This window comes from Elephas maximus, chromosome 5 (genome assembly GCF_024166365.1).
Source record: "Elephas maximus indicus isolate mEleMax1 chromosome 5, mEleMax1 primary haplotype, whole genome shotgun sequence".
NCBI lineage: Eukaryota > Metazoa > Chordata > Mammalia > Proboscidea > Elephantidae > Elephas > Elephas maximus.
Window position 1 is genome coordinate 80,350,057 of NC_064823.1, and position 248,420 is coordinate 80,598,476.

The 248,420-nt window shown below is 41.7% G+C and overlaps 1 protein-coding gene across 4 annotated transcripts; it reads right to left on the reverse strand.

Moving 5' to 3' along the window:
* Window positions 1–11,756: 11,756 nt before the first annotated feature.
* On the reverse strand, window positions 11,757–222,677 carry SHROOM3 (shroom family member 3). Of its 4 annotated transcripts, none has more exons than XM_049885950.1 (11): window positions 222,214–222,677; window positions 219,015–219,160; window positions 84,011–84,142; window positions 54,632–54,763; window positions 44,814–48,045; window positions 37,897–37,979; window positions 32,864–33,769; window positions 31,275–31,784; window positions 27,924–28,074; window positions 14,610–14,882; window positions 11,757–12,741 (listed from the first exon to the last, which is right to left on the reverse strand). In XM_049885950.1, exons 2-11 carry the CDS (start codon window positions 219,041–219,043, stop codon window positions 12,373–12,375), a joined length of 5,817 nt encoding a protein of 1,938 aa, XP_049741907.1. In that variant the 5' UTR covers window positions 219,044–219,160; window positions 222,214–222,677; the 3' UTR covers window positions 11,757–12,372. The 4 variants fall into 4 exon arrangements, with proteins under 4 accessions (XP_049741907.1, XP_049741906.1, XP_049741908.1 ...); XM_049885949.1 differs by having other exon boundaries at window positions 219,015–219,168; XM_049885951.1 differs by having other exon boundaries at window positions 37,903–37,979; window positions 219,015–222,677.
* Between the last annotated feature and the right edge of the window lie 25,743 nt (window positions 222,678–248,420).

Below are 248,420 nucleotides of genomic sequence, written 5' to 3' on the forward strand. Positions count from 1 at the left end.
TAACTCAATTTCCTGATACATTTGACCATCAATATCAGCATTATAATCTCATTGACAATGCCAGTATTATGCCATAACCCAAAAAATATGAGTCAAAAGAAACTGGCATATTAGCAATTAGTCCAGCTCATCGTCACATTGTATGAACAAAACATCTCCCAGAGTAAGGACACTCAGGTTTGCTGCAGCTTTCATTTTATCTTGTCAGGTTCCGAAATAGGAGTGGTCTCAGCGATATGTGGCTTATCTTTCCAGGCATCTAATATCATTGACCTAAAAGACAATATCATCTCTTGCTCTGACCCTCTTTCTAGGTGTTAATGCAATTTTTAATTTACCCTCATTGCATAACTCATTTATACATTAAAAAAGAAAAAAAAATAGCTGAAGTGATATGGGTAAGAATCGTATAGTCATACCCACTTCCTCCCTCACCCCCTTGCCCAGATCTACCAGAAAATTAGAGGGATCTATTTTTTTAGGGAGTCTCCCTTGGTTCTTCTCATGTTGAGTGTGAGCACACACTTGTGAAGTTGTGTCAGCCAGCTCTTCATAACTTTATCTCCCCTGTGTCCCTCCCCAGTCCCACCCCCATTTTAGACAAATGCTTTAATTGCCCATTCCAATTCTCTATCAAACCACTACGCTGAGGATAAAAGTATATTCCTTGGTGTGAAGAAATATGACTCAGCAGTCCAAATTGATGCTAAATCTTCTATTCCGGTTCTTTTATAGTACTCTGGGCATTTGCTTTTACCGCTGGGTAAGGAAAGCCCAGTCTAGAGTAAATGTCTATTTCTGTCAGGACCCATTTGTAGTTTCCTGGGACAACCGGCATCAGTCTAACTTGCTACCTAGGAGCAGGGGCCTTCACTGGGGTAATCTGCACCATAGCCATCTGCAGCCTCTGTCTCTTGTTGGAAACAGAACAGTTCTTATTGGCACTGTTGTGCTTTAGTGGGTGCAAGAGGAATATGTCCAGATTCAAGTCCAACTCTGCATTGCTGAGCCTCCCCCATTTCTATTCATCTCATGTACCCAGGTAGCTACTGTGGTTTCTCTAACTCTGTGCAGTTTCTTCAAGGCGGAAAGAGGGTGGGTTTTCTATCTGATTTTCAACTGCCCAGCAAGATGCTGACTACAGCCTGCCCTCAAGATAAAAAATAAGAGCTACAAAAATAGAAACACCCTGTGCTAGGTCTCTTCTTCCAAATTTCTATGACCTTCCAGACTTCACCTACTTTTGCTCATTCTCCAGAGCCTTTGGGTAGAAATTTTTTGTATTTGTGTCTAGTTTAAAGTTGATAACTGCAGGAGGATTAATCTTTTGGGATATTACTTCATCATATTTGAAGTGGAACACCCTAATGAATTTTAGCTGAATTTAATTTTAACCTCGAGATGACATTTTTCCAAGATGCCCATATGCCTAAATTCCTGCCAATTAAATTCAGGTAAGAGGAAGAGATGTGTAGTTTGGGAGGCACAGACTTAAGAGGAATTTGCTCACCTTCTGCTTTCTCTTTTTCTCATCTTGTGGTCTTTGACCATACAGGTGAGGGAAAAACCTTAGGGGATGCTAGAGTGATAAGAAGGAACAATGAACCTCAGAGAGTCTCATGAAACAGAGCCACCATCCACTCTGGAAGGCCCACCTACCTCGTGACTTAGCCAACTGCTGTAGAGTTGATTCCAACTTGTGGCACTATGTGTCAGAGTAGAACTGTGTTCCACAGGGAATTTAATGACTGATTTTCGGAAGTAAATCACTGGGCCTTTCTTCTGAAGCACCTCTGAGTAGTCTTGAACCTCCAACGTTTTGGTTAGCACTGAATGTGTTAACCTCATGACTTAAGAGACATTCAAATTCCTATCTGTTCCAGCCACTGTATTAAAAAAACATACTTGTTACAGAAGGTTAGGATACCATATGATAAAAAATGTCTGAGAGTATTCATTTTCAGGATCCTTAATAATTGGATCAAGGATGAAAACTGGTTAGTCAATGCCAGATAACTAGTTTGCCCTATTCTCACTTTTCCCTCCACTGCTTTCTTTAAATTGAGGTAAAACTAGCACTCAATATAACACACAGATTCTAAAAGTTCAGTCTGATAAATTTTGACAATTCCATACATCCATGTAACCACCACCCAAAACAAGATAGAGAACACTTCTGTCATTCTATAACGTTTCTTGTTGCTTGATTTCAATCAGTTACCTTCCCTCTATCCCTAGGCAACCACTTTTTGATTTCTATCATTACATATCAGTTTTGCCTGTTCTAGAACTTCATATAAATGGAATCATACAGTATGTATGCATTTGTGTGTCACTTTTTTGCTTGACATAATGTTTTTAAATTCATCCATTTTGTTGCCCATATCAAGAGTTTTTTCAATTGATGAGTAGTATTCCATTGTTTTAACATGCCACAATTTCATTTATCCTTTGATCAATGTACGTTTGTGTTGTTTTCAGTTTTTTTGGCTATTGTGATCCAATAGTCAAATGTGCTATAAACATTCTTGTACAAGTCTTTTCGTGGATATATATTTTCATTTTTCTACAGTAACTGTGTGTTATGGATTGAATTGTGCTCCCTCAAAATATGTTATAAACCCTAACCTCTATGTCTGTGGTTATAATCCCACTTGGGAATGAGTTGTCTTTGTTACATTAATGAAGCAGGTTAGTATAGGGTGTATCTTGAGTCAATCTTTTACAAGATATAAAAAGAGCAGATTAAACAAGCAGAGATGGGGGAAGATAGATACAGAGCCATGTGGAGATCTCCAAGGAACCAGGAAAGAGAAGCTGAAGAGACAAGGACCTTCCCCCAGAGCAGACAGAGAGAGGAAGCCTTCCCGTAGTGCCGGCACCCTGCATTTGGAATTCTAGCCTCCTAAACTGTGAGAAAATAAATTTCTGTTTGTTTAATTCATCCACTTGTGGTATTTCTGTTTTAGCAGCACTGGATGACTAAGACACTACCTAAAAGTGGAATTGTTAGATCATAGGGTTGATTTTAATCATTTAGTGTGTGTGTAATGGTTTAAGTTTATATTTCCCTGATAATGATGTTGATCACCTTTTCATGTGATTATTGGCCATTCATATATCTTCCTTTGTGAACTATTTAATTATTTTGCCCAGCTTTTAAAATTAGGTTGTCTTTTTGTTGCTGATTTATATTTACACATAATACTTACATACATGTTTCTATGCACTATGGATAGAAGTCTTTATTAGGTAGCTCCCACTGACTTCTGATCAATTTGCGCTGCAGAGCTGTAGTTCTACTTTTGTTAGCAGGCATATTGCATACCTTCTCAATTAGCCGTATCAATGCACGTATTCAATTGTTCAGAGTAATGATGAACACGCACGTTTCCTGTTGTACCTTCCTACAGATGCTACTTTTTCAACTTACCTGTGGAGGCACATCATTTAAGCACAGCTTGAATTGATTTCCTCTGCACATTATTCCTTAGTTGGCTTTTAACTGACATTTGCAAGAAGACATACGATTCATTCTTAAACCCCCAGTTTCATTCTCTTCAAAATGTATTGTGCACAAACAAGAAGTCCTCAGTAAGATTTGTTGAAAAGGGCAGGAGGTGAATTTCAAAAAGAAGCACCAAAAAAAAAAAAAAAAAAAAAAGTGGAAGAAGAAAAGGATATGTATGCATTGTCATGTGAGAATATATGTCTATTCCCGATTTTAAACTTCGATTAAAGCAATTGTTCCTTGATTTAGACAAAACTACCTCAGATTTTTAAGTAATATCAAGGCACACCCAGCGATACATCATTAAAGTGAGGTTGACATTTTGAGTAAACTTGGAGAATACTCATTCTTTATGTCCTAAGCTTAGGTTCATTTTCTGCCTACTTTTTTGCATAGAACCCTATTTCTGGAAGGGCTATCAGTCTATCTTTGTCTTTTAATAGGCCCTCATCTGTACCAGGTGAATATGTATTCTACATTTTTTTCTTTTAACCTTTGGGAAGAGTCTTTTTAGATTCTTATTCTAAGCCTAGAGCCCTCTTTGTTGGGTTGCTCCTCTTGGGCAACTTGATTCCTATTACTACAAAACAAAGACAGTTCCTATATTGTGTTATAATTTGAAAAGAGGAATAGCTTTCATTCAGTCTTATATATATTTTAACAATATTGCAAAGTCTTCCTTGAGATTTCTCTTTTCTCATTTGATATGCACTTTTTTCCCTCTTAGTTGTCAAAGAAATGATTCTTAAAGAATCAGCAATTACAGAATTCTACATTATACCTGTTATGGATTAAATTGTGTCCCCCCAAAAATATGTAGATATAATCCTGTTTGGAAATGGATTTCTTTGTTATGTTAATGAGGCAGTATTAATGTACAGTTGTCTTAAATCATTTTTGAGATATAAAGGGCCAGATTAAGTGAGCAGGCAAGTAAGCTGAGATGGCCAAAGATAGATGCCAAGTCACAAGAAGATCACCAAGGAACAGAAACCCAAAAGAGACAAGAGTCTTCTTCCAGAGCTGACAGAGAAAGCCTTCCCTTAGAGCCTGAATTTGGACTTGTAGCCTTCTAACTGTGAGAAATTTGTTTGGTAAAGCCACCCACTTGTGGTATTTCTGTTATAGCAGCACTAGATAACTAAAAAAAAAAAAAAAAAAAAATAACTAAGACATTATTACCAGGAGATAATGCTAGGGCAATAACCTAGAAGAATATTCCTGTGACGGTTATCAATTTATTGCCTCTGAGCTCTAAATCCATCTTTCAATACATGCTCTGCAATAATGGACAGAATCCCTCTAAGTATTTCTCCGTTACAATGAGCATGATGTTGTTTTCTCAATAGAGGGACGGTGCTCAACGGACAGGAGGAAAGGACTCTCCTGCTGTTCTGGCTATTGTCTGGTGGATCAGTGGTGTGGGTGTGAGGACATGTGATGGTGTCTGCCTCAACCACATGCCCAGAAGGCACAGTGCCTCAGAGACCTTACAGCTTCAACTTGGCAGTAGCCTTTCTTGGCCTTCTCAGTATGGAAACTGGTGCTTTGGAGAATTCCTGCTCACATGGGTGCCTTAAAGGCCTCTTTCCAACACTGGCTCCCCAACTCCCTTTGCAGGCCCTGCATAGCTCACCTGTGGCCCAGGGGGTTCACACTAAGCCGCCATGCCCTCGGCAGGCCCTGGCTACCTGTGCACAGCCAAATCATTGGTTGATGATTGCCTGTGCTCCACCTGCACCCTGGGGAGCTGCTTCCTGCTTGCCCGGGGATTGCAGACCAGCTCTGGCCTGGGCAAACTAGCAAAATTCTCTTCTACCAGTGGGTTAAACTACATCTTCTCCAAGGAGGTCTGAATCTCAACCTTGGGGAGGGGACCCCTTTCCAAGTTTGTCCTTCCGTGAGTATTCTTAGTTCTAGGATACTAGAGAGAATTTCCTTATAGTTTATAAATAAAACAGTTGCTGTCAAGTCAATTGACTCACGGCAACCCCATGTGTGTTGGAGCAGAACTGTGTTCCGTAGGATTTTCAATGACTGATTTTTCGTGAGGAAATCACTAGGCCTTTCTTCTGAGGTGCCTCTAGGTGGACTCAAACCTCCATCCTTTCGGTTAGCAGCCAAGCACATTAACCTTTTTCACCACCCAGGGAATCCTTCTATCTTATAGTCATTCATTTATCAGAATTTAGTAATGCTTTATATTAAACTTTCCCTGTTTAACCTATTGTGTTGTTTCTGTCTCCTCATTGGACTAAAATGATAGAAGAAAGCCTCTAAGAAATTCTGGCAAACAAGGCAAGAGATAAACTAAAAGATTTCAAGGGGCTATATTCTTAGACACTGACAAGCAGGAATTTGTAAATTGCAATGAAAAGGCTGTCCAAAATGATGAGAATTTAACAAATATCTTCAGTAAGATACACTGTAAAGTAAGTGGTCACTGTTTAAAGGGGAGAGGGATCCCCTCAAATATCTAATCATAAATAAGGAGCAAAATTTGCAAGGTAAGCAAAAAGAAAAATTATTAAAGATCTCATGAGAAATCTAGAACATATTTATGCCTTGTTTTAAAAAATGATACTTTGGTAAGATCAAATACGAGAATGTCAGAATAGGAAGTATTTTTTTCTTGTGGGATTTTGAGAATCAAAATATATTAAGCATAGCAGCAACAGAGCTGGTCTGACAGGCTAGTACCAACTTCTCTGGGGGGTGAACAGGAAGCTCTCATACTCTGTGAGGGTTGCATTGTTTATCCCTGTGCCTCTCTACACTGACCGAGGCAAATTTTACATTTAACAAAATGGGATACGCAGCCGGAGTGGAAAGAGGAGTCAGGTATCAGTATTCCAGGCCCAGTTCCATTATTGTGTGAACTTGGTCAAGTCACTTTACCTCTCTGGGACTCAGTTTCCTCATTTGTAAAATGTGGGAATTGGGCTAGACTTTGATCTCTAAGGTAGTTTTCCATTTCAAAAGAATTTTGTTTCTAAGAAACATCCTACATACAGGTGTACAGGTGTCCCAAAGCCGTGTGCAATGAGAGAGGCCATAATAACCTCATTCACACCATTATCTGCACCCACTTTGTAGAATCATCCACTCTGGAGCACATGTAGTAAACCAGAATATGTTTTCCTCAAAAACTTTGTGTCAATAACCGCAGAGATGCAATACAAAGAAACAAGTGTTTACATAAGAATAAACTTAAGGGTTGGCTGGGAAGAATTTGGCAGGTTGGGTGGAGAATGTAATTTAATTCCCCTAAAACGAGTACCGATATCACCTGTTGGAAGAAGAGGTAAGTGACTATCAAGTGGTAGAAAGCTGATATCAGAGGGGAACAGTTAATGCAAAATGAAATAATGTGTGACACATGTGACAGGGAAGAGAACAAACATGGTAGAGCAACTACCCAGTGCTAAACACCCTCTTATATTTTATCACATTTAACCTCCACAACAGTATTACCACACAGGTATGTATTCTCATTTTAGAGATGAAGCAGCTGACACTTGAAGAGAATAATAACTTTCCTGGGTCACATGATGGGAGGGAGCTATGATTTTAACTCCAGTCTAAGGGCACTGCCTGTGTCCTTCCTACCGTAGCAGCCTACCTTCTTGGGAGAGCAACCTGAAACCTAAGGAAGGACGTTCAGGGACTACAGTGTTGTTGAAGACAGGGGTGGTTTTCATTTGGGGCCTGTGCTTTCATTTCAGAAATGAAAGGGAATTATGGAGATCCAATCCATGTATTCTCTTTAATACCCTGAGTTTAAGTAGTAGTTGAGGCTATACCTTTGTAATCATTTTTGTCATGTTTTTGAGGCCAGAGGTGCAGAAATGCATGGGAGACTTCCCACATAAAGCAAGGCTTTAGGCCCTGCCACAAGGCATTGCAGCATGCCTTCCAACCAGGACTCTCAATGGCACAAGTCTTTTTCTGTGGTCAGATACACCGTAAGAAGCAGAATGTGGTTATAACTGGGGTCCCTAGGGCCCTTTTAGGATTGCTTTTCAAAAACTCACGGGTCAAAAAGTTACCGAGTAGGGATAGCCATTAATTTCTACTCCAGCGCTGCCTTTTCTGGGAGAGCATCTCTCCAAAAACTACTTTAGTGAGTTTCTCTAAAAGGTGAGAAATCCTAAAATTGGCAGCCCTTTTAAGGGCTAGTCTTTTTTTCTCTGGTGTGAAAAGCAATAGTTAATACTGATGTTTTAGCAAGAAATGCAGCTGCCTTCCCCTTATAGAAAAGGGTAGGAATAAATGAGCCAGTTTCTTCATTTGCAACTTTTTTTCTTGCCTAATTTTGATTTTAGGGCTTTGAAAGTGGGTGATAGCTCCTTTCAACTTCTCAAAAGAAATCAACGCACTCTTGTTTCCTTAGCTAGACTGCCAAATCCCAGGTCTCATGTAGCATGAGATTGTGATGAAGCAACAGAAATCTGAGTAAAGTCCCCATGACTGAAAAGGTCAGTTGTGATTAACTTCAGGTTAATGCAAATATCATGGCAGAACTTCAGATTAATAACATTGTGTGATAAGTTCATTCCTTTGAGGAAAAATTAGAGCAATTGAGGCTGAGTAAGTGCTTAGCTTATTTAAATTTAAAACACATCTAGAAGAGAGTGAGCAGAGGGAAAAATCCATGTCACGACCTTGGGAGTTACATAAAAGCAGTGGGGACAATATTAACTCATAATAATACAGCTAATGGGAGTACACTTAACAGGGCTTTGGACTTCCAGGATTATTATTATGTGAATTCATGATGGTCTTATTGTTGTGAGTGTTGTAACAGAAACTGTACAGATGAGTTGTGAGTGGCTGTCAAATGTTTAAGCAGGGAACATGTTAAAATGTTGATTCCTGGGCCTACCTGGTTGAAGCCCATTAACTGGCATTTTTAAAAAGCACTTTGTAAGTGATTTTAACACAGGCTTCTTGGACCACGATTGAGCTAGTGTGTGAAAGAGCTCCCATAGGAAAGGCGATACTTCCTTGGCAATTTTATAACGGCCAGGAATCCATGTACACAGTGTAGACTCGATGAATGTCTTCGGTGCAGATCACATAAATTCTGACATTAAAATGGCCATTTATCACTTTAATCGATGTAGCATCATGGATTAAGGCAGCAATAACACTTTGTTCACAATAATCTATTTCTGGGTAGAATGGCCCCTCGATATTCGCCTTGCCACTTTATACCTTGCTGGGGATAAAGTTATGTCTAGCTGTAGCCCTTCCTTTTTCTTTTTAGTAGTAAAGCAAGTAAAACTCATGTTCTAAAAAGAAAAAAAATTTCCAACAGAATACAGACAGCAAGATCATGGAAAACTAAACTAAAGAGAAATAAACTTGGCACCACGTAAGAATAAAAAGCCAACATTTTTCTTGATATCTAGGGAAAAAAAAAAAAAGGACCAGTATCTTAATAACAGATGCTTGAATAAAATGCAAGCTTAAAGGTAGAGCTCAAAGCAGATTAGGAACAACTTTTCAAACTCAAGTTATTTCAGATCAGGTATTAACAATGGAATGATAGGAAAACTAGTGTTCCAGGCTGGGTTCTCCTTTATGTCACCCCCAATGGACCTCATTTAAGTCCCCACTCCTCACCTCAACAGACAGCCACTGATTCTTAGAGGCTGACCCAAACCTGGCTAATCTTCAAGTTTAGAAACTAAATTGTACAAAACAAAACCTAAAATCTTTCCCTGGAGCAAAGGAAAAAAAGATTTGGTTTCAACAGTCTCTTGGAGAAACTCAGATATTTTCACCAAGGGATCCTCCCCACATTCTTTGGGGTTATGTAGACACCACAAGAAACAAAACAGCATGAGAAAAGGCTGACTCAACCAACATGTAGCAATATGCCCAGGAAAGTCTCAAGTGGCCCAGAAGTGGAGGACTCCCTAATCCTTTTGCAAGATATTGTCCTTTCCTGGAACGTCCCGGGTTTGTTGAGTATCAGCACTTGGATAATTCCAAGGCTATCCCATCTGACTTCTGACGGGGAGCATACCTCTGAAATGGTCACAGCCACAGGGACAACCATCGACTATGAATAGACATTCTCAGTGACGTCATGCGGGTCCTGAAATCCTGACCAACACCATGCTCATCATCACTGCTGTTTTCATGATCTCAGCTAAAGATATCATTGGGAGGAAGAAGGGTCGCTCCTACTGCAGACGATTTTTAACATAGCAGAAGAATGCAAAATAGAAAGGGGATGAATACATGATCCTTTTCCAGCTAAAAGCATCTAAAAGTAAACTTTGAAAATTGGTCTCATGATATCTTGTCTTCAAGACCCAGAGGTCAAGCCCTGTTAAAATAAATATCATGTCTGCCTAAGAATTAGATTTAAACGTCTTACTTGGTGTCTCACTCACTTCCCATAATAACAGAACAACACTGTACTGTCACAAAGGAATGGCTACAATCCTAAACCCAAACCAAACCCACTGCCATCAAGTCAATTCCGACTCATAGAAGCCCCATAGGACAGAGTAGAACTGCCCCATAGAGTTTCTAAGGAGGGCCTGGCAAATTCAAACTGCTGGCCTTTTGGTTAACAGCTGTAGCACTTAACCAGTACGCCACCAGTTTCCGGCTACAATCCAAGGAGTGTTAAAAGCTTTCAGGTGCTTGTGACATTCTGAGTAGCATCAGTAATTACTCTATTGTGGAGGTCACGCTTACTTTTCCACGTATAAACTAGAAAAATCATTGGAAAAGACTGAATGTGCAAAAAGTTCCCAGTCAAGCCTTTAGGAAGAAGAATTTTGAAGTGTGTTGCAAACTGGGAGACCCAGAATTCCTGAGGAACATCACTAAGAGCAGCTGTAAACATTTGTCGGCTGGCTTCAACCTGGTCTGACCACAAAGACCATCTCAGTATCAGCAGGACACAGTTAACTACCAACTGGAATTGATTTCAGGCTCCTGTGTTGGTCTAGGTCCAAAAATAACCATGTGGTGTAGCTGCTGAACATTGTCACTGGCTCCACTGACTCCCTGGGAGATGTGTTATAAGCTTTTGAAAATCTTCCTGGAAAACCAGGGGCTGTATTCTTTTTTATCAATGGAGTCACACAGGGTATAACCTCCAAAGAACAAAGCAATAGCTTTGGTTGACTACTCACAAGAAACTTCTGGGTGGCCTATTAGTTCTACATTAACCAAAAGACATCCATATTGTGGACCAAAACTATAGTTTTTAAGTTCTTAATAAGACCATAGGAGTCCCTGGGTGGTGCAGATGGTTAATGTGCTCAGCTGCTAACCAAAAGGTTAAAAGTTTGAGTCCAGACAACTCGGAAGAAAGACTTGGCGATCTAATTCTGAAAAATCAGCCACTGAAAACCCTATGGAGCACTAGTCTTGACACACACGGGGTTGCCATGAATCGGAGTTGACTGGAGAGCAACCGGTTTTAAGAACATAAAGTTTTCACTAATTAAAATGAGCTGAGACAAAAGGGCTTTTGGTACCCTCACCATTTTTTCCCCTTATAAATGTCAGTCCCAGTGACTGGTTGCTATAGTACTTGCAAGTCCGTATCAACAGAGTAGCCACCAGCCACGAATCAAGCACAGATGGAATGTACCACCTGCCCACAGCATGAGGCTAATGCTGTCACTAGTGGCTGTAAACCGAGTCTGGCCACTGACCACCACCTCCGTCTCATCTTTCCAGTTTAATAATTTTACAACCTTGGTATGAAACACTCACTGAGATATTGTTACTGAAGTATGACAATGCAAAATCAAGGTTTTCAGAGGTTGAGGGAGTTTCTCATAAGTATGGTTGACAGGTTTCACATTTTAGGAAAACAAAATTTTTTTAAGCATCACCACAACGGCTTGATAACTTATTAAATAGGCAGCTTCCTGTGGAGGAGGAATTGGCCTTCCTCTTGTCATGCGGGTTGGAGAGTTGCTGCTCTTGTTAATGGGTTTAGCTTGACTACAGTAATAATGACACGGAGCATGAGGGGAGGGAGCCATGGTGCACAAAGGCTGCTTCCTGGGAAAGCTGTATGTATTCCTGCTTGATGTAAGAGTAAAGTGGTAAGGAAACTGGGATTCCTGTATGCTCAGCTGAACACATCTAAGTGCAGACTGTATGTTAAAATAAAACAACAAAAACAGACAGCTCTAGAGTGTAGGAAAAAAAAAAAAATCTCCAAACATGACACAACTGTCTTTGGAATTCTTCATTTTCATTAAGTTTTCACAAAATACAAAGCTCAAACATAACTGTCTACGTCCACCACAAAGCAGAATCAAATAAGTGGTTAGCACACAAACAAAATGATCTTTTTTCATCTTTAAAAATATAAATAATAACAATGTTCAAGGTTTTACAATTCTTTCTCTCAGGGTGTGTGTGTGTCTGTCTTTTTAAGGCTTTACGTTGCAGACCCTTCGTTCATGAGGACTTGCACCCTCTCATGAGGATACTTTGCCCACAGGAAAGGAAGGCCATTGTGGATATATTCCTGAGGGTGGCACACACTGATCTATGCTGCCTTAGCCTATTAAAAATTATATGATCAATCAAACACCCTCCCACCAGTTCTCACAGTTTCATTAATGTTCTTTCTACTCCAAAGTAATAACAGAAAGGGGTAAGTTCCCAGCAGCATTTGAGCTCTCAGAGGATCAATAATGAAGGGAAAGACAGAAAATACAGGCTTTTTCCTGGACAGAATTTGTTTCCTTTCATCCAGAAAAACCCCAATAACCCATAAAGTTTAAACGATGGTTTGTACTGAAATATTTTTCAGATTAAATAGTGTGGAGAAGAAAAGGCGATCTTTTGGTTGGGTGTTTTAGAGGAGGTTAAAGTGGAGAGGTTAATGCTGGATAAATACTACTGAAAGTACATCCTCCAGCAGGAGCAGTTTCACTTGCAAGGTTTGGGGGCAATGCCAGGGCCCCTGCCTTGGGAATGAAATCCGAGGGAAGGCTCTCCAGCAGACACTTGACCTGCTCCTGGCCCAGTTTGATCCTGTCATCCAGCTTTCGCTGCTCAATGAGGAGTGTTGACTTCATTTTCACAAAATGCTGGTAGTCCTGGAGTTGCTCCTCTGAAAGGTAATTGGCCAGGATGTCCAGCACCACCCGTTCTCTTCGATCGAGGTTCTCCTTGAGCTCCCGGGCATCCTCGTGCTGCCCAGCCAGGACCTTCCTCTTCTCGTTGAGAGAACTCTGCCAGGGCGAAACGAGCAGATCAGCAAAGGGCAAAGGGAGGAAGCAAGAAGCCAAACGGCCTGCAAAGAAACCTTTTGCAGGACTGCACTATGTCTACGTTTCTATTTGAATTGTCATTCTAATGTGTTGTTAGTTGCTGTCAAGTCCATTCAGACTCTGCGACCTCGTGTGTGCAGAGTACAATGGCCCCATGAGGTTTTCCAGGCTGTGACACTTTGGCAGCAGATTGCCAGGCCTGTCTTCTGGAGGTGCCTCTGGGTGGGTTAGAACCACCAACCTCTTGACTAGTTGTTGAGCGCTTAGCCATTTGTGCCACCCAGGGACTCCTTTGAAAATCAGTTCATTCTTTTTTCCTCCCTGGTATACTTACGTTTTTTCTAAAAAAATTTTGATTGTGTGAAAATTACACAACAAAACATTTGCCAATTCAACAATTTCGACATGTATAATTCAGTGACTGTGACTACATTCTTCATGTTATGCAACCATCATCACTATCCTTTTCCAAATGATTCCATCACCATTAACATATACCTAATGCCCCCGAGGAAAAACTCTCCCTTTCCCCCTCCCACTCCCATGGAGCCATTAATTTGGTTTCTATATATTTGTTTATTTCATGTAAGTGAGATTATACAGTACCTGTCCTTTTGCAATTGACTTATTTTGCATAGCATAATGTTTTCTAGGTTCATACGTGCTGTGGCATGTATCAGACTTCATTTCTCTTTATGGCTGAGTAGTACTCCATCGTATGTATATACTACATTTTGTTTACCCATTCATCTGTTGATGGTTATGTAGGTTGTTTCCATCCAGTTCATTATTCTTATGTTGCATTTTATATGGTTCTCCAACTTCTAATGTCATTCGGCAGCTTTAATTTGAGAGGGGTTAAATTAAACTGGCTGGGGTAATGACTTTATTTTAGGTTTGTAGACTTAAAAGGAGGAGCCCTGGTGGCGAAACGGTTACCCACTCGGCTGCTAACCAAAAGGCTGGCGGTTTTAAAGAAAGACCTGGAGATCTGTTCCTGTAAAGATTACAGCCTAGGAAACCCTATGGGGTAGCAGTTCTACTCTGTCACATGAGGTCGTTATGTGTTGAAGTCGACTCAACAGCACCTAACAGCAGACTTAACAGGACAATCATCAAGGTCTCTTGAGTGCTTATTCTGATATAGTGGTTCTCAAAGTGTGGTCTCTGGGCCAGCAGCAGCATCACTACCTGGGAACTTGTTAGAAATGCAAGTTCTCAGGTCCTACTCCACCTACTGGATCAAAAACTCTGTAGGCTGGGCCCAGCAATCTGTGTTTTAATAAGCCCTCCAGGTGACTTTTTTGCGGGAACAGTTTAGAACCTCTGCTCTCGTCCATAAACGACAATGGGAACATTCCATACTTCCTCTCTAAAGAAGTCAGTTTCCATTTTTTGGGGTCTCTTCTTCAAGCCCTTGAGTACCTGCAGGCCCTCACATATGGAGTCCCTGGAGCCCTGAGCTCCTGTGACTGCACCCTCTCTATCCCCAGCTGATTTGCCAACCCCGCCCCTTTTTTAAATATCAATATCCATCATGCTTTTTCTTTGTTCTTCTGGGATGGAGAGAAAGGGGGTTGGGAAGAAAGAAACTCTGGCACCTGTGTTTTCTCTTTCCTAAGTATTCCCTGAGTCTGAAGTGTCAGCATTACATCTGGCATGGCAGATGCTCTTCTCTGTTTCCTGGTTATCTAGATGCTTGGTGTCTTCTCTCCTTGCCCCAAAGAGATTGTAATCCTCTGGAGAGAAGGGATCATGTGTAATGGCACCTCTCTATGTACATGGGCCCAGAAGGAAAAGTTGTTGAACTGAATTGGTAGGCTACCTACCCGTTCTTCATTACTGGCATCTTCCCCAAGGCCACTAAGGACGTTCTCAACACGGGCCAGGCGCCCCGAAAGGGAGAGCAGCAGGTTTACCACTTTGTCCAAGTCCCCTATGAACATCTTGTACTTGTCAAACTCATTGGGCTTGCAGAGCTCACGGATCAAAGCCTCCACCTCCTCCCCCAAAGCGTTATTGAGCTTGATGTCCATCAGCAGACCCCCTTTCGCTTCCTGGAGGGTCTCAAGCTTGTGGGTGAGGCTTCCAATGAGCTCCGCCTGTAATGACAGAGAGACACACAGCAAATATTAGCCAGCTAGAGCTGTCAGTGTAGGATTCACTTATCCCAACCACGTCCTGTCTTTTCCTCAAAGCTCAGCTGAAGATCCCCCTACTCCATAGGGCCTGCCACCGTTAACCTACCACTGCTGTCGAGTCAACCCTACAGGACAGAGGAGAACTGCCCCATAGGCTTTCCAAGGCTGTAAATCTTTATGGAAGCAGACTGCCTCATCTTTCTCCTGCAGAGTAGCTGGTGGGTTTGAACCACTGACCTTTTGGTTAGCAGTCAAGCACTTTAACCACTGTGCCACCAGGGCTCCTTCCCCCAACATTAGGTCACAGTCTTCTCTCCTTTCCCTGAATGCCTATAATGCTTTTCTCTGAACCTATGAAATGCTCATAGCCTGACACTTGATTACACATTGCCTCGTAATGTTTTCCAATTGTGTTATGCTGTGTACATCTTTGCCCTCCCAGCGGGTTTGTTAACTATTCATTATTAAAGTCCTCTCAAGACAAGCTTTCATCTGATCCTCACAACAATGCCATAGATAAGTAGGCAGGTAGGGTAAATATTATTCTTGTTTTACAAATAGAGAGGGCAAGCTTTTAGAAGAATTAAGGGAACTGCCCACAGAGCTGAGTTGAATATTAATCATAGCTAGTGTTTAGAGAGCAATTACCACATGCCAGACCCTGTGCAGGAAATTCTACATGAATTATCTCATTTAATCTCCCTAACAATTTTGTAGTAAGTACTATTTTATCCTCATACAACAGGTAAGGAAACTGAGAATTAGTGAGGTGAAGTGCTGGCCTAAGCCACATCTGCACCAAGGGTGGGGCTGAAGTGAACTCAGGTCAGCCTGACTTGAGGGGCTACCCTTGTACAATCATGATGAAATAGTGACACCAAAACCTTTAGGGGAAAGTCAGCCCCTTGCCTTTCCACTGCATCCCACTGTCTTCAGTTACCAGAGCCCTAAGGAATATTGCTTCGCCTAGCTGCTGAGCAACTTGCCACTTATATCACGAATTTCTATACCTACAAAACAGGATTACACAAATATCCATTATGTTTAACTGAAGGAATGTGGTAAAGGCCTTAGCAGTTTCTAGTTTGACTGTTTATTTATATTCAGTGTGTGCTACTTCCTCGTTCCAAGAGAAATCAAACTCCATGTTTTTTTGTAAATAGCCTTTTTTTCCTCTTAGCTTAAGGTAGCCAAATGGAAAAAGGACAATCTTTTTTGGTTAAACCCTATTTCTTTACCACCAAAACAGGTTCCAGTGCAAACCACATCTATATTTAAGGCCCAGCTGTGTGGCTTCAGCTGGAAACTTGGTAACAGAAAGGTTGCAACTTCTTGGTTGGAGTCTATCATCATTTTAAAGGAAGGCACATAAAAGGGAAAAAGTATAAATATTTCTAACAAACAGAACTGAATGGTGCTGATGACTTCTTGTATTATTTGTTCAGTAACAGAGAGCCCATTAGGAATAAAACAATCACAGGGAAAAATTTTTTTTTTCCCCTCACAATCTGCCCATCTCAGAACTGGACCATCAGAGTACTTCAATGTTAGTGAGATTCCTTGAAACATCCAAGTTCTACTTTAATGGCAACACTTTGTGTCTTCTCATCCACCTAGCTCCAGAGGCTACAGAATGGCTAAAAAATTCACATTTGCTGCCCCAATCATTATGGGTTATAATCACCGATTTTCCTCAAGCTGTTTAGTTAAGACAAAGACAATGCAAAGGACAATTTTGGTAGAGGAAAAAAACGTGTAATGTGTAAGCATATTACTCTTCAACCAAAGAATCTGAGCCCAGAAATATGCAGGTGGGAGAGAATACTGTCTAATGTTTTATTTTTCTTATCTTTTCTTGGAAAATGCAATCATTTTCCAGAAAGCAACTCTGGCTGGCAGCTGTGGTATCTGCCTCCAAGCTAACATACTACCTGCTGCCGTTGAGTCGATTCTGACTCACAGCAACCCTACAGGACAGAGTAGGACTGCCCCATAAGGTTTCCAAGGAGTGGCTGGTGGATTCAAACTGCCATTTGATTAGCAGCTGAGCTCTTAACCAATGCTGCACCAGGGCTCCAACGTACTAGGTACCTTTAGCAAAACGCCCAACAGGGTATGGTGATGTTTTAAGGTGGTATCAGTTCGTATTAAAGAATACAAAAGACACTGGAGTGGAAAGCAACAGGAAAAATGAACACTGCATGCTATTACATCTCCCAACATTCCTGCGGGACAGGACTAAGACAAGTCAAATGTATCATCTATGTTTTTCATGACACGCAAGTTCATGAAGCATTACATATGTTTTGGAAACCTTGGTGAAGTAGTGGTTAAGAGCTATGGCTGCTCACCAAAAGGTCAGCAGTTCGAATCCACCAGGCGTGCCTTGGAAACCCTATGGTGCAGGTTCTATTCTGTCCCGTAGGGTCACTATGAGTCAGAATCGACTTGACAGCAGTGGGTTTGGTTCGGTTTTAATGAGAGATTCTCATCTATATGAAGTAAGCCCAGGAGTTTTTACCCTTGTGAGATGTATTTCCTAGGCATGCTATTCCAAATGGTACAGGACAATACTTTCTTACGGAAAACCAAGATATACCAAGATATACATAACTGAGCAACTACATTTTTATCACCCCAACCTTAGAAAAAACTTTATGCTTATTCAAATACATTCTAAACTCTTCCATTTCTAAAACGTAACCTCACGTCTTAGGAAGTGCAATTTCTAGAAAACGCTTTTTTAAAATGAAGTAATAGAAAGATATAACATTATTCCTATAAATATGACTTCTTTTGAAGCTCATATTGCTGGTAGTCATTCCTGGAAGAAAGTCAAAGTACTTTTATTAATAATTTAGTTGATATCACTTAAAAATCCTCATTAAGGTTCTCAGAGGCTAGTATTGTAAGGGACAGGGGTGATAATTCTTAATTTTCCAACAAGGAAGCAGAAATCACTAAGGATAAGTAGTTTGTCTGCCCTCACATGCAGAGAAGGGAGAATTCATCTTCCTGAATTTCTGTCTGAAACTGGGCTCACCAGCTTTCTCAGGCTCCTGAGCAGGTCAGCAGTGCTGAAAAGGAGGACAGCCATGAAATAAGCCTGGTTCAATGGGCTGGGACAAGTCAAAAGAATTTGGCACAGCTGAACCACAACCAGGCATGAGGTTCAACAGTCTCATCTACTCAGTCTTTCCTCTCCAGACCCTGTTTTAGTTTCCAAAGACACCAGTGCTGGGCAGAACCTGAAGCACATCCATTACGGGAGCCTGATGTGTACTCTAGGCTTCATGATGTAAGAAGAACAGAATGAGACGAAAATGTCTAGGGAAGCTTCTGTGGGAAGAACCAATACCCATTTTGTGGCATTTTGATTTCTAAAAGCTATTTGCTGGGCTGTAATGTGATACATCACAGCTTGGCCATATATGCTAATGCAAGTATTACTGAGCAGTCACAGCAGTCACTCCTGGCCCAAATGTTGCATATTTGGCTGGCATCTGAATTTTCAAAACTCCACCAAGCCCTTAAAATGTGGACATTTGGACTAAAAAATGCAGTTTTAAAAGGATTTGAGTAACTGAAGGCAACAAGAGAAAGTTGGCTACACTAAATAGCCATTTCTTTGGCAGGCAGATCTCTTCAAAACTACCAACTTCTACCCGCAGAATTCACTGTGAGAGTGAGAAACTTTTTTTTTTTTAAATATATACAACAAAACTTTCACCAATCTGGCAATTTCCACACGTACCATTCAGTGACGCTGATTATATTCTTCAGGTTGTGCCACCTTTATTGCTATCCTTTTCCAAATTTTCTACCACCATTAACATAAACTCAGTGCCCCCTAAGCCAGAATGCCTCTTTCCCCCCTCTTCCACCCACAGTAACCACTAATAATCTTTGATTTCTATATATTTGCTTATTTCATGTAAGTGAGATCACACAGTATTTGTCCTTTTGTGACTGACTTATTTTGGAGAAGAGGTTTTTTGTTGTTTAAATAACACACTAGTCTCTTAGGAACTACTTAATTTAAAACCATTGATATTTTTATACTTCTCATCTGGCATAAACTGTTAACTTACCCGGGGAGAGATGCTATTTATAAAGGTTCTTCTTCTAAACATAGTTTAACAGAACCTCCCTCCCTCCTCACCATCTGCTGGGCTGCTTCCCCCTTCCTTACTGCTCCATGGTGAGTACTGGATGAGGAACCAGGAGACCAGGCTCTGACATAACATCCACCACCAGGAAAGTCACTTGATCTTTCGTGTCTCAGTTGTCTCATCCATAATAAGGGGATAATAATAGATCTGCCTAAAATTAATAATGGCTAATTATTAAGCATCAGGCACTATTCTAAGTGTTTTACTGTTCAGTTACTAATCCTAACAACCCTACAAGATGGGTACTATTATATCTCCATTGTACTGATAAAAAAAATGAAGCAGATAAGGCTTTATCAACTTTCCCAAACTCAGACAGCTAATAAGTGGCAGAGCCAGGATTAAACCCAGGTTGTCTGGCTCCAGAGTTCAGACTTTCAATCACTACATTAAATAGCTCATAGGAATGTTATGAGGCCCAATGTGCAAAGCTCAGGTAAGCACTCTGGAAAACATAAAAGTATCACACACATTCAAGTTATTATGTTTTTGTGTTATTATCAAGATTAGATAGCACTTTGAAGAACATACACCACTCATTTTAGGTAGATGCTTCTAGGGGAATACCCAACTTCTCCCCCACACAGGACAACACTGCTTCACCTTCTGCTCGGATGACTTGTGCTGACAGTGTCGCCACTGATGTCACACACACTGCTGGCCCCTGTTGACCAACTGTCTTCATCTCGAGCAAGAGTAATTCAGGACTACTCGCCGAATGGCTGGGGTTTAGGAACTGAGTGGAATTCAGGCTTCTGCTTTTAAAAGCTAGGATCATATAAGAACATTTCCAGTGTACAGGCTTTGTTATTGTTGGCAGCAGCACATTACTGTTTTTTTTGTTTTTTAATTAAGCTGATTTACCAAGAGAGATGTCAGGGGCAGTTTCTGTTCCAATGACAGCAATTGGATCAAACCTCCATTCAGTGTTGTGTGGTCCGATCAAAGCAGAAAGATCATGGGGACTTGACTGCCATTTCAAATATTCTCTAGTAAATTCTATGTTGAGAATAGTTCTTTACCATTTCCTCTTGGGAAGGCTTGTGACCAGAAAGGTATCATATCTATATTGTATGGTCTCTTGGTTCTGGGTATCAGGATTCTTTGACAACATGCCAGAAACAATATTACTATCTTTAAATTAATCTCCCCTCCAAAAAATGATCTACTTTTTCCTATCTCAGTTGTAACAGTCACCTAGGGCCAGGTACATGGGACTCATTCTTGACATCTTCCTCTCTTCCACCCTCCACCTCTAATCTGTCACCAGGCTCTGCCCATTTTCTTCCTCTGGTTCTAATCTAGCTGTTTCTCAATGCTCCTACTGCACTGCCCTCAGACCTACATCATCCCTTTCCTGGATGGCTGCACTACTCCGAAATGTTCTCCCTTTCTTCTGTCTTACTCCATACACAGCTGCCAAAGATTCTTCTAAAATGCAAATCTGCAATGTCTTTCTGAGCTGTGATTAAACCCTGTGACAAGGACTTCTGATGTTGATCCAAGATGGCATAAACCCACTACAGACTCTCTCTTCTACTGACTACAACTAAAATCACTGGACAAAATACAAACAGCAACTACTTGAGGGCCCTGAGAGGATAATAATAGGTGGACTGCAGACGGCAGCCAAAACTTGAAGTACGACCTGTAATACAGGTATGTTTCCTTTTTTAATTAAAAAAAATTTTTACTCTATTAGCTTTGACCTGAGGATAGCCCCAGTGCAGAACTGTACAGAGAGTATGGCAATAAAAGATCTGGAAAAACCCCATCTGTAAGGGCAGAGAACTAGAAAAAGGGCCTCTGTGAGCTGGAAAGTATCAGAGAAATCCTGTTCCCCACCCCACCTCCCTCTTTTCTTCTTCTTCTTTTTCTCCTCTATCTCTCCCCTAAAGGGGGCTCCAGCTGTGGAGGTACACTTCAGCAGTGGTGGCATGGGCACCTAAAAGTCCAAGGAAAAATAATCCTTGTTTCTGGCCAGAGGAACTGGGAAAAGGAGACTCTGTGGTCCAAAGAATGTGAGGGGAATGTGCGTTATTTTTCTGCCTTTCACTGCGGGTGGCCCCAGTCATGCAGAACTACACAGCGGCAGAGATTGTTAAAACACCAGGAGAACCAGTCTTTGTAGTCAGAGGACCAGGAAAAGGGGCCCCAAGGAGCCAGAGAGTATGGGAAAATACTGGAGACAGCTGGAAAACAAGATCCTCTAATTCTGTGTGTGAATTGACATAAGTCTTAGATTCACCGTCAAGCTGACATGCATGGCAAAGACCGAAAACAACACAATAAACGCTCTGAAAACTGAACTGACATTGGAACCACCACCCAGACATGAGATAGACCTGTTGTGTGAACCTAACCAGGTTGACTGCCTCTAAAACAAAAAGAAAACAAAAATCATTATTCTCAGAATCATTTTAACAAGACACAGAGTCTCACAACATAATACCCAAAATGTCTGGGATATAATCCAAAATTACCCAACATTCACACTAGACAAACATGACTAGTTCTCCAGGGAAAAGATAATCAACAGATGCCAACCCTGAGATAACCTAGATGCTGGGATTATCAAGTCCTTTAAAGCAACTATTATAACCATGATGCATAAGGTGAAAGTAAACACTCTAGAAGATGAATGGAAAGATAAAAGTTTTTATCAAGAAACAGAAACTATAAAAAAAAAAACAAAATGGGTGTTTTGGAACTGAAAACTACAATACTTGAAATTAAACAAAGAATCACTGGCAGAATAGAGATGAGAGAAGTCAGTGAACTTGAAGATAGGCCAACAGAAATGATCAATCTGAAGAACAGAAAGAGATTATAAAAAACAAACACAAACATAAAACAAAAAAACACAGCTTTAGGTACTCGTGGGGCAACATCAAAAGGTCTAACATTTGTGTAAGTGGCATCCCAAAAGGAAAAGAAGAAAAGACTGATGCAGAAAAAATATTTGATGACATAATAGCTGAAAACTGCTCAAATCTGAAGACACGAATTTACAGAATCAAGCTCAGCAAAACCCAAACAGGTTAAAGAAAAAATCTTGAAAGCAATTGCAGGAAACAACACATTGCATGTAGGGTAACAAATATTTAAATGACCATGCATTTCTCATCAGAAACCGTGGAGGCAAGAAGACAGTGGAACATCTTCAAAGTGCTGAAAGAAAAGAAACAGTCAACCTAGAAATCCATACCCAGTAACCATATCCTTCAGAAATGACAGCAGAATAAAGACAGTCTCAGACAAAGGAAAACTGAGAGAATCTGTCATCTGCAGATCTACTCTAAATGAAGGAAGAAGGACAGCAATGGGCAGCTGAGAACAAGCTGGTTGGTAATGATCTCTTGGGGAAAGTCAATTAATTCCAGGGAACAACAGATTCATATTGCCTTCTGAAATATTCCTCTAAGTCCCCAAAGCCAAAGTCTTTTGGCTTTCAGAATAGGGGCATTATGTGATCTGTTTAAGCAGATTTTTGTCTAATTGGTATGGTAAGACTTAGCCAAAATACTTGAAAACTCTAATTATTAAACTGTCTTTAGTTTTTATGCATGTCAGAAGTTTGGACAATTAAAGTATTCCATATTTTCTTATGTATACTTCAGTTTTGAATCCATTATCTAGGGTGTATAAATAGAAAATATGTTAAAGCAGAATGGGTTTTAAATGCTATTTTCAATTTTTAAATATTTATTAATGAATCAGGACTCTAGTTTACATTGACTGAGTTTCATGCCTAGAAATACATCTTAGATTATTAATAACTTTAGATACTAGGCAAACAAATTATTACCTCGCAAAAACTGGTGTTAGGCTACACTCTGTCTTGGCACAATCTTGGGAAATAAACACTAACCAATAGTCTTTTTTTTTATTATCATTAGAAAATGTTGTTATGTACCAGGAAGAGCATTTCACTTTCAACTTCATGTTGCACATATTAATAAATACCTTCAACGACATTATTATTTAAAGCTCACGGTTAAGTGTTATGTCTCCAAAGCAGATATGTAAATATAAGAGAGTTACACTAATGAAAATTCTATTACACATTAATAAACCTGTGTTGCTGTTGTTAGCTGCTGTCGAGTTAATTCTGACTCATTGTGACCTCACGCATGCAGAGTAGAACTGCTCCCATAGGGTTTTCAAAGCTGTGATCTCTCGGAAGCAGATCACCAGGCCTGTCATCTGAGGCACCTCTGGGTGGGTTTGAGCTGCCAAGTACCGTATTTTTACGTAAATTACAAGTATGTTTACATTTATTTGCCCAGGTATTTTTGTAAGCACACTATGCTAATTTTTTTTTTTTTACGGCAATGTGTTTAAAAAAGTTGGCATGGCAGGCACTTAAAAATACCTCTGGCGGGAGGGCAAGGTTGGCAAACAAATGTAGAAGGTGCTCGTTATTTGTGTAAAAATACAATAGCCCAGTGCTTAACCTATTTGCACCACCCAGGGGCTCCTGAATAAACTTAGTTTATTAAAAACAAAAGCAGAAGAAAACTCGAAGGGTTCTCCATTGCCACATGACAAGATCTAAATTCTTCAGCACTTCATACAAAGCCCTATGTGATTTCCATGACCTTCTGGCCCTTTCAGACTTATCTCCCACGGACTGTGACCCTCCTTTGTATATTTTTAAAATTTGGTAATCTTTTATTTAATTGTGCATGAGGTTTTCAACTTATATTCCAAAACATCGAATGACTTGCAGTGTCTTTCTTCAACACACACATACTCCCCATGCTTTTTTGTACCTCTGGGTCTTTCCCCATGCTATTCCCTCTGTCTTGAATGACTTTTCTTCTCTTTCCCTGACTCACTGACCCAATGCTCCTCCAGGAAGCCTTCCCTGACCCCACCCTCTTGGGTTAGGTGCTACTCCTCTGGGCTCTCCTAACACTGCATGCATTTATCAGAAGATTCATTATGTTGTACTAAAATAACCCATCTCCCTCATTAGTCTATGAGCTCCAGGAGGGTAGAGGCTGTCTTAATCATGTTTGTACTCCCAGGGCCTAGCGCAGTGTTTGGAACTGAGTAGGCATGTTCTCAACAAGTGCTTATTGAACTGAATTAATTCTCTGCCTAATAGTAATTCCTTATCGTAACTATGAAATAAATTAGTTTTATTTATTCACCTATCTCTTAGAAGAGCTTTCCCCTTCATATGCTAATATTATTTCTGGCAAACCTATCATCGCAGCTTCATCCCAGACCTCTGTTTTCTTAATATCTTATACTTACATACTGATTTGCCAACCCTCAGGTCCCTTGCAGCCTCAGAAGACAAAATTGAAGGAAGTAGGAACCAAAGGAAATTCTCACTTTTGTTGGGGCCCATATTAACTAAATATCCTATTTTCATCTTTCTACCTCCCTTAAGAGCCAAATAACCCCAAAGGGCAAATAGGTACCCATCCTGGTGCTGTGAGTTACATTTTTCAGGGTGAAGAGAGAAAATAACTGTGAGTTGCTTTCCCTAATAAGTCCCTGATTCAGGACATGAAGGAGGCTGTCTGGTGGCACAATGGTTAAAGCACTTGACTGCTAACTAACCACCAGTGGCTCCTCAGGAGAAAGATGTGGCAGTCTGTTTCCATAAAGATTTACTGCCTTGGAAACCCAATGGGGTCACTATGAGTCGGAATTGACTCAATGGCAGTGGGTTGTAGGAAATGAAGAGTCATCTAGCCTTGCTAGCAGCAAGGTGACTTCGTATCAAACATCTTATCACGGAAGATATCAGATGCCACAAATATCTGCGTATTTATGTGATATCACCTTGACTGTCTCCCTAGTTAAGGACACTAAAACCAAAAAATCTGTTGCCATTGAGTCGATTCTGATTCATAGAGACACTACAGGACAGAGCAGAACTGCCCCATAGGGTTTCCAACGAGCAGCTGGTGGAGTCGAACTGCTGACATTTTGGTTAGCAGCTAAGCTCTTAACCACTGTGCTACCAGGGCTCCTAGTTAAGGATAAGATACGATAATGGTGCTATATTAGAACTTACACTTTGAAAAGTACTTTAACATACATTAGCTAATTTGGTTTAAGAATCCTTGGGTGGTGCAAGCAATTAACACGCTCAGTTGCTAACTGAAAATCTACCCAGAGGTGTCACAGAAGAAAGGGCTGGCAATCTACTTCCCAAAAAATCAGCCATTGAAAAGTCAGTAAAGCACAGTTCTACTCTGACGCACATGGAGTCACCATGAGTTGGAGGTGACTCAAGGGGAAGGGTAAACTGGGAATTTGATTGCCCCCACAAACCAGCATGTGAGGGATCATCATCACTTTCATTTTACAAAGAAAACTGAGGACAAAGAAAGATCAAGCTACTTGCTTAACTTTATTCAAATCCAGATTTTTTTCCCTCCTGATTTCTAATCTTTCCGTGGCAGCACTCTTGGTATTGTTCTTTAGTTAAATAGCAAAATTCAACTTGGGAGTTTTATAATTTAATTCAACAAACATTAATGAGTACATGCTGTGTGTTAGGCCTGGGTTACGTGACCCTGTCCATTTGCTTCCTCTGTGTCTAGCATGTCCTCTCTGCAGTGACCTTTCTCACCTGTCCCTGAGTGTACTTCTGCTTTCTGAAGCCTGTTACTATGTAAAAAGGCACGGCACATGGCTGGAGACTTCTCAGGCCCCAAATCACTGATACTGCTACTCTTAATAGTTTTGGTTTGAGATTAAGGATATTAATTTCAAACTCTGGCTCTGGTTAGTTATACCGAGAGGACCTCGATTTTAGCTCAGTTTCCAGGGCAGCAAAGTTTCACGGCAGCTGACCCGGAAGCAATTTTCAACAGGCTCTGGAATCAGACAGTTGTAAATTTAAATTCTGACTTTATCTCCTACTAGCTGTATGATTCCAGGCAAATTACTTAAGTCCTCAGAGGGGTTTTCTGTAAAATAAAGAAAATACTACAGTAGTATGTAAAAAACGTAGCCAACACCTAGAACGTAATAACTGTTCGATAAACTGTTCGAAAATACCTAATGTTATTTACAGTGAAGATTAATTACTAAACCTCTATTTCTTCAATTCTCAGGCTAAAAATATTTTTCACCATATAATCCTCAGAGTAAGAGGGTGATAATGAAGGAAAAGCACTTAAAAAATAAAATTAAGACAGCGAATAAAATGTACTAAGTCATGTGCCACACTGCTACTGTAAAGCTACATGTAAAAAAACAATGACAACAAAAAACTCTGTGTAAAGTAAAAGTATTTAGTTAAAGATGTCACGGCAACCTGGTACCTGTGATGGTATTTATACAGCCCTCTCTTCGGGATGGGGGGGCCCCGGGTGATGTGAATGGTTAACGCATTTGGCTACTAACTGGAAGGTTGGAGGTTCACATTTACCCAAAGTCACCTCAGAAGAAAGGCCTGGCGACTTACTTCTGAAAAACCAGCCAGTGAAAACCCTATGGAGCAAGGTGGTCTTACTTGTAATCAAAGGACTCAATGTGGGCGCTCAGCACTGCTGGGGTAGGGATATGTCAGGAGACGTGGTGTGAAGCAGGTGTTTAAATGTGATAACTTTTGGCCAGAAGTGAGTGTGTTACTATGGCAGCTACATCAGCATGTCAGCCATGCCCTTTGAGCACACAGAGCTGGAACAGCAGGAGGGAAAAGAATACCACTTAGACAGGTGCTCCTAAAAACTCTAAAGTCTCTCCTGCCCCATTACGCCCTACTCTTAGGTTCTATACGTTGTGGCCTCATCCCAACAGTTAAACAAGAGGACTTAGAAGTCATATTGCAGAATAAATGAAATACAATCACACAAGAAAGTTTCATCTCGATTCAGTACCACCTAAAATGACTTGTATTCCAGGCTCAACAAGAGCCAAGCTTTAACGAAGGGCCCTTTTTCGGCGTGCACGCCTGGGTTTGTGAAGAGCTGTAAGCACAGTGGAAGGCAGCCCTGTACGGAAAATGGCATGGCAAGAGCTTTCTCCCCTGCAGACACAGCTGGGCTTAGATCTCTATGGCATGTGGGAGACAGCAGTAGTGTCACGGTCATTTTCTCAATGTTGAACATTTAAAATTTCTATAGAAGTATCAAATGCTAAAAAACTAAATTCCAACATTGCATTTTCAAGCTATTCACTGGGCTACTGCAAAGAGGATTGGAGAACTTAAAGGTTAATATCACTTCCATTCAGAAGTACCTTTTGATAACTGCTGTTTCCTTAAACCAAGTTTCTAGATTTTCTAGTTTTCCTTCTGACCATGAAACATGAACTGAGAATCATACAGACCCTTGGCATTGGCTGTTCAGCTACAGAGAACAGTGTCAGGATCCCAGTGCTGGGTGGACCTGGGTTCTAGTCCCAACTATGAGACTTTTAGGAAGTAACAGTCTCTCTAAGCTTCACTTTCATCATTATAAATGAAAATGACAGCAGCTCACCTGCCCTGCCTACAGATAGGAGAGCTGTGAGGAAATTGTTCAAAGTGCCATGCAAATCCAAAGTATAATGGTTTTGGCTAGGTCTGGTGATACAGCTGGTGGTATAGTGGTTAAGAGTTTGGCTGCTAACCAAAAGGCGGCTCGAATCCACCAGGTGCTCCTTGGAAACCCTGTGGGGCAGTTCCACTCTGTCCTACAGCGTCATGATCAGTTGGAACCGACTAGATGGCAATGGGTTTAGTTTTTGTTTTGGGTTGGTGATGCAGTGGGCCCCTTCCTCTCCTGCCTTAAAGGTACAGTAACTATTCTAATTACAAGGGCCTTGACTATATTTCTGGAAAAGTAGAACAAAGAGACCCCCATTCTTTGCTTACCTTCTTTTCATTGACATCTGCCTGCTCCTCTTCCTCATTCACCTCTTCTGGCATATCTTTGATTTTGTTCAGAAGCTCAGCCTTGGGGGCAGACACACTGTAGTAAGCAGGACAGTTCACCAACATGCCCACTGCTTCCTTTTCTTCACTCCTGGACCATAAAGAACAAAAAGTATAGTCACACATAGCACATATCAGGAGCTTTATTATACTACAGATGTCTGCCCATTCAAAAATGTGTAAAAAAAATTCCATTAAATTTCTTTCCCAAAAATTAGGATGAATTAACTAATGTATTTACTAATGAGTGATTACTAGGTATAGGGTCCTTGAAGCCAGGCAAATTTGGGATGGAAAACCACCAAAAGCAGCATGAAGACTGAGTGGGAGTCAGGACTGTGAACCTGCCAGTTGCCTCTGCATGTTGTTCCTTTTGTGATAAATGGAAGAACGATGCTGATCTTCTATTTAGAGAAAGGCAATGGGGAGCCATGATTTAATTAATGTAAAAGGATTTTCATGGTGCTACACAAGTCTCCAGTTTTAGGTTAATCATTTCCCGCTCTTCCATGGTTACCCATAATCTTTCTGATGTCTACTGTACTGTTGCTTACACACTTAGAAAATTTTCTTCTTGAGTAAGCCTGATACCCCATATTAGCCTGGGAAAGTTGGAGCTTGCTGTTCAAACTGAATTAAGACAAAACAGAAAATCTACTCACTGATTATACAGCAGGGGGATTTCAATGCTGGAGAATAAACTAGGAATTCAGAAATCTGACATCTAGTGCTCGCTGTTCTATGGTAATCAAGCAGCCTTTCAGACTCCAGTGCAGATCCTACGCACTGAAAAAATAATTCTACGAGTGTAAGTTATGTACTCTTGGAGAGGTATTTCAATTATTCTGTATTGTGATATTATATAACATTGGTTGGGTTTTAGCTCATCATCTTACTATGGTATAAAACCAAAAAAACTCAAACTCATTGCCATCGAGTTGATTCTAACTCATAGTGACCCTGTAGGACAGAGTAGAACTGCCCCATGGGGTTTCCGAGGAGCGGACAAGCTTTTTAATCACTGTGCCACCAGGGCTCCGTGGTATAAAGAACTACAAAACAGTCATCTTTACTCTTTTCCTGCTTGATGAGGGCTACCCTAAGCAAAATAAACACTGATTTATTCTTATCATGGCTAGTTTATATACAAGGAGCCCTGGTGGTGCAATGGTTAAAGGATTCAGCTCCTAACCCAAAGTTCAGTTTAAATCTACCAGCAGTTTTGTGGCAGAGAAGACCTGGCGACCTGCCTGTAAAGATTTTAGCCTAGGAAACCCTATGGGGCAGTTCTAATCTGACCTATAGGGTCATTATGAGTCAGAACTGACTTGATGGCACACAGTAACAACAGTTTACATAAAATAAAACATTTGCCATTTCGACATTTTTTACACACACAATTTAGTGACGTTAATTACATTCATCGTGCTGTGCAACCATCCCCAGTATCCATTTCCAAATTTTTCTATCACCTTTAACATAAGCTCAGTGAGATTTTCTTTTGATGCAGTTGATTGAAAAAGAAAAAGTTTTCTGGTGCGTATGTACGTAAATATATATATATATATTTTTTTTTTCTTTCACATATATTCATTACATTGAAAATGGGCTTCTCAGGCATTTACTTAACTAAATCCCATGATGGTTACTTGCTGACAATCTCAGGCACAGCAAGACACTGCTCACACGTGCCAGAAGATGGCGCATGTCATCCTTTTGGGAATTCCTCAGGAAGGTCTTGGTGCTGCAAAAGCTACATGAGCCTTTCTCTTCTAAATCGGCTGCGACGACGTATGCTCTCAGTAAGGCTAGGAAATACTTCTCTAAGGATTCATTTGTAAATGACTTCAGTTCTTCTCTAGTGGTCAGAGAATAGAATGAAGTGAACAAAACTCCCCAACTTTGGCCATACTACAACTGACTAGCACACCCTGTGGTACCCCGTCAGTTGCCTTGCACACCACAGTTGCTCAGTAAATGTCTGCTAAACATTTGAACATGGATAAGTCACTTCACCTTCATTGGCCCCTGTTTCTTCACTGGAAAAAGAAGAGATGGACAAGGTGACTGTTAAGGCCTTTTGCTGCAAGGAGAGCCTCTGATAACACACCAAGTAGCTTATAGGTACTCTATAAGCCCCCAAGACAAAACAAAGCATGGTGTTCCTGTTAGTAATCTAGCTAGGATCAGTTGGAAATTTCTAAAGTGTAAGCCTACATTTGGGTGAAATGCCCTGTTTTTATTTAGTCTGGAAGTCACTAACTGCTGAGTTCCAGTTTGTCAATCCATATAGTTTTCACTGAAGATTAAAAAGAAAATAAAACCACTCTAAATCTTTCCCACAGTAGTCTTTTAAGGAGATCAAACATGCAAAAGAACATTGCAGTAACCCAGAAGAAATCCGAAGAATGAGAAACAGGCTGCTCACGGTTCTTTCACTCGCCTGTGGCTGGGTGCTGGGATGTGTGCTCCCTAACAGTGAACACCCACTGCTCAGGGAACTTTAGAACAGAGGCTCATGGGCTGATAAAGCCATTCTCGACTTTCAGGTTTGAGCAAACACCCACCTTAACTCCTCAAATTTGAATGTCAGTGTAGTAAGTAAATCTATTTCTTCGGACTCTCATTTTTTCTACAAAGCCCATGTTGAAACTCAGCCATGGGGAAGCCTAGCATGCTCACCACTTGCTCTTACTCCTTTCTGAGCACCCCTGTAGGGCTCTATGCAAGGGTAAATCTTTGATAGAGTGGACAAGTCCATGTTTGCTGAGCTGGGGGAGTGAGGGGAGGTAGCAATGTGTAATTATCAAGAGAGCAGGCACAGCGTCAGTGAGGCTGAGTTCACATCCAGGCATGTTACATGTCGATTGGGCATGGTCCTTCATTTCTCTGTGCTTCAGTTTCCTTACTTTTAAATGGAGATAATATTGGCAGTTACCCCAGGAGGTTCTTGTGAAGATTAAATGAGATAGTGTTTATATAAAGAAATTAATACAATGCTTGATACACAAAACATGAACAGGTATTTATGGGAATTATTATTACTACTGCTATTATTTTGGTTGTTGTCAAGTGCCTGGTAACTCAGAGGGTCAGTCTGTCCCATATCCTACTTCCCAGCTTAAAGTCATTCCCCTAAGGTTGAGACGTAACGTCACTCCTGGGTTAGGATCTGTGGAAGTCCAGAAACATCTGGAAGGAGTCCTAGGCTTACACTGTCCTCATGGAAGGGACTCAACTTTAAGTCTCTTTGGGGGCATTATCAGGAATCTAGGTGTTATCAGGACTTACCTCTTGTCTTCGCATCCTGGGCAGCTGATAGCTCTCTCCACGGCTTTCCTCTTTACGCCATTTTCCTTCATCAAGTTAACATCTCGGGGAAACAAACCTTCCATCAGGTCCATAGTTGTCATCATTCTGGAGTCTGGATCCAAAATGTCTGCCAGAGATTTGTCTTGGTGGACAATTTCCTTGGCTAGAGCCTCTGTTCTGATGTCCTCAGAGGTCTTCTGGGGACCAGCACTGACTTTCTTTTCTAAACCCTGAGTTCCACTAACTGGATCGCAGATGAGGCTTTGGGTCTGGATGAGAGGTGGCTGCCCCGGACTTGGCTGCTTGCCAAGAGACCCAGCCAGCTGGAGCTGGTCACCCATGATGGAGGCCGGGTTGGCCTCGTTGGCCTCTGAAGCCTTGATAGAAGCTTGGGGTCTAGAAGTCAGTATCTGACTATCCACCAAATGGGCTGCACCAGGCACTGGTCTTTCTCTTACAGTCAACACCTTGGAAAATTTGCTAGAGGAGCTGGGGATATAAAAAAACATGAGTAGTAAGAAAAGAGTCAACAGAAGGATGAAGATGAGAGGGTGGAAGAAGACTGAGGGAGAAGCTTCCCACATTAGGTGCGAGGTATCTCTGAGGTTATTATTCCCAAAGAACCATAAGGTCCTAAAGGGTCTTCTCCTGAGCTAGTAGGTAGTCACAGGAAGGCTATGTAACTTCTAGGAGGGCTGGATTCAGTAGGAATTCAGTTTTGGTGAATGTTGCTGTCAAATTCTTCAGCTTTCTGAAATGTCTAGGCGAACAGGGGACAGCGATAGTCACTCTTGCAGTGTTTAGACGAAGCTAACACAAAGGTGATGTCAGGCAATGTTTCTTTTTTTTTTTGGGTGTGACAAATCACTTGCCCTAGGGAGTACGTGTTGGGAAATGCTTCTTCCCCATTCTTCTGGCTTCAAGATTTTCCCTAAACATTGCTAACCTTGAGCTCTATTCATTTTATGGACATTGGGTGATTTTGGAAAGAGAAGCTGACCATTTGATGCCCAGCCTCTTTGCTTTCTTTTAAGAGTGAGGCAGCCTCCAGGCTGTATATTTCCCAGGTGCAGCTTCCACAGCCCATCCTGTGACTAAGGAGGTAAACCCCTTTAATGTTGAGGTTCAGTATAGGGAAGCTCACTTACACTCAGATATAAGCTACATTCTCCAGTATCAGCTCTATCAGTAAAAGAGTGGTATTTTTGTCTTCCAAATGCCTTCTTTTTTCTTAACTGATTCAGAACTTGGGTGAGGAAGAGGGATGCTATTTATTTGGACTCCTTGAGCGTCTCATATCCCTAAGAAATGAAATGTGCCTCTTTGGAGTTTGGCTTTCATGTTCATTACTCTCACTCTTTAGTACCGAAAGACCACTAGTATGACTACCACCGAAGATAAATAAGGGAAATAGTCTGGCCAGTTTCATGAGCTAGGCTTGTACAGGCTCTCCTGGGCTCAAAATAAGGATCTGGGAAGCCTGGAGCTTGAACACCTCCTGTTACATGAGTGAGGGAAACCCTTCTGCTCCTGCTGGAGGCTGCCCTACCCAGCGTCCGCTCACTCACCTGGTGTGGGGATCCCCATAAGCTTCGCTGTCCAGCTGTGCCTCAAACACAGCTTGGGGAGGGGGTGGAGGAAAGTCATCCAAGCTATTCACCGGGGATTCCAGGCTCAGTGGAGGAGGTGGGGGTGGGGGAAGAGCTTCAAATGTGGGGCTGGAAGTGACAATGGGTTTCAAGTCCTTCACGAACACTTCATCGTCATAATCCTCCTGAGGTGGTGGGGAGGCCTGCAGGGCTGACTCAGATATTCGGAGGGAGATCCTCCCTGGACTGCCTGGGGCCCCGACAGGCATGTCTGTGTCAGAAGTGCTGCTTGAACTTGGAACACTCTGCTGTTTTTTATAGTGCTTCAGGTTTACAAGCTCCCGCGACAAGGATTCCTCAGGAAGGCCGTTCTCTCGGACTACGTAGGCCCATTTCACTCGAAGGGGAGGAGGCCTCTGAGGCACTGACAACTTCCTCATCCCCTCCTCTATACCATTCTCTGCGCTGCTGGATTCAGGGCATCTGGGACTTGGAGGCTGGGTCAGGCTGGGACCGTTGCTTCTGGGGGTTATTGCAGGGGTGCAGGGGGAAAGAGGCCGTCGCCCTGCCTGACTGTCTTTCCCAGCCAGTTGGTCGGCCGCGGCCTGTGAGCAGTAGATGGAGGGCATGGTGGAAGGCACAGAAGAGCTGACTGGGGTCAGTGGTCCCATCCTGGTGTCTGTGAGATGGCCTGGCATTCCTGCTGGCAATGGCCTGGGGCAAGGTGTCCTGCTGGCTAGTCTCTGAGGATCCAGGGTTCCAGGACATTCGCTGGGAACTGAGGGGCCACCAATTGCTCTGCAGCCTGCACCACTCCAACGAGGGCTAGGATGGTGTATGAATGACGGCCCCTCTTCATGCCCTCTTTCGGAACAACTGAGTGACCTGGGGCAGGATACAAATGTGAGAGTCAGCCGAAGGACCATTATATGGATGATAAGTGTATTCAGTGGGAAGTAGGATGACCCCCCCTCCAGGTTTAAACAAAATACAGTCATACGCTGCATAACATCCCTTCAGGCAACACCCAACCACATATATGTCTGTGGTCCCAACCGCCATGAAGCCTCTCATGTTAAAATTCAAGGTACATACAATGGCGTGCTACTTTGCCACTCAAATCAAAGCATTATTATGACTGTATTATTATGTTACAGATATTACAGTGTATCTGGAAGTGTTTCTTTAATGTTTTTTATGCATAGAAAGTTACACTATATACAAACATTTGACTGACGTTAGGTACCAACCGTACCTAACTGTTCTGACATACAAATCTGACTTAAAGGTGGAAGTAGGAATGGAACTCGTTTGTAATCTGGGGACTGCCTGTGTGTAATATGGTTTTCGCATAACGTCCTATTTCACAGAATGTATTGTGGATGTTAAGTGACACCTGACTGTATTAGACTGGCAGAAGCTCCTACAGCGAAGTGTCACATGGAAAACCTGGGTTCACAAAGTACCGCCTTTTATTAACCCTCTCTTACCACTCTTGCCTCCCACACACATCACCCTCATAAGGCAGCTTCTGAAGACCAGACCAGACCCATTGCTGTTGAGTCAATTCTGACCCACACTGACGCTACGTGTTATACAGCAGAATTGCTCCATAGGTTTTCTTGGCTGTAATCTTCATGGAAGCAGATTACCAGGCCGTTCTAACACGGTGCCACTGGACGGGTTAGAACCGCCAACTTTAGGTTAGTAATTGATGGCAAACCATTTGTACCACCCAGGGCCCTTCTTTTGAGGACAGACTTCAGGGTACAAAAGGAAACAAGTAGATACATCTTTTCAGCTCCTTTTAGGACTTCTTTGAGAAAGAGCTCCTGGCTAACTTGCTCTGGATAAAAACAATGCTACCTCATTCCTCTCCCAGTGTGATGCCCAGGGGAAGGTCTGATTGGAAAGCATGTCATGAGCTGCAGAACTTGAAGGTTTTATTTACAACTTCTCTCAGCCTCCTAGTGTTTTTATTTCTTAAAAGGAAAAGTAAAAAGGAAAGCAAAGATCTTGCCTAAGGAGCTAATAAACAGTTACCTCTGGAGAAAGAGATGGACTATAGCGAGCAAATATAGTTCCATCGTGATTTAAACTACGTCCTCTAGGCTTCAAGGAAAAACCCAACAGCTTTCAATATTTTTGTTATTGTGTTCCAAAAGCAAAAAAGAAGAACAAGGCAAACAAAACAAGGCTGTGGCACTGCCTGCCTGCTATGCAAGCGGTTATGTGAGGATAAAAACCTCCAGCAGAGCCACCTTCATTTATAAATTCCGTATCTGTAGTTCCCTGATTGGCTGTGTAAGCCAAGCTGGAGAGCAGATGGCACCTTTCATTTCACAGGTCTGGCTCCTCAAAGGGAACTGTGACTCAGTCCCGAGTCAGAGCAAACAGCAGAGCCTGCCACAGTCATCAGAGCGCCAGGAAAGGAGACAGCAAAAAACCAAATTAGCTCCTCTCAGATCTTCATTTGTTCTTTATTATAAATGCAGATGGTTGAAAAAAGGGCCCTAGCTCTCTCAGATGCAACATCCTCCCCTCCCATCAAAGATGCTTTTCATTCAGAGACTGTTTCTTTACCAGGACCCCCTCAATGCTCTTCTTAGTGGCCTCCCAAATGTAAACATCAGAGGATAGAGGCCAGAGAGTCTTTACTTCCAGGTCTCATTCCTTTTGGTATCCCCAGCACCTGGCACCCTCTCAATAAATGTTTGTGAATAAAGGATGTCTCTTCTGCCCTTCTGCTCTTCAGACTATAGGGTATGAACACTTTAAAACTCAGCATCCTTTAACAGGATGTGCCTGGGTGGTGCAAACAGTTTGGCACTCCGCTGCTTAGGGGACATGGAATAAACTGGAATCTGATGTTTTTCCGACTAATTCAGGTATATTCATTTTATTTATTATACATATATCCTGAGGCTTTTTAAAAAGAACAGGTATCACTAAAACATACAATAAAATAATATACAGTTATCCCTTTAAAGATCCAGCTCAATAAACTTTTATGAAACGTATTATGGATTGAATTGTGTTCCCCCAAAATATATGTATTAGTGTTAGGTGTGTCTTGAGTCAATCAATCTCTTTTGAGACATAAAGGGAGCAGATTAAGCAAGGAAGCACACAGCTGGGGGAAGACAGATGCCATGCCACATGAAGATCACCAAGGAGCTGAGGAACAGAAGACGAAAACAGACAAGCACCTTCTCCTAGAGCAGACAGAGAGAAAAAGACTTCTAGAACTGGCACCCGAAATTTGGACTTCTAGCCTCTGAACTGTGAAAAAATAAGCTTCTGTTTGTTAAAACACCCACTTGTGGTATTTCTGTTATAACAGCACTAGCTAACTAAGACAAGATGTTTTTAGGTTATGTTTGATATTCTCAGTTTAGTTTCTTAGTTTACAGGAACCATACTAAAATTGTCTATTTTTGAAAGTAGTACTTAGTTAAATGCTTACTTTGGTTGAGAATGCTTCTCCATGGTGATTACTTTGTGTTGTTTTAGGCACAAAGAATAGGGTAAAAAAGATTTTGTTCCAGTCCATTTTATAACGTGTCAGAGAGGCTCGCACAAAGTCTGCTGACATGTATCCAGGTATTCTAATCTGACCCTCGGCCTCAGACCAGTCCTCTTTTAGCAGTGCTATATCTCACTGTTATTTTTTCCTAGTCTCTCAGTGCTTTGAACCAGTTCCTTCTGGTTCAAACCCCTGCTGAGAATTTGCATTTCCACCCCAGATACACTGAATCAATATACATTTTAACAAGATCTCCAGGTGATCCAGGCCCAGCCAAGGAACATGGATCCTTCACAAGAAGACCAAAGCTACTGTGTATAATAAATTTTGAGAATCACTACAGCTACTAGTGGTTCTCAGAATTGGTCTCTAACCAGCAGCATTACCCCTGGGAACTTGTTAGATATGTAGATTCTCAACAGGGGTTCAAACCTGAAGGAGCTGGTTCAAAGCCCTGTTGTCTCCAGCTTTTAGTTAAAGCACCCAAAGCTAACCAAATTCCTCAGCCTCACCTTGAATACTTCCTTCACATTAGGTACAGCTGCAGCAGTAGCAGGGGGATGAAATTAATCATGGCTGAGGCATCAAGAATAACCGTGAAGGCTGCTCTTGGCAGTAAATTAGGTAACCTAACACCCACTTCCTGACCACATGGACAGCACCTAAGTGACAGTGTTAGTTTGAGTTACTGTGAAGGTGAATAAATACAGAGAAACAATACCTGGAGTAAACATAAGAAAACTTAAAGGAACTAGCTTGAAAAGGCATGTGTTATCATTAATAACGAGATTATAGTAGTTAATAAGGGTACAATATGATAATATGTATAATATAATGCTGCAGGCATGTGGTTCTGGTGACACTCTTTGGAAATTTCTACTTATTAAGATCCACGTGAACAGTTCGAAATTTCCAATTCCAGAAAGTTGTCCATTATAATTTTCCACCTAGGATAAATGATTTTGATGGTAAATTTTTTTTTTTAATGACTTTCCTGCTACTTTCTATACTTAAGTGTCTAGACATTATGATTTTGAACTTTATTTTTCACTTCAGATACTTCCTGTGAGCTTGTCTTCCTCCGTGAAGCTGTTTATGGCACGCTCTTTCTTTCTCTAGCACTTTAACCACTTTAATCCTTCGGGCACAGAACTGGAAGAGACCAGCCACCCTAGAGAGGCTGCTTGTGTGAGAGCCACAGATGTGTTTGAGAAGAGCATCTCCGTTACTTACTCTGATGTCAACACTCTGTAGAAGTTCACCCATTTCCTCCAGTAGCACACATTTAGAATCTATTCTGAATAAATACCATTCTTAGAAAAAGTCATTTAAAAATACGAAATAAAAAGTTTCCCACAGACTACGAACTGAAAAAGGCAGCACACAACACTATGCAACGTTATAATACCACATTTCATGTACAGAAGTACAGAAACAGTTTAACTCTAGCCATGTTCATAAAGCAGAGCGCTTCATAAATACGTACCCATACCTAGATCCAGGGCCAGCCAAGGAGCGTGGATCCTTCACAAGAATACCAAAGCTACTGCTGTCCCCTAAAAGCATATCCTTGAAACACAAGAAAGGGACATCGTTACTACCAACAAACCAAACCCAAACCCACTGCTGTCAAATCAAACTACCCCATAGGGTTTCCTAGGCTGTAAATCCTTATGAAGCAGACTGCCACATCTTTCTCCCATAGAGTGGCTGGTGGGTTCAAACTGCCAGCCTTTTGGTTAGCAGCTGAGAGCTTTAACCACTGTACCACCAGGGCTCCCCCACCAACAAACGGGCATTTAAATTTACCAAGGAAAGAAAGACAGAAAGGAGGAGCATTTAGTGAACACCTACTATTGCCAGGCACCATGGCGGTACTTTTCCATACCTTCTCATTTAATTCGTAAAGCCCCAGGAAATACTATTAACCTCACTGCATAACAAATGGCAGAGTCAAGATTTGAACCCTGGTCTGCCTCACCAGGTGCCTCTCCAAGCAAGGCTTCCTAAGAGATGTCAGATAATGATTATCTCCAGAGTTCAAAACAAATATTATACTTGAAATACGATGATGACAATGAACTCAAAGGGCCAAGCTTTTGAAATGGCAATTGGGAAATACAGGAGATAACAGCAAAAGGAGAGTACGCTGAATTTAGCAAAAATCTCAAATGGTCTAAATTGTAATTAGAGAAGATATGAAATGGTTTGCAATTACCTGTTGCCATTGAGTCAATTCTGACTCATAGCGATCCTACAGGGCAGACTAAAACTGCCCCATAGGGTTCCATGCAGCAGCTGGTGGATTTGAACTGATGTTTTGGTTAGCAGTCGAGCTCTTAATCACTGTGCCACCAGAGCCCAAAAGCTTACGCCCAATATATAATCCTTAATCTTAGTATTTTATTTCACCATGTACCCTGCCCAAAAGGCTAGCATGCTTTTCACTCCTTTTCTCATTTTTTTGCCCAGTCAGTGGTAAAGGTACTAATAAACAACAAAAAGAGCCAAAGATAGGCTGGCAAAGAAAAAAGTTATTGGTAATTATAAAAAAAAAAGACTGACTATGCGCCAGACACTGTGCTAAGTAATTTACAATCCACAAATTATGTACCTGGAATTGTATTAGCATTTTATATTTCTTTTGTAATTTAATCTTTATAACTACTGGGGTGGGGTGGGGAAGGGGAGGTAGAAAGTAAATGAAGCTCAAAGAGGTTAAGTATCTTGCCCACAGTTAAATAGTGGAGAAGCTAGGATTCAAAGCCCAATATCTTTCCACAGAGTCGTAACAGGTTGAGTGGAGGCTGGCTGAATGCAATTAGACTTGAATGCTTCGAAAAGAAAAAAAAAAAAAAAGAATTCCATGTGTCTCCATTTGCTCAAATATTGTTGTTAGGCAACGGGAATTCTTGCTCTTCATGAAACCTTAAGATTCCTTGAAAGTCTTTTCCCATCCGACTCTTTGCTGACATGAATGTGTGTCTTTGCCAATACAGTAATTAACTGGAAAAGCCTCCAGGCCCCACCTGAGCCTCCAAAACCAGTTAAGTTTAAATGTATTTTCCTATTTTATTGGAAACCCTGGTGGTGTAGTGGTTAGGAGCTATAGCTGCTAACCATAAAGGTCAGCAGTTCAAATCCACCTTGGAAATCCTATGTGGTAGTTCTACTCTGTCCTATAGGGTCACTAGGAGTCGGAATCGAATCGACGGCAATGGGTTTGTTTTTCTTTTGGTTTACGTGATTTGGCCCCTAGAATACCAAACTTCAATTGCTATTCATGTGAGTGTACATAAAATGAAGTTAGACAGTTTATTTTATAGGTAACTGAGAGAACTCAATCTCCTGTCAATCAAAATACCATTTGGACAGAAGATTATCCTTCTGTGAAAATGCGTTTCTAATCTAGTAGCCCAAGGAGGATAAGTTCCTATTTCATTTATTTGCTTTGATTTGGGCACTATCAAAGAAGACTTGATTTTCTATAAATTAGTAAGAAATATAAAGTACTTATTGTGACAATTTATGAAAAAGCAGTGATTAGGGGAGAAATACCAAGTATAGAATTATACCAACAGACATCTTATTTACTTTGGTTAATTATCTCAAGACTGACTTAAAATTATATCAGTCCTTATTCTTCATTAAGCACAGCATACTTAATACTGTAATCCTAAAGTCTGCTGAATCCTAATCTTTACTCAGGTTCTGAGTTATCCTGCTATCTCTGTGACCAATGAAATATGAAGACAATACTGAAAAAAAAACCAAAAACCCATCGAGTCGACTCTGACTCATAGTGACGCTACAAGACAGAGTAGAACTGCCCCCATAGCGTTTCCAAGGAGCGCCGGTGGAATTGAACTGTCAATCTTTTGGTTAGCAGCTGTAGCAATTAACCACTATGCCACCAGGGTTTCTGAAGACAATAGTACTATGGAATATTAGTTTCTATGTCTACTAAATGAATTAGAGTAGTATCTACACTACTGATTATCTACTAAAAATGAACTAGAAATTCATTTCAGAAAAATCTTAAAATGTTAGTTTAGTGAAAACAATAGTAATCGATAAAGTTAAATTAAAGCAACTTGTTGGCTCGCGATATTTTCAGATGGAAGAGGTTTCACCCTTGCCTCCGTCACCCCTCCCCTACTCCCCCTCAGCTCTTCTTATTCAACGAGGTACCAGGTTATCAAACAAACTCAAACCCATCGCCATTGAGTGGTTCTGACTCATAGCAACTCTATAGACAGAGAACTGCCCCACAGGGCTTCCAAAGAGTGACTGGTGGCTTTGAACTGCCGACCTTTCAGTTAGCAGCTACCAAGCTCTTAGCCACTGTGCCACTAGGGCCCCAGCAAGGTGCAGTGACTCAAAAAACTCTGAAGTCAAACAGTATGGGGTCAAAACTGCTTTCCTTACTATCCTGGGCGTATTTCTTACCCTCTCTATGCCTCAGTTCTCCCACGTGTAATAAAAAACCAAAAACCAAACCCGTTGCCGTTGAGTAGATTCCGACTCATAGTAACCCCATCAGAGGGAGCAGAACTGTCCCATAGGGTTTCCAAGGAGCAGCTGGTGGATTCGAACTGCCAACTTTCGGTTAGCAGCCATAGCACTTATATGAGATATATAAGTTTACTTCTTTGCATAGTTGTGAAGATTAATTTTATACTAATAAAACAGTACAATGACTAGCAAATATTAAAATTTTATTTTATTATTAGCTATTTATAACTTCACATTTTGTGGAAAGTTGATTACGTTATTTATGCCCAAACCCGAATGGGTGCCTATACCCAACTTCGTGGTTCCATGCATTAAGCAATTTCCTCAGCAATTAAATGATGTCTGTCATACCATCAAATGATGAATGCAAGTTCCTGAAATACACTGAGAACCAGAGAAGCTTCCAACTCAGCTTCTGGGGGGGAAAAAAATCCCACCAGGAATCTTTTTTCTCCAAAGAGTTTCTTTTTTATAGCTCTTCTAGATTTTAGATCAACACAATGAATAGGTATAAATTTCCATTTCCAAGGCAGAAATGTTTGGATACTTCCTGCAACACTGCAGGGCCCACTCATTTTAGATAGTAGAGGGCAAACTGGCAAGAGTTGGATGTGTCCTTAAGCTCCACCACTAATACCCATTTGTTCTGCAATTACCCCATTCCAATGAGGAAGAATTAAAAGAGCAGAAACGGTGGCTGCACGTTTCAGAGAGGATCTCTCCGTAATCTCAATAAACTCACATTTATTGGTTACTATTATTTACATTTGGTGATGCAAACCGTTAACACACTTGGCTGCTAACCGAAAGGCTGGAGGTTTGAGTCCATCCAGAGGTGCCTTGGGAGAGCTGGCTGGTGATCTACTTCCAAAAAATTAGCCATTGAAAAACTCTACGCAGCACAGTTCTCTTCTGACACACATGGGGTTGCCGTGTGTCAGAGTCGACTCAGTGGCAACTGGTTTTATTATTTACATTTAAATAACATATTTAGATTTTTCAAATGGATTTCTAATTCATTTTTGTAGGCACTCAAAACTGGCTATGGAGAGCCTCAGTCCTCCTGATTATTTTATCAGTTCTGAGGCTACAAGTGGCTCGGAATGACGGCCTTCTGCAGTCATTAATCCAAGCCTGTGAATGATACATTTTTTATACACAGAGGAGTTGATTTCCATGAAGACTGAAACTGTCCTTACTAACAAACATTCGAAAAGGGGCCAAATCCTGTGAAAAGCTTGTAAAATCTGCTCTTTTAGCATGTGGCTGGCAGGAGCAAGCAGCATTTGTTGGAGATGCCATGAATTATGCCAGCACCAGAGATACAGATTCTGTTTTTTTGTTTTAGCTCAGACAGATGGCCTCTACAAGATCACTTGATTTTCAGGAGTTCTCTAAAGCTAGGATGAGAAAACTCCTTTATTAACACCTTCACAAAAGCCTACTGATGATGGTAAAGTTTTTGGAATTTATTCAAGTTAAAAACCAGAATATAATATCTTGAAATAATAACAATAGTTCTGTGAGAGACAAGTTTTGTTTTGAACTAGTTCTACAAACAAGGTAGATGATGGGTCTACGAAAAGGCTGTGAGGAGCAGACCTTGTCACAGGCCAGGTCTCTCTAGTCAGGCAATATCTAGTTGCTGGGCTGGAGAAGGGGAGACGCTCAAGAATAACAATCCTGGCACAATTACAATCTGGAGGGTATAATCTATTTTCAGAATTTGTTGGAGCAAAGCACCACAGAAAAAGTATTTCTTTTGAAATATTTTTCCCCTTCTGGCTTCATATTCTCCAAATTAAGTAATATCTAAATATGATACTCCTTTTATTTTATTGAAGAGGGTGCTTAAATACTGTTCCGTATTCACTTGTCTTCCTAAAAAGTTGTTCAAATGATATAAAGTATTCAATGGATATTCAAAGAAATCTTTTTACTTCTCTACCACACCTATGTTTTAGCTCTATTTCCCAATTTAGCAGCTTGAGAAATATTTTTGTGTGCTAGCAAAATAACACGCATGGCCATCCAACCAATTCCGCACCAGACAATAATGACATCTAGTGGGGGATAAACAGGAGGTGATTTGCTTTTCATGCAAACATTTCTATTTTCTTTAGAACACAAAGGAAGCAATGTAGAAAATGGTTCGATAGCTATGCAATAAGTCAATGAAGCCCATCAAACTAGCTGAAATTATACACTACATACATGGATTGAAAAGTGTTTTAGTGGCAAGGAATGGGAAATGAGATCTCTTCTTCTGTGAGGAGGAATTGGTTATTGAAGGTTTAGGGAGGACTGCCTCTATAAATTTTTGTGGGTTTATGCTGGACAAAAAATATTTTTGGACAACACTGACCAGATAATCTTTGGACAGGCGTAGTATTTTCTCAGACGGCTGTGTGTGTGTGTGTGTGTGTCATGCGTGCACAGCCAGTGACTGATGAATTTTGCTTGATTTTAAGCTTTTTCCTCTGACTAATGACTCTCCTTCCACACCCCCCAATCAATCCCCTGGTCAACACCCTGCCCATCTTTTATAGCCTGGTTCATATCCCATCTACTTCAAGAGAAGCTCTCTCAGATCCCCCCAGTTAGAATTAATCACTGCTAACTGAAAGGTTGGTGGTTCGAAGCCACCAGCTGCTCCTCTGGACAAAGTGGCAGTCTGCTTTCTTAAAAAATTACAGCCTTGGAAACCCTGTGGGCCAGTTCAACTTCGTCCCATTGGGTTGTTACGAGTCGGAATTGACTCGATAGTAATGGGTTTTTTTAGCATATTATTTATCACCACCAGGCACATTAAGAGGTATTTATATATAAATTTATACTCCCTGTTCAATTGTGAACCCCAGAAAGACACGAGTCTTATTTTCTTTCTCTGCGTTTCCTTCAACTACTAACACTGCTTTTTATACAACCTCTGCTCTGTAAATGCTTGGTGAATGGTTGAATTTTCTGTTGGGGAAATAGCAGAATTAGAAAAGGGGCAATGCAGGCGTATTCTCCCCTGTCCCAACACATACATGAATTCCTGATACCTCACGTGGGAAGTGGACCATCAGGCAGGCCACTGATGTACAGCAGAAGTGGAGTTTGAGGAAGGAATTAAGATTTATACACAGAAATTAATAGATTCTTGGAAGTTAGGATGTTCAGTTTCTATTCCTAGCTCTGCCTATACTTTCCAATGTAAAGCACTTCATAATCTTTGTATAGTTTGGATCCTTTATTAGAAAATTCTTTTAGGTGAGAATTTGAAAGTCTGATTTTCCTACTGTACCAGGATAGTGCACAGAAAGAGCTCAGGTGGGAGTCAGAGAGAAATGGGCTTGGAATGGATAACACTCTACTGCACAGGATTTAATCCTCTGTTGTGAGGATTAAATGAGGTAAATAAATGTAAAGCGTCCTTAGCTGAGGATGTGGCATACAGCAGGAACTCAATAATCAATAACTATCAACATTAACCATTCTAGCTATTTTATAAATACAAAAGTCCAACAGAAACTTATAGTGTGCAAAGTTAAAATCTTTAAAGTACTGAAACATGGTCTCTATTCCATGAACTAAAAAACCAAAAACCAAACAAAGAGATAATTCCTAACTTTTCCTAAACATGCATTCTTGCATCAAGAGGTAGATGACTTTCTAAAATGAGGCTTAAAACAAAGAAAAAAAAAAAAAAAAGACATTTGTAAGGATACCAAGTAGGGACACTGAGAAAGAAATCATCTCAGGAAAACAAAACGCTACTTTTCTGAATCTAAAAGGAAAACTGAGGGAGTTGGGCTGGCCAGGAAAAGGGAAGGGGTGTGGCACTAAAGCTTCCAAGGCTTAAGGGGCAGTAGGGGCCAGGACCCAGAGGGCAACTGCACATACCTGGTGCTTTTTGTCTGCAGTGGGAGATGACCTAGACCGCACGTGGACAGGGACGGCCAGGACGTCTGAGCGCTCCAGCAGGTCCTCGGCTGACTTGGACTTCCCGGTCCTCCCGGCTGGGGTTCCCCAGGAGGATGGCTCCCCAGGGGTCCTGTCCACCCTCTGGGGGCCCCGAGGCCCGCAGTTGGCTCCACCAAGCAGCTCAGCCTTGACCGGCTCCCTTAAGGCCTGGTGGTCACCGAGCCGATGTTCCCAGAGGCGGCGGCCGCAGGCAAAAGAACTGCTGCGATCCCGAGGGGCCCGCGGGGGGTCCCCCCCAGCTATGGGGGCCGTGGCCAGCAGGAGGGAGGCCTCCCTGCGGGGCTGCAGGCTCGGCTCCCTCAGTGAGCTAAAGCTGGAGGCCGCAGAGAGGCCGGGGCCTTCGGGCGCCGCGGGGCCGGCCTGGAGATAGGCGCTCTGGGCGCGCTCCCGCAGAGCTCCCGGCTCCTGGAAGCCAGACGAGGGCCGCCTGCCGGTCTTGCGCTGAATGTAGTCGGCCAGGGCGCTCTGCTGGAACTGCTTCAGCTCCGGGCCTGACAGGCTGAGCGTCGAGCACGCCTTCCCATCGCGCTCGAAGATCCGGCGGCGGTCGGCCACGGTGGTTTCCGGAAAACGCACCCCCTTCCTCTGCGAACCCATGGGCACTGGCTCGGCCTCCTCAGAGACCCCCACCTCGTTCATCTTTTCCGGCTCGGAGTAGGAACGCTTCTTCTGCTCGGGGGTCAGGCGCCGACGTGCCCCTCTCCGAGCAGTGGGGGGTGCTGGCTGGGCCGGTTCACCCTCCGCCGGGGTCACGCTGTGCCGCTCACGGGGCGTGTGTGGGGACGGGGAGGCCACCACTGATACCTCGGGACTCCGCAACCCCACATGGGCCGAGGCGGGCCGGGGCCTCCAGGGCCTGGATCCCCCGGGCGCCCCCAGTTCGAGGTCCTTCCGACGAAAGGAGGTGGCCCCCAGGACGCGGGACTGTGCGTCCTTGATGCTGTTCCGGTAGGCGCGGCTGAAGGGAGCGTCCAACAGGGGCGACTCAGGAGTGGCAGGCCTGTTATCTGGCCACAAAGCCACATTCTCGGCCTCGGTGAAGAGCTGAAAGGTGCTTTGGCTGCGGAGGAGGCGAGCCTCCCGTGTAGGGGGCTCACCTCCTCGGAGTGGGGGACCTCGATTGCCATCTGCACCCCTCCTTGGCTGTTGCCCACACGGCTGCCTGGAAACCTCTTCCAACTTGGGCTCTCCCTTTTTGAAGTGCTGCTCCCCATTGCTTAGAGGCTCAGTGGATTCAGAAAAACAGATATTGGCTCTTGCCTCCTCAAATTCGTTCCCAGAAATACTGGAAGTTGAGGCCGTCCTATTGGGCCTATAGGTATGGCCATAACTGGAGCAGCCTGCACTTGAGGATTTCTGGGTCCCTTGCTCTCGCTGCTCAATTTTGGAAATCTTCTCCAGCACGGAGCTGTGGGGCTTCCCATGCTGAAAGCCCTGCAGAGCTGAGGCGATGCCTAAGCTGAGCCTCCTTCGGCCCAGACAGGATGTCTGCTGGTGTGGTGGGGAGGAGGGCTCTTCGTACCTTGGGTCTGAACTGTGGAAAGAGGCTGAAACGCTAGTTCTCCCCTCTGGTCTTGGATAGGAAACTGGCCTGTCCAGATGGTTCCTGTGGTCAGAACTGACTTTCCTTCCAGGGTCCTCAGCCTTGGTGTTGACTATAGTGGCTGTTTTGCCATCTGGGTAGCCTTCCTGAGATCCTCCTCCTAGCTCTAGGCTGCTTTGCCTTCTTAGACTTTCTGGAATGTTCTGGAGAGATGAGAAGTCTGACTTGGTCTTGCCAAAGTTTCTTGACAGGCTCTGGCCTAGGCCTTCTCTCTCCTGCCTCCTCTGGAAGTTGGCATTGTGGTCTTCCTGGAAATCTGCCTCCCAGGGCTCTGAGGGCCTGGAAGACCTGTCTTCCACTTGCCAGGCCAGAGCCTGAGGGGGTTTAAGGCTGTGGTGATTAGAATAAGGTTTGTTGCTGTGGGTGTTCTTTCTCTCGTTGGAATGTGGGCTGTTGCCTTGGGAAGATGTGAGATGTCTTCTCGGGGAGGTATCCTCCTCATTTTCAGGCACTGATGGGAAATGGACTTTGTAGGGTACCAACTTGGCTGTAGTTTCTGGTTTCCTCTCCACTGGGGACAATGAGTCATGTTCTAGGGGCTGGAAGAAGGCAAACCCAGGCCTGCTAGAGCCATTTTGGTTCCCATTCTCATCAAAGGTAGCCATCTTGTCACAAGCTGCCTGAGGGGCTGTATATCCACTCTCCTTGGCCAGTGCAGGGTACAGCATACCATTACTGTTCCTGGAAGGCTGGGGCACCTGGGCAAAGTGTGGTTCCACAGAAGGTACAGGGTAGATGCCAGTTGGGAGCAGAGGTTGGCCTGGTTGTGCCTTCTGGGTATAATTACGCCTGGGCTTCACTGGGGGGCTGCTCTCTGGACTCTTCTCTAGTACAGTATGTAGCTGTTCCTCTATGAATGGAGACTTAAGGGAACCTGATGAGTTTGCCTGAGGCCGGCAGAACCGTTTCTGATCAAGGCTAGACCAGGAGTTGGGCCGATCACGGTGCCGGATGGCTGCATAACTGTCGCTCCGAACTGGGGGAAGGGGTACACCCACCTTAGGAGGTGGGTTGTCAGCGGCAGTCTCCAAGGAACTGGGGCACTGCTGGTTCCAGGATGGAAGTGGCACTCCCTTGCCCCGTGGAACATTATGCCATTTATCATAGCTCTGACCTTCTGCTGATGCTCGGGCCTCCCTACCTTGAAGAAGCAGGGCTGAAGAGTTTACCTCATACTCTTCTGAGACTCCCCTCCGAGTATCATAGACTGTCTTGACATAGCGAATGTCTGCCTGCCTCATCCCTTCCAGGAGGCCACCTCGAGCAGAAGTATCCATGGAGCCTGAACGTTCCCGACCAGGGATGCCAGGAGGCGGATACTCTAGGATACTAGAACTGGTGGAGAAGGAGCTGTAAGCAGAGTCTCTCTTGTTATGGAGGTGGCTGAGCTGGTCAATGCTGCTGGTTGACTTGGCAGGGGAAAGAAGATGGCAGGGTGGGTATCCCGTACTGGGCTCCAGGCTGTCCATGCTCCCCTCGGAGCTGCACTGGTCAGGGCTCCGCCTTAGATACATATGGTCATAGTTGGAGAGGTCACTTGTAGAGGAGCTGGAAAAAAGTGAGAGAAACCAGTCAACACCCTGAGCAGTTATCATTTAGTAGGCTTACAGACACAGAACCCAGCTTATAAATGTACTCTTATGCAAGATGTTTAGTTTTTTGAAGGGTGGGTAAAAAGGACCATATTTGGGCCTTGCTCAGCCACCCTGTGTGTCATCACCAGGAGTAACTGTCCAACACTGTAACCTATGTGCCTCTTATTAATCACCCGATCTTGCAAGGAGAGGAAAAGGGAACACAGAGGAAGCCATGGGGCAGTGCACTGATGTGATTTGCTCTGTGCTGGAAATGACATTATGCCTATGCCAAGAGATGACAGAGATGGGGGAGGAAAGAAGAGAAGAGGAGGAAGAGTGATTGAGATAGAATTTTGTGTTTGTTAGGGCTGTTTGAGGGAAGAAGGGGAAAAGCTTAGCAAGAAAAGGCATGTGAGGGGGTGAGGGACACTCTGTGTGCATATGTATACGTTTTTAGTTAATATCTTTCCTTTTTATGGAATTGGAGGCTACACCCTGGCAATCTTCCTGGAATCTCAACTGTATTAGAGACAATTTGTTTGCGGTGAGAAAGCTAAACACAAAGCTGAGTGAGAGAAATACAGAGAAAGAAATCAGACAAAGGCAGAAAAGACTGATGAGGAAAAGCAAGAGGGAGAGAGGAAAGCTTTATAAGAAGTCCTAATCACAAGAGGCTCTTAGGTGCTGAGACTCCATCACCTATGCATGACTTCCTGGTACATTCAGGAGGACTTTGCAAGGGGCTGTCCCCTCTTGTGCAGGAGGGCTCTGTCCCTTTGGAATTCCCTTTCCCAAGCTGACTGGGGAATATGGACCCTAACATTACCCTCTAGGAACAAGCTCTTCTGCCACTTTCTAGAAATATTTTGATGGCCTTTACATCCCTGCTTCCAAGATGGCACTTTTAATGGTGGGTTCAAAGAACTTGAATGAAGGTCTTCATCCTCTAACCCACAGGGATAGCCTTCCTGTCAAGATGAATGCATTTTGGATGTGCTAAAGCTCTTATCAATGGCCACTTCTACCACCTCATTTTCTACCACGCTCCTTCTTGATCACTGCACTGTAGTGCCTCCTTACTGTAACTCAAGCACACGAAATATACTCCCATCTCAGAGTCTCAGGGCCTTTGTACCACCTGGAACACTCTTCACCTGGCTCACTCCTTTCCTTTATTCAAGTCTCTGCTTCAGAGAGGGCTTCCTGGAACTCACTATCTAAGTAACACCTCATCTTTCCTTACTCCTTATCTCTTACTCTACTTTATTTTCTTCATAGCACTTACCACTGCTTGATATTACATCATATCCCTCTGGTTATATGAAAGAGGCTTCAATTGTATCTTTAATGTTTATTAGTAAAATATAAATAAGACCTGAAGCAAATATAACCAAATGGTAATTCTGTGATAGATACGTGTATGCTTGTAATATTATGCTATTGTTACTTAGTGTTTAAAAGCATTTTTTAATACTTAAAACAGTAAAGAGCACAAAACAGGTGTAATACAATATTTCTCTAAGTGTACTCCAGAACATTAATTCCTTCAAATGATCAAATATGTTTGGGAAATACTGGGCTAAATAAATTAAAGTTTTATTTACTGCAGACTTCTGAGTCTTTAGTATTGTTCATGTGACAACCTAAAATAAGTTTTCTAAACTTATTTGACCCTAGAAACTTTTTTCCAAGGATCATCTAATGGATCGTTATTCCACAGAACACACTTTGGGAAACACACAACTGTTATAGGGTGGGGTCTTTTTATGTCTTGTTCACCACTATATCCCCAATACCTAGAAGTTGTCTGGCCTACAGTGAGTACTCAATATGTATTCGTTGAATGAATGAATCAATGAATAAGTACTGGTACTCTAGTATTTCATACTGTTACTTCAAACTCTTGTCCGAGGGCTGGACCACATGACTTTCAAGTTCTCTTCTTAAATATTTTAATAGTTTGGGACCACTGTCTGAGATTACTGTAGGAAGCAAAAAGATAGTGAAAAGGGTCTGATGGAAAGCAGCTGAAATAAAATTTCAGAGGAATTCCGAATCCAGCCCAGCTCGCAGACAGTTAGAATCACACACCTCCAGTGTTTCTGCACTTGTCTCTCCTGACCTCTTTGCTCCTGCCCTTCTGCTATCCTCCAGTTACCTCATTCTCCTGCTTCTTAATAAGAAACAGATTCATAAATTTAGAACTGAGATTGGTTTCTGGAACTAAACTAAGGCTGGCAGAGGGATGCCAACAATTGATTTGGCACACCAGACCACTAGATGCCACCGTGCTCCTCAGAAACACACCTGGAGTGCCCCTCCATCTGCAGCTGCCAAAATCAGACCCTAGGAGCAAAATCAGACATGAGCCTGACTCATGGTGGGGCGAAGCCCTCTGACAGAGCTGCAAGCTGAGGCATGGGCTGGATGGGTAACGGGATAATTTGTGCTGGGAAGAAGATACACACTTCTGTAGCATTTGGGGTAACAGGAACTTTCCTTTTTCCCTTTGCACCCCACACAGTGCTTTTGTGCTGATTTTTGTCAAGAGGAGCTCTTTTGAAGCTGGAATTACAGGGGCAGAGGTAGGGGGCACAGTGTAAGGGCAGATCCATCTGCTTAAATGCTTGTGGAGTTTAGATGTGGAGGAGGAAATAGGAGGTGAAGGTGGTCTTCAGTATATTTATTTCTGGAGCCAACTCCACCATTGCCCTGAGGCCTCCTGGAGCTCACCATAGTTACCGTAAGCAGTTATTCTAAGCACCAATTGCAGTAGTCTTATTTCTGCCTGAGGGTGGCCTTTTTTTTTTTTTTTTTTTTTTTTTGACAGCATGGCTTCAGATTTAGGGCCTCTTAAGAAGGTTTTAGCCACCATCTGTCAGTTTGTTGTACTGTGGTGGCTTGCATGTTGCTGTGATGCTGGAAGCTATGCCACCGGTATTTCAAACACCAGCAGGGCTTCCTAAGACAGAATAGGAAGAAAGACCTGCTGATTTTACTTCTAAAAATTTGCCAATGAAAACTCTATGGATTGCAACAGAACACCGTCCACCTTGCTTGCTTTGGACGTATCATCAGGAAGAATCAATTGCTGGAGTAGGACCTCGCATTTGGTGACATAGAGAGCCAGTGAGGGCAAGGGAAAACATGGATGCGATGGATGGGCACAATAGCTGCAATGATAGACTTGAACATGCCAGTGATCATGAGGGTGACAGAACTCGGCAACATTTCATTCTGTTGTAATAAGGCTGACATGAGTTGGAGTCAGCTCGATAATATCCATCCATCCATCCATCCACCCACCCACCCACCCACCCACCCACCCACCCACCCATCCATCCATCCATCCATCCATCCATCCATCCATCCATCCATCCATCCATCCATCCATCCATCCATCCATCCATCCAAAAACAAAACCAAACTGTTGCCACCGAGTTGATTCCAACTCATAGGGACCCTACAGGACACAGCAGAACTGCCCCCATAGGGTTTCCAGGGAGCAGCTGGTAGATTTGAACTGCCAACCTGCTGGTTAGCAGCAGAGCTCTTAACCACTGTGCCACCAGGGCTAGGAGGCACCAAAGGACCCACTCACTGTTCAGAGGTACTCTGTTGTTACAAACTTGCATTTTATAAGTGTGTGGTGGTTTATGCCATTAACCTTGAAGCTCTTTACCAGGTTTCACTGTGCCTCTGCTAAGTCTTCAGCCTGATAGTTATAATTACCTGTCATTTACTGAATGGTTACTACCTACCAGGAACTGCTTGGTTTTACATACATTATCTTATTTAACCCTCGCAACAATCCAATGAGACGTGTATTATTAATTTCATTTTACAGATGAGGAAATCAAGGCCAAATGATTTGCTCAAGTTCACACTGTAGGTGGTGGAGTTGAGATTTAAACCTATGTCTGAATTAAAAGCCCAAGGCCTTACTACTAAGCTGTCCTTCCTTCCAATTGTTAGGCTCTTTACAACCCATATAACTGTTACCTTCTAAAAGCCCCCAACAGCTCCATACCCATAAAGCAAAAGCACTGTGCCTGAGTGTGGGGGAGGGGCACTGCTAAACTACATACCCTCTGAGAACAGGTGGTCAGATGTGAGAGTAAGTTCTTGCAGGGTCATTGGGAGGGGCAAGAGAGAGAAGTGTTTGTAGGAAGGAGGGTAACAGGGAAATCATCTCTTCTGTGGTCTGAAGCCTACCCTAATGTGCTGGGAGAGGTTCATCCTCTTCAATTCTGTGAACCATTGTCCATCAGTGAGGGGTCTCAGGTTTGGTCCTTAACTTGATCAAACATGACTGAGTGAGTTCTAAACCAAAAACCAAACCCGTTGCGAGTCAATTCCGACTCATAGCAGCCCTAAAGGACAGAGTAGAACTGCCCCATAGAGTTTCCAAGGAGCACCTGGTGGACTCGAACTGCCGACCTTTTGGTTAGCAGCTGTAGCTCTTAACCACTATGGCACCAGGGTTTCCGAGTGAGTTCTGGCCTTGCCAAATGCGTTGCCACCACGTGTTAGCTAAGTAATTCTTTCAGAAGCCCCCCTCCACACATATCAGCATTTGCATCCTCTTTGGTATGTGGTGGCTTGAAGCAACCTGCATTCTCTTGAACTCTCCCACCTCCTTGCCATTAAAGGGGCAGGTGGGGGAGCCTGGCTCCCTGGGATAAAAGAATGGATTCCAGGCTTTGTGGATTCCAAGTCTGAAGTCAGTCTAAGGGAGTCCTGACTTGGCTCTCTCTTTAATATATCTCGTGGAGGGTGGGAGGGTGGGATGTCAGTTTTGGGCCTCTTGGACTTCCTAAGTGGATTTTTATGAAAAAGGGGCTGTTTGGATATAATGAGGCTTAGAGTAGGATACTAACTAAATTCTTTCTTGAACCACACACTCTCCCACTAAGAAAACAACTTTCAGCCTTCAGAAATCCCCTGCTGAACTCCTTGGCTAAGGGCTGTCAGGGAGTAATTAAAGGCTTGGACCATGAACTCCATTCAGTTCTCCATAGAGCCAGGCCTTCCTGCTGCTCAAGTCTTGTTTGCATATTCATTCTGGGGAGGTGGTTGGCTGTGAAGGAAGTGACAGTGGTGATGAATGTAGCTATTCCTTAGTCCGAAGTCTGTCCTGAGTCTGGTGCCATGTCTGTGTCCTCTCCTCACACATGCTTATGCTCTTTATTGTAACCACTGTGTCTTGCTAGGGACCTGTGCTGCCAGACAGAAGAACTCTCTGGGAAGATGACATTACTAAAACTGCCAAACAGAGGACAGCAGGGTTTGGTGGCCAGCACCTTAGCATCAAGAGAACTCTAACCTGGGCCAATGAGTTGCTTTGTGTAATTGAGCCTTGCCTGCCAAGTCCTTGACTCAGTTGGGAAGTAATGTTTCCCAGCAGTAGAGTCTCTGGTTGAAAAGGGCAGAGTCCCTATCTCTGTGATAAAAACAACTTGGTCATTCCTGATATATGCTACAACATGACAAACCCTGAAAACATTATGCTCAATGAAGTAAATCTGTCACAAAAGGATAAACACTGTATGATCCCACTTACATGAAGTATCTAGAATAGGCAAGTGTATAGAGACCAAAGTTTATTAGCGGATACCAGGGGCAGGAGGGAAGGAGGGGGAAAGAAGGAACACTGAGCTTCTCTTACGGGTAATGGGAAAATGTGGGAACGGATAAGGGTGACACTTGAACAACGTGATGAACATAATTAATGTCACTGCATTGCACGTGAGAAGACTGCTGAAATCTCAGATGTTCTGCTACATACATATTTACTACAATTAAAAAATAATGACTTGATTATTACTTTTTTAATCTCATTTTGATTGATTTTTTCCAATGGAGTTCAATGGGGCTGCTGGAAGAAAAGTTTAAAGCAGGGTAAACCATAGCCCAAGGACCAAATCTGATCTACTATCTCTTTTTGTAAATAAAGTTTTATGGGAACACAGGCATGCTCATATGGTTACGTACCATCTACGGCTGTTTTCCTGCTACAACAGCAGAGCTTAATAGTTGTATTAGAAACTATATGACTCATAAAGGCTATTTACTATCTGGCCCTTTACAGGAAAGTTTGCCAATCCCTGGCTTAGATTGCTGACTTTTAAATCTTTCTTCTTTTTTTAATTTAAGCATTTAATGCTATAAATTTCTCTCTAAGCACTGCTTTGGCTATATCCCACCCCCCCCCCCTTTTTTTTTAATTGAGATGTATTTCAATACCATTAAAACTCACCACTTAAAAGTATACAATCCAGTGATTTTTTAAAGTATGGATGGACCCCACAAATATCTTAAATAACCAGCCAGGGCTCAAAATAATTCTGGCCTCCCGTCATGCTGGATATGAAGATGACTTGTACACGTTAGGAGCTTTAAGAGGATGAGGAAGATAGCAGGGTAGAGAGATTTAAAAAATCATTTAAGAAACTATTACAAAAGAAAACATTCTCAAAACAGAGAAGATAGCGTTTTTTCTGGGAACACGATACTTGAAAGAAACCAACTCCCCAGTCTCATCTGGAACCACTTACCTGGAATGGTAGCTTTGGTGCCAAGGAGTGCCAATCGTGCCCTGGGATATTTGCATCATGCTGGCATCGAGTTGGTTCTCCCCTAATTTGGTTGAATGCCAAGAGTGAGGTCGGCCTGCAGGTTCACTGCGCCTGGGGAGACACAGGAGAGGAAATCCCCTGACGTTAGCAGCATTCACAGCTACCTCTCTTCAATGATGTGATTTATGGATCTGGAAGCAGAAACCAGTGTATCCTCAGAGATTGAAAAGCAATCAAGTAAATGCTGGAGAGTAGGTTTTATTGGATTTCTGTCTTACTAACCGTCGTTTTTCTCTGCTTTGTTAATATTTTTATTTTACCTTTTATCTTGAAATAATTTCAAACTTACATAAAAAATGTTGCAAAATTAATAGAGAATTCCCATGTAACCTTCACCTAAAAAAAAGCCCCGTTGCCATCAAGTCAATTCTGACTCATAGCAACCCTACAGGACAGGCAGAACTGCCCCATAGGGTTTCCAAGGGACAGGTGGTGAATTCAAACTGCTGACCTTTTGGTTAGCAATTGAGCTCTTAACCACTGTGCAATCAGGACTCCAACCTTCCCCTAGATTTCCTAAATGTCAACATTTTATACTTTATTAATTTAAAGCATAGGAAGTTGCTTTGATCTTTCTTCGCCTCTGTTAATCCATATGTAAAAATGGGAGCAATGATCCCTTCCCACCTCTGAAGGGACTTCGTGTAGATACATGGTAAAAAGTTTTCAGGGGATTTTGAAATCCTCTGTTATACCCTGATGCTGAATAAATGATAATATTATTTTAATTTCTTGGTAAAAGAGGCATAAAAATTAGCAGCTACCTCAGTGTTAACACTGTTCTAAGCTACACAGTCTAGAAAACAGGACGCTTTCCCAAAATAGTTTTCTCATTTTGCAAGTCAAGACTTCAACTTTAAACATCCTGCCCTTACAACACAAAGAATTGACAAAGGCAAAGGGAAAGAGTGAGTGTGCCTGCAGACTGCAATACTGAAGACAAATCTGGTAGAAGGATCACACTACTACAGAAGGTCACAGACAGGGGACAGTTGCTGTGCTTTATTTCTGGCAAAAGAGTGAGGTGAACTATGAGGCATTTCATGCTGGAAATTCTTGAACTGTTAAGATTATAGGGGAATTTTTCTGCAGTTTGGAAGCACTTTTGTGGGATCCAGGAATCCGTGTTGGTATGGTGAAGATAAATGCCGTTAAGTTATTCCAACTCATTGTACTTTGTTCTGTGGCTAAACATACGCTTATCCCTTCTCTATGAAGAAATAAATTAGCTTTTGTACTATAGATGAAAAACCATCCCTCTAATGTCAATAAGGAGTCCTAGTGGCACAGTGGCTAAGCATTCAGCTGCTAACCAAAAGGTTGGGAGTTCGAATCCACAAGCCACTCCTTGGAAACCCTGTGGGGCAGTTCTACTCTGTCTTATGGGGTTGCTAAGAGTTGGAATTGACTCGATGGCAACAGGTTTTGGTTTGGAATGTCAATAAAATTTTCAGAGTGTTAGTATAGCAGAGTAATACTAGACCAGGTGTCAGGAGACCTGGGTTCTTGCCCTGACTGTTATTGGCTTGATGTATGACCCTGTGTAAGTCATTTCTCCTCCTAAAGCTTTCGTCTGCTCATTTAAGATATGAAGAAAAAAACCAAAATACCAAACCAGTTACAATCGAGTCAATTCTGGCTCACAGCCACCCTATGGAACAGAGTAGGATGGCTCCATAGGGTTTCCAAGGAGCGGCTGGTGGATTCAAATTGCTGACCTTTCGGTTAGCAGCTGAGCTCTTAGCCACTGCTCCACCAAGGCTCCAAGAAATGAAGAGATTAATAAAAAAGGCTGGATTAACTTCATTTTAACCTGAAATAACTTTAAACAATGCATAGGAGAGACACTGAATGGCTTCCAAAGACAGAGGATGATTTCCAACAAATACATAGATTTCGACTAAATCGACTCGGTGGCAGTGGGTTTGGGTTTTTTTTTTTGGAAGAGAGGTGATGTTGATAGGAAAATGGTCTTGTGTGAAGCAAGGAGAAGTAAGTACATGCAGATTTTTAGAAGTCAGACAATAAATACTTATTGAAGGGACCTACAGGCCAGCAAACTAATGCCTAGGTTGCTAGATAGGTCGGAGAAAGTGAGTAACATTAAGATCTCTTTTGGTAAAACGCTGGGGATAAAGAGAAGGTGGAATATGGCCAAGGATGTCAGCTCTGAGGTCAGACAAACCTGAGTTCTAATCCTGATACCACTGGTATTTAAGTTTTGGGATTTTAGGTTAGCTTGTTTCTGAATCACCTGAGTTCCCTTATCTGTAAAGGACAAGTTACGACAGAGCCTGTTCATAGGGCTTTTGGGAGATTAAAAATGACATGGTGTAGCCGGTACATAGTAAGAATTCAATAAATGTTTATTATTATTGTCATTTATTTATTATTAATAAATTGCTAAAGAGTAGAGTGGCTAGGGAGACAAGCCCATTAGAGGTATCTAAAAGGAAGGACAGAAAAGGAGAGAAAGATGCTAGATGCTGAGTGAATGCCAGGAGAGGGAAAGGGACAGGAATTATTGATGATGAGGAGTCACCCAGCTCTGAGCTCCTCAGGTATTGAGAGTCAATAATTATGGAGAAGCTGGTCTGAAACTTACTGTGGTCATAGTCCAGGAGGGCCCTGGCCAGGCTGGTGGGGCAGGGCAGTGGCTGTGACCTGAAGTCAGAGGATAAGCACAGGGCTAAGGAGGAATAGATCTCACCCACCTGGAAACGAAGAACTAAAGGAAGTAATAGCACAGCCTTGGGCTTGAGAGAGGAAGTAGACATAATATCAAGAGATCAACAACAGAAGCTAATATATATTTCAACCTTTTAAATTTACAAAGCACATTCATATAGATTATTTTCTTTACCACTGATGACCCAGCTCCAAGTCTCATGATTACAGCCCATGAATAGTACTACAGCTTGCTTGGTTCTTTGCCCCTATGGCTCTCTAACCCTCATAACAGGTCCCATATGCCCGCCCCAAGTTGAATCAACTCTTTTCTCAGAAGAAATTAGAGGGTCTTAGGTTAAGGGTTTAGCATCTTAACAGACACTCTTGCTGCTGGGTGCACTCTGACCTCAGATACCCAGCTCCCCAGAAAGTAAGTTACTGCCTCTTTAACCAGTTCCACAAAGCTAGGCTACCCGCCTTGAACATCAGTTCTTCGCTGTCTTATATTCCTGCTTTATCACCTGCTTCCCTCCACTGATTCGAAGTTCTTCCTAGGAATCACTGGAGGAAGCGGACTGCAGGTCTAACTACCTCCATGAACTGCTGCCTCCTTTGCCATGAGACCAGAAGAACTGGATGCCACCCAGCTACAGTTACTAAATATTTTGATCAAGGATTTAATAGCTGGATCCTGATCAAAAGGGGGAAAATGTGGAACAGAATTTGAAATTCTTATGGAATCCAGTTTCCTGTACACATTGATATTGGAAGAATCCCTGAATCTATTGCCCTGAATAATCTTTAAACCTTGAGCCAAAACTATCCCCTGAAATCATTTGGGTATTTTAAAGAACTATCTATAGGAGATCAAACTGACAACAGTAACTCTAAAGCATAGGTGAAAAGTTCAGGGGGCAGTGAGTTAATGGTTGTGAAATAATTTGGGAACAGATGGCAAGAATGGTCATACAATGTGAAGAATGTAACCAATGCTACTGAATTATACATGAAGGAATTGTTGAATGGGTGTATGTTTTGCTTCATTCAACTGTGTGGATCATAACAAATTATGCACAACATTGCAAAGAATGGAAATTCCAGAACACTTAATTGTGTATTTTTTCACCAAAAAGAGAAAAAAAAAATTCTTCCTAGGATCCCAAGCCCCAAATCTCATAGCTGGTTAAGTCCCAGAGTCACAGTTCAAATCCAGTTACATATGACTTCAGCTACTTAATAAACGTTACTGGTTCATCAAACACTGAAAGACCAGACCTTAATGGAAAAACAAAGTCTCTTTTGCAAGAAGCACCCGGAGACATTTCATATACATATCATTATGGACCCAAAATACATACGGAGAAAGAACTGTACATCTCCCTGCCCCCGCATTTTGCTACAGAGTAAGGGGATTTGGTATGACCTTTTCTCAATAGTAGGATGTTAGCCCTGAGTCTAGGCATTAGCTCTGAGGAGCTGATGGATGCCAGTGAAGAGTGAACTTAGCCCAGCACCACTGGAAAGCTGAGGATGGCTTTTTAGGAGCTTCATCCCCCAATGGTATTTGACCATACCTAGCTAAAGACTAGTGCTGAGACGCTTTTCCTGCTTGAGAGAAACGGACCAAGCCAAACCAGTTGCCTTTGCACCGATTCCAACTCACTGTGAACCCAAGTTGCAAAGCAGAACTGTATTCTATAGGGTTTTCACAGCTGTGACCTTTCAGAAGCAGATCACCGACCTTTCTTATGAGGTGCCTCTGGTGTGTTCAAACCACCAACCTTTTGGTTAGTAGCCAAGCATTTAAGTGGTTGTGCCACCCAGGGACTGGGAAATGGACAGGCCCTCATAAATTTCATAGACTCTATAAAAAGAGGTTCCTCTTTCTGTCCTGGAGATAAGGTGTGAGATGATATTTAACAATAACTTCAGGGGCTCCAGAGAAGTCCTCTAGTCTGAAATCCCAAAGGACATAGGAGGTTCCCTGAAGTATAATATAGCTACAGGACTTATATCAGTTGGCACACCTCCACATGAATGATCAGACACCTTGTTGAAAATTCTGAATCAGACTTTGAAGTATAAAAGGAGGCTGTGCACAGAACACTTGACGGCACTGGGTTGGGTGCACAGAACAATGAATCAAAAGAAAAAAGCGTTGTTTCATCCAAGTTAAGTAAAGAAAATTCCTCTTTGTGCTTCGAAAACAATTGCAAGACTTCATTTTAAATGTAAGCTTATCCAGACTTCTCTTTGGTTTCCTTCCTATTCATTCACGGGACATTTATAAAGACTTTTTACATGCCGGCCACTATGCTCGCACTGAGAATACAAAGAGGAATGAGATACGATCACTAGCCCCAAATAATTCACAGTATAGTAGAAGAGACAGTCAAGTAAACTGCTAAAATACGTGATGGGTTCCACAATAGAGATCTGTACGAGGGGAACACAGAGGAGGGAGTCACTAACACCACCGGGGTAAATCAGAAAGACTTCACTTTTAACTAAATCATGAAAACTTCCTCCAGAGGGAAGGGGATGGGAAATGGAAAGACAAGCAGGGAGAGGAATAGCATGACAAAAAAATGAGCAAGAACATGGTACGACCAACTCCAAGTTGCTGGAGATGATGAGTATAGGGAAAAGCAGTTAGATGAAAGTCAAGAGGTAGCAGGGGCCACATCTCAAAAGGCCTCATGGTGTGCAACGCTAAAGAGTTTGGACAGTATTCTGTGAAACTGGAAGCCACCAAAGAACCTTAGCCAGGGAGTGCTACGTCCCTGAATTTCAGGAAGATACTGCCAATAGCAGCCAGGAGAATAGATTTGAGACAAGATTGGAGGCTCTTGTATTGGCCAGTATAAGAGATGAGGGGGGCCTGGCACTAAGGCAGTATGGCAGGGAAGTTGAAAAGATGACAGATCTTAGAGCCACTGAGGAGGCACAATCCCCAGGATTAGGGACCACTTGGATGTAGCTGGTAAAGAAGAGAGAAGAGTCAAGGAGGAAGGATGGCCTTCGCATTTCCAGCTTGAACTAGAATGGTAGTATTCTTAACTTGTACTAAGAACTATTAGATGGAGTTAAGGGCCAGGGGGGTGGAGGGGTGGGTAAGGAAATAGAGTAGGAAATTAATGGCTCATTCTGGAGCATTGCAAATGTCAGGTGCCTGTGGGATTTTCAGAGGAAGTATACGTGGGCAGGAGCGCCCGGAGGACTGAAGTGTGGGCTGGGGATAGAAATGTGGGAGTCAGAAAACACATGACCTTTGAGAGAAGGTGAGCTGCTCTGGGAGAATACACAGGGAGACAAAGTCTTAATTAAGGAAGGGTCTCTGAGAGCTATCACAATTTAAGAGAGGAGGACTCTGGGAAAAGCCCAAGGAGCTTCCAGAGAAGCAGGAGAAAAACTAGGAGAGTATGGTAGTTTCACAAAATCTTAAGGAGGTGAAGAAATAGGAAGAAACTTCCAACCATTCCAACAGACAGGTTATTCTGATGACACTAGATACATGTCCACTGGATTTGGTAACTAGTAAGTCCGTGCAACGGAATGATAGGGTAGAAGCTGACAATGGTGGGGTAAGAGGTGGATGGGAGATAAAATGGGGACATTAAGGACAGATAATTCTTTCAAAAACTTGACTCTAAAAAGGAGAAAGAGGGTAGTAGTTAGTAGGCTAGAAGGGACTAGGGAGTAAAAAAGTCTTGTTCTTACTGCTTTTGTTTTAAACAATGAGAAGTTTGGTCAAGTTTACATGAAGACAGTAAGCTTAGGTACACACACAGATCAAGATACAGGGAAAGAGGATGACAGTCCTTAAGTTCATGCTGCCCAACTCATAGCAACCCTATGCACAACAGAACGAAACACTGCCGGTCCTGCGCCATCCTCACAATCATTGTTATGCTTGAGCCCACTGTTACAGCCAATGTATCAATCTATCTTGTTGAGGGTTTTCCTCTTTTTCACTGACCCTCTACTTTACCAAGCATGTTGTCCTTCTCCAGGGACTGATCCCTCCTGATAAGTGTCCAAAGTATGTGGGACGTAGTCTGGCTATCCTTGCTTCTAAAGAGCATTCTGGCTGTACTTCTTCCAAGACAGATTTGTTTGTTCTTTTGGCAGTCCACGGTATATTCAATACTCTTCACCAACACCACAATTCAAAGGTGTCAATTTTTCTTCGATCTTCCTTATTTATAGTCCAGCTTTCACATGCATATGAGGTGACTGAAAACAAAATGGCTTGGGTCAGGTGCACCTTAGTCTTCAAGGTGATATCTTTGCTTTTCAACTTTAAAGAGGTCTTTTGCAGATCTGCCTAAAGAAATGCAAAATTTACGAGGAAGTCAATTCCTCGTAGGATTCCACAGCTTAGGTAGAAGGTATAATTTAGGAAGGAATAAAAGTAATTCCACTGAGATGAGAAGAAAGGAGGTAAAATGTCAATGAGAAGCGTGGGTGGGATGAAAATTGAACAACTCCCAAAGTCCTCTATTTTCATTACGAAGCCTGCAAGAGGAGGAGGTAAAAGTGAGGTTGATGTAGTGAGTTGAGGGCTCAAGGGAAGTGGTAAATGAGGACTGTTGCTGTTACCTGCCACGGAGCCGGCCCTTGACTCGTGGTGACCTCAGGAACAACAAAACAAAATGCCACCCAGTCCTGTGCCATCCCCATGGTTGGTTGGGGATCATGTGTGACCACTGTGATCCACAGAGTTTTCACTGGCTGATTTTCAAAAGTAGATGGCCAGGCCTTTCTTCCCAGTCCACCTTAGTCTGGAAGCTCCTCTGAAACCTGTTCAGCATTATAGCAACATGTAAGCCTCCACTGAAGGAAGAGTGGTGGCTGCACATGAGGTGCACTGGCAGGTAACTGAACCTGGTCTCCTGAATGAAAGGAGAGAATTCTACCACTAACCACCACTCTCCCCACGTTCAGAGTGTATTAAGTATAATATTAACAATTTCCTATTATTACCTTTTCTAGGATCTTGTGGAGAATCACTCTCAAGATGAAGGGCTTTTATCTGTCATTGCAGATGGATGGTGGCTGCTCATGAAGCATGCTGGCCAGAACCAAACCCAGATCTCACACACGAAAGGCAAGAATTCTACTACTGAATCACAAAGGATATTTAAGAGAATTAATGGCTAGGATATGGTCTCTGCCCTCAAGAAGCTTACATTCTGGGGTTACAAAATGAAAAATAAGTATATTTGAAAGTAAGCCCAAGACTTGCAGTACCAGGATAGGAAACCCAACTTGGGGAGCTTTTGCATTGGAGATTGGAGAGACAACTAATTCCTTGCCTTGTTTGGGGTATCAGGTGTCATCATAGGTCTACTAGTTTAAGAACAACAGAGTGATTTTGAAACAAACAAACAAATTAAAAGGCCTTATAAAAAAAAGACCAACTTTCTTTTGGGCACAGAACATACGTTGGGAGAAGCCTTCAAAGGTTAACTCTCTATTTTTGTGAGATTCTTCCATGCTGTATGTATAGGGATTAAGTGATGAAAAGAGGGAAAAAATAAGAAAGATGACCAAAAATAACCCACTAATTCTCATATCGCACTGGGAGTGTAAATCCATACAAGGTGAATGAAGAACAGTTTGGCAACATCTAGAAAAATCAAAAAATAATAATAATAACTATCTATCAGAAGATTGTAAAACAATCTAAATGTCCCTCAGTAGCAGACTAGTTAAGTCAGCTGTAGTACATCCAAATAATGGAACACTATGTGGCTACTGTGGAGCCCTGGTAGTGTAGTGGTTAAGAGTTTGGCTGTGGTTAAGAGTCTGGCAGTTCAAATCCACCAGCCACTCTTTGGAAACCCTATGGGGCAGTTCTACTGTCCTAAAGGGTCAGCAGTTCAAACCCGCCAGGAGCTCCTTGGAAACTCTACGGGGCAGTTCTACTCTGTCCTATAGGGTCGCTATGAGTCGGAATCGACTCGACGGCACTGGATTTGGTGTTTTTTTATAGAGTCGCTATGAGTCAGAATCGACTCATAGGCAATGGTTTGGTGGTGCGACAATTAAGAGCTAGGTGCTGACCAAAAGGTTGGCAGTTCAAACCCAACCAGTGGCTCTCTAAGAAAAAACCTGGCAATTTGCTTCCTTAAAAATTACAGCCAAGAAAACCCTATGAGGCAGTCCTAGTCTGTCACATGGGGCCGCTACGAGTCAGAATCGACTCAACGGGGTCCAACTACGACAACGTGTGGTTGTTAATAAGAATGGGCAGCTTTATACATATTGATGCGGAAATATCTCTAAAATATACTAAGTGACAATAATAGGATGCATAACTGTGTACAATATGTGACGGTGTGTGGGGGAAAACATAATCACATGTATGTTTATTAATGTTAAGAATATTCTGGAGGAAACTAGAAACAGGGACTACTTCTGGGGTGGAGAACTTATTTTTCACTATATTTCCTTTTGTAACTTTTTAATTTTGTACTATGTACATGTATTACCTATTTTTAAAATTATTTCTAAAATAGCTCCTCATTTTGAAAAATATATCTCACTGTATTTTAAAATAACCAAAGTCAAACAGCTGTTTATTGACCTTTTCAATGATGCAAATAATTTAAGAAGCATTCCTGAAGAGCACAGCCTGCTTTTGCATTATGGGATCACTTTGATCTTTAAGAAGATAAGGAAATATTTTCCTAAAGCACATTACATCATATCAATAAGAGTCAGAAGGTGATTTAAAGCTGAGCTAACTAAGTTTTGTGCGTGGGTGTAATTCAAACAAAGCCCTTTTGTTGCATTCTTAACCACAAACAAGGAAGCTTAGCTGTGTGGGATGAGTAGGCCGATGAAACTGGAACTAGCAAGTGACACAATGTCCTTCTGAGATGATTTGCCCTAACACAAATGCAGGAATGCAAAGCATGTTTCTGAGAAAATCTATAATAAGCAATTCAGGTATTTCAAGCAATATTTGCTGATCATCTACTATGTGCCTTCAACCTTACTAAACTATCGTTGGAGCTAGGGGAGATGAGAGATGGACTGGAGTTAATAATCTTGTTGGGGAGGCTTAGATGCAAGGTAAAGTAATAAACAGAAGTAGAGTATTATTCATTTCCTCCAGGGGAAAAAATATATATATAAAACCACAAAAACCAAACCCACCGCCGTCAAGTCGATTCTGACTCACAGCGACCCTATAGGACAGAGTAGAGCTGCCTGATAGAGTTTCCAAGGAGCGCCTGGTAGATTCGAACTACCAACCTCTTGTTTAGCAGCTGTAGCACTTAACCGCTACACCACCAGGGTTTCCATATATATGTATATGTACGTGTGTGTGTGTATATATATACACACACACATATACATATTTGAGTACCTAATGATGCCAAGCACCATTCCAGGCACTGATATAAATTTTCTCATCAACCTTTATACTACCTTTATGATGTTGTTGTTGGTTGCCACTGAGTTGATTCCGACTCACGGTGACCCCATGTGTTACCGAGCAGAACTGCTCCATAGGGTTTTCTTGGCTATAATCTTTTTTTTTTTTTTTTTTTAACAATTTTGTTGCTGAGAATATACACAGTAGAACATACGTTGATTTAACAGTTTCTACACGTACAATTCAGTAACATTGATTACATTCTTTGAGTTGTGCAACAATTCTCACCCTTCTTTTCTGAGTTGTTCCTCCCCATTAACATAAATTCACTCCCCCTTAAGTTTCCTATCTTTTGAGTTGCTTTGTTGTGAATCTGATCCCATATAGAAGATCTTAGAAGAGCATAATGCTCAAGGCAGAGATTCTTTACTCCTTAAGCTAAACTATTGTTTGGTTTTAAGAAGACTTCAGTGAACATTTTTGGTTTAAGGTTTAAAGATTATATCTTTAAACCTTGTAGTTTAAATAGGGTAATAGTTTTGGGGTTCATCCATTGGCTGTAATCTTAATGGAAGCAGATTGCCGAGCCTTTTCTTCTATGATACTGCTAAAAAAAAAAAACAAAACCAAACCCAGTGCTGTCGAGTCGATTCCGACTCATAGCGACCCTATAGGACAGAGTAGAACTGCCCCATAGTTTCCAAGGAGCGCCTGGCAGATTTGAACTGCAGAACCTTTGGTTAGCAGCCGTAGCACTTAACCACTACACCACCAGGGCTTCCCACCCACGATACTGCTAGCTGGGTTCAAATGGCAAACTTATGTTAGCAGTTGACGGCAAACCACTTGCACCACCAAATATGATCCCTAAGGAAAATGAGTAAAATGAGAGAAACTAGGCAATTAGTCCATAGTCACAAAACTAGTGGGTGGCAGATCTGATATATGTAAACTCAGGCATCTGTCTCTAGAGCCTGTGCTCTTCATTTCTGAGCTATAAGAGGGTTACACTGAAGGTGGGACAGGCAGAGCAGGGAGACAGACATTACACAAGTAAGCACTAAACAAAGATACCTCTGTATACTACACCACAAGGGTCCTGAAGGAACTAAAACAGGGTAGTGTGAGAGAGTGACTGAGGGCCCTGCTTTAGGTAGAGTGGTCAGCAAAGACTCTTTGAGAAGATGACATTCAAACAGACCTGAATGATGAGAAAGAATCAACCATTTCAAGAAAAAGCTAAAAGAAGAGTATTTTGTACCAAAAAGGAACACTAAATAAAGATCTTGAGGCAGGATGAGGATGAGGTGTTCACGGAGCAGAAGGGAGCGTGGCTGGTGCCTCACGAGCGAAGAGCAGATGGAACGAGCAGTCATCAGATCATATCGGGCCTCCTAGGTTCGGAGGCATTTGCCATATAAGCACCAAAAAGCTCATGTGCTTAAAGTGAGCCAAAGGGCTTGGCACAGAGTTGGGACTCTAGATGACCTTGAGAGATTGGCAGGCTTTGGATAGATGGTGGAGGTGACAACCACAACTTTGAAAATGAAAACTTTTAAGAGCTAGAGTTAATTTTGTTGTTGTTGATTCTGTCATGACTGAGACTTTTGCATGGGCTTTTCTGGGTACGCTAGCTTTATGAAACCATGCCAGTTATCAATTAGCCATGAGTCAAATGTATAAGAATAGACGATTGTACTCAGACTGTCAACACCAATGAATAAAAGTTATCATCAAATATAAGTGAAATTCAACATGATGAACATATTTAATGTCACTGAACTGTACATGTGAAGATTGTCAGAATGGCCGATGGTTTATTACCTATATAATGCCATTAAGAAAAGAGAAAAAAAAAAAGCAAGGGGAATTTGGTTGAGTACTATTGTAACAAGGAGCTCTGGTGGTGCAGTGGTTAAGAGCTCGGCTGCTAACCAAAAGGTGAGCAGCTGGAATCCACCAGTCCCTCCATGGAAACCCTATGGGGCAGTTCTACTCTGTCCTATAGGGTTGCTATGAGTCGGAATCGACTCTAAGGCAATGGGTTTGGTTTTTGGTTTAGTACTGAACAAACGTCTCCTTTAAATTGCTCAGACTGCAAAGCTCAAGGGCTAGGTTAAATAAAAGTTAATGCAGAATTTGTGAACTTACATATTCATTAGTTTATTATCTTTTTTGTAGGAGGATCCACATTATGGTTCAAATACAGTACCTAACACTTGCTAAACATGCATTTCACACTAATTGGTTACATTTCCACATGTAGTCAATTCACAGAACAGGGCTGTTCCTCACCAGCTGGCAGGATGGAAGGTAGCAGAGACCCTGGGTAGCCTGCAGAGCCCCCAACCATCACTTGGTCATGCAGGGTTTATAGAGCCACGCTGGCTGGTAGCCGGGGGGCTGCCCTTTGGGGACAAGGGCTCAGACACATCTGGCTTACTGATTCCTGCATAAGACTGTGGGTGGAGGTGGGTCTGGAGTAGCCAGGGGCAGGCTCATGGGTGCATGTGCCAACAGAGCCCCTGAAGCTGGTATTTGTGGGAGCGATGCTCCCTAGGCCTCAGAGCAGGATAGAAATGGAAGCCTCTACAAGGTGGTAGCTATTCCCTAGCCAGGCATGAGGGAAGGACTCCCCAGACACAGCCCAGACACTACAATGCAGCCACAAGCCCCTATAGCAGGCCTGGGATGGTAACAGACAAAAACAACACCACCCCAGGGCAGGCGAGGTTTCTTTCCCGGTAGGAACATGTGAACAGAGAAGGAGCTACAGTATTCTTTTCCACAAGGTTGCTTAGAAAGGAATCAACCAGGATGGCACTTAAGAGGTAGTTTCTTTTTTTGTTTTTCTTTTTCATGGAAATTTGAGTCAACAACATTATCACCTATTACAAGACATTTCAGAGAAAGAAACCAATGGTTACCAAAGGGCAAAGATGATCCTTTGGCTAGCAGGGCTGGCTCCAGGATTTGGAAGAAGAGCCTCCACCAGTAATAGGACTTTCTTCTCAGGCTTGAAGTAAGCTCTGGCCTGACTCACAGCCTCCTCCTGAGCCCACAGTTGATTCCTAAGCGGGCTGTGGCCCAGAAGAGGTAGGCCAAATGGGGATTGGGCTGAGCAGAGGGAGTAGGCTTCTTAAGAGCTGGTAGAGGCAAGGCCACCATGGTTCATGTCACAGGAAAGCCAGAAGTCTTCAAGCCTCAAGGTAGCCCAGGTCTAGCCAGAGGAAAAGCCCCAGCTTGCTCCCAGACTCAGCAGGCATTCTCGCCAGAGGAGTGGGCTCCCACCTCTGAGGAAACAGTCCAGGTCTGGCGCCAAGCCCAAGAAAGAAGTTGTCCATGACAGCCAAGAGAGGGGTTCTGAGGACCCTGAAATTAAATACATATCCCTAAAGTGTGGCCCTAGAAGGCCATGCCTCAAGGCTAACCAGCTTCCAGCACCTGGTGGAATGACGGTCAGTTTCTCATTCTGAGACACAGATAAAACACCATTTCCCAGACACTGGACACAGATGCTTCCAGTCAAGAAAAAGGGTGAAATTATCAACTGCAAAGGCAGACAGGAGTATGGGGTGGGGGGTGGGGGGGTGGGGGGGTTTGCGGGGGTGGAGACGCTCATAGATCAAGGGAGGGAAAATAAGACCCAGTGTTTTGCTTGTTTTAACTTAAAAAAAAAAATCAGGAAGAACAAGTCAAAGTTTAATAAAAGGGTTGGTCTGAAAAAATGGATTTCTTAAAATAGTTACAAAATTTTAAAAAGCAACAAGGAAAAAAAGGCATAGACCAGGAGCCCAGAGCTAAAGGATTGGAACCACTGCTCAAATTCCTATCCTGCTGGGAGGCCAGGAGTGCCTTTACTTTGGCCAATCTTGGACATGGCTTAGATGTCGCCCGTGCTGGGTTGGTCTGCATCCATCTGTCCCATTCTCCAGGAAATCAAGCACAAACACACACATGCAGGAAATGGGTAGCAGAGCAAGGCAGCTAGCTCTTAGTTCCCAGCGTTTTAAGGCCCTGGTGACACTGATCATGGCAGGTATTTGCCTCCCTGAGGAGGGGTGGCAAGTGAGAGGCAGGTCGGTGTGGAGTGGGTCACTTTCAGTGCTGCTATCAAGACCCCTAGGTTTTCTAGTTTCTAGTTTCCTCATTCACTTACTAATCCATCTACCCCTCCATTACTCACTTGCGTGCACAAAACCATACGAGAAGTCCATCATTACAAGGTTCTAGCCTAACCTGAATTGTCATGAAACTAAAAAAGGAAAAGGAAAAAACAATATATCAGTGTACTGTGCAAATTAGGCCTATTTGAATTAACATTTCAAGGAAATGAGTTGAGGGTCTTCATGATATACTTATTAAACGTTATGTGCTCAGCAAGGGATGAAAGTGTTGTTTCTCAAGGTTTTGTGTGTTGTTTCTATTTTATTCCCTGTTTTTCTTTATCATCTTTTTTTTTTTTTTTTTGGCAACAAACATCACTATCTTTTCCCAAAACCTTTTCATCACCCCAAATAGAAACTCTGTACTCATTAAGCAGTAACTCCCCGTTTCCCCTTCTCCCTAGTTCCAGTGAGGGGTGCTGTCTCTACATTCTTGCCTATTCTGGATATTTTATATTAGTGGGATAATACAATATTTGTCCTTTTGTTTCTGGTTTATTTCACTTAGCATGTTTTCAAGGTTCATTCATGTTGCGGTATGCATCAGAATTTTTCTCATCTATTTTTAAAATTATGGTATTATTCAAACATATATAAATGTATTCAGATTAAAATAAAAAACATGAACTCATCATCAACGTTTTTCAAATCTTAGTATTTTCCCCATATTTACTTCAGGTATTCTTTTGAATGGTGTTGCATTCATTGCCCAGAAGAACATTTCAAGATCTATCCTGAAATACAGTGCTGTCAGTGATAGGATAACATCCACATGCCTACAAGGAACACCAGTTAATCCAACTATTATTCAAGTTTATGTACCAACTACTAAAGCCAAAGATGAGGAAATTGAACATTTTTTCTAACTTCTGCAATCTAGAACTGATCAAACATGCAATTAAGATGCACTGATAATTACTGACGGTTAGAATGTAAAAGTTGTAAACAAAGGAGAAGGAACAGTAGTTGGAAAACACGGTCTTTGGTGATAGAAATGATGCCAGAGATCGCATGATAGAATTTTGCAAGACCAATGACTTCGTCATTGCAAATACCTTTTTCAACAACATAAACGGCGACTGTACATGTGGACCTTGCCAGACGGAATACACAGGAATCAGATCAACTACATCTGTGAGAAGAGATGATGAAAAAGGTCAATATCATCAGTCAGAACAAGGCCAAGGGCCAACTGTGGAACAGACCATCAATTGCTCACATCCAAGTTCAACTTAAAGCTGAAGAAAATTAGAATGAGTCCACTGAAAGCTGAAGTATGACCTTGAGTGTATTCTGCCTGAGTTGAGAGACCATCTATCTCAACGATAGATTTGACACACTGAACGCTAATGACTGAAAACCAGACAAGTTGTGGAATGACATCAAGAACATCATACACAAAGAAAACAAGAAGTCATTAAAAAGACAGGAAAGAAAGAGAAACCAAAATGTATGTCAGAGGAGACTTTGAAAGTTGCTCTTGAATGCACAGTAGCTAAAGTGAAAGGAAAAAATGAAGTAAAAGAGCTGAATGGAAGAGTTCAAAGGGCAGCTCAGGACGACAAAGTAAAGTATTATAATGAAATATGCGAAGACGTGGAGTTAGAAAACCAAAAGAAAGGAACATGCTCAGCATTTCTCAAGCTAAAAGAACTGAAGAAAAAAAATTCAAGCCTCAAGTTGCAATACTGAAGGATTCTACAGGGAAAATTTTAAACGACACAGGAAGTATCAAAAGAAGATAGAAGGAATACACAGTCACTGTACCAAAAAGAACTGGTTGACATCCAACCATTTCAGGAGGTGGCACATGATCAAGAACCAATGGTACTGAAATAAGCAGTCCAAGCTGCACTGAAGAAAAACACAGCTCCAGGATATTGATGGGACACCAACTGAGATGTTTCAACAAACGGATGCAGCGCTGGAAGCACTTATTCATCTATGTCAAGAAATTTAGAAGACAGCTACCTGGCCGACCGATGAGAAGAGATCCATTATCTGTGCCCATTCCAAAGAAAGGTGATCCAACCAAATGCGGAAATTACCAAACAATATCATTTAACAGCACACACAAGTAAAATTTTGCTGAAGATCATTCGAAAGTAGTTGCTGCAGTGCATCGATAAGGAGCTGCCAGAAATTAAAGCCAGATTCAGAAGAGGTCATGGAATGAGGAACATCATTGCTGATGTCAGATGGATCCTGGCTGAAAGCAGAGACACCAGAAAGATGTTTACCTGTGTTTTATTGACTATGCAAAGGCATTCGACTGTGTAGATCATAACAAATTATGGATAACATTGCGAAGAATGGGAATTCCAGAACACTTAATTGTGCTCATGAGAGCCTGTACATACATCAGGAAGCAGTCATTCAAACAGAACACGGAGATGCTGTGTGGTTTAAAAGCAAGAATGGTGTGCGTGATGGTTGTATCCTTTCACCATAGTTATTCAATCTGTATGCTGAACAAATAATCCAAGAAGCTGGATTATATGAAGAAGAATGGGCAATCAGGATTGGAGGAATACTCATTAACACCCTGCTTTTTTGGTTAAAAAAAAAAAAAAACCTAAAAGGCAAACTTTTCCAAGGCTTTTAAAGTAGCCTCAGTAATATTCTGTGTCTTTTTTAGGTCAACTGGCATAAAAAGTATATTAATAAAATGTTCTGCATCCCACTTTGGTGAGTGGAATCTGGGGTCTTAACAGCTAGCAAGTGCCCACCTAAGATATATCAGTTGGTCTGAAAGTACCCGGAGCAAAGGAGAATGAAGAACACCAAAAACACAAGGAAAATATGAGCCCAAGAGAAAGAAAAGACCACATAAACCAGAAACTCCATCAGGCTGAGACCAGAAGAACTAGATGGTGCCCAGTTACCACCTATGACTATCCTGACAGGGAATACGACAGAGAATCCCTGATGGAGCAGGAGAAAAGTGGGGTGGAGAGCTCAAATTCTAGTAAAAAGACCAGACTTAATGGTCTGAGATTGGAGGGACCCCAGAAGACATGGTCCCCGGACTCTCTGTTAACCTAAAACTAAAACCATTCCTGAAGCCAAGTCTTCACACAACGATTAGACTGGACTATGAGACTGGTGAGGAATGTGCTTCTTAGTTCAGGTAGATACCTGAGACTATGTGGGTAGCTCCTGTCCGGAGGCAAGATGAGAAGGCAGAGGGGGACAGGAGCTGGATTGAATGGACACGGGAAATACAGGGTGGAGAGGAGGAGTATGCTGTTACATTATAGGGAGAGAGCAACTAGGGTCACAAAACAATATGTGTGTAATTTTTTGTATGAGAAACTGACTTGAATTTGTAAACTTTCACTTAAAGCACAATTAAAAAAGGGGGAAAAAATTCTGTGTCTTTAAAAAGTGGTTCAGTGTGTAGAAAGGTATGCATTTGGTAATATAAACCCATAGTAACACACAGTCCTTTCTGGAAAGAGCAGTTCTTTTTAAATGTCACATCCTGATAATATGCCCTGGGGACTTTTGGCTTCGATAACTGAATTATAAGTAAGAGTGAAGTCTGCTAACATACGGATGTAAGACTCTAACGCTTGAAATTTGCATAGAAGATTTTTATAAACACCGTTTCTTTTAAGGTACTTTGCCCCATTATCCAACACCTATTCCAAAATTCCCCTAACTTCAAGTTGCATCTCCTCCCCACTCTCCATTTCAAAACACTTTTTAAATTGAAGAGTATATAAATACATTACTACAAAGGAGAGAGACTATAATGGAGGTGGGTGTTTTTCACTCAGTCATCAAAACTGAAAACCAAACCCGCTGCTGCTGAGTCGATTCCAACTCATAGCAACCCTATAGGACAGAGTAGAACTGCCCCATCGGGTTTCCAAGGAGTGGCTGGTGGATTCAAACTACTAACTTTTTGGTTAGCACCCCAAGCTCTTAACCACTACACCACCAGGGCTCCCCACTCCGTCATCGGTGGGTGAATATTCCCCCTTCCATCCTACCCCTAACTCTGGCACATAGAGAGAAATTAGAATCTGCAACCCTTCTTCCCATATTCAGTGCTCTCATAGAAATCATGGCAGAATTTGACATAAACACTGTAACATATATAGTCTATAACCACATTCATCTTTGCTCTTTATTGACTTTCAAACACCACTGCAGTAGAATAAAAAAAAAAAAACCCATTGCCATTGAGTTGATTCTGACTCACAATAACCCTTCTTCAGAGGAGAACTGCTCCATAAGGTTTCCAAGGCTGTAACCTTTATAGAAGCAAGCTGCCACATCTCTCTCCCATAGAGCAGCTAGTGGGTTCGAACTGCCAACCTTCTGGTTAACAGCTGAGCACTTGCCCACTGTTTCACCAGGGCTCCCTTAAATAGAGTAAAACCAAAAAAACCAAACACACGGCAGTAGAGTTGATTCTGACTCATAGTGACCCCACAGGACAGAGTAGGACTGCCCTATAGGGTTTCCAAGGCTGTAAATCTTTACGGAAGCAGACTGCCACATCTTTCTCCCCTGGAGCAGCTGTTGGGTTTGAACTGTCAACCTTCTGGGAAGCAGCTGAGGGCTTTAACTATTGCGCCACCAGGGCCCCTTTCAAATAGAATAGCACAGTATAAATAAAAAAGCATAAACTCTAATTATCCATAAATAATCTCCGTTTTTCAACTCACTTCCATGCTGGTTTGTTGTTCTCTTTCACACACAGTTACCCAAAGACACTCCACCCACAAACATGCTCTCATGGATCTCAGAAAGGTTCAGATAGTTGCAGAGAACTAGAGATATTGTATGTGCCCCTGAAGTAAAAAAAACAGTTACCCTTGAGTGGATTCTGACTCCTGGTGACCCCATGTGTATCGGAGTAGAACTGTACTCCATAGGGTTTTCAATAGCTGATTTTTCAGAAGTAGATTGCCAGACCTTTCTTCCAAGGCACTTCTGGGTGGACTTGAATCACCAGCCTTTTGGTTAACAGCTGAGCCAAGTTAATCATTTACACCACCTGCTTTTTTTTGGGAGAAGATGCCTAGGGAGTTTCCCTGTTGGCAGGAACAGCAGCTGAACAGCACAAGGTATGTGATATCCTCCCTTCTACCCCAGTGAACTGGAGGGCTGAGGAGAGGGGAATAAAGAGTACTAGACCACTATAGTTGGACACACTCCTGTTAGTATACAAAATCCACAGAAGACTGTCCTTGGAGGGTTTAAAGGAATCCAATACCAACTAAGATATTTAAAAATCAAGCTAATTATTTCTTGTAAAATGCCAAAGAAGAAATCAAATTGCATTTATCAAAAACATGTGGAGAAAGGAGTTTTTTTTGTGAGGCAGAAGCCTTGCCTTTTGGTAATGATTTTTCTAAACATCACTCCATTAAACAAAAACGAACCCCCTCCCCTGCCAAAATTCCAACACTGAAGAAACTGAGTCCTCTTTTGCAGTAAGTCTGATGCACTGGGTTGTTTTTCTCTTCTGTTTCACTCTCTTTCTCTTCATCTAGAAACTAAAGGCAACAAGAAAACAAAGAAAAGGACAGAAAGCATAAATTTTAGGTAGAGACCTTAAATCATGGTCAAAAGAGAAAGCATAAATTTTAGGTAGAGACCTTAAATCATGGTCAAAAGAAGGATCTATATTTTTAAAATAAGCATACCAGAAAAGAATTGTTCATTAAAATATATTTTCCAAATACAATGGGAACCTGAAAGAAAAAGGCGGTGAAGGTCTTAAGGCAGAGCAGCTGAAAGTATAGCAAGCTTTAAGAATGCTAGCTCCAGCTCCTCAGTGACTTACCTACTAACATTTCCATAATAAATGTTACAACAGGGAGGAGTTTAACCACCCCCACCACCCACACATAACCTAATGCTGTTAGGGAGAATATAACAGGGTTCAGAAGAATGCTCTCTCTTATTCACTTCCAAAGGAAAGAATGCCAAATAAAACTTGAAAAACCAGCTCTGTGTTCCTTCTCTTTATATATGAGTGCATTTTATAATATAAATTGGCAGTTCATAGTTTCTTTTTTTACCTTTTACCTTTTACAAGGTATAAAAATAAAAACAAATGCCAGTAATAATAAAATAGTCAGCTGGAGATCTAGAAGGTTACCATTACTGTCGCGCATCTAGCTGATCCTTTTCTACCTCAAATTTTCTTGTCAGTAAAAGCCTCCCTAGCAGCAAACACTGGCATTAAGCATAACTCTGAACGAAAATTTCTAATTAAGATTATATAAGAAAAGGATAAATGCGAAATTCAGATTATGTAAATAAGGAAAAAGATCATGATGGATTTAAACCTTCAACGGTGATGGAGTTAAATAAGGTACAGTCGGCAATCTCAATAATCAACATTTCTTTTCAGGAATGACTGTAATCTCAAAGTTGAATGAGAGGACAGGACCTTTAAAATGGAGAATGTCCTCACAGGTTCCGTTTCTTTATACAAAAATCAGCACTGCAAATAGAGAGGAACTTGGCTACTAATACATAAGGCACATAACCCGTCCCTGTGAGAAACATAGAAAAAAAATAGATAGTTATGCTGAAATCGCCTAGGAAGCAAAACCATGAAGTACACAACACAAAGCATTTGCAAATGTGAACGGGAGAAAACGCCATTCTATCAGATATGCACACACATCATAAGAAATATGACAACTATATTCATATGAGAGAAAATTATTGAAAACTCCCAAACAGAAATACTAGTAGTACACTGAATCATGTGACGTACACAAATGAGAATTTTCATGACAATTTAGAGTAACAGGCTTAACGTAAGAAGTGGTTATTTTCCTTTATAAACTGATACAAAAAAAATGACATAAAAAGATACCTGTTCAAGGCTTGTCAGGTGAGAATCCCACAACGAAAGAGTTTGAATCTCACATAGCACTGGGCTTACCTTGTGGTAAACAGAAACATCCCAGATAGCAACCCTCTGGCCAGTCCGATGTCATATTCAGGAGTGGGATAAAAAGCCATTTCACCCTACTTCTGCTCTTTCTGCTTTTCCCAGGGTGGTAAAGACTTCAGAACAATTCCTTGAGCCTCCAGCTAGACAGCCTGAACTGCGCTGAACTTGCTGAACTCCGTGCAAGTGGGAGGGACTCCCATTCCCAGTCATCCCTGCAAATTGGCCAATTAAAATTCAATCCCTGCTCTAGAAGAGGGAAGGAGAGAAGGTGATCCTTAATGACTTTTCCTGAGAAGAACCAGCATCTTGGACAATGGCATGCCGCTTAGAAATACCAACTTTCTATTTTGTGAGCAGGAGAAGGAAGGAACTAAGGAAAAGCATCTGCTGATAAAATGCATCCAACTGAAATCAGGAAGTTCCTTTGAATGATCTCTGCCAAACAGACACCCTCCTCCACATGTAAAAATGCCACCATCTGCAAAAGTGCAGTTAATTCTGAGTTTATGTCAATGGTTGCACAATAAGTAGGAAGAGGATGGTGAAAATGTTTGCTCAACATGAAGACTGTAATCAACATCACCGAATGATACCTGTAAAAACTGTGGAATTGGCAAACGTTCTGTTATGTATATTTTTGCCACAATAAAAATACATAAATACATAAAAGAAGCAGTACGGCAAAATGAAACAAAAATTTTAAAAAGTGTGTTTTAATTGTTTTAAGCTTTTCACAGTATGGGAGGCATGGATCTAACCCCAAATGAGGAAATAAAACAATTAACTGGTTGTATCTCGTTTGCTTTATTTGTGGGGGGTGATGATTTTTGTCTCAGTTAAGTAGGGACCAGTGGCCTATTGAAGCAGCAGTTCCAGCTCAATGTCTAACAAGGACGTAAACCTAGAGGCTTCTCAAGGTACAGCGTCCTGAGAACAATTCAGCATCAGAGGCACAGAGCTCACTGCCACAAGGGAAGGCAGAGTGCCAGCTGAACTAACCTTGCTGCTCTGATGAGGATGAATTATAAGTCAAACCATGAGCTTCTATTTCCCATTCGTTTTGACTTACGTATCATATGTATGGGTGAAGATAACCTATCATGACATAGCACCATGTTTGGGTGAATGCTTGGTAATTAGATCAAATAGTTATTGTAGTGACGGTGGTGACTGGTGGCGGAAGATGGGAAAGGGGTAAGAAATTTACGCAAGAACGCACTGGTTTGGAAAATTTTCAGTTTCAAGCTAGAACATTCTGTCTCCTTTACCAACTCACTGAACTACCCTAGCCCAAGGCTTGATAGATTTTAGGGGGAAGTTTCTGCCAAGATAAGTTAGAACATAAAAATTCCTGTTGACAGATAAGAGAGAATTCAGGGCTCTAAGCAGGAAAAGAAAAATGGGATTGGATCTTTGAGAATATTAACCCTTGGGCCATGAAAAGCTGCTCTCTCTAACTTGGTTGGCTGGTCCCTGTATGTTGTTGTTGGGTGTTGTTGAGTCAACTCTGACTCATAGTGACCCATGTGTGACAGAGTAGAACTGCCTCATAGGGTTTTCTTGGCTGTAATCTTTATGGCCTTTCTCCCACAGACTCGCTGAATGGTTAGCAGCCAAAAGCTCAACCACTGTGCCAACAGGGCTTCTTGGTCCCTGTATTCACCTGGGAAAAGGAGGTTTCTCCTTTTGTTCTCTATTTTCTTTTCTTATAAATAAGTGAGAAAAACCTTCCTGGCTATTCTCTATACTTAACCAAAACCAAACCAAACCCAACCCAACCCACTGCCATCGACTCAACTCCAACTTATATCGACACTACAGGACAGAGTAGAACAGCCCCATAGGGTTTCCAAAGAGCGAATGATGGATTCGAATTGCTGACATTTTGGTTAGCAGCCGTAGCTCTTAACCACTATGCCACCCTGGGCTCCAGCACTTGCCAATTCCTAAATCAATGTATAGACTTCCGTAACATGTCAGGGATTGGTTTTGCTCAATGTCCACTACTAACCTCCCTTCTCAACACTTGAAAGACTCCTAGGAAGGTTATAAGCACATCATGGTCTTTTCTGTATGGGAGAATGGGACCATCAGCACCTCGATCTTTTCCATATTTCAAAACAGTACTTAGAGCTTGCTTAAAAAAGCTCCCAATGGTCAAAGCTGGAACAATTTAAGCAACAAAATAAGCAACAATAGTATTAGATTATAATCCATAGAATAAAATAAATATCAAGGAGTCCTTACTGATATAATTGAGCAAGTAAATAAATGGGGCCAATGGGATAGCTCTTCGTTACAGAAAAATTCCAATTAATAAGTGTAGAAAGAATGAACACAAAATAATCTTTAGAATATCACGATAATAACTGCTGCAGGCAATATCCACTGATGGATGCTAAAATTAGTAGGAGAAAGTTTGAAGAAAAACAGGATATTTGCAAAGCCTCCAAGTTACCTACCCTAATATATTTATTTAGCAAATAGTAACCTTATAGTGGAGAAACCTGGCAGACTTCGCCCAAGCCAAGTAGATCAAGGTTAACATCACCAGTAACAAGATACATCAACATCATATAACCCCTGATGTGATACACCTGGAAGGACACATCACCTCTGTGTATTCTTGCCAAAAATACACAACCTCAGTCTAATCATGAGAAAACACCAGGCAATTCCAAATTGAAAGATATTCTACAAAATAACTGACCAGTATTCAAAAGCGTCAAGGTCAAAAAAAGGCAAGGAAAGGCTGAGAAACTATCACAGATCGGAGGAGACCAATGAGACATGAAAATTAAATGCAATGTAAGATCCTGGACTAGATCCTGGAACAGAAAAAGGGCGTTAGTGAAAAAATTGGTGAAAACGGAACGAAGTCTTTAGTTTATAGGCTATAGCCTGTAGTTAGTAGCATTATATTAATGCTAATTTCTTAGTTCTGATATTTGTGCTAGGGTTATAACATAGATTAGCATTAGGGAAAGCTGGCTAAATTGCGTACAGGAAATTGCTGTACTATTTTTGCAACTTTCCTATGAGGCTACAATTATTTCAAAATAAAAAGTAAAAAACAAGCAGGATTTGCAATCTTAATATAATTGGGATGAGAACCTCTCTGATTTCCAAGTTCATTCCCATATCGGTAACACTCTGGTTACAGAGAGAGACCTCTGAAGAGCTATAAGGTGGACTGTTATAGGCACTTACAATATTGTTGTGGAGGCAAGACACATACACATAAAATTCTTAGAGTGTAAGAGTATAAATAGAGTAAACTTCCAGCCAATAGGATATGAGCAAGAGTGATTTATATGCCATCTAGGTCAGGACTTTTAAAAAGGAAATTGCTTGCCCATCCGCTCCCTCCCTTTGTCCCTTCATACAGACATTGTGCTGTTAGCCAGCTTTGACCATGTGATGAGGACAACCCTCGCTGGTTTTTAAAGACAATCTCTTTGTAGCTATGGCTCCTGCTGGATATACACCTGTGTTCATCTGTTTCATTCAAATTTCAGGGACTGCTTTGTAAAATATTTCAATTGTTTCAAGCTCAACCCCAGTTCTGTGGGATTCCAACACTCACACTCTTAACCCCTGCTCTTCCTCAGTCTCTGCTCCTCCAGCCTTTCCTGCCCTGGCTAAAGACCCTACAAGTGTACCCCAGTATCCCCCCAGCATAAACTGATTCGTCACTCTTTAACTTTTCTTCTCCCTTACCTCACCCTCATCTGTTATTGATTCTGCCTCCTAAATTTATCTCTAGTCTGTCTCATTTCTTGTCCCATCACCACCACCTTCCTTTAGGTCATGATCATTTTTCTCCCAGGCTAGTGCAGTAACTTCTTAGCTGCTATTTTCTGACATTGAGCACTCTGGCACTGAAACTAGATCAACTTCCACAGCCCAGTGGACTCTTGTTAAAAAGGAGGCTGTAAGGGAGAATGAAGAAAACCGAGACATAAGGGAACGATTAGTCAAAATGACTGATCTGTGCTACCACAGCCTCTACCAGACTGACTCCAGCACAACTAGATGGTACCCAGCCACCACCACAGACTGCTCTGACAGGGGTCACAATAGAGGTCCTGGACAGAGCTGGAGAAAATGTAGAACAAAATTCTAACTTGCAAAAAAAAAAAAAAAGATCAGACTTACGGGTGTGATAGAGAATGGAGAAACTCTGAGATTATGGCCCCCGGACACCCTTTTTGCTCAATAATGAAGTCACTCCTGAGGTTCATCCTTTCAGCCAAAGATTAGACAGGCCCCTAAAACAAAACTAAAGGGCACACCAGCCCTGGGGCAAGGACTAGGAGACAGGAAAGCTGGTAATAGGGAACCCAAGGTCAAGAAGGGTAGAGTGTTGACATGTCATGGGGTTGGTAATCAATGTCAGAAAACAATATTTGTACTAATTGTTTAATGAGAAGCTAGTTTGTTCTGTTTACCTTCATCTAAAGTTATCACCTCTATTAAAAATTAAAAAAAACAAAAAATAGGAGGCTCTGATTCCCTAAATTTTGAAGATCCTAGGAGACTAAGAGTCCCTGGGTAGCAGGAACAGTTAACATGCTCAGCTGCTAACCAAAAAGTTGGAGGTTTGGGTCCACTCACAGGTGCCTCAGAAAAAAGGCCTGGAGATCTATGTCTCAAAAATCAGCCACCACAAACCCTACGGAGCACAGTTCTACTCGCCATGAGCTGGAATCAACTCAACGGCCACTGTTTTGTTTCATTTAGTATGATTCCACAGTCCCTATTCTAGTCACTATTTTATACTGCCTCTCGTGCAGGCATACAAACCTGTACAATAACAACGAAAATGATGACAATAACCATAACCACAGCAACATCACTGCACACCACCTAACGTTTATTTCTACACATGGGCTCTGCACTATGTGCACTGAATACCTTATCTCACTGAACTTCCACAGTTGTCCTATGAAGTAGGTCCTATTATGTTGACTGAGGCAACAGAATATAGTGGCTATAAGCTCAGTCTCTGAAGTCAAAATGCCTGAGTTCGAATCCATTACCTGCTCATTGAATGCTCTTCACCAAGTCCCTTTATAATGGTGAGCACCCCACAGGACTGGTGTGAAAATTAAATGAGATAGCGTGTACAAAGCCCTAGCACACCACCTAGCACAAAGGAAGCAGTCATGTTACATTTGCTCTTGTAATCTTACTTACGAAGTTAAGGAGCTGTGCACTGGTAGCTCAGTGGCAGAATTCTTGCTTTTCAAGTGGGAGACCCAGGTTAGATTCCAGGACAATGCATCTCATGTGCAGCCTCCACCTGTCTGTCATTGGAGGCTTGTGTGCTGCCTGCTATGATGCTGAACAGGTTTCAGCAGACTTTCCAGACTAAGATGGACTAGGAATAGAGACCTGGTGATCTACTCCCAAAAATCAGCCAATGAAAACCCTACAGATCACAAAGGTCCGATCCATAACTGATTGTGGAGATGGTGCAGGACTGAGAAGCATTTCGTTCCCTTGTGCGTAGGGTCACCGTGAGTCAGGGGCCAAATCAGCAGCAGCTAACAATGACAACACTGCCGTCTCAGGATACTCCTCAGTTAGAGATGACGAGAAAAGATTTAAATGAAGATCAGTTCAGACATAAATTGAACTTGCAGTATGATTTAACACAATGGTTGTTTACAAAGTATACAAAGTTGGTATATAGCTCTGTGTGTTTTTAATTATAGTTTTTAAACGTTATGATATATTTTTTAAAAAGATATTTGAACCAAATGATTTGAGGGACCCCACAAGTTACCTCCCAGGAACTTCAGGGTTCTTCAGAACCTAGTTTGAAAACTGCCATTAAGATTATTGTCCTTCCATCTAGGTCAATGGCATAATAAAATCTATTAAGAAAACATTCTGCATCCCACTTTGGAGAGTGGTGTCTGCGGTCTTAAACACTAGCAAGCGGCCATCTGAGATGCATCAACTAGTCTCAACCCACCTGGACCAAAGGAGAATGAAGAACACCAAAGACACAAGGTAATAATGAGCCCAAGAGACAGAAAGGGCCACATAAATCAAAGACTACATCAGCCTGACACCAGAAGAACTAGATGGTGCCTGGCTACAACTGATGACTGCCCTGACAGGGAACACAACAGAGAATCCCTGAAAGAGCAGGAGAGCAGTGGGCTGCAGACCTCAAATTCTGGTAAAAAGGCCAGACTTAATGGTCTGATTGTGACTAGAAGGACCCCGGAGGTCATGGTCCCCAGACCTTCTGTTAGCCCAAGACAGGAACCATTCCCAAAGCCAACTCTTCAGACTGGAATTGGACTGGACTCTAAGACAGAAAATGATACTGGTGAGGAGTGAGCTTCTTGGATCAAGCAGACACATGAGACTATGTGGGCAGCTCCCGTCTGGAGGGGAGATGAGAAGGCAGAGGAGGACAGAAGTTGGCTGAATGGACACGGAAATACAGGGGGGAGAGGAGTATGCTGCATCATTAGGCGGAGAGCAACTAGGAGTATATAGCGAGGTGTATATAAATAAATTTTTGTATGAGAGGCTGACTTGATTTGTAAACTTTCACTTAAAGCACAAAAAAAGAAAAAAAAAAAAAGATTGTTGTCCTTCCCAACACACAATATAGGAGAAGTCAGCACAACTGGACCAAAACAAAAGCACAGAAGTTTCCTACACACATCCAAGCACTTTGAGGGACCCAGTAGCTGGGGCTGGGGCCTGGGGACCCTAGTCTCAGGGGACACCTAGGTCAACTGGCATAACATAGTTCATAAAGAAAATGTTCTACATTCCACTTTGGTGAATAGCGTCTGAGGTCTCAAAAGCTTGCAAACGGCCATCTAAGATACCTCTATTTGTCCCATCCCACCCACAGCAAAGGAGAATGAAGAAAACCGAAGACATAAGGAAAATATTTGCTCAAAGGACCATATGAACCAGAGACTCCACCAGCTTGAGACTAGAAGAACTAAGACGGCACCTGGCTAACACCAACAATCCCTATGACAAGGATCACAACAGAAAGTCCTGGACAGAGCAGGAGAAAAACGTAGAATGGAGTTCAAATTCACGAAAAAAGACCAGATCTACTAGTCTGAAAGAGACTGGAGGAATCCCTGAAACTATGGCCGCCAGACACTCTGGTTACCCGGATCTGAAATCATTCCAGAAGCCCACTTTTTAGACAAGGATTAGACAGGCCTATAAAACAAAAAATAACACACATAAAGAACATGCTTCTTAGTTCAATCAAATATATGAGACCAAATGGGCGACTCCTGTCCAAAAGGAGGATGAGAAGGCAGGAAGGGACAGGAACTGAACAAATGGACACAGGGAACCCGGGGTGGAAATGGCGGAGTGTGCAGATTGTGCAGATTGCAACCAATGTCACAAAATAGTATGTGTATAGATTTTTAAAATGAGAAATTACTTGAGATGTAAACTTTCACCTGCTGCAAAGACCCTCTTCAAAGTGTTGAAGAGCAAAGATGTCACCCTGAAGACTAAGGTGCGCCTGACCCAAGCCATGGTACTTTCAATCACATCATATGCATGTGAAAGCTGGACAATGAATAAGGAAAACCGAAGAAGAATTGATGCCTTTGAATTGCGGTGTTGGCGAAGAATATTGAATATACCACGGACTGCCAGAAGAACGAACAAATCTGTCTTGGAATAAGTACAACCAGAATGCTCCTTAGAAGCAAGGATGGCGAGACGGCATCTTACATACTTTGGACATGTTGTCAGGAGGGATCAGTCCCTGGACAAGGACATCATGCTTGGCAGAGTACAGGGTCAGTGGAAAAGAGGAAGACCCTCAACAAGGTGGATTGACACAGTAGCTGCAACAATGAGCTCAAGCACAACGATTGTAAGGATGGCGCAGGACCGGGCAGTGTTTCATTCTGTTGTGCATAGGGTCACTATGAGTCGGAACTGACTCAACGGCACCTAACAACAACAAACTTTCACCTAAAACACAATTAAAAAAAAAAAAGATCGTTATCCTTCCAAACTCTGAGCTTCTATCTCACATCAGCCTGTATCTTACCCCCCAGTTTCCTCTTCTAGCAGCCAACAAGTCCCTTTTCGGAATGCTCAGTACTGACCTCTATGCCTCTTACCTGTGCTTTAGCCGAAGTTTAACTGCTCCCGACCACGTTGCTTTCCTCCGTTGGGGTTCAGAGGTGAAGTGCTCAGGGCTGAAGGAGTTAGAGGTGGCAGCATCTGCATGGCCCTGGTCTGCGCGCGTGTCTCTGACAAAAGCAGGAAAACACAAAGGTGAGCGTGATGATGTTCATGGCCAAGTGCGTAAATAAATATAACAATGAAGAGACATGAACTATTATGAAGGTTAAGAAAAAACAAACAACCTTTTGCCATCAAGTCAATTCTGACTCACGGTGCCCCGTATGTGTTCCATAGGGTTTCAATGGCTGGTTTTCCAGAAGCAGATCACCAGATCTTTCTTCCAGGCACCTCTGGAGGGACTCAACCCATCATGTATTGAATTTTATCCCCCCAAAAATGTGTATCAACTTGGCTAGGCCATGATTCCTAGTATTGCTTGACTGTCCACCATTTGTCATCTGATATGATTTTTCTGTGAGTTGTAAATCCTACTCTATGGTGTTAATAGGCAGGATTAGAGGCAGGACTCAATCTACAAGATTAGGTTGTGTCTTAAGCCAATCTCTTTTGAAATATAAAAGAGAGAAGTGAACAGAGAGACGTGGGGACCTCAAACCACCAAGAAACAAGAGCCAGGAGAATAGCACACCCTTTGGACCCAGGGTACTTGTGCTGAGAAGCTCCTTGACCGGATGACAAGGACCTTCCCCCAGAGACAAAAGAGAGAGAAAGCCTTCCCCCTGGAGCTGGCACCCTGAATTCAGACTTCTACCATCCTAGACTGTGAGATAATAAATTTTTCTTTGTTAAAGCCATTCACTTGTGGTATTGCTGTTATAGCAGCACTAGGTAACTAAGACAATCCCCAACCTTTTTGTTAGAAGCTGAATGTATTAACCATTTTGCACCACCCAGGGATTCCTTCTTTGAAGGTAAAAAAAAAAAAAAAAAACACTCCCCTATAATTCAACACCTGTCTGTAAATAAGTGAAAAATTGGACTCACTCACACAAACTAGTAAGCAAGATGGTTACCCTGAAATCAAGTCACTGCTGCCACACTTCTCAACACCCCCTCGCCACCTCAATTCTGCTTTAAGGAGAGTGATCTCCAAGTGAAACCACCCCTTACTCTGGGCAGTGGGCGGCAGCTCAGAAACAAATGCCAACTTCTGAGCCTGAGCTGTTTCAGATTGTTTAGATTCCACTGCACTGGGAGGCAAGGCTTTTGTGTGTCCATTTAAATCCACCCTCCCACCCCCAGTCTCTAACACCATTCCCATAACTCTTCTCCTCCATACTCCCAGGGAGTCAGAGAAAAATTTTAAGCCCCGCATCACCACGCGTTCCACCATGGGAACGGAAATCTTTCTTCTCCTTAGGAGAGTGTCGGGTCCTGAATCTGCAAACACCCTGACTGCACCCTGGACTCCTCTTTGTCAGACTGTTCCCTGCATGGGGCTTTGAAGTGGGTTTTGTCATCATTCTACTTTGCTGGGTACCAGTGGCATGTTTTCAATTTCTGGCTTGGAGGATCTTTCTAAGCCTCTGAGAGCTGACTGGTGGCCCCCACACATCTCCTATAAACAGGAATCTGGAAAAGGTACAAATGAGTCCTGTTCCTCCTCTGTATAGGCCTTGGCTGGGAGGGGACAGGATTACTGAATGGCTGTTAAAAGTAAGCCCTGTCCATCTGGCCTTATATTTCCTGGAACATAGAATGGAAGTGAAAGAGTCTTCTTTCTTGAGTCCTGAGGTAAAAACAAAACATGTGCTTTTATTTTGGGAGGTAGGGTGAAGACGACCAGGGAGTCAACAGGCAGTTTCCATTTCTAAGCAAAGTTTCCATCTTTATTTAGTTATATTTTGGGCACTACCACCTTCTCCGTACATTACTTTTCTCATTAGTTAGGCTCCAGGCTCTGAATATATTCAATATAATTCTAGACTTGAAGTCTGAAGGCCTGGGTTGAAGTTCTGTCCTTTATGAACTGAAATGATACCAGCAAGTAAAGTCTGAGCCCCAAGCTCCTCATCTATGAGATGAAAATAAGAGGCAGTGCACACATGGTTGATTCCTGGCTCTACCCACTGACCAGCTCTGTAGCTTTGTCCTCTCTGTGCCTTGGTTGTCTCATCTATGAAATGGGTGCAAAAAACAACCTCTTTCACAGTGTTGTTGATAAATTTAAATAAATTAATTCAGGCAGAACACTTAGAATAAAAAAAAAAAATTTTTTTCTTTTTAATACAGCCTGACAATATTAGGCACTCAGTGAGCTATTATACTTATCTTGCAGAGTGGAAACCCTGGTGGCATAGTGGTTAAGAGCTAGGTCTGTTAACCAAAAGGTCAGCAGTTCAAATCCACCAGACACTCTTTATAAACCCCATGGGGCAGTCCTACCCTGTCCTTTAGGGTCTCTATGAGTCAGAATTGACTTGACGGCAACGGGTTATCTTGCAGAGTTGTTATAAATCTTCTAGATAATGTATATTAATGCCTACACTTGTTAGCTGCCACCGAGTTGGCTCCTGACTCACAGCAATCCCATATACAACAGAACGAAACGATGCCCGATCCTGCACCACCCCCATGGTTGGTTGAGGCTTGGGCTGTGGTGATCCACAGGGTTTTCACTGGCTAATTTTGGAAGCAGATCGACAGGCTTTTCTTCCTAGTCTGTCTTGGTCTGGAAGCTCCACTGAAACCTGTTCAGCACTAAGGCAACATGCAAGCCTCCACTGACAGATGGGTGGTGGCTGCGCAGGAGGTGCATTGGCCAGGAAATGAACCTGGGTCTCCCACATGGAAAGAAAGATTTCTACCACTGAACCACCAATGCCCCCCACATTGCCTACACTTAGTATGCGCTTAAAAACTAATTGTTTTCATTATCGCTTTGTTATATTATCTTCATTTTAGAGCTCCTTTCAGCTAAGATGTTACCTAAAATACCTGCAACCAAAATGACATAATTTAAGCTGGGAAGAACAGAAAGAAGAGCCCCAGCCAGAGAGTTAAGATGATTAAGTCTTTTGCAGAATTCACCATGTAGTCCCCAGTTAGTGTTTCTCACATAAACTTCAGAGGCACCAACTCCCCGTGGCCATCTGGTTTAAGCGGATATGGAAAGCAGTTTTAAAGACATCTCAACATCACAGACATGAGTGTAAAGATCAAACAGCACACCCCAAGACCACTACAGTCTGACAGCATGAGGAGGGGCTTTTCCTTTCCAGGTGAGTATTAAGAAGCAGTCTCCTCAAGACCTAACGCTGCCCATTGGGGGTGAAAAATAAAGACTGGCCCGAAACTTTCACAAACCCTTTGTGGCCTTTAATAACTTCCTCATTTTTGCCGAAACCACAATTGTTGACTCTGTCCCTTCTGCATAATGGCTTAGGCTCTGGAGGCTGGTTCTTTTCTCTTTCCTTTCTGATTCCCCTTCCTGGGAAACACCGAGGGATGGAAGGTCCAGGGGGCAGGCTGTCTCAGTGAAGGGCTGGCTGCCAAGAAGAGGAGGCAAGTGGGAAAGAGATGGAAGCATGAGGAACATGAGGTCTTCTTATCTTTTTAAGTATTTCCAGTGTGTGATTCCTTTCAGCCCTAGGAAAATACAGACAGCACCCCAGCACGGCCTTCTGTAGTCACATCCTGCCATTTGGCTCATCTAGAAGACCAGCTGAGGTTAGTTAGCACCAGGTGTGAGCGTTCATGAAACCTGTGTTGACTGCAACCCCCAGACAAACTCACAGCTCATCTTCACCTGCTCCCCGCCCTGGCTGGCTGGCTTGGGAGGCTAGACAGAGGTCCGGGCACCTGACTGGGTGGACTGTCTGGCTGCATGACAAACCAGGAAGAGAATGGAAGGGCTGCCAAAAGAATTACCAGCACCCGAAGCATACCCTTCTGCCTTAATCTCTTTCTGGAATAATCTGGACAACAAATAAACATTTTAAAAATCATATATTCTGATGAAAAGAAATTCCATAGTAAACCTAAACATAGAATACCAATAAAACAAAAAAACCCAAAAACACTGACATTGAGTTGATTCTGACTCATGAAAACTGCATATGTCATAGAGTATAATTGAGCTCCAAAGGGTTTTACTGATTGCAAAGCAGATAAACAGGCTTTTGTCCACAGTGCTGCCGGGTGGGTTCAGGCTGCCAACCTTTAGGCTAGTAATCGAAATTGAGTGCACACAGTTTGCTGAACAGTCTTGGAATAAGTGTTGGGAGACTAAGCAATCCAGAGACCTGCTCTTGGAATAGTGACTTTGCCCTTCCCTCCCCCTGCTGGTTACCTCATTCACACACTGAACTGGTGCTGCCTCCGCAAGGCATGTTTTCACCCACCTCATGTTACTGTGCTACCTGCCTCCCAACAGACTGGAATCGATAAGTCTGCAACATGCTCTGATCTTCTGGGGGCCTGAGGGAGCACCACACAACAGAAGCAAATTACTCTAAGCCTTTCTTATAAAAGGATACATGTGCTTTCCCATATGTTAGGAATTATTCTCACTCATAATAAACTCCTTCATGGAGTTTCAGATGGGTGAACTGAAATACAGAGAAGGTATACACTTTGGCCCAGTGCTTCACCCATTGTGCCACCAGGAGAATGGTGATGATGGGGCCATTAATAAAACATGTTATTGAATGGGCTTATTTTTACTTAAAAGATACTCAAAGATATATTGTTTTTGCTTAAAGCTACACTGTAGAAGCCTAAGAGTCAATGAAACAGCTTCAAGTGAAAAATACTAGAATAAACTATATGGCTCTCTATCCCTGTTGGGCTACGTCTAGCTCCCTAAAGTTATCACCCTGTCTTGGTTTAAGCGTGGACATCACTTCCCTGGGTAGCCTGTGCCAGCAGCATAGGTCAGAGTCCAGTGGCCCCCTCTGTGCCAGCACACTGGATAGCCTTGCACATGGAAGTGCACTTCACACAGTCTGCTAATTGCCTGTTTGCTGGTCCCTCTCCACTACAGCTCTGTGAAGGCAAGCAGTCCCAGACTGGTGCCTGGCACAGAAGAGTTACTCAATAAATACTTGCCGAATGAATGAAGTACTGCTAAATGTTCAACAGACCTGTGACATCTCTTCCCTCCTACCTCTTTTTAATTTACAAGTTAACTTGCTGGCAAAACTAATGAGACATTCTTTAGGGCTGTTTTATATTGTTTCTTGCTGTTCTCCAGTATATATCACAATTTACTATGAGCGATCAAACAAGAATCAAAGCTGACCTGAGAAGGTTCAGCAAGGGGTAAAAGAATTACTGTGAACCACAACCCCAGGATCATCTTTCTTCTCCAGGTAGATAAGAAATCCAGGTCAACCACCTACATATTTCTACTTCCTATGATGAGTACATTCGTATTTTCTCCCCACCCCCCCAATATATTCATAACTGCTGAATATATATCCATTGTCATCAAGGTCCCCAACTCTGACTCATGGCAACCCCATGTGTTACAGAGTAGAACTGCTCCATAGGATTTTCTTGGCTGTAATCTTTATGGAGGAAACCCTGGTGGTGTAGTGGTTAAGCGCTACGGCTGCTAACCAAGATGTCCGCCGTTTGAATCCACCAGGTGCTCCTTGGAAACTCTATCGGGCAGCTCTACTCTGTCCTATAGGGTCGCTATGAGTTGGAATCGACTCGACGGCACTGGGTTTTTTGGTTTGGTAATCTTTATGGAAGCAGATCGTCAGGCCCTTCCTCCGTGGCACCACTGGGTGAGTTTCAATCGCCAAACTTTAGGTTAGTAGTGGAGCAATGCAAACCATATGCACTACCCGGGGATGTCTGCTGAACATGTATTAACTGGATTAACATGTATTAATGGAGTCATCAACTGATTTTTGACTGAGTTTCAGCCAATACAAGAAGAAACTCAGTTCTTGTGGCTCTCTGGAACACCAGAAAATTGGGGAAACAGGAGTAAAAAATATAAGGGGTTGAACCTATTAAAATGGCCTCTTCACAGTCCTTGGTTTCTATGGAGTTTATATTTTATCCCGAAAGTGGTGAGGGGGGAATTCATGTCTCCTTGTCATGGACTATTACTACTTTAGGGAAGTGCTTGGTTTTATCTTTTAGAATCAGCAATTTCTTCCTTTTTGCTGTGCTTCACTCAGTAGGAACCAGCTCACTCACTGGTCTCTCCACTTCTACTCCTGTCCCCTCCAATCCAGTGTCTACCCAGCAGCCAGCACAACCTGTTAACAATGTAGACAGACCTCATCATTCTCTGATAAACCCTTCAGCAGCTATCCCCCTGCAAGTTCCCTGATTTGACCTGTGAGGCCTCCTGTGGCCTGGCTCCTGCCCACTCTTGACCTACCAGTTGTGCTATCCGGTCGACTCTAAGTCATGGCAAACCCAGGTGTTTCAGAGTAGAACTGCATTCCATGGGGGTTTTCAATGGTTGTGATTTTTCAGAAGTAGACTGCTAGGCTTTTCTTCTGAGGCACCTCTGAGTAGACTCAAACCATCAATCTCGGCTGAGCATTAGCCCTTGCGCCACTCAGGTACTCTCTGCCTACACTGAACCTCTCCCCACACCACACTCTGACCTCATTGGCCTTCCTTAAATTCCCCAAACCTGCCAAACTCTTTGTCTTCACACATGCTATTTCCGCCACCTGAAATAGGCTTCCTCCCCTTTCTTCACTAGGCTGACTACTTCTCAGCTTTCTGGCCCCAGGTGGAATATCACCTCCTCAGAGACTGCCCTATCCAAGGCAAATGTTCTCTCTGCTGACACCTGAGCTTCTCCTTCACTGCATTTATCGCCACAAGTAATTGTTTGCTTGCATACAGTCTTCTTCCTCTACCAGACAGGAAACTCAGTGAGGTCAGGGTCGACATCTGGTTTTTCCTTAGTTTTGTGTTTTAAACCACTATACATCCAGGGCCTGGTGCAGTTAAGTGGCTTATATTAGGCACACCATACACATTTGTCAAATGAATCATACGAGATTGTAAAGGGAATAATTGTGTAACCAAAATGAAGCTCTATGTCCTTGAACACTCAAGGGCATTAAATTGCTTATAATACCCGTTTTGAGAAATATGGGGTGTTCTTTTTTTCCAGATGATTTCTAGAGAAGGTTGTGAGGCAATTTCTTTGTGAAAATAGAATCCAGACCCAACTTTTGGTCCATCTCACTTGCGGCAGGCTTTCACAGGGTAGAGAGGACCAGTGCTGGGGGACTGTGGCTGAGCCCTTCCACACACGGTTGGCAGTACAGTTTTGCAGCCTTGTGTTTCGAAGCAGCCAGATGCTTTTTTGTGATTAAGTAGACAGAAGGGCATTTATACAGTCTTGGAAACCCTGATGGCATAGTGGTTAAGTGCTATGGCTGCTAACCTAAAGGTTGGCAGTTCAAATCTGCCAGGCGCTCCTTGGAAACTCTATGGGGCAGTTCTACTCTGTCCTATAAGGTGACTATGAGTCAGAATCGACTCGACGGCAATGGATTTGGTTTTTTGGTTTGGTAAGTCTGTCTTCCACTACCTGTCAGTTTGTCAGACTGTGGTGGCTTGCAGTTGCTATGATCTGGGTGGGAGCTATGCCACTGGCATATCAAATACCAGCAGGGCCACTCATAGTGGACAAGTTTCAGCAAAGTTTCCAGACTAAGACAGATTAGGAAGAAGTTCCTGGTGACCTACTTTCTTAGAAGCAAAGATGGTGAGATTTCAAATAGCTTACTTTGGACGTGTCGTCAAGACAGACCAATCGCTAGAACAGGACATCGTGGATGGCAGACAGCAAACAAAAATGAGGGAACTTTCAATGAGACAGAGTGACAAAAGCTGCAACAATGGGTTCAAACATACCAATGATCATGAAGATAGCACAAGACCAGGCAACCTTTCATTATATCATACATAAAGCCATAAGTCAGAGCCAACTCATGGCAGCAACTCACCATAAGATCATAAGTCTGTCCTCAGAGCCCTTTGGAGGAATTCCTTTGGATTTAGGCCAGATACTCGTGTGTATTCATTTTCGACAATTTGCCTTATTAAAAGCTGCGTTCTCGGTTTTCTATGTTTTTTTCTTTTTATTCGGCTCCTCATCCTTCATGCACGAAGCCGGCGTTATTATCACCTCTCTATCCTGCCAGTCTTTTCCCTTGGGTTGGCAGGTCTGTAGTGGTACTGCCACAGCTACCCAGCTCTTTCCCTTCAGTCTCCTGAATGCTGAGAAGGCTTGCTTCCTAGGCTTCCTCAGTCTCTGGATGAGGATTTTAAGAACTGATGCCCTGGGGTGTAGATTTCCAGTCTTAACCAAACACAGTTGCTTTTCATTTTCTGATGACATACCATTTACCAAAGATTTCACAGACATTCCCAATGAACTGCCCTTTCTTTAAAGACCTCCTTGTTCCTGTTCGCTGACCTTTCAGTACCTATATATTTGAGACTTAACCTTCTAGGTCATTGTTTCTTCATCACCCTTGTTTTTCCCCACCCCATCTTTTATCATCATTTACCATCTAGAAAGCTCATTCTTTATTCCCTCAGGCCTAGAGCCTATCTAGTACTTTCCATCACAGGCATGTCACTTAAAAAAACCAAACCAAACCTATTGCTGTCAAGTGAATGCAACTCATAGCGACCCTACTGGACAGGGTAGAACTGCCCCATAGGGTTTCCAAGGCTATAATCTTTATGGAAGCAGACTACCACATCTTTCTTCCGCCAAGTAGTTGGTGGGTTTGAACCACTGACCTTTCAAATTAGCAGCCGAGCACTTAACCACTGTGCCACCAGGGCTCCTTACTTGTCACACTTACCTGTCCTTAGACTTCTGTCTGCTCACTCACTCACTCACTCACTTCTTGGTCAAGAAGCTTGGTTTACTACAGAGGGCCAAACATAACCCTTCAGTGATGCATAAATGAGCTTCGTAAGACTCAGACCTGTGTCCATTTGCACCTCCTGCTCTTGATGCTGTTTTTTTCTCACTTGATTTCTCCTGAAACCTCCCAAATGGACCCACATGTACAATTTATACCACTGGTATTCAACATATTTATGATTCTTTCTATCAGCTTAACTATCTCCAGATCTCGGCCAAGGACGCTGCATAAAGACTGGAAGAAGGAAACCCATTAAAACCAAACCCATTGCCATCGAATCGATTCCGACTCATAGTGACCCTATAATACAGAGTAGAATTGCCCCATAGAGTTTTCAAGGAGTGGCTGGTGGGTTTGAACTGCCGACCTTTTGATTATAAGACAGTAGGTAGGGGAAACAGCCAAATGACTAGCCCAATCTTTTAACTTACCTAATAAATATTACTCTGCTTTAGATTTGCTTTTGACTATCAATCCCTCAAGCCACTAAACGCTATGACAGAGCTAGCCCAGAACAAGTGGACATGAAAACCAAGAGCTCTCAGGCAAGGTTTATAGTTAACTGATGATTTCTTCAACATTGGAGCAGTGTGCTTCTAGCTACAAACACTCAGAGTCCAGATCTTACAACAAATTGATAAATGGGAGGTTATATGTGTATACAGCGTGTGGGTTCTGGGGCCAGCTCCCTGGGTTCCTATTCTGGCTGTATCACCTACTAGGTATTTGGCATTAGTAATTGGTTTTTTAATGGACCAGCAGCCAGGGGACCCATAACAGGCCCTCTCTGTATAGCTACGGGTAAGTCGCTTTAATGTTCATAGGGGTGGAGTATTATAGACCAGTGTTGCTGTGATGATTCAATCAGCCTGGTGCATGATAACCACTACAAGATGGAAGCTATTATTATTCGCCCCTAGTGAATATGAGAGAGATGAATGTGGGAAATCCCCAAGGAGTGCAATGGGTAAGATGATGGGTTAATTCCTTAAAAGGAGAAACTGCAAAAACCCAAAGCATTTCAGGAGAGAGATAACTATTTAACTCCATGTGGTGCTTGTCACGCATATAAGACTAGGAAATACGGGCCATTGCCTGGGCCCTCTGGAAACACTAGCACAGATGACCCTGTGACTGCTGGGCTCCTCAGGTGTCACGGAAGACAGAATTAGCCTCAGGAGTTACTCCAGAGGCCACCCCTCACTAAATGGAGTCTCAGGAATAGTTGGGATGGCACCTCAGTGTATGTATCTTTATGGCTGTTTAAAAAACAATAATGTGCTTGGGACCAGTTTTTTTTTTTTTAAAGCCTGAGTCCTTCTTACCTCAAACTGTGAGGTGAGAGACCCTTCTCCTGCAGAAGGGAGGAGGTGGAGGGACTCTGGAAAGACCTGGGGGGTCCCAATGCCCTCTGTGGGAGCCAGGGCTTCTCATTCCTACCTACATGCAAATAAGTTGCTCCTGTCCTAGACCTGCCTAGAGAAGTAGGGTGGACATTAAAAATGTAAATGGAGATTGTGGTTCATTTGGGGAAAACTTTTTTTTTTTTTTTTTGAAGAACCTTAGCAAAAAGGAACTCACTCCCTTGTTTGTGGGGGAGGCCTAATCCTTACTTTGCGCAAGAGGATTATAGGGACTTAGAGAAAAGCTCACATGCACTTTTTTTAAAGCTTGTGCCAACTGCATTTGTGTCCACAATTTCCAAGATTCATTCTGCTTTTTAGGGTAGATAATAGACATTCCATGCTATTTAAATGTCTCCAAATTCTCAAACCTAAACGTTCCCAACCTTTGCTATCATTCTAAGTAGGGACTCTGTCTCCTAAGCTTTCCCCAGCTGTTGTTTTGTAGCCTTTGGAAACACAGTTTGTATGGGACGCATGATACCAAAATGCAGCCAATTTGTGGAAAAAGTAAGTCGGAAGTTTACAGTACACCTTTTCAAGGTGTTTGTAACTCTGGTTCCATGGACTGAGTTGCTACTTATTCCCATCATTTTGCCTTTCCTTTGGTTATATAAAAACACCAACTGCTGTTGAGTTGACTCTGACTCCATGGGCGTCAGAGTACAACTGTGCTTCATAAGGTTTTCAACGGCTGGCTTTTTGGAAGTAGCTAGCCAGGCGCTTCTACACAGACACCTCTGGGTGGACTCGAACCTCCAACCTTTCGATCAGCAGCCGAGTGTGTTAGTTGTTTGTATCACCCCAGGGATTCCAATTTGACTCCAAATGAGAAAGATTTTAAAAAGCCTCAAACATGTTGAACTGGTGTATATTCTGCTGTGTATATTCTCAACAACAACAAAATAAATTATATATATTTAAAAAAAAACACACACAACAGCTTTCAAACAGTATCTCAGAAGATTATTTCAAGACAAATTCTTAGCTAGTTTTGCTCTCATCTTGAACTTCATGTTCAGGAATGGGCTGCTGGCTTACTCATTTGATCAAGTCACCCACTATTGCCCCAGTTCCTGCCTGGTCTTCTGACTGGGTAGAGACCCTGCCTTGAAAACTTGCCTTTGATCCCAGTTTCAAGACTGGAGCCTGGCCTTTTCACACTGAGTAACTTATTAGCGAGGACATTGGTGGTTCACTGGTAGGATTCTCGCTTTCCATGCAGAAACCCAGGTTCATTTCCCAACCAATGCATCTCATGTGCGGCTACCCCGTCTGTCACTGGAGACTTGTGTGTTGCTGTGATGATCAACAAGTTTCAGTGGAGCTTCCAGACTAAACCAAACTAGGAAGAAAGGCCTGGTGATCTGCTTCCCCAAATCAGCCAATGAAAACCCTGTGGACCACAGTGATCTGATCTGCAGCCCACCAAGGGGATGGTATAGGAGCAGGCAGCTATTAGTTCTGGCGTCCACAAGTTGGGAGCCAACACGACAGCAGCTAACAACAATGACAATTCATAAACAGATGGTGTTGGGAACAAAAGCTGAAGGGAAGGCAAGTAGGGAAGTGAGACACCATTTTTATCTGACTGGGCCAAGCAGGTCCTTCCCCTTTGCTGGGCACTAACACATAGAAGCAGATGGCATCAGGCAGGAGTTTGGCAGGTCACCGGACAGCCAGGCGAGAGAGTCTAGTGCAGGAAATATCCTGCGAGCTGTATGATGCCCCACGTCTCCCCTCCCACTGCAGCCCCAACATGTCAAGCCTGGGAAAGGTACAGAACCCACGACAAAGAGGAGGCACTGGAGTGTGACCCCATTTCACAAATCCAGCTGTGGATCAATGGCCTCCACCCCAGCAGACCTGGCTCAGTAGGGGAGGCCGCCTCCTCTCACTATCACATTCCAGCTGCCAGTAGTGAAGAGGTCACCATGGGAACCGACACAAAGGGCTTAATGTTAGAGGGAAAGAGGCTGGGGGCGATGCTAAAGAGGCAGAGAAGGACTTCAAGTGACAGTCCTGCAATTCTCCTAACTTTAGCCATGCACGCCTATTGTGAGTCAGACTAAAAGACAAGTGGAGCTTCCATAGAGCAAAGCAGCCTGGTGCAAGGCCTCAAGACTGTTAGGGACAGCCAGCTTGCTAAGATCGTTGCAGGTTTTTCTTCCAGATTTCTTTTCTCCCCTTCAGAATGCAGAGCCCTTAGGAGGCTTGCATGTTGCCAAGATGCTGAACCGGTTTCAGCAGAGCTTCCAGACTGAGACAGACAAGGAAGAAAGGCCTGGTGACCGACTTTCAAAAATCAGCCAATGAAAACCTATGGATCACAATACTCTGATCCATAACTGATTGCAAGGATGGTGCAGGACTGGGCGGAGTTTCATTCCACTGTGCACGGGGTTACCACGAGTTGGGGGCCAACTTGACAATTCTAACCAAAAACAAAAATAGTGTTTCACCTGCCTGTCACTTTTTTCTTAGATAATATGGCTCACTTGGAGGGACAGAATTGGTACAGTGTTATTTCTTCAAATACGGGACAATAAGCAACACTTTGCAAAGGGGCTCCTCTTCCACCACCTGCTTTCAGCCCACTGCTTCCAGAGATAGCTATTGTGCATGCTGGGTCGTGCTTCTCTTTGGTGGGTCAGTAAATAGACCTGGTACCACTTTCTTGGTTGAGGAAACGTCCTGACATTCCAGTTGCCGAGCCAACATTGCACGGCAAAGGAGATGCTCCTGTGTTGGGACCACTGATCTAGAGCACCTTGTCCAACAACCAGGATTTCAGGGCAAATTTTAAGTGAAAAGGCTTATATCTGAATAGACAATTGTTGCTGTCAGCTGGCATAAACTTGGACCCCAACTCATGGCCACCCCGTGCACAATGGAACAAAAGGCTGCCCTCCATCTGATCATGGGGACAGCACAGAATGGGGCAGTGTTTTGTTGTGATGCATAGGGTTTTCAATGGCTGATTTTAGGCAGCAGATTGCCAGGCCTTTCTTCTTAGTCCATCTTAGTCTAGAAGCGCCACTAAAACCTGTTCAGCATCACATTGATGCAAGCTCCCAGTGACAGATGGGTGGTGGCTGTGCATGAGGTACACTGTCCAGAAATGGAACCTGGGTCTCCTGCATGGATGAAAGAATTCTACCACTGAATCAGCATTCGTGGCAACTCCATGAGTGCAGGGTAGAACTGCTCCACAAGGTTTTCAAGGCTGTGACCTTCTGGAAGCGGTCGCCAAGCCTGTCTTCTGAGGTGCCTCTGGGTGAGTTCAAACTGCCAAGCTTCCAGCTAGTAGTCAAGTGCTTAACTGTCTGCACCACCCAGGGACTCCATAAACAGATATTATCATCCATATGTTTATGTAACTACAGTTTCCCCCCGGCATCTACGAATTGTTTTTTTAAAATTAGCCAATTTTACATTTTTGAGTTTTCATTAAATCAGTAAATTTTCAAGTTTTCATTAAATCATTAAATTAAAATTTGGGATTTACTTCTATTTAAAGTGCTGGCTTAGAGCTCTCCAGAATCTGGGAGTTCAAAAAATGCCAATGGAAATAGAAAATATCTTGGGTCAACGGTTTACTTTTCCTGTTACTATAACAGTAATCTGCAGCACGTTTCTCACCTTGCCTTCCTTTTGGAGACCAAGAAAAAAATCTCATCTATGTCAATCCCTAGGCAGCCTTCCCAAAGTCTCGGTCAAATCCTAAGAGGCAGCCTTGGTTCTTCACATTTCCTGTTCACAGATTAATTAACTCACTTCTTAACTGGAGTCACTGAGGTGGGGTGGGAAGATAAAGGACAATGTCAGAAGGGGCCACGGACAGGCTGAACTTTTGAGAGGCCGGGGAAAGAACCTGACAAGTTCATTAGCATCTTATAATATTTCACAAATTGTCTTAACCCAGTTTTGAGATCATGACTAAAAACTCAATTTCTCTTCTGGGGCAGCTTAGGCCACACCCCAACTACTTCTATTATCAGGCTCTAACACTCCTAAATTACAATACACATACCTCAGAAGCCAACACCCAGAGATTTCCCCTTTTTCTTTGGGTCCACGATTATTCAAAAACCCAATCCACAGGAAGCTCACAAAACCAAGCTAAACCCAGCCCGCTTGCCATATATAATCTGCCTTCTAGTATTCCAGCTTGCTGTGACCCTGTCCCTGTGGTCCTGCCTGGCAGCTTTCTCTTATTCAGAGCTATAAGAAACAAAGAATTTGGCCTTTAGTCTATCTGAATGTCACTGTGCTGTATTCTGTCAACCAAAGAACCTACAGTCACACCTAATATATGATTATGAAACACAACTTTCCTGCAAGTCCCCGATAAAAAAAAAAAAAAAAAACCCCGATAGACTCTGCTAAATCCCTTCCCCCCGCAATAATTAAACCTTAAAATAATTTTTATCTATAAGGGAAAGGTAATAACATCTACTATGAATTTTGTCAGTTGACATGCAGGAGAGTGTTGGGTTCCAACCCTGGCTCCTTCATGACCTATTGAAAGTTATTTAATCTTACTGTGCTTTGGTAACCTGGTCTTTAAAAGGGGATAATAATAGTGCTAAGGAGCCCTAGTGGCACACTGGTTAAGTGCTCCACTGCTAACTGAAAGGTAGGCAGTTCAAACTCACCAGCTGCTTCATGGAGGGAAAGACCTGGCAAGATTACAGTCTAGGAAACCTTATGTGGCAGTTAGTTCTAAGCTGTCATGTAGAATTGCTGTGAGTCAGAATCAACGGCACACAACAACCTAATGGGCATGTGAGGAAGATTTAATCAGCCAATATAAGAAGACTTCTAGGCAGTGTTTGACTCTTAGTAAGTACTTGATAAATATTATTGACTACCTTCCAGGTGCTATGGAAAACCTGGTGGCATAGTGGTTAAAAGTTACAGCTGCTAACCAGAAGGTCTGCAGTTCGAATCCCCCAGGTGCTCCTCGGAAATCTTATGGGGCAGTTCCACTCCGTCCTCTAGGGTCGCTATGAGTTGGAATTGACTCAACAGCAGTGAGTTTGTTCCCCCCCCCAAGGTGCCAGGCTAGGTATATTTACATGTAGTTTGTTATCTAATCCTTATAAAAGCTTTAAGAGAGATATAGCATTATCACCATTTTGCGGATGAGGAAATTGAGGCTTACAGATTTAAGAACTTGTCCTAAATTACTGAGCTAGTAGTAGCAGAGCTCAGATGCAAACCTAGATCTACCTATCTCCATGGTCTATGACCTTTCCACTACACTGCACTGCCTTTATATAAGACCATTTTGTTGTTGCTATTTTAAGTAAGGGATCCCAAGAGAAAACCTTAGCAAGAAATTCTGATGTTTAATAGCATCAACGAAAAAGATTCAGGATTATAAACCTCTACCTTAAGCAGAAGGCTTAAGTCAAACAAAACTCAACCAACCAACCAAAAACACTAGCCTAAGACAGAGTCCTCCTGCTCTGAAAAGAATTCCAGCAAAACCGTACGCATATTCACACTGAGACTCTGTCTAACCGTCCTCGAGTGTACAATGTCTTACTAATCATTGAATTCCGAGAGTTAAGTAAGTTCTCGGAAACCCTGGTGGCACAGTGGTTAAGTGTTACAACTACTAACCAAAAGGCTGGCAGTTCAAATCCACCAGGCGCTCCTTGGAAACTCTATAGAAGCTGTTCTACTCTGTCCTATAGGGTCACTATGAGTCGGAATCAACTGAATGACAATGGGTTGGTTTGGGTGGTAAGTTCTCAGTAAATGTGTAATGAATGTTTACAGAATAATTAAACCAATGCAATAACAGAATACCACTTACGGAGTCAGCAAGGTATATGACATCTTTCTCAAACACTTCGTTAAGCTTGAGAAAATAATTGGAGCTTAATGGAATAAGTAAATTATTATCGTTTTATTACCACTCTGTCCTAAGTATTTTACTGAAAATTCAAGTTCTATGTCATTTGTTCCCTTCTTAGAAAGCATATATAATTTGTCTCTTCAAGAAAAAAAAAAGCATCATATTAACTTGATACGAGAATAAAGGATTTTTTCCCCCTCATCTACATCTTCAAAAAAAAAAAAAAACAGTTGTTGCGGAGTGGATTCCAAAGTGGAAAAAGGATGTAATATGTAAACCTCTCATCCAGATTCCCAAAGGAAGCTGTGAGCTTAGTCTGGGAGTTCAGCTTCAACTACTATCATTAAATCACTGCTCAAAGAAAAGAGGGGCTTGCCTGGTGGGTATTTCCTCTCTTTGAGGGTTACCTCTGCTGATAAAGAAAAGCCCTAGCAGTATTTTGATGAGATGGTAAGAACTTCAAGTTTAAATCTCCTACAACCTCAAAAAAAAACAAAAAACCATTAAAAAGATATATATATATATAATGCTGTTAATATGTTATAAGACCCTTGATAACTTCAAATAAATGACATGAGTTTCACAAAAAAGTAGATGTAAATACATTTATCATCAACACCAAAACCACATATTACATTTATCGTAACTGGAAATAACAGCTGACGTTTACTGAGTTCTTCCTAAGATGCTTTAGATCATTATCTAATTTGATCCTCCCAACAACCCTATGAAGGAAATGTTTTATTATTACCCAATGTTTTCACTTAGAGGCATTTAATAAATTGTCCAAGGTAATATACATCTAGAGGCAGAGATGGTAAGGGTACCCTGGTCTGTCTAACTCTAGAACTTTTTTCTTCTATTTGTGGTAATACTTTACACAATAAAATGCATAGATCTTCAGTGTTCAGCTGGAAGGGGTTTGACAACTCGATACGTGGGGCGGGGTTTGACAGGTGTATATACCTACATAACCAGCATTCAGAACAAGACACAGAACATTTCCATCCCTCCAGAAAATCCCTTCATACCACTTTCCAGTCAATCCCACCCCCACCCCCATAGACACACATTCTGACTTCTACTGTCACCAGCTAGCTTTGCCTGTTCAAGTACTTCATAAACAGAAATGTTATGTATTCTTTTGTGTCTGGCTTCTTTTAGTTAACACAATGCTTTTGAGATTCATCCAGGTTACTGTGTGTATCACTAGCCTGTTCGTTTTGATGGTTAAGTAGTATTCCATTGTATGGATGTATAACAGTTTGCTTATCCATTTTCCTGTTGATGGGCATAGGCTTGTTCTAGTTGTTGGCAATTATGAAGAAGGGTGCTGTGAACATTCTATATAAGCCTATTTGTGAACATTTGTTTTCAAGTATCTGGGCCAAACGCCTAGGCGCGGAAACATTGGGTCATACGGTCGGTATATGTTTACAAACCTAAGTCCTTAACCCATGTACTCTACTCCCTCATAATGGCATTAGCTCATTATCATGTTTTTATTTTCCCTCTTATATGGCCAGTTCCCTGAGTTCCTCGAATGCCCCCCACATAGCAATTGTTTGGTGAATCAATGAATGAACTTTCATATTCCAATCTCTTCTTCAGATGTTACTATAGCATAAGAAAACTAGCATGGAAGATGTGACAAGTTGAAAGGTCTAGGTCTGTGGAGGCACTGCTCATTCAAGCAATGTGGAAAACCACCCAGCCAGGAAGCTCGGACTTCCCAGTTTTCTTTTTAACATGACCTTTCCTAGAAAGTGAACCCCTTTCATTGATCCTGCAGGGAGAAATGGGGGTAGCAGTTTCAGTCCAAGTGACACTACAGAAAGGAAGGAAAGTGTCACTGCAATTGAGGTCACACAGTGGTTAGAATTACAGGATACTGCTGTCAAACAGGAGAGCAGAGGAAGCAGCAACCCATGAAATCCCGACTTTCTGAAAGTAACCACCAAAACTGTGCTACTGCTGGCTGGACCCCAGGGCACTAAACTCCAACCCAAGTTACAGGATTACTTGGTTTCAGTAAAAGTGCTATGTGGTTTCTATGTGAAAATGCAAAGTCAAGAATGAGCTTAGAGAAGAAAGTAAAATTGCTGATGTAAACTTGTAACCAGCTTTAACGTACAAGATAGGATAATGAAGAGTGCTGAGTTAGAAGGAGAAAGCCCTCAGGCACACCATCCTTAGTATAGAGGTTTATTACACATACACCCCATCCTGCCTTTGGGGAGAATTTTTAATTCCCATGAATCGAATCATTCACAGAATTTACACTGTATCCAACCTATAGCTTCCTAGAAAGCAATTAAATCACTGTTGATTTTCTGTCCTTACCACAAAAGGATTGGCAACGCTGAAGGATTATTTAAAATCTTTCTTACCAAAGGAATTATCTTTGTTCTACATAAATCAAAAGAGGCTTCACCTCACTGAGCAAGTGGCCATACTGGGCTCAGGTGTCTTTTTGGAATATTTATTTCCTTTGGCCCTAGGTTACTGAGGGCAGGAATTTGTTTAGAATTCCTCAGTTTTGAGGTTCTGAGAGGTGACCTAGTCTTCCTTTATCCAGGCAGTGTGCACTGTAACCATTCTAGACAGATGGATGTTTATTCTATTCTTAAAATCTCCAGGGAAGTAAATTCTCTACGACATCCCTTGGTTACCTTCTCCAGGGTTTTATCAAACATACAGTGAGGAAGTTCTGATCTAGAAACCAATAAAAATATTAACTCTACGAGCCTAGCTACAAGCACTAGAAAGGGGTATGTGTTTGGGCACTTGGCCTTAATGGTAGGGAGATGTATTTACAAAACAGTCTATGCAAACAGAAACCATTTGCCAGGAGCAGATGTGGGAAGTTGGTTCAAGAGAAATTGCCACAATAAATTCTGTTGCAACCCATAAACAATGTGAACAAGTTACTGTTAGTTATAACTTTTTTTTTAAGTATAAACTTATTTCCTTGTCAATTCCTAGTTTTAGTTCCTAAACCAAGTTTCTTAGCAATGAAAAAGAAGACGTCCATAGTGGCAAAGCTTTCAAATGACTAGGCTTCTATGAGGAACTAGGCCTTAGCAAAGGAAACGTTAAGTGTTAACGTCATAAAAAGCAGTTACTTCTTTTTATATACACTATATTCTATCTTTTCTCCAGTGATCATGTAATATTTTTATAATCAGAAAAAAATATTATTTTAAAAGACAAAAATAACCACCAAAATCAATGAAAATTTACACCAATTCCTAGAGAAATTCTTTGAGGGAAGATTTGGCCGTATATCTGACCAAGGTACTTTCACCTAGAAACGGTAATTTAACTGTCTTTAAATATTAACTAATTAGACACAGCCAATGCACAGAAGTCTTTGGAAGGCTCTGTGCTAAGCTTTCCACCGCAGCCTGGTATCTCACAGAAATCTCTCCGTGGACATTACATGCATGTGGACGCCCATTCAAACCCAGTACAAAAGACTCCGTGTACAGTACTCCTAACACTACGATTAAAAAATAAAAATGCAATACCAAAATACAGCGGAGAAAAGAATATATCCCACGCCCACCTCCAGAGTATGTTACATGTGTTGAAGTTTTATAAAACGCCCAACCCCCGCGAAGCAATTCACAGTAAAGCATGTGTCAGGTATAATTTCACGTGCATGATTTAATTTTTGCTGCATGACACAGGCACACACTTAAACAAAAAATGTGTCGGAAAATTTGGAGCCACTGGGGAGTGGGCGGGGGGGGAGGGGGGAGGCGGGCTGGGGGAGGCGTGCCCCGGACAAGCGCACTTGAGGTTTTCTCCTACAGAAACAAATCTAGGAAAATTCAGAAAGGCAAGGAGTTTTCAACTCAGTAGGGGTCCTCGCGGAAAGCAATTTATCAAAATTAAAATATTTCACAGATCATTTCTTCTCAAAACTTTTCATGCTGCCAATAATTAACAATTCTTTTCCTGTTGGAGTGGCAGCTTCCACCTCCCTAATAAAAAGGCAAAGGCCTACGAGTCCCTCGGAGCACGCCACCTGCCCCCCATCAGGCCGGCTGCTGGCAGTGAAAGCCCAAACCTGGAACACCGTCCTCAGAGAGCGAAACAGACACCCTTTAGAAAGTAGGCTGTCGTGCACCCACTCTCCCTCCTTCAAAAGCGGCCCGGAGCCCCACACTCACCATCGCAGCTCGCCGGGCCGCCGCCGCCCCCGGGCCTCGCGGGGCTCCAGTGCCGAGCCGACGCCAAGTTCAAACCTCGCCGCCGCTCGGAGGAGGCGGCGCGGAGCATCGCCGGCGGCGCTCGCCGCGCTCAACAATGGGCGGCTCTACCGCGCCCTGCGCGCCGCGCCCCGGCTACTGCGGCTGCGGACCCGCGTAGCTGCGGACCCGCGTTGCCTGGCTCGAGCGGGCTGAATCGGGCTGCGCGGGGGCGCGGAGGCCGCGGGGGCGCCCGACCACTACGTCTCCCTGGCCGCGGGGGCCCCGCACCCCCGCGCCCTGCAGCCTGTCGCGCCGAAGGGCTCCAGCTCGCACCGCGCTCGCCCTGCGCTTGCCACCAGGTAATCCCACAGGAAGCCTCCGGGATTGGCCCAGGCGCTCAGGACGGGATTTGCATTTCAATGGCAAAGGCTCCCTAAGGTTCGCAAACGGATTCCGGGATGGAGGAGTGGGCTTCTCCCTCCCCTCTGCAGTCAACATCCTCCTGTCTTTGTGGTAATAAGGGGACCAAAACACACACGCAGGCACACACACACACACACCCTCCATCAACTTTTTTTCTTTCCCATTTTGAAATGAAGAGGAATCCAAAATCAAAATATCAATTTTAAGAAGACCATGCTCACTTTTCAGAAGCTATACAGTTAGTAATTGATCAAATGAAGCATGAATGAAGCAAGGTAAAAAGTTCACAGTTAAAAAAAAAAAAAGCTCACATTACAAGGAAAATAATTTTTTTTTTTTTTTTTCTCAGCATGTCCTCTTTTCAGTATAAGTCAAACTGAGCATTTCGGGTTGTTGCTGATCTAAGGCCATAAAACCTTCCTCCCCACTCCCTTTTGGTTTCTGTGAGCATCTGATCCAGGGGGTGGGGGACTTACGTGATTATTTCAGCAGTTATGACTGATCTTTTTGGAGATTTTCGATTCAGCCTTGCAAAGTTTTGGGTTTGTTTTTGCATTTGTTTGGCATTTATGACATAGGTGGCCAGTTAATTTTCCTAAGGAATACGATACTCTTTTCAATTTCATCTTTCTTCAACGGGCTCTACCAGCCTCTTTTCAAGGGAGGCAAATTTGACCTCAGAGAGTACCTTTCTTAATTGCTTTCACATGTCATCTCCCCTTCCCCCATAAGGTAATATCCTCCTTAAAGTTATAATTTTGTTTTAAATGTGCTATCACAAGCTCATACAAACCTGTCACAAAGTCAAGGGAGTACCCGCAAACACTGTTGCTAGGTGTTGGAAGCAGGTAGGCAGCATTAGCAAGTAATCTGTCCTGTGGGAGCCTCATTCTGGGAGGAGGTTAGGTGATGCCCAGAATGTGAGCTTTGAAGGAGCAGTCAACCCACACAGCATTGCTGCATCCACCATGTTGAGGAAATAAATATTAGCTGGAGACCACAGCCAGGAGCTCTGTAGGCAAAACAGATAAGGCTCCTTCCTCTCTTACTGCTTCTTTATCTTGTTTTCTAAGTGCTCGGGGTTAGGTGGAATCGCATAAGGGTGTACAGATCCTTCTATTCCTGTGTGAAACATCACTTTAAATTGGTGATGTGGGTCCAAATCTCACCACCCACACAGCCTGCATTACAGTGAGATTCATCACTATGACTGAAGGCTCCTGGGCTTCTGTTGTACCACAGATTCTGGAAAAATACTTCCATATACTTTTAAAAATTGTATCTGAAATTTAGAGGCATCATCAGATATTTGTACATGAAAGAAAAACAGCCTGTCTCATGAGATCAAGGATGAGCCATGCAATGACGAAATCTCAGCGGCCATACAAAGTTATACCAGTGGCTCTCTTCATGAGTTCTCTCACCTGGAACCTCAGTTCTCCTTTTGCAAAATGGTCCTTTATTTCCTTCACAAAGCATAACTATTAAACAACCCTGAAACTATTACAGATATCAAATGCATATATGTATAAATTCCAAGGCACTTATTAAAGACGGTGTCTATAAAGTCATACTGCCCTTTAATCCCCTGTGTTAATATTGCTCTCCAAAACAGTGCATTATATTAGAATCCAACGTGGTTTTTTAAAAAATGAAAACAAGTATATTAAGAGTTTTTTTTTTTAAAGCTAAAATATTTTGTGAGGCAGTAAAAAGTACACAGCAGCTCTTAGAGATAAATGAAGGCATGTGTGGCCGTTCGGGGCCCTGTTATTCCCACACTTTTTCTTTTGTTTCGAGTCATGATGGGTTTGTTTTTTGTACCTTTATTGAGTTATAATTCACATACCATAAAATTTATACTTAAAAAAATTTTTTTCAGGTGTATGATTTAGTGACATTAATCATGTTGTGCAACCATCACCCATAAAAAAAAAAAAAAATCATTGCTAAATTCCCCCTCACCCTAAACAGAAATTCACTGCTTCCTAAGCAATGATTCCTTTTTCCCCCTCCTTCCCTGATAACTACTAATAAACTTTGGCTTCTATACATTTACCTATTCTTGTTATTTCTTATAAGTGAGATCACACAATATTTGTGGTTGAAAATTACACTTTTAAAAAGGCACACTTTTGCACTCCAAATGCCTTCTCTGATGATGGAGTGGGTGGGTGAGAGGAAAAGATGAGAGAGACTGGAGTAAGTCTCTGGCAATGTGCACAGAGAACACAAGTGAGGTGTGGAAGGTCACCCTAGGTGCTGACGGGAGGCTGGTCATGAGACCAAACCAAGAGTGGTGACAGGACAGGCAGCCTCAGTGGCCGGGACAGGCACTTTGTACATTCGTGGGCCACATCGTTTTCCTCCCAACACTCTTAAATATTTCCACCCATAAACCTCAATTTCAGTTTGAGATAAAGATGGTAACCCGTAAAAAAAAAAAAAACATTTCAAATCACACCAAATTAGAATATGCTAATTGGGAATCTAGTATAATTCAGATGCATCTAATTCATGTTGTAGGTACATGTTGAGAAGTTGGTTCTTCCACTATAATGTCGAAGTCTAACAGGTAAGGAGAAACCTGTGGGAATAAGTACTTTCTTAAAATAAAAAGCTCAAGAAATTTAGGATTATTTCTAAACCCACTGCCGTCGGAGTCGATTCCGACTCATAGTGACCCTATAGGACAGAGTAGAACTGCCCCATAGAGTTTCCAAGGAGCGCCTGGCGGATTTGAACTGCCGACCCTTTGGTTAGCAGCCGTAGCACTTAACCACTACGCCATCAGGGTTTCCGGGTTACTTCTATAATCTCTAAATTCTAGATTCAACAATTATTCTTTGAATTACTTAATCTACATTTGTCTAACACAATTAATTACATGTTTAAAGAAAATTTATATAGAAATCATATTTATAGTATGGACTCTGAATGGATCTTTTCATGAATTTAGCTTCTTTTATATTATACAAGTATATATTATAGAAATATTATTTTATAAAGGGAGCCCTGGTGGTACAGTGGTTAAGTACTTGGCTGCTAATCAGAAGGTCAGCGGTTCGAACCCACCAGCTGCCCCATGGGAGAAAGATGTGGCAGTCTGCTTCCCTAAAGGTTTACAGCCTTGGAAACCCTATGGGGCAGTTTTTCCCTGTCCTACAGGGTTGCTATGAGTTGGAATCGACTTGATGGCAATGGGTTTGGTTTGGTTACAGTTTTATAGTATGTATTACACTTTAAAATATTGAACTAAATTTCACTTAGAAACAGTCATACCATTACTTCTAATCAATTCAGTTTGGCATTTTTTCCATTATTGCAAATTAGTGAAGTCTTGATGTGAAAAATCTAACCATTTGAAACACACATATCCTAAAAATAAAAAATACCGACTCTTCCTCTTGGCACAACCATACAAAAAATTCTCTGGTTCATCTTTGTATTTTTTTCCGATATTGGCACCTTAGAGAAACAATCTCAATATCTGTTGAATATTGAAAATAAGTTTTAGAGACTGTTTCATGGTGAATATAAAACGGCATACAACCCAGAAAGACCACACTTGAACATAGATGGTTTGCTCCAGAGAGAAGATATCAGCAAGAACATATGGTGTGCTTCCCCCTTAAATGGGTGTTTTGGTTGAAGTGAATATTATATAGCTTCTGTAACATAATATTCACTTTAATAAACGTTTGAACTACTTACATCACCATGGGAAAAACAAGTGAACAGCCATCTCAGTGAATAAAATGTTAAAATGAAAATTTAATGTAGGAAAATACATATAAGAAAGACCATGCCAAACTTCAATAAAAAATTTATTTCCACAAAGTGCTGACTGTAACATGGGGTGGAGGGACCCCTATAATTTCTGTCAGCTTCTCAGAGTTAGTCTTTTCAATCGTCTTTTAACCCTTTTATTATAGTCTTTTCTCTTAAATAGCCCAATGAGTCCCCAAATCCTCTGACTGGGCACCTTCCTCACCCCCTCTTCTTATTTAAGGCATCTTCTACTGCTAGGAGCTGATTCACTGTGATAAAAGCACCTTAGTGTTTTCTTTCATTCTTTGTAGCTCCAGGACTAGGGTACCAAGTAAAGGCCTTTATGCATTGACTGTTAGAAAGCAACTAAGAATCTTGCAGATGTCCAACCCAAGGAAAGCGGAGGGGAGGGCTAGGTAAAGGGATGTTCATTTATTATTTGTTCAGCTATAAATGTACATTAGTACAGTAGCCAGCTGCAATGTGCATGGCTTAGTGGATCAGATTTGGGATTCTACATCAAACCTGTGTAAATTTAAGTAAAATTTACAAAATTAAAAGTAAACATAAAAAAAAAATTTTTTTTTTTTTTAGAGAAGCAAAAGTTTAGGGAAGGAAACAGTACAGAACAACGACAGGAACAAAACAGGCAGAAAAAGACTTCAAAGGACAGCTTCAGAGGGTGACTACAGTCAGCAAGTTTCTGTCCTCATGGAAAAGTGGGAGACAAAGGATGTTGTCAGTGTTGTGGGATCACTGATTAAGGAACAGTTACTCAAGTCAGCAGCCCCACGTCATTAAGGAGACAAGACTTGACAGCATTCTTTTGGCGAAGTCTTGGTGGAAAGATTAGAAATGCATCTGGAAATTGGAAGCAACCTACATGTCCATGTAGAAAAAATGGGTAAATTAATCGTAAAGCATATTATGCAGCATTTAAAAAGAACGATGTGCTTATGGGGCACTGCGATTTCATTTACAGTGATGGAAAATTCTCCCTGATTAAGGGTAATGGGTGTATAGCCGATTAATGCAGTTGATGTCAGTTAAGTTGTATACCTGTAAAAAGTTGAATTGACAAATATTGTGGGATATATATTTTTACAAAAAAAAAAAAAACCACCAAACATCTCATGGGATTTGGTTTCCTGTTTGGAGGTTTAGGGTCATGGCTTCAAGGTACATCCCAGTTAATTGGCCTAATATTGTGTTTAGTGCTTCTATTCTACCTCCTAGTTTGTTTTGAAGAACCTGGGGTCTTAAAAGCTTGCAAGCGGCCATTGAAGTTACCACAATTGGTCTCTACTAGCCTGGAGTAACAGAAGAAGAAAGAGAGTCAGGAATAGGAGGGAGGAGGAAAAGAAATATGTGGCTAATTGTCTCCATGAACAACTGTCTCCTTTGCCATGAGACCAGAACTGGATGGTGCCTTCTATAGAAGAATCCTGACCAAAAGGGGAAAAATACAGAACAGATTTTCTAATTCTCATGGAATCTAGTCTTTCTGGAACCATGGAGTCTGGATAAATCCCTGAAACTAACACCCTGAGGTAATCTTTAAACTTTAAACCAAAAATATCCCCTGATGTCTTCTTTAAATCAAATAGTAGTTCAGCTTAATTAGTAAAGAATGTCTGCCTTGAGCATTGTGCTCTTTGATTAGTTGGGAATGGAACCCAGGTCTCCTGCATGTAAAGTGAGATTCTACCACTTAACCACTAATGCCTCATCTATACACATATAGTAGTTATTATATATGCTTTATAAATGTCCAGAAAAACATCTGGTAGGAAATACTAAACTCTTCCTGTTGAGTGGGATTTCAGGGAGAGGAATTCTGGAGGATAAATAAAAATTTACCTTTTGCTTTAAACACTTCTATATAGTTTGAAGATTAAAAAAAAAAAAGGGGGCAGTATGATTTACTTTTGGAATAAAATGTGTAAAATAAATATAAATAAATAAATAAATAATTTGAATAATTAAAAAGCCCCCTGGGTTTTAAAATATTTCAGCCAAATAACTTACTTTTCTGCCCACCCTTTTTCTTTCTAATGCCGAGGTTTCCTAAGAGAGCAAGGCAATCCAAGGAATAAAGTTAATACTCAAAACTAACACTGAGTGTCATGTCTTGAGGGCGAATTCAATTTTCAGAGAGTCTGGGTACGCCCCAGCTATCACAGAAAGAAACTTGAAAGGAGAAAAATGAATAATAGAGAAGGGAAAGAGAGAGAAAAAAAGAGATGGAGGAGGAAAATGGAAAAGCATGAGAGTAGTAGCTAAAAGATGAGGGGGTGGTGGAGAGAATATAAAAAAACAAAAACAAATCAATAAACTATAGATATGAATATGTGCTTGAATACATATATTAAATAACAAGAAAGAACACACACCAGGTTAACATAAGTGCCTGGGAAAGGTAGGGTGGGGAGATAATCAACTTTATTGTTTTATTTTTATCGTGTTGAAGCACTTGTTTCAACATCAAATAAAGAAAATTCTAAAAATAAAGGACAATGCAGGTAGATAGACAATTATGAAGAAAAAAATAGTTATTGAGCAATCTTGCCTTTGATTATAACCTGAGCGTGTCACAGCCTAAAACCTTTATCCTCTACCTAGATGCACAGTCTAATAAATACGATATTTATTATCGGAAGGGTTTATGTAATATGGTATAATGAGGACTTTCAGAAAAAAAAATAATATAAGGTGTGAAATTCTAGAGGTTATCCGATTTATATACCACCAGTACCTTGGGTGATAATCTCTAGAAAATAAATAAAATTTAAGTAGGACTATGGCATTAGCTGATAACAACTGTCAGCAGTTCTGGTCACTGTTCATACGACAAGATAGATCCCCACTGGCTACTGTTATGTCATTAAGGAGAGTCTACCCTTTTCTTTTCTGGACACAGGAATTGATTTCTATACCTAGAAAAACCTGGCAGTATAACCTAAGGAGAGTTCAGTTCTGGACATGATTTGGATAATACCACCAAACTTTCAATTCCACTTATTTCTCAGTTGACAGAATATCATTCGGAAAGCTTCAGAATATCTTAACATAAGGAAATTTTCCCATTCATATTTTTTCTCCTTCTTATTTTCCTTTCTCTCTCCTTGACTCATCCAATTCAAATACCACTTATAAAGCACCTACCATGTGCCAGGCATTGGAATTCCAAGATGGATGAGGCCCTAGCACTGACTCCAAGGAGCTCACAGTACAGTAGGAGACTCAGATATCAGTACCCTGTGATACCAACAGTACAGTGTGGTAGTGAAGACTGAGTTCAAGAGCCCATTGTGAGGCTTGCTAGCTTCATGCAAAGTTACTTGATCTTATTAAGCTCACTGAGTTTTTCCTCTGTAAAATAAGAATACTTACACCTTCTGCAGAAGGATTGTGTGCCGATTACATGAGATAATCACTGAGTGTGTGTGTGTGGGGGGGTAATAGTGAGATATTAACTGTTGTTATTTCCCCTGTTGAATTTCCTTGTAGCCCTTGTCTTTCCTTCTAATCAGTGCCATTCTTTGACCAAGGGAAGGGATGACTCAGCAGAACTCATATAACAAAGAGTCCAGGCATAAGACTTAAGATTTGGAAGAATACTCCATTAGTCAGAGCCAGTTTTTCTCCTCAAAGGAATTAAAGAAGGGAAGTGAAGGGGTTTAGAGGCTGGAACAACTCTGACTCTGAGTCCTAGATGGGGGAAGATAAAAACTCAAGATAGGCTTAGGGATATGAGAGCAGAAAGTATCTGGGACCTGACCCCAGGCAAGAGTCTGGAGAGCTGGCTCCATCCCACAGTTGCTGGGATCCTCACATGGAGCGAAACGCCTGGGTAGGAGAAAGCCTCGTGCTTTCCATCAATCCTCCCAGGCCTGAGTGGTTCAGAAGAGCCAAAGTGTTTCTGGTAAAGCCAAGGGGACACAAATACCTGATGTATCTGCAGAAGCTGTAGACACAACCATCCCAGCAGACACTGGCACGAGGAAATGGTGAATGGAGACCAAACCTCATGATCAACCTACAATAAACACACACACACCTGGACTTGACTTCATTCTGCCCCTAACAACTCAGTTGCAACCCAGGAGCTGAAGGAGATCCTGAATTGGCTAATATTAAGTTTCCACCTCCCAGTTGAAAAATGTACAATGTGGAAATTAAGGTCAATTTTCAAAAGGAAATAGTTACATGTTTTCCATATCTGTGTTTGTGGCTTGAATTTTATACCCACCAAACATATGAAGTGCTCAGCACTGTGCCTAACATATGTGAGCTTAAACATGGTAACTATTATTATTTTAAATAATAGTTCTATGTTTTGGTAGCAAAGGGTCACAGAGGGGGTAAGGGTTCACAGTCAGGGAAGGGTTCACAGAAGAACAAGTGTGAGAGATGTCCTGAAGGATGTGCTCAAGCTTACCCAGTGGACTGCTGAGGGAGAGGAGAAAAAGATTGCAGTAGAAAATCTGAAGATTGCAAAGCCAAATGAAACAGCATGGGCCATTTGGGGAGCAGCAAGTAATATCAATAGGGCAGGGGCAGGTGACAAAAGATGTACATAGAGAGGCAGGTGATGAAAGCAAAACCTTTTAGGCCATCACCGCGATTTAGACTTTATCTCGCAGGCAATGAGCAATCACTAAACGTTTTACACCAGTATCATGATCAGATCTGCATGTTCAAGAAGTCACCCTCATGGACTGAATGGAGGTGTGCTTCGCTCCCTTATTGCTTTTTATCAAAGTGACTTTGCCACGCAGGTGAAATCCTACTCAGGTGGGGCCAACATTGCATAATGGTTTTGAGCAAACCAAGGCTCAGGAAGCAGAATACTTAGATTTGAATCTTGGCTCCAGCGCTTACTTTGTGACTTTTGGCTGGTCTGTGAAGCAGCTTCCTCATCCGTAAAATGGGAGCTAACAACTGAACTTGAATCAAAGGGTTTCTGGAGTTTTATATGTCATACTTTACTGAAGTACTTAGAACAGTGCCTGGCATAAAGTAAATCCGTATTAAATTATAAAAAAAAAAAATAAGCTGCACTTAAAATCATGATTAATCTTGTATGGGGAAGAAGGATGATTGTGTAGGAGAATTATAGTAAAGTCTTCAACTCATGGTATTAATTTAAATTTGTCACTAAGCAAAATTTCAGGGGAAAAAATTTACTTTGCTTATTCTAAAAGGCACAGGTCAAGCCACAATTCAAACAACTGAAGCCTGCTGGCTTAAAACTAACTGTAGTTGTTTGTGCTGGAGAAAGTGTTTTCCTTTTTCAATCTTGAAGCTCTGAACAGGATTAACATGAACCACTAACAGCTGCCACCTCCTATTAACAGCAGCAACCTTCTGGAAGAAGGTGAAGTACTGAAGTATGTTTGGTATGTGAAGGACATGGGACTCTTTGAAAAAGACATGTGATCTAGGTGACAATGAGTACTGACGGCCCAGAATCCTGAAAGGTAAAACTCCACAAGTGACAGGTCCTTAACAGCAAGGGTTCAACTAAAGTGCATTCAAATATTGGTGTGTCCTTGTCACTGGGGAGAATGTGCACAGGAAAAGTGAGGAGGGAGTGCGGTCAAGGGCGGACAGGGCTGAGCCAGACAGCATTCTCAACCTAACCTGTCCCTGAGCAGAAAGTATTTTAATTGATGATGTCTAAGAGGCATGCGAGCTGAAGACTGAAATACTTCCTGGGACATAATTCAATATGTTTTGATGGAAGCTGTAAACCTTTTTTATTTTTGAACAGTAAAACATTCATGTGTTTCTGAAGATACAGATGAACATAAATAAGGAATTGGTGGAGGTGTCAAGAAAGGGAGCTAACCAATTTAGAGAAGAAATTCAGTACAATTCCTATTATTGACTTACAATTTGTATTTTTTAACAAATACCATGTCTGTCCAAAAATGTGCAGGGTGACTGGGTAGGGAAAAGAGCTAGAAAGACAGTGCAGGAGATAAGGGAAAGATAAATAGTAAGGGACAAAGACTGGGTGAGGAGTAGACCCTTTTGGCATTGGAAAACACTGGCATGGTGAGGGAAAGTAGTTGATGCAGAAGAAAGAAAAAAAAAAAAAAAAAAAGAAAGACAGGCCTAGCAATCGGCTTCCATTAAGATTATAGGCAATAAAACCCTATGGAGTTCCAGTTCTAGTCCATAACACATGGGGTTGCCATGAGTCAGAACTGACTCATCAACAGTGGGTTTGATTTTTGGTTTTGAGGTATCTGACTCTAATCTTACGTGATAAATAAGGAGATAGCAGAACTGGAGACAGAGGCAGATTTCACTTTTATAAGTTGGCATGCAAACAAGATACATAGTTCAAGGAAATCTGCTTTAAAGGCTAAAAGTATCATGTTATTCCATTGCTTAAGAACCTTTGTCCTTATTTATTGTAAACAGCTACTTCCCAAGGGAATTCAGCAAAGACACCAACAATGATTTCTTCATTATAATACAGAACAACTTTCTTTTTCCTTTATCTCTCTCTCTTTTTTTTTTTTTTTACTTTTTATTGACTTTGGCACTTCGTGTCTTTGCATTGGAATTTTGGGCCTTTCAAAAATGACATGTTGTTACTTTTATTCACAGCATCAAGACTCCTGCTCTACTAGGTTTTTTTCTTCTAATACTTCTATATATGAAGTATATATATGAAGTCTTGACTTCATGTAAGTATTTTAAATATTTTAATGCCATCAATATTTCCATACACAGTCTTAAAAACTACCCATGTGCTACAGAAGTATAACTGCAAGAGATAAAAACATTAGAAGTTACTGGGACAAACCAACTGGGATTTTTGAAATGTAGACGACTTTGATGATTTACAACTCCTGAGATTCAGACAATATAGTATTGAATGTCTACAGATTTTCAAAAAGGGTTAAACCTTCATTTAATATTCTAGGTTTAAAAAAAAAAAACACCTTATCTTCATTTGTAAACCTTAATATTTATGTTTGAAAATTAAAAATTTCCACAAGTTACTTGGCAGCTCCATTGGTCAAAAGTACTAGCTTCTCTGGTTTGCAAAAGGAAAATAAATTAAATGCAGCTCTTGTTTTCTTTTTGGCAGTCTCACTTTAACTATTGACTTAAAGGAGCCAACTCATCTCCCCTATTCTTCAAAAACCTATAAACAACCTGCTTTTAAACAAAGATTCCAGCCATCAAGCACCATAAAAACTCTTTACAGGGTAGCTCATTTTCTAGAATCTCTCTCATTTGCCTCAAGCTACACCATTTATTCTATACTTCCACATGTAGGCTCCAGCAGGATGAAATTAAAAAAAAAAAACTTTCCACTTTTATTTGTTTTTAAGCACAACTTTCTCCCAGCAGGTGTTCAGAACTATGTTCTACTCCCTCCAAGCCAGATGTCAATGTTATTCCGCATACTTTAGTGCTCTTGCCTAGGAACCTGACGATAAGATACCCAAACCAAAACCCACTGCCATCAAGTCAAATCCAACTCATCATGACCCTATAGGACAGAATAGGACTGCCCATAGGGTTTCCAAGGCCGTAAATCTTTATGGAAGCAGATTGCCACATGTTTCTCCCGAGTAACTGCTGGTGGGCTAGAACCACAAACCTTTTAGTTAGCAGCCAAGTGCTTTTAACTGCTGTGCCACCAGGGCTCCTGGAAGATAAGATGGGAGATAAATATCTATTTTTAAAGTTCTTGTAATCAGCACATCTGGGAGGTATCCAAAGTGCCAAAGTGTGTGTACTAATGAGATACCATTGCACCTTCGCATTACTGGCACAAATTAAAAAAAAGGCAGAAAATAACAAATGTTGGAGAGGCTGTGGGAAAATTGGAACTCTTATGCACTGCTGGTGGGAATATAAAATGGTACAACCATTTTGAAAAATGATATGGTGCTTCCTTAGAAAGCTAGAAATAGAAATACCATATGATTCAGCAATCTCGCTCCTAGGAATATATCCTAGAGAAATAAGAGTCATCACACGAATAGACATATCCACACTCATGTTCACTGCAGCATTGTTCACAATAGCAAAAAAAAAATGGAAACAACCTAGATGCCCATCAACAGATGAATGGGTAAACAACCTATGGTACATATACACAACGGAGTATCACGCAACGGTAAAGAACAATGATGAATCTGCAAAGCATCTCATGACATGGATGAACCTGGTGGGCATTATAGTGAGTAAAATAAGTCAATCACAAAAGGACAAATATTGTATGAGACCACTACTATAAAAATTAATGAAAAGGTTTACATGCAAAAAAAAAAAAACAATCTTTGATGGTTACGAGGGGAGGGGTGGGGATGTAAGAACACTAAATAGGCAATAAAACCCACTGCCATCAAGTCGATTCCGACTCATAGTGACCCTATAGGACAGAGTAGAACTGCCCCCTAGAGTTTCCAAGGAGCGCCTGGCGGATGTGAACTGTAAACCTCTTGGTTAACAGCCATAGCACTTAACCACTACACCACCAGGGTTTCCAAATAGACAACAGATGAGTGGAAACTTTGGTGAAGGGTAAGACAGTACACAATACTGGGCAAGCAAGCACAACTTGTCCAAGGCAAGATCATGGAAGCTCCACAGACACATCCAAACTCCCTGAGGAACCAAATTGCTGGGCTGAAGGCTGTGGGGACCATGGTCTCAGGGAACATCTAGCTCAATTGGCATAACACACTTTATACAGAAAATATTCTACATTCTACTTCGGTGAGTAGCAGCATCTGGAGTGTTAAAAGCTTGTGAGCGGTCATACTCTACTGGTCTCACCCTTTCGGGAGCAAGGGAGAATGAAGAAAACTGAAGATACAAGGAAGAGATTAGTCCAAAAGACTAATGGACCAGAACTACCACAGCCTCCACCAGACTGAGTCCAGTACAACTAGATGGTGCCCAGCTACCACCACTTACTGCTCTGACAGGGATCATAATAGAGGATCCCGGACAGAACTGGAGAAAAATGTAGAAGAAAACTCTAACTCACATACACACAAAAAAAGACCAGATTTCTCAGCCTGACAGAGACTTGGAGAAACCCTGAGAGTATGGCCTCCAGACACCCTTTTAGCTCAACAATGAAGTCACTCCTGAGGTTCACACTTCAGCCAAAGATTAGATACGCCCATAAAACAAGACACGACTAAAGGGGCACACCAGCCCAGGTGCAAGGACTAGAAGGAAGGAGGGGCCAGGAAAGCTGGTAATAAGGAACCCAAGGTTGAGAAGGGAGAGTGTTGACATGTCGTGGGGTTGTTAACCAATGTCATAAAACAATATGTGTACTGTTTAATGAGAAGCTAGCTTGTTCTATAAAACTTCATCTAAAGTTCAATTAAAAAGAAACAAAAAAACAAAGTGTGTGTGCATTGGCCAAAGGCAGGAAGATAACAGGGTCCTGAGCTGACTTTAGTAGCCTTTTGGCTTTCACTTCTTGGTGGTGTTGTTGGGTGCCATTGAGTCGATTCTGGACTCATAGTGACCCTACATGACAGAGTAGAACTGGCCCATAGGATTTCCTAGGCTGTAATCTTTACAGGAGCAGATCACCAGGTCTTTTCTCCCATGAAGCCTTTTGGTTAGCAGCTGAGCACTTAACCATTGGGCCACCAGGGCTCCTGCCCCTTCTTGGTAGTAGCCTAAAAGTCATGGCTATACAAAGACATACCTGCTCAGAAAGAGCTGAGCCACAGCCTATTGGTAACAGCAGCAGCTACCATTTATTCTATGCCCAGTATTAGTAATGTACCATCCTTCCTTTGGGCTTATATACTTTATTTCTAATTTTTATAGTAATGCTCCATGGCTGGAATTACCATAAGTTCTGCTTTACAGAAGAGAAAACGAAGCTCAAATTTTAAGTAATTTTCCAGGGTCCAAGAGTAAAGAAGGGCAGAACGAGGAATCAAACTGAGGTCTACCTGACTCCAAAGTCCATGCCTTTTTCATGTACCGCCCTGGATGACCGAGATAATACAGGTTAAACTATTTTAATAACAGGACAAGGTTCTGCTGTCTCCTAGAAGGCAAAGGAATATCAACACATCCATTCTCTGTAGGCAAAGACTTTCCTTTCCTGCCATTCAAGGCACCAAGAAAAAGAAAACTACTGAAAAGCCCTTCTTGCCTTACATGTATGATGGAGAGTGAGCAAAGCCCCAGATTTCTACAGAATTACCTTTTTTTTTTTTTTCTTTAGTTCACGGAGAGCTATTAGGGCTTTTTGCTTTTAAAACTCTCCCTGATTCCAGCCTTATTGGCTCAACTGAAAGGGGCAGGGTTACCATTTTGCAAGCATTTCTTGGCTTCCCACCTACACACTTCACTCACATTTACCTTTGTCTGGGTTGCAAACCCTTCTTCAACCCCAATCTCTACTATGGAATTTCTAGCCAACTTCCCAGGACCTGCAAACTGTATTCCTTTTTCAATGAAGCTTCTCTGGTCCTCTTGTTCTACAGCAATTTCTCCCTCTTCTGAATGTTCAAAATACATCATTCAGTCATCAATTATGGCTCTTATTACATTTTATCTTAAAATGAACTATTGGTGCCATTAAAACAAAAATCTCCCCCTCTAGACTGAAAGTGCCTTAGGACCAGGGATTATGCCTCATTCATCTCTGACCCACCACCTCTCCCATGGCTCACAGTGCACAGGAGGTGTTTGTTGAACAGTTGTTCCCAGAGCTGTGATGTACATGCCCATCATTCATTGTTATGAGTCCAGGTTGCCCTCCTTGTCCCTCTTTGTTTATCTAAGTCCCATTCTTTCAAGACCTTTCCTCAACTGCTCCAGCCCTCTTGTCCCTGCACTGACTGCAATTTTTTTGGTGCTTATCACATACTGCTTTCAAGCTTTACTTGTTTTATTATATCTATGTCCTGTCTTCCCAATTAGACCTACTCCTGGGACAAATATCTGTCTGGATGATGATATTATTATTATTGTTATTAACAACAACTTCCACTTACTGAACACTAACTATGGCTCTAGCTAACTAACCAGAATGCTCCTTTGAAATAAAGATGGCGAGATTTCCGCACACTTACTTTGGACACGTCATCAGGAAAGACCAATCACTAGAAAAGGACACCATGTTTGGTAAAGCAAAGGGTCAGCAAAAATGAGGGAAACCATCAATGAGATGGATTGACACAGTAGCTGCAACAATGGACTCAAACATACCAACAATCATGAAGATAGAGCATGACTGGGCAATGTTTAGTTCTATTAAACATAAGGTCGCCCTCAGTGGGAACGGACTCAAGGGCGACTAACAACAACAACTCTGTCTCAGGCACTCTGCTGAGTGCTTCATTTACCTTATCCTGTTTAATTCCTTAATGAACTTTAGGGTCCCCCGACTTTATTACTTAGCCTGTATCAGCCCTAAGCCTTCTCTACTCTAATATACTCCAGCTTTCTGACAACTCAATGGTAAGACAGCAAGGACCATATCATTCTTACTACAAATAAACCTACAGAGTCTTACACAGTGCATAGTAGAGAACAGATCTACAATAAATGCTCCACTGGCGTTTTGAACCAAGTTAAAAAAAAAAAAGAAGAATGTTTTAAAACCTATTTTGTATTGTATATATGTAAAACAAAACACTTTCCATTTCAACATTTTTACATATTGCATGTGAAAGCTGAACGATGAATAAGGAAGACTGAAGAAGAATTGACGCCTTTGAATTGTGCTTTTGGAGAGGAATATTGAATGTACCCTGGACTGCCAAAAGAATGAACAAATCTGTCTTTGAAGAAGTACAGCCAGAGTGCTTCTTAGAAGCAAGGATGGGGAGACTACATCTCACATACTTTGGATACGTTGTCAGGAGGGATCAGTCCCTGGAGAAGGACATCATGCTTGGTAAAGCAGAGGGTGAGTGAAGAAGAGGAAGACCCTCAACGAGATGGACTGACGCAGTGGCTGCAACAACAGGCTTACGCATAATAAATGATTGTGAGGAGGATGCAGGACCAGGCAGTGTTTCGTTCTGTTGTACATAGGGTCACTAGGAGTCAGAGCTGACTTGACGGCACCTCACAACAGCAGCAACAACACATGTACTGTTCAGTGACATTGTGTTCATCATGTTATATAACCACCACCACTATCCATTTCCAAGTTTTTCCATCACCCTTAACAGAAACTCATTGCCCCCCAAGTAATGACTCCTTCTTTCCCCAGCCCTACTACCCCATAAACACAAATAAACTTTAGTTTCTATTGTTTTGAGCTGCCGTGAAGTCAACTCTAACTCACAGCGACCCTGCGTATAACAGAACAAAACGTTGCTCAGTCCTGTGCCGTTCTCACATTCTATATACTTGCCTATCCTAGGCTTTTCATATAAATGGGATCATATACTATTTGTCCTTTTGTGGCTGGCTTATTTTACTCAGCATGATGTTCTCAAGGTTCATTTATGCCATAGCAAGTATCAGACCTTCATTTCTCTTTATGGAACAGTAACACTCCATTGTATGTATGTATCGTATTACGCAAAACCCATTTTTAGAAACGTCAGTGATAATTTCCTATTTCTACTTATCAAGTGGGAATAGTTCCCCAGTCAGTGTAAGTATGGGAGTTACCAGATTAAGCATTTTGTTGTTGTTATTGTTTTAAATCCAGCATGAGATCCTTACTCTTCATAAAATGAATGCATTTTAGCCAAAAGAATGAAAGTCTATGCTAAGCATCTTGACTTTAGGCATCCTCTCATCTCCTGCCCTCACCCACCTTGTGTACCCCGGGTCCAGACTCATATTGGTAAATGAAGGGAGCACTGATCTCCTCCCCATACCCAGGAATGAAAAGATCTGATGGGAATTTAAAAGCTTCCCCAGAGGAAACTGTCTGAGACCATGATTTACGTCCCTGGTTTTCTTATTAACTAACTGCCAGACTTCAGAAAACTGGAGCCAACCCAAGTGGAGACCAGGCAGCTGGTGTGAAATGCCAGACTAAAGACCAGTGTGTCTGGGATGCTGGAGAGTTGGGGGGTGAATGGGGAGGCAGGGTGGGAGAAGGGAAGAAATGGCTTCTGAAAACGTGACGTGAGTTAGGAGGATGGTTTTGTGTGATTAGAGGGCTCAAGGCAACTCCCCTGGATTTCCATGTTATCGGGAGAGTTGGAGAGGCCCTAACAGGTTCAAGGATAGGAATTGATTCCTCCCTTCCCTATTTAAAATGTGCAAGACAGAGGCAAAGATAAATAACCTGGAAGAATGTAAACAAGTGATCGCAGCCCACAGAAAACGGGTATCTTTCACCTACGTAAAAAACATTGAAAAATCTGACTTCCTGACACAGAAGGCGACAAGGACATTATGCAGAATCAGAAGGGTCTATCTTATGAATGTGAAACTTAAAAACAACAGTAAAGAACAAGTAAAAAAAAAGACAAAATTAGCAAAATGCATCCTGAAAAGGAAAATGCATTACTGCTTCTTTGGCTGCTATTTGATCCCCCTCCACCTCTCCCCCACTTTTTTCTAAATAAACCACCTAGTAAATGGCAGTTACACATAACTAGTCCTTTTTACATGGACAAAAAGGAAGGACAAAGAAAAAGATATGAGTTTGCTGAAGCAGAGAGGAGAACTATGAGTCTTTCTCTTTGGAGAAATGTCTCTTTCGGAACCAATGGCCAGTAGGGTATTCTTAAAATGATGTACATAACGGATAATAGCAAAAGAAGCTTTTGAAGTCCGAAACAACAGACTACATCAAGTCCGTACTACTTGATTCCAACCCAAAATTGTGAGATTCACAGAGCTAACAGTCAAGCACAGTCATGCCAACAGTAAAATAAGAAACTTAAGAAACCCAACTCAATTTCCTAATTCTTCCTACTCCTCACCCCATGCTACTTTTTCTTTTATCCAGTTGGAAGGCTAAACTGTTTATACTGACTAATTTAATTTAAGGAATGGCTTCTTTTGAATCTGGCCTAGTCTGGAGGGTTTTTTTTTTTTTTTTTTTTCCATTTGGAGATGGTTGTTTGTTGATCAAAGTGACAAACAGTAAACGTTTTAATTTATACTTCCTTTAGTTCTGCAAATCTGGTGGTGGTGGAGGGGGAAGCTTTTTTATAAGAGGTAATGAGGCAGAATCCTCTTAATGACAAGAGTATTTTCTCACCAGATTAAAACCCATATGTGCTTAAAAAAATTAATAAGGAAATAAAAGTGACTTCTCTTTGGGGAGTAAATACATTTTAAATCAGAAAACTTCTCACACGGTTTGAACTTGCTGTCCTCATCAGTGCAGGCTGGGTGGGCGGGAGGAAGGCTTTCTCTCTTCTTTTATTGGTTGTGTCTAACTTGAATTAACAGAATGATTTATAGTAAGGAGAATTTGACCAAAACATTTAAGACATATGCCTGCTGAAGCAGTAATCTTCAATGCCAATATTAGGACAGATTTTTTCCTGTTTTCCTTTATTTCTCCCCAGAAATGGTTCTTTTAGCATTAATATTAGTCCCAGGAGTTCCTGGGTGGTGCAAAAAGTTAAATGCTTGGCTACTAACAGAAAGACTGGTAGTTAGAGCCCACCCAGAGGAGCTTCAGAAGAAAGGCCTGGCGATCTGCTCCTGAAAGGTTACAGCCATGAAAACTCTCTGGAGCACAGTTCTACTCTGAAACACATGGGGTACCATCAGCTGGAATTGACTAGATGGCAACTGGACTGGATTGGAATATTAGTCCAACTTACAGAATTGGACCAGCAAATCTTGCTATCTTTCATTCTTTTAAAAAGGGAAAACTATCTTGACTTTCTATGTCCTTAATGAGAATAGTACATAAAGGGCTTGTTTCCTAGATCAGGACTTTGGAAGACACTCTTTGCTGTAAATGTGGAGGCTAAGGTATCATACAAGTAACAAAACTGAATGCCAGCTAAAGCTATTTCTGTCTGGATTTTTTTTTTAGGATTTAACATAAAAAAAATCTAAGTTATTTTCCAAACAAAGTATTAACTTTTTTATTTTTACGTGTACAATTCAATGATTTTTGGTAAATTTATAGAGTTGTGCAACCATTACTGCAAAAGCCCTAAGTATTTCTATTATCCCAAAAAGTTTCCTCGTGCCCAATCCTAGCTTCTATCCCTGGACCCAGGCAGCCACTAATCTGCTTTCTGTCTCCATAGATTTGCCTTCTCTTGATATTTCAAATAAATGGACTCATATAATATGCCACCTTTTGGCTTCTTTCATTTAGCAAGATGTCTTTGAGGTCATTTATGTCATAGCATGTTTCAGTAGTTCATTCCTTCTATTGCTGTATGGATATACCATATTTTGTCTATGCATTTACCAGTTGATGGGCATTTGGGTTGTTCCTGCTTTTTTTGCTACTATGAATAATGCTGCTATGAACATTCGTGTAGGTCTTTGAGTTGACAGAGGACTTGTTCATTTTGATTAGATGTGGCGGGTGGTGAGAAAGATGGAGGGGGTCAAGGAAGATGCCTAGATTTCAGGTTTAAGCAACTAGAAGGATGATGGTACCAGTCACTGAAACGGAACACAGTAGAGGAGCAGCTTTGATGGGAAAGATGACCTCAAGTTTGGGCAAGTGCCTGGGAGATACGAAGTAGGAAGACCTAGTAGCCAGGTGGACATGTGGGTTGGAAGCCTTAGGTGGTGATGGTTGCTGTCTTGAGTTGGCCCCCGACTCATGGCGACCCCATGCACAATGGAATGAAGCACTGCCCCTTCCTGTGCCATCTCCATGATCGGTTGAGGATCTGACCACTGTGATCCATTGTATTTTCACTGACTGATTTACAGAAGTAGGACCACCAGGCCTTTCTTCCGATTCTGTATTAGTCTGGAAGCTCCACTGACACCTGTGTTCAGAGAGATGGTGGCTGCACACGAGGCGCACTGCCTAGAAATCGAACCTGGGTCTCCCACATAGAAGGCGAGAATTCCACCACTGAACCACCACTGCCCCTACAGTGCCTTAGGTTTGTTTCCTCAAAATGTCTTACAAAGTTAGGCCCCACTCTTGAGCAACCTGTTTCATGTTTAAGATTTATTTCTCAGGTATAATAAAAGCAATTCTCTATATAAACCTGGCCAATGAAGAAATTCATATACCATCGTATCAAACACTTGCTTTGGTTTGCATGACAATTCTAATAATGCCCTCTATTTGTTCCACATTTTCTTCAAGAAAGCAAAACATCAAGAGTTGAAAGGTCTTTTCCATACTTCAGCTCAGCCAAGCTGTAATATATGACGCACCTGAATAACGTGATCAGACCAAGACGGTAACTGCAAATCTCTAGCTTCACTGGGTGAGGAAGAACCTTCTCCAGCTTTAACAGCCACACTGGCTATCACTGGACTTTTCTTAAGCTCTGGATCAACAATGTAGCAAATTCCTCTTTCTTTTTTCTTATTAAGACTTTGAAGATAATACCTTAAATCAACCAATACATCAGCCTGAAGGGCCCCTCATAAAATCCATTTTCTCAGTAATCCAGAGAGTTCTGAAAGTGACCCAGTTCTGTTTGGTTTTGTGATAAAAGTGTTCAGCTGGTATTTCCTAATACACTTAAAAATTTCTGTAGTATGCCAGGTCAGGCAGGTCAGCACTGATAGAGCTGAATTTACCAGGGCAGCACTTATCAGGGAATGAAGTTATGACATGGGGTCAGGATGTCACACCTCATGGCAGGAAGAAAGATTAGACACATACCAGCAACCAGCAAGTGTAGGGAGAGGTTCTGAAACTGGCAGCAAAGTAAAATAGGAGGCTGAATTCAACACAGTAAAAAACAAACAAACACCTATTGCCATCGAGTTGATTCTGACTCATAGTGACAGTTACTGTTAAAGGCCAGCACTAAAAAGGAAAGACACAAACATCTTCCTGGCTCCATTAAGTTAAATCTGTTTCTCAAAAATACCACTGCTCTCCACACACAGACAGGGTAGGCATCTCATGAAAAATACCTGAACAGGGCAATGTTTTTATTCTATCAGGCTCATGAGAGATTGATGAGAAGTTCCAGGGAACAAGTAAATAAAATCAGAAAGTTATACAGCATAAACATCAGAAAACACCATTTCGATTGTTCTAAGAGATGTGACAAAAAAGCAGTCAAACCCATAGGAGAGTCCAGCACTCAAGACAAGAAAGACTCAGAAAACCATATGTATCTTGGCCTTATGTAGCACCCTCCCTCCTCTGGACCAGGGGCACCTGAGCGGCACAAACGGTTAAGTGCTCAGCCACTAACCAAAAGGTAGGCAGTTCAAATCTACCCAGAGGTGCCTTGGAAGAAAGGCTTGGCGATCTGCTACCAAAAGGTCACAGCCTTGAGAACACTATGGAGCCGTTCTACTCTGCAACACATAGGGTGGCCACGAGTTGGATCAACTCCACAGCAACTGAGTTTTTGTTTGCTGTGGAGTTGATCCAACTAGGCTGTACTTCTATTGGGCTCCAAGTCCTAGATCCAGGGTGCTCCAGGAATGCCATAGCTTCCTGGTACACCCTCCCCAAAGACTCCACCCTCAACTGGTATTGAGGGTGGGACAAGAAATTAAACACAGGATATCATCTCCTATCACAGGCAGGGTGATAGGAGATGAAAAGACCCATGGATCCCAGCCAGGCCACCCTGCATGAGTAAGTGCCTCACAGGCAGAGCGGCAGCCAGGCATAGGCTTGAGGTGGCTCCACTGTATGGGGCCTAGAGGAAGAGGTCAATTTGTTCTCAAGGCTGTCGTAGGTCCTGATGCTGTTATGTAGGTAATAAACTCATCCCACCTATTTCTGGATGGTACTGGCAGCTGTGAAAACCCAGGTGAGATCCGTGGAAGCCTTAGTACCCTCTGTGGGAAGGAGGGGTCTTTCCCTCTAAGTCAATGGTTCTGAACCTTCACTAAACATCTGAATCACCTGGCAAGTCTTTAAATCTAGAGGCGCAGGACCAACCCAAGCCATTTAAATCAGAATTTCTGGGGATGGATCCCCACATTATTAGTTTTTAAAGCTTCTTAGGAAATTCTCATGTGTAGCTAAGGTTGACAGCTGTCAGTCAACAAGCGATTCTGACTGTAAAAATTAAGAATTATTATCAATGAACAACTTCACTATATACATTTCATAAAGTTACACTGAGGTTCCTCCAAAGAAATAAGGTTTAGTAAGCTCTTTACGAAAAAGGAATCCCTGTTTGGTGCAAACAATTAATGTGCTCAGCTGCTACTGAAAGGTTAGAGGTTTGAATCCACCCAGACGTGCCTCAGAAGAAAGACCTAGCAATCTCCTTTTGAAAAATTAGCCATTGAAAACGCTACGGAGCACAGTTCTATTCTGGCACACACGGGGTCACCGTGAGTTGGAGTCAATTCAAAACGGCAACTGGTTTTAGACAAAAAGGTGGCTTTTCTAAATTAAGTCCTTGGCTTCGCAAATAGCAAATGTTTTATTAAAGTCAAAATTTCCTGAGAAGTAAGCTAGCCTGTGAGAAAAATAATATTTTTTTGAAATTATATGAATGCTGAGAGCCAGTAACTGACTGTGGGTTTACAGAGAAAGTGCCTCTTTCAAAATGGCTAACTTAATCCCAGGAAGTGGCTCACCCATTTTGAAAATCTGACTTATTATCTTCAACGGTCAGGAAACAAGAGCCAAACATACCTGGTATGCACAGCTCAGATAAGAAATTGTTTGAACAGTCAGGCAAGGTGTCTCAAAACTGGAGCTTAGGGTAAGGCAGGTGTCATGACTCAAATCCCTCCAGAGATCAAGAAGGCAAATGGGTCAAGGGAGCCTGGTGGGCTATGTAAAAGGCCACTCCACCATTACCAGAGCTCCCAACTTCTCAGAGAAAGCTGGACACCTGGATTTTTATGCAAAAATTTCCAATGTTTAAATGTTGGAAATGAATACAAAAACAGTAACAACAACATGTGGACCAGACAAAGCACAGCTTCTGGATGGCCACCTACGATACTCCACTGGTCTCACCCCATCTGTAGCAAGGGAAAATAAAGAAAATCAAATACACAAGGGAAAGGATTAGTCCAAAAGATGAATGGACCATAACTACCACAGCCTCCACCACACTGAGTCCAGCACAGCTAGATGGTGCCCGGCTACCACCACTGACTGCTCTGACAGGGATCACAACAGAGGATCCTGGAGAGAGCTGGAGAAAAATGTAGAACAAAATTCTAACTCACAAAAAAAAAGACCAGACTTACTAGCCTGACAGAGGCTGGAAGGTACGGTCCCCGGACATCCTTTTAGCTAAGTAATTCACTCCTGAGGTTCACCCTTCAGCCAAAGATTAGACAGGCCCATAAAACAAGACTAAAGGGGCACACCAGCCCTGGGGCAAGGACTAGAAGGCAGGAGGGGACAGGAAAGCTGGTAATAGGAAACCCAAAGTCGAGATGGGAGAGTTGACATCTTGTGTGACTTTGCAACTAACTTCTCTGGAATTCATCTTGAAAATAAGGGGTCTTATAAGAGTTTTGTGAAGGTCAGATATATAATTCTTTTATTCTCTATAAGGAGTAAATGCATGAGTCCCCAAGTCCAATGAGATTGCAAGCAGGGTACTTGTCATCACAAAGCACAGAATCAAGGACCCTGAGATCTTAGCATCTAAACATGATCATATCGGGCCCCTTTGTCTCCTTCCCTCCCCCAGTCGGTTTCAAGCTAACAAAAGATCAACTTTTATTGGAATGGATTTAGCCAGTTTAAAAACGGTCACTTGGATCTAAGCAAGACACGGTAATCTATGCATGATTTTCAATAAATATTTTCGAGATCATCAGAGGTTTATATGGTAACTTAAATCAGCAAATTTGAAAAAGTCTTCCCCTTGTAGGACCTGACACTTCTCTAGAAGCACGTTGGGGTTTGAGTGCAGCAGACATAGCAGTCGCCCAAGAATCTAGAGATAGTGGGCTCTGGGCTCATCTCTGACTCTAACCAACTCTGAATTAATTTCTCTAATCCTCGGTTGGACTATAAAGATCTTGGAACTTTTCAACCCTAAATTCTACTATTCTAGTTACAAAATTAAAATATTAGTTTTCTATTCTACATGATACTATAATGGTAGACACATAACATTAAATATTTGTCAAAACCCATAGGACAGTACAACATAAAGACTGAACCCTAATGTAAACTGTACTCACTGCCATCAAGTCAATGCTGACTCATAGCCACCCTATGGGACAGAGTAGAGCTGACCCATTGGGTTTCTGAGGCTGTAAATCTTTACAGAAGCAGATTGCCCATATCTTTCTCCAGCGGAGTGGCCGGTGAGTTCAAACCACTGACCTTTTGGTTAGCAGCCCAGTGCTTAACCACTGTGCCACCAGTGCTCCTCTTCCATGTAAACTATAAAAATAGACTTTACTTAATAATAATGTATTAATATCAGTTCATCAATTGTAACAAATATACCACAGGAATGTGAGATGTTAATAGGTGAAATAACGTGCAGTGAGGAAGCAGTAAACAGGAACTCTGTACTTTCAGCGCAATTTTTCTGTAAACCTAAAACTGCTGTAAAAAATGAGTTCTATCACAAAATATATTAGCTTTCAATTCTATAACCAGTTATAAGAAGCACCAAGAAAAAACAAAAATCAACTTTGTCAAATCACTTTAACCTGTGTCTAAGTCTCCTAGACTTAATGTTGCTAGTTAATTGGCCTAATCATGTTGGATAAAAAAAAAAAAAATTTTTTTTTTTGGGACTGTCAAAATTCAACATCAGTGACACGTTTGGATGTCTTAAATGGAGTGAGTTATATAAATGCATAGAACACAAATATTAACGGATAGTTATTGAAAGCACAGTAGGGACAATTATTTAGGAGGAAAATATATCTGAGTTTTAAGCTCTGAAAGCAACTGGATAATGAAACGTGAAGCTGGCTCTAAGGCTTTGCCATGGACTGCTATGGTAGGCAGAATTCTAAAGATGGCCCCAAGATCCCAGTTCCTTGGTTATTCAATCAAACATTAATTTAGGTACTACTGTGAAGAGACCTATAAGGTCGCTATAAGTTGGAGTCGACTCAACAGCACCAGATGCTCCTCTCTGCTCTGTGAAGAGAGCTGGAGTCCCTGGGTGGTACAAATGGTTAACAAGCTCTGCTACTAACTGAAAGGTTAGAGGTTTGAGTCCTCCCAGAGTTGCCTTGGAAGAAAGGCCTGGCAATCTACTAAAAAATCAGCCATTGTAAAACCCTACGAAGCACTGTTCTACTCTGATGCACATGGGATTGACATGAGCTGGGATTGGCATGAGCTGGGATTGACTTGATGGCAATTGGTGGCGGTGGTGGTGGTGTGGTGTAGGGTGTTTGAAGATGCAATTAAAGTTTCAAGTCAATTGATCTTGGGACTCAGAGATTAGCCAGGTAGGCCTTACTCAACCAGGTGAGCACTTTTAAAAATAGAGAGTATTTTTTGGCTGGCAGCAGATGAGGAAGTCAGAGAGATTTGAAGTACCAGGGAAATTCAACATGGGGACCACTGAGAACGAATGCAGCTGCCTTCAGAAGCAGACTGTAATCCTCAGCTGACAGCATCAGGAACATTGTCCTACAACCACAAGGAACTGAATTCAACCAACAACCTGAACAAGCTTGGAGTGGATTCTTCCACAGAGTCTCCAGATAAGGGCCCGGTTCTCCTGCCCTTGTGAGGCCCTTCACAGGGAACCCAGCTAAGCTATGCAGGACTTCTTGCCTACAGAATTGTGAGCTAATACAGTTGAGCTCCTTTAAGCTGCTTGCTGTTGTTGTTGGTTGGCATCTAGTCGACTCCATAAACTGCTACATTTTGGTAATCTGTAACGCAGCAATAGGAAAAGAATACAACTGCCAGCACCAAATGTTGGGGAAGTTGTAGACCAAGTGGAACTGGATTAAAAAATGGTAACAACCACTTGGAAAATTGAATGGAAGTTTCTTAAAAAGTCAAACATATATCCTCCCTATGATCCAGCATTTCACACCTAGGTATCTACCCAACAGAAATAAAAACATAGGTCCGCAAAAAGACTACACTAATATCCACAGCAGCTTTATTCACAATAGCCACAAACTAGGCACAACCCAAATGTCCATCAACAAGACAGAGAACAGATAAACAATAAACTACGAATACAAGCAACAACATGGATGAAATTAGAAAACATTATGCTGACTGAAAGAACACCAACACAAAAGAGCACACACCGTATCATTCCATTTATAAGAAGTTATAGACTAGACAAAACTAATTTATGGTGAAATAGATCCAAACAATGGATGTGGGGGTGGGGAGGTCGCTGAGAAGGGTTAAGGGAACTTTCTGGAATAATGGAAATGGTCTATATCTTAGTGGTGTGGATTAAACAGGTACATGCATTTGTTAGGATTCATGGAACTATTACACTTAAGATCCATATATTTCAGTTCATACATTCTCTCTCAAAATATATTAACAAGTAAATTTTAAAAAAGAATTCAACTCTGTGACAGACTAGTTATATCACTAAGGTGTTAATGACTCTCTCCTAGGGTTATCTATTTAAAAGCAGACAGGACAGGAGCTAACTCAAAGGGACCAGTCCCTAACAGAGGCAACGGAGGTGTATAGGGCCCTAAGGATATGGGTGAAAAAGTTTTTGAACAGTGATACCTATCCACAAACCCTCCAGTCACCAGATGTACTTACTGGTTGGCCCTGCAAAGGACTACCTACCCTGGGTTTATTTTATGCCCAAGTCCAAAATGCTAAAAGATAGATGTCAAAGATGCTGATGGTGCTGGAGCTACACAAGCAAGAAAGGCTCTGGAAGGAAGCTGGGGTGTGTGGAGTCAAGGGGCACTGTGTGAGACTCCTTTGTGAGGGAGAGGTGGGTTGGGTGGGTGCTCTCAGGGCTGATGGCTGAGAGGCAACACCCAACATGGGCAGCAGACTCAGCTCTGATGGCCTCTGGGGATATTCCTGTGCAGCATCGTTCTTGGTTTCTTTAGCACAAACACGCATTGGGGAAAATACATATGAGTTGCTTCAGTTAAAGGAACTCATCTTCTCTTACTCTGTAAAAGAGTCTTCTCAAAAACCACAGCAACTACATTGAATACCTCAGATTTACAGCTCAGTGTTTGTGTAAGGACTCTAAACACAGCCAACAATTGTAGGTTCAAATCTTCTCAGTTTGTTCAACATGTGGTTCTAAACCAAACGACAAATATGAGAAGTGATATTTTAAAATGTAGACTCCACTTTTTTGATAGGAGCCCTAATAACTAGACCGTGGAAGGAGTAAAGAACCGATGGTCGTAGGGCCTACCGGTTTGGCAAGGTGTCTTGGGCCTGATGTTGGCCTTTGTCCTCAGAAAGCTCCACCTGTAAATGGGGAAGTGATGCACCCAACCCTGTCCATAGAGGAGGAGGCAGTAAGTTCACATTGGGAAACTCCATTGAGTCTTTACAACGAGAATTAAAATTAGATGATTCAATAACCGTGTTTTCCTGTTAGGTGGCCAGCCCTAGACGGAATAATGAAATCTGAGTGAGATTCTTTTTTTAGATGAGTCATTTTTTTATTTGTCTAATCATTATGATGATTTGAAAAAGCTTTACCAGTGAGTCAGTAATGGGTTTGGCTACATAAACCACAAATTAGTTACAATTCCCTGTTTCCAAAAAAAGATTTACTAGGAAATGATACAAAATGCAATTCAATCCATGTTTTTTTTTTTTTTTTTTTTATGTAAGTGTTATGTATCTGACTCGTCAATCTTGCAATCTCCTTGGTTTTGATGCTGGGAAGTGTTTGCTATTTTGGCTTTGAGTCAAATTAAGATGGCTCCCCTGTTTTTCTATGCAAAGATGCCTACGTTAGCCACTACTTGGATTCTACCAATCACACACACACACAAACATGCACACATTGGGGGTGGAGGTTGGAAGGGTGCTCCCATGGCATCCTGCATTACAATTACAACTCACTGTTCCTGATCTTTGTCCCCTTCTTGTCTTGAGGATATGGAATGTGCCTGTCTTGTTTACTCTTGATTCTCAATACTTAACAGAGTACCCGACATGTAGTAGGTGAAAATAAATATTTTTATTCTTGCCATTTCCTGTTATGTTCTCTATGGAGATGAAACCAGCACTGTATCTTTTTCTACTTGACGACATCAATTCACTGCTCAGTCTCATATCTAGCCATATGAACTTCCCTCTGATTTTCTATCTTTAGGACCTCTCCCCAGGGTGCTTCCAGAAATGAAGCAGGCGTTTCTGTAATGGCTTGGTTCACTCCAACAAGAACGGTCAATACGAGTCATCGAGGCTTGAGGTTTGAGAACTTGTAATTGGGTACTCTGCTTTCCAGTCATTGTGGGATTGTGGCAATTTATCATAAAACATATGGAAAAGCCCTTGGTAGCCTCAAAATGGGTATTGTTTTCAGCTTCACTTTACCAACGATGAAAAGCTGCACAGGTTCAGCGATTTGCCCTGGCTTACATGTTTCACTAAGAAGCCCTGGTGGCACAGTGGTTAAGCGCTCAGCTCCTAGCCGAAAGGTTGGAGGCCTGAATGCACCATCCACTCTGAGGGAGAAAGATGTGGCAGTCTGTTTCCATAAAGCTACAGCCTTAAAAACCCTATGAGGCAGTTCTACTCTGTCCTATAGGGTTGCTATGAGTCAGAATTGACTTGACAGCAATAGGATGGGTACGCATTTCACTAGTAAATCTGGATCCCAAACCCATGGTTTCCCTACAGCCCTACTTGAACCAAGGAGCCCTGGTGGTTCAATGGGTAAGCACTTGGCTGCTAACCGAAAGGTCAGTGGATTCCACCCACCTAGCTGCTCTGCAGGAGAAAAGACCTGGAGATCTGCTCCTGTAAAGATTACAGTATTGGAAACTCTATGGGGCAGTTTTACTCTGTCCATCTCTATGAGTTGGAACTGACTTGACAGCACACAACAACTACTTGAGCCTACTGAACTCACCACTATAAGGCAAGACACAGGTGGCGCTGATCTTAGAAAATATATCCTTGGGAGGGATCCCAAAAACAGCCCCGGGTGCAGAGGGCAAGGCACTGAGCATTAGTGTGACCTACCTGTTGGGCCAGGAGACACCTTGCTCTCTTTGTGTCTCTATATCAGGAAATTAAACAGTTGCAGAGCTGAGAAGCAGGCTTCTTCTATAATTAGCACGACAGACCAACGGATGTCACTGTTGCCCCATAGAAACAGAATCTAAATCACCAGGGGACTTTGAACAGACAGCACACACACAATTTGATTACTTTAACAGAGACGAGCATACCTTGAACCATAAGGAAACTATTCTAAGTGGGATGGTAATTGAGATTCCACTTAAAATTTTCAGAGCTAGTAATGAGCAGGCACATTTAGGGACAAGTTAGGCCCATAGCTTTGAACAGAGCGGGTAGTTACAAATGAATGTACACGTCATATGTTAGGAGAAAAGATCACAAAACATCTCGAACCTGGTCTGTGACCTCAAGTATTGTGTTTCTTCCACTCTATGTGACTGCCTCTCATAATTAGACACCATACAAAATTATAAAAATATATACACATGGATACTAGCGTGAGACTTCCAACCATGTTAACAGCCCAGCATAAACTATTTGGAAGGCACTTTTAATCCTCAACCTAGGGTAATGATCAAAGGAATAGACAGAGTTATTAAGCACCAAGCGTCACCAACAGTTTACGATTGGCTGGCAGCCTAAAGGTTGGTGGTTTGAACTCACTCAGCGGTACCTCAAAAGGAATGCCTGGTGATCAGCTTCCATAAAAATTATAGTCAAGAAAACCCAATGGAGCTCAGTTCTCTGTAACACACGGGGGTCACCATGAGTCAGAATCAGCTCCATGGCAATGGGTCTTTGGTTTATGTACCAGGAAGAGTCCCTGGGTGGTGCAAACTGTTAAGCACTCAGCTACTAACTGAAAGACTAGTGGTTCAAACCCACCCAGAAGCATCTCGGAAGAAAACCTAGCGATCTGCTTTTGAAAGGTCACAACCATAGGAACCCTATGGAGCAGTTCTACTGTGAAACACCTGGGGTCTCCATGAGCTGAAATCGACTCAATGGCAACTGGGTTTTTTGTGCCAGGAACTGTGTTAGACTTTCCACAACACTTTAAGACAAGTATTATCATTTTCATTTTTCATATGGGGACACTGAGGCTCAACAAAAGTAAGCGATGTTTCCAGTTATACAGCTGGCTGTGGCAGAACACGAACTCAAGTCCACGTCAACTTGCTTCCAAAGCCCCGTGCTTTCCGAAGTGCCCCAATTCAGATCAAGCATTCATTTACAGCCTACTGTGTGTCCATCAGAAACCCTGGTAGTATGGTAGTTAAGAGCTACAGCTGCTGATCAAAAGGTCGGCAGTTCGAATCCACCAGGCGCTCCTTGGAAACCCTATGGGGCAGTTCTGCTCTGTCCTATAGGGTCACTATAGGATCTAAATTGACTGGATGGCAGCAGGTTTGGTTTTTGGTGTGCCCATCACCGGAGTTAGGTGCCATCGAGTCGGTTCCGACTCATAGCGACCCTATGCACAACAGAACAAAACACTGCCCAGTCCCGTGCCATCCCTACAATCGTCATGCTTGAGCTCATTGTTGCAGCCACTGCATCAATCCACCTCATTGAGGGTCTTCCTCTTTTCCACTGACCTGTACTCTGCCAAGCATGATGTCCTTCTCCAGGGACTGATCCCTCCTGACAACACGTCCAAAGTCTGTAAGACGCAGTCTCACCATCCCTGCCTCTAAGGAGCATTCTGGCTGCGCTTCTTCCAAGACAGATTTGTATGTTCTTTTGGAAGTCCATGGTGTATTCAATATTCTTCGCCAACACCACAATTCTTCTTCGGTCTTCCTTATTCATTGTCCAGCTTTCACGTGCATATGATGTGATTGAAAATACCATGGCTTAGGTCAGGCGCACCTTAGTCTTCAGGGTGCCAGCTTTGCTCTTCAACACTTTGAAGAGGTTCTTTGCAGCACATATGCCCAATGCAATGCGTCTTCTGATTTCTTGACTATTGCTTCCATGGCTGTTGATGGCGGATCCAAGTAAAGTGAAATCCTTGACAACTTCAATCTTTTCTCCATTTATCATGATGTTGCTCATTGGTCCAGTTGTGAGGAGTTTTGTTTTCTTTATGTTGAGGTGTAATCCATACTGAAGGCTGTGGTCTTTGATCTTCATTAGTAAGTGCTTCAAGTCCTCCTCACTTTAAGCAGGCAAGGTTGTGTCATCTGCATAACGCAGGTTGTTAATGAGTCTTCCTCCAATCCTGATGCCTCATTCTTCTTCATATAGTCCAGCTTCTCGGATTATTTGTTCAGCATACAGATTAAATAGGAATGGTGAAAGAATACAACCCTGGCACACACCTTTCCTGACTTTAAACCAATCAGTATCCCCTTGTTCTGTCCGAACAACTGCCTCGTGATCTATGTAAACGTTCCTCATGAGCATAATTAAGTGTTCTGGAATTCCCATTCTTCCCAGTGTTATCCATAGTTTGTTATGATCCACACAGTCAAAATGCAGCGGAACACTGTTTGATCACTGGAGATACTACAATAAATAAGCAAGTCTTGGTCCCCAAAGAAACCCTAAGGCCTTTGACACATAAAATTACATTACAATACAGAGTGAAGGGCTATCGCCAGGAGCTATGCAATGACAAGAGGCTGGGAAGGGCTGAGGAAGTAACCTCTAAATTGAGAAGTGAAGGAAGAGTACAATAAGGCGGACAAAGGGAGTTATCTGTCAAGTGTTTTTTACCTGGAGGAGGAATATCCACTGCCCAGGCTTAAAGGAAGGAAGCCCTGGTGGCACAACAGTTAAGCAAGCACTCGACTGCTGACAGAAAGGTCTGCAGTTTGAACCACCAGCTGCTCTGCTGGACAAATACATGGCAGCTGCTTTCATAGAGATTTATAGCCTCGGAAGCCCGATGGGGTGATTCTACTCTGTCCTACAGGGTTGCTATGAGTCGTAATCAACTTGACAGCAACGGGTTGTAGGCTTAAAGGAAGGAGCCCTGGTGGCACAATGGTTAAGCACTCGGCTGTTAACCCATATGAGAGGTCAAGGTTGGAACCCATCGGCTGTCCTGCAGGAGATGACTCATAGCGACCCTGTAGGACAGAGTAGAACTGCCCCATAGTGTTTCCAAGGCTGTAATCTTTATGGAAGTAGGCTGCCACATCGTTCTCCCTGGGAGTGGATGGTGGATTCGAACATCCAAACTTTCGGGTAGCTCCTGAGATCCGCTCTCGTGAAGATTACAGCCTACCCTATGGGGCAGTTTTACTCTGTCATATAGGGTCACTATGAGTTGGAATTGGCTCCACAGCACACAACAACAACAGGCTTACAGAGAGTCCCTGGGTGGTTTAAACAGTGAATGGGTTAACACACTCAGCTGCTAACAGAAAGGTAGGTGTTGAGTTCACCCAGACGTGCTTCAGAAGAAAGGCCTAGGGATCTACTTCTGAAAAATCAGTCACTGCGAGCCCCTTGGAGCACAGTTCCATTCTGACACACATGGGATCACCATGAGTCAGAGTCAACTCACTGACAACTGGTATAGGCTTAAAGGGGAGAGATATTATGGCTAGCTGTAATTTAAACCTAGAAAAGATTTTTTAGGAAACAATAATGTTAATAACCTATTGTTCAGTAATGGTTACTAACGTGAGCCAGAGTTCAAGGCCCTGCCTGGAGTAGAGAGCCAAGTCTTGACTTGGGAATGGTGAGGAGGTTCTGGTAGCAAAAACGCACAATACTTATATGGGCTCCCTTGTAGATGGAACCCAAGCAGGAATGAGGAACTCCTGGCCAGCTCTCCTGGTAGACTCACTCTGTGTGAGGCCCTGACCCCAGATCAAGGAAACCCTGCAGAGGGCCCCGGTACAAGTGAGTTTCTATTTCATAATTTCATGAGTGCAAAATTGTGACTGTCTCTCCATTCTTAGCTCTGGTATAAAAACACATGCACAGGTAACAGCTCTGAGTAGTTAAAGGTAACTGGTGTGCTGTGAATCTTCTTCTATCCAGATGCAGAACTTTCTCCCCTTGGCAGTGAGAAGGAAGGTGATCCTGAGAGTTAAATACCAGTGACATTCCCTGGCAATCCTTATAAGCCTTGAGAGCTATACCAGCTATAATCATTCCTGAATTTTCTGACGTTGAGAACTGTCACTGCTGTCAGATAGGCTTAACTGTCCTTTTTGGACACTTTCTTAAAATAGAAGTGAATTGCACAACTAATCCTACCCTTTTGTATCTTGGTTTTCTAGGGGCTTTGAAGTCTAGATTTGGAGCTTTCCCAGAGAGAAGTAACACAGGAATTTCTTATTTATCTTAATAACATTCAATCTTCAGTCCTTTGACTTTCTCCCCTTTTTCCTATCCAACGTTCACTCTTAGTCTTGGGCACATGTAATATTTTGAATAGAAATAACAACAGAACTGACGGTTCTCTTATTAGCCCAGAATTTAATGGTGATGCTAAAAAAAATAACACAAATGATCGAATCATTTAACAAGTACCAATAGCCCTGGCTCTGGGTTTAAAGAGACATAGGGAAATTTAAACAAAGGGGCAGAACAATGGACTTCATGGTCTCGAGATTTTACTTACAGTTGCCAGGAACCTGAGAAGAGACTACAGCTACAGGACAGGTGAGGGAGATTTTCAATATATTTGGTAAGCTATTTCTTTTTCCCTTAACAATTTAGAACGTATGAAAATTATATGTCTATGTAGGTATAATTTACATTGAAATCATTCCTCCACTCAATAAATATTGAGCCAATGGAAACCAAACCCTCTTCTTTTTGTGTGAATTCGTTTTCACCTATTCAATCCTCGTTTAGCCAAAGCTATGTACTACAGCAAGATAGGAGTTGAGACAGTCCAAGAGAGCTCAAATCAGCTGTGTGACGTTAGGCAAACCACTTTTCTTCTCTGACCTGAAATTTCCTCGTTTCCAAAATGGTGATAACAATAAGTTAACATGATAACAGCATACAACAGTCACCACTCACTGAGAACTTCTTATGTGCTAGATACTGAGAGGCACCTTATAGCAAGTGTGCCAGTCATCCTTGAACCCTCCTTCTTCCTCATTTCCCACATCCAAACAGTCACCAGGTCATGTCGATTTATCTCTGAGATATTTCTCAAATCTCTCCCCTACTTCCATTGTCTTAATTCAGACTCTCATTATCTCTTGGCCTCCTAAGTGGTCTGCCTGCTTTCACTCTTCTGCCCTTTAAAACCATCCTCTGCATCCTCACCAAGGCAACTGGTTTAGAAAAAAGCATGTCACTCTCTCACTTAAAACCCTCCACTGGGTCCACTCTTCTAAAATGAAGTACAAGCTCTTAGTGCGAAGACAAGGTCATCCTGTCTACCTCTCTGAACTTTTAACATTGCCTGCACAGCACTCAACACATACTCTAGGTTTGTTTTCACCTCTGTGTCTTGTCTTACAATGCTCCTTCAATGTTCTCACCTCCTTCACCTGGTTAGCACCTACTTATCTTTTTGTAGGGAGGGGAGGATTTTGACTGGACTGTATTTTTAAAATTTTTATTGTGATAAAATATATATAACATGAAATTTTCCATGTTAACCTTTTCTAAGTGTATAATATAGTGCCATTAATTATATTCAAAATGTTGTACAATCATCACAGTGAGCTATTTTCAAAAAATTTTCATCGCCCCAAACAGAAACTCTCTACCCATTAAGCAATAACTCACTACCACCTGCCTCCCACACCTCTGGTAACCTCTGATCTACTTCTGTCTGTATGAATTTGCCTAATCTAGCTTAGCTAGGTATTTCATATGAACGGAAGTATACAATATTTGTCCTTTTGTTTCTGGCTTATTTTACTTAGCATAATGTTCTGAAGGTTTATCCATGTGATAACATGTATCAGAACTTCATTCCTTTTAATGGCTGAATCATATTCTATTAAATGAATATATAACATTTTATCCACTCATCTGTTGATGGACACTTGGGGTTGTCTCTGCCTTTTGGTTATTGTAAATAATGCTGCAATGAACATTAGTGTACAAATATCTGTTTGAGCCCTCCTTTTCAATTCTTTTGAGTATATACCTAGGAGTAGAATTGCTAAATCAGAAATTAATTTTTAGTTTAACTTTCTGAGGAACAGCTAAACTTTTCCAGAGAGGCTGCATCATTTTACATTCCCACCAGCAATGCACGAAGGCTCCAATTTCTCCACATCCTTGCCAACAATTTTATTTCCCTTTTTCAAAAAATATAATAGCCATCCTAGTGGATATCTCGACGGCACCGGGTCTGGGAGTGGATCTATTTATCTTAAGACTCAACTCAGACTAGGCAAGACTCAGCTCAGGAAAGCTTACTAGATGCCTCCAGCTTCTACTCCCAGGCTGGGTCAGGAGCTCTCTACTCCCACCATGATCTTGTGCTCCCAAATCCTCTGCACGTATATTTCACTACATTTACCACACTGATGTTCCACTGCTATTCATAAAGATTTCACTGCCTAATTCTTTTCAGAAGTAGACTGCTGGGCCCTTCTTCCTAGTCTGTCTTAGTCTGGAAGCTCAGCTGAAACCTCTTCTCCGCGAGTGACCTGCTTCTATCCGAACACCAGTGGCATAGCTCCCAGCATCACAGCAACATGCAAGCCCCCACAGTATGACAAGCTGACAGACACAACTAAACCAGTGAGCAACATCATGATAAATGGAGAAAAGATTGAAGTTGTCAAGGATTTCATTTTACTTGGATCCACAATCAACGCCCATGGAAGCAGCAGTCAAGAAATCAAACGACGCATTGCATTGGGCAAAGTAAAGATGTCACCTTAAAGACTAAGGTGCACCTGACACAAGCCATGGTGTTTTCAATTGTGCCATATGCATGTGAAAGCTGGACAATTAATACGGAAGACCGAAGAATTGACACCTTTGAATTGTGGTGTTGGCGAAGAATATAGAATATATCATGGACTGCCAAAAGAACGAACAAATTAGTCTTGGAAGAAGTACAACCAGAATGCTCCTTCAGAAGCAAGGATGGCGAGACTGTGTCTTACAAACTTTGGACATGTTGTCAAGAGGGATCGGTCCCTGGAGAAGGACATCATGCCCAGCAAAGGACAGGGTCAGTGGAAAAGAGGAAGACCCCCAATGAAGTGGACTGACACAGTGGCTGCAACAATGAGCTCAAGCATAACAACGATTGTGAGGATGGTGCAGGGCTGGGCAGTGTTTTGTTCTGTTGTGCACAGGGTCACTATGAGTCCGTCAGAACCAAACTGACGGCACCTAACAACAACAACAAACCACAATGATTGGTAGTTTATTAATGAGGTTTTTTTTCCCTTACAAGACTCTTCTCCTTAAGACAAAACCCATGTTTTATTTATCTTTGTACCTCCATCACCTAACAGTTCCTGGCATACAGCAAGGGCTCAATAAATAAATAATAAATGAAGGAATAGAGACAGGAATGTGTCTTCACGGCCCATGCTCTTTGCATATGCCACATCCTATCTCAACCATATCATGTGTCTAGAACAGTAGTTCGTAACCAGGCGTGATTTCCCCCTGCCCCCAGCCCCCAGGGGACATTAGGCAATGTATGGAGACACAAGGGGCTGTCACAGCTGGTGTGGTGGTTCTACTAGTTAGTACCTAGTGGGTAAAGACAAGACATTTTGCTCAACATCCTACAGCATGCAGGACTGTCCCCTACAACAAAGAATGATTTAGTCTAAAATGTCAGTAGTGCTGAGGCTGAGAAATCCTAGTCTATAACAGGGTTTAGGACATGGAAGACCTCAATACAGGATTTCTAACTCTGGTAGCCTAGTGGCACTGTAGCAGAAATGATTACGTAGCTATATAACATACAGTTTAAAGAGTAATTCTGCATATTAGCTCATTACACAGCATCATACCGAAGTGAATTCAATTCTTTTCCTTTTTTTTTTTTTTTTAAATATTTTATTGTGTTTTGGAGCCCTGATGGCACAGTGGTTAAGAGATTGGCTGCTAACCAAAAGGCTGGAAGGTCAAATCCACCAGCTGCTCTTTGGAAACCCTATGGGCAGTTCTACTTTGTCCTATAGGGTTGCAGTGAGTCAGAATTGACTCGACGGCAATTTTGTGTGTGTGTGTGTGTTTTAGGTTAAAGTTTATACAGCAAATTAGATTCCCATTCAATAATTCATATACAAATTCCCATGTGTCAACATTCTCACCATTTCTACCCTACCTGACCTGTTTTCATCCATCCAGTTTCCCTGCCCCTCCTTGACTTCTCATCTTTGTTTTTCTGTAAATGTTGACCATTTGGTCTCATATACTTGATTGTTTAAAGGAGCGCATTCCTCACGGGTGATGTTGTTTATTTTATAAGCCAATCTATTATTTGGCTGAAAGATGACCTCTGGGAATAGCGTCAGTTCCAGGTTAAAAGGGTATCTTAGGGCAATGGTCTCAGGAGTTCTTCTAGTCTCTTATCAGTCCACTAAGTCTGGTCTTTTTTAATAATTTTAGTTTTGTTCTACATTTTTCTCCTATTCCAACCAGCACCTTCTATTGTGTCCCTGGTCAGAACAGATGGTAGTTGTAGCCTGGTACTACCTACTTCTTCTGGTCTCAGGCTAGAGGAGGATACGGTTTGCTTGGGCCATTAGTCCTGTGGACTAATTTCTTTTGAGTCTTTGGTTTCCTTCACTCTCCTCTGCTGCAGATAGGAAGAGACCAATAGCTCTATCTTAGATGTCCGCTTGCAAGGTTTTAAGACCCCAGATGCTACTCACCAAACTAGGATATAGAACACTAAGTTATGAATTAAGTTATGCCAATTGACCTACTCGTCCCACGAGACTATGGTCCTGAGCCTTCAAACCCAGTAAATCAATCCCATGAGGTATCCTGGTGTGTCTAAGAAGTATCCATAACTATGCCCACTATGAGCTTTACTATATATGTGAATATATATGCAGCACATATAAACATGTATATACATATATACCTATATATGCATGTACTCCTGTATACCTTGCCACACCCATAGAGCATACATATCTACCTATGTAACCACTCATGGATTTTTTGCTTGTTATTACTGTTGTCGCAAAATTGTATGTTATAGCATTTACCGTAGTTGTCCTTTATTCTTGTGTACCTCTCAGTGTCTTCATTTACCTTAGTCAAGTTGTGCTGACTACCCCCGTATTGTGTATTGGCTTTCTCATCACTAGAATCAACATGTGTCTACTATCTAGTAAGTGATTCCTCTTCCCTCCCCCTCCCATCCTTGGTAATCATCAAAGTATATTGCTTTCTGTGTGTATACCTATTCTTGTCTTTTTATAAAAGTGGTATCATGCAATATCTGTCCCTTTGTGTTTGACTTATTTCACCCAGCATAATGTCCTCCAGATTCATCAGTGTTGTAAGATGTGGACTCATCCTTATTCTTTATCATTGCATAGTATTCCACTGTACGCATGTACCACAATTTTGCTTATCCATTCATCCGTTGCTATTGTGAATAATGCTGCAATGAACATAGGTGTGCATATGTATATTTGTGTCATTGCTCTAGTATCTCTAGGATACATACCTAGGAGTGGGATTGCTAGATCATAAGGTATTTCTACTTCTAGCTTTTTGAGGAAGTGCCATACCATTTTCCATAGTGGTTGAACCATTTTCAATCCTACCAGCAGTGTATAAGAGTTCCAGTGTCCCCACAACCTCTCCAGCATTTCTTGTTTTCTGTTTTTTTTGATCAGTACCATTTTGTAGCGGTGAGATGATATCTCATTGTAGTTTTGATTTGTATCTTTCTAATGGCTAATGATCACAAGCATCTCTTCATGTGTTTGTTAGTCACCTGAATGTCCCCTTTGGTGCTCATGTCCTTTGCCCATTTTTTGACTGGATTGTTTGTCTTCTTGTGGAGTTGTTGAAGTGTTTAATATATTTTAGAGATTAGACTCAGTAGGTATGTCATTACCAAAATTTTTTCCAGTCTGTAGGTTCTCTTCTTACTCTTTTGGAAAAGGCTTTTGATGAGCATAAGTATTTAATTTTGAGGAGGTCCCAGTTATCTAGTTCATCTTCTGTTGTTTGGGCATTTTTAGTTGTGTTTGATAGTGTGTTTATGCCAAAAATCAGGACACCTAGCTTTGTCCCTATGTTATGTTCCAGGAACTTTATAGTTTTAGTTTTAACATTTGGGTCTTTGATCCATTATGAGTTAGTTTTTGTGTATGGTATGAGGGATGGACCCTGTTTCATTTTCTGCAAATGGATATCCAGTTTTGTGAGCACCATTCATTAAAGATGCTGTCTCTTCCCACTGAATGGATTTCGACCCTTTGTTGAAGATCAGCTGTCCATAGATAGATAGATTTACTTCTGGGCTCTCAATTCTGTTCCATTGTTCTATGTGTCTGTGGTTGTACCAATACCAAACTGTTTTGATTACTGTGGCTATATAATAAGTTCTGAAATCAGGACGTGTGAGGGCTCCTACTTTGTTCTTACTCTTCAATATTACTTTAGCTCTTTGGGGGCTCTTTCCTTTCCATATAAAGTTGGAGATTAGTTTTTCCATTGTGTTAAAGAATGTTGTTGGTATTTGGATAGGGATTGCATTACATTTAGAGATCATTCTGGGTAGTATTTTTACAATGTTACAGCTTCCAATCCATGAGCATGAATGTTTTTCCATTTATGCAGGTCTCTTTTTGTTTTTTGCAGTAGGGTTTTGTAGTGTTTTCCTTGTATAAGACACATCAACATATTGATGTGTCATTTTTTTAATCCATTCTGCCACTCTCTGTCTCTTGACTGGTGCATTTAATCCATTTACATGCAATGTGATTAATGATAGGTATGAATTACTATTATTTTCTTATAATCTGTTTTGTGGCATTAAAGATTTTTTTTTTTTTGTTTCTCTTAATTTTATGTGTCGAGTTCTTTTTGTATACGGATTTTCTTTTCCTATCAATCCTTGTTGTTTTTGTGTTTACTGAGTCTTTTATTTTCTTCTTTATTTTGGTGAGTAGATTTATTAATTTTCTTTGTGGCTACCCTGAAGTTTCTTTATCCTCTTAAATTTAAAACAGTCTATAATAGTTTAGGATTCCTTGACTTCCTCTCCATATGCAAATTCTATAACTACACCTTTTATTCTCCCTTTTTGTTTTGAAGTTGTCATCATTTACAGCTTAACACCTCTGGTTCCCTGCTTATTTTACTTTTGTGAAGTCTTTATCTGGGCCGGTGTCTGGGTGATACTGTCATGTGTCATTATCTCAGGTTGTTGTCTGATGCTGTTGCTTCTCTATCTGAAGGACTCCCTTTAACATTTCTTATAAGACTGGTATGGTTTTTACAAATTCCCTTCATTTCTGCTTATCTGGGAATGACTTAGTTTCATCATTGTTTTTGAAAAACAATTTTGCTGGATGTATGATGCTAGGTTGGCAATTCTTTTCTTTCAGGATTTTATATATGTCATCCCATTGCCTTCTTGCCTGAATGGTTTCTGCTGAGAAATCATTGCTTAGTCTTCTTGGTGCCACTTTGTAAGTGTCATGAATTGAATTATGTCCCCCCCAAAATGTGCGTATCAATTTGGCTAGGGTACAATTCCAAGTATTGTCTGGTTGTCCTCCATTTGTGATTGTAATTTTATGTTAAAGAGGATTAGGGTGGGATTGTTAACACCCTTACCCAGGTCACATTCCTCATCCAATGTAAAGGGAGTTTCCCTGGGGTGTGGCCTACACCACCTTTTATCTCTCAAGAGATGAAAAGGAAAGGGAAGAGAGCAGAGAGGGGGGAACTCATACCACCAAGAAAGAAGCACTGGGAGCAGAACACATCTTTTTTCACTCAGGGTTCCTGCACAGAGAAGCTCCTAGTCCAGGGGAAGATTGATGAAAAGGACCTTCCTCCAGAGCTGACAGAGAAAGAAAGCCTTCCCCTGGGGCTAACACCCTGAATTTGGACTTCTAGCCTACTAGACTGTGAGGAAATAAATTTCTCTTTGTTAAAGCCATCCACTTGTGGTATCTCTGTTATAGCAGCACTAGATGACTAAGACAGTAAGTGGTATTTCATTTTTCATGGGCTGCTTTCAGGATTCTTTCTTTGTCTTTGGTTTTGGAAAGTTTGATTATGATGTCTTAGAGAATTTCTTCTGGGGTATATCCTGTATGGGATTCACTGGGCTTCTTGGATGGAAACCTCTTGTTTTTCATGATATCTGGGAAGTTTTCTGCCAATATACCTTCAAAAATTCTTTTTTTTTTTTTTCTCCTTCTCTTCTAGAATTTATACTACACATAAATTATTCCTCTTGCTGATGTCCCACATAACTCCTAGGCTTTCTTCATTCTTTTGTCTCATTGTTCCTCAAACAAATTAGTATCAATGAATTTGTCCTCTATTTTGCTGATTTTTTCTTCCATTGATTCAATTCTACTGTGTCCTTCCATTGTGTTATGTTTCTGATATTTTATTGTTAATCTTCTGAAATTCTAGTCATTGTTTTTATATGGTTTCTAATTGTCTATTGAGTCTGTCAGTTTGTTCTTGAATTGTTTTCCTGAATTCTAGGTTTTTTTTTTTTTTTTTTTTCTGTGTTTTCCTTGATCTGTTTGAGGATCCTAAATGTAAGTCTTTTGAATTTCTTCTCAGGTAGTTCTATTATCATTTCTTCCTCAGGATGGTTTTCTTTCTCTTTATTTTGCTCACCTGGTTGAGCCACCTTATCCTGTTTCTTCATATGATTTGTTATTGTCTGTTTCCTCTGAGACATTAAGGTGTTATTTTATTTATGTATTTATTGATTGATTGTATGTTGTCTGTTTTGTCCTGAGCTTTCTGTTTTGTTTTGATGTATCATGGCAAGCAGGGTGGGTGTGTTCTGCTGATCACCAGTCTGGTGGCACAGGAGCACTCACCACCTATTGCTGGGTGGGCATAGTGGTGGTGGGGCGTGGGTGGGGAGGTTGTGTGCCACCTCCAATCATTGGTCCAGTGGTGCAGGAGTGCATGCTGATGCTTACTGGGTGGGCAGGGTTGGGGGGTGATAGGTGGGTTGGGTGCATGCCACCATTTGTCATTGGTCCAGAGGTATGGGATCGCATGCTGCTGCTTGCCAGGTGGGTGAGGTGAGAGGGGGTTGGTAGTCCAGTCAGGCATTCGCTGTCACCAGTTGTTGTTTGTCCTGTGGTACAGAAGTGTTTGCTGCTGCTCATTGTGTGGGCATGGTGGTGGTGGTGATGGGTGAGGTAAGTGGGTACCACTATGAGTCGTTGGCTTGGTGGCGAGGGATCATGTGCTGCCACTTATCAAGAGCACAGGGCAGCAGGTGGGGGCGGTGTTGGGTGGGATGAGTGAGTGTCACTGCTAGTTGTTGGTCTGGTGGTACAGAAGTGCACACTGCCACTCGCCGGGTAGGCAGGGCAGCTGGGGGTGGTGGGCAAGGCAGATGCACTTTACTGGTCACAGTAGGGGGAGGTGGGAGTTTATACCATGGTCCCTAGGCAAGCTGGGTGGCAAGGGCGGGGGACGCTCATGCTGCTGGTCACTGGGAGGGCAGAGGAGAGGGAGTGTGCTCCTCTGGTCACTGGGTGTGAGTGCCAGGGCACTCCCCATATACATACATATACTCAAATGTATTTCTGACCTTGGATCAACTCAAAATCTAGAACTCCCTCTCCAGGAAGGCCTAGGTCCCCTGGGATCATAAAGGAAATGTAAAGATTAAAACTTTTAAGCTGTTCAGATCAGTTTTATTGGCCATTTGGACGAGCACGGTTTAGGTAGGAGCCTGTACAATGGGACACAGGTTGACCACTTCTCAGGGACCTCACACGCCCATCAGCTATGCATAACCCATAATACATGTGTAAACTGAGCATTTCATCTACACATATTCAGACACCTATAATGTTTGGAGACTCAGTGCATGGTAAAATAGGGCCCTAGGGGTACCAGAATCAGGACATAATTTCTACAGCTACCACCATCACCTCCGCCTATCATCCAGCTGCATGATCCCCTGTCTGAACCCTGAGGCAAATTTATGATCAGTTTCTCTTGGTTATCTTCAGCTCCTCTTTCAGGTGCCTTCTTATCAGCCCAGATGTCTTTTACTTTTAAGACAAGCCATCTTTCTTGTCTCAGCAGCCCTCCTTTCTTTCCAGTTCAAATTACTAAACTGCCAAAACCAACTGCCAACACCGGATAAGTTTTCATCTGCTTAATACACACTTGCACAGAAGTGGCTGTGTATTCTTCTTTTTTATTATTCTTATTTTTTAATTAATGTAAGAATTTAACAATTCATTCTGGAACTTCTAACTTCTTCTAGGCATCCTGGGCCCTTTCAGGTGGCTTCATGTCCCAATACCAGTAGGAGTGAACTGCTTTATTATTCTAGAAAACCTTTACAATTCTAAAATAATGGTTGTAGCCACCATTAAAAACACAGATCAAAGTTCAGGGGCAGTGAAGTTGGACACCATGAAGCTTCTTTTGTCAATGCCCTAATTTGCAGCATAGATAACCAATGTCCAAAAGTGACAGTTTGCGATCGTGAATTTTCCATTAGCTAGGCTGCCATTAAACATATCTTGAGGGAGTTCAAGCAAATTTGTAAGGAAGAGGCTTCTGCTGGTTGTGCCAAGGGTGCGGTGCTCCTTGGCTTGAGCAATTAGCTCATTTATAATTTAAACAAACAGAAAACTCAGCACTAGCCTGCTCTTAGGTTTCGTGACTGCTTGCCAGCCACCCACCCAAGTGCCAACCAACCAACCAAGCACCACCCACTTTGTAAGTAACAAAGGCATTACCCATTGATATGTAAGTATCACAGGAATCCTAGCCCCTTTTCAGACTTAGGAGTTCCCTGACCTCTTCCTTATTGTCCGAGGGTTATACTACATACTTAATATAAAGGAGTGAACAACCCACCAAGATTACAATAACTACAATCACAGCAATCACCTAATGATCATAACTATGTATATTGTAAGTCATCCACATGCTAGATTTCAACCCAGGGATTATTTTATGTCAGATGGGAAACCAATTACAAGTCAATCCTATGCATACTGCTTTTTATTATTATCCTTGTAATACTTTTCTGGATCATTTTATCTAACCTGGGAGAAAAACTAGTTTAATCTTTTGTGACACTAATCTCAAATTTATGTAATACATTTCTCCCAAGAAGTTCAAAGGATTTTGCTAAAAATGTCTCACTGGTTTCAACTGAAATCCCATGATCTAGGCAAAAGGCTCATTTTAATGCCTTTGCTCCATTTTTCAGGAAAGAATGATATAAGACTTCATTTTGTTTTCTCTTGGTATTTGATGAGAGAAGCAGCTCTTTGATTTGGAGGATCTTTTTAAAACTGACTTTGTTCTTTTTTAATCCCAACTACTCCAGCATCATTAGCTCCTTTTAATAGAGGTTTCCATTTCTTTTTATCCCTTTGAGCATGGGTTCCAATATCCTCAAAGCAACACCTTTTAATTGGCTTGGAAAAGGTCACCCTTTTGAGAGGAGGAAGCCAAAGTCCGCATTTTACAAAGTCAATATGGGTCTTTGAGATCTGAAGGGGATGGTTGCACGGGGTGGTTTCATCCCAAACAAAATGTTTAGCTAGCTGGCTGGTGGCATGTAATTACATTTTCAACATAATTACTATATAATTATATATACCCACTCTTATCCAAGACATTCTCTGCTATAATTAAAGTTGGCCTTTATTTTAAAATCACTTGTCTTTAAGATATTGTCCTTTCTTTTTGATTTAGCCAGTGGCTGAGGGGCAGTGTTAATTTTGCCAGTGGTTTCCTTAATTTTCTCTGATACTGTCCTATACAGACCACACCCTCCCCATCATAAGCTTTTTAGAAAATGATACATGGGCATCGAATCTCCCATCTTTATGTACCCCCCCCACCCAACACACACACACCTTGCCTTGTGTATTTTAGCAGTAAATTCTCCAGACAAGTCTAAGGGTATAATCAAGTCTTACACATACACAGTCACTCTTTCTAATCTAAGAAAGCTTTTTGAGGTAAACCGACTCTATTACTTTGCTTTCTTCTAATGTTACAAAAACTAATCTGGATCTGAAGTGGGTAGCTAAATCCTGAGGTGGAGGAGGGAAGTAGTGAACCCTTTCAGGCAATCTGAATAAATCACAGAAACACAACCCCACCAAGGCAGGAGCAGCAGTAAGAAGGGACGAGAAAACCGAAAAACCAAACCCGTTGCCATCGAGTCCATTCCGACTCATAGTGACCCTACAGAACAGAGTAGAACTGCCCCACAGAGTTTCCAAGGAGCTCCTGGCAGATTTGAACTGCCGACCTTTCAGTTAGCAGCAGCAGCACTTAACCACTACACCACCAGGGTTTCTAGAAGGGGCAAGAGGAGCTGCTAAAAAAAAGTCTTTAAGGAGCTAGCCATCCATTTCAAAGAATCGCTGCTATAAAAGAATATGCTACAATATTTCATTTCTTTTACTTTTAAAGTGCTTTGAAGAAACGCTGATCTTTGGTGCCTCCAAGACACTTATGAAAAAGGAAACACTGCTATTTTCACACAATCCCTATCATAGATGGCACCATGGATAAATATTATTACAAAAAACAGGATATGAGAAAGATGCTACAATGCACAAATGAAAAATTTAGGTCTACGGTTTTCTTTTTTCTGTATTATTGCTTGAAGAAAAATAAATTGACTAGATGATTTCTTGACAAACTTTCCAGGATACAATTTCTTGGTTTCTCTTTCGTTTGAAGAATTAGGTAAAATTCTATGTTTAGCACATCTAATAGAAGTAGACAATCAAGAACAAGGTAGGTGATTGTCCTCATCTAGTCCTCCCTGAAGCACTGTATCCTGTGTTAGATGTCACATGGAGAGACATGAAAGAACACAGCCAAGGAAGAGAGATTTTAAGGGCCCAGGACTCAAGATCACAACATTGGAATAACATGAAAGAAATAAGGATGTTAACCTGGAAAAAAGAAGACTTGGCAGGAAAATGCTAACTGTCCTCCAAAGAATGGAAGGCTGTAAAGTGGGAAAAACCACCTGATATTTTCTGTGTGGCCCAAGAAGGCGGAAAGGATTGAAGTTACGCGACAGCAAATGATAGAATTAATATAAAGAAGGATACTGTAGTAATTTGAAAAGTTCTGAAAATGAAGTAGTCTGCTTATGGACTTGGTGAGTTCACTTTTATCCATCGTGTTCAAATGGAGGTTAGTTGACCAATTTGGGGGACTCCTGTAAAAAGGATCAGATGGGAAAGTGAACTGGTTGAATTTTCTGTTCTCTTCTAGCCCTGGAGTTCTATGAAAAGGCTTACTTTCGGGGAAATAATTGGGTGCGTCAGAATTTGGTACGACCAAATAATTAAAATATTAATAGTTATAGGATCTTAGAGTATGGGGTTTATCTTTATGTCCTTCCCAGCACAGCTGGGTAAAATAGAGTTACTTTATTCCATTAAAAGAGGCTGTATGTGAAACCAGTCTAGTTCATATAGTCAAAAAGCAAAAAAAAAAAAAAAAGTCCTTTAAAGGATGTCCCACCAGGATTATTTATTTACATTCATGTAGTTCAATAAGGTCTTCTGAAATTCCTTGTGTGGGTTGTGCTGGGTAGATTCATATATCCTTTCTGTAGTCACCATGTTGCCCAGTTAGAATGTGGAGAACACCACTTCACCCAAGGAACCTTCAGTAACTTTCCATTCATGGCCTCTGTAGCAGTAGAGATATTAAACAAGGCTCAAGTCCTAAGAGGCATCCTCTGGGGATGTTGAGGGACAGCGAGTCAAACTCCAGGCTAACTAATGGCCTGGTAGAGAGGGAAGCAGCTCAAAGGTGCTCCTTTAGACAACTCCCCCTTTCAGCTACTAGTATTTGTGAAGAGTACCATAAAGAGAAGTGACAGCTCATCTTTACTGGCTCCCTTGTACTCCAGTTGATCTCACCATGAAGCTATGGAAACCACTTCATTTTAATCAGTTTAGGTAAAAGGTTTCTAAAAAACATAAAGACACAGCATGGTGCTAAATATACAGGCTTTGGAGTCAACCAGGAATCAAGTTTTAACTTTCCAATTTCTAACTGTATGACCTTGAACAAGTAACTTACTTAACCTCTCTAGGCCTCAGTTTCCTCATCTGTAAAATGGGACTAGGAATAGTTGCTGGCTCATAGTAAGTACTAGATAAATGCTAGCTTCTATTGTTTTTACAGAAACAGAAAACTGAGTCCCATTTGAGCTTGCTTCTTCTTGAGTCCTGTCCAAGACACAAAAGGAACAAAAGTGGCATTGAGAAAGGATCTAGGTCACATCAGACCTGTTGCTCTGCTGATTGGAAAAGAACATGAATCCAGACTGGGACATGCTGAAAGTGAAAGTGACTGTGAATCCTATACAACTTATGGAGGAAATAAAATAAAACCATGTATCTTACCGTGGAAAGATGTCTAAAATATATTAAATCAAAAAGCATGTTACAAAGCTGTATGATTGATCACCATTGTGAAAAAGGATTATTAACATAAATAATGATAATATGTCAACATATATAGAAGAAAAGGCCCAAAGAAATTTCTACCAAACAATGGATAATAATTTGGAGGGCGATTAAAATTACATGGGACTTCACTCTTTATATCCGTTATTTCTGTAATATTTGATTTTTATAATAAATATTATTAATTTTTAAATTAGGAAAATCAATGTTTAAGTGGCAAAAAAAAAAAAAAAAAGCATATTATCCCATTACAGATTTTAAATTTTACTGTATACTGATACTGATCTCCTTATGAGTTGGAATTGACTCGACAGCAACGAGTTTGGTTTGGACTGATCTCCTTAAGACAGAATAGGCAATTAATTTTGACAGATAAGCTGATAAGGAAATGTTTTTCTAGTGCCTTTTCAAACGAATGATAACACATATCACATCTGAAATCTTCTTTGCAAGATCGGTGTCATAATGTACATTCTCCAACAACCTGTCGAAGTGGGCATCTGTGGCTAAGACTTTGAGGTGTGAGGCTTTATATAGTAGTTTGAATGCCAGCTCCATGGCTTACTAACTATACTACCTTGGGCAAGTTACTTAACCTCTCTGTGCCTCAGTGGATTTCTCTGTCTAATGGGGCTAATAATAGTACTTCAGAAGGTTGTTGTGAGGAAGAATTGAGATACTACATCCAAAATGCTTAGAACAGTGGCTGGCATTTCGTAAGCTCTTGAAAAGCTTCACTATGGTTATTTTTATATTCATTTAAAGAGAAAACTATGGATACAAATTTTAAATTTATCTCAAAAAACAAAAACCAGTCTTCAAATTCATTCCCACTGCCATCAGTCTGGAAACCCTGGTGGCGAAGTGCTTAAGTGCCATGGCTGCTAACCAAAAGGTCAATAGTTTGAATCCCCCAGGTGCTCCTACGGGGCAGTTCTACCCTGTCCTGTAGGGTCGCTATGAGTTGGAATCGACTCGACGGCAATGGGTTTTTGGTTTTGGCCATCAGTCTAGACTAGAACATTACCACTTGATTCATAGATTGCTGCTTTACACTCCTACTCAGGCTCCTTGCCTCTAGCACCTCATGTTCCAACTAATCTTGCCTGGCACTGCTGACCCTTCCGTTTATTTCTTTACAGTTTGGCTTAAATGGCTCCAGTGGTTTCCCATTGCCAAAGTTTGAATTTCAAACGTCTTCACTGGTTTGGACACACATCGGCCTAATCCTACCTTTCTTATATGTGACCCACTCTTTCAAATGCAAATCTGCTTTAATCATACTGGTCCACTCACTGTTCCTAATTCCTAATTCTGAGGCCACTCCCACCCTTAACCCCATCTACTCAAGATCCCAGTCAAGTTTACCATCTTCAAGAAAGCTCAAATCCGCAATTCTAGCTGCACTTGAGTTGATTCCGGCTCATGGCAACTGCATGTGTGTCAGGGAAGAACCGTGCTCCATAGGATTTTCAATGGCTGATTTTTCAGAAGGAGACTGCTAGGCCTTTCTACCAGGGTGGCTTTGGGTAGGCTTGAACATCCTTGTGTTTAGCAACCGAGTGTGTTAGCAACCGAGTGTGTTAACTTCTTGCGCCACCCAAAGAAGGGACGCACTTGAATCCATAGTTACCTCTATTTTGAAGCCCTGGAGATGCAACAGTTAAATGCTTTGCTGCTAACCAAAAGGTTGGCAGTTCAAACCCACCCAATGGCTCCACAGGAAAAAAGACCTGGTGATCTGCTCCCATAAAATTACAGCCTAGAAAACCCTATAGGGCAGTTCTATCCTGTCACATGGGATCACTATGAGTTGAAATCAACTCAATGGCACTTAACAACAACAGAGCATCTAACATCCTAGCCCTGCTTTCATCTGAGACTCGTCTATAGTCATCCTTACCCTGTTGTGTAGTTTTGTCAGGGGGAGGCTCATATATTAATTCAACAAGCATTTATTGATCAGACTTTGGGATTCAGAGATGAAGGAGACAATGTCCCTGCTCTCATTGCACTCATGATCTATTAGTTTCCTATATAGAAAGTAAACAAATAACTGCTTGGCCATGGCTGCCTATGTGCTGTGTCAGAGGCACATATAAGACACAGAGGTGATCCAAAGACAGAAATAATCACAAAGAGATGAATCGACATCAAGGGCATGAAGTGTGTGGCTCTTTTCTGTCTCCCAACCGTGTTTGCCCTTTCTCTGGCAGATCCAAAACATGGAAGCAGACCTGAAATATTTGAAGTCCTGTCCTATTTAAGTTCTCAAAATGACAGGCACTGACTGGTTTCCCCTTCCTGGCACTGACGTCTCCCTGGAGTATATTTCCACCTTCCCTACTACTTAGTTCACCTCGACCGGCCTACTTATTTGTTTAAAATGTGAACCAACTGGTCAGGTACAGTAATCTAATTCTGCATTTGGTATGAGGCCAATGCATTGAGGGCAGTCAATAAATAATGGTGCTTGGTGTGCCTTTCCTAGATTCTGGCTGCTTGTTTCTGAGTTGATGCTGGGATCTTAGGAAGCACACTCAAGAGATAGTAGATGACAGGGTGGGGGAACTCTGGAGGGTATAGACGCAAATTTGTTCTGCTTGCCTGGCCCAAAGATTATACACCTGTGTGGTGTCTTGTTGCCATGAAGCCTGTGATATGCAAATGTTATTCCTGTGAGTTGGTTAGGGTCTGACCTTCCTTCCTACATGGTCTTCCCTGACTCAATCTAGGTAAAAGTACATAAAGGCTTCCTCTTTGTAGGCACACTGGCCCATGTTTACTTGGCTTCATTATGGAAAATTCTCCTTCCTATTAGTGGGTAGTTCTGGGCGTGATGAGATAGGCATCTCTGTTGGATTACATGGGCTGTCCCAAGGGAGAAGACAGCAAGTCCTTAAAATAAAACCTCATGGAAACACATGTCCACTCACTCATCCATCCATCCATCCATTCAATCTACCTATCATGTGACTAGCAGTGAGGATATAAAGATGCATACTACCAGATCTGACTCATGGGAGATAGCCAATAAATATTTGCTGAATTAATGATTTAACTTAGCTTTACTTTGATTACCATTTCCTACTGAAGGACATTTTGTACTTTCTGTATAATAGCTAGTATATTTCCGCCCACAGTTAAAAGATCCACCATGGCCTGCATAAAAGGGTATTCAGTATATACCCTATATTCTTGGACTTAGATGCTCAATTTCCTCATTTTTAATTCTTCCCTGTTGTCTTCTTCCAACCTTCATTTCTATACCCATCCAGCCCCTCTGCTTTGATCCACTGTTTGGTTTTCTGCTGGCCTCTGAAGGGTAATCCAAATACAGATTGCTTTCAGGTAACACTGGACAGTTTGATTTAGCCTCTAGCTCGCCTCTTCTTAGCCCTGTTGTCTCTGGCAGCAAGGGGCTGGAGAGAAGTCAGGGGAGTTGGCACCCAGTTCTAGTTAGGACACTGGGCTTTGAAGCAATTTGGCCTGCTAGCATCTCCCATTCTCTGCTTATAGAATGGCAATGATGCCAACTGGCCCAGAGATAGACCAAGAATGAGCTCATAGCTGGAAAGGATGATGCACCCAAAAACAAAGCAATATTAGGAGATGAAATTCTGATTTCATGGTCCCTCAATACTAGGCCTCATGCTGTTTCCGGCTATTTTGGCACATTACTACCAAGGAGGAGGTCTGAATAATTAGCGCAGCTTGTCCTCTCAAGCACAGACTTCCGTATTTAGAGTGAATTTGACGCAAAGAACACCCGGTTGTTGTTTGCTGCTAATCAAACACTGCCAGCAGGTGAGTGTGAAGATAACCTGGTCTATAGAAGAGTTTCCTATGCAGGACAGCATTTTTTAAAGTGTCACTCAAAGTTGGATTCAATTAAACTAAAAGTTTGAAAACAAATCAAGTTACAAAATCAGAAACCAATTTTTATGCATAAAGATGCAGAAATTGTTGGAGATTACAGCCAAAAATAAAACCAAAGACATTGAAAAATATTTTCCCCCTACAGGATTTGCAAAACAAATTCTGAGTAAGAAATGTAGAGGCCTCCCTAGAAGAAAACTTCCTTCTATACTGGCTTGTTTATACTGGCAGCCGACAAAATTGTTAGCAAGGTACAAAAGAGAACAACTAAAATCCAAAACAAACACTACTCTCATAAGCAGAATGGAAAATGGTAATATCAATGTTCAGCAAGTATGGATAGCCATTACTGCCCTTATGTTGTAATTTTCAAAAGTCAGAATGGACAAGTACATGTTATTTCTGTTAAAAAAAAGAAATGAGAAAAGAAAGGAAACTATGCCAGAAATAGCATTCCCTTGGAGAAAAGGCTGTCTAACCTAAAACCACTATATATATATATCATATAGTGCCAGAAGATGAGCCCCTCAGATTTGAAGGCACTCAAAATATGACTCGGGAAGAGCTGCCTCCTCAAAGTAGAGTTAACCTTAAAGACGTGGATGTAGTAAAGCTTTCGGAACCTTCATTTCCTGATGTGGCACAACTGAGAACAGCTGCAAACATCCATTAACAATCGGAACATGGAATGTAGGAAGTATGAATCTAGGAAAATTGGAAGTTCTCTGAAATGAAATGGAACGCTTGAAGATCAATATCCTCAGCATTAATGAGCTGAAATGGACTGGTATTGGCCATTTTAAATCAGGTAATCGTATGGTCTACTATGCCAGGAATGACAAATTGAAGAGGAATGGCATTGCATTCATCATCAAAAAGAACATTTTGAGATCTATGCTGAAATGGAACACTGTTAGTGATAAGATAATATTCATATGCCTACAAGGAAGATTGGTTAATACATCTATTATTCATATTCACACATCAGCCACTAATGCCAAAGATGAAGAAATTGAAGATTTTTAACAACTTCTGCAATCTGAAATTCATCAAATATGCAATCAAGATGTATTGGTAATCACGGGTGATTGGGATGTGAAAGTTGGAAACAAAAAAGGATTGGCAGTTGGAAAATATGGCCTTGGTGACAGAAACGATATAGAAGATCCCATGACAGAATTCTGCAAGACCAGCGACTTTGGAAATATCATCTTTCAACAACATATATGGTGACTATACACATGGACCTCATCGGATGGAATACACAGGAATCAAATGGACTACAGAAAAGCTCAATATCATCAGTCAAAACAAGGCTGGGGCTGAATGCGAAATAGACCATCAATTACTCATATGCAAGTTCAAGTTGAGCTGAAGAAACTTAAAACAAGACCATGACAGCCAAAGTACTACACTAAATATGAAACCCCTAAAAAACCAAACCCAGTGCCGTTGAGTCAATTCCGACTCATAGCGACCCTATAGGACAGAGTAGAATTGCCCCATAGAATTTCCAAGGAGCGCCTGGCAGATTCGGACTGCCGACCCTTTGCTTAGCAGCTGAAGCACTTAACCACTATGCCACCAGGGTTTCCCCACTAAGTATACCCCATCTGATTTTAGAGACCATCTCAAGAATAGATTTGACGCATTGAACACTAACGACGGAAGACCAGAGGAGCTGTGGGATGACATCAAGGACATCATAAATGAAGAAAGCAAGAGGTCATTAAAAAGACAGGAAAGAAAGTAAAGACCAAAATGGATGTCAGAACAGACTCTGAAACTTGCTCTTAAACATACAGTAGCTAAAACAAAAGAAGAAATAATGAGCTGAACAGAAGATTTCAAAGGGCAGCTTGAGAAGACAAAGTATTATAACGAAATGTGCAAAGACCTGGAGATAGAAAACCAAAAGGGAAAAACACGCTCAGCATTTCTCAAACTGAAAGAACTGAAGAAAAATTCAAGCCTCAAGTTGTAATACTAAAGGACTGTATGGGCAAAAAATAGGATGACACAGGAAGCATCAAAAGAAGATGGAAGGAATACACAGGGTCACTGTACTAAAAAGAATTGGTAGGCGTTCAGTGATTTCAGGAGACAGCTTATGATCAAGAATCGATGGTACTGACGGATGAAGTCCAAGCTGCACTGAAGGCATTGGCAAAAAACAAGAATTGATAGAATACCAACTGAGATGTTTCAATAAACAGATGCAATGCTGGAAGCGCTCACCAGTCTATGCCAAGAAACCTGGAAGACAGCTACCTGCCCAACTGAAAGGAAGACATCCATATTTGTGCCCGTTCCAAAGAAAGGTGATATAACAGAATGAAGAAATTATTAAGCAATATCATTAATATCACGTGCAAGTAAAACCATGCTGAAGATAATTCAAAAACGGTTGCAGCAGTATATCAACACAGAACTGCCAGAAATTCAAGCCGAATTCAGAAGGGAACATGGAACAAGGGATATCATTGCTGATGTCGGATGGATCTTGGCTGAAAGCAGAGAATACCAGAAAGATGTTTACCTGTGTTTTACTGACTATGCAAAGCTATTCAACTGTGTGGATCAAATGAATTATGGGTAACATTTGTTTGATTCACATGGGAATTCCAGAGTGATTAACTGTGCTCTTGCAAAACCTGTACAAGATAGAGAGGCAGTCATTTGAACAGAACAAGGGATACTGCATTGTCTAAAATCAGGAAAAGCATGTGTCAGGGTTGTATCCTTTCACCATACTTTTTCAATCTGCACGGTGACCAAATAATCTGAGAAGCTGATCTATATGAAGAAGAATGTGGCATCAGGATTGGAGGAAGACTCGCTAACAACCTGCGATACCCAGATGACACAACCTTGCTTTCTGAAAGTGAAGAGGACTTGAAGTGCTTACTGATAAAGATCAAAGATGACAGCCTTCAACACGGGTTACACCTTAATATAAAGGAAACAAAAATCCTCATAACTGGACCAATAAGCAACACCATGATAAACGGAGAAAAGATTGCAGTTGTCAAGGATTTCATTTTATTTGGATTCACAATCAATGCCCATGGAAGCAGCAGTCAAGAAATCAGATGACACATTGCATTGGACAAATCTGCCGCAAAAGACTTCTTTAAAGTGTTGAAAAGCAAAGACGTCACTTTGAGGATTAAGGTGCACCTGACCCAAGCCATGATATTCTTAATCACCTCATCTGCATGCGAAAGTTGGACAATGAATAAGGAAGACCGAAGAACAATTAATGCATTTGAATTATGGTGTTGGTGAAGAATATTGAATATACCATGGACTACGACAAAAATGAACAAATTTGTCTTGGAAGAAGTATAGTCAGAATGCTCCTTAGACGTGAGGATGATGAAAATTTGTCTCACTTTGGACATGTTATCAGGAAGGACCAGTCCCTGGAGAAGGTCATCATTCTTAGTAAAGTAGAGGGTCAGCACAAAAGAGGAAGACCTTCAACAAGATGGACTGACACAGTGGCTGCAACAACAGGCTCAAACATAGCAACAATTGTGAGGATGGTGGAAGACCAGGCAGTGTTTCATTCTGTTGTACACAGGATCACCATGAGTCGGAACCAACTCGACGACACCTAACCACAACAGCAATCAGAAACCAGCCCAGAGGTGGCTGAAAGATGCATTCAACATCCTTTTTGCCCTTCTGTGCCATGATCAGAGGTGAACTGCCAGCACTTTTAATTTACCTCCTGGAGGAAGTAAGAGTAATGAATGTTGTAATGCTGCCTTCACACTTGCCACTTCTATCACAACAGAAAATTAAGAAAAATCATACTCCAACAAATGTGAAAACCTAGAAGAAATGGACAAATTTCTAGAAACACTCTACCCACCTAAACTAACACAAATAGAGGTAGAAAATTGGAACAGACCTATAACAAAACAAGAAATTGAAGATATGATAAAAAGACTCCCAACAAAAAAAGCCCCGGCCTAGACAGCTTCACTGGAGAACTCTACCAAACATTTAGAAAACAGTGGACACCAATTCTACTCAAACTATTCCAGAGTATAGAAAAGGAAGGAATATCCCTAATTCATTCTATGAAGCCAGTGTAACCCTGAAACCAAAGCCAGTGAAAAACCTGTTAAACAACCCAGTTCCATCGAGTCAATTCCGACTAGTAGCAACCCTACAGAACGGACTTCACCGCCAGGGCTATAAAGCCAGTAGAAGACACCACTAAAAAAGTAAAGTACAGACCAATATCCCTTATGAATATAGACACAAAAATTCTCAACAAAATTCTAGCCAATACAATTCAACAGTGTATCAAAAAAATAATACATCATGATCAAGAGGGATTCACACCAGGAAGCATAGATGGTTCAACATCAGAAAATAATCAACGCAACTGACCACATAAATAAAACAAAGCAAAAGAACCACATGATTATCTCGATCAACTCAGAAAATGCATTTGATAAAATCCAACAGGCTTTACTGATAAAAACTCTCCGCAAAATAGGAGTAGAAAGGAAATTCCTCAACATAATTAAGTGCACACACGCAAAAACAACAGCTGACATTATTGTCAAGGAAGAAGGATTGAAAGCAATCCCCTTTAGAACAGGAACGAGACAAGGATGCCCGTTATCACCAATCTTATTCAATATTGTACTGGAAGTCCTAGCCAGAGCAATAAAGCAAGAAAGGGAAATTAAGGGTATCCAAATTGATAAGGAAGAAGTAAAACTACCCTTATTCGCAGATGACATGATCATTTAGATAGAAGATCCAGACACTTTACCACTTCTCCCCAGTAACCCACACGCAGGAATATTAGCTAATAAGACACACAGGCTAATGCAGCCCCCACTTACAGATCTTGTTGTCTTCTTGTGTTTTGGGTCCCAAGTCTGGGAAGCATCAGAGCCAGGCAGCCGCCCTTGCTCAGCACCATCTTTGAAACAGGCCAACAAGAAGGTTGATGCAGGTTAGGACGACAGCTGAGAGCCCAGAGGCAAGAGGAAGAGGTTCTTACTCATGCTCCACTCAGAGCTGGCACTGGTTGTAAAAACAAAAGAACTCCCTGTGCACACAGCAGCACCTCCCAGCCACCCTGCCTCCATCCCCAGTTTGCAGTAATAGACTCTGCTGTGGGCATGAAAGGGAAGGGAGCTGGGATACGGGGAATGGCCAACAAGCAGAGAGCAAGCAGGAGACTCCAGCACTCTTCAGAGGAACTTTCGTTTCAGGAGGGGCTTTGTGACACCAGGGGCTCCTCAACAAGAATGCACATCCATCAGGAGCAAGAATCATGCTGTTGTCCATGGATTTATTAGGTGCTCAGTGAATGGCTATGGATTGTTCTGTTTGGGTTGTTTAGAACATCGCCCTGTGTCTAGTATCAGCTGTTGCTCAGGGGTGCCAGCCAAAGGTGTCAGCAGTGCTTTGTGGCCCAAGCTAAGGTAGGTTCTGAGACCCTCCCGAAGACCTGGCTGCTGGCTGTTTTAAGGGTTTAAAAAAAAAAAAAGTTGCCATTCTGCTGATTCCAGCTCATTGTGACCCCAAGTGTTTCAGAGTAAAACTGTGCTCCATAGGGTTTTCAACGGCTATAATCTTTTGGAAGTAGACTGCCAGGCCTTTCTTCTGAGGTGCCTCTGGGTAGACTCAAACCTCCAACATTTCACTTAGCATCCAAGCGTGTTAACAGTTCATACTACCCAGGGACTCTGCTTCAAGGATACTGCCTTACAAATGTGGGGGCAGGATGGCCATTCTCTTTTCCCCCAAAGCCCAGTTTAGTTTCTAAACAGGCAAGGGCTTATAGGTCCATGGGAGTTTTGAGCTGGTCTATGTCATTCCTGACCTAACGTCCCTCCTTCCCCAAGAAGTTAGGTCACTTTTAGGGTTGGCAAAATAAACCATCTCTGTTGAACTGATCCATGGAGGACCCACTTCCCTAGGATCAGGCCGTAGGGGAAGTGTAGATCATTTCATTTCTGTCTTGCTCTTGAATTTGCTTTAAAAAAGGAAATGAGCTACTTTACCTTCTTTCTGAAGGTCATTTTCGAGCTCTGCAAATGAAGACTCTGAAGGAAATGAAAGGGAATGATCTTCATGGATGAATCATGTCATTAAAAATTTTGACCCCACTTGCCCTGGTCCCACTGCATGCTAGAAAATTAACATTTTACTAGGTCCTTTCAAAAGAAAATTTTGAGTAAAAACATTTTTGATTTGTTTAATACTAATGCCCAGCGTATAAATAAGGCAACCCATGCATTTAAAATAGCAACAAACCAACCAACCAAAAATCAACCATCTCTTTTAAGGGATAGACATAAATATACAATACCAGACAATTCATTTCTGAATTTCCTATACATTTAGTGCTACTAAAAAAAATTAAGATAGACAAAAGTAGCGACAGAAGTCTCTTTTTGACTCACCTAGCATACTTTGCAAAAGCTTTGTTTGGCTTCCCTGAGAGGACAACCTCTTAGGTGTCCAGCTCACCTTCACTCCACCCAAGGCTCAAACCTCTAATCCCAGGCTAGTTGAGTAGTATGGCCTATTTCCCCTGGGCTATGCTGTCTTTCATTGCAGAGATTCGGAGTCACTAAATCTTAACAGACCTGACCTCCTGACCTGGGAGGGGAAAGGCCTTTTAGAAGAGGCACTGAGCTCAGTCTCTTGCTTATTCCTTTTCAGGCACCAACAGGACCAGTGAGGCTGGAGCCCTTGGCTTTGACTCATAATCCCCAGGCCTAGTGAAGAGGGTGTTCCCCCAACAAAAGCAACTGAAAAACTTGTCTCACTCCTGACTGAGGATATTCCCACAGCTACTCTAACTTGGACTCATCCTTAGAGCACACAGACTGGTCATTCTGGGTGGTATTATCTCTGCAATTTTTTTTATCCTTTAGCAAGTTTTTCATTGCCCACAATAACTAGTGAATAGTGAGGCTGCCATCATCTTCAACAGGACCTGAGCACATCCTTCTTCTCAGAATAATATCACCATGTGTAGAAGCTAAAAGGAGCATCATAAAGGAAATGCTGAATTTCATACAAGAAAAAGAGAAAGGGAGCCTAAATTATTGAGAGTAATCTCTTTTTCTAGGCCTTTCCCTAAGCATGAAGCTTCTCCTGTCCTCAATTTTTGCTGCCATGGTTCCATTCCTGATTATATTACCAGTGTGAGGTCAAATCTCAATCCTTAATGTTTTCATTATACCTACCTAAAAAAAACAAAAAAACACAACAACTCATTGCCATTGAGTCGATTCTGACTCATAGCGACCTTAGACCTATCTGGGGAGAAGATGGGATAGGGAAACCAAGAGGCTTTTCCTATTGCATACACAAGTATTTTCGTTCAATCCTTACAAGTCCATCTGTCCGTGTCCTCCAGACACAGAATATTGCCTTTTTTTTAAGTATGTTATAGATGGAAGATGAAAGGACTACACAGAATCACTATACCAAAAAGAATTGGTCTGTCAGTTTGTCATACTGTGGTGGCTTGTGTGTTGCTGTGATAACAAAAGCTTTGCGACCAGTATTTCTAATACCAGCAGGGTCATCGCTGGTAGACAGGTTTCAGCGGAACTTCCAGACTAGGACAGACTAAGAAGAAGGACATGGCAGTCTACTTCTGAAGAAACTGGCCAGTGAAAACCTTACAAATAGCAGAAGAATACCGTCTGATATAGTGCCAGAAGATAAGCCCCTCAGGGAGGAAGGCACTCAAAATATGACAGGGGAAGAGCTGCCTCCTCAAAGTAGAGTTGACCTTCATTAGCTGATGTGGTATGACTCAAAATGAGAAGAAACAGCTGCAAACATCCATTAATAATTGGAACGTGGAAAGTACTAAGTATGAATCTAGGAAAATTGGGAGTCGTCAAAAGTGAAAGGGAACACATATACATTGATATCCTAAGCATTAGGGAGCTGAAATGAACCAGTATTGGTCATTTTGAATCAGACAATAATATGATCTACTACGCCAGGAATGACAACGTGAAGAGGAATGGTGTCACGTTCATCATCAAAAAGAGTGTTTCAAGATCAACCCTGAATTACAACGCTATCAGTGATAGGATAATATCCATATGCCTATAAGGAAGACCAGTTAATATGACTATTATTCTAATTTACACACCAACCACTAATGCCAAAGATGAGGAAACTGAAGATTTTTACCAACTTCTGCAACCTGAAATTGATCAAACATGCAGTCAAGGTGCATTGATAATTACTGGGTATTGGAATGAAAAAGTTGGAAATGAAGAAGGATTGGTAGTTGGAAAATATCACCTTGGTGATAGTAATGACTCCAGAGATCACATAATAGAATTTTGCAAGGCTAATGACTTCTTCGGAAACCCTGGTGGCATAGTGGGTAAGTGCTATGGCTACTAACCAAAAGGTTGGCAGTTCAAATCCACCAGGTGTTCCTTGGAAACTCTATGGGGCAGTTCTACTCTGTCCTATAGAGTCACTATGAGTTGGAATTGACTTGATGGCAATGGGTTTGGTTTGGTTTTTTGGTAACAACTTCTTCACTGAAAATACCTTTTTTCAATAACATAAACGGCAACTATACACGTCTTAGTCGTCTAGTGCTGCCATAACAGGAATACCACAAGTGGATGGCTTTAACAAAAAGAAATTTATTTTCTCACAGTCTTAGTGGGTAGTAGGTTACAAGTCCAAATTCAGGGCATTGGCTCCACGGGAAGCTTTTCTCTTTCTGTTGGCTCTGGAGGAAGGATTCCCCTGGTCAAGAAGGTTCTCAATGCAGGCACCCCGTGTCCAAACGACACGCTCTGCTCCTGGTGCTGCTTTCTTGGTGGTATGAGGTCCCCAAGCTTCTGCTTGCTTCCCTTTCTTAAGAGATAAAAGGTGGTACAGGCCACATCCCAGGGAAACTCCCTTCATCTTGGATCAGGGAGGTGTTCTGAGTGAGTGAGGGTGGTGTTACAATCCCACCCTAACTCTCTCAACATAAAATTACAATCACAAAATGGAGAACAACCATACGGTACTGGAAATCATGGCCTAACCAAGTTGATACACACGCTTTGGGGGGACATAATTCAATTCATGACGTTCCACTCTTTGGCCCCCCAAAAATCACATTCTTGCAACATGCAAAACATATTCATTCCATCACAGCATAGCAAAAGTCTTAAATCAAGTCCAAGTCCAAAATCCAAAAATACCTCTTCATCTGTGAAATCTAGAACACAAGCTTTCTGCTTCCAAAAGTACAATGGCAGAAAAGGCACAAGCTAGACATTTCCATTACAAATGGGAGAAACTGGAGGGAAAGAAGGCACCAAGAAAGTTAACAGAACACATTACATCAGTCCTCAAAGCTTTGAAAATAATCCTTTGTTCTCTGAGACAATTTATACAATAACCCTGCCCTCCAGCCTCTATGTATTGGCCACACTCTCCAGATTCTGAGTGGAGGCCCCTCGGCCCTGGGCTTCAGCTCCCCCTTCCAGGCCTACTGGGACAGCAACTCTGCTCCCTTGGATTTAGACGCACCATTCTTCTAGTCCATCTGAGTGGCAACTCCATCCTTAGAAACACCAGAGGCCATGGCTCTACCCCTTGAAACCTCTGAGGTCATGGCCATACCTTTCTAGACTGAGGCAGCTCAGCTTCTTTTCTTCCTTGTTTCTTCAGCTTCTGTTTCCTGGTTTCTTGGCCTCTCAGCTCCTTGGGCCTCATGCCGGCATCTGCCCTCCTGCGGCAATTGTTCCAAAGCTCTGTAGCTCCACCGATAAGTGCCTGGATGCATCTCCACTCTGCCAGGAAGCCTCCTGCACACAGGCACTCAGCTGTCTGGTTCTGTGGGTTGGTAAGCCTAGCTCCACCGGTAAGTGCCTGGAGGCACCCCACTCCACCGGGAAGCCTCCTGTGCACAGGCACTCAGCTCTTTTGCTCCCTGGGTCAGCTCCAGCACTGTCTCACACTGGTCTCCTTGTTCTGCTGCTTCTGGTTCTCTACTGTTGCTGCCTCTCTGCTGCTGCAGGTTCTCTGCTGTACTGGTCTTCTGCTGCTGTCGCAACTCTATCCACAGTTTTAAAACTGCTTCCACATTTTAGGTATCTGTTAGAGTAGCACCCCACTCTCTCGCTACGAAATTCTGTCTTAGTCATCTATTGCTGCCATAACAGAAATACCACAAGTGGGTGACTTTAACAAAGAGAAATTTATTTTCTCACAGTCTAGTAGGTTGCAAGTCCAAATTCAGGGTGTTGGCTTCAGGGGAAGGCTCTCTCTCTCTGTTGGCTCTGGAGGAAGGTCCTTGTCCTCAATCATCCCCGGTCAAGGAGCTTCTCAGGCACAGGGACCCCGTGTCCAAAGGACACGTTTTGCTCCTGGTGCTGCTTTCTTGGTGGTATGAGGTCCCCAACTGTCTGCTTGCTTCCCTTTCCTTTTATCTCTCTAGAGATAAAAGGTGGTACAGGCCACATCCCAGGGAAACTCCCTTAACATTGGATCAGGTAGGTGCTCTGAGTGAGGGTGGTGTTACAATCCCACCCTAATTCTCTCAACATAAAATTACAATCACAAAAGGGGGGACAACCATACAGTACTGGAAATCATGGCCTAATCAAGTTGATACACACATTTTTGGGGGGACATAATTCAATCCATGACACACATGGACCTCACTGGATGGAAAACACAGGAACCAAATTAACTACGTCTGTGGAAAGAGACGATGGAAAAGCTCAATATATGGTAAAGTAGTGGGTCAACAAAAAAGAGGAAGACCCTCAAAGAGATGGACTGACACAGTGGCTGCAACAATTGGTTCAAACATAGCGATGATTTTGAGGATGTTTATAGGACAAGGCAGTGTGTCATTCTATTGTACGTTGGGTCAATATATAAGTTAGAACAAACTCAATGGTCCCTAACGACAACATGTTATAGAAGAATCCTTTCTCCCATCCAGAAATGAAGTAGAAGACTATAGTTCTTGAGCAATTATTGGTAAATAGAATTGCTAGGCACAGTAGGAAAAGTGATTTTCAATTACTGATATTAGTAATTTTAGGGATGAAGCAAAAGCCTACTACTGAGTCCCTAGCTATATTTTACATGAAAGTGGTTATGCAGAACATCCATTAAATAATTACCAACTTGCTTCTCCCATTGGCTGGGGTGTTTACTAAGGAGGCAGGGATATGTGTATGTTTTTGCATTGTGAAGTCTGCCAAATGATTTTAAAGTAGTTGGTGTTCCTTCAAATATTTATCACATGATCAGAATAAAAAAGAAGAAAAACAAATATTTATCACAGGGTATTGTTTTTCACCAATGCTTTCAGTACATCTTGGACTTCTTCCTTCAATTCCCTGTGATAAATGTAAAACAAAGTAATGAAAAACATCTTGAAATTTCTATAGAAGAACAAGCTTCTGCCCATTTTTCAAACAGGGTTAGGGCAAAAAAGCAAACCAAACCTGTTGCCATCCAGTTGATTCTGATTTCATGAAGCCCCCATGTGTTACAGAGTAGAACTGCTACATAGGGCTCTCTTGGCAGTAGTCCATATGCAAACAGATCACCAGGCACCTCTGAGTGGGTTTGAACTGCCAACCTTTAGGTTAGCAGTTGAGTGCAAATCGTTTGCACCACTCAAGCACTTTGGCTCAGGGCAGCGTACTCAGATATTAAGAAGAGTTCCCATGAATCAACTTGGCGAATTGGATTTGGTAGCATGAGAATTGGGTAGTCCCAATTCTTGGTTGTGAATAGTCTACAGCCAAGTGAATTTGTTGCAATACTAGAAAGATAACTTTCATGTTAGGCTCCAGGGCCAGTGCCCAAAGATTCTTTGCAGGACAATGTTGGGTATTTCTCATGCTGAAATCCCAGGATTGGCTTGGTCATTGTTGCTGTTAGGTGCCATCAAGTTGGTTCTGACTCACAGTGACCCTGGATACGACAGAAAGAAACACTGCCGGATCCTGCACCATTGTCACAATCATTGCTATGTTTCAGCCCATTGTTGCAGCCATTGTGCCAATTCATTTCCTTGAGGGTCTTCTTTTTCACTCACCCTCTACTTTACCAAGCATCATGTCCTCCAGGGACTGGTCCCTCCTGATAACATGTCCAAAGTACATGAGATCAAGTCTCCACCCTTGCTTCTAAGGAGCATTCTGGCTGTACCTCTCCTAAGACAGATTCGTTCGTTCTTCTGGCAGTCCATAGTATATTCAATATTCTTCACCAACACCACAATTCAAATGCATTAGTTCTTCTTCAGTCTTCCTTATTCACTGTCCAGCTTTTGCATGCACATGAGGCAAATGAAAATACCATGGCTTGGCTCAGCTGCATCTTAGTCCTCTAAGTGATATCTTAGTAGCACAAATCAAATGCCAGAAGCCTCCAGGGGTTTCTGCTTTGCACTTTTTCCAACCTTGAAGAGCCAGAGGACCTCATATCTTGAGATGCTTTTATCATGGAGGAGCCATGGAGTTTCTCTGAGCACGTAAGGTTACTCTATTCCAAGGAAATCATGACAATATAAAGTGAAAAAATCTTTGAGGGATACCCAGGAGTGACTCTGATGAAAGCCTAAAGGTGGGGCCCTTAGAAGGAGATTTCTCACTCTCTGGAGGTCTTTTAGACCTGGTCTAGACAGGATAGAAGTCCTTCGGGACAGCCATGGTTCCCTAAGTCCCACATTTCTAGAACTCCAGATCCTGGAATGATAGGTCTGACTGTCTACATCGAGTTGTAGAAATAAGTGTCTAAATCAAGGAATTAGAAGCCACTGTTTCCTTTGTGACTGGCTCAGGTCCTCGAAACGAAGAGACAAGCAGTAGATTCCCAAGGAGAAGGGATTCCATTTCTTTCACTAAAGGGAAGATTATAATCTCAAAAACACGGTTGATCAGTGAGTGATCCTGAGATAGCAGAACGTGGGGCTACTACGTACTGACCATGTCAAGGAGGAGATAATCAGAAGCAGAGTGACCAAGATGATACAGAGAGGATCTCTTCTACCTTGAGAATGACCACTTCGAACACATTTGATTTGTAGGAGCCTGGGTGGCATAAATGTTTTGCCATTGGCTGCTAACAGAAAGATTGGCAGTTAGAACCCGCTCAGTGGCTCCATGGAAGAAAGGCCTGGGGATCTGCTCCTGTAAAGACCACAGCCAAGAGAGCTCTATGACGGCAGGTAACAACAACAGTTTGCAGTCTTCCAGAGTAATTCTGAAGACAGAAAACTTAAGTTTAGAATATCTGCTTAATAAGGTCAAGTTTTTTTTGTTGTTTTTTTTCTCAATGCTGTTCCCAGCATTTAGAACATCGACTGACACACAATAAGAGCTCAATAAATATTTCTGAAGTGACTACTGAAATGTTATTGCTGGAATTAATGGAAAGTCAAACCTGCTATCAGGAAAGGGTATTGAATTCTCACAAAAAGATTCTTAAAGGAAACATATATTAATTCTACTTGTGCGGGTGTATTTTAGCCTAGTTCAATACATCCCTCTCTCTCTCAAAGTCACATAAGCATTTTTTCCTGCTCATATAGTAATACACAGCTATTAACAAAAAACCTGGAAAACAACAAAGTCAGCCTTTGAAGAACAAGTTAACACTCCCATGAAATATGGTTTGTGATTGTCTTTTATCATTTTGGAATTTGAGGGATGCTTTCTCTTTTTACAACACTGCAAGTGAAAAGCTTAGAATTTGATAAATTATAAACTTAATGAGGCTTCTAACTCCTGTAGCCAGTCATTAAAAAAAAAAAAAAAGTCATTAGCTGCCAGGAAATGATTGTTGTTACTTAATTATAAGATGAAACTAAATATTGAGAAATGTTGAAAGTGATCTGATTGGCCAATACGCCAAGGACTAATTCCACAGGCATGCATTCCCTTCCACATACCAATTAAAGCTGTGTCACCCATAATAAAATGCTGGATGCTGTTGGCTGTATTTATATTGTCATTTTCAGATTAGAACAATAAAAACAAATCTAGTCTAGGGCACTTCCTGGGCACCAATGACCTTTCTAACTTAAGAGAATAAGGGCTCCTACGTGGGTACTTGTCCTCAGGAAGTGTTCCTTATTTTCACTTTGACCACGTCGCAAAATAAGAGCCAGCTTAAAAGATAATAAAGGCAATCAATCTACCAGTCATCTGTTTTACTAGCTGTCAGGTAGAAAAACACCAAAAAGCTTTCCAAAAAGAAAGTGTGAACGTACAATATTTCATTCATCAGCAGGGTGAAAATGAGTGAAGAGGGACAATGTGAGTCATGGACAAGACCCACATCCTATCAGTGCAGGCTGTATCAGTATGCATATTTTTAAAAAAACATTACTAAGAAATGGTCTCCAAAATAAAATTTTTGGTTCCAGCTCCATGCATTACAGCTTGTATGAAGTTTTGTGCCAGTACCGGTTCTGTCACCTGTCCTCTGCTTTTCCCTTCTGCAGTCTCCCTTCCACTTGCCTGCAGATGAAAGAATGTTGGATGAGAGCAGGGTGCTACCACTCCCATACTGCCTAGGTTCTAATCCGGATGCTGCCATTTAAGCCTGGTATTTGGGCAAAAAGAAAAGGAAAGGGATAAAATAATTTTACTGAAATACAGGTAGTCCCCAACTTAAGTACAAACTGTGCTGCAAGATTACAATTATAAATTGATCACCTGGAATTTAGAGGATGTTGCCTGACCTTATCAGAAAAAGATTATAATAACCACTGTCTCTTCAGGAGAGTCACTGGGTGGTACAATGGTTTATACACTGGGTTGGTAACCAAAAGGCCTGCAGTTCAAGCCTATCCAAAGGTGCCTCGGAAGAAAGGCCTGGCAATATACTTCCAAAAAACCAGCCACTGAAAGCCCTATGGAGCACAGTTCTACTCTGACATGCACGGGGTCACCATGAATCAGAATCAACTCAATGGTAACTGATACCTCTTGAGGTATTGTGAAGATTAAATGAGCTAATACACCTGTAAACAGAACACTAAGTTCTCTATAAATGCTACTTTTTATTATTTTTGCCTTTTGTTCTACTTGAGGAGTAGAGCTGCAAATACAGACCCCAGAAAACTAGTGTCAACAAATGGTTAGGAGCAACATGAATAAACATCAAGGTGACTCCAAGAAAATGTAATCCTCCCAAGTAGACACAGCAGATCAAATTTCCTAGGCATGTGATTAGTTTTAATTCACCATTTTAAACCCTAGGATTTAGGAGTCTTTCTTGCAATACTGGTTATAGTCCATTATCATAACCACATCTCTAGCTAAAATGGTGATAAGGCAGTTTCTGACTCATGGCAATCCCATACGTGTCAGAGCAAAACAGTGCTGCACAGCGTTTTCAACGGTCAAATGCCAAGATGCCTCCGAACAGACTCAAACCTCCATTCTTTTGGTTAGTATCCAAGCGCCATTAACCGTTTGCATCATTAATCGTTTGCACCATTAACCATTTGCACCAACCACAAACTCCAAAATGGTGATACCCCCAACAAACCAAACCTGCTGCCATTGAGTCCATTCCAACTCACAGTGACCCTATTGGACAGAGTAGAACTGCCCCATAGGGTTTCCAAGGAGCGGCTGGTGAATTTAACTGCCAACCTTTTGGTTAGCAGCAAAACACTTAACCACTGTGCCACCAGGGTGCCAAAATGGTGATAGAAACCATTAATACAAATAAATTATCTTCATTTGCTGCCACCATTTTTTTCATCTCCCATTCTCTCTTCTGGAAACCCTGGTGGAGTAGTGGTTAAGTGCTACGGCTGCTAGCCAAGAGGCTGGGAGTTTGAATCCACCAAGTGCTCTTTGGAAACTCTATTGGGCAGTTCTACTCTGTCCTATAGGGTCGCTATGAGTCGGAATCGACTCAATGCGGTCCAGCTTCCATCGCCATCATTCCTCTGTGTTTGTTCTTGTCAGTCACCATCATTCTCTACCTTGCCAAGGTCAATAATGTGTGTTCACTTCACTGAACCCCTCAGCAGCAGCACTATTCAGCCCAGCTGACTATTCCCTCTTTGGTGAGACACTTTCTTTTCTTCCACAAGTACCACATCCTCCTAGGCTTTGCCCCCTCCCCCAGCTCACAAACAGTTCCTTCTCAGTAGCTTTTGCTGGTTCCACCTCCTCCCAAGGTTGATGTGCCCCAGGGCTTGGTCTTCCTATCTCTTCTCCATCTAAACTCTCTCCTTAGGGTGAGTGAATCCAGTCTTATGACGACAAATACTGTTCATATGCTGATAACTCTCAACTTCATCTCTCTAGCTCTAATCTCTCTTTTGAATTCCAAACTCATACACTACTATATACCTAGATATCTGATTAGTATATCAAACATAATATGTCTAAATTAAAACTCTTGCTTCTGCTGTCCCTCAATGCCCTCCCACCCTTCTCCCCACCTCCCATTCACCCCTATCCTCCAAGCTTGCAGTTCCCCCATCTAAACTAAGGGGACCATTATCATCTCAACAGTACAGGCTAAAATCACCCTTTTTTACTCTTGCCCTTAATTCTTTTATTCATCCATTAGCAAGTCAGTTGACTCTATCTCAGAAATATGTCCTAAATCTTATCCCTTCAGCCATCTCCACTGCTACCACCCTAGACAAGCTACCATCACCTCCTTTGTATAACAGCTTCCTACTGATCTCACCGCTTTTATTCTTGCCCTCACATAACCTATTTCCCAAAAAAGAATCACGGTGAAGATCTAGGCTGGCCATGGAAACAGCAAACATATTAGAGGAAGAGGAGTTTCCCCTCATCCTGGAAATAACAACAATAAATTATATTTGAAAAGTAAAAAAATAAAATAATAACAAAGGACCACAGTGATATTTCAAAGAAATAAATTTGGTAATATTGTTCTCCTTGTTTAAAATCCCCCAATAGTTCCATGCTGCACTTATACAATACAATTCAATTCCTTACTATGGCCTATGAGGCCCTACGAGATGTGGCCCGCCTACCTTGTTCTCTATGTTTCAGTAATACCGGCTTCCTTTCATTTCCTTATATCTCCCAAGATCATTCCCATCTTAAGGCTCCTGCTCTTAATTTTTTCTTCTGCCTGGAATGCTATGCTGCACACGTCCGCAGTTCTGGCTCCTTATTATTATTTAGGGTTCCTATCAAAAAAATTTTTTTTTATGAGTCGGAATCGACTCAACGACAATGGACTTTTTCTTTTATTATTATTATTTAGGCTTCAGTTCAAAAGTCACTTGTCCTCTGACCTGCCTATCTAAAGTAGTCCACTCAATCTTTCTCTATCCCACAATCCTGTTCTGTTCAATTCATAGCACTTAGTACTATTTGAAATTATCCTTTATATTTACTTGTTTATTGTCTGTGTGCCCCCATGAGAATGTAAGTTCTATGAAAGCAAATACCTCACCTATCTTATTCACCATTGCATTCCCCTACACCTGCCATATGGTGGGTAATCCATAAATATGTGCTGAATAAAATATCGTAAGTGCAATAAACCAAAAAAAAAACAAAAAAACCCAAACCCATTGCCATCAAGTCAATTCCAGCTCATAGTGACCCTACAGGACAGAGTAGAACTGCCCCCATAGAGTTTCCAAGGATCACCTGGTGGATTCGAACTGCCGACCTTTTGGTTGGCAGCCATAGCGCTTAACCACTGCAGCTTGCAAATTATATGCAGAGACCAATGGAACACCATAGCCAATCCAAAGAATTTACCAACGGCTGGGACCAGGTGTAAACTGAAGCAGAGTTCGTGTCTGAGTGTAATCCAGAGTCAAGTAAATATTATGTTCAATTCTAGGTTGTTTTAGCCCTTTCCAGGCTTCTTCTCCAATTCATCAAGAATCATCAAAAGCTGACACTAGACTTGCCCACACTCCCTTCCTCCTTTAGTTTCCAAGTCTCACAGAAAAAGAATAATTTTATTATGACTGCTTGGATAAAGCATTCATTCTGAGCCCCAGCTTCATGTGACCCAAAGATTACTCCCTGGTTTATCCAAAACCTGGCCAGAGCAACTCAGAAGGTGCTTTCCAACTTCCCCTTTGGAAGCAGGCCTTCTGAATTTCATTCTGTGTCTTTTTTTACAATAAGGGATACAGTGCCTCTGAAGTTGATGCATAAAAGAACTCCACTACCTAATATTTGCTTGGAAAGAAAGAGCTGATGGCAGATACCATCTCTGACTTTACCTCTGTGTTATCACCTTTCCTGCTCTGTCTAATGAAGCTGTAAGAGCTCTAGATGGCGTAAAGAAGAATACCAAGCTAGAAGGCAGGTCTACTCCTGGCTCTGCTGTAAACATTTACTGTAAGTCAGGGCAAGTCATTTCACTTCCTTGACCCTCCTTCCTTTATCTGTAAAATGAGAGACTTTTCGTAGATAGCCTCTACTAACTGTGCATGGTGTGGAAACTTTTTGTATCCAGTAAATATACAGTGATTGAACTAGCTGGAGCAGCTGGTTATGATTGGAGTCTACTATTGTAGTGAAAAGACAATTAGAAGGCAGGTCAACTTGACCCTGAAGGTTGGACTGAGTCCTACGTCTTTGTGTGCAGCTTCTAGACACGGAATTTCCAGGGATTGGTGGCTTCCCTTGGGGAATTTCATGCTTTTATATACTTGGTTATACATACATGGTTTTATTATATATATGGTATTACAGAAAACCATATATACATAGTTTTAAATACTTCCCATGGTATATTTCATGATATTATGTGTATTTTCATTGTTTTAGTCCCCAGCTAAGTATTGAAGCCTCCAAAATTCCTATCATCAGCTCAATTCCCACTCCTGAACAACAGATTCATGTACCCAACCCCCATTCACCATCTTTAATTGATGTTAATAGTTATATCCAGTTTAAAACATCTAAACCTTTCTCCCAAAGACTGTTCTACTTGTCATCTTCTCCATCCCAGCTGATGGCAATTCCATCCTTCTGATCCTCAAACCTAAAACGTAGACGCCTCCCTTTCTCTAACCCCATATCTTGTCTTCCAGTAGATCCTATTGCTTCAACCTTCAAAACAAATCCAGAATCTAACAACTTATCACCATTTCCACTGCTATTATCCTGGTCCAAACCACCATAATCTCTCCCCTGGATTATTGCCATAGCTTCCTAACCAGAATCTCTGCCTTCGTCCTTGCCTCCGACCTCCAGTCTTTTCACAATATAGCAGCCAAAGTGTTCTTTTAATATGTTAAGTCCAATCATGCCAGTCCTCTGCTCAAAACTCTGCAATGTTTCTTCATTCCATCCAGAGTAAAAGCTAAAGTCTTGCAATGGTCTGCAAGTCCCTATGTGGTCCACTCCTTCCCACCTTCAATTACCTTTTTGACCTCATCTGCTACTATTCTCCCACCCTTGCTCTGTTCCAGCTACAACAGCCTCTTTACTATTTTTAAAACATACCAGGCACGCTCCTGGCTTAGGGTCTATGCACAGATAATTCCCCATGGCTACTTTCCTCATCTCCTTCAAATGTCACTTTCTCACTGAGGCCTATCGTGACCTCCCTATTTAAAATTGGCACAATGATTAAGAACTCGGCTGCTAACCAAAGGTTGGCAGTTCAAATCCACAGCCGCTCCTTGGAAACCCTATGTGGCAGGAGTTCTACTCTGCCCTATAGGGTCCCTACGAGTTGGAATTGACTGGATGGCAATGGGTTTGGTTTGGTTTTTGTTTAATTCTGATCTCTCTATTTAAAATTACAACCTCTCCTCCTCACCCATGCCATAACTCCTGATCCCCTGCTCCATTTTTCCCCATCTTCTAATATTCTTTATAAAGCAGTTATGTATTACGCTTAATGTTCATTGTCTATCCCCCACCCAAATATAATTTCAACAAAGGGGGAGATTTTTGTGTGTTTTGTGCCCAGCACAAATAGATACTCAATAAATATTTGTTGAATGAAATAAAAAATGAGTGTCATCACGGGTTAAGAGTATCTTAATATTGCCCCTCCTTTTCCCCACCACTTCCTGGAAAAGCATTAACTGTCTAAGGTTCGCTGAGCATTGTCCAAATTCCTTGGTTGATCTTATCCTTCTATGGAGAATCTCATGAGATCCAATCTGCTCACTGAACCACAACAGTGTATAATTATGAGCTTTGCTTTCCTTGATTTAAGGCTACATCCCCTATTGGACCATGGATTTCAGAAATAGGAAAAAAAACAATGATTCATAATTAATTTGCTCAGAGTGAAATAAGTAGCCAAATATCATTCTAATATAGTATCTACAGTGCCTTCTTAAACTACTTTCCAAAAATCAACTTTAACTCTACAATTCTTTTAGATTTCACCTTCTAAAACTTTTTTAAAGCCCATTCTAAATTTCTTTGGGGCAAACACACCTATATTTTCAGCACCTTTTCATACAGACCTGTTAGTCTGCCCAACTCTCATAAAGCAGGGTTTCTATTTTCAAAAGGGCTGTATGGTAATCCAATATAGAGAAAGGAAGTGGAATCATTTGAAAGGGGATTTCCATTAAAGCAGAAGTTGTCAGTGTCAAATTACAGTAATTCACTATATTCGAATATTTACAGCTTCTGTAAATTAGAGTTAATATCCCATCTTCTGAATTACCTTTGTTAATGAAAATCAATAGCAAGACTTTTGCAAAACAGAGGAATGCATATGCCCTTAACCCTGTGATAATCATAGGCTTTGTGGATAACCTTAGGAAGGCTGCAGATTTTCTTAGCAGTCGACTTTCAAAGAGCTTAAAATAGGCATTCTCCCTAAATCCCGGACACCTCCATCATCATGTACAGAACACAAACAGTTGAGAACACAACACTGGATAGTTTCTACCCAGTGAATGTCTCACTGGTGTAACTGCAAGGCGTGCTTGAAAGATAGGTTTCTTAAAACTTTAGAACTAATTCAGCCACAAATCCCTGAAGACATGATTGTTGGGTTGAATCTTACCCTAAGAAATAAAACCACATTTCTGGAGAGTCTGACTCAGGCCCCAAGTTTTAGACTGTTTCTTAAGCTTGAAATGAACCTTTGGCTTTTCTCTTGCAAGTTGCTCTTCAGAAGCTCCTAACTCACGTACTTGGACTAGTCAGGAAGTTGGGAGCTAACAGCAGCAAATAATACAACATGGCCGAACATGGCTTATATACTGTGACATGGCTACAGAACTCTGGGAAACACAATCATAGACTCATTAGCCTGGAAATTACTCATCATTTGAGTTGTGGGGCAGATTCCCAACAGCTTGAAGTAAAGTCCCAAAGTTCTGCAACACTGTCTGTGACCACAAATTCAAGAATGATACAGCAGTACTGCTGCTGGTGGCCCATCAGCCACTTATATCATCAAGGACCAGACAAAACAGAATGTTCTACAATGATATGTGCAAATACCCAATACCCAAGAAAGCAACAGCACTTTTTAAAAGAAAAAAATATACTATAGAGAACAGGGACTTTGGAGCAGACAGACCAGGTTTCAAATCTCAGATCTGCCCCTTACTATGTAACATTGGTCAAGGCATTTCACCTCTCTGAGGCTCAATTCCCTCATCTGTAAAAAGAGACAATACTAACCACCTATCAGGATTGTTGAGATGATCAGAGGGGATGCATATAAAATGCCAGGCATAAAAATCACATTGATTAAGGGTAGCGTTACACAAACGATCATTGTAATTGCTGTCAGTAAGTTGTACGCCTGTAAAAAGTTGAATTGGCAAAAGTTGTATGACAGATAATATTTATAACAACAACAAAAGAGTAGCTGCTGAGTCTGCTTGTGTACAACCAAACACCTCATGGCATTTGGTTTCTTGGTTTGGAGGTTTAGAGTCATGGTTTCATGGGGCAGCCCAGTTAATTGGCCTAATAATGTGTTAATGCTTCTGTTCTACCTCCTAGTTCACTGCATAGTGCTTGGGGTCTTAAAATCTTTCAAGTGGCCGTCCAAGGCACAACAATTGGTTTCCATTCACCTGGAGCAACAGAGGAAGGAGAGTCTAGAATAGGAGAAGGAAATGGAATGTGTGGCTAATTGCCTTCATGAACAACTGCCTCCTTTGCCATGAGACCAAAATAACTGGATGGTGCCTAGCTTCCATTACTGACCATTTTGATCAAAGATTCCATAGAAGAATCCTGATCAAAAGGGGTAAAAAGCAGAACAGAATTTCAAATTCTCATGGACTCCAGACTTTGTGGAGCCATGGAAGCTGGATGAACCCTTGAAACTATTGCCCTGAGATAATCTTTAAGCCTTAAACCAAAAATATTGCCTGAAATCTTTTTAAACCCAAACCCCAAACAGTAGTTCAGCTTAAGCAGTAAAAAATGTCTGCCTTGAGCATTATGCTCTTTTAAGAACTATCTATATGAGATCAAACTGACAGTAGCAACTCGGAAGATTAGATAGAAATCTCAGGGAGCAACGAATTTATGTTAATGGGGGAGGGTGAGAATGGCTACACAACTCGAAGAACATAATCGATGTTACTGAAGTATACATGTAGAAACTGTTGAACTGGTGTGTGGTTTGCTGTGTATGTTCTCAGCAATAGCTAAAAAAAATTAAAATGCGGAAAAAGAAAATGCCTGGCATAGACTCTGAATAAATGGTAGCAGCTACTTTAGGTAATTCAATCCATGCTAGCCAATGGTATACAGTCAACGCTCATTATTCATGGATTCTGTATTTGTGAATTCATCTATTCACTAAGATTTATTCATAACCCAAAATCACTGCTTTAGGCGCTTTTGCAGTCATTTGTAGACAAGCATAAAGTGGCAAAAAATCTAGTTGCCCAACTTGCATGCTCCCAACTGAGGTTGAACAGTAAGAAAGCTGCATTTTTATTTCAGCTTTCTTACTGTAAACAAATGTTCTTTTTGCAGTCTATTTTTTGCAATTTTGTGCCTTTTGTTGTTGTTGGTGGTGGTGATTTCGCTGTTTAAAATGGCCTCTGAGCACAGTGCTGAAGTTCTGTCTAGTGTTCCTAAGGGCAAGAGGGCTGTGATGTGCCTTACAGAGAAAGTAAGCACGTGTGTTAGATAAGCTTCATTCAGCCATGAAGTTATAGTGCTGTTGGCTGTGAGTTCAATGTAAGTGGATCGACAAAATATATATTAAATTAAAAAACAAAAAAGAACCACTGCCAACAAGTTGAGTCCGACTCTTGGTGACCCTATAGGACAGAGTAGAGCTGCCCCATGGGGTTTCCAAGAAGCGGCTGGTGGATTCGAACTGCTGATCTTTTTGGTTTGCAGCATCTTTAAAGAGAAACACACATAGAACAAGGTTACATATTGATCAGTCAATGAAAATATTGTGACCAGAAGCTCACAGAAACCTAACCTGTATTCCCCTAGGAGAGATGGTTTTTCACTATTCACTAATTCAGTGTTAATGGCAACTTTATGAAACCACAAATAACGAAAATCGACTGTATTTCTTAAATCCAGCAATGGAAAACAAGAACCAGTGTACGTGGGTAGGTCTCAATCTGAAGAGGTGGCCTTAAATATTACAGTGCTAGATGTGTACAGCATAGCACTATGAACATAAATATTTTTTAAATGAATAAATAATCAAGCATGAACTTGACATTAAAATAAGGCTGTGAGTTGGCCTCCATAACTGGGGACTTAGGCATACACACCTGTGGTATGTAGATATGTGTGGAAGTTTTATACATAACTGAGCTGGCTTTTAGCTATCTTTTAAATGATTTTCTGTTTAGGAAGAAAAATACCTTTCCTTAAGAAAAGGCAGCATAACATTCTCTATTGGCAAACACTGTTGTTTGAAAATATTATTATTGATGCAACTTGGGACAAACGGTAAGCATTGTTTAAAATGTAGGAATCACAGGTTATTTGTGTGTTATGAAAGAAGAGCTATGTATTGCAAATTTGGTCTTTCAGTCCCACCATCTCAGTGAGGGGCGTCACGCAACCAATTGCATAAGGCTTCATCCTAGGAGTCACCTCTGTACCTCCTCCTTCACTCACTGTATCCAATAAGGACAGAGTTTTAAGTTTTACAAGGCCCCAAGTTTTAGACAGCTTCTTAAGCTTGGAAGTTCTGTTTTAGTGGAAATGCAGCAGCATTTGGGAAACTCAACTAGTCTTACTTATATACCAACAATCAGTACTCAGGCGAGTAGGATTACTATTAACATTGCAGGCAGTCCTCTCTTAATCTCACTAAAGATAAGAGGCAAATTTTAAAACAAGCTCAACTGAGATGGAAAATCCCACAATATTTTTACCACATGGCTAGGTCACTTGCAGTGGCTTTTCTTTCTTGTGATTTTCTAGCCTGATTTAAGTCTAACCTGATGAAACCGCCCAGTGTGCTTCCTCATCACCTTTTGGTGCTTCAGTTTTAAATCTATATAATGGCTAGTCCCCGGTGAGGCAGTGGTAGTTCAGTGGCAGGATTCTTGCCTTCCATGCGGGAGACCAGGGTTCTATTCCTGGCCCAAGCCCTTCATGTGCAGCCACCACATGTCTGTCAGTGGTGGGTTGCAAGTTGCTACGATGCTGAAGAGATTTCAGCAGAGCTGCCAGACTAAGAAGGACTGGGAAGAAAGGCCTGGCTGTCTACTTCCAAAAACCCAGCCAATGAAAACCCTAAGGATCACAACAGTATGATGAGCAACTGATCATGGGGATGGCATAAGACCAGGAAATGTTCCTTTTCTTGTGCTTGGGGTCACCATGAGTTTTCAGAGCCAACTTCACAGCAGTTGGTAACAGCGACAGCACTAACGAAGTCCCTGGGTAGTGCAAACGGTTAATGAACTCGATTGCTGGACTGCTAACTGAAAGGCTGGCAGTTCAAGTCCACCGAGAGGTTGCCTTGTAAGAAAGGCCTGGCAATCTTCTTCTGAAAAATCAGCCATTGGAAACCCTGTGGAGCACAGTTCTAATCTGACACACGTGGGGTCGCCATGAGTCAGCGAAAACTAGCGATAGCATCTCTACCCTGAAACCACAAAGAGCTGACTCCTGCAGAGTTATGAAACACCCCAGGTACATTCTGCCCCTTTGATTAATAAACTGAAAAGTCAAGTGATTTCTCTGCACGTAAAGTAAACTGAGTGACAACCAAGATCAATCAAGTATTCAACAAAAATTTACTGAACACCAACTATATGCCAGGCTCTGTGCACATGGTGAATGAAATGGACAAAGTCCTTGCTCACAAGTTGTTTAGAGTCTAACAGGGAAAACAGGTAAGGTAACATACAATACGATGCGGTTGGTTATATGGGTAAAGAAAGGTATGACGTTCTAAGAAAGCTCACTAGCTTTTATGGGGGGGAGGAAGAACATTCCAGTTAGAGAAGTAACAGGTGCAAGGGCTGGAGGAGAGAGAAAGAATGGTATGCTCAGGACCTGAAAGTGGTTCAGAGTGACTGGAGTATGGGAAGGTATGAGGCTGGGGAGAAAAACCTTTCATACTGTGCATAAATCTTGGCTTTATCCTGATGACAATGGGGAGCCATTAGGACTTTAATAATGCAAGAAAGGATAGAGCGGGTGAAGGAGGAGGGGATACAGGAACTGAGGGAAATGATTACTGTTGAAAATGGAAAAATTTGTCTCACATCCCTCAAAAGGAGAATGTCCTCTTGTATTTCATTTTGTCTACCTGGTGTTAGGTAAAACTTTTTAAAACAAAAATACAAGGCTTGTAATTTTTCATCAGGAAATTTCAAACCAATATTTGGTAGCATATATTAGAATTCAGGAGCCCTGGTGGCACAGTGGTGAAGTGCTCAGTTGCTAACCAAAATGTTAGTGGTTCAAAATTATGATTAAATTAAATCAAAATCCATTACAGAGCACATCAAAAAATTTTACACATACGGCAAGTCTCACCTGGCTTTAATTCAACCAGTCTTTCCAGTGTTCAATATTATTATTAAATCCCAAAAGGAACTGAGGCAGCTCTGAAATATCCCACATGCACACTTACACCAGATTAGCGCAGATGTACTCTTAAAACACAGATTCATTTTGCAGATTTCTTTCTACTTTCTGTGTGGCTTCTGCAAGCATGACCTAACTTTAAAAGCATCACCGAAATCGCTCTTTATAAAAATCTGACCAAGGAGAGGCAGAAGGCACCAACTTTCGATATGCAGCAGTAACTGCCCCTGCTGGGAATTCTCATGCCCCATACCCACCCTTGGAAACCTGCATAACAAAACAGGACTCAAGGCCTTCAGAAATAACTCAGGCTGGTTCAAATGCTTCATCTCCCGGGAAACCCAGAAACTTCCCAAGAATGAGGTTATGGGAGCAACGCAGGCAACAGAGTGAACCTGGGAGCTATGATATACTGTCTTTGCAGACAACAGTGCTTCAGTGTCAAAGCCACAAGACCAAGGGCAGGCATCGCATCCAAAAGAAAACCTTTATCAGCAAGCACAATGCAGTGATTACAGATAGGTGGCCCCAGACAAGAGAGCGAAAGAAGTACAGCATGCTGCCATTTCTGAATGCAGAGCACGCCCGTTATCGTTTTTTTCACTGGCATTTTAACGAGAAACAAAGGGGAAATGAGGTTTTATGATAACTTTATCCTTGTTAAAAATACTGGTTAATTCTTCTAGAATGGCCATTTCTCTGCACCATAAATGTACGTTTGAATAATATTTGGTTAAAAAATGTAAATAACCTAAATTTAAAACCCATGTAAATCAGTTATGGATATTAACATGCTGAGGGTTAAAAGCAAAACAAAATTAAACGGGAGTCTCTCTCAGAGTTGTGCCTGAACAAAAGAAGGTGTGGGGTCCTCAGTCGTGGTCCAGCTGAGCACACAGGGACTGTATTTGCTCCTCCCCTGCCCCACAAAAAAAAATCTCTTATTTCAAATTCCAAGAATGTTCTTTCAATTCCATACTCTCGGCCCACACTGTTGAAAAACACTTTGGTGTTTCATGCAACTCCAAAGCTAAATAGGAAAGAGGAAGAAAAAGATTTTGAGGCACAATCAACTTGAAAGAAAATAGTCCTGAATTGCGTTTATTAGTTATTTTATTTAAAAAATTACTTTAAGAAATATTCAAATATATAAATCAGTTTTTAAGTATCATCTTTCTCTAAGTGTGATTGATATCACTAAGTTGCACATCTGAAAATGTTGAATTGGCAAACGTTGCATTATAAACATTTACAACAAAAAAAAATTGTCTTTCTTGAAAGAAATACTTGTGCAAGCTGCATAAGGAAAATATAGACCGTGCTTGCTAACGCTGTAAGCAAAAGATTCGAAGTGGTGGCACAGTGCTTTCCTTGCTTGGGTCTTCTGGCAATTAACTTTCTAGCTAGGAGTCAAGTTTTATAAACTGCTAAGTGGCCAGGCAGACAGACAGGCTCTACAAGGTAATGGTTCCAATTTGACTCATGCTTATAGTCTTTGACCTTAAATGTCATTTGTGGTTCAAGTGCCATCAGGCATTCTTAGAGGTGGTATACTGGGTGCGCAGCTCAGACATTCAGACTTTCCTTGACTTCTTGCCTTGCTGTTCACAGATTTGAGACAGCAGGAGATATATGCTACAGGGAGGGAGGGAGGGAGGAGGAAATGAAGGCACCAAAATACACTTTTAGAGGCAAAATATCCCCAATTTAAAAGAGGAGTCATTAGAGAGGTCAAAAGCATAGCATACGTAATATAAGGAGCTCTCTCTATATATATTTTTTAATAGGGTCGCTATGAGTCAGAATCAACTTGACGGCAATGGGTTTTTCCCCTAATAAATATATCATTAAAAGAGAAAACAGATGAACTATAGATCAAAATCTGCCTAATGCATTACTAGTTTCCTCCTAAGAGCAAACACCAGTGAGAAACTAAGTTCAGGAATCCAGACCACAAAGAGGTTAGCTGACTAGAGTCATTTTCATTAAAGAGATAAGATCATCTGACTCTCCTCAGTAGCTTTAACAGCTTAAGTCCCTCCATAAGACTATCAAAACCATACACTGAGAAGAAAAAAACCCTTTGCTTCTAGCTTTCACCACCAGCAATTTAAGCAAAGATAGTATAAAACCAACCAAGGAAAAGAATATCTATGGCCATTAGTAAGATTCGCCATTACTACGATTATTTTTTGCTGATGGACTTAGTTTTCAGTGGCTCCTCGCTTCAACCAAAGGAAATGTATGCTTTCCAGATCCCAATTTTTTCGCTTACTCAAACCAAACACTCCTGAATATAATCTTTATTTGCTTAAATAGGGTTCTGGAAAGTCAGAGGACCTTTATCTGCCTGTGAGAAATGGCATTGACTGAAAATCGAATGGAAACTTTGGTAGGAATACTATGGTGAATGGTTAAATATTTACAACACAAGAACCAGTTCATTTGAAAACAAATTTACAAGTGCCTGGCTTGGTTCCCTGCCTTAAGAATCAAGAATGTTCTCATGCTGAGCGCTGCCATTTTACTATTCAGGTAAAAAGATTAGGCTCCAGGAAAAGAGGGCAGGAATGAGCACAGGAACTACATTTCTGCACAGTGGTACAGTACTAGATGAATTATACTGATGTAGCTATCCTCGAAACTATAAATTCACAAAGAAGTAATACCTATGGGAGAAAAAAAAGCATAATTTTGACATCAAGTACAAGATGTTAAAGACGGAAGAAAATTCAAATTACATCAGACTATCAGACCTAAGGAAACCCTGGTGGCATAGTGGTTAAGTGCTACGACTGCTAACCAAAAGGTCGGCAGTTCAAATCCACCAGGAAATCCTTGGAAACTCTATGGGGCGGTTCTACTCTGTCCTATAGGGTCGCTATGAGTCGGAATCGACTCGATGGCAGTGGGTTTGGTTTTTTTGGTAAGCCCAATTATCCAAAGAGTTTACCTGGGCAGGCACTTGTAGTCTGGTGACCTGGAGACCAGTGTTAGCCGAGCGTGAGGCTCTCTGCGGTGCTGATACTCTGCCTTGATTGGTGTTATGGATTGAATTGTGCTCCCAAAAATATGTGTTGTAAATATACCTGTGGATGTAATTACATTTAGGGATTAAAAAAAAAAAAAAAAACAAACCATTGCTGTTAAGTTGATTCTAACTCATAGCGACCCTATAGGACAGAGTAGAACTGTCCCACCGGGTTTCCAGGGAGCAGAAGGTGGATTCAAACTGCTGACTTTTTGGTTGGGAGCCACAAGCTTAACCACTGAGCCACCAGGGCCCTCATTTGGGAATAGGGCTTTGTTATATTAATGAGGCCATATCATTGTAGGGTGTATCTTAATTAAACCAATAGCCTTTGTGATATAAAAAGAGCAGATTAGGCACAAAGAAGCAAGCACATAGGGGAAGATACACACCACATGAAGGTCATCAAGGAACCGAAGCTAAAAAGAGACAAGGACCTTTCCCCACAGTCAACAAACAGAGAAAGCTTTCCCTTAGAGCCAGTGCCCTGAATTAGGACTTTGAGCCTCCTGTGAGAAGGAGCCCTGGTGGCACAGTGGTTAAGAGCTTGGCTGCTAACCAAAAGGTTGCCAGTTCAAATCCATCAGCTGCTCCTTGGAAATCTATGGGGCAGTTCTACACTATCTTATAGGGTTCCTATGAGCTGGGATCAACCTGATGGCAACAGCTTTTTTTGTTTCCATTTTTAACAGTGAGAAAATAAATTTATGTTCATTAAGGCCACTCATTTGTGGTATTTCTGTTATAGCAGCACTAAGAAACTAAGACAATTGCTAAGAGGCTTTTTTTTTTTTTTTTTAAATACTTGGCAGTAAGAGGCTCTTGGAGGTGGAAACAGAAAAACAAAAAAAGCCACAAAAATCCCACTGAAGTCAGCTCCACTTTGCTGTACTCTTTCTATCATTAAGGGGCTGCGTCGAGTTTTCACATATTTTTTTTTTTTGGGTTCTCTCAAGGACTGTATGCTTGAGGATTTTAATTTGGGTCAATCTTTTTTTAGTTCCTTTAGCTCACATAATGGGGCTGATAAGGTGCTTTTCCCTAGCAGAATCTCAGATTTGAGGCCAGAGGGCTGACCAAGGGAAAAATGCCCTTCATTCTTTCATCTGCTTCTGGGATAGAAGTGACTGTTGAATGATTTAAAGATTCATTAAAGAGCGGGGAAATGCCTCCAGGCTAAGATGAAAGACTGAGTTATCCAGAAGATAGCTGTGGGGTCCCTGTACCTGGTGACCCTGTACCCCCAGTCCTCTCACTGCCCCCAGAGCTGGACATCTTCAAAGAGCCCTGTGCCTGTTCTGCCTCTGCCTCCTCGCCCTCCATTTATATTTATTAACCCCCTGAAGTACGGCTTTGGAGTTCACAGTTGTCCAAACTGCTCCCACTCAATGGCTGAATCCGACTGCCTCTTGTCAGTGTACATCTTCAATGCCCTCTCTTCAGTGTCAGCATTGTTAACCATCTCCTCCCCTTGAAACTCTTTCTTCCCTCAGCTTCCAGAATAACATGTTCTTATTATTCCTCCACGTCCCTTTTGTTATTTTTTTTTCATTAAAGTACCAAGGTATAAGGCCCTCCTCTCTTTGATCTCATTCACTCTCTTGTGTTTAAAGATCACCTCTAAGTGGATGATTTCTAAATATATATATTCTATAATTATAATTTAATCTATGTTCTAAGTCTGATGCTCATCCAGACTTGGTTCTGCATTTTCAGCTAGTATGCTTGTATACCCATTTACCACCACTCGTCTGTCAGTCTGTCGTACTGTGGTGGCTTGTGTGTTGTTGTGATGCTGGAAGCTATGCCACCAGTATTTCAAATACCAGCAGGGTCACCCATGGTGGACAGGTTTCAGTGGATCTTCCAGACTAGGAAGGACCTGATGGTCTACTAAAAAAAAAATTGGCCAGTGAAAACTTCATGAAAAGCAGTAGGACAGTGTCTGATATAGTGTTGAAGGTCAACCCCTCAGGTTGGATGGCACTACAATTGTGAGGGTGGGCAGGACCAGGCAGTGTTTCATTCTGTTGTACACAGAGTCTGTAAGTAGGAACCGACTTGATGGCATCTAACAACAATAACATACCCGTTTACCCTTTTAGGGCAGAAGTTGAATTGTGTATTTGATGAATATTTTCTGAAATGAAATGAACATTTTTAAAAAATCACCTGAGATTGTTTCACATAGTTAAAAAAAAACTCATTCTAGTATGACATACTTTTTTTCTTTTTTAAATTGTGATTTAGGCAAAAGTTTACAAAGCACATTAGTTTCTTGTTAAACAGTTAATACACAAATTGTTTTGTGGCATTGGTTGCCAACCCCGCGATGTGCCAAGACTCACCCTTCTCTGCCCCAGGTTCCCTGTTCCCATTTGTTCAGTTTTCCTGTCCCTTCCTGCCCTTCTTGTCTTTGCTTTTGGGTTGGTGCACCCATTAGTCTCATATACATGGTCGAACTATGAAGCATGTCCCTCGTGTGTGTTATTGTTGACCCTATAGACCTGTCTAATCTTTGGCTGAAGGCTAAACCTCAGGAATGACTTCAATACTGAGTTAAAAGGATGTTGAGGGGGCATACTATTGGGGTTCCTCTAATCTCTGTCAGACCAGCAAGCCTGGTCTTTTTTTTCTTTGTGAATTTGAATTTTGTCCTACATTTTTCCTCCAGCTCTGTCTAGGACCCTCTATTGTGATCCCTGACAGAGCAGTCGGTGGATATATTTTGGAAAAAATGTAAAAAAAAAAAAACCAGAAAATGAACCTTCTCCTAATTCTCCAGAATAACTGTTTAAAACTGATTATGTTTAAATTTTTGAAGAACTCAGAATTTAAACACAAGATCTAACAGTCTTCAACTTAACACCATTTTGAGGAAGAGTAGGACCTCTACAAGGCTCTGTGTGGCCTGAACTATCATGGTGAATCTACTTTTCTGGTGCTGAAAAAGAGGGCAGAATGCCCTCCATCCTACCCACTTTTCATGAAACTAAATCTTTTACTTGAATTGGTCAATAAAATTGCCACTCTTGGCAAAGGAGCATTCATATCAGTAAAATAGCCACTCTCACCAAGGGGAAATTCTTGATTCCTTAGGCAGAGAAACAAAGTGGATCTGGAGGTGTAAATGGAGAATAATGAGCAAAACCAGGATTCCATGATGCCTCCAAGATGGTGGCTAACAACTCACAATGGCCTCTGATGCTTCATGGTCACGAACTCCCTGAGTTCCCACCCAGAGTTATGTTTAGAGAGTTGCCCTCTCACTGCCATTTATCAACAGTACAAATCCCCATGCTTCCACTGAACCTGTCTATCCTCCTTGTGTCTTTCACCACTCCCTTTCATTCTTTTACAAAAACAAATAAATAAGAGACTATGAAACTATTTTGAAAATTTTAAAAACAGGTAAATGTTTGGATGTTTACAAAATTTACTAAGATGTGAGGGCATTTGGCTGATGGCTTCATTAAACCTCTGAGATGATGAGTTTAATGTCAGGCTTCTTTCCCAAGATTGAAGTGGTCCATATAGAAAAGTTATACACCAAGTCTAAGCACTGTGACACAGTGATTCAGCATGCTGATAGCAGGACTCAGCCTGAGAATTCAAGACTAAATAACCCTTTCCCTTAAGTCACCTTTTAGCTAAATAGCAGGTTAACCCATAAAATAATGAATATCACCCTTGAGTACTATGCTCGTTTAAAAAAAATTCACCTACGTGAGACCAAATGGTCAACAAATATTCTAAAGCATACATCAAAAGGTTGGGGGCTGTGAGACTAGGTTAATGCGTAAAGAACAACTAGAACAGAAATGAGACTGTTGATACAATGTGAAGAATGTAAACGATCTCACAGAAAAATACGTGTAGAAATTGTTGAATGTACTCTTCCACCAAAAATACAATAAGATATATATATTTCTTTTAATTAAAAAAAAAAAAAGAGTAAATCACCTTTCACTCAAACACAATGTAAGTCAGAAGGTCAAGTTCTGCCAACAAGAGATAATAATAAAAATTGAGTCTTCAGGGTTCTATTGAAAAAAATGAGCAGGGCACTATATTCTTCAAAGGAGCCCTGGTGGTGCAGTGGTTAAGAGCTACGACCGCTAACCAAAAGGTCAGCAGTTTGAATCCATCAGCCGCTCCTTTGTCCTACAGGGTCTCTATGAGTTGGAATCGACTCGATGACAATGGGTTTTTTGGTTTTATACTCTTCAAAATTTCAACGCTGTTAGAGACAAAGAAAGGTTTTGGACATGTCCCAGATTAAAGGAGGATAAAAAGACATGATAAGTAACTGTGATACCTGGCCCAGGACTTGATCCTGTACTGGAAGGAAAAAATATGCTAAAAACGAAATTATTGTGTCAACTGACAAAACTAAAATATAGACAGCAGATTAAAGTTTTATGTTAATGTTATAGTTACCAGACTTGATCATTGTACTGTGGTTATGAAAAAGAACATCTCTGTTCTTAGGAAATACATGCTGAAGTATTCAGAAGTGAAAGAGTCATGCTATCACTTACCCTCGAATCATTCAAAAAATATTACAAATAGCACAGACGATAAAGCAAGTAGGGTAAAATATAACCCACAAACGAGACTGGGTCAAGGATATATAAATGTTCTCTATAAAGTTACTGTTACAAATTTTCTATAAGTTTGAAATTATTTCCAAATAAAAATTTTTTTTTAAACTTTAAAAATTAAGTTCCCATGTCTATATTGCAGATAGGCTGAGTAGCCCTGCACACTACAGAGAAACAAAAAACAGGTGAGGATTGGATGTCCATTGTACAAGCTTTCTTTAATTTAGTAACTTTTATGTAACATTTATGTTCATGATATTCAACCTTTCGTACTTTCTAATATCTTGTTCCCAAACTGAGTTCAAATTATACAAATATGGAGATAACTTTGAAGATTATGTATACATACAATATATATGTATGTAACCCTGGTTAAGTGGTTAAGTGCTACGGCTGCTAATCAAAAGGTCAGCAGTTCGAATCTGCCAGGCGCTCCTTGGAATCTCTACAGGGCAGTTCTACTCTGTCCTACAGAGTCGCTATGAGTCGGAATCAACTCGACGGCAGTGGGTTTTTGGGCTTTTTAATACATACGTGCTTATAAGTTTCAAATTGTCATTCTAACAGTCATACCTTAGAGCTACAAAAATTAGCTTTCTGCAGGACTACCCAGGTACCTCAAATTTAGGCTCCATATTGTAATTAAGATTCTATGTGTTAATTCTTGGTTAAAAAAGCAAAATAAATGTAAGCCAATTCCTATAACCCAGAATATACCATTTGGTTAAGACTGCACCTTTGATAATTCAAATCTGAAAATTAACGAACAAGAACTCTTCAGTGGCTAAATTACATTTCTGTAATGCTATGAAGTCAGTTTGTCATGCTGTGGTGGTTTATGTGTTGCTATGTTGCCAGAGACTATGCCACTGATACTTCAAATACCAGCAGGATTACCCACGGTGGACAGACGAGGAAGCAACCAACGTCTGAAAATTAGCCAATGAAAACCTTATGGATCACAACAGAACACTGTCTGACTTGCTTGTTTTGGACGTTATCAAGAGGGATCAGTAGCTAGAGGAGGAAATCATGTTTGGTGAAGTAGAGGGCCAATGAGGGTGAAGGAGGCCCTCAGTGAGATAGACTGGCACAGTAGCCACAACGATGGATTTGAACATACTGGCAATTGTGAGGACAGTTGCAAGACCACACAATATTTTGTACTGTTGCACATAAGGTTGCCATGAGTCATAGTTGACCTGATGGCAGCTCACACACATATATACACACATACACACACTGCTATGATGTAGTCATACATATTAGTATAGGTCTACAAGGTTGAAGTCTAAAAAATATCTGACTGTGGTTGAAGTTAAGTGTCCTTAGATCACTAAAACTCCCTTTTATCAAATGTATCATCATTCTTTAAAAAAAAAAAAAAGTCTTCATAAAGTCACCAGCTCACACAGGAAAATATTCAATTAATATATTTACATACTTTTCAAACACGAACATGGGATATTATTCGAACTAAAATAAATTCTTTAGGGGGAAAAAAGAGTAAAAGTCCATCAGGTCAGCTCTGTAAACACAGTTTACTATTCTGCTGTATAGTAATAATAATAACAGCAATAGCTAGTACTATGTGCCACACTCAGTTACAAATGTTTTCTACACACTGAACTCTTACTCTTCTCATTAATTCTATGAGGTGAGTACTATCATAACTTCATTTTACAGATGATGAAACTGGGGCACTGAGAGGTTAAGTAATTTGCCCAAGGTCTAGTCTAAGATAGAGCCAGAACTTGAACCCAGGCAATCTGATTCCAGACCCTGAGGTCTCAACCACTATGGTAACAACACTGTTGACGTTAGCTGCCTTCAAGTCACTCTGACTCATGGAGACTCATGATGGGGTATGGATCAGACCACGGTGATCCATAGGGTTTTCATTGGCTGATTTATTTCAGAAGTAGATCGCCAGGCCTTTCTTCCTAGTCCCTCTTAGTCTGGAGGCTCTGCTGAACCTTGTTCAGCATCACAGCAACTCTCAAGCCTCCACTGACAGATGGTTGATGGCTGTGCATGAGGCACTTTGGTCAAGAATCAAACCTGGATCTTCTGCATGAAAGCTGAACCACTGAACCACCACTGCTGCCACGGCTAACTCTAGATAAAATACAAACCACTTTACATTAACTTTTAAATCTGAAGTTGATTTTTAAATAAACATTAACTTCACTTTAATTTCTGCAATTTCCTCAGTTTTCACATCACATATATCTGCTTCAACTTCACTATCTGTTGTATTTTAACTTCTGCATGAGGAAACTCAATCAGAAAAAGAAGCCAAATTTTTATTTTCAAAATGCTGTTTATGATCCAGGAAGCAGGAAATGCAAGAGGGTTGGTCCTTTCAAGATTTCAAGCCAGAATCTTAGGATCATAGAATCTCAATACTTGATAATAGGGAGTTAATCTTGCCTAGACCCTATAGGATGCCTCAATTTCATTTAGAACATCCACTAACAAGCAGTTGTTCAAACCTGACCAAAAGCCTCTTCTATTTTCAGACAACAATTACTAGAAAATTCTTCCTAATGTCAAACCTGACATCTGCCTCCCTTTGCCTTCCACCCATTGGTCCTAATTCTGCCTTCTGGAGTCTAATCTTGTTTTCATATAATGGCCTTTCAAGATTTTGAAAGGCAGACACAGACCCTCTGAGTCTTCTCTACTCTAAGATAAATACCCCCAGATGTGACCACCAACAACCTGGATCAGCATGAGGTCCCCAGAAGCGAAGGCTTTGTCTTCCTACTTGATGCTCACTCACATTTTAAAAGCATATCTGAAGCTGAGTGACCAGACCATTCCTTGATTCTATCACCTGATCAAAACTGCATATCCCAGCTAATTCTGAAAGGCCTCCACGTTTTATACAGCAATGCCATTCAACTGCGACAATAATTATCTGGAGGAGAAATGCTTCCTTCTTTCATGATGTGTCCATTAGCACCTTTCCCTAGGTTTAATACTGTTGCTGTTGTTGTTAGCTGCCATTGAGTTGGCCCCTGACTCATGTCAATTCCATGCACAAGGAACCAAAATGGATTGGGTCCTTGTGCTCCACAGGGTTCTCTTTGGCTGTCAGATGTAGATCACCAGGCCTTGCTTCCTAGTTCATCTTAGTCTGGAAGCCCCACTAAAACCTGTTGAGCATCACAACAACATGTAACCCTCCACTGACAAATGGCTGGTGGCTGTGCATGAGGTATACTGGCCAGGAATCAAACCCGGATCTCCCACATGGAAAGCAAGAATTCTATCACTGAACCACCAATGTCCTCAGATTTTACATATTATATACTCACCAAAGTGGGTGCTTTACCACTGGCCCCTTCCTCTTCACTCCCTAGCATGACTCTCCCACGAAGGTTCATGCTTACTCACCTTTAAAATTCTTAGTTGTAAAACAGCCACCAAGCAGGGGGATGATGATTTACTTTCAACTTCAAACAGGATTTGTAAACACCATGATAAATGGGGAAAGGCCCAAAAGCCACATTCCTCTAGCAGCTTCTCTTAAATGGAAACAGGCTGAATTTCAGCATCACTGGGCGTAAATCGTTCATTTCAAATTAGAACTGAACTTCCCCAGTGGTCCTGCCAGGCACCCTTCCCATCTGATCCCCTGAAGAGCGTATGTCAGGTGAAATTACAGGCAACTAATCGGTCACCATGTCGCGTAAGACTTGAGAGTGTTGATTTCAAATCCATTAGCTACACTTGCAGTCAAAGCTGGTACCTGTATATGCACTAAGTAAAGGGACTTTTTTAGGAAAGAGAAAAATTCAAAATGTTCTTAACATCAAAACTTTAGGCATGTCTGGAGCATTACGCTCTTTTAAGAACTACCTAATGAGATCAAAGTGACAACACCAACTTGAAAGATTAGATAGGAACCTTGGGGGGGCAGTGAATTTGTGTTAATGGGGGAGGAACAACTCGGAAAAGGACGGTGAGAATGGTTACATAACTCAAAGGATGTAATCACTGTCACTAAACGGCACGTGTAGAAACTGTTGGACTGGTGTATGTTTTGCTGTATATATTCTTAACAACAACAAAACGAATAAAAAAAAAAACTTTAGGCATGTTTTCAAATCTGCTTGAGCTTTCTGTGGTCTCCTATATTCCATGTTCTTTCCTTGTTTATTCCAAATTTGCTCCCATGCTCCTAGTTTCTGCTAGCTTCCTCCTTTACACTCTGATAAGGTCAGCTGATTTCAAGAGAGCAACTAGGAGTGGCACAGAGCTTAACTGAATCTTTCCCGGAGAAGAGAGAAGGGATTGGCAAAGGTCAATTGCAGAGAACCATCTGGATCCACTTACAGTCTTATTCTTTTTTCTTTTATTGTACTTTAGATGAAGATTTACAGAATGAACTAGCTTCTAATTAAACAGTGTGTACACATATTGTTTTATGACATTGGTTAACAGCCCCGTGCCATGTTAACACTCTCCCTTCTCGTATAGTCTCATTCATTCTTTAATGCCCTTACTCTGGACACAACCCATTCCTGAGCTTCTTTAATCCAATGCAACAACTGCAAACAAAATTTGGCTCACAGGCTTGTTTCAGTTGGCCTGCACTGTGTTAGTCTACACAGTCTTTTTCAGTTTGAACATTTAATCATTTGGGATCTTTCACATAAAAATCCAGATTTCTGGCAACACTGGATCTGCATAGCCTATTGGAGTTTAGAAGATGCTGCCCCCTTTCCAGAGAGCAAGAGCTCTCCAGTTTGCCCCAGACCCTACCACTCCTCATTGGATTCTTGGAACTGAGGCCATTTCTATTTTGTACCTCGTGCACTACATTTGTGTTTCTTCTTTGGTCCTGTAACCATATAAGTTTGTAAGCCTGGTAGATATTCAAAGACCATTAAATCTGTTTTCCTTTCCGTAAAATACTGGGGTTGATCTTCCAGTCCCGATATGGTTTGCTGGCCGGCTGGGCAAAAACGGTATCATGTTGTTCTTGATGCCATTTCCTCAGACATGTGGATGAGGACACAGCATGATCAATGAAAGCCTTGACGGAGTGATCCACTACTCCCCCAACCCTCCACTCAGAGATGCCTTTTATATGAACCTAGGCGTGGCCCTCTCCTCCTTGCCATCAACATTATAATAACAGGAGGCAAATGGAGTTGCAGATGAAATTCAGGTTTGAATGGGTGACTTCCAACAAAGCCCTTTCTGACTTCTGCAAATTCCATACCAATCTATCTGGCTGTATTAAGTTCCCAAGACCACCTGAGGGCTTTTTATCAAAGCAAAGAGAAGATGCTAGTGAAAAGCACAAAGACATTTCTCATTTAGACACTAGGTGAAGAAAGGTATTGTCGCTTCCCAAGCGGTATCCCCAGAAACTCTAGCAGACAGTATGTGCTTCTGTGGCAATCTCTCCATGTCAGGCCGAGACAGGGCTGGGCAGGTTCCGCATATCTTTCATACAGTTCCTAGTATGCTGTACACACTCGGTAAATATTAAAGAACTTCCCTCCACCCAGTTTAGTGGGAACCCAAGGGCACTATGACCTTAAAAAGTTCTTATCAACAGAGAGCAAATATAAAAACACTGAGCAGGTTGTCCTAACGTACAGCCAGATTTACTAGGTAAAAACCGGGTGTCTCCGTTCTTTCAAAGTGGCAACATGCCCCTTTAGTACCCAGAAGCTATTTCCAGGAATGATTTAATACCGCCTCACCATCTCTTCTCTTTAGCTACATTGACTCACAAAAGAGGTGCCTCCCTTTTGCCCTTTCGCCCTTTCGCCCCTGCCATCACTTCCAGAAAAAATTTAGCACTTCTGATAAGAAAAAACCAAAACAAGAAGATCCTCTGAATTCCACTGAAATCAATTCATCATGCAGTGTTTAAAAAAAAAAAGGAAAAATCCTTCCCACTCTTCAAGTTAGAGAGAGCACACAAAGAGAGAAAAAGAATGACAGAAACAGCACACAACGTCAACTGGAATTTGGGAGCTGAGGCAAGAAGTGACTTTAAAAAAAAAATCACCTAAACTCTTCAAGCAGGTCCCTCCCCGCCCCACCAACCACAGTAGAGAACAAACAGGTTGAGGTGGTGAAGCCTCTTAAATTTCCTCTTTTGAACAAGGGCTACTGGGCTTGGATGGAAGCAGTACTTCACCTCACCAGTCACCAGAATCTTGGCTGGGTTTGGGGAGGGCTCGTTCACTGATGAGGAGTTGCAGCTGGGCAGCAGCGCACACAGCATCCCTGCCCCACCTCGGACTCTGGACTTTCAGTTTACATTTGAGATTTGGCTTGGAGAAGAGTAACATCAGGATTCTTCTGCAGGAATACCAATGTTGTTGCAGTCGGGTGCTGTAGAGTCAATTTTAACTCACAGCGATACCATGTGACAGAGGCAAACTGCCCAATAGGGTTTTCTAGGCTATAAGCTTTAAAGTAAACATCTTTCTGGTACTCTCTGCTTTCAGCCAAGATTCATCTGGCATCATCTTCCTATGCCCTTTTCTGAATCCAGCTTGAATTTCATTTTACTTGGATCCACAATCAGCCCCCATGGAAGCAGCAGTCAAGAAATCATATGACATATTGCGTTGGGCAAATCTGCTGTAAAAGACTTCTTTAAAGTGTTAAAAAGCAAGGATGTCATTTTGAGGACTAAGGTGCCTCTGACCCACGCCATGGTGTTTTCAACCGCCTTACATGCACGTGAAAGCTAGACAATGAATAAGGAAGACCAAAAAAGAATTGATGCCTTTGAGTTATGGTACTGTCGAAGAACACTGAATATATCATGGACTGCCAAAAGAAAGAACAAATCCATCTTGGAAAAAGTATAGCCAGGATGCTCCTTACAAGCGAGGATGGTGAGAGTGTCTCAAGTAGTTTGGATAGACATGTTATCAGGAGGGACCAGTCCCTGCAGAAGGACATCATGCTTGGTAAAGTAGAGGGTCAGTGAATAAGAGGAAGACCCTCAACAAGATGGATTGACACATGGCTGCAACAATGGGCTCAAACATTGCAACAATTGTGAGGTGGGGGGAGGACTGGGCAGTGTTTCGTTCTGTTGTATGTCGGGTTGCTATGGGTCTGAACGAACTCAGCGGGACCTAACAACAACAGTCTTTACAGAAGCAGACTGCCAGGTCTTTCTCCCACGGAGCTGCTGGGTGGGTCCAAACTGCCAACCTTTTAGTTAGTAGCCAAGTGCTTAACCATTGCACCACCAAGGCATTTGAAAATAAAACCCCAGATTACAGAAGAAAACATGGAAAAGGTGCATCTAAGTGGAAAAAGAACATACATACAAACATAATAGGAATCATTACCAGAGTTTACCAATATATGCAGTTATAGGGAAATATATAAAATTGAATGGCGTAAAATAGGAGAGGCAGTTATTTCTGCAAAAGAGGAGGTTTGACTTCTAAATTTCACGTTAATACACGTAACAAAATGCTAAACACTCTACTCATTTTTTGGTGCTTCAACTTCTTCACGTTCAAATCAGAACAACAGTCCATTAAAGATTATTAAAAGTCACATACAGAATCTACTGTCACCTTTTCGTAAAGCTAAAATTAGCAAAAAAAAAAAAAAAAAGCTGTGATTTTGCTAAACAAATTCAAACTTTTCACAAAACGCCATAATATAACTAATACCTTAATCGCACATCACTCTATGAGAGCAAAAAGTCAATACTTTCTGAAAGGAGGGTGGTTTTCTTTGCCTGGACAATCACCATCTGGTGGTTATCTTCTACCTTGGTTGTACAATGAGGCAAGACTGGTACCAGCTTTTTTGCTTTGGTTTAGCAGATGATGGTCAAGTATAGCATTGAGATTATATCTTTGTAAAGGAAAACAAAGTGCAATCAATTTTCCTTGCAGAAAATGCTTTTCCTTGTTTGCCTGGGGAAGTGAGTCTTCAAAGTCCATCGCCGTTTGCTGTCCAAAGAACACATAAAAATAAAACGAAATGGTGTCTGGTGGGAAGGGCTGCCTAGGAACAAGTTTGAGAATCTACATTCAAGACTAATAAGATGCCTACAATTAAGCAGTATCTACTAAAGTAAATTAATGCTGCCTCTTCTAATATTATTCCTTCAAAGGCTGTAACTGTGCAGGTATAATTCTATACTTTGTCTATTTAGCTAAATGTTAGGAAGTAGTGGATGGGCACAAAGAGACATTGCCCGCTAACATTCCTGTTAACATCTGTTCTGAATCTGACGGGCCATCTGAAAAAGAAAGGAAATAAAACATTTAAAACATTACTTGGCTCTTCACATATTAAAAAAAAAAAAAAAAAAGCAGGTCTGTAATCCTGAAGGGAAACAAGGTCAGAAACAAAATAAGGAATATTCTGACAGAATTCTAGAAATACACTATTCCTGTTGTTGTTAAGTGCCGTCCAGTTGATTTTCAACTCATAGCGAGCCCATATGACAGAGTAGAACTGCCCCATAGGATTTCCTAGGCTGCAATCTTTACTGGAACAGATTGCCAGGTCTCTTCCTCACACAACTGCTGGGTGGGTTTGAACCATCAACCTTTCAGTTAGCAGCAGAGTGCTTGACCGTTGTGCCACCAGGGCTCCTTGAAATATGCTATGTGGAATATAAGTCCTGAGAGTCTGGAAAAATGACTGCTTGGCTTCACAAGTCTGAATGTGCATTTCAGAAAGAAAACGCCTGCCCTTCTCCATTCAGCTATCAGGAAATAATAAACATAAACAAGCTTTCCTCAGTGAAAAATGTTTGAGGAAGAAGGGTATTCTTGTTAATTATATATCCCAATTCGCTTAGTAAGATTTTCCAAATACAGCTAATTTTCAAAAATTAGAATATCAGGAAATATATTTTAAATCAAACTATATCGTATGTCATTTATATTTTACTGATGAATATGTAATAATGATTTTAAAATATTATTACAGCAGCCACCATTTTTGGAAGCTTACTCTACATCAGTGGTTCTCAAAGTTAAGCAAACATCAGAACCACTTGGAGGCTGGTTAAAACTCACACTGCTGGGCCTCGCATCTGAGTTTTCTATTTGGGGCCTGAGAATCTGCATTTTTAACAAGTTCCTGATGGTGCAGGTTGGGGCCCACACTCTGAGAAGCACTGCTCTCCATAGCAATAGTGTTTTAAGCCTTTTACGTGTATCTCACTTAATCCTCACATTATTACCCTTGTTTTACAGAATAAGGAAACAGATGCTCAAAGAGAAGAAGTAACTTGTTTGAGGCTATTCCACTAAGAAGTTGTAGAGCAGGGGCTTTCACCCAGTCATTCTGACCTGGCGCTGTCCTACATCATCTGCCACAATAGGCCAAGTAGGCTCACAGAGAATATAATCAAATGACCAGGACAATGGACTCAGAGAACAGGTGGTGCTTTGCCACTTTAAATCAGAGCCGAAATTCCAAACACCTTTCTTTGGATGTTATGTTCTGGCTTCATTAAGATGAGTTGATAACGCTCGGCCTTGAGCACTGTGCTCTTTTAAAGAACTATCAATACAGGATCAAACTGATAACAGCAACTTGAAAGATTAAATAGGAAGCATAAGGTAATGAGTTATGTTAAGGGGGAGAAACAGTTCGGAAAAGGAGGGTGAGAATGGTTGCACAACTTGAAGAATGCAATCAATGTCATTGAATTGTACACATGAAATTGCTGGTGTATGTTTTGCTTTGCATATTTTCAACAACAAAAAAAAATAAAATAAACTATTAAAAAAAAAAACATGAGTTGACAAAGCAAAAGGAACTTGCTTTAGGGCAACGGGGAAAATGGTGGCTGGGGGGTGGAACACTCTGCCAAAGTAAAGCTGGACCAGGCTGACCTAATGAATGAACTCTCTCAAGAGCTATTTAGCTTTGGTACATTAGGCAAGTGTTGTGCCTTCCTCTCAAGGCTGTCTACATTGGACATTTCCCTGATTGCAGGTTTATTCCAGTCAGGGCCTTTGTGTGCAGAAGGAAATGACGCCCCTCAGAGTCTATGCAGCCAGCACCACAGCTGTCCAGCCAGGCAAGTGAGGGCTGGATTTCAGCTCCAATGTGCTCCTTAATGGGCACTGTCTGCTGTGAACAGCCTGCACAGCAAAAGATTAAAGTGTGACAAAATGGAGTCATCACTGGTGTTGTTATACTTTAACAGCCCTGATAAACCCTGTTGTTGTCATGAGCTAAGAAGCCCTGGTGGTGCCGTGGTTAGGCACTCGGCTGCTAACCAAAAGGTATCTGGGGTATGAGCCACCAGCGTTCTTCGGGAGAAAGTCTGCTTCTGTAAAGATTATCTTCTGTAAAGATTCTAGCCTTGGGTTGCTATGAGTCGGAATAAACTCAATGGCAATGGGTGTCATGAGCTACTGTGTATTCAGCCCCAATTCACAGCGACCCCATGACCAACAGAATGAAATACTGCCCAGTCATGCACCATCCCCATGACTGACTGTGGTATTGGACCGTTGTGATCCATAGGGTTTGGGCTGATTTTCGGAAGTAGATTGCCAGGTCTTTGTTCCTAGTCCACCTTAGTCTGGAAGCTCCCCTTAAACCTGTTCAACATCATAGCAACATGCAAGCCTCCACGGAGAGATGGGTGGTAGCTGCGCGTGAGGTACACTGGCTGGGAGAAAAACTCTGTTACTGTTGGTTAAAAGAGTTTGGGAGGAGATAGGTTTAGCATCCTCATCACTCATTCCCGTGGATAACCAAGACTAGTGGTAACCTGATATCCATGACGGTTCTAAGTATCGAGGGTAAAAACAATGTGTAGCTAAGAGAATTGGTCGACTTGGCACCCACAAGTCAGTGACTTATTCTGACATAAAGCTGGTTATTTAAGGCCTGCCTTGAAACTCTATCCTTTACGAGGAATGAGAAAAAAATCTACCCTTCATAGAAATCAGGCTAAACAGTGTTCTTGCAGAACCCAGTGCTCGGTGCTGGACTTCACAGCTGCATACCAAAAGCATGGTGGCTCGCAGCAGTTATAAATAGAATGTGGAGGTTCCCGGATGAAGACATGAGCTTTATTCGCCTTCAGATGTTGACATTCCCCATAGCCACCACAACAAAAACAGAATTAAGATGCAAAATGAATTCAGGACCTTCCTTTGCTATCCAAAGCCTGGGAATCTTTTCAAATTTAAATGAATATCTGTCAAACTAATTAAGAGAAGATGCAATGCTCTCATTCTGTGCTCATTAGAGAATAACTTAATGGTCATAAATTCTTCCCAGAGTGGGAGTGAATAGGTCTCTAGGCTCTTGCTTAAGATTCCTGGCTTTGTTTATTTCCAGTTCAGCCTGTTCCTCTCCTAGACTCAGAAAGACCACAAAACATACATTGAATTACGTTTCGAGTCCATAAAATAGAAACGGACAAGATTACGATGAGCTGTTGCAATTGATGCTTTTATTCAACAGAGCTGGGGTAAATAATCATTTGTATTTGAGGGCCATCTTTTTTTTCCCCAAGATGTTTTATATTTATGAAAAGATTGCAAATCTCAAGCGTTTTCTGTTCATATACATATATGTATATTTGTATCTATATATATGACAGATTTCCTACCATATCTGCAGATTTTAAAATTCAGGTTCAATGAACTGATTAGTTAAAAGATAATGCAAACTGTGTCCCAGTCAGGATAGAGTCTCATACACTTAGACCACTACCTGCATACCCCTACACCATTTATTAGACTCCTGCTAGCTACCCAGCACAATCTGTATAGGTATGTAATTAATACTCCCAGTAACTCTGCAGGGCAGAGATTTTTACTCCCATTTTACAGATAAGAAAACTGAGATTTAGAGCAATTAGATAGCTAAATGACTGGTAAGTGGCAAAGTGAGCAGTAAGCATGATACTTAAAGATATTTGCTTAAAATATACAGTATTGTGCCACTAACAAATATTTGGAAATCTGAAATGATGAAGAATGATTCTGTATCTAAATTTTATTATCAGAAAAGAAAATTAACTGGAGCTATTAGAATTTCCATCAAATATCTTTAGAGGTAGACTTTAGAAAACAAGGATTTTTTCCATCTATTCAAAAAGCCTACATCTTTTCCTTAGTTCTTTTCTTTGCTCCGGAATTTATGCCACTGAAAATATATTCCCCGCCCCCCTCACAATTCCATTAGGTTTCTCCCAGTGTTGTCACTTAGCTGAGTTCCACAGCTCTCTCAAAGACTCAGGTAATTCTATCTGACTTTACTGTTTCCTCTTTTGCTGTTTATATTTTAATTAGGGTTTTTAGAATTTCTGCTTACCCAAGTCAGAGGGACAGTCTACACTGAGAGTTTAAAGGAATACAGAATGGGGTGTTTTTGAGTCCTACAACGCAGTCAGATTCAAATCTAATTTATGGTATTCATTATTTTCCTAACTTAGAATGTCTATCACGAGAGCTATCCTCTCCCACTAACATGCATTAAAATCGTGCTTCCGAATATCTTTTCTGGGTTGAATGTCATTTAGCTGTTTCCTCAGTAAATCTAGGATCTTGATTTTTCCACTCTTGTTTTTAATCAAACTTCCTTCTGATGGTGTCATCAAGGCATTAACTCCACTGCTGCTCCCACACCACTGAAGTCATTGTGAAGTAGGGCCGGCTGACCTTCCTACAAAAAAAATCTTCCCACAGGTAGACTCACACTAAGGCTACAATCAATACAGGGCCATTATTTTTACAGCCTACATTTGAATTTGTATAAAACAGCATTAAATCCAATCCACCTACTGTTGACTAGTGAGGCTGTGTTCAGTACTGACTCAAATATGCATCCACTTTGCCCGTTGCGGAATCCCATTCAGAAAACACATTAAATTGATTTTGACACTTTAGAGAAAAGATGTTAACTTAGAGATCAACTAGTTCACATTTTGGGTTTTATCGATGAGTACATCCTTAGCCTTACATATTCATGTCATTAGCTTTTTCCTATTTGCTTTGCTATAGGGTCGCTATCAGTCGGAATAGACTCGATGGCAACGGGTTTGGCTTTTTTTTTTTTTTTTTTGGTTTGCTATTTATTAGAAATTCAACCTGGAATAAACCCCTTGCCATTGAGTTGATTCTGACTCCTAGTGACCCTACAGGGCAGAGTGGAACTGGCCCAAAGGGTTTCCAAGGCTGTAATCTTTAGGAAGCAGACCACCACATCTTCCTCCCACGGAGCTGCCGGTGGATTTGAACTGCCAACTTTTCGATTAGCAGCTGAGTGCTTTAACCACTGCGCCACGAGGGCTCCTAATCTAGACTAAATAGAATATAATTCTCAGGATCTCCTATCTTGAAGACATCATTTTTATCTTATAAAACTTACAATGTAGTGTTTCTATAGCCCTTTTCTCCCCCTCCTTCTACTGCTTTAGGTACTTAGGATTTCAAAGGGTTCAGACATTGTCTAATTATTACTAATTATTTTTAATATTTTCAAGGCCTTCCTTTAGATGGATGGTTCTCATTTTAATAAGGAAATTCAGACACTGAAGAGATCAGTTTGATCAAACACCTTTGTTTACTGGAATAATACACAGCAACTTAGATACCATCTACATAAAAAAAAAAACCCTTGCTGTTGAGTCCGACTCATACTGACCCTATAGGACAGAGGAGAATTACCCCATAAAGTTTACAAGGAGCACCTGGTGAATTCATACTGCTGACCTTTAGTTAGCAACCACAGCACTTAACCATTAAGCCACCAGGTTTCCACCACCTACATAGGAGGCACATACCTAAGTGATAGAGTTAAGCTCAAAAGCAATCATGTGTCTTAGGAGAGCAAGTGAGATATGCTCCTAGGAAATAAAAAAAAGATTTCCACCTATTTGTGTATGCCATTTTTATCCTAATTAGCTTTAAGGATAATACACATAACATGTTAGCAATTTGGCATAAATATTGCCAGAATATATTTGATAGCAACATCCTTTACAGCATCTACTTTCAAGACAACCAGAGGCTTGAGTTCTAGGTAAAACGGAAATTGTAATATATGTGCCCTGTTGTCTAAAGGGAAACCCTGGTGGCACAGCAGTTAAGAGCTACAGCTACTAACCAAAAGGTTGGCAGTTTGAATCCACCAGGCACTCCTTGGAAACCCTACAGGGCAGTTCTATTCCTATAGGGTTCCTGAGTCAGAATCGACACAATCGACAGCAATGGGTTTGGTTTTTAATTCTTACCATCATCCTCTGAGGAAAATACTGTTATCCTCATTTTGAAGATAAGAAAACCGAGGCACAGAGAAAGACAGATCTGCCCCAAATCACAAAGAGTAAATGGCAGAGCCAGAATTTAAATCCAGCCACCCTGGCTCCACAATCTACCCTCCTAAATCTGATGTCATACTGTCTCAGCACTAGATAGCACAGTGAGTTCCACTGATGTGTTTGAAGATGTACTAATACCCATCATAATGGAAAAAAAAAAGTGCTTTCCTACAGCCTGACCAACTGTGTCTCAACTTAAAAAAACATTTTCTATAATTATGTTTATTTTAATCACACTTAAAATTTGCCTACTATACACCAATACATTAAAAAAATTTTTTTGTTGTAGGCATCAATACAGGAGCCCTGGTGGCACAGTGATTAAAGTGCTAAGCTGCTAACTGAAAGGTCAGCAGTTGGAACCTATCGGTCTCTTTGCAGGAGAAAGGTGGGGCAGTCTGCTTCCGTATTATTTACAGCCTTGGGGAGAATGAAGAAAATTAAAGATACAAGGGAAAGATTAATCCAAAGGACTAATGGACTACATCTACCATGGCCTCCATCAGACTGAGTCCAGTACAACTAAATGGTGCCCAGCTACCACCACTGACTGCTCTGACAGGGATCACAACAGAAGGTCCCAGACAAAGCTGGAGAAAACTGTAGAACAAAATTCTAACTCACAGAAAAAGCCCAGACTTACTAGCCTAACATAGACTGGAGAAACCCCAAGGGTATGGCCCCCCGACACCCTTTTAGCTCAGTAATGAAGTCACTCCCAAGGTTCACCCTTCAGCCAAATATTAGACAGGCCCATAAAACAAAACGAGACTAACGGGGCACAACAGCCAAGGGGCAAGGACTAGAAGGCAGGAGGGGACAGGAAAGCTGGTAATAGGGAACCCAACGTGGAAAAGGGAGAGTATTGACATGTCGTGGGGTTTTATTGTCATAAAATAATATGTGTACTGTTTAATGAGAAACTAGTTTGTTGTGTAAAACTTCATCTAAAGTACAATTAAAAAAAAATTTACAGCCTTGGAAACCCTGTGGGGCAGTTCTACTCTGTCCTAAAGGGTCACTATGAGTTGAAATCAACTCAATTGCGGTGGGATTGGTTTTGGTTTATCCGCCAATACACCTCCATTAACAAGCCCCAGACCTGGATAGCCTTTCAAGGAGAAAGCAAAAGCTCTCTACAGGGAAAAACAAAACAAAAAGAGAAAATCAACATATGGCTACAGTAGTCATTTATCAAGAATTTTGGATATTTTTACAGTTTTCAATACAGACAATTCAATGTACAGCAAAATGTGGACTGATTTTATACCTTGTAGGATATAAATTTTTTTTTTTTTTTTTTTTTTAGGATATAAATACATATAATGTGGGTGAGAAACCCTTTGTCAGGCTTTTTATTTTTTTGATAATGTGAGTGCCTTAGCACACTGTCATTTGCTTTTAATTAGTTATAGAATCATTTGGGAGTCCTTGGGTGGTACAAACAGTTAACACATCCAGTTGCTAACCAAAAGGTTGGTGGTTCGAGTCCACCGAGAGGCATCTCGAAAGAAAGTCCTCGTGATCTACTTCTTAAAAATCAGCCACAGAAAACCCGATGGAGCACAGTTCTACTCTGATACACATGGGGTTGCTCTCAGTCAGAATCAACTCAACTGCACCTAAAAAGAATCACTTGAGTTTTTTTGTATCATGAGCAATACCTACTACAGAGCTTAGCATGGCAAGTACTCAATAAGTAGGCTTGAAAATAAAGATAATCAAGAAGAAAGAACAATAGGCAGGTTCAGAGATTGCTCCTAGATGGCCTCATACTTGGCATGTATTTGAAAAGCCAGCATTCCCTTTCCGCGAGGGAGAGTGTTGAAATGTGGAGGTGTTTTCTCAGCCTCTCTACTCTACTCCCTTCATCACCACAAAAGTCTGGGTGTCCACAGAGTGTTAAACCAACCAGTTGAAAAGTGAACAATTTAATATATCTGTTTTCTTCTCCTACCCAGAATCTCCCAAGCAACTAGCCTGATGGTTTTTTGGACTGAATTGCCTGATAATTTGAGAGTTCTCTAGAAAGAAGACAGCCAAAACTAAACTGTAACAAGTTATAACAGTTTTTTCCCTATACAGACCTCAGGAAAATAATCTGAATTCTCAGAAAGCAATGGGAAGGCTAATTTCTTGCTGAAAGAGGCAGTCCAGTATTGAATAATAACCACCTGTAGCTTCCACCAGCAATTATATAATTCAGAGTTTTTCAGTCTCAGCACCACTCACACTTGGGGCCGGATAATTTTCATGGGGCGAGGGGCGGCTCTATGCATCGTAGGATGTTCAGCAACATCCCTGGCCTCTACCTGCTAGATACCAGTAGCACAACACCCCCCATTATGACAACTACAACTGTCTCCAGACATTGCCAAGTGTCCCCTGGGGGGTAAAAATTACCTCCAATAGAGAACCACTAATTTAAATTATTACCTGTCACTAAATTTTCTTCTTTCTCTTCATGGCAAACAGATCACTATTATGGAAGGCTAAGTTTAAGCATTTTGAAAGCTTCTTTTTTTTCTTTCTCAAAGGCACAACAGATTTTAAAGTGGTATTAAAACAAACAAACAACAACAACAAAAAAAAACCAGAGGAGTCCCTGTGTGGTACAAATGGTTAAGCGCTCAACTACTAGCCGGAAAGGCTGTCGGTTCAAACTCACCCAGAGGCACCTCAGAAGACAGGCCTGGCAATCTGTTTCTGAAAGGTCACAGCCTTGAAAACCCCATGGAGCAGTTCTGCTCTGCACACATGGGGTCATCATGAGTCAGAATCGACTTGATGGCAACTAACAACAATATAAAAAAACAGAGACTTCCCACTTTTCCTAGTGTCTGATTCCATCTGATTCTCATGGTTGCTTCACAAGGATTCAGTGGCAACCAACGAGAATAATCTTTTATGCTTAAACATCTACTTTTTATCCCCAGGCACTTTAAGAACATTAACTCCTGGATTTTCACCACTCCCTTTTTTATAGGTAAGATATTAATTTTTAATTTATGAACGCATAATGGGGCAGTTACAAAAACTTCCATATCACACCTATGGGGCAATGAAAACTGGCAGAATCATCAGGGACATTCCAGAGCAATGACCAATGTTACAATCACCAAGTGTCTTATCAGGACCATTTCTTGATAAGAAAGTTGAAGCACACTTTCTGTGGGTGCTTTTGGCTTCTGAAACACATGCTGGTAGTAAACTATAAATATTCCTTGTTGAGTTATTAAATGTAATACCAAGTGTAGCTTTGATGGCCTATTCTATCCTAGGAAAACATCTTTGGTCACAGGGAAAACCAGGAGTATCAAAGTTCTCTGCCTTCTTTCCAGTGGTTTCTATGGCCTAATGGTATGCTTCCTTGTAATCAGCCCAGTATTTCAAGGCACATCAGAAAGGAGCAGGTGATGTACGTAACCTGCCTTCTGACTCACAGGGCATGGAGCTCCTTCTCCAAGGGCCAATCCACGAAGGAGGCTGCATGCTGTACAGTCACCATCTAACAGACGCAGGCCCAAGGAATAATTAAAGGCTGCAAACGCAAATTGTCTTCTTTCTTAGGAGTCCCTGGGTGGTGCAAACAGTGAATACACTCAGCTGCTAACAGACGGATTGGCATTTCAAGTCACCCAAAGACCTCCCAGAAGAAAGGCCTGACGATCTACTTAAGAAAATCAGCCATGGAAAACCCTATGGAGCACTGTTCTACTCTTCACACATGGGGTCACCATGAGTTGGAATCGACTGGACAGTAACTGTTTGTTTTTTAAATCTTTTCTTAAAGTCTGAAAACTGGCATTAATAGCAGTAACGTTAGCAACAACGATGACCAGTTCTATCACCACGACTTGTCACCAGCATGCTGTGTGCCAGGTCCTAGACCAAGCACTTCCCGTTCATCACCCCTTAGCCCTCACAACAGCTCTGTGAGGTAGCTGACATCTTCTCCATTTTTAAGATGAGGTTCACAGAGGTAAGCGTCCTGACCAATGTGACAGAAGGGGATGGGCCTGGAGTTCAGGCCCAGGACCATTCAACCTCAAAGCCTGTGCTGCTGAACTATAATGCCACACACAATGAGAGCAGGAAGAACGCTGCTGGCAGATCCACTATCAGAACCAAACGAACCAAAACAAACAAACAAACAGGAAACTCCTTTCTCCAAAAGAATGGGAAGATAAGTTTGGGATACTCTAGGTTTATAACATCGTACTCTTTAAAGAAAGAATAAAGGTGACGAACTAGCTATTTCGGGCCAGACATTACCTTACATCCTATCTTGCAAAGACTGATTATCCACTGCAGGAGGTTTTGCTGTACTTGAAAGAGGTTGTTGTTGTTAGCTGCCATGAGTCAGTCCGACTCATGGCGACACCATGCACAACAAGACTGAACAGTTGTGACCCACAGGGCTTTCATTGGCTGATTTTTGGAAGTGGACCACCAGGCCTTTCTCTCTGTCTTGGTCTGGAAGCTCCGCTGAAAGCTGTTTGGCATCACAGGAACATGCAAGCCTCCACTGCCAGATGGGTGGTTTCCGCACGTGAGGTGCGTTGTCTGGGAATCAAACCCAGGTCTCCCGCATAGAGGGGTAAGAACGCTACCACTGAACCACAGCTGCCTTCACTTGTAAAGAGGTAGTAACCCAAAAGACAGCTACTATTTCCTTTCATTTCAATTGGTCGTTCTCTAAAGGGGCACAACTCAAGAGCTGGTGTTTTCCGTCCGTCTAAAAAACAACTATTTAAGCCTTCTTTCCTATTAATCTTTAACCACCACGCTTACATAAAGAGATCTTTTTTTATTGTTATTATTCAACAGTTAACACCTTACCCCTACAAAGTTCTTGGCCTTCACAGTCTTTGCTGAGGTGCTGTAACCATCCACTGAGCTACTAAGGTTAAAACCTGGAGCCATCCTAATCTCCTTCCTCTCCCCTCCAAATAGCCAGCCTGTCACCAAGTCTACCTATTCCACCTCTAGATGTCAAACTCACCACTTCCTTTCCATCCCCCTGCCATGGCCTTAGTCCAGGCCCTCATTTTTTCTCTCCTGGACCATGGCCAGTCCTCTCTCACTGTTTTCTTTTCCTCTAGTCTTGCCATCTTCCAAGCCACCTTCCGAAATGCAGCCAGAGTGATCTTTCTAGAACACAGACACTGTTCTGCTTTTTTAAATTCTTCATTAGCTCTTATCACCTTTGGGGTCCTGTTCAAACTCATAAGCATCCACACGCACAGTGCTTATTCAAATAATACCAAACATCTTCAGAAAGGGGCTACCCCCAGCCCACCTGGCACCTTGTCCAAATTAGAAAAAGGCACCTTCTTCCTCCAGGTGGGCCCAGCAGCACCAGGGAGCGTGTGTTGACGACTCCTGGGTTGGATTTTGGCCCTTGCTTTCCACTTCCTGGCAATCCCCACCCCACCTCTGCCCTGTCTTTTGTCAGGTCACAGAGTACAACCTAACCTGCAGCCCTGACTTAAGGTTCTTTTCAAGCACAGCTCTACCTGTGCATAAACTGTTTACTTTATCTAAATGCCTTTACTCACTAAATCCATCTACCTAACTCCTATGAGGAGCCCTGGTGGTGCAGTGGTTAAGAGCTCGACTGCTAATCAAAAGGCCAGCAGTTCAAATCCACCAGCTGCTCCTTGGAAACCCTATGGAGTACTTCTACTCTGTCCTACAGGGTCGCTATGAGTCGGAAAAGACTTGATAGCAACAGGTTTGGTTTTTTGGCTTTAACTTGCATCTCTCCAAAAATCAAGACAAGTGTGCTCATACAAGCAGCTTTCACCTTTTCTATGTTACCTGAAAACTTCATTATAACATATTTGTTATAATCACATATTTTCCTGTCTGTTCCCCCCACTAGATACTGTATTCTCTGAAAGAAAGGACCCTGTGGCACAGTTTGCACTTGACTATTAACCTAAAGGTGGGTGGTTCAGACCCATCCAGTGGCACCGTGGAAGAAAGTTCTGGCAATCTGCTTCTATAAGGGTTACAGCCAAGAAAATCCTATAAGGCAGTACTACTTTGTAACACATGGGGCCATGAGTCAGACTTGACTGGATGGCAACAAGGTTTTTTTGTTGTTTTTTTTTTTTTGTCTTTCAGATCTATGTGCCTGCAAAGCCTAGCACAGTGCTTGGGAGATAGTGAATAAATTGTTGCTGGATGTCAAACAAATGTTGCCTCTTGCTTCCTTAAACTTGTCTCTGTGTGAGATGTGGGCCTTTCAGCCTTTCCCCAACCCCCAGAGCAATTTGGAGATTAGGCCATGGGGTCTGCTTCCTCAAATTACACAATCCCCACTCAAATAGCTAGAAGCCAGATCTCATTTAGCAATTATTTCATTAACCTATGATTAAGAAGTACAAAGGTCTTGGATTTCAACTTCCTGTCCCGTCCTGACAAGTTCACTAATACATCTGTCATTGAACATTTTGTCCTTCACTGGATCCTGCTCCCGTCTTTCATCTTCTCCTCCCTCCTGTCACGTTCTACTTAACAAGAGTCATCCAGCTGGATGGTGGGTACATGGGAATTTGTGGTACTCTCTACTTTCATGAATGTTTGACCATTTTCATAACTAAAAGTAAATATTTAAAAAACGAACCACAGACTCAACTTCTTATATATCTACCTTCCACAGGATTTTCCTCATAAGCCCTATTCGGCTCTCTCATTTGGCCTGTCCCTCATGGCTACAATGATTTCATTAAGGACTTTACTCAGCTCTTCTAGTCATAACCCCTCCACAGATCCTTCACTAATTCCCTGCCGATACGAATCCAGAATTCTCTTCTCCTATTTAAGTCTCCACCACCCATCCGTCAGTTTGTCATACTGTAGCGGCTTATGTGTCGCTGTGATGCTGGAAGCTATGTCCCCAGTATTTCAAATACCAGCACAGTTACCCACGGTGGACATGTTTCAGTAAAGCTTTCAGACCTAGGCAGACTAGGAAGAAACTACTTCCCACAAGTAGCCAATTAAAATTTTATGGATCATAACAGAATATTATCTAATACAATGTTAGAAGATTAGCCCCTAGGTTGGAAGGCACTCAAAATACAGAGTGGCTGCAACAATGGACTCAAGCAAACTAAGGAGCATGAAGATGCTGCAGGACCGGACAATGTTTCCCTTTTGTACATAAAGTCGCCATGAGTTACAGCTGGCTAGACGCAGCAACAACATTTAAATCTGGCCAGAGACTATAAAGTCACCAGATTTTAACTCTCTGTCAAAGGCACTTGTATAGCTAAAATCTAGTCTCATTTTTACTTATCAAAAATACACTTTCCATTGGGTGGTCTATGATGCAGAGCTATCGTAGGCACAGCTGGGCAGATACCATGCATATTTTATCAAAGATAGCAGTTATGTCTCCCTGCTCCCAACTATTCTAGGAGAACATGGCCCTGATCAAGCCCCTCTGAAAGGCTGAGCCTGGCTATAAGGAAAGCCATTCAGATTCCTGCCTGTGGAACTTGGCCCCCGGACCCAGGCACTGAGCCAATCAGCTCTAGGGCTGAAGGCACATAGAGGAGACCCCAATGATGGCTCCATGGTGAGCAGAAGCTACACTCAAGCTGACGTGAGAAGACAGAAACCCAGAAACTTGGGAAAACGCATCAGACATCATTTAATTGTTGTTGCAAGTGACATTGAACCCAAAAAGAAACTTAACCAAAAAAGTTTGACGAAGACGGCCTCAGGGACTGAAAAATATCTTGGAACACATGCTCATCTAAGATGGACTCTTGTGATTGCTTACCCAATGGTCACTGTCCCCTTCTTCCTCATAAACATAATTTTGATTCTACTGCTCTATCAGATGACTATGTGCTCAAGAAGGTGGATATTTCCATTGCCCCAGGAGATAAATCATGCTTGATCTACATCAACCCTGTGAGTTACTAGTTTAGGCATAGGTATAGGACACAATCCGAGCTAATTAGATTTGACCCAAGAAAAGTTTTCTGGAGGGTTTCTGAAAATGCTTTCCTCATTCTTGAGAAAATAAAACAAGGACTTCTTCCTGTCTTTGGACAAGGTTGTGTGAGGACATCATGCCTGAAGCTGCAGCAGCCATCTTGTCATCATGAGGGACAAATCTCAGGATGAGATCATCATGCCAAGGATGATAGAATGGAAATCTGGAAAAAACCTGATGGCATTATCATGAATGAATTAACTAACCCTGGAACCAAGTCTTCCATAGAGAAGAAGTCAGTCTTCAGGGAGGGTAATGGAACCAATGTTGAGTTAACTGAGATGAAAGACTATGTAGCCCAGAGAGAAAGTAAATAGCTGCCTATTTTCTAAATAATAATAAAGGCGAATTTATATGTATCAGGCAGTATTCCAAGTGTTTTATATGGATTACCTCATTTAGTCTACACAATAACACAGTGAAGTAGGTACTTTCATTATTTCCCATTTTTCAGATGGGTAAACAATGGCCAGAGAATTTAAGTACTTTACTTAAGGTCACAAATTCAACAATACAAAACTGGGACTCCCAATCAGGCCTTGACTCCAGAGCTCTTAATTATTAGGTTAAACCATGAGGTGTCCCTGGCTTTTTGCAGTTGGATTCCGTAAGCTTCCCCCATATCTCTTCACAGAACCTTCTTTTGATTTGAGCTGTTCGGAGTGGGTATATGTTCGTCGTACCCAAGTGTTCCCTAAGAAACTACCATTGACCAGACGTGGGATCTCCTTCTCTACCCCATAACAAATCTGTGAGTCTCAATGTCTGTTAATTGTACTCAGTTCAAATTATACATTAAAACCCTGGTTTAGTGGAAATCACAGTGTTCCAATTGTTCCCTGTTTTCCTCCTTCCCCAATTCTCATATGGCAGGTGTTAGTTTAATATCAGGGTCTTTTGGGGACACCATTTCCAGTGCAGGGAGTTTTTGGGTGGTACAAACAGTTAAGCACTCAATTACTAACTGAAAGGTTGGTGGTTCAAATCTATCGAGGCACCTGGAAAGAAAGGCCTGGCAATATACTTCTGAAAGGTCACAGCCTTGAAAACCCTATGAAGCACAGTTCTACTCTGCACACATAGGGTCTTCATGAATCGATATCGACTCAATGGTAATTGGTTTGCTTGTTTTTTTGTTTGTTTTTTGGGGTATGTCCAGTGTGATGTGACTTATTAATTAAAACATCAATGAGCACCTAACAAAGGATGGATTGTTGACACTGGTTTAAGTAATTATCCCATTATATCCTCACTTCTAACCTCATCTGTATTTTTAACTTCTCGAAGTTAAAGTTTTTAGGTAAGAGGCACCCTGCAATCACATATATCCCTGTGGCTCTGTGAGACTGGGGAGGCATTTCTATGGCTTTACTACTGTTTATTCATGTCACACCCTCATTCCTTCAACACATTTGACAAATATTTGAGTATCTGGGATGCACCAGGCACTACACTAGGCACTGGGCATCAATGGTGACAAGCAGGTTATATTCCCTGCCCTCACAAAAGGCAATAAAATGTAATGATTGACATATCACATAACTGGGTCCACTTTTTTCTCCAAAGCAACGGGACAGCAATGATACATAAAAAAGGTTTCTAAGACTAGACAAAGCATTTTGTGGGCAAATCCAATGTAGCAGTTAGCACAGCCCCTGCAGGCAGACTGCCTGCAGTTCAAATCCCAGCTGTGTCACTGTGTCACCTTGGGTAAATAACTTAAGCTGTGCCTCCACCGCTCAGTCTGTTAAATGAGGATAACATCTGTAGCTATGTCACAAGGTTATTCTGAGAGTTCATATTTTTGTAAATCACTTAGAACATACGTACTATACACGTACTTGTTTAAAAGGAAAAACAAGCTCAGTTTACCCACTGATCATAAGCAAGCAGCAGCCATCTGACAACAGGCTGACCTGAGAATCTGCAAACAGGTGCACAGCACCGACAGCCCTGGGCAGTGGAGGGGCCCCAGGGGCCAGGACCAGGGCCACCACTGCAGGAAGACAACTCTCCTGGCCACCACCCCTTGCTCACAGAATCCCCAAACTAAGGTGATGGTTAAAGAGAATGTAAGGTGACTTTTCCTGAAGGATTTGAATTTCTATAAACAATTGGAAGAAAGCAAAACCACAAATTTGGAAGAGGTCTTGGAAGTCAAGCTCTCATCCAAATGTTTGACAACCCTTCTGGCCACTGATTACTAGCCCCTCCTGAAACATTTCCAATGATGAGGGCACACATTTTTTGACAGCTTTTTTTTTTTTTTATTGAAATCTCTAATAGGACCCCTGGCGGCACAGCGGTCAAGAGTTTGGCGGTTAACCAAAAGGTCGGCAGTTCGGATTCACCAGCTGTTCCCTAGAAGCCCATGGGGCAGTTCTACTCTGTCCTACGGGGTTGTACGAGTCAGAATCGACTCCACGGGAATGGGTTTGGTTTCTTGATTTTTAATTATCAAGTACTTCCTTTTATTCCTCTCAAAACTCTTATCCTGGTTCTGGAGCAAGTGTAACCCCGATGTTAAACAACAGTCTTTGCATGCTTGGAGAGGATGATTCCCTCTCTTCTCCAGGCTAAACAAACCAAAATCCAAACCTGCTGCTGTGGAGTCCACCAACTCATGGCTCCCTCAAGTGTTACTGCTCCAAAGGGCTTTCTTCACTGTAATCTTTATGGAAGCAGATCTCCAGGCCTTTCTTCCACAGAGCTGCTGGGTAGATTCGAACCACCAACCTTTAGGTTAATAGTCGAGTGCTAACCACATGTGCTGCTCAGGGATCTAGCCCAGGCTAAATGCACCCCTAGTTTCTTGAGCTAGTCATCACTTGACATGAGTTTTGACCCAAACCCCTCAAGTCCAAAGAAGCAGATAAAGAGAATCTAGACACCCAGAGGGATGTCCTGGAAGATCATTTTGAAAGGCTCCTTAAAGTGCCCTGGAAACCCAATCCTGCTTCTGGACTCTGGGGAGAATGAAAACACATTGATTCTTTATTTTCATTGTATCTTTAACAGCCTCCTCCCCACCTGAAATCCTGATGCCTAGAGAAGGGAATCGATGTTAGAACTCAAACGTGAGTACGTTGTGATATCACGTGAATTCACTGGAATTCAGCAGGATTTCTGAAGTTGAGATGTGAATCAAACATCTCAGAATACACCTGTCCCTACAGAGGATGGACTTGGCACTTTCATAGCAGAAGGAATGGTTTAGCTTAAACAAGGTCAGTTTTTTAAAAAATAAGTTTTTCCTGTGTATGTGTGAAGGTATAGAGTTGAGACCTTTTTAGCTGATAGAACTGAATACTTAGGAGGCCAAAGGTGGGCCTTAATTCTGCAAAGGAACAATTAGCTTTGGTCAGAACAAAGCTCTGTGTCCTTACATTGTTCTATCTTAGATACGCTAGGTAGTGCTAATAACAAGCAAACAGACAATAGCTAACAATTATGGGTGATTTTCTATGTGCTAGGCACTGTGCTAAAGGCTTTACACAATTATTTCATTTAAACCTCACAACAGCCCTGTGAGGTAAGTTCTCATAGAGTTCATTCAGAGCAAAGGCCAAACTCCTCCCAGTGGTCAGAAGGTCCCACATGATCCGCGGGCTCTGACCTCTGCTCCACCAAGCTGGCCTCCCTGCTCTTCCTCAAACACATCATTTAGGCTTTTCCCTCAGGGCCATTCCACTCGCTGTTCTTCTGCCTGAAAAGTTCACTGCCAGATAACCCCAAGACTCATTCCCTCACCTCCTTCCTTCAAGTCTTCGTTCAAATATCACCTCCTCAGTGAGACCAGTTCCGACTCATGTCGGCCCCATGTGTGCCGAGTAGAACTGCTCCACAGGGTTTTCACGGCTGTGATCTTTCGGAAGCAGATCGTCAGAGCTGTCTTCTGAGGAACCTCAGGGTGGGTTTGAACCGCCAACCTTTCAGTTAGTTAACCACGCGCTTAACCATTTGGGTCACTAAGGGACTCCTAAGGCCTTCTCTAACCACTCTTCATAAAACTGCAATATTTCCTCCATCACCATACACCATACTTCCTTGCTTCATTTATTTATTTTTCATAGCAATTGTTTTCTAATTTCTAACCTACTACACAACTGATTTATTTATTTGGTTTGTTATCTGTCTCTCTTGACTAGAATGTTTGCAAGGATTTTTGTCCATTTTTGTTCCCAGCCCTAAACCCAGCATCTAGAAGCACACCCGGTATATTGCAGGCACTCAATAAATATTTTTAGGTTAAATTTTATACATGAGGCAGTTATGTACAGAGAGAGTAAGTGGCTGTGCCTTTTATAGAAAGAAAACTGCAATAGAAACCCACATTCCATAAACCAAACTTGGATTACAGACCCTTTTCCTGGGAGTTGGTGGTGTTATCTTTGACCAGCAGCCAGCAGGGGCAATACGTTAGCTCTGACTGATACTTCACAATTAGCAGTGCACACTAGCAAGTCAAGAATATAAAGAAGTATTCCAAGTGTGTACTATATTCAAGAATCATAAATGGTTAGGCAAAATCACTTGTCAGAGTATTTTGTGACTCTATTGGCAAATTTTATTTCCCAAGACTTGAGGGAAACATGCCAAACTAAAAAAATGAAAGGGATATATACATATATGTTATATATATATATGTTATATATATATATATATATATAGGCTGTCATGAAAATATTTTCCCAGGGTTGTACAACACCAGGAATGCATATAACACTCCTTTATAGCTGCCATTCAGATTTAAGGATCATTTCCTGAGTTCCTTTTATGTGATTATAGTTAAACTTCATAACAATGCAGAAATCCAATTTGCAGGTGAGGAAATTTGCTGCTCAGAGAGGTTGGGTACCTTCCTAAAACAGCACAGCAAGGGGTAGAATATGGAACGGATATAATTCCTTTTCTCCCTCCAGGGTGCCTGACACTGTACACACAGCTGGTAGGTAGGCTTCAAGGGTTTATCATTTTCCAGTGTCCTCTATCCTGAGGAACGACCATTCACTTTTTGTAAACGGATAACTTAATATCACATCAATTAAAAAGTTTTTAAAAAGTGTAAATATTACTTTCTTTCCTGAGATATTCTACAGCATAGATTCAAGCAATTCACATAGGAGCATACGCATCATCCCAGTAAAAGTCGTGTCTTCGTCTGAAGTTCATTTCACTGACTAAACAGCCAGGCTTATAAAGCTCACATTATTACAGAGGGAAAAAACGCAGCTGCTGACAGGATCGCTAAGAGCAACAAATACCAGGAAAATCTCAAAACTCAAGCCACTTTTTTCTTAACCACATTTTTGCGAATTATTTTCTCAACAGCTTTGGCGACTTATTTTCACCTCCACTCTTTTCCAAAAAGGAATTCTACCCTGGGGAGGGGAGGGGGCGGGGAAGGGGTGGATTAAGACCTCAAAACCAAGTACAAATTGCTCATTTAAAGAACAGGAGTTAAGGACGTGGGGGCTTTTCTTCCTTAAAAGCTCATCACTCTGTAGAAAGAATCCGAACCCTGTCCTGATTCTTCTTGAGCAGTGGAGCAGATTTTGGTTTTGTGTTAGTTAATTTTAATTGAAAAAAAAAAAAATTCTTGAGACGCTGTTGCTATGAAACTTTCTGGGCCACAACAGATGGCCACAAGAACAGTTCTCAGCCCAGAGCTCTGGGCTCTGAAGCCCTCCACTCAGGCATACCATTAACATTCCTGAAATACCTTCAGATGCAATGCTGGCGGCCCTCCTCCGCGGGCCTCCCTTGTCAAGGGGCTCTGCTTAGCCTGCGCTGAAATTTGTTATATATGAATGGCCAGGCCTCTCTAGGAAAAGACCACAGGAGAGAAGTTGCTGCCTTTCACAATTTAAGCTGCAGATAAACTTTCCCCACAAATTACTGGGGTTTTGAGTTGTTCAGGTAAGTGAGCATGAGTACACACACACAACGCCCAATTCGATTAACCATCTTAAGTCTCCCACCTCCTTCCAGTAGGAGTGATCCAGTTTTGACGACCAGGACATTTCTGGACTGAAGCACTTTTAGTGCTCAGTCAGAATTGCTGAGGGAGACATTTAAGGATTGCTGAATTTATTTGCTTTATACATATATATATATATATATATAGGCATAAAGAGGAAGGAAAACTGCATGACATTTGAGTTTCTGATTTCTCACTGACTTCCTGGTGCCGTTGGGCAAACCATTTCACTTCATCACTTTTCTCTCCCTTCCAAGCTGGGATGATATACTGACCCACGTGGCATGGGAAGGAGACATTAATGAGCATTATTAATACACAACTAAGAAATCATTGCACAAATAACAGGTCAGTAAGGCCAGATCCCCACTGCCACGGCAGGCAAAGACAAGGGAAGAACTTGGAGACTCACACCTCGGTGTCTAATTGCTTGGACCACTGCTGCTGGAGGGCTGGTCCAGGATGCTGACCCACAGTTTTTGGTGGGCAAGATTTACTGGTAGCTTTTTTTTTTCCCAATCACTAAGGACGTGGGTCCCTGTGTATACAACGTTAAGCGCTCTCAACTACTACCTAATATTTGACAACTCGAGCCCACCCAGAGGCCTGGTGATCTGTTTCTGAAAGGTCACAGCGTTGACAATCTTACGGAGCAGGTCTACTCAGACACACAGGGGACCACCATGCATCTGGACGGCACTAAGGACAACAAAGGATTTGGGTATTTGGGAAAAAAAAGCTAAACAGCTATAGCTTTTCAAGGTGGGGCTCGTTTAAATTCCATCCCCAGTTTTCGAATTAAAACCAGGCCTCAAGTGTGGAAGCAGTCCTACTTACCTGACGCCAATGCTCACTTGAGAGGACATCAGAGCAAATCAGCAGGTTTCAGTTCACACAAGTTCGTTAAGAGCTCTTTTTTCAATGGGATCAGGTGATACGCCACAGAGGCCATCATTTGACTTTCATTTCTGAATTCAAATTGCCTGTCCAACTAAGAAGCAAGATGAGTTGAGACTGTTTAGTTTCCTGCCTTCCAAAATTATCCATTTGTCCTGAGATATAGCTTCCTTCTTGACTCCAAAATGCAAATATTACGATTACTGGAGGGTTTTGTTTCTGCTTTTTATTGCCTTTTAGAGGTTTGGCCTAATAAGGAGTGCTAATATTTTAATAAACCTTAAAATATTAGCACTCCACTCATAGTGGAGTGAAAGTTGGCACACTACACCTTTTTTCCATGTGTCTAGGGCTACCAAGGAGTCCCTGTGTGGTGCAAATGGTTAATGCATTTAGCTTCTAGGAGAAAGATCGCAGGTTCGAGTCCACCCAGAAGCACTTTGAAAGAAAGTACCAGTGATCTACTTCCTAAAAAAACAGCCATTGAAAACGTTACGGAACACAGCTCTACTCTGATACACATGGGTCACCATGAGTCGGAAGCAACTCGATCGCATCTGGAAGGGCTACCAAACCCCAGCTTGCCTGTCAGGTTCCTATGCCCATAGCACATTCACCCAGCTGTCCAGCTTCTGAACTCACAGGCTTCTCCTATTCAGAAAAGTCAGGGGCAAAAGCTGAAGCCTGGTACTGTTGTGCGCGTTTGTGTGTGTTTGTGTGTGTGTGAGAGAAAGAGAGACAGAGAAACAGAGAGGTGTCTGACGTGTGCAGTCTCCATTTGCATAGCTGAACCTTTCAGACAGAGCTGATGGGCAGGCTCAGCGTGTGTCTGGGGAGAAGAGGCTGAGTGCACTTTATTGTGCCCCACTGTACCCCATCCAGGGCACCACCAGAAGGCACCTTCATCACGAAGCAGCGAGGGGGCCTGCACACATTCCACAATCCAGAAAGGAGACTTTTAAAAATGGTCACTGAGGAAAAACATAAGTTAAAGATACTTAATCTTCCCCTCTCCCCTGAATCTAATTCTCTAATGATAATATTCTTGGAAATATACGCACACACACACGTTGCTTAGTTATTAACAACTGCGTGACGTTACATATTTGGAGGTCCCATGGTACTCTGCAGATATATACAAGGACTTTTTATACTCAGTATGAAATGTGGGGATTTTTGTGAGTTTATTTCAACCAGCTCCCTCTTCCCTCTGTACCTTTTTAGGACACTGAGGTTTTAATCATATTCTTAACATTACTTTTTAGATAGAGATTAGGTATAAGATGGTATTTATTCTTCCCCATATAAAAATGACAGATCCTCAGCCCAGGAAATCATCTTTGATTCATACACTCTCTAGGGCTCTGATTCTTAAGAGAAGGTAAAATTGTGAAATTTAAATCAATGCTAAATATTCAGTATTTATTTAGCTTCTTAAAGTTCATCTCTCTTTAACCCCTTTGAACATTTTAAAATTCACTTTGTATCTACCCACCTACCTATATCTATATTTCTAAACCATCCAAATCATCGCCATCCACCTACACTGTTTGCACACTCGTTATATTTAAACTGATTGCTGCAGACATCTGTGAGGACCACATTTCACCTGTGGGTAATGGCATTGCTGGTGTTTTTATTCACCAAAGCAGTAATTTTTAGTATTTATATTTAGTATTTCTAATATAAAGAGCCCTGGTGGTACAGTGGTTAAGCGCTCAGCTGCTAACCAAAAGGTCCTTGTTTGGAAACCCATCAGCCGCTTCACGGGAGAAAGATGTGACGGTCTGCCTCCATAAAGATTTACAGCCTATAGGGCAGTTCTACTCTGTAGTATACGGTTGTTATGAGTCCGAATAGACTTGATGGCAAGGGCTTTGGTTTCTGCTTTATTACTAATAAGTTGATCTGATTATAGGGAAATGTTCTTATACAGACTCTTTAATTAACAGCTGAAAGACAGAAAATTCCAAACAGTGGTGAGCATGAGAAGACGACATTTCAGGATGATGAGCACAGATCAGGAGCAAATGGTTTCTGAAAGCTTATGGCCTCATTTTCACCGTTCCTACCTGTTTTCTCAATTCCTGTTTACTACTTGAACAGAATCATTTGCACTTGTTAAATATGTTCATTTCACAAAGTCGTTTTATAGCCTTGAAATGAATAAGGTGAGGGAAAGTAGTCTCAGAATGCCATTTGAATTTATAAATGGATTTTTAACCACCTAACTACAGAAAGTTTTCATTAAAAATACTCCGAGTGCAAAATTACTTTCTCCCTATAATGACAAAACAGGCAGGGATGTAAGCACTAGCCCAAAACCACTAGTCTTTTTATACCAAGCTTCAATTACTAAATCCTCAAATTACAAGTATGTTGACAGCAACCCAAGAAGGAAGACAGGATGGTCCTTCAAGTATCTGTCAATCAATTTACAAGTAAAATGAAATCAGAGTAGAGCTTAAGCTTAATCAGAATCAAGGCTTAACATTCCTACACATCTCAACTGTTGCTCAAATTTAGGTGCTTCCATTTAGAAGCTGACCTTCCTCAAACATAAGGATGAGTAAAGTGAAGCTAACAAATACATTCACACCCCCCTGCTGAAGTGAAATTCACTAATTCACCTATATTGAACAAATCTTAAAAAAAAAAAAAAGCCACTTTCATATCACAAGAGAAAAAGTTAAAGATAGTTTTAAAAATTAGTGGCATTTAAAATTCAACTATGTAAGTCCTGGGGTTTCTTGACCGGAGGCAGCCAAGATTCTCAAGTCTGACTTTATATTATTATACAAATTAGCATGATTGTTGGCCTTAATTACAAGTAGGAAGTTGATTTTTTTTAATCAACATTTCAACTTCTCATCAGATCCGAGGGCACAATGAGGTGCCGACTGCCTGCAAGGGTTACAGTAACTTGTCAGGTTTCCCCTGCTTCCATTTAGATCTTTATTCCCTTGTACAATTTCGTCAGCACATTTGACAGGAGAATGTCTTAGCGATTTCATCGTCAAGCTCTGAACAGAACAACTTCCCTGCCTCTCTTTAGTTTGCCTTCCCAATTCTGGCGCTTCTGTTAAGATAAACGTAGAAATAAAATCACTGAGAAATACCTGGTTAAAAATGAACTTACCTTAAGGAAGTCTAAGTCCAGGCATTTCGATTGTCCTCCGTTAGCTGCTGGAGGTCTCTGTCCAGAGCGGCTCTAGGCAAGTTGGCCCCATCGAGGGGTCTCAGTGGCTTGGGGGAGGTGACATAGAGTCAAGATTCCTGCCCGGGTAGAACCCTCGGGAGCCAGCCCCAGGAAGGCGCAAGCTCAGACGCAGGTGTCTGACACCACGGGGACACCTCTGCTGGGAACCTGCAGCCCAACGGCTGCCCTGATTAGCCAAGTACAAAAGGCGGTTCAAATTACTGCCCTCCTCCCGACCAATCGCCGGCCGGCCTGCCTGACAGGAGCAGGAACCCTGACGTAGGGGGTTGTAGGCCCGGAGAGAACCTGAGAGCCGGTTCCTACAGTGGCCGCTGGCACGCTGGCCAACCGTGTGAATTCCTGCCCCGAACTCCGCAGAAGCTGTTGTCAGTCTGTCGTAAGTCAAGCCTGTGGTATCGGGTAAACTCTCCCCGCCCCTCCCCAGAGAGTGTTGCTCCCAGGTCTTTGGACTCTTACAAACAACACGATGTGCTGTGGTAACAATTTTTTTTTAAAGAATAGCGTGGGCAGGTATAGCTGTTGAGTGCTTCTCTGTCTGCTCCTTATTCTCTTCTCCTTGCCAATTTCCACTCCAGCTTCTTTGCTGCTGAATAAGTTCAACTTTTAATTAGCTATGGTTTTGCAAGCAATACTTTTTACCGAAACCAGAAGAGGAGGTGGAATGAAATACAAAGAAAAATCTTTCCATAGTCATTGTTTCCAGCAATGAAATTCAACATTGTAAAAATCACCTCAGAAAATTTATAAAGATACTGATCCTAAAAAACAAAAGACTTGCATTTTAAAAGTAAGCACAAAGAAGTGCAATGCAGCCCACCTCTGTGAGTATAATCATAACATGTCTCCTAAACTGCCATCAGTTAAAGGAATTTTACTTCCATCTATTACCTGAGCTCCTGAAACTGTAATCCTTTGCATATGTATGGATATGTAGTACTTGATTCAAGTTTTGGTATTTGCCCCAGACAGCAGGGGTCAGCTTAACAGTAACCATAGACACAAAGGAAGAGAGACAAACATAGCACACACAGAAAGAAAATGAGGCTCCAAGAGTGTCTGTGTTTGTGGGCCTATAAATTCATTTTCATTCGTTTACAGCCACTATGGTGGGAAGAAACAAATCATAGGGTCCACAGATAATTTGCAAACCTCCTTGCAAGAGAACTTTTAAAAGGTTCGCAGATTTTTTTAAGACATTTTTTTTTCTGTTGCCATTGCGTCAATTCTCACTCAGATATAAAAGAGAATATGCCCTCAGACACACATATGCACATACCCACGCTCGCACACAGCACACACACACATAAATTGGGGCAGAATTCTAAATACAGTAGTAATTTTCATTCTAGACATAAGACAGTCTAAAGAATCCTCAAATATGTCATTGCATCCCAAGGTGAGACGAATTTTCTTTAAAGGCAGTTCCTGTATCAACTAGAAAGGCTCTCTCCAGAATGGTCCATTTGAATTCCAGAGCTATTTATAGTCTTATAATGTGAAATCTAAGGAAAGAGGGTTGACGCAAATGTGAGCAGTGGTTTGGGTGGGACTGAGAATCATCTTTCAGAAGAAAGGCTTCCCACCAGATCTTAGGTGCATTCTTTCAAAAGTAGCCTTCTCTCCTTTTGAGAAGGCAAAGCTCTTATGGTAGTTTTATGCTGTGCTTTCCCCACTCCCCAACTCCCCAGCCACTGAGTTGCATTTCCTTCTGTCACATAGGCTATTCCTAACAAGCCAGAGTTCAAGAGCAGCCAGGCCCCACAATTCATTTTGAATGTGTCAAACTTAACAACCTCCTACCACTAGCCAGGACTTCATCTCTGGACTGACAAATGGCTATGTCTGACATTTGTTTATCACAACCAGCCGTCTAGTGTGGGAATGTCATTCTCTCATGGCAGCAAATAGAACATTCACAGTGTTCTCTGGAGCCAGGAGTCTAAAATATTCCCTCTTCATTTCACCAGCAGTTCCTCATGGGCCAGCTCTGTCCAACCTAAGCTCACTTCAAATCTCCTACTCTCCAAGACAGCCTGTGAGAAGATCCTCTCCTCTGGGAACTGTGTATATTGTGCATGTCCTCATGGGCACTGTATTATGTTAGAAGAAAAGAAATCCCTATGTGGCTGTCAGACATTGGCTAGAAGGTGGTTCTTCTAAAATTTTAGGGAAGCTAAAACAAGTTGGCAGATTAAAAAAAAATTTTTTTAACCAATTAAATCACCAATCCTTTCACAGATTATAATTAGATGAATAAAGGAACCATTACAATGGTTGCCTATATAGATCAAACCATATGAAATTGCTGATATTTGACAATTTTTGGCACACTACAATAGCAATTTTATGTGGTTCAACCCAAGGCTTAACTACCACAAGAGTAGTCGTTACTATGTGTCAGGCAGTGTTTCTTTACATACATTCTCTAATTTAATCATCATCATCACAATTTTATAAGGTACGCCATGCAATGAATCACTTTTACATGGCTTTCCTAGCCATGGTTTTGTAACTCCCACATAATTAGCTGGGCCACCATCTTGCATGAGACTGGTCGATTTCCTATGCAAAAAGTGGCTTAAAAATGCACCCAGTAGGATTGAACTCCTTCCGGTCCAGTTAGGGGATTGGTCAGTTTTACCATCCCCCTAGGCTTATAGGTCGAAGGCAACGAGTACAGGATTTTAGGCTTATAGGATGGTAAGTCAAAAAGTATTGCTACAGAATCATAGAAACCTTTATTAAACAAAAGTATCAAAATGTGAAGCTATTGTTTCTCGACATAGCCTCCATCTAGGTCTACACACTTCTGAAGGTGTTTCCATCTCTCTAACCCTTCCCTGAAGAATTCTGTGTTCTTCAATTTACACCACGTCAAAACGACAGTTCTGGTATCCTCAAGAGGGACACAAGTCGTGTCCCTTTTCAATGTTCTTTGAATTTTGGGAACAAAAAGAAGTTTGAAGGGGCAAGATCAGGGCTGTAGGGTGGATGGGGTAAGGTTTTCCAATGAAATTCTCATGGGACAGCCCTTGCTACCCTCAAAGAATGAGCAGATGCATTGTTGTGACGGGAAAAAATTCCTCAGCACAACTTTCCTGGCCTTTTCCTCACCAATGCAGTTTTCAATTTTCTTAAAACTTCTTCATAATAAGCCCCTATGATCATCCTGTGTCCTTCAGGAAAATCTATCAAGATTACCCCTTTGGGGTCCCAAAAAACAGTCACCATAACCTTCTAATCTGTCTTCCCTCTCGGCTCATCCTTGAAGTCTTTCTGACCTTCCTTAAAATGCTTGATCCATCTAAAAACTGTTGTCGTATGTGGGGTAGCATTCCCATAAACCTGTTGCAAAGCTTCAGTGATGTGGAAAGATGTCCACCTGAGTTTTGTTAAAAATTTGATATTAACCCTGACCTCAAAATGTTTCTTTACCATGGCACAAGAAGTGTCCTTTTTTTTTTCTGAAGGCATCCTAATGAGACTAAGACAAGTGTATTACTGAGAGAACTTGTCTACAGCCATCCACTGACCACAGAGATATGCTTAAACACATTTTGTTTGGAATAAACACACGTATATATGAACCGGAACCCTAGTAGCAATACTTCCTGACTTACCCTCATACAAGGGCCAATCCTACAAAGGTCCAGGGGACCTCATTACCATCAAGAAGAGTCTGGAGCAAAGTGAGCCCTCTGGATCCCGGGTTCCTGTGCCGAGAACCTCTTAGACCCAGAAGAGAGAGCTGTAATGCTGAAGATGGAGAGACAGTGGGCTGGTCGCTGATAGACAGAGAGCTGGGTGCCTCTGTGAAGGAAGTCACCAACAGAGCACCTCCGTGAAGGCGGTTTGTCTGCTGCTAAAGAGCTGTAACAATTGCCTGTGCAGGGTAGAGGCCTGAGTGTGCCCTGTGCAACATGCCTCCCCCCTGGGTGATACGGTGGGAGCAACATGGGCCCTTGGGCAGCACAGGCCTTGGTAGTATGGCAGCAAGAGAGAACCACACAGGCCTGGGTAGTGTGGCAGGAGCCAATGGCAGAGCCTTGGGATATCCTGTGCAGGGGTCTTCCTGCCAGCAATGCAAGGCCCAACAAGGCCCAGAGGCAAAGCAGACACCTTGGAAGCCATGCAGGCCGACTGGGCAGTGTGGTGGTAGCTGGAGGCAGCGGTGACATGAACATAGCATCTAACCTGAACCACGGGACGCTTGCCTAGTGATGTAAGCATGGACGCTGTGTATATTGTGTATGTTTTCATGGATGCTTTGGGAAGATAAGTGGTTCTCTTTTGAGAATCTATTGTTATTGTCTACTGTTTGCTTTCAATAAATAGTAATAATGGTTTTCACTTCGCCAATGCTGTATAAGTGTCTCGTGTGTCCAGCTGGATCACAGATGAACATAGTACCCATGGAACGCTTGATGCCAGTAGGTTTACAAGCCTCATTCCTAGGAGTCTTATGGAAATTTGAGGCACATCCTGTCTGCACGTGCAATGCAGACAGACAAGCATACAAAGTAAATACTATTATTACTATTCCAGCCTTACAGATGAAGAAACTGAGGCTTGGGGAGGCTAAGTAAATTGTCGAACATTACACAGTTGGCAAGCAACAGAACTGAGGTTCACACCCCGGTAGTCCAACCCCATAGCCCACCTTTGAACCACCACACTGTACAATGGAGGCTTTGAATTCTGACTTTCACATTGACTAGCGTTGTGACCCGGGGCAAATTACTTAACTTCTCCAAGCCTCAGCTTTCTCTCCTCTAAAATGGAACTGTTGTTGTTGTTAGTTGCTGTCCGGTTGATTCCAACTTATGGTGACCTCATGTGTGCACAGCAGAACTGCTCCACAGGGTTTTCAAGGCTGTGACCTTTTGGAAGCAGATCACCAGGCCTTGCTCCCAAGGAGCCTCTGCTTGGGTTCACACTGCCAACTTTTCGGCTAGTATTAGAGCACTTAACTGTTTGTGTCACCAGGGAACCAAAATGGGAGGACTGAATGCAATGCTACGAGTAAAGCATTTAGCATAGAGCCTGGCCCATGGGAGACATCAAACGTTACCTAATAGTAGTAGGGTTGGCAGAATGATCGCTCTCCCCACCTTCACCATGACCTGAAGTGAGTCTGCACACAGTGTCTGCATCACCCTCAGGTGGTTGGGCAGCCACTTCAGGGACAGTGAGGCCTGCGGTCATCAAGTCTGGAAGCAGTACCCTTCGCAGTGCCCACTGCTGTGGTACAGAGGACATTCTTCACCCTGGAATCTTCACCAGCTCCCCTCATTTAGAAGAGAGCCCATCCACACCATGCAGCTTCCCCCCAGGTAAAACCCTACCCTCAGCTTCATTTGCTATTTCCTACTTTCTCCACCTCGGATTTTGATTGGGAATTTGGAATGCTTTTACAAGCATCTTAGACTTCTCATTTATTGCCTGCACAGGGCTAGGCAACCTACCTTTGAAGAAGCGATGTTGACCTAATCTGGAAGCAGTACTGCAGAACCCAGTGCACTGGACAGGAGGGAGGGGCTTCCCTTCTGGCTGCCAATGATTAGCTAAGTGACCTTGAACAACTCACTTAACATCTCTGGGTTCTACTCCTCATACTTGGGCAAGGACTCTGGTCCTGAACACCACTAAGTTTCTTCCCTGTCCTAATATTTGTGGTGAAGAGGAAAAAAGGAATATATCAAATGAGTTTGTGGAGACATATGGTGCTTTTATTTTCGCTGTTCTCAAACAATAAAGCTAATAGCTCATTTACTCAAGCACATCCTGTTTCCTTCTGATTACCTTTTAAAGAAAAAACCCACAGGCAGAATAGTTTTATGTTGCTCTGTTGATAAACTGCAGACCAAGATGGATAGCCTTACTTACAGGTCATCAGATTTCTACTGGTATTTTTTCTTAATGATTTGCACACGTCCTTAAAGGGTGCTTGTTTGGTGTTCCAGATCAGGGTGTCTGGAAGGAAAGCTGCACAAAGTAATGAAGAAAATGTGGTCTTCTTACTCATTTTTAATTCTTTTGTGTCTGTGTCTATCTATAACAGTTACATTATTCTCTGGAAGTTGTAAGGTAGATTAACCCACTAAAAAAAACCTACTACATAAGGTAAATTTGGGTGCCTGTGGCACAAACAGGAGCCCTGGTGGCGCAGTGGTTAAGTGCTCAGCTGCTAAATGAAGGGTCAGTGGTTCAAACCCACCAGCTGCTCCGTGGGAGAAAGATGTGGCAGTCTGTTTCTGTAAAGATTAGTCTTAGAAACCCTACAGGGCAGTTCTATGAGTCCTGTAGGGTCACCATGAGTCGGAATCGAAACCACCCAGAGCCGCCTTGGAATAAATGCCTGCTGATCACCTTCATAAAGGTCCCAGGCATGAAAACCCACTGGAGCATAGTTCTATTCTGAAACACCTGGTGTAGCCATGAGCTGGAGTCAAATGGACGGCAACTGGTTAGGTTTTTTGGCTTAGAGTACTTACTTACCAGGCCTTGTGTTTTCATGGTATGCTCCAAAAACCTGGAGCACTTTCACAGAGTACGTTTTTAAAAATTTGAAGTTTGTCCAGGAGGAAGTTAAATTATGAATGGAGGAATTAGAAAATCCTTTCAGCCTCCAGTCTGCTTTTCTTTTCCGAGAACACTCACCACCTTCTAACATACTATATAATACACATATGTATTAGGGTTATTATTCATCACCTCTGGGCACTAGAATGTCAGGTCCATGAGGACAGAGATGTTTGTTTTAATCAAAGCTAATCACAAGCACCTAGAGCAACGACTGGCATATATTAGGTGCTCAATAAATGAATTAAATCTTCTAGAACCATGTGAAAGATCCAAGTGGGACTGGCACTCTTGTATGTCTCACTTTTAGAAAACATGGTATCTCTTTAGAAGAAAGAGGTGTTGTAGAATAGATCACAGTGGCAAGTGTTATAGATTGAAATGTGTCCCCCAAAGAAGCGTGTCAATTTTGCTAGGCCACGACTCCCAGTATTGTGTGGTTGTCTACCATTTTGTGATCTGATGTGATGTTAATGAGGCAGGATTAGAGGCAGTTATGTTAATAAGGCAGGACTCAATCTACAGGATTAGGTTGTATTTTGAGCCAACCTCTTTTGAGATTAAAAAAAAGAGAGAGAGAGAAGTGAGCAGAGGAGTGGGACTCATGTCACCAAGAAAGAAGCAACAGGAACGGAGCTTGCTCTTTGAATCTGGGGTCCCTGTGCTGAGAAGCTCCTAGACTAGGGAAAGACTAATGACAAGGACCTTCCCCCGGAGCTGACAGAGAAAGCCGTCCCCTAGAGCTGGCACCCTGATTTTGGACTTCTAGCCTCCTAGACTGTGAGTGAATAAATTTCTCTTTGTTAACTCCATCCACTTACGGTATTTCTGTTACAGCAGCACTAGATGACTAAGACAGTGAGGATGGTTCGACAATAAACAAGGTAGCAAATAAAGGCATTCAACTCAGTATCATCCCTTCTAAGTCCCAACATTCCAGATGGGGAACCCCAAGTTACCATTTACTCCTCAAATTACTAAGAATAACAGGGAGAGAAATGACATCTGTGTTCACATTTTACCCGTATGAATGAAAAGCAAACTATGAAGAAAATACATTGCAGAACCCAATTACAGCTTTATTAGTGACCCACTGCAGTTTTTAGGAAAACTGCACAGCTAATATAAAGATTAATAAGGTATAATGGCTACAGTGAGAAAGACCCTCAACAAGATGGATCGTTGTGGCTGCAACAATGGGCTTAAACATAGCAACAACTGTGAGGATGGCACAGGACCAGGCAGCATTTTGTACTGTTGTACATGGGTTCACTATCAGTCAGAACCGACTAGACAACACCTAACAACAACAATGATAACAGCAAATAAACCAAATCCATTACCGTCGAGTCAGTTCTGACGCCTGGTAACCTCACGTGTTACAGAGTAGAACTGCTCTATCCAGTTTTCTCGGCTGTAATCTTTACAGAAGCATTTCTCCAGGCCTTTCTTCTGGGGAGCTGCTGGTGGGTTCAAACTGCTAACTTTTAGGTTAGCAAAATGCTTGTGCCACCTAGGGTCCTAACAGCAAATAGCAGGTAATATACTTACTTACATTTGTACTTAGTTACTGGGTGGGGTGCTTAGTATATATCAGGAAGGATACTAAGTGCCTTACATATCTTATTTTAACTCTCTCAACAACCCTACTAGGGAGCAACCATCATTATACTCACCTTAGAGCTGAAAAGGCTCAGGCACAGAGAGATTAAATACCTGGCCGAGGTTATACAGCTTTTAAGTGTGGTGGTAACAGGGTTTGAAAACAAGCAGCCTGATTTCAAAGTGTATATTCTTAAACACTACTGTACATGTCATATTTTTGTAACTTAGAAATGGGATATGTATGGCATGTGTGACATTCAGGAGCTCTGGGTATTTTTCCAGCTAGCAGATTTCTTAGTGAGAATACGCATGCCTTACCCAACCCAATATCACCAGAGGAGATCAGTTGAATGGCGCCAGCCAGCACTAACGAGAGAGGCTATTAAGCAATTAGCCTGATAATAATTTAATAAAATAAAACTTGCCTCAAATCACAATTTAAACTGACAGTGTGGAGAACAGTTTTCATTTCACTTTCCTAACCCTCCATCTTGCGTCATAGTAGACAATGCAGCTTGAATCACAGTGGGGCTAGCATACCTACTGCCTTGAAAAGAAATTTGACAGGAGATATGCACAAGCAGGCAGTCAGCACATATGTAGGGTTTTTTACTCACTGAACAGACAGTTCATGAGTGCTTGTTATGGTGAGTACTGGCAAGATCAGAGAGATTAGGATACAGTGATCTCCTACCCCCCCAAAAAAATTTATTAAAGATTGTCAGTCCTCTTACATGCAAGACAGCCTGGATAAGCAGCTGAAAATGAAAAATAAATAAACTGGCCAATCAATTATTTGGGCTACCAGGAAGGCAAACTCAAATGCCTACTGGGCCAGGCAGGTAGAGGAAATAGGCAAAGTGGCAGGTGTAAGATCATAGGAAGCAGTGGGCCCCAAGGCAAACAAACTAGAGGAGCTATGCCTTCCCTGACCTGGGTACACACAGCACCAGATGGTCTGATTTTTCCAGAAGTCCGAAATCCAGATTTTTATGTAAAATTTCCAGATTTTTAATGTGGATCAAAAGGGTCAGTGGTGATTCAGTGGTAGAATTCTCACCTTCCATGTGGGAGACCCAGATTCAATTCCCGACTAATGCAGCCCAAGCACAGCCACCTCCTGTCTGTCAGTGGAAGCTTGCGTGTTGTTATGACGCTGAACAGGTTTCAGTGGAGCTTCTAGATTAAGACAGACTAGGAAGAAAGACTTGGTAATCTACTTCTGAAAAACCAGCCAATGAAAACCTTATGGATCACAACAAACCAATCCTATTTTACGTGCAGTCACCGTGAGTCAGGGGCTTACTCAATGGCAGCTAACGACAACAAAAATGAGGATCGAATAAACGTTGGCAGCCAAATAATTCTCTAAGATGTAGTTTTCAAATTCTACCAATCAAAGAACTTTACCACACTCACTGAGTTGGCTTTTTAAAAATGAAACTGACTAGCTTTAAAAGTAGATTTGGTATATGCAGACCTTTTGAGCCTTATGTACACCTAGTTCAAATCATTCTAAAATTTTTATTAAGGTGTAACACCCACGAAGTGTGTAAAATGCACTAATCTTATGTAAACAGCTCAATGATATAGAACACCTGCAGCACCCTCATAAGGTTCCTTCAAGACCTTTCCAGACTATTAGAAACTGTTCACCACTACTTTTGACTTCTGTCGTCTTGCTTGGAGTCTCCGGTTGGTGCAAATGGTTAACTGGCTCAGCTGCTAACTGAAATCGAATCTACCTAGAGGAAGGCAAAGAAAAACCTGGTGATCTGCTTCTGAGAAATCAGCCACCAAAAACCCTCTAGAGCACAGTTCTACTCTGGCGACACACGGGGTCACCATGAGTTGCAATCAACTTGATGGCAACTGGTATTGGTTCTTGCTTAGTCCAAATCTTAATCACAAAAAATTGACAAGGTCTGAAAAAAATAAAACTGGGTTGAAATAAATCAAGGTACAACCAAAAAGAATCACGGTAAACCCAACAACACAAATTTAGCCAAGTGCTTCTTCAGGTTCTGATGCTTGTTACTTTCTCACACTCACTCTTTCCAAGAGCTACCATTTCCTTTGTGGTTGCCATCTGCCAAGAACATATGCGTCACTCTGCAGAGAGTATCTCAATTAAGCATTACAAGATCCCTGAGATACAAATTTAGAAAAAAATTATGCCAATTGTACCGCTACGGAAAACCAAGTCTGTGATAAATTATAGAGCTAGAGCCCCACAGCCAATAAGTCATAGAGTCTTCAAAACTTAGATCTGAACCCTAATCTCCAGTATTATATTCAACTGTGTCAGCAAATTCCTTTTTAAAAACCATAAAACATTTCCAGTTTATCTAAAAGGACAGAGACTAGATTCAAAGGCAGGGCGATTCCAAAACCCAGATAATTTTCCATTAGATTACACAGCATTCTCACAAAATTAGTAGGGCTTCCACATAAAATTAGTAAATGGTGTGCTTTCTTAACTCTTCCACAAGAATATGACAAACTTCATTTCTTAACCAGGAGCACAATGAGCCTCATTCAATTTAGAGTCTGACTAGGTGTTATGGATCGAATTGTGTCCCCCCAAAATATGTGTTGTAAATCCTAACCTCTTTGCCTGTGGTTATAATCCCATTTGGGAATGGGTTGTCTTTGTTATGTTAATGAGGCAGGATTAGTGTAGGGTGTATTTTGAGTCAATCTCTTTTGAGATATAAAAGAAATTAAATGAAAGGTAGCAAGCAGAGACAGGCAAGAGAGATGCCAAGCCACATGAAGATCACCCAGGAGCAGAAGCTCAAAGAGACAAGGACCTTCCTCCAGAGCAGGCAGAGAAAGAAAGCCTTCCCCTAGAGCTGGCACCCAGAATTCTGACTTCTAAACTCCCAAACTATGAGAAAATAAATTTCTGTTTATTAAAGCCACTCACTTGTGGTATTTGTGTTACAGCAGCACTAGCTAACTAAGATGCTAGGAGTTCGCGCTTCACATCATAAGAACTGGTGGTTAGTGGAAGAGTATTGAAAGCTATTACTTATTGCTTAGGGTTTTTTTTTTTTTTAAGCAACTTAATGAACACAGTAAAAAAAAAAAAACATCACTATCTTTTATTGGTATAGGTCTTACCTACCTTTACTGACCTAAACTAATTTCCTGGGTCTTCTGAGAACATTGTCTTGTGTGAATACAGCTCTGAGACAGGACTGGAGATGTCTAAAGGTTTTTCTCACTTTCAGAAAATTTGTACAGCAAGGAAATGGGATCAGAAAAGTGGTGACTATAGAATCTCATATAAGAGATGCTTACAGATGGTAATTTGGCTGTAAAAGGAGTTGTACGGAAACTTTTGAAGTTGTGTTCGCCATAGTAAGTCTTCTGTTTTTACGTAGATTACAGCAATTTCCTAAAGATGTTTTTATTCATCTTTTAACAAGATTGATAATGAAGAAGAAATTGAAGTTCTCAATGATTTCATTCTACTTGGATCAACAAGCAACATCCACGAAAGTAGCAGTCAAGAAATCAAATAATGTATTTGCACTGGGCAAATCTGCTGCAAAAGACCTCTTTCAAGTGTTAAAAAGCGAAAATGTCACTTTGATGACTAAGGTGTGCCTGACCCAAGCCATGGTATTTTGAATCATCTCGTATGCATGTGAAAGCTGGACAATGGAAAAGGAAGACAGAAAAAGAACTGATGCATTCAAACTGTGGTGTTGGCAAAGAATATTGAATATACTGTGGACTGCCAGAAGAACAAACAGATCAGCCTTAGAAGAAACACAACCAGGATGCTCCTTAGAAGCAAAAACGTTTGGCTCACTTACTTTGGACATATCATCAGGAAAGACCAACCACTAGAAAAGGGCATCATGCTTGGTAAAGCAGAGGTCAGCAAAAAGGAGGGAAACCCTCAATGAGATGGATGGACACAAAATCTGCAACAATGAACTCAAACATACCAATGATCATGAAGATGGCACAGGACAGGGCAACATACCTAAGGTCTCTACGGGTCAGAGGTGACTCAATGTCAACTAACAATGGCAACGAGATTGAGGAAACATTCATTGTTTATATTAAAGAATACTACTTTTTATTGGGTGGGCAACTAATGCATATTATTAGTGGTGGGCTGGGAAGAAGAGTCTAAAGCCACCATCATCTGCCAATACCACCCCTCCTTGGCACTGCCTCTAGGGAGGATGGAATCATCTACCTGACGCCAAATGATCACAATGGTCAAAAAATAAAGGCACCTAGAAGACTCTTCCTATTCAAGCCATTGGACATAGTAAACTGCCAGGCTCTAGCCTGTGGCTCATCCTTTTGGTAGATGAGGAGAAGCCTGCCAGTACTATGTACATAGAAGGATTCAGACCTCTAGGAGTCAATGTATTTAGAGGGGCTTTTAGACTTGAAATATGCAAAAGTTCCAAGTATACATTACCTTTGACCTCGACAGCCACCATGAGACCACCTATCCTATTTGAACTCTAAATAGCCAGCTTCCTCTTACACTTAAGGTAGCTCAGAAACTCCAGTAAGGTTCAGTGAAGTCAGGATCATCTGTTTCAAAATTAGATCTGAACCCTAAAAACCCTAAATTTGCTGTGTCAGCAAATTCCTTTTTTTAAACCATAAAATGTTTCCAGTTTATCTTGAAAGTTAATCAATCAATTAGATCGAGAGGGAGTACTCGATCAGTTTAATAAGACTTCAGGCTTGAAAATCAAATGAGAAGGAGGGGTGGTAGGGCAAGAGAGGAAGATAATTTTTTAGCACACATCAGAATCACCCGGAAAGCTTGCTAGATTGCTAGGCTGAACCCCTAGAGTTTCTGATTCAGTAGGTCTGGAGCAGGGTCCCAGAATATGCATGTCATACAAGCTCTTGGTCTGGGACCACACTTTAGAGAACTAGTCTAACTTATTCAGGGTTAAGCCTAGAGGATCCTAATCACCAAATTTCCCCCAGAGTATAAAGAAGGCAGGATACTTACAGTTATGGAAGAAGGGGAGCACAGAGTAGAGTAAGAAATAGCAAGACAGTCCAGCCCTTCTGATCCCGGGGTACTGACGGAATGAAGGAGAGAATGGTGACAAGTCAAGCAGTCAGAACCAAGTTCTGATTTCACCTCTCTGGCCTCATGGAGAAGAAGACAAGAGTGTGAGATAAGTGAGGCATGGAATGTCAAGGGCATCAGGGAATCTTGGCTCCATTGCTCCCTTTGAGACTCTAGGAGAAGGTCACTATGGAAAGGGCCTGGTCCAGATCAATGTAGAGGGAGGAGTGTTCTAGCCAGAGGGAAGAATCTCAGACATGGGATGCATGCCAGTGGAGTTGCAAAGAAGCAACTATGATGAATGGGGCAAGGTGGACCTCTGGGCCAGGGGTTGTCGGGATGGAGAAGTTGGAAGACACTCATGTGTCTAAAGCCAATAAGAGCTGAACAGAGGCTGAATCTCCAAGTGAGGGATGCCTGTGATCCCAGGGTCATCACCCAGGCCAAAAGTGACCATGGGTTCATCAGTGTGGGAGGACAGCAGTGACTGGAAGGCTAGGGATGGAGCCTACGGGCCAGGGTGCACCGTGTCCAAAGACCTGAAGTACTGCCTCACCATTGCCCCAAACCCTCAGACATCATTTCGGTGAGGTAGCTGGGCAGAAGAGACAGAGAGGGAGCATTTTATTTTAGAGGCTGAGCATTGCCTCAAGGGTTTGTTCAAATGATTAGACCAAGCTAACTTTAAACTTGGCTAGTAGTGAAGGTAGAGTGCCTGGGAGGTGAAAACAGTTAATGAGCTCGCTGCAAACTGAAAGGCTGGCAGTTCAAGTCTACCCGAGGTGCCTCAGAAGAAAGGCCTGGCGATCTAAAAAAAAATTGCGATCTACTTCCAAAAAATCAGCCATTGAGAACCCATATGGAACACAGTTCTACTCTACCATGCATACGGTTGCCATGAGTCGGAACTGACTCGAATGGCAACTGGTTGGTTGGCTGGCTACACTAAAAGTTCCTGTTTTGTTTCTTTGTTAACCAGCAGGTGAGGGAGACTGGATTACAGGAGATTTAGGTATAATAAAGAACCCACCTTTTTTTCTGCACATCTAAATTGTCATGTGACTAGGATTGCCAGATAAAATCTGCCACACACTTTTACTAGGAATATTAGTTATTTATCTGAAATTCAAATTTAACTGGGCATCCTGTATTTTTATTTGCTAAATCTGGCAGTCCTCCATGTGACCTACTGTTGCATACGTACACAATGTGATAAGGTTGTTGAAGTATCCTGTCATCCCACTGCTTACTTCAACCTGCAAATCTCAACCATTATAGAGTCTCATTACTGTGCCAGTTGGGGGCCACTGACAGAGCTAAATCCCAATGTGTGCATAGGTTCCAAACCTATGCTAATATTTACGAAGCAGTTGGGCGGCAGAGGAAAACTAGCTTGGGATAAAACCCTCCCTGCAGACAACAATGTACTTCACTTTCTTTTCAATGTGCTTCACTTTCTTTTCAATTATCTTCAAGATGTCAATATTCATATGTTATGGATTAAATTGTATCCCCCCCAAAATATGTGTTGAAATCCTAACCCTGTACTTGTAATATGACCCTGTTTGGAAATAAGGGTTTTCTTTTGTGATGTTAATGAGTACATACCAGAGTAGGGTGGGTCCTAAACCTAATCACTTCTGAGTTATAAAAAGCGAAAGAGACACAGAGACTCACACAGTGGCAGGAGGAAAACAGATGATGGAGATAGATGCTTTTGTAAACTCAGGAAAGCCAAGGACTGCTCACAGCTACTAGAAGCTGAAACAAACAAGGAAGGACCTCCTCCTAGAGCCAAGCCCTGAATTCATACTTCCAGCCTCCTGAACTGTGAGAAAATAAATTTCTGTTCTTTAAAGACACCCACTTGTGGGATTTCTGTTATGGCTGCACTAGGTAACTAATACATCACATTTTAATTATCAAAATATCCCTGTACAGTGATTCCAAAATTACAAAATAAGCATTTTAACTATAGTGTCAGGGTATCTGACATATCCTCTAACTTCACCTCCAGAGCTCACCATCACCAGCCACTAAGGCTTCCAGCTCACTGCGCTGGGAGGGTCCATGAGGGAGCAGTGCTGGCTCCACGAAGAGTGCTCGGGATGCTCCTGAACACACAGGCTGACTTGGTCAAGGTCAGCTTTATGAGGCTGAGGTCACTCTCTGTCTGTGACTTGAAGGCTATCCACAGGTTGGAAGGCTCCAACCAATTTGTCGCCTGAGATTACACCACTGGAAACGCACTCCTTTATGTTAAGATATTCATAGCCTGTAAAATGGCTGTTGTTAGGTGCCATCATATTGGTTCTGACTTATAGCGACCCCATGTACAATAGAAAGAAATGCTACTCGGGCATGCACTATCCTCACAATCATTGCTATGTTTGAGCCTACTGTTGCAGCCACTGTGTCAATCGATCTGATTGAAGGTCTTCCTAAAACAGCCTTTTTAAAATATGTGTAATAGCTTTATTACACCCATTTTATATTAGTGTAATATTTTGTAGTTCCAAAGGACTTTTACTATTCTGAGCCATGTCTTTGGAGATTAGCGCGTCATCGCCTAGCAAGGTTCTGAGGAAGCAGGTAGTGAAAAGGCAAGTTTGGATGAGGAACCACCAGGAAAGAGACAAATGAGGAGAAACACTTTCTAAGGAGGAAAGATGTGAGTGAGATGCAAAAGGGGGAGTGCAGAGAGCAATGGATACCAAAACGGGGAGAAGCCAGGGGGCTTCATTAGGGTGCTGGCAAGAAAAGAGCATAAAGACAAATTTCAACTCCTTCAGAAATTGATTAGACCCGAGTACAGCCCACCCTACAATGGACAAAGGGACTTATAAGGCTACAGTTAAGCACTTGTACGTTCAGGACTTCAACTCAACAATGCTTATCAACCATCTACTATTTGGGAGAGAAATGATACCATCTCATTAGAACAACGGTCCTCTTACAAAACAATGAGTATTCCAACATTTCAATATTAATCAGGTATTTCAGTTGCTTATAAAAATTACAGAACAAATTGTAATTGGAATCAAGCTATGGGTTTTTTTTGTTTGGGGGTTTTTTGGCGGGGAGCAATAAGGTAGGAAGATGCGTAAAAAATGATAGGCCATAAAACTCCCTCTCCTTCCTCCCTTCTTGCTGTGCTCTTTCCCCCATTTCTATTTTTACTGGCATGTGGATGTGCTTCCACCAAATGAGTAAGACAAGTCAGGACGGTTAATTTACTTAAGAGAATGTGAATCAGCACAGCTGGGGAAACAAAAGGCACCAGTGTGTATGGTGTTTAAAGCAAAACAAACAGCAGCACGGATGGAGCCCAGTCTGCGGTTGGTCAGAGGCTGAAGAACACACTGGTGTTGGGATGGCACAGAAAACCAGCTCATCTGAAACACACTAGCTTAAAAACTTAGGCTTGTGTGTCAGACAGACTGGAGTTCCCCTTGGTCAGGTTACCCTCTCAAAAGTCTGTTTCCTCATCTGTAAAACAGAGTTGTAGTAGCAGTAAGGAGCTCTGGTGGCACAACAGTGAAGTGCTCAGCTGCTAGCAGAAAGGTTGGCGGTTTGAACCTACCCAGCAGCTCCACTGGAGAAAGACCTGGAGATCTGCTCCCATAAAGATTATAGCCTAGAAAAACCTATGGGGTAGTTCTACTTTGTCACATGTGGTCGCTATGAGTCAGGATCAACTCGACAGCACCTAACAACAACAGTAATGATAAAAATACCTACCTCATGGGGTTGTTGTGAGAATTAAATGAGATGATAAAGATGAAAATGCTTACAACAGCCAAAGCTAACACTGAGTGCTTACTAGAATTATTTATTTAAAGATGTCAGGCATGAGCCTTGAAAACATTATGCTAAGTGAAAAAAGTCTGACACAAAAGGACAAATATTGCATGGGAGCACTTATATGAAATATCTAGAATAGATAAATGCATAAAGACCAAAGCAGATTAGTAAACAGGGGAGAGGGGAGAACGAGAAGCTACTATTTAATGGGTACTGAGTTTCTGTTTGGGATAATGAGGAAGTTTTGGGAAAAGATAGTGGTAATGGTTGTACACATTGTAAATGTAATTAATGTCACTGAATTGGACACTTAAAGGTAGCTAAAATAGCAAATTTTATGCTATATATATTTTACCTCACAAAAAAAAAAGATGGCAGGCTAACACAGAAATTAAAATTGATTCCTATAAGTAGTACTCTAAATGCGATCCAATTTAATGCATTTCTTCAGAAGCTACCATGAACCCTTTGAATGTGAATACCCGGTGGTCCAGTTAAGTCACCTCATGCATAGTCAATGTTAAGTACCCCCATTCTTTCATCCCATTTCCTTCATCTGAGAATGTTAATCCCAAGAAACTGAAAATCTAATACCACCCAAGCAGTCTGTGCATTTGGGGGATGAGACAGGGTTGTACACAAATTATGACATAAAAAGAAAAGTCCTCTCACTACTGCACAACTGTTTTGGAAATACCAAAGACAAATAAGCCTTTTCTGAGTGTTTTATTTAAAGGTCCCAAATTAAGTTTGCAACTATATGATGCCATGTAAGCCCACACATTTGCAAAGAGGAAAAATGCAAGATAGATTCACAACAAAACACCGTGGGTCTTAAATTCCTGCATCCGAGCTCATTTTTCTATTCGTGTTGTATCTCTGGAGCAACCTGGAACTTTGACCTCTGCTCCTGACTTTGAGACAGTGATGGAAAGGGGACACGGACTCATGAAGCAGAGGTTGAAAGGGCCCTTAATCCAAACATCGCTGGTCTCAGTAGGGATGTGCTGAACGTTGACCAGGCTACAGCCCCAGGTTGCACTTTACCAAAAATTCCCACAGGCTGATGGGGGTCCTCAAGCCTCAAGTCAGCACTGTTGTTGTGAAGGTGTCAGATGTGAAACTGTGTAAGCAGAGTGACACAGGCCATTCCTGCTTAGTGACCTGTACCAGCAAGGTCTATTTTTAGAAACTGCTGCAGGTTGCTATGCTCTCGTTGATATTTTGGACATTTCTGTGCATTTGGGTCATGTTTTAAAATGTTTGTGAAGTTGTTTAGAGAAAATAAGAACCAGCCCAGACTCTAGTTAAGGTTAAAACTTTGAATTTTGAAACTTACCTACGTATCAAGGCCAAGAAAATATCAATAATTTTCTAGCATGAACCTGAAAAAAAGACAGTTGCCACCAAGTTAATTCAGACTCTTGATGACCCCCATGTGTTGCAGAGTAGAACTGTGCTCCATAGGGTTTTCATGATTGTGACCTTTCAGAAGCATACTGCCAGGCCTTTTTTCTGAGGTACCTCTGGGTACATTCGAACCACCAACCTTTTGGTTAATAGCCCAGCACTTAACTGTGTTACCCAGGGACTCCAGCATGAAGCTAGAGACTTTTATTTCCAGGAATAACCATGAAGTTGTTCAAACTGACACAGATTCCATCCGTTTATGTCTCATGTTGACCAATGAGACAAGGAAAGATCCACAGGGATGACCTTACCCAGCCAGAAAAAGGCATATCCACACCCACTAGCACTATAGGCCACATGCTTCAGTGGACCTTAGAATCACTTGGCGAGTTTGTTAAAAAACTGGCTGCTGGGTTCCTTCCCCGCAAGGGAGTCTGATTTAGAGAATAGAAGGAATATGCAAGTTATCTAAAATCCACATTAAAAAAAAAAAAATTACTGTGGTAAAATCTTTATAACATAAAATTTGCCAATTTAACCATTTTTAAGTGTTGAATTAAGTGACAGTAAGTACATTCACTAACAGTCTAGGTGGTGCCGTGGTTAAGCCCTTGGCTGTTAACTGAAAGGTCAGCTAACCGAATAGACTCAACAGCAAACAAGTTTGGGTTTTAATTACATTCACAATGTTGTACAACTTTTCACCACTATCTATTTCCAAATTTTTTTTCCATCCCTCCAAACAGAAACTCTATGCATTAAGCAATAACTTCCCATTTCTCCCTCCCACCCACATCTGGTAATCACTAATCTGTTGTCTATCTCTATGGAATTTGCCTCTTCTAGATATTTCATGTAAGTGGAATCATACAATATTCACCAAATTTTGTTTATCCATCCATCTGTCGACGGGCACTTGGGTTGTTTCCGCCTTCTGGCTATTGTGAACAGTGCTGCAATGCACATGGGTGTACAAGTATCTATGTGAGTCCCTGCTTTCAAATTTCCTGAAATACATACCTAGGAGTGGAATTGCTGAATCACATGCTAAAAAGGCCACATTTTGAGGAAAAACTGTTGTAGGAAGAAGATAAGAAAACATGAAAGACGCTGAAGAGTGAGAAGAGGGAATCCTTAAATAAAAAATAAACAAAAACCAAACCCATGGCTGTCAAGTGGATTCCAAATCACAGTGCAGATAGGTATATCCATCTATGCGAAATCAACTCATGGCGACCTTATATACAACAAAACATTACCCAGATGTTACCCAGTCCAGCGTCATCCTCACAATCACCTCCATGTGGCTCATTGTGGCTCTTGTGCCAATCCATCTCACTGAGGTCTCCTTTGCCCTTACTGGCCTTTACCGGCCCTCTACCAAACATGATGTCCTCTTCTAGCGATTGATGCCTTCTGATGGCGTGTCCAAAGCAAGCAAGTCGGACACTGTTCTGTTGTGATCCAGTAAGGTTTCCATTAGGTAATTTTTAGAAGTAGATCACCAGGCCTTTCTTCCTAGTCTGGAAGTCCCTCTGAAACCTGTCCATCATGGGACTTGCTGGTATTTGAAATTCAGTAACATAGTTTCCAGCATCACAGCAACATGCAAGTCACTACAGTGCAACAAAGTAACAGACGGGTGGTAGAAACAAATAAAACATGAACAACCCAAATTATTAGTTTCCTGCCATCAGTAAGAAAGGAAAAGCAGTAAGGGTTAAGCAAAAAAGAACACTGGCCTTAGAGTCTTAAATGTTTATGTATACCTGAAAACGGCCAACTTGGTGCTAGAAAACCTGGCTTCTCTTCCTAACTGTGGGGTTTACTAGTCCTGTGACCCAAAGCTAAGCCCTTTAATTCCTGGGTGCTTCAATTTCCACAAAGCAGGCAGCAGTTTCTCCAGAATGACCCTCCAGGGGCCGGCAGAAGGTGTTTTACCACTGCCTCCCACCCCCTTACTAAAGCTCTTTTACATCTTCAACAACCAACCCAACCCACTGCTGACAAGTCAATTCTGACTCATAGCGACCCTACAGAACTGCCCCATAGGGTTTCCAAGGCTGTAAATCTTTACGGAAGCAGGCTGCTACATATTTCTCCCTCACAGCAGCTGGTGGGTTCAAATCGCTGACTTTTTGGATAGCAGCCAATTGCTTTAACCACTGCACCATCAGGGCTCCTCTTTTACATCCACCAAACTGAAAAACTAAACCCACTGCCATCGAGTCAATTCCAACTCATAGCAACCCTATAGGACAGAGCAGAACTGCCCCACAGAGTTTCCAAGGAGTGGCTGGTGGATTCCAATTGCCGACCTTTTGGTTAGCAGTCAAGCTCTTAACCACTGTGCCACCAGGGCTCCACTTTATATCTACCAAAAAAAAACCAAACAAACAAACCAGTTGCTGTCGAGTCGATTCCGACTCATATCGACCCTATAGTGATCACCAGCAATTCACTTTTGTTGTTTTTTTCCTGAAAAATTTGATGTCTGTGCAGTTTTTATTTAACTTTTACTGGCAAGAAACATAAGCCCTGATCCACCTTGAACCTTGCTCTCTCACCAACATCTTTTGAGTTTAGTTGTAGTAAAGCTGGGCCAAGAATAAAGAAGACCCACTTCTCTTAGAAAAGGATGAAAATGTATCTACCCACCAAATACCGGTAGCAGCACCTGCTCCATAACCATAACTGACTGAATTAAAGTGCACCAAATCCAGGGCCAAGGGCTTCACACACATGGTCTTTACTCATCACAACCTCCACACAAAGTAGGGATGATTGTCTTCCTTTCCCAGATAAGAAAACTGAGAGTGAACTGGCCAAGTGCTCACAGTAAGGGACAGGGTTGGATTCAAGCCGAGTTCTCTTGTCAAGGCCAGTGCTCCTAACCACTGCACAGCACTGCCCTCTGAGGAGTGGGGGCGAGAGAATTGGAAACTGAATCCGAACCTCCGAGTAATAAAAAAAAAAAATAAGGTGACTTAAAACCAAAAAACCCAAACCCATTATTGTTGAGTCGATTCCGACTCATGGCAACTCCATGTGTTACAGTAGAACTGCTCCATAGGGTTTTCTTTTTTCGTAGGATTTTCTTGGCTGTAAAAAAAAAAAAAAAAAATTTTTTTTTTTTTAAATCTTTACGGAAGCAGATCACCAGGCCTTTCTTCTGTAACACTGCTGGGTGGGACTGAACCATCAACCTTTAGGTTAGTAGACAAACGCAAATCATTTGTGTCATCCAGGAAATTTCAAGGTGACATCAAAGAGCACTTATTCCAGTGAGGCTTGGAGAAGCTGGGGGCACAGAGGAAGGTGGGCCCTGCCATGAGAACCATCACTAAAGCCAGGCTCCCAGGACCTCATTCCAAAACAAGTGCTAGAGGTGAGCTACCTTACTAAAGGGAGTCCAGGGCTTTGAATTGGTTTTTTCCGGTTCAAAACCCTGCTGAGAATTTACACTTCTAACAAGTTCCCAGGTGATGCTAATGGTGCTGGTTAGGGACCAATTCTGGAACCACAAGTAAAGCAGTAGGTCTCAAAATTTATTATACATAAGAATCACCTGGGTATCTTGTTAAACTGTAAATTCTGATTCAGCGTATCTGGAATGGAAAGACAAATTCTCTACAGGGATTAGAGCTAGAATGAACCAGTTCGAAGCCCTGGGGGAGTCACAGAGGCTAGGGATGGGAGGCAATTCGGTTCAATCTCATTTCACTGAGAGGAAAAATGTCTTCAAATATGATCCTTCTTATGTGGGGGATTCAGGGGAAAAGTGTGGTCAATTTGGTGATGAGACAACTGACCAGAAGGAAATAGAACAGAGAGAATGAGCCCAGGCTGCCTGTCACAACACTCAACGCAGCAAAAGGCTGAACCCTGTTTAATGGCATAACTGGTAACAACAGCCAACATTTATATAGCAACTCACTACCCCAATGAGGAAGGTACTCATTATCCCCATTTCACAGGTGATGAAACTATGGCAAAGTTAAGTAACTTGGCCAAGGGCACTCAACCATAAGTGGTAAAGCTGGGATTCAAAGCCTGAGCTCTCACCCACACCCCACTACACAGCTTCAACTTGGCACATTTTTATTGTCATTCACAAACATTCAGTGAACACATATTATGTGCCAGGGACCATTGCAGGCACTGGGGATGCCACACTGAACAGAAGCTCTGCCATCAAGGAGCTCATATTCTCATGAGAAGAAATGGAATGTATGTATAACTTTATGAGTGAGTGTGTGAAGCAAAATAAAGAATAAGGACTGCTGGAGGTTAGGTTAAGAAAGAGGTTCCAATTTAAAGTTGGCTGTGCAGCGAAGGCTGACACTGGAGAACAAATACCTGGAGAGAAAGTGAAGGAATCAGTTAAAAGGGTATAATTGATGGAAAATTTTATTTAAAAAAATCTCACTAACAATGACTTTCTTTCGTCGTTCGCTCCTTTATGAGAATGAAGGACAAAAGATTATGAAAACGACTTGCTCCTTGTGGTGATTCCATGAAAGGTTGTTTTAGGTGTCCAGGGCTTGTGGACCCCTACTTATTTACTATCAGTAAATAACAATGGCTGAGTCCTAAGACACTTTTAAAGAAACATTCCAAAGAATCCTTTTAAAAGTCTGCTTAGAATCACAGTCTTCATGAAAACAACACAGCAACTTTCCTATATAACAATAAACACACTAACAAGCAACCATTCCCCACAGGATAATTTTACACATCCCACCCGCTAAGCAAACACAGCATCAGACTGGAGTTTGACAGCAGAATAAGGGGAGGAGTGGAGAAACTGCATTTTTCAGAGGCACCAACAAAGTGTTCTAAGCAATCTGGCAGCTAGTTAAGAGAGAGTGACACGGGCCTCAGGACTAAGCGAGACAGTTGGATAAACATTTTAGTGGCAAACGCAAAGGCACAAAGAGGCTGGTCTTGAGGTATAATTTTACCAAGGACTAACTACCAGTGCCAGTTGGTGTCGAATCGATTCTGGCTCATGGTGACTTCATATGTTCAGAGTAGAATTGTACATAGGGTTTTCAAGGCTGTGATCTCTCCAAAGCTGATCACCAGGCCTTCTCAGGTACCTCTGGGTGGGTTTGAACCACCAACCTTTTGGCTAGTAGTCGAGCACTTGACTGTTTGCCCAGGAGCAGATTATCCAAGAGGCAAAGTAAGCATGGTACTTAACTTGCTTATCAACTCATCTGTAGTGAACAATTTTACATTTTCTCACCAGATCAAAGATTCTTTTTCCAGGTATGGCTCGCATCTGTCTCTCTCCCAACCCACAGCACATTCCTACAGAATCAAAGCCCAGTATGAAAGGTAAGCATGGGTTTACTTGTGCTTACTTACTCATCTACAATGAACAATTTCACTACAGATGACCTGATAAGCAAGGTATGTACGGTGCCTACCTTGCCTATTGAATAACCCACCTCTGTGTCTGCCCCATTCAGGGACTCCTAAGGACTAACTGTTTTAAGTTGCTGCTGAGTCAATTCCGACTCATGGCAACCTCTTGTGTGCAGAGTAGAATGCTACATAGGGTTTTAAAAGACTGTGACCTTTTGGAAGCAGATTGCCAGGCCTATCTTCTGAGGCACCTCTGGGTGGATTGAAACCACCAATTTTTCAGTTAGTAGTCAAGTGCATGACCACTTACATCACCCAGGGACTCCTAAAGACTAACCAGGCTCTTCAAAACTGCCATACTCTAAGACACCCAAGGCAACATACCCATGAAGAAAAGGGTGGCAACAAACCCGTATTTGAGATAGCCACTTTAATAAACAATGGTCAAAGAAACCTACTGTTCATCTGAAGGCAGATGGAACCAAAGGTTTCTCTCTGCCTTTTGAAGGTTAACAGCCTGCTTCGGGTTATTAGTACACCCAAACCTATACTGCAATGCAAGACTTTTCCCCAAGGACCTTAGTAGGTCAGCTGTGATCTTGGAGCCGTTACAATTAAGATATAAAAATATACATAATCCAGAAGAAAGAGGGACAGTAAAAGAGTAGAATTGTCCAAAACAGGACCAACACCTCAAGGACCTTCAAAAATCTGATTTCCCATTAAGGACTTATGACAGTGAATGGTATTTAACTATCCTTTCCTTAAATCATTTCTCCACCCCTCACTTCCAAGGAATGTGGGGCTATGTTAAGGCTATACAAAGTCTAATGTTAAAAAATCAGGGGACAATGAAGTAAATAATATTTCTCAAGGATAGACAGAGGCTCATGTGCTTGTTCCACTCTAGTACCTCTTGTAATTGTCTTCATGTTAATGCTCTGTTAGGTTAAGTTCAGTGGCAGAAAGCCATCCTTCTTTCATGGCTTGTTTCATGTGGGCACCACCCAGAAGTCACACTGCAACAAGCAGAGTGAACATGGCAACTGCAGTATGATGGGTATGATTTGACCCATTCCAAACTGTTGGATGGCACCAACACCTGCTGGTACAAATGAACTCAGGCAGCAACGGCATTTGGTAACCGTTCAGGTCACATCACAGATGTTTATGAGGGAGGGTCAGAACAAGTGCTGCCCATTGACAACCCCCTCCCCCTGCCCACATGCATTTATCAGAAATGACATCATTTACTGGGCTTGAAAAAAATCCCACCTCCGTATACCAGTAATGAGAAACATAGTGACCCTTCCCAAGAGGCCTTTCTGAATCCGAGACAGGTCTTGGAAACTCAGCAGCAGGAGTCTACAGATTTCCGGTTTTGTTCTCCACATCAGCAAGGCTCTGCTCTACGCCCTATCTCTTTTAGCATGCCTCCTGAATTTTCCTCTTGCTATAGGGTCACTATGAGTCAGAACCTTCTTGACAGCAGTGAGTTTGGTTTGGTTTTTATAGGGTCGCTATGAGTTGGGATTGACTTGACAGCAATGTGTTCGGGTTTTTTCTTTTCCTTATATCCCCTTCTGCTCTACATGTGTTTCTTCTGTCTCTTAGTTTCTACCAACTCATTGTTTCTTTCTCTTTATCACTACAACTTACAGCTTAAAATGTTGGTTCTCAAACTTTGGTATACATTAGAATCACCCAGGAGCTGTTAAAAATTCCAGTGCAGGGCAGTACCTCATACCAATAAATTTAGAATCTCTAGAGGTGGGACCCAGGCATCATTTCTGGATTTTGTTTTTAACTTGCTAGGTGATTCCAAGGTGTAGCCAGCCACGTTTGAGAAGAATGGCTTAAGCCATTTTGATTCAAGGACATAGAATTCTAAATGTTTGCTTCATATACTAAATCAGAATCGCCCAAACTTATTAGTTCTCGCTGGTGCTCGCACATTTAGAATTGGGGGAAAGGATTCCACTGTAACATTTTTGTGGCCTCAGCACTCAGGCCTCACATCTCTGAGGCTCACACGGATATTTGAGTGCCATTCTTTAATGGCTGGGAGCAGAGTGGTGACTCCTATTTGAAACACACTTATTTGAAGTAAAGCCATGTTATCCCAGGAATGAAACCCAGACTTTTATCATCAAACCTCCTTCATTGGGAAACAAGAGGGCATTCCTTTGTGTGTGACTAGTGTTCAGTGCATAGCTGGGGAGCATATGTAACCCACTGAATATATATAGCAGTTATCATTATGTGCTGCAGGAAAAAATGTCCCTTT

Bases quoted from the DNA above. Each gene is read 5' to 3' on its own strand.
- SHROOM3 (XM_049885950.1), bottom strand. From the start codon at position 219,043: ATGTCCTCTCAAGTGAGCATTGGCGTCAG. The intron at 54,764-84,010 runs GTAAGAGGCATA...GTGTCTCCCCAG, and splicing joins AAACTTCGGCTAAAGCACAG to GCGCAGTGAACCTGCAGGCC. The intron at 37,980-44,813 runs GTATGTGCAGTT...TTGTGTTTCAAG, and splicing joins CTGCAGACAAAAAGCACCAG to GATATGCTTTTAGGGGACAG.